The following is a 269,873-nucleotide window of genomic DNA, read 5'->3' as shown; positions in this document are numbered from 1 at the left end:
CTATGGCCAGCCTTACAAATAGAACACCCCAAACCACATCTTCTTGTTTTGTCTCTTTGAAGAAATCCTGTCACCCCTTTGAACTGTATGTTTGAAGTTTATGAGTAGTCAAAGCTTTCGTTTTTTTTCCTGTTTTGAATAGAATTAGGAATAGTTAGGAAGCATGTCAGCATACCTCCCAACATTTAGACCCCTTTCACACTGGGTCGCTTTGCAGGCGCCTCGAGCCCACCCATTTTTGAAGCTTATTAGAGCCTCTGGCTTTAATTACGTGCTTGAAACCCCCCCCCCCCCATCCATTGGAATCCATGCACCTAGGGCCCTGTATGTAGATCAGGGGGCTGGACACATGGATGGGGGGCGTCGCCCATGCGCCCCTACTGGACGGGCTACCGCTGCTCACTCTAGTGGTTTATTGACAAATGTCTATATTTAAAGGGGAGTTCCAGCATTTTTCATGTTTATTAAAAGTCAGCAGCTACAAAAAGTGTAGCTGCTGGCTTTTAATAAACATGCACTCACCTGCTCCACGATCCAGCGACGCCAGGGTTTGACAAATTTGCTTGGAATCTAGGAGCCAGCTAAAAAAGTTAGGAGCCAGAAAACGCACCCCGTCCCGATGAGCTTGCGCGCAGAAGCGAACACATACGTGAGCAGCGCCCACATATGTAAACGGTGTTCAAACCACACGTGAGGTATCGCCGCGATTGGTAGAGCGAGAGCAATAATTCTAGCCCTAGACCTCCTCTGTAACTGAAAACATGCAACCTGTAGATTTTTCTTTAAACGTCGCCTATGAAGATTTTAAAGGGTAGAAGTTTGTCGGCATTCCACGAGCGGACGCAATTTTGAAGCGTGACATGTTGGGTATGAATTTACTCGGCGTAACATTATCTTTCATAATATTAAAAAAATTGGGGATAACTTTACTGTTGTCTTATTTTTTAATAAAAAAAAGTGTAATTTTTTCCCAAAAAAGTGCGCTTGTAAGACCGCTGCGCAAATACGGCGTGACAGAAATTATTGCAACGATCGCCATTTTATTCTCTAGGGTGTTAGGATAAAAATATATATATAATGTTTGGGGGTTCTAATTAGAGGGAAGAAGATGGCAGTGAAAAATAGTGAAAAATGACATTAGAATTGCTGTTTAACTTGTAATGCTTAACTTGTAATACCAACAGCCACCACCAGATGGCGCCAGCTCACATCTGGTGGTAATAACTTGTAATACCAATGGCTCACCACCAGATGGTGCCAGCTCACAAAAAAATAAATGTTTTATTTATTTTTTTGCCCACCTTCCAAGCCAAGTCGCCAGGATACTATTTCTAGTCACCATGGCGACCTGGCGACCGGGATTTGTCGAGCCATGAGTGACGTGCCGGCCGGAGCTCCGCTCCTCTCCGGCCGGCGTCCTCATTGCTACTGTGGGCACCCGGCCGTGACAGCTTTCGGCTTCACGGCCGGGCACTCACTGCGCATGCTGATTGGAAAGGCGATCGCCTTGGACCTGTCATGTGTCCCAGGTGATCGCCTACAGGAAGGGGCCGCCAAAAGGCCATATGACGTATCGCCTTAGCGGCCCCTCGGCGGAAGGAGGAAGTGGGACAGGATGACTGAAGCCCCCACTCCACCCCCCCAAAAAAATTACATGCCAAATGTGGCGAGGAGTGGATTAAGCGGAAGTTCCACTTTTGGGTAGAACTCCGCTTTAATACAATAGCAAAAATATGGAAGAGCGCACACATTTAAAATTGTGAATATCACATGAAAAATGACTTTAATGTAATTATTAACTCAAAATAAGAAGTCTATGAAAATACACTACATTTCCTTTTAATAACACACTCCTGATAGATTTACCTGACAGGTGACACGGTTTGCTCTCTTTCTGGGCTCTGGAGTGACTGCAGGGATGATAGAGCTGAAATCCCAAAAAAGGTGTCGGGAAGAAGATGCTGGAGAAGGTGGTGGGTAAAATTTGGCTGTAAATGTGCGTAGCCATGGGACGAGGAGGCATTGGGTAGACTGCACTAAACATGGTAAAAACCTAGGAAGAAGATAATACATATTAAAGAAGCACGTTATCACATACACATACAATGACTACAGGCACATTAAGGGTCATTTAATGAGGCACTAGAAATAATTTACCATGACATCATAATATCATCTTTTATAGTACTCCAGCCAAAACTGAGTGGTGTAATTATATATATATAAAATAAAATAAATATGCAGCACTTTTTGTCCTATGAAACTGCATATACACTATATTGTCAAAAGTATTGGGACACCTGCCTTTACATGAACTTTAACCACTTCCCGCCCGGCCTATGGCCGATTTACGTCCGGGAAGTGGTTATGAAATCCTGACAGGACGTTCCAGAACGTCCTGCAGGATTTCATGCCGCGCGCGCCCGTGGGGGCGCGCATCGCGGCGATCGGTGATGCGGGGTGTCAGTCTGACACCCTGCATCTCCGATCTCGGTAAAGAGCCTCCGGCGGAGACTCTTTACCACGTGATCAGCCGTGTCCAACCACGGCTGATCACGATGTAAACAGGAAGAGCCGCCGATGGCTCTTCCTCACTCGCGTCTGACAGACGCGAGTAGAGGATAGCCGATCGGCGGCTCTCCTGACAGGGGGGGTTCGCGCTGATTGGTTATCAGCGCAGCCCCCCCTCGGATCGCCACACTGGACCACCAGGGATGCCCACCTTGGACCACCAGGGTGGGCAAAAAAAAAAAAAACAGAAAAAAAAAAAAAGTTTAAAAAAAAAAAAAAAAAACAAAAAAAAAAAAGATGCCAGTCAGTGCCCACAAATGGGCACTGACTGGCAACAATAAGTGCTGCCACCCCAGTGTCCATCAGCGCCACCCCAGTGTCCATCAGCGCCACCCCAGTGTCCATCAGCGCCACCCCAGTGTCCATCAGCGCCACCCCACAGTGCCCATCCATGCCCAGTGCCCACCTAGCAGTGCCCATCTGTGCCACCCATAAGTATACATCAGTGCCGCCCATGAGTGCCCATCTGTGCCGCCTATGTGTGCCCATCAGTGCCGCCTATGTGTGCCCATCAGTGCTGCCTATGTGTGCCCATCAGTGCCGCCTGTGTGCCCATCAGTGCCGCCTGTGTGCCCATCAGTGCCGCCTATGTGTGCCCATCAGTGCCGCCTATGTGTGCCCATCAGTGTCGCATACCAGCGCCGCCAATCAGTGCCACCTCATCTGTGCCCGTCAGTACTACCTCATCGATGTCCATCAGTGCCATCTCATCGGTGCCCATTAGTGCCGCCATATCAGTGCCCGTAATTGAAAGAGAAAACTTATTTACAAAAAAATTAACAGAAAAAAATAAAAACGTATTTTTTTTCCAAATTTTCAGCCTTTTTTTAGTTGTTGCGCAAAAAAAAAAAATCGCAGAGGTGATCAAATACCACCAAAAGAAAGCTCTATTTGTGGGGGAAAAAAGGACGCCAATTTTGTTTGGGTACAGTGTAGCATGACCGCGCAATTGCCATTCAAAGTGTGACAGTGCTGAAAGCTGAAAATTGGCTTGGGCGGGAAGGTGCGTAAGTACCTGGTATGGAAGTGGTTAATGGCACACCAGTCTTAGTCTGTAGGGTTCAATATTGAGTTGGCCCATCCTTTGCAGCTATAACCCTAAACTCGCTCATCCATGTCTTTATGAACCTTGCTTTGTGCACTGGTCCAAATCATTTGGTAGAGGGGGGATTATGGTGTGGCGTTGTTTTTTAGGGGTTGGGATTGGCACCTTAGTTCCAGTGAATGGAACTCTTAAGGCGTCAGAATACCAAGACATTTTGGACAATTTCATGCTCCCAACTTTGTGGGAATGGTAGTCATATATAAAGTAAAGGAGACAGGAAGTCTCCTTTACTTTATATATGACTACCAAGACAGGAAGTCTCCTTTACTTTATATATGACTACCAAGACAGGAAGTCTCCTTTACTTTATATATGACCACCAAGACAGGAAGTCTCCTTTACTTTATGTATGACCACCAAGAAAGCAAGTCTCCTTTACTTATATATGACCACCAAAACAGAAAGTCTCTTTTACTTTATATATGACTACCAAGACAGGAAGTCTCCTTTACTTTATACATGACCACCAAGACAGGAAGTCTCCTTTACTTTATGTATGACCACCAAGAAAGCAAGTCTCCTTTACTTATATATGACCACCAAGACAGGAAGTCTCCTTTACTTTATACATGACCACCAAGACAGGAAGTCTCCTTTACTTATATATGACCACCAAAACAGAAAGTCTCTTTTACTTTATATATGACTACCAAGACAGGAAGTCTCCTTTACTTATATATGACCACCAAGACAGGAAGTCTCCTTTACTTTATGTATGACCACCAAGACAGGAAGTCTCCTTTACTTTATATATGACCACCAAGACAGGAAGTCTCCTTTACTTATATATGACCACCAAAACAGGAAGTCTCTTTTACTTTATATATGACTACCAAGACAGGAAGTCTCCTTTACTTTATATATGACCACCAAGACAGGAAGTCTCCTTTACTTTATATATGACCACCAAGACAGGAAGTCTCCTTTACTTTAACCACTTGCCGCCCGGTCAATAACAGATTGAAGTCCGGGAAGTGGTTCTGAAATCCTGACTGGAGGTCTATTGACGTCCTGCAGGATTTCATGCCCGCGTGCGCCCATTGGGGCGCGCAGCGCGGCGATCGGTGATGCGGGGTGTCAGTCTGACACCCTGCATCTCCGATCTCGGTAAAGAGCCTCCGGCGGAGGCTCTATACCACGTGATCAGCCATGTCCAATCACAGCTGATCACGATGTAAACAGGAAGAGCCATTTATGGCTCTTCCTCACTCGCGTCTGATAGACGCGAGTAGAGGAGAGCCGATTGGCAGCTCTCCTGACAGGGGGGGGTTCACGCTGATTGTTTATCAGCGCAGCCCCCCCTCGGATCGCCACACTGGACCACCAGGGAAGCCCACACTGGACCACCAGGGAAGGGCAAAAAAATAAAGTCAGTAAAAAAAAGGTCAGTAAAAAAAAAAGATGCCAATCAGTGCCCACAAATGGGCACTGACTGGCAACATGGATCCATCAGTGTCACCCCACAGTGTCCATCAGTGCCACCCCATAGTGCCCATCCATGCCCAGTGCCCACCTATCAGTGCCCATCTGTGCCACCCATAAGTACCTATCAGTGCCACCGATAAGTGCCGCCCATGAGTGCCCATCTGTGCCGCATATGAGTGCCCATCTGTGCCGCATATGAGTGCCCATCAGTGCCGCCCATGAGTGCCCATCAGTGCCGCCCATGAGTGCCCATCAGTGCCGCATACCAGTGCTACCTCATCGATGTCAATCAGTGTCATCTCATCGGTGACCATCAGTGCCGCCATATCAGTGCCCGTAATTGAAAGAGAAAACTTACTTATTTACAAAAAAAAATACAGAAAAAAAAAACCAAATTTTTTCAAAATTTTCAGTCTCTTTTTAGTTGTTGCGCAAAAAAAAAAATCGCAGAGGTGATCAAATACCACCAAAAGAAAGCTTTATTTGTGGGAAAAAAAGGACGCCAATTTTGTTTGGGTACAGTATAGCATGACCGCGCAATTGCCATTCAAAGTGCGACAGCGCTGAAAGCTGAAAATTGGCTTGGGCGGGAAGGTGCGTAAGTGCCTGGTATGGAAGTGGTTATATATGACCACCAAGACAGGAAGTCTGCTTTACTTTATATATGACCACCAAGACAGGAAGTGGGGACACAGACAGCAATATAATGGAATTGATGAAAATGGTAATTGTCTATAGATGGGCTGTAACATCTCCTACTAGAGACTGGTTGTTGTGGGTAGCTGTTTTCTGTGCTGTTTTATGAACTTGTTTGTAGGGAAAATAAATCTACAAAGAGCTATAATGACATACAGCATGGCTTATTCTGGCACAACTGTGTCTAGAGAAAAGATGGTTGCAGCACGCCACTTTGAAATGTCAAAACAAAGTAAATTGAAAAATTCAGTCCATTGATCTGTGTTGATGGTAAAGAGATAGCAGTGTACATATATCCTGTCATCAGTCCCTGTATTATATGATGAGTAATAGTCATAATGATGAGTGATGAAGGGGGCTGTGTGTATGCTTGTCTGTGCAAATTCTCTTCTAAACAAAATGAATTGTTATACCCTTTGGCCCAGATTCAAGTAGAATCGCGCAATATTTGCGTGGGCAAAGAGCAATTTTTTTTCTCTGCGCCCACGCAAATATTGCGCTTTGCCCGCGATTCACGGAGCAGTTGCTCCGTAAATTGCGCGGGCAATATGCTAAGCAGCCGGGCGCAAGGCTGCCTAATGTAAATGATCCCGCCGGGGGCGGGAATCATTTAAATTAGGCGCGCTCCCGCGCCGAGCGAACAACGCATGCTCCGTCGGGAAACTTTCCCGACGTGCATTGCGGCAAATGACGTCGCAAGGACGTCATTTGCTTGTAAGTGAACGTGAATGGCGTCCAGCGCCATTCACGGTTCACTTACGTAAACGACGTGAAATTTAAACGTCGCGAGCGGGAGGCGCAGCTATACTTTAGCATTGGCTGCGCCTGCTATTAGCAGGAGCAACCTTATGCTAAAGGCGCCGTACGGAAACTCCGTACCTTGCGTACGCAGGGCCTGCGCAACTTTTGTGAATCGATGGTAGTATGCAATTTGCATACTACACGCCGATCACAAAGGCCGCGCCCCCTAGCGGCCAACGCAAGAATGCAGCCTGGGATGTGAAGGCATAAGGAGGCTTATGTTTGTAACATCCTAGGCTGCATTCGGTGTAACGAGGTTCCTGAATCAGGAGCACTCGTTACACCGGAGCAAGTAAGCACTTGCGCCGCGCAACTATGGTTGCGCGGGCGCAAGTGCTTCTTGAATCTGGGCCATTGTGTATTTTGTTTTGGAGAGAAAAAGTTGCTGCAGTGCTGTGTACATCATCACATACACCGCTCAGCCATAACTTTATGACCACCCACCTAATATGGAGTAGATCCCCCTTCTACTGCCAAAACTGGCCCGACACATCATGGAATGGACACCAGTAGACCTCTGAGGGACTGCTGTGGTATCTGGCCATCAGTAGCAGACCCGTAAAGTCCTGTAAGTTGCAAGGTGGGGTCTACATGGATCAAACTTGTTTTTGCAGCACATGCTACAGATGTTCAATTGAACTGAAGAATTTTGAGGCCAAGCCAACACTTCAAACTCATTGTTGTGTTCCTCAAACCATTCTTCAAACATTTTGCAGTGCGCCCGGGTGCATTATCCTGCTGAAAGAGGCCACTGACATCAGGGAATACCATTGCCACGAACGGGTGTATTTGGTCAGCAACAATGTTTTAGTAGGTAGTACGTGTCAAAGTAATTTCCATAAGAATGGCAGGACTCAAGGTTCCCTGGCAGAATATTGCCTAAAGCATCACACTGCCTGCCCAGCTTGCTTACTGAATTTTAGTGCCATCTCTTCCCCAGGTAAGACCAGAACAATATTTCCGATGAATCCTGATGAAGGTGTCCTACATGGCTCCAAAATGTTGCTGTTCTTTTATATAAAATGTTGGGCTTTTAATGGAATTCCCTGGTGTACTGGAGACATATCCTTTGCAATACACACACACCCAGCCTTCCACATGATGTAAAAGAAATTATGATTCATCAGACCAGGCCACCTTCTTCCATTGCTTCATGATTCATTTCTGATGCTCTGATGTGCCCATTGTAGGTGCTTTTCATGGGCACCAGTCCACAGCTACGCAGCTCCATACACAACAAACTGTGATGCCCATTACTTCTGTTTTCAACATATTAACTTCAGGGACAACATATTTACTTGCTGCTTAACCACTTAAAGTGGGAGTTCACCCGAAAAACAATTTTTAGCCACATCATTACTGGGCACTTAAACCCCCTTCGTGCCCAGACCAATTTTCAGCTTTTAGCGCTGACGCATTTTGAATGACAATTGCGCGGTCATACAACACTGTACCCAAATTATATTTTTATCATTTTTTCCCCACAAATAGAGCTTTCTTTTGGTGGTATTTGATTACCTCTGCGATTTTTTTTATTTTTTGCTATAAACAAAAAAATACAGAAAATGTGGGAAAAAAACACAATATTTTTTACTTTTTGTTATAATATCATCCCATTTAAAAAAAAAAAAAAAAAAAAAATTCTCTCGGTTTAGGCCCATACGTATTCTTCTACATATTTTTGTTAAAAAAAATCGCAATAAGCGTATATTGATTGGTTTGCGCAAAAGTTATAGTGCCTACAAAATAGGGGATAGATTTATATATATTTTTTTTTTTTTTACTAGTAATGGCGGCGAATTGCGATTTTTTTGTCAGGCCTGCGATATTGCGGCGGACGTATCGAACACTTTTGACACAATTTTGGGACCATTCACCAATCAAATAGGAACGCCCAGTCCCGCAGCCCATACCCGGAAGCGGCGGAGAAGATCGCTCTCTAAAACGGTAAGTACAGCTTCGATTTAAAAAAAACTACCCGATTCCCCTAGACAAAATGAGCCTCAATCTAATGTTAAAAATTAAGTTTTTGGGTGAACCTCCACTTTAACCACCAGACCATATTGCTGGTCAAAGACCAGAGTACTTTTTGCGATTCGGCACTGCGTCGCTTTCACTGACAATTGCGCGGTCGTGCGACGTGGCTCCCAAACAAAATTGGCGTCCTTTTTTTCCCACAAATTAAGCTTTCCTTTGGTGGTATTTGATCACCTCTGCGGTTTTTAGTTTTTGCGCTATAAACAAAAATATAGCGACAATTTTGAAAAAAATGAATATTTTTTACTGTAATAAATATCCCCCAAAAATATATAAAAAAAACATTTTTTTTCCTCAGTTTAGGCCGATACGTATTCTTCTACATATTTTTCGTTAAAAAAAATTGCAATAAGCGTTTATTGATTGGTTTGCGCAAAAGTTATAACGTTTACAAAATAGGGGGTATTTTTATGGCATTTTTATTAATATTTTTTTTTTACTAGTAATGGCGGCGATCAGCGATTTTTTTTGGTACTGCGACATTATGGCGGACACATCGCACACTTTTGACACATTTTTGGGACCATTGGCATTTTTAAAGCGATCAGTGCTATAAAAATGCATTGGATTGCTATAAAAATGCCACTGGCAGTGACGGGGTTAACACTAGGGGGCGGGGAAGGGGTTAAGTATGTCCCTGGGTGTGTTCTAACTGTAGGGGGGGGGTGGCCTCACTAGGGGAAATCACTGATCTTCTGTTCATACATTGTATGAACAGAGGATCAGCATTTCCCTCCCTGACAGGACCGGGAGCTGTGTGTTTACACACACAGCTCCCAGTCCCTGCTCTGCAACGAGCGATCGCGTGTGCCCGGCGGCGATCGCGCCTGCCATGCACGCGCACGAGAGCCGGGTGGGCGCGCCCCTAGTGGCCTTCGAGAGAGCCGACGTAGAGCTACGGGCTCTCGCGCAGGGGAGCCGACCTCCTGCCGTAGAATGACGGCGGCAGGTCGGCAAGTAGTTAAAGGGGTTGTAAAGGTACATGTTTTTTCACCTTAATGCATTCTTATGCATTAAGGTGAAAAAACATCCGAGGATTAGCGGCCCACCAGCCCCCGTTTACTTACCTGACCCCTCGAAAGTCCCGCACCGTGAACGCGCTGGCTTCTCGGCTCATTTATTGGTTGACCGATAGCAGCGCAGCCATTGGCCACTGGCTGTCAATCAAAACAATGACGCGGCGCCCAGGGGCGAGTGAAACAGTCGGTGGCTATAGCCACCGGCTGTATCACGGGAGCGCGCCCACAAGAACTAACCCCCAAGGGAAAGAGCTCCCATGAAGGGGGTTAGTTCTTGTGAGGAGGAGCCGAGACAGCCGCCGAGGGACCCCAGAAGAACAGGATCGGGGCCACTCTGTGCAAAACGAGCTGCACAGTGGAGGTAAGTAACATGTTTGTTATTTCGGAAAAAAAAAAACGGGCTACACTTTGAGGCGCCTCTCTTCTCTTTTATACCCTGTAAAAAAATGCTTTGATATACAAGTGCTTTGGATTACAAGCATGTTTCTGGAACAAATAATGCTCGCAATCCAAGGTTTTACTGTATAGATTTATAATAGAATCACAGTCATCATTAAAAAAAAAAAGCGATGTTTCAGATCTCTTTCTCAAAGTAATTTTACCTTTAGAATAGACCGTGAACAGTCCGATAAAACATTTGACCGAATGCCATTTTTTTATTGCAGTGGGAAGAGTTATAACTTCTGTCTGAGACTTGTTGGGGAAATTTTAGGTTTGAGGTCCTATTTAAAATAATGCAAAAATGAAACAAAAGCTAAGATTTATTTGAACTTACGGTCTAACAACAGTGGTGGTCAACTTTATACATAGGGGGATTCAAGTGCAGACTCTGACATCACCAAAGGGCCATATGAAATGTCCAATGAATGCAATGCTGCAGAATGCTGTCAAACACTGCAGACTTGCAACAGGAGATGGTCAAAGATCACAGCCATGCTAATAAAAAAATAGTCATAGACTATGGGCATGCTCCAAAAGATGGTCAGAGACTACTTATATGCTACAAGAGATGGTCAGAGACTACTTATATGCTACAGGAGATGGTCAGAGACTACTTATATGCTACAAGAGATGGCCAGAGACTACTTATATGCTACAAGAGATGGCCAGAGACTACGTATATTCTACAAGAGATGGCCAGAGACTACTTATATGCTACAAGAGATGGCCAGAGACAACTTATATGCTACAAGAGATGGTCAGAGACTACTTGTATGCTACAAGAGATGTTCAGAGACTACGTATATGCTACAAGAGATGTTCAGAGACTACTTATATGCTACAAGAGATGGTCAGAGACTACTTGTATGCTACAAGAGATGTTCAGAGACTACGTATATGCTACAAGAGATGTTCAGAGACTACTTATATGCTACAAGAGATGGTCAGAGACTACTTGTATGCTACAAGAGATGTTCAGAGACTACTTATATGCTACAAGAGATGGCCAGAGACTACGTATATTCTACAAGAGATGGCCAGAGACTACTTATATGCTACAAGAGATGGCCAGAGACTACTTATATGCTACAAGAGATGGTCAGAGACTACTTGTATGCTACAAGAGATGTTCAGAGACTACGTATATGCTACAAGAGATGTTCAGAGACTACTTATATGCTACAAGAGATGGTCAGAGACTACTTGTATGCTACAAGAGATGTTCAGAGACTACTTATATGCTACAAGAGATGGTCAGAGACTACTTATATGCTACAAGAGATGGCCAGAGACTACTTATATGCTACAAGAGATGGCCAGAGACTACTTATATGCTACAAGAGATGGCCAGAGACTACTTATATGCTACAAGAGATGGTCAGAGACTACTTATGTGCTACTAGAGATGGTCAGACACTACTTATATGCTACAAGAGATGGCCAGAGACTACTTATATGCTACAAGAGATGGTCAGAGACTGCAGAAATGTGACAGGAAAAGGTCAAAGAACTGCTATAGTAGTTTTTAGAAATTGAGGACATGCTTCAGGTACGGTCATAGACTCGCCAAGTTATAATTAAGTGCATTCTGTGTGAAACGCCTTAACTGCTGTTTCCTGTCATCTTGCTACCTGGAACAGTGATTTTTTTTGTAACATAGAATATGTGCAATAAACAATGGATTTCTCTGGCCATTGGCTTCCTTCTTTGCATAAACACATTAAATAAGACTGCTCGTGATCACTGCTATTAAATCCCCTTTACAAATGAAAGCTTCAACATTGGTGCTTTTTAAAAACCACATGTGTCAAACACAAGGCCAAATCCGGCCCCTCCAAGCCATTTCATATGTGGCCCAGGGGTAGGGGTGGAAGTGAGATGCGAACAGCCTGTGAAAGAGAGCTGATTCCTGCACATTATGCATTGCAAACCCCTAAACTCTGTACTCTGTATGTAGCACACCTCTGAGCTTCTGCATTCTTTATGCAACGTACCTCTGAACTCTGCACATAGCACACCCCTGAACTACATACAAAACACACTCCTAGGGCCAGATCCACGTAGACCGGCGCTTCTTTACGTTCGGCGTAGTGTATCTCAGATACACTACGCCGCCGTAACTTACAGTGTATTTTCCGTATCCTGAATGAATTTGCGCTGTAAGTTACGGCGGCGCAGTGTAACTGTGTCGGCGTAAGGGCGCGCAATTCAAATGGATGAGATAGGGGTGTGTTTTATGATAATACGTCTTGACCCGACGTAAATAATGTTTTTTCTGAACGGCGCATGCGCCGTCCGTGGGGGTATCCCAGTGCGCATGCTCCAAATTAACCCGCAACAAGCCAATGCTTTCGACGTGAACGTCATTCTACGCAAAGCCCTATTCGCGAACGTTTTACGCAAACGACGTACACAACGAAAAATTTGACGCTGGCCCAACGTCCATACTTAACATTGGCTGCGCCTCATATAGCAGGGGTAACGTTACGCCGAAAAAAGCCTTACGGAAATGACGTAAAAAAAAATGCCGGCCGGACGTACGTTTTTGGATTCGCGTAACTAGCTAATTTGCATACTCGACTCGGAAATCGACGGAAGCGCCACCTAGCGGCCAGCGTAAATATGCATCTTAGATCCGACGGCGTACGCCAGTCGGATCTAGCCCAGCTTCAGGCGTATCTTGTTTTGTGGATACAAAACAAAGATACGCCGGAGCAACCTAGCAGTTACGCGGCGTATCAATAGATACGCCAGCGTAACTGCTTCGTGGATCTGGCCCCTAGTATTTATTTCCCTTTTAAGTATTCACCACTATTTGCAATTTGGCCACACCCATCGTTCAATGCTGTTCGGTGTGGTGTGTGGTTGAGTTTCTACACCCATTCTCTGAGAAAAAAAGCCCTGCATATATATATATAGTCTTACAGATATAACCGGGCCTTTGTGGACACTGGACAACAATATTTCGTATTCGGCCCACAATGAAATCGAGATTGATACCTCTGCTATAGACCGTTGAATTGACTTGTACTACATTTGATATTTCTCTCATATCCATTATAAAAGCCCAGAGGGAATAAAAAAAAAAGAGGAAATTAATAAATAACCAAAAAAAAAAATTGTTTAATGTAAGAGAAAAAAAATAAAACCATATTGTCACTGGAAGACAATCTATAGAATAGTTTTCTTTTGCTGGCCTAAGTAGGCCCTTAGAGCCACAGGCTGGGCACTGAAGGTCTAAAGGACATTAAACATTTCAGCTTGCCTAAATTGTAATACACTGTGGGAAGTGTCGGAAGCTAAATAAATATTAATTTATTAATAAGACAACCTCCTTGGCAGAGAATAATAAAATCTGACCTTCCTCAAAGAAAAAAACTATGCACTATGAATAGCAGCAAATATTTACAGCCGCTTCTCTCATACAGTTTTACACAAAACCATTGAAATAATTAATGGGTTACTGAGCCCCGGCTAAAAATTAGTTATGCCTGTATTATGGGTGATTTGAACTTTCAAAAATGCACATTACAGAAGCGTGTATTGTGTGCCTGTTTATCTGTTATGTTGAATTGAATTCGGCCTGGAGACAGGGCACCACTTAAAGGGGTTGTAAAGGTTTGTTTTTTATTTTCTAAATTGGTTCTTTTAGGCCAGGTTCACACCTATGCGAATTGAGTGCGGCTTAAACCGCATCCAATACGCAGAACATTTCTAAATACATTGTTTTCAATGAGGCTGGTTCACATATGTGCGATGCATTCGCACTGCGCATTGCAGTAAAACCGTGTGCGTCTTTTAGGCATTGTGGTGCGGCTCAGGTGCAAATTCAAGCCCATTATCTTCTATGGGTACGCAGCTGATTCGCAGATGTATTCAGTTCTCTTCAGGAATTTCTCTCATTCAGCTCAATACACTTCTTCCCCACTCTCCTCTCACCCGTAACTTCTCCCAGGTCTCCAAATGCGCATCTAAAACGTTGCTAATCTGCTGAACACTTCTCTTATCTCTCTGCAGAGATAAGAGAGCTGAAATTCGCACTGCACTAGTGTGATTCCGGCCTAAAGCTAGTGCATTGTTGGTTTACTTACCTTTTCCTTCTATTTCCCTTCTAAATGTTTTTTTTCTTTGTCTGAATTTCTCACTTCCTGTTTCTCCTCAGTAAGCTTGCCCCCATCATCTGGCTGGGGGTTAGTCAGCCAGAACAGCTCACTGAGGAGAAACAGGAAGTGAGAAATTCAGACAAAGGAAAAAACATTTAGAAGGGAAATGGAAGGAAAAGGTAAGTGAACCAACAATGCACTAGCACAGTGGTTCTCAACCTGGGAGTCGGGACCCCCTCAGGGGTCAAATAAAAAATTTGCCAGGGGTCACCGAATCCTGGGATGTTCCTGAAGCCCGCACCGCTCTCTCAGCCTTTTCGCGGCCGCACAGCAGGACTGTCACTGGAGCCTGTGGTCGCCCAGCTGGGCTGTTTCTGGAGCACGTGGCAGCCCCCTCTGCCTCTTCGCAGCCACCCATTCAGTTCACGGCATGGCTGGGGTGAGAGACTAGAGGTCAGCTGACGGGTGATGAACGTGAAGTGGGAGGAGGAGACCCCATCTCCTGATTTTGGCATAGGTGTCACTGCTGCGAGACACCACATAGCTGGAGACACAGTGAGTAACACTACCAGGCTGTGATTAGAGTTGCCGTTAAAAGTCCGCACTACAGTTCTCAGATCAGCAGATGACCTTGACCAAGAGCACCTAAGTTGGCTGATCAGAACTCCCCCCAGCACTGCCACTCATCCCATTCCCCCCCCACCCCCCAACCAAGGAGTAAGAGAAGCAATACAATAGAGAATACATGGAAGGGAGAGGAAAAGAGGGGGAGAAACAAAGAAAAAGGGAGAGAAAGAATAAAAAAGATGGCTAGAGAGAGGGATAGGCGGGGGGGGGGACGACAAGAAATTAGCATAGAGAGATAAAAGGGAAAGAAAGGAGAACAGAGAGAGTGGTACATCCTAAAATGTACCATTAGGGGTTTTAATACTGTACGAGTGGAAGGGACTCAGGGAGCGCTAAACGTCCATAGTTTAGGGGCGCAAATTACTTGCCTTGGGTGCGGACAACCCATACTACAAAAATAATTTTACTGTTGGGGGTCCCCACAACTTGGGAAATTTTCTCAAGGGGTCACGGCAGTAGAAAGGTTGAGAACCACTGCACTAGCATAAAGGAACCTATTTAGAAAATAAAAAACAAACCTTTACAACCCCTTTAAGACGAGCATGTGCGGTTGAAGTGACTGTTTTTCTGCAGTTTTACCACGGTGGAACCCTTTAAATATTATATGGGTCTCAGAGAACACCTGTTAAAAGTTATATTTACAAATTATGGACAAATTATGTTACATTAATATGATCAATAATTTGTAGATATAATAACAAGGAATATTGAATGTGGCATCTGTAGCGTCTATGACACCCAGAGTGGATTATTATTATTTTTTTAACAAAGCAACCCCCCGCCCCCCACAACTTTACTTTTGGAAATATTAATCATGGAATTAAACAAATAATAATGGTAAGACAAGAAACACAGTAAAAACAGTAGTGACCTTTGTAATTGGTGGCCAATGGAAAAGTGTCCTCTTACATTAGGAATCCAAAGTTTCCCTTGATATAGGTGGTCAGTAGCATAACTATATTTCATTGGTGGTAAGTGGAAGGATTGCCCCTTACGTGGGTTATTATGTGCAGAATAACCAAGTTACATGTTTAGGAGAAGGAATGCCCCCCCTGACAAGGGTACTTTGTAGAATAACCTAGTTACATTGGTGGATAGTGGGATAACCATATTACATTGGTGGATAGTGGGATAACCATATTACATTGGTGGATAGTGGGATAACCATATTACATTGGTGGATAGTGGGATAACCATATTACATTGGTGGATAGTGGGATAACCATATTACATTGGTGGATAGTGGGATAACCATATTACATTGGTGGATAGTGGGATAACCATATTACATTGGTGGATAGTGGGATAACCATATTACATTGGTGGATAGTGGGATAACCATATTACATTGGTGGATAGTGGGATAACCATATTACATTGGTGGATAGTGGGATAACCATATTACATTGGTGGATAGTGGGATAACCATATTACATTGGTGGATAGTGGGATAACCATATTACATTGGTGGATGGTGGGATAACCATATTACATTGGTGGATGGTGGGATAACCATATTACGTTGGTGGATGGTGGGATAACCATATTACGTTGGTGGATAGTGGGATAACCATATTACGTTGGTGGATAGTGGGATAACCATATTACGTTGGTGGATAGTGGGATAACCATATTACGTTGGTGGATAGTGGGATAACCATATTACGTTGGTGGATAGTGGGATAACCATATTACGTTGGTGGATAGTGGGATAACCATATTACATTGGTGGTAAGTGCTGGGAAGGTGCTTTACATGAGCGATCTCTAGGATAATCAAGTTACATTGGTGGTAAGAAGAAGTAATACCCGAAGGCCTCGTACACACGATAGGTTAAACAGAGGACAACGGTCTGATGGACCGTTTTCATCGGTCAAAACTTATCGTGTGTGGGGCCCCCCATTGCTTTTTTTTAACCTATAGTTAAATAACCTAACTTGCTTCAAATTTAACCAATGGATTCCTAACCGATAGGTCAAAACCGATCGTTAGTAGGCACAACCATCGGTTAAAAATCCATGCATGCTCAGAATCAAGTCGACGCATTCTTGGAAGCATTAAACTTCATTTTTTTCAGCATGCCGTTGTGTTTTACGTCACCGCGTTCTGACACAATCGTTTTTTTAACCGATGGTGTGTAGGCGCGACGGACCATCAGTCAGCTTCATCGGTTAACCTATGACTACGGTCCATCAGACCTATCTCTTCGGATGGACTGATCGTGTGTACGCGGCTTTACACGGATGATCGGTTAGATAACCAAGTTATATTAGTGGTAAATGGAAGTAATAACATCCCTAACATGGATGATCAATTGGATAACCAAGTTACACTGGTAGTCGGTGGAAGGAATGGCCTTACATTAGTGGTGAGAAAAAGGGATGTTCGATTTATTCATTGTTCAAGGAAACCCTAGAAATTTTTGAAGGTATCCTGGTTGAGAAAAGCTAATTTAGACTAACTAAATTATACTCCAAACAGTTGCCTGCATTGATAACATTTTGTAAGAATGACTGTAGAGAATGATTTTCCAATACACCAGAAACCGCTTCAGTCAGTAAATCCCATCATCCTATCGGCTATCAGTTTTGTATCTCAAACTTTGCTTGTGTTCATAATTTTTTTTTATCAAATCTGTAATCTTAGAATGAAAGGAAACATTTTTTTTTTGCTGAAATTACTGTTTACAGGGTATAGAGACATAATAGTTAACTGATTCCTTTTAAAAACGATTAAAAATAGATAAAATTCAATCATATAATGTACCTGCAGTTTCTAGTTTCGTTTTTGCATGTTATTTCCTGCCTCTGTGCTATACAGAGCCATAGAGCAGTGATGGTTTGGAAAACGAAACTAGAAACTCCCAGTACTGTGGTCATCAGGAAACAGACAACCAGGAAGTGTCCAGAACAGAGAAGAATTACAGCAACAACAGAGCAAAAACGAACAATGAGGACATGAAACCAGGACTGCAGTAAGGTAAAGGAAGCTATTTAGCTAAAAAAAAAATTCCTTTAGTGCCCCTTTAACCACTTCCGGACCGCCGCATGTACATTTACGTCGGTAGAATGGCACGGACAGGTACATTGGCGTACCTGTACGTCCCTGCCTAGACGTGGGTCGGGGGTCCGATCGGGACCCCCCCGGTACATGCGGCGGTTCCTGTGGCTTCAGGAGCGATCCGGGACGACGGCGCGGCTATTCGTTTATAGCCGCCCCGTTGCGATCGCTCCCCGGAGCTGAAGAACGGGGAGAGCCGTATGTAAACACGGCTTCCCCGTGCTTCACTGTGGCGGCGCATCGATCGAGTGATCCCTTTTATAGGGAGACTCGATCGATGACATCAGACCTACAGCCACACCCCCCTACAGTTGTAAACACACACTAGGTGAAACATAACTCCTTCAGCGCCCCCTGTGGTTAACTCCCAAACTGCAACTGTCATTTTCACAATAAGGAATGCAATTTAAATGCATTTTTTGCTGTGAAAATGACAATGGTCCCAAAAATGTGTCAAAATTGTCCGAAGTGTCCGCCATAATGTCGCAGTCACGAAAAAAAAAAATCGCTGATCGCTGCCATTAGTAGTAAAAAAAAATAAAAATTATAAAACTATCCCCTATTTTGTAAACGCTATAAATTTTGCGCAAACCAATCGATAAACGCTTATTGCGATTTTTTTTACCAAAAATAGGTAGAAGAATACGTATCGGCCTAAACTGAGGAAAAAAAAAATTTATATATGTTTTTGGGGGATATTTATTATAGCAAAAAGTAAAAAATATTGCATTTTTTTCAAAATTGTCGCTCTATTTTTGTTTATAGCGCAAAAAATAAAAAACGCAGAGGTGATCAAATACCACCAAAAGAAAGCTCTATTTGTGGGGAAAAAAGGACGCCAATTTTGTTTGGGAGCCACGTCGCACGACCGCGCAATTGTCTGTTAAAGCGACGCAGTGCCGAATTGTAAAAACCCCTCGGGTCATTTAGCAGCATATTGGTCCGGTCCTTAAGTCAGTATGAACTACTGCTACATACAAACATCAGACCACATCCCTGTGAAATAATAAGCCACGAGTGATTTTTAAGCATTACCAAGACAAGACATTGACAAGACCTTCCAAAGGGTTCTGCCTTTTGGGCAAACCTTCACTTACCTATCTGCAGCCTTGTTCTGATCCTGCTTTAGGGCACAAGCCTAGAATATGTCATCCAATCAGGTTTAAGCTTACAAGATCCTGGTTATCTGGAGACGTATAGATACAAATCCCTGTACAACAAAATAATGTGAAGGGATTTAGATACAATAATTTAGAAAGACACCCACAGCCCATGGAGGTGTGAGCGTAGACTGCTGCTCTTCTCCACCTGAACTCTCTTTCCAAGGTACAGTTTCTCTCCTCAATCATTCACTAGCAAGGAGAAAACTATTTTTCAAAAACTTCAAAGACGCTCTTCAGTCAATTAGAGGGAAGTGTGATTGAGCACCAAGATTAAATTACTGAGTAAATATTCATCCTTAATGCATCCACAGCGCTGACCCAGAAAAGAGCTGTCACTGGGTGGATTTGCTCAGTAAATGTACTGAAGACCTTCATGATTGGAAGATACCTTTTAACATGATTTACTCAAGGTAGACTCCAGCCAGAGGAAAATGTCGCAACGTAGGATTTGCACGCTCTTCTAACAAAAAGTATCCATATGGGTACTATCTGCTGATTGTCTCTGTAATCTATTGTTTATGGCAATACTACTGTTGTAAATGTTCATGGTCTAAACTTCAATAAAAAATAATTGAAAAGAAGAAAATTTTGCAATGAAATCCAGGTGAAACAGTCTACTTGCTTCTAATATTCACCATTACCTTTATGTAGCACTACCCCCGAAGGAGCTGCTGGTTTAGATTTGGGCCTGCCGTTACCTTACTGTTCACAAATAGAGCTTTCTTTTGGTGGTATTTGATCGCCTCTGCGGTTTTTATTTTTTGCGCTATAAACAAAAATAGAGCGACAATTTTGAAAAAAAAACAATATTTTTTACTTGTTGCTATAATAAATAGCTCATTTTTTTTAAAAAAACATTTTTTTTCTCAGTCTAGGCGATACGTATTCTTCTACATATTTTTGGGAAAAAAAATAACAAAATAACAAAAGTTATTGCGCTTACAAAATAGGGGACAGAATTATTATTATTTTTTTTACTACTAATGGTGGCATTCAGCATTTTTTTCGTGACTGCGACATTATGGCGGACACATCGGACACTTTTGACACATTTTTGGTGCCATTCACATTTATACAGCGATCAGTGCTATAAATTAGCACTAATTACTGTATAAATGTGACTGGCATTGAAGGGGTTAACACTAGGGGGTGAGGAAGGGGTTAAATGTGTACCCTAAATTGTGTTCTAACTGTAGGTGGAGGGGGGTGACTGGGGGAGGTGACCGATCTGTGTCCCTATGTACAAGAGACACAGATCGGTCTCCTCTCTCCCTGACAGGACATGGATCTCTGTGTTTACACACAGAGCTCCACGTCTTGTCCCTGTAGCCGCTGATCCCGAGTCCCTGGCGGACATCATGGCCGTCAGGCACTCGCATCGGCATCTCAGCGATGCGGCGAGCATGCGCGCCGCCGCCGGACATGCGCGCGCCCGCGCCGCTGGATGCCCGCGCAGGCCGTAAAAACACGACCTGTTAGAGATTCAGTATAAAGTCGTACGGCCGTCGGGTAGTGGTTAATTCAGATTTTCGGACGAATGCAATTTCTAACGAAAAACGAAATAAATAAAAACGAATTTCGGGAGTAACAAAATAAATGTATTTTTCAGAAGAAAACGAAATATTTCAGTGTGCACTTTTTTGGGACCATTGACATTTATACAGCGATCATAGCTAAAAATAGCCAATGATTACTGTATAATTGTCACTGGCAGCCAAGGGGTTAACACTAGGGGGCAATCGAGGGGTTAAGCGTTCCCTAGGGAGGCGTTTCTAACTGTGGGAGGAGTGTACTGACAGGGAAAAGAGAGAGATCGCTGTTCCAGATTACTATGAACAGGCAAGCTTAGTTCATGCCAAAGAGCTAGATTTTGGTCTTATCTGACCACAACACTTTCACCCAGTTCTCCTCTGAATCATTCAGATGTTCATTAGAAAACTTCAGACGGGCCTCTACATGTGCTTTCTTGAGCAGGGGGACCTTGCGGGCGCTGCAGGATTTCAGTCCTTCATGGTGTAATGTGTTACCAATTGTTTTCTTAGTGACTATGGTCCCAGCTGCCTTGAGATAATGGACAACATTCTCCCGTGTAGTTCTGGGCTAATTCTTCACCGTTATGATCATTGAAAATCCACGAGGTGAGATCTTGCATGGAGCCCCAGACAGAGGGAGATTGACAGTTATTTTGTATTTATTCCATTTGCGAATAATCGCACCACCCCCTCACCAAGCTACTTGGCAATGGTTTTGTAGTCCATTCCAGCCTTGTGTAGGTCTACAATCTTGTCCCTGACATCCTAGGACAGCTCTGTGGTCTTGGCCATGGTGGAGAGATTGCTTCCGTGGACAGGTGTCTTTATATAACTAACAAGCTGAGATTAGAAGCTCTCCCTTTAAGAGAGTGCTCCTGATCTCAGCTTGTTACCTGTATAGAAGACACCTGGGAGCCAGAAATCTTGCTGATAGGGGATCAAATACTTATTTTACTCAATAAAATGCAAATCAATTTATAACTTTTTTTAAATGCATTTTTCTGGATATTTTTGTTGTTATTCTGTCGCTCACTGTTAAAATAAACCTACCATTAAAATTATAGACTGATAATTTCTTTGTCAGTGGGCAAACGTACAAAATCAACAGGGGATCAAATGCTTTTTCCCTTACTGTAGCTTTCCCATCACTTCCTCCCAGGGCTGGACTGGGACAGAAATTTGGCCCTGGACTTCATCCAGACCGGCCCACTTTAATTTTGAGTGTCACCAACAGCACCCCCTTACATCAGTATCCCCATCAGCGATCCCCTTAAATCAAAGTCCCCATTACCATTAGAGTCCACATTACCATCAGAGTCCCCATTACCATCAGAGTCCCCATTACCATTAGAGTCCCCATTATCAGCAGCCCCCTTACATCAGAGTCCCCATTACCAGCAGTGTCATGGCCACGATGAAGGCTATTGGCTAGCGCCACCGGGTGCAGGCATAAGCATTAGCGTAAATGTGAGAGATCAGAGAGACGAGTGAGTGACACAGCCGAGCCAGCCCACTGACCAATCGGCCCACCGGGAAACTCCCGGTAGTCCCGATAGCCAGTCCATCCCTGCTTCCTCCTTCTGGATTTTCAAAGCCCCTCACCTAGACAGAAGATGTTATACATACATAATTATTAATAACACTGTGATATCAGTAACTAATAGTAGAGGGCAGCAGATCCCTACACAGGGTAAATCTTTCAAAGTGGACACTAGTTCTGGGGACAACCAGGGATTCCTTTCTTTCGGTGGAATTTCCTATCACTTCCTGTTTTGGCTATAGGGCAGGAAATTTCCCTGATGGGATGCAGATGGGAAAAAAAACAGTTCAAACTTTCTCTTACTTTATTCCAAAAAGTTGTCTTTAGTTCTGTTTTTAACCACTTAAGACCCAGACCTTTAGGCAGCTAAAGGACCTGGCTAGTTTTTGCGATTCGGCACTGCGTCGCTTTAACTGACAATTGTGCTGTCGTGCGACATGGCTCCCAAACAAAATTTGGCGTCTTTTTTTCCCACATATTGAGCTTTCTTTTGGTGGTATTTGATCACCTCTGCGGTTTTTATTTTTTGCGCTATAAACAAAAATAGAGCGTCAATTTTGAAAAAAATGCAATATTTTTAACTTTTTGCTATAATAAATATCCCCCAAAAAGATATAAAAAAACTTTTTTTTTTACCTCAGTTTAGGCCGATACGTATTCTTCTATCTGTTTTTGGTAAAAAAAATATCGCAATAAGCGTTTATCGATTGGTTTGCGCAAAATTTATAGCGTTTACAAAATAGTAGATCGTTTTTTTGCATTTTTATAAAAAAATTTTTTTTTTACTAAAAATGGCGGCGATCAGCGATTTTTTTCATGACTGCGACATTATGGCAGACACATCGGACAATTTTGACACATTTTTGGGACCATTGTCGTTTTCACAGCAAAAAATGCTATAGAAATGCATTGTTTACTGTGAAAATAGCTGTGTAGTTTAGGAGTTAACCACTAGGGGGCGCTGTAGGGGTTATGTGTGACCTCATATGTGTTTCTAACTGTAGGGGGGCGGGGCTGGACGTGTGACGTCCTTGAGCGCGTTCCCCTATATTAGGGAACACACGATCAATGAAACTGCCACTGTGAAGAACTGGGAAGCTGCATTTACACACAACTCTCCCCGTTCTTCAGCTCCGGGGACCAATCGCGGGACTCCAGCTGCGATCGGGGCCGCTGTCACGGAGCTTCGGGCCGGGTCGCGGGCGCGCGCCCGCGACTGGGCACTTAAAGAGGACATACAGGTACGTGCTTGTGCCCAGCCGTGCCATTCTGCCGACGTATATGTGCAGGAGGCGGTCCTTAAGTGGTTAAAGCATTTATTACCCCAACATTTCATATTCCTGATATGTGCCTGCTGTACCATGTACTTGTATGAGAAAATATTCTGTTCTTTTTGTATTGCTTGCTTTATGTGAAATCCCCGGTGTTCCTGCCAGTCCCTCTGCTTTCCTATTAAAAGAAAAATGACCTCTCATCCTTTGACAAGAAGGAATTGCAACTTTTTTTTTTAAACAGAAGGAAATAATAGTTTCAGCTAAATTCTACCTACACGTGAAAAAAGAAAAAACTGGCAGGATTACCTCCAGAGAAGCTTTGAAGGCAGATCGCTTTCTCAAAGAGAGAATTCCTTCTTTCCGAAACACAGACAAAGGCAATGACATTCCAAATCACTTACAAGTAGCAGGTAATTGAATTAGCTCCACTCACCTGCATGCATTACCTATGTCAGCAGGCTGTCTAGCAGCGCAAATCACCCAGAACAGACGCTGCCCAACCGACTTTACGGAGTATAACCACAAGCGACTTCCTTTTTATTTCACTGAAAATGCCAGAATATCTGCTTTATCTATATGTCATTTATATAAAACCATTCGTAGGGGCATTAATCCTAATCTAAGCAAAATCTATACATTTTCTACCATGCGTGACAAAACATTAATCCCAAAGGGGTAAATATTACCCTTTTACAAATTTAGGGCCAGATTCACGTACGACTTACGCCGACGTATCTGTTGATACGCCGCGTAGATTCTAGTATGCGCCGTATTCTTGAAACCAGATACGCCTGAATTCTGTCTCCATCCAACCGACGTAAGTCTCCTACGCCGTTGTATCTTGGGTGCATATTTACGCTGGCCGATAGGGGCGCTTCCATTGATTTACGCGTCGAATATGTAAATGACCTAGATACGCCGATTCACGAACGTACTTGCGCCCGTCCCAGAAAGCTACACCGTTTACGTAAGGCGTACGTCCGGCGTAAGAGTAAAGTTATCCTTCATAAAGCAGGGGTAAGTCATGTTAGGGTATGGACGTCGGAACAGCCGTCGGATTTTACGTCGTTTGCGTAAGTCGTACGTGAATGGGGCTGGGCGTAGGTTACGTTCACGTCATACGCATTGAGCCGTAGTTTCTTAGGGAGTATATGCGACGTGATTCTGAGCAATGCGCGCGCATGCGCCGTTCGTTCCTCCATTCATTTACATGGGGTCACGGTTAATTTTAATACAACACGCCCACTACCTTCCAAATTTGAATTAGGCGGGCTTACGCCGGCCCATTTACGCTACGCCACCGTAACTTAGGGAGCAAGTGCTTTTTGAATACTGCTCTTGCCTCTAAGGCCCCATACTCACGAGCAAACATGTCTGCTGAAACTGGCCCGCAGGCCAGTTTCAGCAGACATGTTTGGTCGTGTGTGGGCGCGAGCGGGCCGAATTCCAGCAAACATTTGCCCGCCGGGCCTTTTCCCAGCAGACAAATATTCCTGGACTTGTTTTAAAACAGTCCGCTGGAATTCTGCCCGCTCGGACATGTACGGTCGTCAGTACAGACCTACCGTACATGTCCAGGCGCCCGCCGTCCCTCGCATGCGTCGAATGACTTCGACGCATGCGTGGAAGCATTTTAAAGGCGGGCCGCCCACGTCGCCGCGTCATTGTCGCGGCGACACCGCGTCATCGACGCGGCGACACCGCGGACACGCCCCGCGTATTGTTTACGCGCGGACTTCTGTACGATGGTGTGTACAACCATCGTACAGAAGCCCTCTGGCAGACATGTATGGTGAAAACGGTCCGACGGACCGCTTTCACCATACATGTTTGGTCGTGAGTACCCGGCCTCAGAGTTACGTTGGCGTAGCGCATATGAGATGCGCTACGCCCGCTCAGCGATACGCCGAGCTACCTGAATCTGGCCCATATTCTCCTGCTTTTTTGGATTAAAGGGGTTGTAAAAGTAAAACATTTTTTTCCCAAATAGCTTCCTTTACCTTAGTGCAGTCCTCCTTCACTTACCTCATCCTTCCATTTTGCTTTTAAATGTCCTTATTTCTTCTGAGAAATCCTCACTTCCTTTTCTTCTGTCTGTAACTCAACACCGTAATGCAAGGCTGTCTCCCTGGTGTGGAGTGCCGTGCTCGCCCCCTCCCTTGGACTACAGAAGAGTCAGGATGCCCACTAACACACAGCTCCTTTCTCTATCTGCAACGTAGAGAGCGTCCTGACTCTCCTGTAGTCCAAGGGAGGGGGCGAGCACGACACTCCACACCAGGGAGAAAGCCTCACATTACTGTGTGGAGTTACAGACAGAAGAACAGGAAGTGAGGATTTCTCAGAAGAAATAAGGACATTTAAAAGCAAAATGGAAGGATGAGGTAAGTGAAGGAGGACTGCACTAAGGTAAAGGAAGCTATTTAGGAAAAAATAAAATTGTACCTTTACATCCCCTTTAAAACAGAAGTGATTCATTTTTGATTTATGGTTTCTCATTGAAAAAAATTCTACATTTCAGAAACTCTACCCTCCCTCTATGGTTGCAAACTTGGGGCCAGATCCACAGACAGAGTACGCCGGCGTATCTACTGATACGCCGGCGTACTTTCAAATTACCCGCGTCGTATCTTTGGTTTGAATCCTCAAACCAAGATACGACGGCATCTGGGTTAGATCCGACAGGTATACGTCCTCGTACGCCTTCGGATCTAAGATGCAATACTTCGGCGTCCGCTGGGTGGCGTTCACGTCGTTTTGCGAGTCGGGTATGAAAATGAGCTATTTCCGACGATCCACGAACATACGTGCGGCTGTCGCATTCTTTTACGTCGTCTCTAGTCGGCTTATTCCGGCGTATAGTTAAAGCTGCTTTTTCCGGCGTATAGTTAAAGCTGCTTTTTTTGCGGCGTATAGTTAGATTTGCCATGTTAAGTATGGCCGTCGTTCCCGCGTCGAAATTTTTGAATTTTTTTTGCGTAAGTCGTCCGTGAATCGGGATGGACGTAAGTCACGTCTAAGTTTAAAAAAATTACGTCCTTGCGACGTCATTTCGCGCAATGCACGGTGGGAAATTTAGAAACGGAGCATGCGCAGTTCATTCGACGCTGGGACGCACTTCATTTAAATGAATCACGCCCCCTAATCGCCAATTTGAATTCCGCTGCCAGAGATACACTACGCCGCCGTAACTTACGGCACAAATTCTTCCAGGATTCGAACCAGCCAAAAGTAAGTTACAGCGGCGTAGCGTATCTCTGATACGCTGCGCCGATCTAATTCTATGTGAATCTGCCCCTTGGTCTCCCTCTTATAACCCAGACTTCAATTTAGAAACTAGAATTCAATTGCTTATGTGACTAAAGACGTACAGTAGGCATGCACTCTTAGCTCATCATTATATATTTCTTTGTAATTGAATGTTTATTTAAATGTTTTGATTTATTTTTGTATAAATATTTTTTGACAGTTTTTTTTATCAAACATTTTTAATAATCCTTTTTATGCTTGTTGTTTCTTTTGTAGTATTTAAACCTCATGCAACACTTCCAAAAACTCCTCGAGGAAGCTCTTTTGAGTGAAACATGTAGCGTGAGAAGTGTTATTTGGATGATATGTCTTTATGAACATTTGTTATATTTTTAAAGGAACTTATTCTAAAATAAAATGTATATATTTTTATAAAACTGAGAGCCAACAGCCAAAACAGCCCTGCTTTGGAAAGTTTACAATCTAGAGAAATGTGCAAGTTATACAAAAGGTAATAACTGTGGGGGATGAGCTGATGGAGAAAGTAAAAGTACTGTTTTTAGGTGGAGGCAGGATAGACTTCCCCTAAGATTAGATGAGTTTTTTTTTACAGATCGCCTAAATGCAGACAGAGTAAAGAAAAGCAGGACAGGTTGGGGTAAGAAGTTTCTGAGGATGAGAGAGGCTCTGGAGAAGTCCCGGAGGCAAGCATGGAAGGAGATGATGAGGGAGCTAGGAAGCAGGAGGTCTTGGGAGGAAAGGAGGGGAGCTGGTTAGGATGATATTTTGAGACAAGGTTGTGGTTGATGATTGTAAAAGAGTTGCGTATGGCCTTGTATATGTTGTGGTCGGTATTTTGAATTGTTTTCACTGGGTGAACGAAAGCCAGTGGAGTGATTAGCAAAGAAAAGTGGTAGACACTAAACAGTAAAGCCTTGTACACACAATCGGATATCTGATGGAATCTAATCCGATGGATTTTTTCATTGGATATCCGATGAAGCTGACTTTCATCAGTCTTGCCTACACACCATCGGTTAAAAATCCGATCGTGTCCAATGTGGTGACGTAAAACACAACGACGTGCTGAGAAAAATGAAGTTCAATGCTTCCGAGCATGCGTCAACTTGATTGGATTTTTGACGGATGGATTTTTGACGGATGGATTTCCCCACAGACGATCGTTTTTTTAACCATGAGAAAAATTTAAAACAGGTTCTATTTTTTTTTTTAACGATGGATAAAAAAACCATGGGGCCCACACACGATCGGTTCGTCCGATGAAAACGGTCCATCGTGTGTACAGGGCTTAAGGATGGTTCAGAGATGTTAACCAGTAGTCACTGTCATTCTCATACCTCTCAACTTTGAGATGGAAATTAGGGGCACCTATTAGCAAAAGTATGTAGGCATAGGACCCCCTGTCACACCCCTCTAAAAGGAGAATAGAACAAATTGGTTAAACCTACAAGTGCTTTTTTACCACTACTATTCCTTTATATTGACATTAAGAATTTACAAATGCAACAATTTAGAAATTGGATGAAAGTTTTAGCATTGGGAAACACTTTCTGATAGATAAGTAGTGTATTTAACCACTTAAGGACCGCCTCCTGCACATATCCGTCGGCAGAATGGCACGCCTGGGCACATGCACGTACCTGTACATCCTCTTTAAGTGCCCAGCCGTGGGTCGCGGGCGCGAAGCGGGCCGTGGCCGCGGGACCCGATCTCCGCCGGAGTCCCGCGATCGGTCCCTGGAGCTGAAGAACGGGGAGAGCTGTGTGTAAACACAGCTTCCCCGTTCTTCACTGTGGCGCTGTCATTGATCGTCTGTTCCCCGATATAGGGAAAGGCGATCAATGACGTCACACTTCCAGCCCTGCCCCCTACAGTTAGAAACACATATGAGGTCACACTTACCCCTTCAGCGACCCTTAGTGGTTAACTCCCAAACTGCAATTATCATTTTCACAGTAAACAATGCATTTTTATAGCATTTTTTGCTGTGAAAATGACAATGGTCCCAAAAATGTGTCAAAATTGTCCGATGTGTCCGCCATAATGTCACAGTCATGAAAAAAATCGCTGATCGCCGCCATTAGTAGTAAAAAAAAAAAAAAATTATAATAATGCAAAAAAATTTAAGAATTAATTAATTAAGAATTAAAAATGTAATAAAACTATCCCCTATTTTGTAAACGCTATAAATTTTGTGCAAACCAATCGATAAACGCTTATTGCGATTTTTTTACCAAAAATAGGTAGAAGACTACGTATCGGCCTAAATTGAGGAACAAAAAAGTTTTTGTATATATTTTTGGGGGATATTTATTATAGCAAAAAGTAAAAAATATTGAATTTTTTTCAAAATTGTCGCTCTATTTTTGTTTATAGCGCAAAAAATAAAAACCGCAGAGGTGATCAAATACCACCAAAAGAAAGCTCTATTTGTGGGAAAAAAAGGAGGGCAATTTTGTTTGGGAGCCACGTCGCACGACCGTGCAATTGTCATTTAAAGCGACGCAGTGCCGAATCGCAAAAACTGGCCGGGTCCTTTACCTGCATTTTTGGTCCGGGTTTTAAGTGGTTAATATACAACTATATAGATCAGACCAAAATGAGGGAGGGGGGAGGGCCATTGTTCCAAATGAGGGACAGTCCCTCAAAATCAGGGACAGTTGGGGGCTATGCATTCCACCTATATAGCATGTACTGTGGTGCAGGGGGTTAGAGAGACAAAGGGACCCATCAGATTGGAACAGTGGAACCCAATATAAGAAACACAGTTAGGATGGAGGGTTCCTCTCTTTCATCCATATACGTCCCTCATCCAATCAGGATGTGAAGATATTTCAGCACGGAATTGGGGTTGCAGGCACTACACACATCAAAGGAAGTGATGGCAGTGAAGTTGTGGAGATCAGTGTGGGTGTGAATGGTAATAATAAAACACTGGACTGAATGAAGAATTGGAGCCTGCCATGTACTAGAGGAAAGATTCAGCCAGGTGACAGCAAAGGGTGTGCATACAGTATATCATCTCAACAAAAGGCATCCAAACTTCTATACCAATGGCAGGGGTGGACTGACAACTCATGGGGCCCCCGGGCAATAGAAGATTATGAGGCCCCCGGGCTTACAGATGGCCACCACGCCAGGAGGCAGTGCATAGGCAGGGCAGCTAAAATGTCGGTTTTGCCATTAGGTTTGACCTCATATTATAGGATTTTGGTAAATCTAAAGGAAACTTGAACAAGAAAATGGTATAATGTATGGCCAGTCTTAGACATAGCCTATCTAATAAATGCTTCTAATTTTCACCAAGTGTTCATCTTCTGCAACTGGTTGTCCCCAATATCTAAATCCAGGCGGCTACCAAGATGCTCGTCTTCTGAATGGAGCTGTCCAGCATATCACAGAGAGAACATTTTACCAATCACCACCCTGTGTAATGTCAGGGTGGAATATAAAGAACTCAAAATTAGGGTAAATTTGAGTCGACTATTTCACTTTTGTACCTTTTTAAGGCGTTCCCAAATGTTACCTGTTGCCAGGAATAGTTTATTTGCTTGCATTATCAGACATAAATAATTGCATTGGTTATACAATACAGATATACCTAAACTTTATTGACTTTCTCCTAGACACAAGAACACAAATTTCACTGCTTGTCATTCAGTGTTGTATTATATGTGATCTCAAGGCAGCCAAAGCCTAAACAAATCATCAAACACTAGTTGCCATTGTGTGGCTTCACTAAGCTGAGCTGTTTCTATACTATCACAGTCTGTAACTAGATCTCATTCGGCAGTTTGTTTCTGGGTCATTAGCAGAGTGTAACAAGCTTCTTTTCACAATGAAAAGCTGAAGTAAAAAGGTCTGGAAAGGATTCATACTTAAAGTAACCATTAGCTTTGAATATTATCCAATTCCTGATGAATTGTGCTGTGGGTGGCCTGGCTGTCGGCACCACCGGGCTCATCAAACTATTGTCTCCTTCTTCTATCTCTGCTTTTCTTATTCTTTTCTTCTTGCCTACTGCAAGAAGGCAATTTCTCTGAATATTCTTGCGTTCTAATTCTATCAAACTTCAATGAAATTCATTGAACAGAAAATTTGAAGGAACTAAGTGGAAAATTGTTGGCTGAACATTGACTGCATCCAATCAGATGCATTCACTGTTAAGGCATTCAGAGAGCAGAAATAGGCAGATTCCTTCATGCGCGCTGTTTATTGTGGCTAATCTATCTGCTTTCTGGATGGCTATATATATATATATATATATATATATACACATATACACACACACATATATACAGTATCACAACAGTGAGCACACCCCTCACATTTTTGTAAATATTTTAACGTATCTTCTCATGTGACAACACTGAAGAAATTACACTTTTCTACAATGTAAAGTAGTGAGTGTACAGCTTGTATAACCACTTCCCGCCCGGTCCATAGGGGATTTACGTCCGGGAAGTGGTTCTGAAATCCTGGCTGGACGTCCTGCAGCATTTCGGGGCGCGCAGCGCGGCGATCGGTGATGCGGGGTGTCAGTCTGACACCCTGCATCTCCGATCTCGGTAAAGAACCTCCGGCGAAGGCTCTTTACCACGTGATCAGCCGTGTCCATTCATGGCTGATCACGATGTAAACAGGAAGAGCCGTTGATGGCTCTTCCTCACTCGCGTCTGACAGACGCGAGTAGAGGAGAGCCGATCGGCGGCTCTCCTGACAGGGGGGTTCGCGCTGATTGTTTATCAGCGCAGCCCCCCCTCGGATCGCCACACTGGACCACCAGGGAAGGGCAAAAAAAAAAAAGGGTCTGGGACTCTTTTGGTTCAATAGACGTCAATGGAATCACAGCGGAAATTAATTAGAAACACAGTGCTTGCAGTTTTCATTAATTTCTGCTGCATTTTTGCGGGTTTCACCTGCATGACAACAGATACCTCCCAAAAACACAAAACGCTTTAAAAACACGTCAAAAAAATCACTGCAACCTGCATAACTGTGAACCTAGCCTTAGAGTTGATACAATTTAAACAGGAAAAGAAAACATGTTTCCAGTTTCCTCTTATCATTCCTAAACAAAGCGGAGTTCCAGGCTTTTTTTTTTTAGTTTATTAAAAGTCAGCAGCTACAAAAAGTGTAGCTGCTGACTTTTAATAAACAGACACTCACCTGTCCCACAGGCCATCGATGCGGCCGCATGGATCCTCGCTCCTCTCCACCTTCTCTGTGCAGTGAAGCCATATAAACTGTGGGAACCTGGCCGTGACAGCTTGCGGCTTCACGGTTGGGCCCGAGTCGCGCCTCACTCTCTGAGTGGGCAGGCTATCTTCTGGGACCTGTGATACGTCCCAGAAGATTGCAGAGAGGGAGGGGCCACTTAGGGGGAGCCTAGGCAGCCTGAAGTTTGAAGCAGGAAGTCCCACTCAAAACTAGGCACCCATTCCCCCCCAAAAAATGACATGCCAAATGTAAGGGGGCGATGAGTGCTTTAAGTGGAAGTTCCCAGTTAGAATCAAACAGAAAGTGCACATGGCATTAGATTGTGTGCGATTGATGTTTCTTATTTGGGAGCTGCCATAGCACTTGAAATGAAAACACCGGACAATAGTAAATAGCTTTAACTATAAAGTAATTGCGTGTTTAACTTTAAAGGGCATGCATAGCATTTATAACTCAGTCACATGATCTTATCTTACAGAAAGGTGAAATTTTACTAGTCAGAACTTCGCCCATATCGTTACAACTCCTGCCCTCTGTAGTAGCTGGTTTGTGTGCTGTGAGTGTTGGCATCCTGAGACAGTTCTGTTGTCATACTTTCCACAAGATTTATGCTAGATATATTATTTGTGGTGTAATAGTATCCAGGGGTATTCCCTGGACACCAGAAACTTCTAGGACCTGGAATAATTTTTGAAAAACTCAGAGCCTGCAGCTTGCACATTAGCATCTCTGCTTAATTGGCTGTAATAGAAAAAAAGCACATTGGGCAGTCTTTGGAGCCGAGCTGAAAATATCAAACCGTGTGGGTTTCACAAATTTCCTGCTATGGTCAGGTTGAAGCCAGGAAATCACCACAAGGATGACCCGAGGTCTGCATTGTATTCTATTGTCTATGGTAACATAAGAATCCCTTTCTTGTAACCATCCTGGGATTTCTTTCTTTTTCAACGCCTGTTTCCACTATACCAACGAAGGAATTCTTGTGTTTCCTATTTCTTTCAGTCTTGGTTGTGGGAAAGTTGTGTTACGTGCATTCGGACATAAGAAAATAATAAGAAGTTTAAGTCAATGCTTTGTTTTATTAAAAAATAATTAATTGAAACAACAACAATATCTAAGTCAACATTTCTACAAGTTTCTCTGAAATAAAAATAAAAAAATCAATTTTCGTCACTCGCGATTCTCTCGAACTATAGCCTCCATGTGAAGGACCTTCAAAGCTTCAGAGATCTGAGGGCTGGTGTCCATCTGCCCATAAATTCCCACTAGGAAAGCTCTGTGTAGAAGTACAGCCGCGTGCTCTGCAAGGAGATGCAGTACAAGAGTTATAACATTAGAAGAACACTGCTAAACCAAATAAATAAAACAAATAGGACTGAAATATGGCAATGGTTTGAATTTCAAAATTACAATACTCAGACTAGATGTAAAATGGCAGGTGGAAAATCTGAGTGGACCTTGCTTTGTGCACTAATGTTGGAACAGGAAGTGGCCATCCCCAAACGGTTCCCAAAAAGTTAGGAGCATGAAATTGTCTAAAATGTCTTGGTATGCTGACACCTTAAGAGTTCCATCCACTGGAACCAAAGGGGCCAAGCCAAACTCCTAAAAAACAACCCCACGCCATAATCCCCCCTCCACCAAATTATTTGGATTAGTGCACAAAGCAAGATCCATAAAAGACATGAATAAGTGAGTGGGGTGGAGGAAATTGACTGGCCTGCACAGTGTCCTGACCTCAACCTGATAGAACACCTTTGAGATGAATAAATGTGGAGACTGCGAGCCAGGCCTTCTCGTCCACATCAGTGCCTGACCTCACGAATGCGCTTCTGGAAGAATGGTCAAACATTCCCATAGACACTCCTAAACCTTGCGGACAGCCTTCCCAGAAGAGTTGAAGCCGTTACAACTGCAAAGTGTGGGCCAACTCAATGACCCCTACGGACTAAAACGCCATTAAAGTTCATGCTCGTGTAAAGGCAGGTGTCACAATACTTTTGGTAATATAGTGTATATCACCACATCCCAGAGAAGTAAAGTACAAATACAGCTATAGTGCACCATATCCAAATGATCACACTACAACCTCTGTTGATGCCCCAAAGCTGAGCTGAAGATACATAATCTTTCTTAAGTTGTGTGATCACAAACTTAACAGAGTGTCCCAACTCATTGACATTCCTCTCATCTCATTGAGTAACTTAACCAAGCCTATTTTTTACACTTGGTGTTTACAATAATAATGAGGTTAATAAATATCTGAATATGACAAGATAAAATAATTAATATGTGACATATTAATTATTTTATCTGGTCATATTCAGATATATATTAATTTATTAACCTCATTATTGGGGTTATTTTAGCCTTATCATTGTTATTTTTTTTTTCATCATATTTTCTAGCGCTGTACCTATTATTTAACACATCTTTTAGATTTTGTATCCACAATTTTTTGGTACTGGCAGCTAAATTATTTAAATTATTTTTATATATTTCAGCACAGTGTTTCCAAATTTTTTGTTTTTTTATACTATTTTATCTAAAGTATTTATGTTTTATTATTATTATAGAAATATTTATTTTACTAAATTGCTGCTTTTTTTCGATTTAAACAGACTCACTATATAATTATATGTGTGCGCCTATGCATCAATTACATATCATACATATAGGTGAGATATATACAATATGCTCTTAGTATATCCAAAATCTCATAACATGTACTTGCTACTGTATAAGCATCAATGTTTTTTTGTTTCCAGTTGTTTTTACTATTTTCAGTTATCTGTTTAGAATTATCAATTTCCCTGTAGTTTTTAATATTATTTACCATTAGCGTATTAATCTGTTATTAGAATTAAATACAAATCTGAGAGAGAGTAAAAATGATCAATTGCTAATATATTGCTTGATTTCCCCACCATCTGCCAGTACTATTATAGTATTGTATCACCGATTGATCCCGCCCCCATCCCCGCCCTTTCATTCACTACATAATAACATCATCCTTCTACCCTGTCTATCATGCTTAACAAAGGAGCGCAGCTACCGTACCATCTTAGCATGCGCGCTCGGAAATGCATCGCACTACTATAGTGACGTCATCATTCTTGCGATCCAAGCCTCGTTATGGCTCCCACACTGCACGGCCTTACTCCATCTTTGAAGTGACCAGACGAGAATAGCGGTATAACTCTGCAATAGGGAACAGCATGTTTGCACACTCCCCATGCAGAGCCCGCCAGGAAGTCGGCACTGTGCTGCGCTAATCACAGGCAGTGAGACATTTCCCGATCTCTGCAGCCGTGCATCGGGACAATGTCTCCCTACCTGTGATTAGCGCAGCACCGTGCCGACTTCCTGGCGGGCTCTGCACGTGTAGTGGTGTAGTGTGCAAACACGCCGGAGCTCATCCCTACTCTGCAAGGAACTGACTGCTCACTGCCTTCTACATCCTTGGGATTAGATGTGGCTGCTTCCTGCCAGCGAAAAGGACTTGCTGCTACTTGTAGTTCCTCCTGCTCATCCCAGTGATGCACCCAACGTATTTTACTTCCATGTGAGTGGATATTGTTGTTCTCAAAAAAGTATTTTTGATATATTCTCAGAGGCGCCCTCTCTTTGTTTCTCTCCTAGCTCTACTGGAATTTGCTTCTAGCCTCCTCTGGTGGCAGCCCTGACAGACTCACCTAATCTCTCTTCCTTGATATCTGCCCTTTGGACTATTATGGACCACACATGAGTATATTTGAGGTATCTGAGCAATGCGCCTTTTTACTTGTTTAAAGCAATAAGACTGCAGTCACCATATATAGTTGGTCCTTGGACTGAACTCCTTTTATTTTGTGTGTAAAATAACATGAATGAAAACAGGGTGTTTAGCTCTTACCTTGGCATAGTAGTATGTACCCCGCCAGGTTATTCAGTGCCGTTTGTACCACTTCAGAGTCTCTACTGCCAAGGCAGTACATAAAGGTAGGGAGAAAGTCGGCAGCAATGCTGAAAAAGCCACAAAGATCAATCAGTAACAGTTTTGTGTTTTAAACAAAAGTCCCCATCCCTCCAAAAGTTAGGTACATGTGGAATAGTGTGGGCATCCTTCTTTAGCATGACACAGTTAAGGGTTCGGTAGGGTGACCTTGCTACTTTGTCCTAAAAAGTGTAAGTAAACCCTAACAATGTTTAGAGGTTATCTGTAGTCCTGCCCTAGGGTGTAAACACTGCACCTCAATAAATACTGTGAGTGAACGTTATCACCCTAAGTCATGAAATGTGTTACTGGCAGGATCACCAGCTGGAAATACAGGAAAAAGTCTAAATAAAGAAATCTACAGCCAACACATCAGACTGGTAAACTGCCATACAGAAAACTCTGTTCTTGGGTTTAGAAACACTCTAACAAGCTGTTTTAGATTTTTTTTTTCATAAAAACTGTGAAAATACCATTTTTAGCTAGCTATTCATATGATCGATTTTTGTGCGAGTCAATCTATGCAGGACCAGTGCAATGTGTGGTGAGAACTCAAAACCCTATGTCTCTTCCTGTAGATACTCTATCAGAGGTCCCTGCCACATGATGGAATCACACCTTTTATCCATCACCTTCTGGCCTATGTGGACATACTAGAAGGCACAGCCAAGCCTAAAGGCTCACAGCAGGAGCAAAGCGGTGACATCACCTTTGCTCTACACTAAATTGTAAAAGTCCCAGCGGCTGCCCTCCCCCTTTCTGTCTTCTTCTCCATTCATACAAGTCCTTGTATTGTTTTTACTAAATGCAGCTTGTTTTCTAAATGAAGGGGAGGAGCCTGTCATTTATCTACCTCTCCGACATTCACAGTGTGTATTGAATATGGTGAATACAATGCAATGACTATTATGAATAAAAGAGAGGACAGAAAGGGGTGGGCGGCCATCGGGACTTCTACAATGCACTGCTATGTTAAGCCTGATTCACTCTACTGCAGGTATCGCACCTGTTCCGACACCTGTAACCACCCGTAGTCAAATTGTACTGCTCCTTAAAAAAGTGCAGGGCTGCCATTCATTCCTAATGGAACCCCCACACATCTAAGGGAAATTGCACGTTGCAAAAAAACAAAAAAAACATGCGATTTCCCTGCGGCTGCATTTTAAAAATTAAGCCGGATCTGTTTTCCTGCATGAAACACGGTTACAGCAGCCCATTCAGGTGAATGGGCTGCTGTGCCCACACAAAATGTGGCTCATACAGCCGCAATAGTGTGAACCAGGCCTTAGAACTGAGGCAAGTAACCCACACAGCTCTAAAGTATAGCACTGTAAAGAGGACCTACCATTACTGAAGACAAAATGTAACTAATGTGCATTTAAAAGGACATGGGATACACTCTTTACAGGCAAGTTATGTGACTGAAGCTGTAGCCCAAAAAAACATTCAGCTTTAATAAGCACAACTGTGGATTATTTAGCAATAGAAGATGCACACAATTTCAAAAGAATCCTCTACTATACAAGAGACCCGTGACAACCTGAATGTTGAACTAAACACATGTATAACAAAGCATATCTGTCTCACTCACCTGGGATTACACTGAATGGAGCGCAGGGCCAGGGTGAAGGCCAGATTTCGACACAATTCCTCTGTGGAGCTCATGAGCCTCTGAAAATCGCTCTGTGAAAACAAAGAGGAACAAGCGCATTACCCTCACTACATCTTCAATCAGAAGAGTTCACTGTGTGCATCATTGATTCTCCCCCACACTGAGTTCACAGGATCACAGACTCGCAGCTCCTCACACTGTTCCCTTGTTACATTCTACAAGGACTCCACAAGATGGATGTATTCCCCGCAGTGTGAATGTGAGGCCCAGAGTCCAGGACCAATAAAGGGAGGTTTAAACAATTACAGGCTGCTCACTTCAAAGGCAGTTCCTCTAACAGTTTGAAGTTCATTCTAGAAAGTCAAATATAAAAAGAATCGGCAAAAAAAAAAAAAAAATTATGTTAAAAATGAAAAAGCTGCCTAAAGCTGAAGTTTTAAAATGCAACCCACCTTACAATTCACTCAAGATGTAAGGTGGATTTGAACTAAAAAAGTGCACAATAAAAGCAACACCTAGAAAGGTTAAATGCTCATATGCAGTACTTTAAATTTGTTTAAATTCTTCTTGAATGACAATGAACTTTCCTTGCCTGTAGCCTGAAAGCTGTATATCTGGAGTGTGAGATTATATAAGGCACTGCTAGTCTCAGAAGATTTGATAATGTCACTGTATTGTAGCCCTCACTGTTTTCCTTAGACCCCTTTCACACTGGAGGCGTTTTTAAGCGGTCTTACACGAAGGGTAAAAATAGCGCCTGTAAAGCACCTGAAAAAAGCCTCAGCTGCAATCCCAGTGTGAAAGCCCAAGTGCTTTCACACTGGGGCGCTGCGCTGGCAGAGTGTCAAAAAAAAGTTCTACCAGCAGCTTCTTTGCAGCGCTTTAGGAGCAGTGAATACACCGCTCCTGAAATCAATGGGCAGTGCTGCCGAACCGCCTGCAAAGTGCTGCTGTAGCAGCGCTTTTAATCCTTTTTCTGCCGCTAGTGTGGGTTAAAAGCACCCTGCTAGTGCCCGAAAAGCCTGCAAAACAACGGTAAAGTGCCGCTAAAAGTGTGAAAGCATTCTAAGGCCCCTTTCAGACGTCCGCTCCGCCTGTCCGTTATTACAAGTCCGTTAACAGACTTGTAATACGTCCGCGTCCGTTGGGATCCGGTTATCGGACGGAAGAAAACCCTATTTTTCTTCTGTCCGGCGGAACGGAACGGATGCAGACGGACAGACGGTCCGTCTGCATCCGGTTCCCCATAGGGCAGAGCGGAGCTAAGACAGGGCGGTCCCTGCACTGTGTGCGGGGACCGCCCTATCCGCCGACAGCTCAGCGGGGATCCCCGCTGAGCCAACGGAGACACACGGAGCGGACCCAGAAATGGTCCGCTCCGTGTGAAAGAGCCCTTACACTGACATTCTGCAGGAGACCTGCATTACACCCCCGAACTGATGATCAAACCAGGTGGAGTCAACAGACCAGAATTTCAGGTGCTTTTGCAGGGACTAAGGAAAGCTTAACCCTTTCTATGGCTAGCTTAAAGTGATTGTAAACCTCAGTCATGAAATCTCAGCAAAGACCATATTTCTTTAGGTCATGGGTGCTCAACCTGTGGCCCTCCAGCTGTTACCGAACTACAAGTCCCATGAGGCATTGCAAACCGCTGACAATTACAAGCATGATTCCCAAAAGCAGAGGGCTGATGGGACTTGTAGTTCTGTAACAGATGGAGGGCCACAAATTGAGCACCCATGCTTTAGGTTATTACTTATCTCCAAGATTATTACATAGTTACATTGTTACTAAACTCACAAAAAGAAAATCAGTCTGTATATGCAGTAATGCATGCTTGTTCTACTCAGTGTGGAACCTAAGGGGTTAATGCTCTGCATTGTGTAAAAAGGCTATTTGATCCCGTCTTATCTGATCCTCCCCTTCTTTCACTGTCCCAAATCTCCTGATAAGACACCGCCTTTGGAGTCACTCTGCACATGCTCAGTTTGGTGTGTATTGCTAGAGAGCTTTTTTTTCTTGGGAGGGCGCATGTGCTCGGCACAGGGTCAATCAGCACTGTCCAGACAAAAGGTCAGGAGTCCTGCAGCCTCATAGGACAGTCAGAGTAGAATGAAACCTCGCCCTAAAAGCTTTAACCAGACACTGAAAGAAGTCACAAGACTGCTATATACTGCTGATGAGAAAAGGTATTTAGCTGTTTATATTTACTAAAATAATTTCCATGTTCTGTGGGAGACCAGGTATAGTGAATGCAGGGGTCCTGGGTTTAGTAACACTTTAATCTGGTTAAACAAACACAAAAAAAGTCCATCCAGTTTAACCCAAAGGTGAGATACTGTTTTGACACAAGAAGGCTGAATGCTGAGATCACTCTGAGCTGCTATGAAGATTGGTCCTAGTTGCCATCAGTTTTTTCATAGCAAATGGAAAAATCACTTTAACCAATTCAGCCCTGGATGGTTTTACCCCCTTAATGACCAGGTCAGTTTTGCAATACGGCACTGCATTTTTTAATGGCCGTGCGATGTTGTACCCAAACAAAATTTTTCCCCCCAAATAGAGCTTTCTTTTGGTGGTATTTGATCACCTCTGCTGGTTTTATTTTTTGAGCTATATACAAAAAAAGAACGACAATTTTGAAAAAAAAAAAAAAACATTATTTTTTACTTTCTGCTATAACAAATAAAAATATGTAAAAAAAAAACGAAATTTCTTCAACAATTTAGGCCAATATGTATTCTGCTACATATTTTTGGTAAAAGAAAATCACAATCGGCATATATTGATTGGTTTCTGCAAAAGTTATTGCATCTACAAACTATGGGATATATTTATGGCATTTTTAGCGGGACTGCAACATTGCAGCGGAAAAATCGCAAACTAAGTGACACAAATACAGTGATCAGTGCAAAAAAAAAAAGCACTGTCATTGTATAAATGACACCGGCAGGCAAGTGCTTAACATCAGGGACAATCAAAGGGTTAAGTGTGCTCCTAGGAAATGCTTTGTGTGTGGGGAATGGACCGACTCTGTGTTCTTGATTAGTAGGAACAAAAGATCTCTCTCTTCCTGTCTGACAGCACGATGGTCTGCCTTGCTTACAGACCACCATTATGTCTCTCTTCCAAACGATCGCAGGTGGCGGGCGGTCATCAGACCCGCTGATTGGCTCCCACTGTGTCCAATCACCCCCAGACACCGAAGTTGAACAATGTAAGGGTACGTTCTTTTGCGCAGCCAGTCCCCCTGATGCAGTACATGTGCGGTTGACAGTCTGGAAGTAGTTAATATTCAGTTATACTGACCTGTGCGGGCAAAGCAAGCACTCAACCTTTTAAAACTTAAGAATTTTATGAAACCTGAGGATTGGTTTTAGTCTATAAAGCTGGCAACCGGTGGATCACCTTTAAAAGATGCAGTCTTGGCATACTCACAGCAAAGAAAGAGAGGATTTCAGGCCTACGCACTGACATTTCATCTATGTCGCTCAGGACCTGCAGGATATCTGGAAGAAAAGGAAACAAGTCCAGCAGACATCAACTTAAATCCATCACAGGCTGAGTCTGGAGAGAAGCTGGGTCAGCATGACACAATCAAGAGGCTGGGATAAAACAATGTCTTTCAATCAAGCAATTCATTTTGCAGAGAAAATGAAGTGCGATGACAGGTTACCATGGACCCCGGAGAAGGGGCCCAGCTGCCAGCTCTGCATGTTGTTCTAGGCCCCAGGCAATTCTTGGGCTTTCAAGAACTGATCGGATTGCAGTCAAAGCTCTGGGATGGACACAACAAAATTAACAGCGTTGTAACAGAGATATATAAGAAACAGAAAAAGAGCTGACATGCGCCTCAAACAAATTTAAGATGTGACTTTTCACATCTCTCCTGGGATTTCTTTAATTACATTTGGCTCTTTCTATAGTTTGTTCTAATAAATAGAGACCGCTGCTGATATCTTAAGGTTTTGGATCATCAGAAGATATTTCTTGCCTGTGGGCAACAATAAGAAATCACATATCACTGAACTTGCCTTTGTGGTGGTCTGTGTCACAGGAAACAAGAATATAAACAAGCCAGTTCTGATCCATAATTAGGTTTCTACATCCTAATATAATATTGTCTACTGGCAACAATGAAAACTAAGTATGCAGAATATTCAGTCGATTATGAAAGCTATTTAATCAAGCTATCTGGAGGAAGCGTATTTTTTCTATGCCCTTTGGGCGTTTTGTTTTACACATACTGAAGGAGTTCTAGGCAGTTTCGCACTCAAGTTTACATCAATTTACACGAGATAAAATGACAGTTCATTTTGCGCTTCTGAAAGGAGACACACGAGTGTGTAATGGGGGAACGGGTAGAATTATCAAAAATGTTTCACAGAATAAGCTCCACAAGCTTCTAGAAAAGGAAACTACATCCCAAATTTCAATAAAGTTGGGACTCGGTGTAAGATCTACATAAAAACAGAGTGCTACCATTTCCAAATCTCATAACTCATATTTTATTCACAATAGAAAATAGTAACCATATTAAAGTGGTTGTAAACCTTAAATTTGCACTTTTACCTACAGGTAAGCCTATAACAAGGCTTACCTGTAGGTAAAAAGAATATCTCCTAAACCTGTACGGTTTAGGAGATATTCCCCTCGCAATGCGGGCGGCGCATGCGCAGGAGGGATCCACGGCGGAAGATCCGGCAGCCGCCGGACCTTGCCGATTTTAAATCTCCCGCGCGCATGCGCGGGAGTGACGTCATCGCCGCTCCAGCCAATCACAGCGCTGGAGCGGCGCCGCTCCAGCCAATCACAGCGCTGGAGCGGCGATACCCGGAAGACACGCCGGAGCAAGATGACATCTCGCTCGGCGTGAACCAGGTAAGTGTCGTTCACCTCGTTTTGAGGTAAGTATTTCATAATCAGCTATTATGCGGTGCATACTAGCTGATTATGCATTTTGCCTTACAGGTAAAAAAAAAAAAAAAATTATATATGCGGTTTACAACCGCTTTAAGTGTTTAAAATAAGAAAGTGTAACACTTTTAAGGAAAAAAAAAGGTATTCTTTAAATTGATGGCAACATCTCAAAAAAGCTGTGACAGGGCAACAAAAAGCTGGCAAAGTAAGTGATACTAAGTAAGGGCTGGAAGAACATTTTGCAAGTAATTCGATTAATTGGCAACCAGTCAGTAACATGGGTATAAAAAGAGCATCTTAGAGAGTCAGAGCATCTCAAAAGTAAAGATAGACAGAGGCTCACCAATCTGGGAAAAGCTGTGTCTAAAAATTGTCAAACAGTTTCAGGATAAAAAATCCGCAAAGTAAAATTACAAAGACTTTAAATATATCATCATCTACAGTACATATTATCATCAAAACATTCTGAGAATCTGGAGAAATCTCTTTGTGTAAAGGGACAAGGCGAAACACAATATTGGATGCCCATGATTTTTGGGCCCTCAGATGGCATTGCATTAAAAACAGATAACCCTTTTTTTGTGATGGGCAGCTCTGCATGGGCTTAGGAATATTTCCAAAAATCACTGTCTGAACACAGATCTCCATGCTATCCAAACATGCAAGTTAAAGCGCTATCATGCAAATAAGCCAGGTCTGAACACGATCCAAAAATGCTGCTGTCTTCTCTGGGCCAAAGATCATTTAAGGATCAGACGAATCAAAATTTTACATTGTTTTTAGCTACCATGGGCTCTGCTTCCTCTGGACTAAAGAGAGGAACCTTCCGTCTTTCTTTTAGTGTTCAGTTCAAAAGCCTGCATTCTCTGGTATGGGGGTTCATGGCTGCGTATGGAATGGGCACCAAAGCTAAAAGATGTATCTGGGTTTTGGAGCAGCATATCCTCCCATCCAGATGACATCTTTTTCAGGAAAGGCCTTGCATATTTCATCAGGACAATGATAAACCGTATACAGCATCTATGACCAGAGCATGGCGTCATAGAAGAGTCCAGGTCTTATCTGGCCTGCCTTCAGTCCAGACCTTTCACCAATTGAAAATATTTGGTGCATCGTGAAACAAAAATATGACAAAGACGACCCAGGACTGTTGAGCAGTTATAATTCTATATCAGGCAATAAAGTGACAACATTCCTCTTCCAAAACTGCATAAACCAGTCTCCTCAGTTCCCAGAAGTGTTGTTAAAAGAAGAGGGGATACTAAACATGCCTGTCCCAACTTTTTTGAGATGCTTTGCTGCCATCTATTTCAAAATGACCTTTATATTTCCCTTAAAATAGTAATTTTTTTCAGTTTAAACATTTGGTATGTTTTCTATTTATTGTGAATAAAATGTGGATTTATATGATTTGAAGATCATTGCATTCCCACCTTTTTTGGAATTTAAATTATATATTTTCAGGTTATTATTTTAAAAATTCGTTAAAGTTTGAGTTTTTACATTTATGTTTTGCATATGTTTCTACTATATTTGTGTATACAGTATACAAAAGAAAAAAAAAAGAAAACATGTCAAAGAATTCTCAAAGATCCTCCATAGAAGTAGCACAGTAGACAGGAGTAAAGAGGGAAGCGGACACTGCTTTGACCCATTCAGTTGTGTGCGTACATGTCACCTTGGGCTATTAAATTCTGTAAAAAAAAGCTATTTCCAACAATGCAGGTAAGTAGATAGAGAAAAATAAATAAAAACAAGCATAAAGTTCCAACTGCTGACTCATAATGAGCATACAAAGCCACTGGTTACTCCATTTCTGTAAATGAAAGTTCATGTTCATTTCTATAAGTTACTTAGGTTGTTGAAAACACTGACATATACTGCACCAAATGTGGTGCACCTATCTCTTTAGTGGTCATACTTTGTGGGCGACCGCATATGAGTGGAGATACAAAACAATCAGAGGATTTTTTTTTACCTTCTTAGATAACTGGTGAGTGTTTTTTTTTTATAAGATATAGGGTGGCATTTTTTTTATTTTTATAAAAAAAGCGCTGAAAAATAATCAGAAGGTTATCTACGTCTGGCCCAGAGAGATCATATGCTTTCAACGAGTGTGGTCTCAGTTTAAAATCCAGAACATAATTAAAAAAAATGCTATATGAAGGAGACCAACATCACAAGCAGAGCTATCAAGTGAATAAGTGAATAGAGTCAGTTTCCTGCAGAACCTTTCAGAAGAGGCAGAAAAACAAGATCTTACCTTCTACTGTATGACTACGGGAGATCCTCTTAAGGAATGGCCCCATTTCAGCAGCAGTGAGAGGTGTAAACATTGAGGCACTGACTAGGGGAAGTGATCCTGTAGTAGACTCATCTGCCAAAACATGGGAAAAATAATGTTATACTGTAACATCTATAATGGAAAACCAAATCTACAATTGTTAGGTAACACTTACAACATAAGAGGACATAAAAGTCCTGACATACCAAATGAGCATTTAACCCTTGCAGTGTGGAGGAGTTCCAATGCCAGGGTAGATTTTCTCTAATTCATGCAGTTTAGTTTTAAGCGAAATGAAAACTATTCATGAGTATTCTGAAAATGTGTGCAGAACGGTTTAGTTAAGGAAATGAGGTTGCAAAGAAAGAGCATTCTAAAAGTTTTAATTACTCAGTTTGGCTGCAATGAATCACTGAAAAATTTTCATTTCAATAAAACTACATCGATTTTCTAGGGAAAAAATTCAAGAGGCTTGGACTTTTTAGGCACAACCAAACAATTTGTACAAAAATATACCAGTACCTTTATTATAAACAGAGAATCTATATTAAAATCCACATTCATGAATCAGATACTAGATTAACAACTACATGGAAACTAGAAGATAAAGAAATCATTCCATTGTAGTAGTAGATCCAAGAGTGTGGTTATATTACAGGGAAGCAAGGTAGAATTTTTCTTGGCTCTACATGTTACGCGCCCTGCGCTTCTTCAGTAGCATCAGAATGACATATAATGTGGAGTATAATCTCACAGCCAAAAACAAATCAAGGTAGACAAAGTACAGGGCAGCTGCTGGGGGGTCAGGTAGTCCCATCAAGAATTCTAGTTTACGTTTCAATATCGTTTATTGAAATTTCTCGGCTTTACATTGCATAGTATACAACACAGTTAGGAAGTCAAACATTACATATCCTTAAGGGCCTGACAGATTCACCCCATATAGCATTCAGCTTTCATGGATCACTTGTTATTCCTGACAAAAGTTGTAAGCATCAGACCTGTAATCCAATCCGCCATGCCCGCAACCCAAGGGTTTCCCACGGTCTAAAACTGTAATGTATTTGCTTCCCACTCGGGCGAACCAGCTCCCCAACAAACTCTCCGGGGGAGTCAGGCTCCTTCCTCAGCGCCGGAAGCCTCCCCTATCCACCCAACTCAGCAATGGTACACCGAGGATAAAAAAAAAAAAACATCAAAAGCCAACAATGCCAGGGTTGAAATCTGGCAAGTAAAAAAAAAAAAAAAAAAACAATACAAAAAGTAAAAAGAAAAGGTAAAGAGGAAAGAAAGGGGAAGACGAAAGAGATGCAAGAGGAAGGGAGCTACGGCGCCATAATCAGAAGAGCTATCCCCAGAATGTAAGGTTACCTGGGGTCGTTAGATATCCAATCCAAGGGTCCCATACTTTATGAAATTGTTTCATTTTGTCTTGTACCATGGCCGCTAGCCTCTCATTTAACATGAGCCACAACAGTTTATGCCTCAGCTGATCGAATGGCAGGGCAGCAGACCTCCAGTGCCTGGCTATAGATATTTTAGCCGAAATAAAGATAAATGTAAGAAGCCGCCTTTGGGACCAGGAGGCCTCCAGCACCTCGCCACCCAGCAGCGCATGTTTTGCCAACTTTTTTTTACCTGGATAAGGGTAATAAATAAGATTATACACCCTGATCCAAAATCTCCCGACTCCGGACAGGTCCACCAGATGTGATAGGTGGAACCCTCCTGGCCACAGCCTCTAAAACACTTTGGGGAGGCACCAGGAACAAAAGTGGCCAACCTGACCGGTACCATATACCATCGTAGTAAAACCTTATAGTTAGCCTCTATAATATAAGTATTAATAAGCGATCGAGAGGCAGCCTCCGATATCTTAAGCCATTCTTCAAGGTCAAGAGTGACTTGAAGATCTCTTTCCCATTGAAGCATAAAACAAAATTTTTTTGGAACATACATCAAAATCATATAAATGGCTAAAATGTGACCTCGAATTTTGTCATATTGGCTACATAAATGTTCCATAGATGTTAACGTTAGTATGTCGCCCTTACGAGCTATGGTTCATAAAAAGTGGCTCATTTGAATATACCTAAAGCGTTCGGTGGATGGCATTTGGTATTTGTCTACAAAAAAATTGCTCAGATAACACGCCCCTATGATCGCACAGATCTGCTATGCGTATGAGGCCTCTATTTGTCCACCACTCGAAAGCTAGAGGAGAAAGGCCCGGGGTGAAGTCCCTATTTTTCAAAAGCTGTGCTAACGGAGTATGGGGAGACTTAAAATTTTGTGTTCTGGAGAGTCTATCCCAGACTTCTAGGGAGAACGAAAGGGTAGGACATAAAATGACCAGTCTATCTTTCATTGGGAGCCACATTAAATGAGATATTAGATCCGGCCGACAGAAATAGGATTCCATAGTCATCCATATGGCTTGTGATTGTTGGGAGTGAAACCTAGTAAGATGGACCAACTGGGCCACATAGAAATATTTCTGTAAATCAGGCAGCCCAAGTCCCCCTTTACACTTTGGAGTGTACATCGTACTTTTATTCACCCTAGGCCTTTTATCTCCCCATACAAATTTAAGAACCTTGTTTTTAAACAATTGAAGGTCATGTCTGACCAGTGGCACAAAGATACAACAACCTCGGTAACACATTCATCTTAATCGAGTGTAGTCTGCCAAACCACGAAGAATTCTAGTTTAGTTATACATTTTTTTTACAGTAAATAACTAGCAATAAGAGGTGATGATAGGGGGGGGAGGGGGGGGAATACAATTTTCTGTAGAAGTATTGATGTCAAAGCACAACAGGCATATCAGACATATCCCAGATGGAACCGACACTAGCAAGGTCCTCACTAAGGAGCAGTTGACACCACTAGTTTGTAGGGGGCAATGACAACAGCCTCCCCGCTAAACCCAAAACACTGGATGGATTGCTGAGTGATCCTGACACAGGGAACCCTGCATATGTAACAGCCGCCGCTGTAATGGCACACCAATTACGTGTAGCTCGGTTATATACAGTAGCTGTATTTCATCTAGTATCTGTTTCATGAATGTGGATTTTAATATAGATTCTCTATGTTTATAATAAAAGTATATTTTTGTACAAATTGTACCTAAAAAGTCTAAGTCTCTTCTTTAATTTTTCCCTATAACTTAATGGGACATGGCACTGTTTACTTCCTTAGTATACACAAAACCACTCTGTGTTGATACAGATAATATTTAATACAGTAGATAGATTTTCTAATCTCAGCAATCTTGCACATTTTATAAGTAGCAGGTGGTTCTCCAAGTGATTTTACTTGTTCCATAGAGATGCTATTTCACCTGGCTCACTTTCCAAACACTCTATAGTTTATGGGAACAAAATAATATGTCATAATATAAAACACACCTTCCTTCTCCTCATCCTGGCTCTTCTCCAAAGTCCCACCCCTGCTGGGCAGGCTTAGACCAGCTAGGAGGGACTTGAGCATTGTAAGATCATTGTTCTCTGATGACAAAGCACTGAAAATTAATTGAGAGGAGAGAGATCAGCATAGAGAAAACATTGTACAATTCCTATAATAAACATGCACCAGTGTTTGATAATACCAGTTTAATGGTGTGTGTGTAGGTGTATCTTATTTTGTACAATAACTACAAAGTTATGAAAATGAAAATATTCTCTATGATTAACAATAATAGTGGAGAACACAGACTCTGAAACACCAGAGAGGACTTTTATCCATCTATCAGACTGTGTTTTTACTGTGCCAGATTCCAAGACTTTAGCTTGTCTTCTGCATTGTGCATCATGAGGAAGACTGGATAAGAGGACAATGGAAAGTCTATGACTAGACATTCATGGTTCCATGTTACAGAAGACTTCGTTAGCATTAAAAACATTCAGAAAATGTGATAATTGACAACTATAACATTTTAGATTTTTTTTTTTTTTTTATCAAAAAAGAGTTTATTGAAAAACCAAACAAATATACATACAGTCATAATAAGTCATGTGCAGCAAAAACTCCAAGTATTGTTGTAAAGCATATATCACATTCACAATTACAAAATAACATCAGCTTGTACAGTTGTATGGAAATTATAGTAAATAGTGCTTTGCGTTATTATCTAGCATCCGAGTGCGTTAAATTCGACTGATTTTTCTGAACCGTAAAAAGTACCGACTAGATAACACGAAAAGCAGCAAACAGGAAAAGGCAAAACACACATCTATACCCCAATTGGGTATGTGGGCATCTTATCTAATAAACTTCTTGTTAAATTCTGTCAAACCACCATGGTACTCCAACACTATTCACGGTACGAACCGAGTATCATTTCACATGTCATACCTAGAGGTAGACCGATGCCAATATTTAGAAATTGGGGCGGCCGATATATTATGCCAATTTAAGAAACAAAAAAAAAAAAAAAACAAAAAACAACCTCACCCACTCCACTCCCTGCTTAGTCCTGTCACTCTAACACACGCTTGATGTCCTCAGTACAGATGGCACTGGCAGGTGGCACTGGTTTGGAACTGGCAGGTGGCACTGATTGACACTGGTAGGTGGCACTGGCTGGCACTAGTTGGAATTGGCAGGTGGCATTGATTTGGAACTGACAGATGGCACTGATTGGCACTAACATGTGGCACTGGTTTGGAACTGACAGATGGCACTAGTTTGGGACAGATGGCACTGGCAGGTGGCACTGGCAATTGGAACTGGCTGGCACTGGCAGGTGGCACTGATTGGTGGTGGCACTGGTAGGCACTAGCGGGTGACACTGGCTGGCAGTGGTTGGCACTGACGCGTGACACTGGTTGGCACTGGCGGGTCGCACTGAATGGCACTGGCAGGTTTCACACTAAGCCGAGTGTAACTGTAACTGTGTGAAACTAACAGAGAGGAGGGAGAGAGGAGCTGTCAGATCGATGTTGGGGGTGGGCAGGACCCAGGAGCTAAATTACATCAGCCAATGATTGGGCTGCTTTTGAAAGGGGGCGGGGCCACATACACATAGTGGCCCGCCCAGATACCATCCCATTGGCTGGTGTAATATAGCTGCTGGGCCCCGCCCACCCCCGACATCGAGCTGACAGCTCCTCTCTCTCTCCTCTCTGTTACTTGTCAGTTTCACACTCGGCGATTGATGCTGCCAGAGCCGCTGAATGTGGAGAAGGGAGGAGGAACGGCAGTCAGTGTAAAATATCGGCCTAATTTTGATAACAATCGGCCGATGCCGATTTATCAAAAATGGCCAAATATCGGCCGACATATCGGTCTACCCATACCTCCCAGACCATTACATCACATTTGTAGAAGTCTATCCTTTACTAGCTGAGAAGGGCCTAGTCCCGGTGTGTCTAACCAAGGTTACCACATTGAATAAAATTTCTTCAGAACGTTTCGGTGCTGATAAGTTTCTCGCGTATTAACAAGCTGTTAACATTTTAGATTTAAGAAGCTGACAATCAACAGAAACTCTGCACCTGTTCATTACCGAGAAATGTTGTCAAATCAAATCAAAATGATGCTTACCAAACATGACACTTATATATATATATAGCCATTCTCAACCAGTGTTCCATGCAATCCTAGGGTTCCTAAATTCATGTTTTACTGGTGTCTACATAGATTCATGTAATAGCATAACATCAATGATCTTCTTTGCAGTTTACAAGGGTGGCATTTGGACCACTGTAAGAGATACATGCTTTCTAATGACCACCGATTTAAGGAGTATTCTTACAACCGACCCCTAATTAATGCATTTTAGCAGGGATTCCTTAAGAATTTAAATGTATTTTATATTTTAAAGCCCGGTATAGACAATGAAAAATAATCTGATAATTTGCATACAATATCAGATTAATAGTCTGTTAAAAAAATGTAATCCTCATCTGTAAAAATTGTCCTTGGCTATGCTTAGTCTAAAGCTGGCCAAAGACTATACAGTACAACCCCCATAGAATCTCCCTTAGCTTTAACATAACGACCATCCCTGGGCACTGAAACATTCAAGCATTTTCTGGAAAATATATATATATTTTTTTTTCACGGAATGAACACTTAAATTATTTAGACACTGGATAGGATTTTTTTGAATTATAAAGAGTAGTGTCTTTATGCACTATATTACGCAGAACCAACACTTATTATTTGGACTTTTTTGTAGATTTATTGATATATGAGGTTTCACATCATTTCAGACTTACCGTATGTGATTATGCTGAGTGTTTTAATCTTTTTACTGCATATATGATTCACAAACAGGAACTTGTGATATTTACAGTGAGAAGTATCAGTTTTTGTAATTTGTAGGATTGGTAGCTAAGATTTTTTTTAAAAAAAACAGCGCACCATTGAAAATGTGTCAAAATTGTCTGAAGTGTCCGCCATAATGTCGTAGTCACGAAAAAAAAACGCTGATCGCCGCCATTAGTAGTAAAAAAAAAAAAAAAAATAATAAAAATGCAATAAAACTATCCCCTATTTTGTAAACGCTATAACTTTTGCGCAAACCAATTGATAAACGCTTATTGCGATTTTTTTTTACCAAAAATAGGTAGAAGAATACGTATCGGCCTAAACTGAGGAAAAAAAATTGTTATATACGTTTTTGGGGGATATTATAGCAAAAAGTAAAAAATATTGAATTTTTTTCAAAATTGTCGCTCTATTTTTGTTTATAGCGCAAAAAAAATAAAAAACGCAGAGGTGATCAAATACCACCAAAAGAAAGCTCTATTTGTGTGAAAAAAAAGGATGTCAATTTTGTTTGGGAGCCACGTCGCACGACCGCGCAATTGTCTGTTAAAGTGACGCAGTGCCGAATCGCAAAACCTGGCCTGGGCATTTAGCTGCCTAAAGGTCCGGGGCTTAAGTGGTTAAATCCATAATAAAAGGAGTAGTAACACTGCACCCAATGAACTATCAGTTCTTTATAACAAAGCAAACGGTTTGAATACTATGACTTTCTATACCAAGGCATCTCTTTTATTAAAAAATAAATAAAAACACAATGATATAGCACGCTCTAGTTTTTAGGGAACCACTGACATTTCAGCTGCAAACTTTTGACACAAATGGCTCACAGCAAAAGTAATTACATATGCAACCGGGACACTATAGATGTTATTTAAATCACTTACTGTAGGGGATCAGAGTGCTTCTGTAGGAAGGACACAGCTGCCTGAGCATCACATGTGATGTACTTGTGGATGAACTGCACAAATTTACTGATGAAGGAAGCCAGCGGCCTGGAATATTTTCTGTAATTCTAAACACAAGCAGAACAGCAGTTAGGCTAAGATGACCTACAGCTGTAAACATATCAAATTTGTTTGAGCGATTTCATGCTCCCCAAGATACAACTGTGCTATAAAATATATTTTAAGTTCTTTACATTTTTTTAACTTAAATAAACATCTCATTTAACTCTATGCAAACCACATGTTGTGACACAGAGAAATAGGCTGTGCATTCCTTTGCTTAGATATGCAAACATTCTATTAGCCAGATTCACGTAGCTGTGCCTAACTTTAGGCGGGCGTAGCGCATTTCATATACGCTACGCCGCCGTAAGTTAGAGAGGCAAGTACAGTATACACAAAGAACTTGCATCCTAAGTTACGGCAGCTTAGTGTAAATGGGCCGGCGTAAGTGTGCGTAATTCAAAGTAGGCTGTAGTGGGCGTGTTGTATGGTAATGAATTGTGACCTCACGTAAATGACGCGCCGAACGAATGGCGCATGCGCCGTCCGGGAACGTATCCCAGTGCGCATGCTCAAAATCACGTCGCAAATAGTCAATGCTTTCGGCGTGAACGTAACTTACGCCCAGCCCCATTCACGGACGAGTTGCGCAAACGACAAAAAAGGGGAAAAATTTTACGCTGTTCCGACGTCCATACTTAACATTGGCTGCGCCATCTTTTTGGTGGTTTATCTTTACGCCTGAAAACGCCTTACGTAAACAGCGTATCTTTACTGCGACGGGCGTGCGTACGTTCATGAATAGGCGTATCTTGTGGATTTACATATTCTAGGCGTAAATCAGCGTACACGCCCCTAGCGGCCAGTGTAAATAGACCGCTAAGATACGACGGCGTAGGAGACTTACGCCGGTCGTATCTTAGCAACATTTAAGCGTATCTCAGTTTGAGCATACGCTTAAATATACGACGGCGCAGATTCGGATTTACGACGGCGTATCTATACACCGTCGAAACTGTACCTGAATCCAGCTATATATTTCTATGCTTGTCTGGTGTGAACAAGGCATCTATAGCAGTGGCCCACTAACAGGCCAGGTTTTATGTATTACCTTGGGCAGATGCAGACTAGAAAATGGCAATCACTGAGAAGCAAATTATATCACCTGTGATGTATTTCAGTTATCTTGCAAACCTGGCCTGTTAGGTTAGGCTCGATTCACATCTATGCATGTTGCTTTTGAGCGTTTTTGCAGTGCTTTTTGCGGTGCTTGCTGCGTTTTTCAACATGCGTTTTTACCGCGATTTGCGGTTTTTTGTTTATATATATATTTTTTTTTTTGCCGGCAATTTTTATTTTTTTACATTTCCTTTAACAGCCAGCTATAAACAGGTTAAAAAAGTGCAACAATTTATATTGGCCTCTTATGACGTCACAAAAAAGACCCCATACTCATTCACATAGGGTGGGGGGCCGGGATCTGGGGGCCCCCTTATTAAAGACCCTGAAAAGAGAGCGGAGAAGTCCGAAGAAGACCAGGCCCCCGCTGGTAAAAGAGCTGAAAGAAGGCAGCGGTGCTGCCCGGCAGAAGTCGGAAGGCCCCCAAAGTCGGAAGAAGACCCCCGGAGCTGCCTAAAACTACGTTAAAAACCTGTCTAGTGTGTTTTTATTATTGACACTTTTTACCCCCTCCCAGTTGAATGGGTAGGGGTACGATGTACCCCATACTCATTCACATAGGGTGGGGGGGTCGGGATCTGGGGGCCCTCTTATTAAAGACCTCGACAAGCAACGGCCAGGGTTGTCGGGAAGAGGCCCTTGTCCCCATCAACATGTCTGACCGGCCGGTCTGCGTGCTTGGATATGGGTCAGGTATAGACTGTTTTTTTGGCATTGGGGGTTCCACTTAAAATCCATACCAGACCTAATGGCCTGGTATGCTCTTGGAGGGGGAACCCATGACGTTTTTTTATTAAAAATTTGGCGTTGGGTTCCCCCTCCTGGAGGCGACTTCAAGTCGCGTTGTAAGTCGCGCTGAAGTCGCGTTGTGGTTCATACTCAAGTCGTGTTCATATTGCCTCCCAAAGTCGCGCTGAAAGTCGTGTTGCCCCTGTGTGAACTGGCTCTAATAATGCAATTATGTCAGTTATATCAAGTAGAGATACCTTGTATACATTGGATAACCCTGTACACCTGAGAATCTCCTAAATCTAAAGTGTACACAGAAAGTTTTTGCTCGACTTTGAGCTAACCCCTCCAGCATTTAAAAGTCGAATGTAAAAACCACAGTGGTCAGGGGTGGCTCTAAAATTGGAATGGTTAATTTGTGGGGAATAAGGCTTAATTCAAAGCCAGACAGAAGCATGGGCCCTTTATGTATTGTGCACCCAGAATCATCAAAGCTCTACTATAGGAGGCACAGTTTGGATAAATCTATACCGCACTATACTATATGAACCATATTATCGCAGACTCACGATCTTCTCTGATAATCTCAGGTGCTGGCAGGTCCATAATTGCAGCCATCTTTTCTAGCACTGAGCTAAACGTGTACACTGCAAAGGTGCGTGTGCAGGCAGTGTCCACAAATAAAAGCAGCCTCTCTGCCAAATCCTCAACTACAGCAATTGTTTTATTAACGACTTCAGTTATGTTTTAAAGGGCCAAGGTGCACCTTTGTTCACTTTTTTTCTCTTAATATTCCAGCTCCTGTTCCCTTAAAGCATGTTATACAGCACAGTTCTTGTGCTGTGTCCATTTGGTGCCCTGTAACACCAGAAATACCTGAGCTGATCCTGCCCAGTTTACGGACACTCCCCTCTGTACACTGACCACAATATATCAGGGCAGCAGAGCCCTGACACAGTGGTCAGCATACGTGCCTCCATCATCCGCTGCTATCTGCAGCTCTTTTTGTGTCTCCCTCTCTCCTCCTCCCTTCTCCCCTCTCTGCCTGTCAGATCTCACTAGCACCGCTCTGCTCCTTTACCTTCTGCTTCAAAACTATCTGACCTTTATATCATCCCCTCTGTCAGATAAAAAGCTGGATCTTAGTGCCTGTGCTTTATAAAAATAAAGCCGATTTCTACCTGTTTTAACATTGTCTCCCAGCAATCACGTGACTCCAGGCTCTTTCCTCCTCTTCGGCTGACGTTAGCATGGGAATCTTGAACCTGCCCACTGGAGCCATCTGACAGAGAGAGCAGAGAGCCTGGAGTCATGTGATCCCTGGGAGATGCTGTTAAAACAGGCACTAGGAGATGAGACCAGCGGGCAGTTAGCTAAACGCCAAACGACGCTCTGAGGTAAGCTATTATACAGCATATTTTAATATATGACATCCACTGGGGAGCTTAGTGTTATATATATCAGCTGGAACTATAGCAGAAAATATTTTACCTTAACAAACACTTTAATGCTATATAGGTACATAGGGGAGCTTGAGTTTAGAAAAAATAAAGGTGAATTTAGCCTTTAAAGGGCACACATTAAAAATCCTCTAAATCCACCATATCTTGCTTCCTTGTACTCACCCTTTACAATACTGTTTCCTGCTAAAAGACACATGCACTTTAACTGAATTATTCACATCTGTCCCTAAGCACTAGGAATGTTTTCTTTTTTTGTTTTGTTTTTACCTGTAGAAGTTTGATGAAGGACAGAAGGCAGTCCCAGAGGGCTTCCTGATGCTCACTATGGAATACCTGGGGCTGCAGGAGCTCCAGAATACCCAAAACATGCATGAAGAATGTAAGATGATTCTGTTGACGAAATTCATGGAACTTCAAGTGCACGCGACCATGGAGCAAAGCTGCTATCATCGGCAAGTGTCTGTAAGGGAAAATTTGAATCGGTTTATATAACTTTCTATAGGCAGGAATTATGTCTCACAGTTGTAATTTCCCCCACAGTTAGAACATTCAAAACAGCAATCCCTTCATTATGGAGAACATACAATCTATAGATATAAAACTCAACGTGTGTGTGTTGTGTGTATGTATGTATGTATGTTCCAGCATCACGTCCAAACGGCTAAAGATATTAACATGAAACTTGGCACACATGTACTTATATGTCAGCAACAAACATAGGATAGGTGGTTTTAACCCTTACCCACCCCATTTGACATGGTCGGGGTTTTTCTTTAAAGTCCCATCAACTCTATGGGAAATACATGTTACTTCATGTTCCAGCATCACGTCCAAACGGCTAAAGATATTAACATGAAACGTGGCACACATGTTACTTATATGTCAGCAACAAACATAGGATAGGTGGTTTAACCCTTACCCACCCCATTTGCCATGGTCGGGGTTTTCCTTTAAAGTCCCATTCAACTCTATGGGAAATACATGTTACTTCATAACTTCCAAACGCTGTACATATTTCGATAACACTTGGTCACATGTTACTTATATGTCCACTTAAACTATAGGATAGTTAATTTATCCCTTAACTTCCCCCATTTGTGAGGGTCGGGGTTTTGTTTAAGTCCCATGCAAATCAATGGGAAATGTATGTTCCCACCATAACTTCTGTACGGCCTGGAGATATTTCAATAATACCTGGTACACATATTACTTATATGCCAAATAAAAATATATGACAGTTAAATTAACCCTTACCTACACCCTTATATAAAAGATGGGTATATTTATATTACTATGATTTTCCTCCCCAAAAGGTTAAGATAGGAAGACCGGGCAACGCCGGGTATTCAGCTAGTGTTTAATATACATTAGGCTAAATGTATAAAGCTTTGTTAAGCATAATGATCTTTATTTTAGTTATGTGATTGTAATTCTCAAATCTCATTGGACCCCATCTGGAAAACGAATCACTATTTTGAAAATAAGAATCCTTATCGTGGTACGTTAGGTTAACTCTTGGTTCACATCTATGCAATGAGAGAATGGGTGTGCAAAAATGCACCAAATTTTTCATTTTGCGCATGTGCTTGACATGTTTCACTTTGGGTAGTTCATTCATTAGGCTGCCCAATGCACAGAAAACGCACTGAGGAAGTGTATAGACCTGGCATCCTGCCAAAAAGCATGGCAATTTGCAGTGCATCGCGGTGCACTAAAACACTTGAATTAGCAAGATGCATTGGTGTGCCATTAGGAAATTACTGTATGGCACTCCAGTGCACCTACCATAAAAACACACACACAATTTTGTGCATGTTCCCCTGACATACAGATGTGATCAGAGATTAAATAGTTATTCTTTATGATTACAACTAAAAACAACTTTTGGAACACAAGTAGAATGTGGCAGCATCTTGTAGCAATCAGTCAGCCATGATTGGAGCACTGTTTAATCATGTGAGATTGATCACTACTATAGGTAAAACTTTAAAAATGTGAATATCGTGCAAAAGTTCATTTATTTCACTAATGCAACTTAAAAGGTGAAACTAATATATGAGATTACATGCAAAGCAAGATAGTTCAAGCCGTGATTTGTCATAATTGTGATGATTATGGCTTACAGCTCATGAAAACCCCAAATCTACAATCTCAGAAAAATAGAATATTGTGAAAAGGTGCAATATTCTCGGCTCAAAGTGTCCCACTCTAATCAGCTAATTAAGCCATAACACCTGCAAAGGGTTCCTGAGCCTTTAAATGGTCTCTCAGTCGGTTCAGTAGGAATCACAATCATGGGAAAGACTGCCTGTGCTGACAGTTGTGCAGAAAAAACCATCATTGACACCCTCCATAAGGAGGGAAAGCCTCAAAAGGTAATTGCAAAAGAAGTTGGATGTTCACAAAGTGCTGTATGAAAGCACATTAATAAAAAATTATGTGGAAGGGAAAAGTGTGGAAGAAAAAGGTGCACAAGCAGCAGGGATGACCGCAGCCTGGAGAGGATTGTCAGGAAAAGGCCATTCAAAAGTGTTGGGGACTTTCACAAGGAGTGAACTGAGGCTGGAGTCAGTGCATTAAGAGCCACCACACACAGACAGATCCTGGACATGGGCTTCAAATGTCATATTCCTCTTGTCAAGCCTCCTGAACAACAAACAACGTCAGAAGCGTCTTACCTGGGCTAAAGAAAAACACACCTGGTCTGTTGCTCAGTGGTCCAAAGTCCTCTTTTCTGATGAGAGCAAATTTTATATCTCATTTGGAAACCTAGAAGCCAGAGTATGGAGGAAGAACGTAGAGGCACACACTGCAAGATGCTTGAAGTCCAGTGTGAAGTTTCCACAATGTGTGTTGATTTGGGGGCCATGTCATCTGCTGGTGTTGGTCCGCTGTGCTTCATTAAGTCCAGGGTCAATGCAGCCGTCTACCAGGAGATTTTGGAGCACTTCATGCTTCCTGCCGCAGGCGAGCTCTATGGGGATGCTGACTTCATTTTCTAGCAGGACTTGGCACCTGCCCACACAGCCAAAAGCACCAAAACCTCATTCAATGACCGTGGGATTACTGTGCTTAATTGGCCAGCAAACTCGCCTGACCTGAACCCCATAGAGAATCTATGCAGCATTGCCAAGAGAAAGATGAGAGACATGAGACCGGACAATGCAGAAGAGCTGAAGGCCGCTATTGAAGCATCCTGGTCTAATATAACACCTCAGCAGTGCCACAGGCTGATAGCTTCCATGTCACACCCCATTGAGGCAGAAATTGCTGCAAAAGGGGCCCAAACCAAGTACTGAGTACATATGCATGTTTCTACTTTTTAGAGGTCCGATATTGTTCTATGTACAATCCTTGTTTTATTGATTGCATGTAATATTCAAATTTTCTGAGATTGTGGATTTGGGGTTTTCATTAAAGGTAAGCCATAATTATCACAATTATGACAAATCGCGGCTTGTACTATCTTGCTTTGCATGAAATGAGTCTATCTCATATATTAGTTTCACCTTTTAAGTTGCATTAGTGAAATTAATTAACTTTTGCACGAAATTCTAACTTTTCGAGTTTCACCTGTACATACACTACTTGTGTAGCTTACTCTATAGGGAGCAATTTGTTCCACACTTTTAATATTACAACACAGTGACTAAAAAACTTCTGTGTAGTCCTAGCTTTAAAGTACCATATATGTAAACCCCCACCCTGTAAAACAGGCCACGCAGTTTAAAGGAGTTGTAAAGGCTCAATGTTTTTTTATCTTAATAATACAAATACACAAAAAAAGATGCACAAAAAAATAGGACTGACTTGGTGACCAACAAATCAATGAAGTGATCACATAGGTGAATAATCATTAACACCATGAATTACAATTTATAGGTTTAAAGTGAAGAACCCTGTGTGCCAAAAAATCAAGGATGAATTAAAGTTAAATTAATATATATGATAATAAAATGAATGATTCCAAAAAACTAAATGTGACATGAAAGATAAATACATCAAAAACACATGAACCAGCTAATCTCAAGTGCAAAAATACAAAAAAAAACAGTGATATTATATGATACACAGATCAGTAGAATAGGAGAAAGGCAGCCAGATGGCCTCTTACCAGATGGCAAGTGTATGACTTGGCCCCACCCCCCGCGTCTGCGCTGCTACCAATCTATCCAATCAAAACCGGAACTTCGTGGAAAGGAGGACGGCGGGACGCACCAAGCAGGTGAACTGACTCAGGTAAGTACAACTGGGGGGAGGTGATTGCCAGGTGTTTTTTCCACCTTAAGGCATTAAGGTGAAAAAACAGGAACCTTTACAACCCCTTTAAACTTTTTTTATCATTTTGAGTACACCACCATTACACTTTTATTCAGGGAAGAACTCCTCACCCTGCACTTTGCTAATTAACACAGCTATTTAAACATTAAGGCATACATTAAGCAATTTTCTGCCTGGCAACCACAGGTTGCAGGAAAGAAAATTGCTAGATTCCCCCAGCGGTATTGTGTTCTGTCGGCCGGAAGCTTTCCCCACCAGCAGAACACAATAATAACTGCCGGCGGCTATAGCCGCTGGCAGTGATAGCATTAAAAAACACAAAAAAAAAAAGCGGACAGGCTGATTGCAGTGAAGTCGATCAGTAAATTGACTTTAGTACAACCAGCCTGTCCCATAGATTAATCAAATCTCAGCTGCTCCCTGTTAAACCGGCCAAGATTCTATCCTTCTATGGCTAACTTTGCTTAAAGCGGTGGTTCACCCTTATTAACATGTTTTTAGCATAAAATGAGGCATAGTAGCGCGAGCTACAGTATGCCTGTCTTTATTTTTTTATCCCCGTACTCACAGTGTAATCGTAGACACAAGATTCCGACTCCCCGCGGGGAATGGGCGTTCCTATGGAGAGGGAAGGTGTCACGCTCCCCGAAGACAGCCGGAACAGGTCTCGGCTCTTCACGGCGCTATACGGCGCCTGCGCACAGACGATGCGCAGGCGCAAAGTCCTATTTCGGGTATTTCCGGAGAAGCGTAACGTGCCAGAGCCGGCCGTCAATCATGCTGCTGCCTCTCCATAGGAACGCCCATTCCCCGAGGGGGGTCGGAATCGTGTCTCTACGATTACACAGTGAGTACCGGACTAAAAAAATAAAGACAGGCATACTGTAGCTTGCGCTACTATGCCTCATGTTATGCTAGAAGAAAACATTTTTTTTTTTTATTATTAATAGGGTGAACCCCCGCTTTAAATGTTAAAGGAGTTGTAAAGGAAAACATTTTTTTTGCTGAAATTACTGGTTTATAGGGTATAGAGACATAATAGTTAACTGATTCCTTTTAAAAATGATTAAAAATAGATAAAAACCAATCATATAATGTACCTACAATTTCAGTTTCGTTTTTGCATGCTGTTTCCTGCTTCTGTGATGTAGAGACACCAAGCCAATACAGGGCAGTGATGGTTTGTAAAACGAAACTGATTGGTGTTGAGGGGTTTTAGACACACAGTAATCACACCTCCTTGATTAGTGACCACAGAGAGAAAGCTCCATGACTTTTTTTCATCAGGAAACAGACAACCAGGAAGTGTTCAGAACAGAAAAGTATTACAGCAACATCAGAGCAAAAACGAACAATGAGGACTTGAAACCAGGACTGCAGTCAGGTAAAGGAAGCAATTTAGCAAAAAAATAAATTCCTTTGGTGACCCTTTAAGTCCACCTTTTGCAAATAAATAAACCTACACTTGCAAGAAAAAATCATTTGCTTTTCTTTTTTGAATAGGGGCCTACAAAGCATTGCAACCATGATTAGTGGATTGTGAGCGCAATCCACTGATTCTTCCAGACTCTTTCTGCAGCCACTTCAGTTACAGGAATGCAGGAACTGGGAATTGACAACAAGTTCAGTGATTGATGCACTTTTGTTGCACTGATCATTACAAATACCTATGCCACAGGGGCGGACTGACCATTGAGTCACTCGGGCACTGCCCGAGGGCCACATGCCACTAGAGGGCCCCCATCAGGGTTGCCAGGCTCAGTAAAACCAGGGACAGTATGTAAAAATCTGTGTTTTTTTTAGATCTGTCCCTGATATGTCGGAAACTGACATGCTTTTAATGTGAATATCCCAAGATTTTAGCTGTCCTGCCTCTGCACTGCCTCCTGGCGTGGTGGCCATCTGTAAGCCAGAGGGGCCCCATAATCTTCTATTGCCCGGGGGCCCCATGAGTTGTCAGTCCGCCCCTGCTATGCCATGATGGTATACAGGACTTGTAAATTATTCATTCACAGATCTTTGTGAATGACGCACCTGTGGGAACAGGGAGAAGAACCCCATGATCCTGCCAGGGAAAGGCAGCTTGACAACATGTTACATCCTACATATGGGTCTAACATGTAGCATGGAAGGAAAATTTAAATTAGCCCTTCACTTTCAGTACATTGGCCTCATAAGATCCATCACATTATGCGTTCAGTCCTTAGCTAGCAAGTACAAACACACATCAGTGATCAGCACTTGCACCTAGCAGCACTGGGGTCATCGGTTCAAATCCCAATAATGACACTACCTACACAGAGTTTCCATATTATCTCTGTGCTTGTGTGGGTGTCCTCTGGGTACACCAGTTTCCTCCCAAACTACAAAGAGTAGGGAGGAAACTGGAGTAGGTTAACTGGCCCTAGCATATGTATGTATGAATGTGAGTTGGGATCTTAGATTGTGAACTCCTTGAGGGCAGAGACTGAATGTATAATATATATGTAAAGCGCTGATTAAACTGACAGTGCTACATAAGTACCTGTAATAAATAAAAATCAAATAAATCATACATAAAGTGCATTCAATCTTATTTTATGATACATACAGAGTCACACTCACTCTAGGTCCACATACTAATTGCAATGGATATATAATAAAAGGCACAGAACAGGATCATAAAATCGTTGCAGCAGTGTGTGTCGCTGATCAAATGTGATTCTTTATTCTATCACTTCATTCTTTTTGAACATCTTCAACATAAATCAAAGACCAGCTAAAAACCCTCCTTCCCGCTGTGGATGGAGCCAATATTTACATATGCCATGGTGTTGCAAATGACTGGGATTTATTATCGGAATGAGGAGTAACGGAGGGTAGCGATGCACCGATATATCAGTCGTAGAAAATTATCAGCCGAAAAAACACAAAGAAATGCATGTGAGTTTACCACGATTTTCATACGTCGTGTGACTCAAAAAAAACAACACAGTTGTGTTTTAGATGCATTTTTGTTGCGTTTTCAGGGGGGGAGGGGGGGCTGCGTTACACAACAGAAGTGCAATGGACCAGTGTGAAGACATATATTTCTCACACCAATTCTTCTAGAGATTATATATATATATATATATATATATATATATATATATATATATATATATTATTTAAAACTGTCCATTTCGGTTTTGGCTTTCCAGTGCATCCTGAATTTTCAGTTTCGGTCCAGAATTTCCATTTTGGTGCACCACTTACTGAGGGGACTATTTATAAAACATTAGTTGGACGAATAACACAAGTTACAAGCAATTATCTCTAATACTATTAGTATCTATGGTTGCATAGGAATATTGCATATTATTTATTCATTCTAATAGCCAAAATGCAGCATTATTTCTGATTGAAGTATTTCAGAAAAAATTTTACTGCATTTTGGCCACAAGATGCCGATGACGATCAAAAGAAAGAACAATATTAGAGAAAACATTTGGAAAATGTGAGCAGCTTTGATGAAAGCTTGGGAAATTCATCCAATGATAAATAGACCCCTTAATAAACAAAACAAAATGATGTTTACAGAGCATGCAGTTGAGCACAGAGCCCAGCTTGGTGGTTACACTAAGGTACAGAACAATTGAAAAACATTTAAAATCTACAACTTGAAAAAATTCAGCACAACCACTGTCCAGCACACTGGGTACTCACTGTATAGCATCCACCCCCACCTGAAGCGAGCAAATTCTAAATTTAACAGCAAGAGTAATGGGACAGTAAGCAGATAAATAATATTTTTTCTGAAACAGTCAATTGAATTAAAAACAACACCACAATATATTTGGATTAATAAAATTATTTTATTTATTGGCCGCGGCTTATTTATTGGTTTACCATTCAAAATAACTCTTTTCAACCAATCCATAAATAATCGTTTTATTATCAGAATTCACCTTAATAATTTTTATCATAAATACCAATATAAAACTGAACAACTCAGCCATTATAGCGCAAGTTGTATAACAAGCATAACTTTAATCATAAATTGTCCTAGAATTGTCTAGAATCTTCCATAGCTGGTTTCAAGGGTCCCCCCTTTACTGTTGTTAGACACCCTGACCTACTTTCAAGGGGGAGCCTTGAAACCCCTTTTAACTGCCACTGTCCCATTAGAAAAGGGGGCCGGGGGAACTTGAAACCCCCTATCCCTTTTCTTTCACATTCTCCAGCGCTCCCCTCAAATAGCTGGTGTCATAACTGATCACAGCTGCATCACCATGGCAACAGAAGTGCATCACCATGGCAACAGAAGTTCTGAGGTTGAGTAAACAACTGATGACCTCACAGTGCAGACTGCAACTGCCAATAAAAGCTGGGCTTCCAATTTTTCAGGCAAGAACGGTCAGTTGACCTCTGGAAGTGACAGAGAGCAGTTGTATCTCAACTTTCAGCTGTGTTTGATCAGTTTAACTCTAAAAGAGACAGGAAACAGTTATAATGTGGCTTCAGGAATATTTAGATAGCTTTATTGATGACCACAAGTGGCTGAGAGAGAACATTACACAATGTTCTTTTAACCGTATAAACGGCTCAAAGCTGGATTATATGGGATTTTCGGGAATTGTTGCCGTGGCAATTCTATCAGTTACCCTTTTCATTGTCTTACTGCTGGTTTTCTTACGGATTCGAAAGGTGTGGAACTTTGGCTGTGTGGCTTGGGTGTATGATGCTGACAACTCCATGAATGGCACATACCAGGTGCCCTATGGTTTTAACAAGAAACCTCATCAAGACCAGGGCTTTTTCTCATGGATCCCAGCTGTCTTTCACTTGAAATATAGCGACATCTATAAACGATGCGGTCAGGATGCCCAACATTATTTGTCCTTTCAAAGACACCTAATTTACTTTCTTGCTGTTGCCAGTATCATCTGGCCATGTGTGCTGATACCTCTCAACATGATGGGGACTGCATCCACGGGAAAAGGACTTTTTATAACGACAACAATGTCAAATATACGAGATCGAGATGAATTCTTGTGGCCCCATTTTGTAATGGGGCTCATTCTATCGGCTTGTATGATAGGCTTCATAAGAAAACACTCATCCTCCATACACTATGAGGATGAGGATGAGGTAAAACAAATGGTTTTTATTCATAGACTACCACAAAATGCAGATGAGGAAACTATCAAGAAGCACTTCAGTGAAGCCTATCCTTCCTGTAAAGTGGAGAGAATTCATATGTGCAGGGATGAATATAAAAAAGAACTAAAAGACACCTGCCAGTCACATATTGGATCAGCCTATGTGACATTTTCTAACAACTCAATGGCCAACTTGATTCTTAAAGACTTTAATGCCATTTCATATTACAGAAGACCCCAATCAAGCGTAAGTGACCAGCTGAAAATCTCCCGCTGGTCTGTGCCTCGTGCACACTACCCAGAAGACATATTATGGAAAAACATGTCTGTTTGTGGCTGGAAGTGGTGGGCCCGATACCTGTGTATTAATGGATTGCTTTTTACCCTGCTATTATACCTGACAACTCCAGAAATGATTGTCACTAATCTGGACACGTGGAACATAACAAAACCGTTTTATTTTTTGGATAAGGTTCTCAAATATTTCCCAGCTTTGTCACTGTGGATATTTTCTGTAATACTTGAGGCCCTGGTCTTTATGTCCACTCCATATGAGGCACATTGGTTTAAATCTTCGGAGAACAGAATGATGATGTACAAAATGTTCTCCTACCTTATTTTTATAGTCCTCATAGCACCATCACTGGGCCTCAACAGCTTATATGCATTCTTTAAGTGGTTGTTTACAGAACTGCCAGATCCTAAGAATGAGGCCAGACTGGAATGTCTATTTTGGCCTAGCCGAGGAGCCGTTGTTATCCATTATGTGATCATTGCCACTTTTGTTGGCAATGCATTGGACTTGGTGCGAATTCCAGAATTCCTAAGGTATATAGCAGGCATGGCTTCTGTAAGATCCACCGCAGACAGACTACGCAAAATGGAGACTCAGGCTAACGATTTTTCATATGGAGAGATGTATGCCAATATACTGTGTGTCATCACAGTTGTTATGGCATACAGTAACATTTCCCCGTTGGTGGTACCCTGTGGTTTACTTTATATGTCAGTAAAACATCTTATAGACACACACAACCTCTATTATGTGTATCTTCCAACCAAACAGGACAGAATTGTACATAAAGCCGCAGTGGGATTGTCCTTTGCAGCTCCAATCTTCTGCCTAACGTGGCAGTTCCTTTTCTGTGTCCTGCGGAGAGGCTGGATTCCGCTGACTGTAATCCAGGGAGCTGTTCTGCTCATTTTGATCATGTATTCCCTGATCAAAGTTTTACGTAGCATTCTCAAAAATGTCAGTGCATGCATGTATAAGACCGAGGAATCAAATCCAGCATCACCGACTAGCATAAGCAGAGAGGACGGTTCTCAGAAGTCACCTGTGCACAGCCCAAGTGTCGTCATAAACATTGAGATGGAAGAGGAGCAACAGAACACAAAATCAAGTGAACCACAGGGGGGTGTGTGCAACTTCTATAAGAACTATCCTTTAAGTGGCGTTCTCAACTATTTCAGAGCATGCATGGAGTCAAAAACAGCATTACCGACCAGCATAAGCAGAGAGGAAGGTTCTGAGAAGTCACCTGTGCACAGCCCAAGTGTTGTCATAAACATTGAGATGGAAGAGGAGCAACAGAACACAAATGCAAGTGAACAACAGGGGGCAAAAGACTTGAGAAAGAAAAGGAAGAGGGACGGGAGAGAGGAAGAGAGGGGGAGAGGGGAGGTGAAGGGGGGGAGAGAGAAAAGGGAGAAGCAGAGAGAGAAAAGGGAGAAGCAGAGAGAGAAAAGGGAGAAGCAGAGAGAGAAAAGGGAGAAGCAGAGAGAGAAAAGTGAGAAGCAGAGAGAGAGAAGGCGTGAAAGAGAGAGAAGATGTGAGAGAGCGAGAAGGTGGAAACGTAAAGCGAGAAGGGGTGAGAGAGAGAGAAGGAGTGAGAGAGAGAAGGAGTGAGAGAGAGGGGGTGGGAGAGAGAGGGGGTGGGAGAGAGAGGGGGTGGGAGAGAGAGAGGGGGTGGAGAGAGAGAGAGGGGGTGGAGAGAGAGAGAGGGGGTGGAGAGAGAGAGAGAGAGAGAAGGGGGGGGAGAGAGAGAAGGGGGGGGAGAGAGAGAAGGGGGAGAGAGAGAGAGAGAAGGGAGAGAGAGAGAGAGAGAGAGAAAGGGGGAGAGAGAGAGAGAGAGAGAGAGAGAAAGGGGGAGAGAGAGAGAGAAGGGGGGAGAGAGAAGGGGGGAGAGAGAGAAGGGGGGAGAGAGAGAAGGGGGAGAGAGATAAGGAGGAGAGAGAGAAGGAGGAGAGAGGGAAGGGGGAGAGAGAGAAGGGGGAGAGAGAGAAGGGGAGGGAGAGCGAGAGAGAGAGAGAGAAAGAGAGAAGGGGAGGGGGAGAGAGAGACAAGGGAAGGGGGAGAGAGAGACAAGGGAAGGGGGAGAGAGAGAGAAGGGGAAGAGAGAAAGACAAGGGGGAGAGAGAAAGAAGGGGAGGGAGAAAGAAGGGGAGGGAGAGAGAAAGAAGGGAAGGGAGAGAGAAAGAAGGGGAGGGAGAGAGAAAGAAGGGGAGGGAGAGAGAAAGAAGGGGAGGGAGAGAGAAAGAAGGGGAGGGAGAGAGAAAGAAGGGGAGGGAGAGAGAAAGAAGGGGAGGGAGAGAGAAAGGGGGAGAGAGAGAGAAAGGGGGAGAGAGAGAGGGAGAGAGAGAGAGAAAGGGAGAGAGAGAGAGAGAGAGAAGGGGGGGGAGAGAAGGGGGGAGAGAGAGAAGGGGGGAGAGAGAGAAGGGGGGAGAGAGAGAAGGGGGAGAGAGAGAAGGGGAGGGAGAGCGAGAAGGGGGAGAGAGAGAAGGGGAGGGAGAGCGAGAGAGAGAGAGAAAGAGAGAGACAAGGGAAGGGGGAGAGAGAGACAAGGGAAGGGGAGAGAGAGACAAGGGAAGGGGGAGAGAGAGACAAGGGAAGGGGGAGAGAGAGACAAGGGAAGGGGAAGAGAGAAAGAGAAGGGGAGAGAGAAAGAGAAGGGGAGAGAGAAAGAGAAGGGGAGAGAGAAAGAAGGGGAGAGAGAAAGAAGGGGAGGGAGAAAGAAGGGGAGGGAGAGAGAAAGAAGGGGAGGGAGAGAGAAAGAAAGAAGGGGAGGGAGAGAGAAAGAAGGGGAGGGAGAGAGAAAGAAGGGGAGGGAGAGAGAAAGAAAGGGAGGGAGAGAGAAAGAAGGGGAGGGAGAGAGAAAGAAGGGGAGGGAGAGAGAAAGAAGGGGAGGGAGAGAGAAAGAAGGGGAGGGAGAGGGAAAAAAGGGGAGGGAGAGAGAAAAGGGGAAGGGGAGGGAGAGGGAAAGAAGGGGAGGGAGAGAGAAAGGGGGAAGGAGAGAGAAAGGGGGAGGGAGAGAGAAAAAAGGGAGAGAGAGAGAGAGAAAAAGGGGAGAGAGAGAGAGAAGAATGTTCCGACATCTTGGCACCTACGATCACACACCTCATAAATCAATCATTTAAAGAAGGTATGGTTCCGACCTCCCTCATGCAAGGTATAATCAAACCCCTCCTAAAGAAACCCAACCTAGATCCAAACCACTGCCGACCGGTAACTAGCCTTAACGTCTTCTCCAAGATCATTGAGAAAGCAGTAGTACAACAGCTACAACGCCATTTGGACACCCACAAACTACTGGATCCACTACAATCGGGTTTCCGCCCAGGCCACGGGACGGAAACGGCACTTCTCAAAATATGGGATGACGTCCTCGAAGCAGCAGATGACGGAAAATCATGTCTACTGGTGCTGCTGGACCTTAGTGCTGCTTTTGACACAGTAGACCACAAAATGTGGCTTACTCACCTCACAGAAGGAGCCGCAGTCGCACAAATAGGATCAGTAGTCAGCGGATCTCATCATCTCCTCCGCCTGCTACGAAGACTCATCCCCTTCATCCCGGAAGAGGATACAGCAGTAGTAGTTGGAACAATTATCAACTCCAGACTCGACTATGCAAAATCCCTCCTCTACCTCGGACTACCCAAATACCAGATTTTGCGTCTACAAGTTGTCCAGAACACGGCAGCCAGACTGATAACGGGAAAAAACCCTGGGAATCAATCACCCCGTTCCTGAGGACCCTTCGTTGGCTAGCCGTAAAGGATCGGGTTATATTCAAGGCCCACTGCCTCACTCACAAATGTACACAAGGAATCGCCCCTCAATATTTATGCGAGAAAATAAAATACTACAACCCCAATCGCGTTCTTCAATCAACCAACCAAAACCTACTTCAAATCCCCAAGTCCCGCTATAAGGAGAATGAAGATTCGTAGTCCAAGGACCCCGGAATGGAAGAAAATCATCGGGCCTTCAGAAAAAAATCAAGACCCACCTCTTCTGAAAGAGAAGGACGATAATAGATACTAAGCGCCTTGAGGCGATTCAGTTCGCATTTGTAGCGCTATACAAGTTTATTCACTCACTCGGAGAGAGAAAAGAGGAGGGAGTGTCAGGGGCTGGGTGACAGACGACTGGGTGACAGGGGCTGAGTGACAGGGGCTGAGTGACAGGGGCTGAGTGACAGACGACTGGGTGACAGGGGCTGGGTGACAGGGGCTGGGTGACAGGGGCTGGGTGACAGGGGGCTGGGTGACAGGGGCTGGGTGACAGGGGCTGGGTGACAGGGGCTGGGTGACAGGGGCTGGGTGACAGACTACTGGGTGACAGGGGCTGGGTGACAGACTACTGGGTGACAGGGGCTGGGTGACAGACGACTGGGTGACAGACGGCTGGGTGACAGACGGCTGGGTGACAGACGGCTGGGTGACAGACGGCTGGGGGACAGACGGCTGGGCGACAGACGGCTGGGCGACAGACGGCTGGGCGACAGACGGCTGGGCGACAGACGGCTGGGCGACAGACGGCTGGGCGACAGACGGCTGGGTGACAGACGGCTGGGTGACAGACTACTGGGTGACAGGGACTGGGTGACAGGGACTGGGTGACAGACTACTGGGTGACAGGGACTGGGTGACAGACTACTGGGTGACAGGGGCTGGGTGACAGACTACTGGGTGACAGACGACTGGGTGACAGGGGCTGGGTGACAGACTACTGGGTGACAGACTACTGGGTGACAGACTACTGGGTGACAGACTACTGGGTGACAGACTACTGGGTGACAGGGGCTGGGTGACAGACTACTGGGTGACAGGGGCTGGGTAGAGAGAGATTATACAGTCCTGATTACAATTTGCAGGGGCAGCAAAGGTGACAGAGAAAGGGGGTGCACCATGCAACCCCCCTCTCTCTGTGTCACCTTTGCTGCCCCTGCAAATTGTAATCTGGGCTGTATAATCTCTCTCACAATTGCATTGTCAACCCCCCCCCCCCCCCGCACCTACCTTTTCTGCCTTCTGCTCCAAGGGTGACCGGCGCCATACACTTCTTCCCCTCTGCGGCTCTGCCTTCCCACGTGACTCTGCAGGAGAAACATAGTGGGCGGTGCTGGCACCGCACGGGACGATGGGACGTTCGGTTCTCCTGCTCGGCTCCTCCCCTCCCTCAAACACGCTCCAGTCCACACTTCACACAGCGCGGGAAGGAAAGTGCAGCGGCGAGCACGGCGGCCGCAACCCACCGGCGACCGGCCCGCCGCTGCTTTTTATTTACATAACGTGATGTGACATGACACTGGAGTGAATGCAGCTAGGGCAGGCAGGCGTATAATTGTAAAGTGCGGCCGCGGCCCACAGCTGAGCTGGTTAATTTTACTGACAGCAGGCGGCCTACCGGGAATTTTCCCGGTATCCCGGTCGGCCAGTCCGGCCCTGGTGGGAGGGGGAGAGAGGGAGAGGGAGGGAGAGGGAGGGAGAGGGGAGGGAAGGAGAGAGAGGGAAGGAGAGAGAGGGAAGGAGAGAGAGGGAAGGGAGGGGGAGGGAAGGGAAGGGAAGGGAGGAAGAGGGGGAAGGGAAGGGAGGAAGAGGGGGAAGGGAAGGGAGGAAGAGGGGGAAAATGTTTTTGTTTTCAGGTGCACCATTCAGTTGCAGCGCAGATTTATTTATCTTGACAGCAACAGCGTTTGCTCCCACGATACATAAAGCCGCGACTACAACGCTGTAGGAGGTGATTTCACCACCACAGTTTAAAAAAAAAAGAGCATATATGCCGAAGCATGTGGGCAGCAGGGGCGGAGGAGCGATTTTGCTCCTAATGCCACGTACATACGGTCGAAATTCCGATGGAGGCTTGCCTGTGGAAAAGTCCGACCGTGTGTACGCGGCATAACTTTTTTGCGGGAGGATGCCCCCATGCTTCGGCATATATAAATGGTGCATGTATGCCCATCATTAGAAGTGGGTGGATGAAGGGAGGTATTCTAATGGTGGGTATACCCACCGATCAATCTAATTTTTTGTTCAGCAAACAGGCTGCATGAAAAAAAAAAGATTACAATACATGTCCAACAAGGACCAGCAACGTACTGGTATGTTGCTGGACTTTGAATTGTTATACCAGAATGATGCCTGTGGGTTTAGGTATCATTCAGATTGGAGCATGCGGCACCGTGCGACCTAATCGCCGGGGCTTTCCCCAGCGGCTTGAAGATTCCCGTCTTAGGCTGGGGGCGAGAGCCTGCTGCAGGTATAATAATTTGCTCGCTGTGAAGTGGCGGGACAATAAGAATGTTTTCGTTCTTACCAGCCTTCACGCAGACACAACAGTACAAATTCGTACGGCGACTGGTGTTGTGTAGAAACCCCTCTGTGTCCACGAATATAACCAAAATATGGGAGGGGTGGACCTCAACGACCAGTTGATGGCGCCGTATCATATTGCCCGGAAGGCGAGATGCTGGTACAAAAAAGTGTCTCTAAATTTATTTCAATTGACTTTACTGAATGCTTATGTCTTATACAAAGCTTCAGGATGGAATGGATCCTTCCTTGAATTCCAGGAGGAGATCATCTTAGAACTCCTGTATCCAGGCGGTTCTAACACCTCACCATCCTCTACCAAATGCAGTAAGCCGACTGCATGAGAGGCATTTTTCGTATGCCCTCGAGAGTACCCCTACCCAACGAGCCCCCCAAAGAAGATGTCGTGTCTGTACCAAGCGCGTATATAGGCGTGACACCCGTTATTTTTGTTCCCGCTGTCCTGCCGATCCTGGTCTTTGTGTTGGTGAATGTTTTGAACGCTTCCACACACTAGTGAAGTATTAGCGTAGGGCAAAACATTTCACAGGCTAGGCACACTAAGACCCCTTTCACACTGGGGCGTTTTTCGGGCGTTTTTTAGGCGCTTTGGCGTTTAAAAAAAGCCTGTAAAGCGCCTGAAAGAAGCCTCATCTGCAATCCCAATGTGAAAGCCCAAGTGCTTTCAGAGGCCTTTCACACTGCCAGCGCCCGAAAAACGCTGGTAAAGCGCTGCTAAGACCCCTTTCACACTGAGGCGCTTTTCAGGCGCTTTGGCGTTAAAGCCCCCTTCCCATTGAGGAAGCTTTTTTTAGGAGCAGTGTATTAACCGCTCCTAAAGCGCTGCAAAGAAGCTGCATGCAGGACTTTTTTTGACGCCCTGCCAGCTCAGCGCCTCAGTGTGAAAGCACTCAGGCTTTCACATTGGGATTGCAGATGCAGCTTCTTTCAGGCGCTTTTTATAATGCTAAGACCACTTTCACACTGGGGTGTTTTTCAGGCGCTTTAGTGTGAAAGCACTCGAGCTTTCACATTGGGATTGCAGATGCAGCTTCTTTCAGGCGTTTTACAGGCGCTTTTTTTAACGCTAAAGCGCTTGAAAAATGCCCCAGTGTGAAAGGGCCCTTACACAGGGTCTCCCAATCTCCCAAGATGCCATCGCATTTTGAGACCCAAACCTGGAACCGAAAAGTTGAACAGTTACAGTTGCAAAAAAAAGTGTAAAAAAAATAAAAAAATAAAGTAAAAAATAAAAACACAAAAAAAATATTAAATAAAAAAAAACAAAAATTGTTGTCCTTTTATTTTTCTCTCCCTCTCTATTCTCTCTCTATTGTTCTGCTCTTTTTTACTGTATTCTGTTCTGCAAAGTTTTATTGTTGTTATGTTTTTTCATGCTTGCTTTTCAGGTATGTAATTTACTTTACTGTTTTCAGGTGCGCCATTCAGCTGTTGCGCGGACTTATTGATCTTGACAGCAACAGCGTTTGCTCCCACGATATATAAAGCCACGACTCCAGTGCTGTAGAAGGTGATTTCATCACCACAGTTAAAAAAAGAGCATATATGCCAAAGCATGGGGGCATTAGGGGCGGAGGAGCGATTTTGCTCCTAATGCCGCGTACATACGGTCGACATTCCTACGAAGGCTTTCCCATGGAAAAGTCAGACCGTGTGTACGCAGCATAACTTTTTTGCGGGAGGATGCCCCCATGCTTTGGCATATATATATTTTAGGCACAGGTTGCGTTAAAAAATGTTTTATTTTTTACTATATTTTTTTTTGGTATTTGCTTTGCAGGTATGGTATGATCTTACTGTTATATTGTAATGTTACTTTGTTTTAATGTTAACCATCATTTGCTTAGCAGGTACGCCATTCAGTTGCAGCGTGGATTTATTTAGTGTGACAGCAACAGCGTTTGCTCCCACGATATATAAAGCTGCGACTCCAACGCTGTAGGAGGTGATTTCACCACCACAGTTAAAAAAAGAGCATATATGCCGAAGCATGGGGGCATTAGGGGCGGAGGAGCGATTTTGCTCCTAATGCCGCGTACATACGGTTGACATTCCTACGGAGGCTTTCCCGTGGAAAAGTCTGACCATGTGTACACGGCATAGAAAAGTCCGACCGTGTGTGAGCGGCATAACTTTTTTGCGGGAGGATGCCCCCATGCTTCGGCATATATAAATGGTGCATGTATGCCCATCATTAGAAGTGGGTGGATGAAGGGAGGTATTCCAATGGTGGGCATACCCACCGATTAATCTTTTTTTCGTTCAGCAAACAGGCTGCATGAAAAAAAAAGGGTACAATACATGTCCAACAAGAACCATCAACGTACTGGTATGTTGCTGGACTTTGAATGGTTATACCAGAATGATGCCTGCAGGTTTTGGTATCATTCTTTTCAGCCAGCGGTCAGCTTTCATGTAAAAGCAGTCCTAGCAGCTAATTAGCCTCTAGACTGCTTTTACATTCAGTGGGAGGGAATTCCCCCCCCCCGATATAAACAGCGCCATTGGGAAATTGGGAAAGCATTTTATCACACCGATCTTGGTGTGGTCAGATGCTTTGAGGGCAGAGGAAAGATCTAGGGTCTATTAGACCCCATTTTTTTTAAAAAAAAAGAGTACCTGTCACTAACTATTGCTATCATAAGGGATATTTACATTTACATTCCCTGAGATAACAAAAAAAATGGTAAAAAATAAATAAAATGGAAGGAACAGTTTACAAATAAAAAAAGCTAAATAAATATAAAAAATATATAAAAAAAGCATCCCTGTCCCCCCCTACTCTTGCGCAAAGGCGAACACAAGCGTCGGTCTGGAGTCATATGTAAACAGCAATTGCACCATGCATGTGAGGTATCACCGCGAAGGGCAGATCGCGGGCAGTAATTTTAGCAGTACACCTCCTCTGTAAATCTAATGTGGTAACCTGTAAAGGGTTTTAAACGCTTTTAAAAATGTATGTAGTTTGTCGCCACTGCGCGTTTGTGCGCAATTTTAAAGTATGTCGTGTTTGGTATCCATGTACTCGGCCTAAGATCATCTTTTTTATTTTATCAATAATAGTGTGTTTTGGTGCTTTAAAATAAAAAAAAGTGTATTTTTTCCCAAAAAAATCCGTTTGAAAAATCACTGCGCAAATACTGTGTGGACAAAAAAAAATGCAACACCCACCATTTTAATCTATAGGGCCTTTGCTTTAAAAAAAATATTAAATAATAAATAAACTTAACTTTCTTGCAACAAAAAAAATATGTTTTTATGTAAACAAACAGTGTCAGAAAGGGCTTTGTCTTCAAGTGGTTAGAAGAGTGGGTGATGTGTGACATAAGCTTCTAAATGTTGTGCATAAAATGCCAGGACAATTCAAAACCCCCCCAAATGACCCCATTTTGGAAAGTAGACACCCCAAGCTATTTGCTGAGAGGCATGTCGAGTCCATGCAATATTTTATATTTTGACACAAGTTGCGGGAATATGACAAACTGGTTTTTCTTTTGCACAAAGTTGTCACTAAATGATATATTGCTCACACATGCCATGGTTATATGTGGAATTGCACCCCAAAATACATTCTGCTGCTTCTCCTGAGTACAGGGATACCACATGTGTGGGACAGGGATACCTCCCCTATATAACCCCTCAGTTCTCAGTGCCTCAGTTTTGTAGCAAAGCAATAAGTGTCCCAATATCCCCATCAAGAGGGGCGGAAGCTCCGTGTTCCGTGATGTACTCCAAGTAAAGGATTTTACAGGTAAGCTGTTATAAAAATTCTATTTTCTTTATCGTACATCACGGGACACAGAGAAGCATAGTAATTACTATGTGGGACGCCCCAAAGCAATGCCAAATGAGGGGAGGGAGACACCTGGTGAACTCTGCAGGGGGAGAGGGAGACCTGGTGCGTTTATCTCTTGAAAGAGAAGATGCAATTAAAGTCGCCAATCTTTTCTCCAGTCCACCCATGGCTGAGGCCAGAGCCTCCTCTGTTACCAACACTGGAGCAGGCGGGGCAAGGGCAGCTGAGGCACCTAATAGCCCCGATGAATCACCCTGGGCCACCTCTAAATAGCCGCAGGAGCATGCCCGAGATCCTCTGAGCCTGATGGTGAACCCTTTGCTTATCTGTCGGTTCTTTTTGCATTTTTAGTCCCTGAGCCCTTTTGCTATATATAGTAAAGCCGAGGTACCCACAGCCAGGAATTGCATCCACTTGCGGACCTATAGACCAGCCCTGACACTGCTATATGATGGTCAGCGAGATGCAGAGCACACTATGCGCCTTAAGAAAATGCCACTGTCAAATTATGCACAAAAAAAACTCTCTGTGTCCACCGTCAGCCAGGATGGGTGAGGTAGACTGAGCTTTATGGATTAGGTGCAACTCACCTCTGTCCTGCAATTTCAGGCTCATAGAGAGCAGCTGAAACAAATCCTTGTGCGCGCGTCGCCGCGCGCGTGCACACACTACCGCACATCCCCAAAAGCGCCGGGACGCATAAAGGTAGGCTATTGCGCGCGCCTATGACTATTGCATGCACGTGACGCTGACGCGCCTGTGCACGAGGTTGCTGTCAGCCGAAGCCAGCATGTGAGGACCAAAAACAAACACTTTGTAGCCAAAGTTTTGGAGGAACCTTCCCCAGGAACCAACTACCAGCAGGTGGAGGCTAAATGATGCACTCAGGCAAGTACTCATTATAGATAAACCTCACAATCACTGCTACAACAGGACAATAAAAGGAGAGAGAGAGGCACAGACAGGCAAACTTTAGGCAAACTAGCATAATGGCTCAAAAGAAGGAAGCTTTCAGAACCAAGTTCTGAAAGACCCTTCACTTACCTTATCCAACGCTACAGGACACTGCAAAATACAGGCAGTCCAATATTTGCCCATCACGGAGAGCTGAGTCTGCAGACCTTCAGGGACTGGGGTCCATGGACAGGAACACCACACCCCTGGACCCATATCGCACCCTGTCAGTAAGCTTTTGGTATTGGGAAATTGACCAAAGCACTGAAACCCAGGATCCAGCCCTCAAAAGAGGAAGGAGCATTACAGGCCAAACCCCATTCTTCTCAACCGGGGGCCCGGGTACCGTCCACTTTGGCTAAGAAGCACTTTGGATGGATCCGGTTTCTATGGAGGCTTTTTAAATCCAGCATGGATCCCTCCAGTGGAGCTCCTCAGAGCACATGTTCACTAGTGACCAACACCTTAGACACTGGTGAAAAAACTGAGGTACTCCCGGTATGGGAGGGGTTATATAGGGGAGGGAACTTCCTGCCTTAAGGGCATGCCAGTGTCCATCACCTGAAGGCAGACTCTATAACCCACATAGTAATTACTATGCTTCTCTGTGTCCCGTGATGTACGATAAAGAAATAAAAGAATACTGGTATAGTATTTTAGGGTACATTGAAGTGATAACCGGGGAAAAGATCCCTCAAAATCCCTGGAATGTTTTATTTCACAAGAACAATAAAACTAAGAAACAATATCAAGAAACTTTGGTCCCTCCCCTGCTCAATGCTGCAAAGACCCTGATCCCAAAAAAATTGATCCAAGTGGAGAAGTTATCTATAAAAGAATGGATACAGAGGGTAGATTATATATGTGAGATGGAGTACCTTTGCAGCAGAGACCAGGGAACAGAGGAAAGACATTGATTAATTTGGAAGAAATGGTATGAATTTAAGCAGACAGAGAACTATGCAGCAGCCATGATAGCAACGGAAGTGACCAAAATAAGTTTTAATGGCGAAAATACCGAATCTTAAGGGGGGAGGGTGGGTATGTAAAATAGGATGTTTTGTTAGAAATTTATTTTTTCTATGTATTTTATATTGTATGTGAAAACACTTTCTTAAAATAAAGCAAAGATTTATTAAAAAAATAAAATAAAGACATGTGGCTGAATACATTTTGATTTTTCTAATAACAAAAAGTAGAATTTTTTTTTTTTTTTTTTTTAATTTTCGGTCTTTTTCTGTTTATATCACAATCAAATACCATCAAAAGAAAGCTCTATTTGTGGGAAAAAAAGGACGCAAATTTTGTTTGGGTACAACATTGCATGACCGCGCAATTACCAGGTAAAGCAGCGCAGTGCCAAATTGCAAAAATACCTCTGGTCTTTAAGCTGCATAATGGTCTGGGGCTGAAGTGGTTAAGGACCGGAAGTATTTTCCCCCCTAATGACCAGGCCATTTTTTGCGAAAACGGCACGGAGTCGTTTAACTGACAATTGCGCAGTCGTTCAATGTTGTACAGAAACAAAATTGGTGTCTTTTTTCCCCCCACAAATAGAGCTTTCTTTTGCTGGTATTTGATCTCCTCTGTGGTTTTTAGTTTTTGCGCAATAAACAAAGCGACAATTTTGAATTTTTTTTTCTTTTTGCTATAATACATGCAAACAAATATATAAAAATGAATGTATTCATCAGTTTAGACCGATATATATATATTCTACATATTTTTGGTAAAAAATAAAAAAATAAATCGCAATAAGTGTATATTGATTGGTTTGCACAAAAGTTATTGTGTCTACAAACTATGGGATAGATTTAGGGACTTGTATTTATTTTTTTATTGTTTTTACAAGTAATGGTGGCCATCTGCGATTTTTACTGGGACTTTGACATGGCGGTAGACAAATCTGACCTTGGGAGACCAGTGACATTATTACATTGATCAGTGCTATAAAAATGCACTGATCAATGTAAAAATGACATTGGCAGGGAAGGGGTTAACACTAGGGGGCGATCAAGGGGTTAAGGGTGTTCACTGGGCTGCCAGGGACATGACAGAGATAACTTTTCCCAATCACTGGGAACAGTAGATTTCTGTCTTATGTGAGAATGGGGGTCCGCTTGTTTACACTGGCAGATTCCCGTTCTGCCTCTGTACTAGGCGATCGTGGGTCGCTGGAGGACACAGAGTCTGCTCGACCCACGGGCACGCTCCAGCAGCGTGCAGTGGGAGCGAGAGTGCACCTGCCTGCAACTACGCAAGTTGCTGTACAGCTACAGCGATTCACGCAAAGTCGACCTTGCCCCCGTATAATGACGGCGGCTGGTCAGCAAGTGGTTAATGCATTTTAGTGCACATAAACACAATAATAATGCTAAAATTGTTTTTTAAAAGATAAAAAATGTTTAACCGTGTAAATAGATACCTATGAAGTCATGTGTCTATAGGCTGGGCAAAACATCATTCATCTGTCCAGGTGGACATCCTCCCGGGAACGCGCCACAGGCCACACTGCAATCTGTCACCTGTAAACTGTGCTTTGCCGGACACCTTGATTGACTGATCAGTGTGCCAGCCGCTGCCAGTACCACGTGATCGCTGTGACAAATCACACCAGATCACTTGACAATTGTACACAATGAATGGCTTTGATTCATGCCATTCATTGTGTACAACTGTGTTGTTCTCGGTGGTGATCACATGGTACAGACAGGGAAAATCACAGCCCATCTGTACCATGTGATTAGCTGTGGCCAATCACAGCTAACCACAATAGTAAACACTGAATGAATCAATTTCATTCAGCAAGAAACTAAGGGAGCACCGAAATGGAAATTTCAGAACCGAAACAAAACCGAAATAAAATAAAAAAACAGTCCAAAACCGAAACCGAAAATGACTTTTCTTCCCCCCCCCCCCTATTTTTTTTTGATGGGCACAGTGGCTGCGTTTGATGGCCACAGTGGCGACGTGTGTTGGCCACAGTGGCGACGTGTGTTGGCACAGTGGCGACGTGTGTTGGCACAGTGGCGACGTGTGTTGGCACAGTGGCTGCATTTGGTGGCACAGGGAGGCTGCGATTGATGTTTTTTTTGCTAGTCAGAGAAGGCAAGCATGGCTCACACACAAACGTTTTTTTTTTATCTGCCATTTTTTCATTAAGAAAGTGCTGGTCACCTCAGTCAGTATTAACCATCCCCACCCCCCCACCCCCCAATCCAGCCATTTAGTTTGTTCTATCTAAGTTCTAACAGGTTAGGTTCTGTTCTGCATACTTACAGCAGCACACTGCTAGGTTCCTCCTAGGCAGGCTCCTCGTGAGTGTGACTAGTCTGTGTCACAGGCAGCTCTCACACAGCTCCCTGCCCAGCGCTCCGAGTCCTCCCTCGCCTCCGGACGTGACATCACGTGGCTCACGCCGCTGGACTGCACCAAGAGACTCCCCCATAGGAGGGGGTAAAAAACAGGAAAGGGAGCTAGGAGGTGACTCCGGTGTACTAGATGCAGAAGCGCACTCGGCACACAATTTGTACAGTGCCACTGTCGCTGCCCGCGCTCTGTACTGGTCTGGCGGCCGCGGCTGCCTGTGTATCAGAACTGCGCCCCCTTTTTGGTAAGAAAATCCCAATAAGCGTATATTGATTGGTTGGCACAAAAGTTATAGCATCTACAAAACTATCGGATATATACTGGAATTTTTATTAATTTTATTTTATACCAGCAATGGTGGCAATCAGCGACTTACAGCGAGACTGTGCTATTGCAGTGGACAATCGGATACTGACACTTTGTGGGAACTAGTGACAATAATACAGTGACTAGTGCTAAAAATATACACTGTTTCTGTACTGACATTGGCTGGGAAGAGGTTAAACATCTAGGGTGATCAAAGGGTTAACTGTGTGCCTAGCCAGTGTTTATGTGTACTGTGTTAGGTGATTTTACTAAGGGAAGTGATAGATTTTATTCCCGGAGCAAAGAGCCTATTTAAAAATTACAGACATGTAAAACACAGCGAGCAGCGGGCTCGCGGCAAGAGGAAGTCACGTGACTGTGACGACATGCGTAGAAACATACGGACACCGGAAGTGGTGTTCTTGCCGTGAGCTGGTAGGTTAATTGGCTCTAGCATATGTATGTATGAATGTGAGTTGGGACCTTAGATTGTGAACTCCTTGAGGGCAGGGACTGATGTGAATGTATAATATATATGTAAAGCAGGGATCGACAGACCCCGGGCGCCAGGTTGCAATTGCGACTAAAATTAGCGACCTGGCGTCTGGGGCGGCACAACTGGGACACCCTGGTTCCATGCGCACCCCCCCCCCCGCGCGATCACATCTGGATCGCGTAAATTTATACCCAACATGTCACACTTCAACATTGCGTCCGCTCGTGGAATGGCAACAAACTTTTACCCTTTAAAATCTCCATAGGCGACGTTTAAAAATTCTACAGGTTGCATGTTTTGAGTTACAAAGGAGGTCTAGGGCTAGAATTATTGTTCTCGCGGCGATACCTCACATGTGTGGTTTGAACACCGCTTTCATATGCGGGCGCTACTCAAGTATGCGTTCGCTTCTGCACGCGAGCTCGGCGGGACAGGGCGCGTTCCTGGCTCCTAACTTTTTTAGCTGGCTCCTAGATTCCAAGCAAATTTGTCAAGCCCTGATTTAAAGCACTGCATAAACTGACAACGCTATATAAGTACCTGTAATTAATAAATAATTAAATAGAAATCGAATAAATCATACATAAAGTGCATTCAATCTTATTTTATGATACATACAGAGTCACACTCACTCTAGGTCCACATGCTAATTGAAATGGATATATAATAAAAAGGCACAGAACAGGTTCAGAGAATCGTTGCAGCAGTGTGTGTCGCTGATCAAATGTGATTCTTTATTCTATCACTTCATTCTTTTTAAACATCTTCAACATAAATCAAATTCTAGCTAAAATCCCTCCTTCCCATTGTGGACGGTGCCATTTTAGCAATTTTTTACATCTGCAGTTTGCCATGTTGCTGCACATATGACTGGTATTTAGTAGTGGAATGAGGAGTAACAGAGTAGGGATACCCCGATATATCGGTCGCTGAAAAATATCAGTCGAAAATAGGTTTATCAGCGTTTTGTCGATAGAAAAAAAGGTCCCCATAATGGCTACCAAAAAGACGCACATAATTTTTCCCTGATTTTCATATGCCATGTGACTAAAAAAAAAACACAGGTGTATTCTAGATGCATTTTTGCTGCATTTTCAATAGGGAGGTGCGTTACACCGTAACGGACCAGTGAGAAGGAGAGAAAGAGAGGGAAAGTGGGGGAGAGGGGGGAAAAGTGAGAAAGAAAGGGGGTGAGACAGAGAAAAGTATATATGGATTAAGACAGAATAGGACCCTAGGCAAGTTGGTAGCATTACCTGCCCCAGTCCTTTTGATTTACATGGATAAGGATTTGCAATAGACATTTGCATTGCCTGTATTGGTATGGCTCCCGGACATCAGTCACCAACTAAGCATCATTTATTATCATTGTAACAGCAATCAAAGGTGTACGTTTAACCACTTAACCCCCGGACCAAAATGCAGGTAAAGGACCAGGCCCCTTTTTGCGATTCGGCACTGCGCCGCTTTAACTGACAACTGCATGGTCGTGCGACGTGGCTCCCAAACAAAATTGGCGTCCTTTTTTTCCCACAAATGGAGCTTTCTTTTGGTGGTATTTGATCACCTCTGCGGTTTTTATTTTTGCGCTATAAACAAAAACAGAGTGACAATTTTGAAAAAAAAAATTTCCTCAGTTTAGGCCGATACGTATTCTTCTACATATTTGTATTAAAAAAAAATCGCAATAAGCGTTTATCGGTTGGTTTGCACAAAATTTATAGCATTTACAAAATAGGGGATAGAGATTACGGGCAGCCCACCCAATTTAACATAGATCTCAGCTGTTTTCAGAGGAAAAACTTCTCCTCTGTTCTCCCTCTGAGAACCAAAGTTCTCAGTTTATTAAACCGGCTGCAGAGGAGATAATTTTACTCTAAGAACTGCCGAGAACTGAACAGAGAAAAAACTACAAACGTTTATTAAACGGAAGTGTGTAAAAAACAAAACAAAAGAAAAACCCTATGGTGACACTGAACTACTATGGTTATGCCACCAGCGACCTGCTCCTGCTGTGATTGGACACAGCGGGAGCCAAACATCGGGTCTGGTGGACCTGCGGATCGTTCACGAGAGGGGCAGAACGACTGTCTGCCTATGTCAACAAGGCAGATCGCCTTTCTGCTAGTAGGGGAGATAGAGATCCTGTGTTTCAACTAAGCAGGAACACAGATCTCTGTCATATCACAGCCAAAGAATCCCCCACACAGTTAGAAAGCACTCCCTAGGAGCACATTTAACCCTTTCATCACCCCTGATGTTAACCCCTTCCCTGCCAGTGTCATTAGTATAGTGACAGTGCATTTTTTTAGCACTGATCATTGTATGTAATTATTGTATACTTTACTGTGCTTTATTTTATTTTTTTTAATTGTTTTCAAGTACTTCATTCAGCTGCAGCACTGATTTATTTATCTTGGCAGTAACAGCATTTGCTCCCACAATACGTAAATCAGCAACTCCAGTGCTATAGAAGGTGATTTCACCATCACAGTTAAAAAAAAGAAAAGAAAAAAAAAGAGGATTTTTATAACAGCTTACCTGTAAAATCCTTTTCTTGGAGAACATGACGGGACACAGAGCCTAGTAATTACTAAGTGGGTTATATTCCACCTTCAGGTGCTGGACACTGGTGTAATCAGACAGGAAGTTTCCTCCCTATATAACCCCTCCCATACTGGGAGCGCCTCAGTTTTTGTAGCAAAGCAATAAGTATCTCAATATCCCCAAACAAGAGGGGCGGGAGCTCTGTGTCCCGTGATATACTCCAAGAAAAGGATTTTACAGGTAAGCTGTTATAAAAATCCTATTTTCTTTATCGTACATCAAGGGACACAGAGCCTATTAATTACTAAGTGGGACATCCCAAAGCAATGCCTACTGAGGGGAGGGAGACACAAATAACGCATACCGCCATCAGACGTGAGGACCTATAATGCTGCCTGCAGCATACTGCACCAAAAAGCGGCATCCTCTTGCCGTCTTACATTCACCTGATAGACACTACCGACCCTGAAAGCACCCGAATCTTTAGAATGTGGGTTTTAATAGCCAAACCGTTAAATTTTTAGTTTGTAAGGAAGGATGGAATACTGGTCCCTGCGAGAGAAGGTCTGGATGCGGTGGCAGGGTCCATGGGTCCCTTACTGCCATCTTTATGATTTCTGCGTACCAGGATCTTCTGGGCCATGCCGGGGCTACAAGAACCACCTGTTTCCCTTCCTCCTTTATCCTGCGAAAAAGCTGTGGTAGCAGCAAAAAATTACAACACCCACCATTTTACTCTGTAGGGCTTTTAACAGGTGTTTTACCGCCTCAGGTCGTAGTCAATTACAACACTGGGGATATCCACCAGCTTACTTAAAGAGGTTCTTTGCGCTAGAAAAATAAAATAAAAATGAACATGGCATTAAAAGGTTCTTTAAAAAACAAAAACAAACATGTCATACATACCTGCTCTGCAGTTTTGCACAGAGAAGCCCCCAATCCTCCTTTTTTTGGGTTCTCTGCCAGCACTTCTTGCTCCTCCTCTTCAGCCAGTGCCCTCAACAGCAAGCCACTTGCTCTGGGCGCACTGGTGCTTGCTGACTCTTTAGCCCCACTCTTTGCGTCCATAAGACACAGAGCCAATGACTCCCCTTGCTGTCTCAGCCAATGAGGAGAGAGAGACTCAAGACAGCCAAGGAGAAAGGAGAACCTCTACTCGGATCCCCTAGGCAATCTGAGCAGAAGTGGGAGTGGGTACCAGTCAAAACTAGGCACCTGCTCCTTCCCCAAAAAAATGACATGCCAAACATGGCATTAAAGGTTCAGTTTTTATAATAAGTCGAAAAAACATGTTATACTTACCTGCCTGTGCAAAGGTTTTGCACAGAGCAGCCCCAATCTTTTTCTTCTTGGGACCCACATCAGTGCTTCTGGGTTTTCCCCCTTGACCAGTGTTCCCTATTGCAAGCTGCTTGCTATGAGGACACCCATGCGTGCTCACTCCCGAGCCCCCTTCTATGCATCGATAAGACACACAGGGTCAAAGCTCGCCCCCACCCCCTCTCTCTCTATTGGCTCACTGGCTGTGATTGACAGCAATGGGAGCCAATGGTTCCCTTTGCGGTCTCAGCCAATGAGCAGAGAGAGACTTGGGACAGCCGAGGTTCCCATGCAAACCTAGGCTTGAGAGGGGGCTCAAGTCAGTATTAGGGGGGCTGTGGGGGGGGGGGGGGAAGCACATAGAAGGTTTTTTACCTTCATGTATAGAATGTATAAAGGTAAAAAAAACTTCAGCTTTTACAACCACGTTAAGCTTTGAAGCAAGCCAGCAGGACAAATCTGACAATTTAATTAACCCATTTGGTGAACTGCAAACAGCTTGGGCTTAAGTCAAACTCATTGTCAACGTGAATCAAAACCTTATTTGCTACCAAGAACTCTGAAGACAACTACTGGGACCAAGAGTATTGAGGCTGAGCCATATTAACACCATCTAAATAGGAAAAAGCACTGAAGGAATAGCACATTATGAGGAATGAGGATAGTTGGATATACAATCAAGATAATTCAACAACTGTTGTGGAACCTACAAATTGAAACTGGCCTTAATAATGAAATCAAAAAATCCCAAAATAAAGTATCACAACTTTATTGCAATTTACTACAATTTCTAGTGCCTCGTTGTTTATAATAATTTAGAAAAATGCATGTAAATGGATTAAAATACCCTTTTCTTAAAGTGAAAATGCTGCCTGTTGACTTCATACTGCAGCATTCTATGCTAGCATAGCCGAGTAATAGCCACAGTTCTTATCATAAGTGTCCACACACAGCTAATTATTGAGAGCAACGGGGTATAATGCAGGTAATTATTAGCGTGAACAGTATCATTTGGACACCCTACACAAATGCTCTAACAGTTGTTAGTACAATAAATATTAGAGCGCTAATGATGCAACAAAATTTCAGCTGCCAAAAATAGGGTTATAGGCGTCTTGCTAATAGAAAAATAGGTGCCGAACACACGCAATTTTACAGTGCCTATGGTGTGTTTTTTCATAGGTCATGTGACACAAAAACTACATCAAAAACGCAACACTGGTGTGTTTTCAAATGGTTCTTGCTGTGGTTTCAATGCATTTCAATGGGAAAAATGTGTTTTTAAATGAACGAAAATGCAGCAAGCAGGATTTTTAACAGCGCAACAGAAGCACAACAGACCAGTATGAAGACATACATTCAATTTAAAGGGATGCATTTTTCTTGAGCTTTTCTTACATTAAAAGGTGCTGATAATGGCTAGCAATAAATTCATATTAATTTAAATTCATGAAATTAATTAAAAAGACGAATATAATACAGTGAAACTTGGATTGCGAGTAACGCGGTTAAAAAGGGTATTCCTGGATAGGTACGTGTCCTAATAATAAAAGTCAGCAGCTACAGTATTTGTAGCTGCTGACTTTTCATTTTTTCTGAAGGAGTATGGACCTCCTCTTCAAACCAGTATTGCAATGTATATGAACAGGAAAAAAAAAACTGTTTTTCTTCAAAGTTAGCATGAAAAATAAAATGTTTGTACTCACCGTAAAATCCATTTCTCTGAGTTCATGGACGGACACAGCAGCCTTTGACCTTAGGGTTATTCACCTTCCTTCCAGGAGAGTTAGGCAGAAAAACATCACTTTAAGTGTTAACAACACTTTCCTCATTACAGCTCCTCCCAGGGGGCGTGGTCCCCCGGGTATAACCCACACTCTGCCTCAACAGCTACAGTTCGTAACAAGCAGTACAAACAAAGGAGGGGTGGGTGCTGTGTCCATCCATGAACTCAGAGAAATGGATTTTACGGTGAGTACAAAAATCCTATTTTCTCTTCCGTTCATGGACGGACACAGCAGCCTTTGACCTTAGGGACGTCCCCAAGCAGTGTCAAAAAATTTGAGGGGTGGGAAAACAACACAGCAAACAAAGCTACACCCCCAAACAAAACCGGAGTTCCTCAACGGAGGAACTCCAACCTTAAACTGCCGCCTGTAACACCTTGCGGCCGAAGGAGGCATCCGACGATGCACTCACATCCACCAAATTTTGGGAAGGTGTGGATTGATGACCAGGTCGCTGCCTTACACACCTGTAACACAGAGGCTTGATGACGGAAAGCTCAGGAGGCACCGATCGCCCTGGTCGAATGCGCCGTAACCTGAAAGGGAGGCGCCCGCCCCTTCAGGGCATAGGCCTGAAGCACAACCTGTTGTATCCACCTAGTGGCCGACAAGACCGACAGACCTTTTTTAGGACTGTTCACCGACACGAACAGTGAGTCCGACTTCCAGAACGGAGCCGTAGCAGATAAGTACACACGTATGGCCCGAACCACATCCAGGGAATGTAAAGTGGCCTCCTTAGGGTACTTCGACCGAGGACATAAGGATGGCAAAACAATGTCCTCATTAATGTGAAAAGCCGAAACCACCTTCGGGAGAAAAGACGGCTACGGCCGCAGCACCACCTTATCCTCATGGATGACGTAAGGAGCCAGTTCAGACTCTGGTAAATCTTGATGGTAAATGGTAAATCTTCCTTGAAGTAGACTTCCGTGCACGCAGCATGGTAGAAACCACCGAGCCTGATAGGCCCCGGTCCCTCAGCACCTGGCTCTCAACAGCCACGCCGTTAAAGCCAGCAACTGTAAAGCAGGGTGGAAGATCGGACCCTGCGACAGAAGATCTTCTCTCAGGGGTAGACGCCAGGGGGCGTCTGCCACCAGACACACCAGGTCCGCGTACCAGGAGCGGCGCAGCCAATCTGGGGCGATCAGGATTGTTGGAATCCCTTCGGCTTCCACTCTGCGCAGCAGGCGAGGGAAGGCGTAAATTAGGCGATAGTGACCCCAAGGTGCCACCAACGCATCGGACGCATCAGCCCACGGGTCCTTTGACCTGGCCACGAACCGTGGCACCTTCCGATTGAGACGGGACGCTAGAAGGTCCACGTCTGGAGTGCCCCACTTCCGGCACAGAGCCTGAAACACCTCCGGGTGAAGTGACCACTCTCCTTGGTCTAGTGTTTGGCGACTTAGGTAGTCGGCTTGCCAATTCTGTACTCCCGGAATGTACACGGCCGATAGAGTCGGCACGGACCTTTCGGCCCACCGAAGGATGTGAGCGACCTCCGTCGCTGCAGCTGAGCTCCGTGTGCCTCCCTGATGATTGACGTATGCCACGGCCGTGGCGTTGTCAGACTGGATCCTGACCGGTTGGCCCTGCAGATCCAGGGACCACCTGGCAAGGCACAGCTTGATTGCTCGGAGCTCCAGTACATTGATTGGAAGGCGGGACTCCTCCCGAGTCCAGCGCCCCTGGGCTGACTGGGTTCCCCAAACGGCCCGCAACCGGAGAGGCTGACATCCGTCGTGATCACTGTCCAATGGCACGGCAGAAACGGCTTCCCGGTCCGAAGCACCGGAGACGTCAGCCACCACACCAGAGAAGACTTGACCGCGAATTTGCCGCAAATTTGCGAAGTCGGCCCCCCCACCCGAGACACGGGCAGGGGCAGACCTTCATGCGGAAGCAGGTTTGTCCGCAGGCTTGTTAGGCTTGCGGTACCAGGTGCGTTTATGCCCTGCAGCGGGGGTCTTAGCACCTTGAAAACTTTTTCCTGCCGCACTGGGTGGGCGAAAAAAAACGCTTGGGGTAGTAAAGGAGGGTCCTTGCTTACGGCAAAGGCTCCTTGCCCTTCCCAGACTGCGGGAGCAGTGTGCTCTTACCACCTGTGGCATCCTTTATGATGTCATCCAGGGACGCCCCAAAAAGCCGTTCACCCTTAACCACTTAAGGACCCCCCACTGTATATGTACGTCCTCTTTTTAAACATGGATATCTCAGTAACGGCAGCAGCTGCTGCCACAACTGAGATATCCATGTTTTCAGCTGGCGGCCGTGTAAACGATAACGGCGGTCTCCGCGGCGGATTCGCCGCGAGATCGCCGTTATCGGTGGCGGGAGAGGGCCCCCCCCTCCCGCCGCTTTTCCGTGCCCTCCGCCGCTTACCGGAGCCGTCGGTAGCGGCGGAGGAGATCCGATGCTGCCGCCAGGAGAGTGAGGACTTGAGTGAGGGCAAGATGGCCCCCACCCGTCCTCATAGCTCTGCTGGGCGGAAGTGACGTCAAAACGTCAGTCCCGCCCAGCCTCTTAAAGAGACAATTTTTTTTCTGTCATTTTTTTAAATGACAAATTTTACTTTTTTTTTTTTTTTTTTGCATTTAAGCCTAAATATGAGATCTGAGGTCTTTTTGACCCCAGATCTCATATTTAAGAGGACCTGTCATGCTTTTTTCTATTACAAGGGATGTTTACATTCCTTGTAATAGGAATAAAAGTGATCATTTTATTTTTTTTTTATATTTTAGTGTAAAAAATAATAAAATCAATAAAATTAAATAAGAAAACAAAAAAAAAATTATTTTAAAGCGCCCCGTCCTGACGAGCTCGCGCGCAGAAGCGAACGCATACGTGAGTAGCGCCCGCATATGAAAACGGTGTTCAAATCACACAAGTGAGGTATCGCCGCGATCGTTAGAGCGAGAGCAATAATTATAGCCCTAGAGCTACTCTGTAGCTCAAAAAATGCAACTTATAGAATTTTTTAAACGTCGCCTATCTAGATTTTTAAGGGTAAAAGTTTGACGCCATGCCACGAGCGGGCGCAATTTTAAAGCGTGACATGTTGGGTATCATTTTACTCGGCGTAACATTATCTTTCACAATATATAAAAAAATTGGGCCAAATTTATTGTTGTCTTATTTTTTAATTCAAAAAAGTGAATTTTTTCCAAAAAAAGTGCGCTTGTAAGACTGCTGCGCAAATACGGTGTGACAAAAAGTATTGCAATGACCGCCATTTTATTCTCTAGGGTGTTAGAAAAAAAAAATATATGTTTGGGGGTTTTAAGTAATTTTCTAGCAGAAAAAAATGTTTTAGTCTTGCAAACACCAAATCTGAAAAACACCTGAGGTCTTTAAGTGGTTATAGGGTAAATCCACCAAGGCCTTTCTACGAGGACTGGCGTAGTACCACCGCGTAGGCGGAGGCCCTGGAAAGCACGGGGAGCGTATCCAGGGCTGACTCACAGACAAACTTCAGACCCTGAACGAACTGTTCAGCCAGGTCCTTACAGGTCTCGGTAGCAAAAACTTGTGGTGCACTGGTGGGGCACAGATGGCACTGGTGGCACTGTTTGGGCAGAGATGGGGCACTAGTGGGCACTGCTGGGCACTCACTTTTTGTACTATATCTCTCTCCTCTTCTCTCACGCTGCAACGGTGTGAGGAGAGGAGAGCGATGACCTGGAAACGACCTGTTTGCCAGGTTTGTTTACATTTGTGATCGCGCCGTCATTGGACGGCACGATCACGTGGTAAAGAGCCGATTTCATTGGCCCTTTACCGTGATCCTTGTTGCTGCGGGTCCCGTGGACCCAGCGAGCAACATTGATCGCGTGTGCGCGCCCGCTCGGGCGCGCGAGAACGATTCTCTGGGAGGACGTCCATTGACGTCCTCCAAGAGTTAAGCAACCGTCTTGTAGCCGTATTTCGGCTATAGGGCGGTGATTAACTGGTTAAACATTTGGACGTTTTATTCACGCATGATATAGCGGCATCAACAGCCGGAACTGACCATTTTTTGGAAACATTTTCTTCCATCGGATATAACACTGAGAATCTTTTAGGAGGAATAAAGATTCTATCTGGTCGTGCCCACTCTTTATACATTAGGTCCTCCAAGAGAGGATGGACAGGAAAGAAGGAATTAGTCTTTGGAGATTTCAAAGACCCCAATGAGGATACTGTACCCACCGGGGGCTCCGGTAAAGGTAACTTAAAGGCTGTGCGGACCATGTCTGCTAAGGACTGGATCCACAGCTTCTCAGCTTGGGAAGCTGAAAAAGGTTCCTCAATGGTAGATTCTTCTGAATCACTTCCTTCAAGGTCCTTCCCATGATCTCCCAGAAATTCCATTTTATCCGAGGAAAGGCTATCTAAACCTTGGGACCGTAATTTAGGAGAAGGCAATCTAGCCTGCTTCTTCTCCGGTAGGGAAGCAGAAATCAAAGCTGCCAATCTCTTTTCCAACCCCCCCAAGGTGGTAGCCAGAACCTCTTCTGTTACAAACACATGGGCTGGCTGACTAGGGCCTGCTGCAGCACCAGGTAAATCCACAGGCTCACCTTGGACGCTCAACTCTGGTCTTTCAGGGGAGAGTGGCGCTGCTGAGGCCTGGCCCAGATCCTCTTGCCGTCTTGGCAGAGCCTGCCCCCTTGGGAGCCATTTGTACAAACCAGAGGTACCCCTTCGGTGTCTTAATGCAGACCCAGCAGGGATTTTAGGCCGCAAAAAAAGTACTCCTTTATGTAGTGAAACAACTACTAGGACTACTGGTGGAGCGGCCTATGGGCTGAAGCTTTCACCAAACTGGGCCTAGTGTGGAGCCTGTTTTGGGGGAAGGAGGCTACAGAAGGTACCTTCTGATCAGCGTGTCCAGATTTGGTCTTTCAGCCCCTGAACAGGTGCACTCAGAGTGCCCTGGGTCCACCAAACCTGAAAACTCCTGGGGAGTAAAAGCCGGTAACAGCCGTCCAGAACCCCTTGCTCTGTGTCTCCTTCCACCACCGCCGTCCACCGGCGTTCTGCTGCTGAGTTGTACTCTTAGACAGGAAGTCCTGAAAGACGCAGCACGCCACCTTGCTCCACCCCCCTGCCCCGCCACGCTACCTGAACACGTGCACGCACGCAAGCTTGAACACGCGGTCAGCCGCGGGCTGATGAGGGGGAGCCAGCAGCCAGAAACGGAGACCGCACTCCAGGGGGGGACACGAGGAACACCCAGGCCGACCAATGTCACCAGGCCAGTAAGCTTTTCACTTGCTTAACACACCATAATGCACCCTGTACCTGCTAGACACCAGACCCAGCCAGGGGAGAAGTATGGGTACAAAAAAACATCCTGTCTCAACAGACATAGTGGTGGATTTGCCCATGCATAGCAGCATAATACAGGCTTACCCATAGTCCCCTCCATGGAGAAACCTGCTGACGGACCAAGTCCCCCAGACCCTCCACTTACCTGTCCACGCTGCAGGGTATTGCCAAAGCAAGAGGCCCAGCCTTCACCCTTCACCGTGGGTTTTGTCACCGACCTTCAGGGACTGGGGTCCATAGCAGGTCACCTCTCCCCTGGACCTATACAGCACCCTGGCAGCAGTAAAACATTTGGTCTTTAAACTCGACCAATGCACTGGAACCCAGGATCCAGCTCTACAGAGAGAAGCATTATAGGCAAAACCCTGTTCTTCTATCCGGGGCCCGGGTACCGTCCACTTTGGCTATGAAACACCTTGGACGGATCCGGTTAAACAGCTTAGCCCAGCTAAAAAGGACCTAGCACAGCTTCACAATGTGACCAACACCTAAGGCACTGGCGAAAAAACTGAGGTACTCCCCATAGGGGAGGGGGTTATATAGGGAGGGACTTCCTGTCTAAAAGTGCCAGTGTCCATCACCTGAAGGTAGGCTCTATAACCCACATAGTAATTAATCGTGATGTACGATAAAGAAACACATTTTCAGTGCGTGTCGGTTTGCGGGACCCAAAAGGGACTGGCACACCAGGTGCCCCCGCCATATCCACAAGTACTGAGCATCACACCCGCAGAAAAAATAGCTCCAACAAATTCCTTGTCAGCAACTGACCCTGAAGCAGAGTTGATCTCACTGTCCGCGTGGGTTAAGCCCGCATCATCTGACAATACAGATACCATCCAAGATGGCCGCCGTATGGGAAAAAACGCCATAGGACCACAGGAAAATGGCCGCCGAGCCATAGAAAGCGCGACTACGGCAAAATGGTGGCTGTTGCGCATTTAAAAAGCACCAAAAGTGACAAAGCACCACAGCGCAGCCATATCAAGCGCAGCACACAAAAAGGCCCAGCAGTGAACACACACAGCCCCCTGCAGTGAACACACACAGCCCCCGCTAACACACAGGCCCGGTGTAATAAAGAGACCCTTGAAACCCCCCCCCCCCCCCCACAGCCGCTACCCAAATGGGAAATGAGGGAGAGGAATAAGGGAGAGAGGAAAGCAGGGCAAAACCCTGTTCTGGACGTAAATCCCTATTCACGGACGACTTGCGCAAAAGACGTAAAATTTTCAAATTTCGAAGCGGGTACGGCGGCCATACTTTAACATTGGCTACGTCACCTAGGGGGATGACTATCTTTAGGCGGCCTATCTCTTACAGAAACGGTGTATCTGTACTGCGGCGGCCGGGCGTACATTCGTGAATAGGCGTATCTAGTGATTTACATATTCTACGCCGACCGCAATGGAAGCGCCACCTAGCGGCCAGCCTAAATATTGCACCCTAAGATAGGACGGCGCAGGCCGTCGTATCTTAGATAGGTTTAAGCGTATCTCTGTTTGAGAATACACTTAAACTAACTAGACCTAACTCTTACTGAATCTAGCTAATGGTTTTTATTTTGAATTGTATAGGCACTTAGGGGGGAACATACCTGAGGAGCGCTGCTGCTGCGGAGATGTCTGTTTTTTTAAGCATATATTATGAAAGAGCAATTAATAATTTCAGCAGTAAGTATAATTTAGCACCAGGCTTTCATTGATTTACACTGCCCACAGACTATCCTGTGCCATTCATGCCTGGTCCACTCCACAGTAACGAAATTCTATTCAGCAAAGTGTGTACCTGAGCAGAAGGATGGGATGCGCCACAGCAAGCTTGCGACAAGCCAAATTGGCTTCGGACATTCGACTATCCTTCACATCGTTCGTTTCAGCCAGCAGGGTAATGAAGCGGTGTATTAGGCCATCCATCTGATGCAATAAATTTGGAAATAAAGGATGTGATTTTTTTTCGGCAAATGACACTAATTTCATAAATGAAAGTTAAAAGCAAATTACATTTTAAAGTACTGTTGAATGACATTCATCAAGTCATCGAATATACAAAAGTTTGTATGTAAACATACTAGTGTATGGCCAGCAAAGCAAAAGGAACACATGCTACAGAATATCACCAGCAGGCAGAAGGGTGAGAGAGCAATGAAAGAAATAAAGAGGTTGAGAAGAAGGGGTAGCACTAGCAGCCAGTCTGGTTTTACTGCTTGCCACAGTACTGTCAGGATTGATCAGGGGATGCTTTTTCAATGTACTACTCCTTTATTGTACAATCACAGGATAGGCAATTCTGGTCCAGGCTGTATAGTTTATCTGCAGATGTGATGAACTGAGAAGTCTCAGTACTACAAACTCTTTCAAAAGAGTTCACAAAGTGAAAAGCATATATTTAAAATGTATCAAAACCCAAGAATAAAATGATTAGTATTGCAGCTCACCAGTCCTTAGATGTGGAGGCTGCATTTGTTTCACTGATTTAACAGATTAGGATGAGAAAATAAGAGAAACTTTTTGTTGGAGTTAATAGTTTCAACTGTTTTACCCGACAGGAAATGTTCAGTTTTGCTAAGCTGCTCATACATACCAACTTTTCTCCCTTTTAGTTAAAGGGGAAAAATGGGTTTATGAAAAATCAAACATCAATATTCACCCCCATTCAGAAGCACCTCTGTAGCTGATGACTTTTAATATGAGGGCACTTTACCTGTCCTGGATTCCAGCGATGTTGGCACCGCTGCCGATGCTGTCGGGTGCTGCCGCCACCATTGCTGGTACAGGAACAAGGAAGTGAAGCCTTGTGGCTTCACCGCTGGGTCCCTACTGCGCAATGGGCAAAGTGCTCTCTTACTGGCCTGGCAGCAGTAGGAGAAGGGAGGAGGAGGGGAGAACGGACTTCTGATGTACATCCGATGAAAGTGGGGACAGGGTACCTGTAACAGCCCCCCCCCCCCCAAAAGGTGCCAAATGCAGCACTCTAGGTGGGGAGGAATCAGATAAGAGGAAGTTCCACTTTTGGGTGGAACTCCGCTTTAAGCTGAACACCTGTCAGTTGAAAAAATTCACTTTGCAGTGCCCCGCCAAATACCACTGCATTGTACCTGAGGATGTGAAGGTCCCACCCATGGGTTTAATACTGCTTTAAGTATATGAATTAAAGCAGACCATTGCAACCACCCATGTGTTAAATGTGTTTTATTCCAACCCTCTAACTTTCACTTTTGCTGAGGGAGAACAAGGAGGAAAGAAGGGGGAAGAAGAGTTGGGATTTCAAATCTCTGGACAGCAGCATAGGCAGTGACAGCTAATCACCCATAGAGATAAGTGCAGAGGGGACTGGGAGAAAGGGAAGGTGAATGGTGTTAGTTCACCTTTTCACAAAACCTTAAACCCAGGTTCACACTGGGCTGCGGGAATGAATGCACGATTTCACTACTGCTTGTCAGTCCCGATTTCAGAGACATCTGTGCAGGTTTCTGCACAGATGTCAATATAAATTGTGGCCCGAAATCGCAAAAAGTAGTACAGAAACGTATTTTTGAAATTGGTGCACTGATTAGGACGGTGCCATTGCCGGTAAATGCCGCCGATTTGAAATGTCAAATCGCATGTCAAAACACACCAGTGTGAACCAGGGCTAATAAATATTTGAACTCACTGCTGTGTGCAGGTTTTGCATAATATACGCCAAGAGTGAAAGCAGACCTCTGTTGAACACTATCATGACTCTCATGAACCGTTGGGGTAGAGCCAGTGTACAAGGCTTCTACTCATTGGGCAAGCTTCATTATAATGCACTCTAGTTCTTGTGGTTAGATATGTTTAAGGCGTTTTTCCGATACTGGCAAAAAAGACAACTTAACCAAACCAAATATTTATGACCCATTTTATGGTATTTATAGTAGTTACTTAGAGGAGGATGGATATAGTACAGACTTCCAACAAATGCACAGCTATATTCAGTTATTACTTTAAATGACCAGAGAACAAATCACATAACCCTCCTTTCAAGATGTCAATGTATTTACTACGACAAGTGTGTATGAAGTTTGTTTGATATTTCAGTTTAAACGTGAAGATAGAAGAGGGATCCCTTACCTTACAGGTGTTACTGTCTGTGGCTCCCTCACTGGTCAGTAAGATTTCTGGAACAGGATTGATCATTTCAGGAAGCTGCAGATACAACTGCAGAAGAAAGTCTCGGCAGTGCTTCCCCAAAGAGCTAGAGAGATAAACGCTGCATTAGAGGATTTATTCTGACCTTTCAGATCATGCACTTAAAGTCTAAAAATGTATTGAGAAGATCAGGCAACAAATGTGTTTGTTTAACTCGACAATCCAAATAAAGCCATGTTGCATATAGTAAAGCTCGCAGTGACAGCAAACGGAGTGAATCTGAGCAGAATAACACACAGGTACAGAAAGCAGCAATATTTTGCAGAATTTTCTGGTATACTTAAAAGCCTCACCTGTTTCCCCAGCGTTTTACACAGTTGGTTAAATGCTCCGTCACTTTTCTGATGCTTTCCTGGTTCCCATGACAACAGTTAATTAGTAAGGGCAGACGAGACTGGATCAGTGGAAAGGAGGCCTCGTCGGGCCCCTGACTCCTAGTTTCAGCCTCTGTGATAATAAGATCCACAAGACAGATGAGCTCTGATGGTTTCAGATGCAGTACAAACTCCTCACGCCCTTTCTGGATGAAAAACAAGAGCAAAATGCTTCTAATACAAATCACAGGGTAGTTTGGGAAGAAACAGCAGCTAGATAACACTGTACCTGTGGTGTGCGCTGGTCTCTCCCTTGCCATATACGAGGAATGTGAACACATGCCCACAAGAAGTCTAATGAAGCGGAGGGGTCATACCTACCAACAAAATTTTTAAAATTACTTTTTTTATATACTGCAATGGTAATTTGCATCTGATCATGTTGGAGCCAATTTTCTTGTTTTTAGACAAAAGTCTTCTTTTTGATTGATCGTCAGTCAGGCAATAGATAATTATTTAAAATGAATCTCAAATCTCTGACATTGGAATATAAGCAGTTCTAAGTATGCTCAGCACAGGAAGCAATCAAGTAGTAGAACAATTCCTGGAGCCTGGTAGCCAATCTACTGTAAACAAAGCCGAAACACAAACATCCAATAAAAAAAAATAAAAAAAATAAAAACACAAAAAAAGTCTGAAAAGGTTAACAGACAACCCCTCACTTTGAAAAATGGCAAGAAGAGTTTGTAGATTTTGCAGTTTTGGAATGCCAGATCTCGTGGCCAGATGGGGGCTGCAATGTAAAAGCAGAGATTGAGCTAAAACTAAAGAAACCTTTCTTGGCAAGGACAGATGGAGATGACTAAGCCCCCTTTCACACTGGGGCGGTTTGCAGGCGCTATTGCGCTAAAAATGGTGGCTGCAAACCGACCCTAAACAGCGGCTGCTGTTTCTCCAGTGTGAAAGCCTGAGGGCTTTCACACTGGAGTGGTGCGCTAGCAGGACCGCTCCAAAAGTCCTGCTAGCCGCATCTTTGGAGTGGTGAGAGGAGTGGTGTGTTTACTGCTCCTCCACCGCTTCTTCCCATTGAAATCAAAGGGAAACCGCGGCTATACCTCCGGCAATGCGCCTCTGCAGAGGCGCATTTTTGGCAGTATTAACCATTTTTGGGCTGCTAGTGCGGGTTAATACCTCACCGCTAGCGGCCGAATTATGCCGCAATTCCGACGGTATAGCGCTGCTAAAAATAGCGGCGCAATACCGCCAAGCACCTCCTGCCCCAGTGTGAAAGGGACCTTAGTAATCTGCTTGTTCAGCTTCTTCTTCTATGGAAGAGGTGTGCTTTTACCCCAGTAGCTTCCTTGGCGATAGCATCCAGAGCCAGTCCTAAAAGGCAATGTCATTTGAAGGCCATGTAGATAAACCACTTCTAGCAGGCCAGCACTTTAGCAAAGTCAAGGTTAAACAGAGATTTACCCACCAACATGCAGTAGTTGCCACAGGGAAATAGATTTTAGGATTTTACCAGTTGTGATTTTTACCAGCTTTTGGTACAAGTGAAGTCTACAACTGCAACTAGCTCCCAGTACAAACTTGGCGTTTACTATAATAAAAGAGACGTTCACCTTTTGGAACATGAACGACTCCTACTTACAAACAGAGGGAGACAACAGGAAGTGAGAAAAAATCTACCCCTAGAAAGGGAAATTCATTCCTGTAAGAGTTAATATGGGAAAAAGGTGTCTCCTCTCCTCCACTGATGCTTTATCACCAATCCTTGTTTCCCCAATAACCCAAAATTGTATAAATCCAATTGACATTGGGACAGAAAGTGAGGTGAAATCTTCAGAACAGGGGCATAGACAGCAAAACAAATGTTACAGGTGTAATAACCAAAAAGCTTAAAAATAGATTTTTTTGTCTGGAGCTACACCTAAAAAATGTAACTTATAAACAGATTCAACTTAAGAACAAACCTACAGTCCCTGTGTAGTTTGTAACCCATATTTAAAGGTGGAACATGTAACATGATCCATCAGCTGAAGCCATTTCCCCATCTCCACCCCTGCCTCCCATTACAGCAAATGGGGGGGGGGGGGGGGCACTGTTTGAAAATAACGTGGCCATGCAGGGCTCCACCCGCTGGGCCACATCATTCATCCACAGGCCTCTGTGAATGGAAAACTACAAGTCTTTGCGGCTGTCAGCTTGTAGTTTCAATGAACTACAGTGTTTTTTTGATCACTCTGGTAGTTCATTCTTTTTTCCTCTCATTGAGTATCTGCCTGGATGTACAATCAGACAGATACACTGAGAAGTCTGCAGTAGTCCTGTATGTCACCCATGATCTGCTGATCGCAGGTGCAATGCTTTCCAGGCTCCAAATAAAAAAATAAATAAATGCACGTTTTTTTTTTTTTACCTGCAAAAATATGTACATTTATTTTTTTAAAAAAAGGGTGAACTGATCCTTTAAATATAAGCAGAAAACAAGTATGAGATAACCTGAATTCAAATAAAAAGACTATAAATGAAAGCAGGACATTCACCTCTGTTCTCGATGTTTGCTTAGTAAAATACCAATGCACTGGTGCAATGTGCTCCAATTTGATTGATGAGTTAGAAGAGCCAGAAGATAGGGTCGGAAAGAAAGTGATTGGGGCCCAGTTGAACCTTTGACCTGGGGAAACAAACAGTATGTGCGCAATATCAATACCAACAGTTGAAATCCTCAATGGAACCACATATGAAGCCTATTTGTGCCCTTTCCTGAATCAACTTAAAAGTCGAAGTTTTGTAAGTTTAACTAATAATTAATAAGGCACAATGGATGGTACTTATATTTAATAAGTGTCGCTTGTGCTTATGGCTGCTGTGCTAATTGACATTTTCCATCCTCTTATGATGGGGGTTTAACTTACAGGCCTGCCATGTAAGACAAGTCATTACCTAAAAGTTACTTCTTTCAGAGAAGATGGTCTGCACACATTCCCAGTGAAACACTGCCTGAGCCCTGGTTCACACTGGGTACGATTTGGAACGATTTGAGATGCGATTTGACATGTCAAATCGCATCTCAAATCGGCGGCAATTGTCGGCAATGGCACTGTCCTAATCAGTGCGACGCCGCATCTGCGATTTCAAAAAGTAGTTCCTGTACTACTTTTTGCGATTTCGGGCCGCGATTTACATTAAATTGCGGCCGAAATCGCGGCAAAATCGTGGCCGCGAAATCGCGGTAAAACCGCGCATTTTACCGCGATTTTGAATTCACAGCAGTGTGAACCTAGGCTCAAAGTCTCCCAATGTGTAGTGATTTTTTTTTTTTTTTACTGTTGTTGGTTTAGTAACACTTTAACTGGATCGGAGCCAAGGATTATTTCCAAGGGTTCTCATAGTTGGGAGTTTAAAAGTCTGGGGCTGAGTAAGACTACTAGGCTCCTCCTATTACTAAAACATACCACATTTGAGTTGACTCCAAGTATTTACTTACAATTAATTCATGTAAAAATTACACCAGTGGGAAGTTCTTTGTCCTTTTGAAAATTATTTGTATACATTTCCCAGGGGAATTGCCTGAAACCACCATTTTATTCTCTATGACCTCTGCAAATTTTTTTTTTATGTTTGGAGATTCTATGTAGTTTTCTAGCAAAAAAAAAAAAGCTACATGTAGGAGAGGAATGTCCAAAATGGCCTGGACTGGAAATAGTTAAGATTTACAATAAAGCATGTATTTGTTCATCATACCCTCTTGCAATACTATCTCTTCATTAATATTTTATATTTAATACTGCCACATACCTTGTTCCATGAGAATAACAACTTCTGCTGTAGATCTGGACAGCTGCTTATGACTTCTGGATCTAACAAATCCAGCCAGTCAATGAGGAGACCAGAAGAAGGATTAGCACGAGATGCTTCGGTGCTGTAATGATACATTAAAAAATTCTTATCTCAAAGAGTGAGCAGAACAGTACTGATATCAAATCACACTACAATTCTCTTGAAACTAGTAGTCAGAAGCAGAGTGCCTTAGATCTCATACTGTAAATATACAACTATGAAGCTGTAGGAACAAGAGTGTATAGAAAACCTTGCATACCAGGAAGCACACTGCCATTTATCAAAAATATTCAATACAAAAAGGTACATTTTCAGGGTACAGGGTATAGAGAAAATGTAAAAATGAATCTAAATGTCAAAACACAGCAAATGGACATTTTTACCTACAGGTAAGCTTATAATAAGGCTTACCTGTAGGTAAAATGAATATCCCCTAAACCTACACGGTTTAGGAGATATTCACCCTGCATGCAGCCGCTGGTGTCAGCGGCGCATACGCAGTTAAGGTCCAGCATATGGTGCCGGACCTGTGGACTCCCACGTGACATCATCGTGGCTTCGGCCACAGCGCTAAAGCACGAACACGCAAGAAACGCTGAGGGGAAAATGTCGGCACTGATGGGGACAGATAAGGTGGCACTGATGGGCACAGATAGATGGCATTGATAGGTGGCACTGACAGGCACTGGTAGGTGACAATGATGGGCAGCACTGTTTGAAGCTCTGATTAGATGTTGCACTGATAGGTGGCACTGTGGGCATTGATAGGCAGCGCTGGTGGGCACTGGTAGGTGGCATACATTTACACATATGAGCTGTCTGCAGCTCTCCCTGATCGGGACCAATGTGCTGCTGTCTTCTGCAAGTGATCAGCTTTTTTTCCCCTCTTCACGCTAACAGCGTGAGGAGAATAGATAGCCGATTACCGGCTGTTTACATCAGATGATCATGTGGTAAGGGGTCGGGATCGACCCCTTAATCCGATCTGTAAACCGAGTTATATAGACTCGCTGAACACGTGCGCCCTGCAGGGGCGGAGATGGTATCATGACAATTAGTCAAGAGGGTCCAAAACGCATGGCCTTATACCAGTGTTAATTTTGGCAGCAAATTTCAATTTTGTTTTAGTCTTAAGGACTAAAATGGCATTTTAGTTTTAGTCCCATTTTAGTCTTCTGCAATTGTTTGAGTTTTAGTCATATTTAGTCGACTAAATCTCCAGTAGATTTTAGTCTACTAAAATGTCCTACGTTTTAGTCGACTAAAATCTCCAACATTTTAGTCAACTAAAATCTCCAACATTTTAAAAGTCAACTAAAACTAATTTTAGTCGATTAAAATGTAATGGGTGTTATTAAATTGTAATGCATTAGTTAACATTTCTTTACAATTTCCAAACTCATTATATCCTGCTGGAGTGAAGAATTGAATATGTTGTTATTAATTAAATATTAATATTAATTCAATTTCAATTTAGTTTTAGTCTTTTGACTAAAATGGCATTTTAGTTTTAGTCATCTCAATTGTTTTAATTTTAGTCGTATTTTAGTAGACTTAAATAATATTCAATTAATCGACTAAAATGTTCCCCGGGTATAACCCACACCCTGCTCTAGCAGCTCCAGTTCGTAACAAGCAGTACAAACAAAAGGAGGGGTGGGTGCTGTGTCCGTCCATGAATTCAGAGAAATGGATTTTACGGTGAGTACAAAAATTCTATTTTCTCTTCCGTTCATGGATGGACACAGCAGCCTTTGACCCTAGGGACGTCCCCAAGCAGTGTCAAAAAATTTGAGGGGTGGGAAAAAACAACACAGCAAACCAATGCTTACACCCCAAACAAAACCGGAGTTACTCAAACGGAGGAACTCCAACTTTAAACTGCCGCCTGTAACACCTTGCGGCCGAAGGAGGCATCCGAAGATGCACTCACATCCACCTTGTAAAACTTTGAAAAAGTGTGGACCGACGACCAGGTCGCCGCCTTACACACCTGTAACACAGAGGCTTGATGCCAGAAAGCCCAAGAGGCGCCGATCGCCCTCGTCGAATGCGCCGTTACCCGAAAGGGAGGCGCCAGCCCCTTCAGAGCATAGGCCTGAAGCACAACCTGACGGATCCACCTAGAAATGGTGGCCGACGAGACTGCCAGACCTTTTTTGGGACCAACCACCGACACGAACAGTGAGTCCGACTTCCGGAACGGAGCCGTAGCCGATAGGTACACTCGTAGGGCCCGAACCACATCCAGGGAATGTAAAGTGGCCTCCTTCAGGTTTTTCGGCTGAGGACATAAGGAAGGAAGAACAATGTCCTCATTAATGTGAAAAACCGAAACCACCTTTGGGAGAAAAGACGGCTGAGGTCGCAGTACCACCTTATCCTTATAGATGACCAAGTAGGGAGCCTTGCAAGACAAGGCCGCAAGTTCAGATACTCGTCTGATCGAGGTAATCGCAACCAGAAAAAACACCTTCTGTGACAAAGTCAACAAAGGGATCTTTCGGATGTCCTCAAAGGGAGCATCCTGAAGCACCGAAAGGACTAAATTCAAGTCCCATGGGGGTATCGGATGGCGCACCGGAGGGGCCACATGCCGGACCCCCTGCACAAATGTACGCACCAAGGAGTGCGCCGCCAAGGGGCGCTGAAAGTAAACGGCCAGAGCCAAAATCGGACTCTTAACCGTACCCAAGGCGAGAGCCTGATCCACTCCCCGCTGTAAAAACAGCAGAATCCTGGACACCACGTACAGTGAGGAAAATAAGTATTTGAACACCCTGCTATTTTGCAAGTTCTCCCACTTGGAAATCATGGAGGGGTCTGAAATTGTCATCGTAGGTGCATGTCCACTGTGAGAGACATAATCAAAAAAAAAAAATCCAGAAATCACAATGTATGATTTTTTTAACTATTTATTTGTATGATACAGCTGCAAATAAGTATTTGAACACCTGAGAAAATCAATGTTAATATTTGGTACAGTAGCCTTTGTTTGCAATTACAGAGGTCAATACTTATTTTCATCACTGTATGTACGAGGGTGCCACTTCATCTCCTCACACATAGAGATGTAGGCTTTCCACGTACGATGGTAAATCCTCCGTGAAGTAGACTTCTGTGCACACAGCATGGTAGAAACCACCGAGCCAGATAGGCCCCGGCCCTTCAACACCTGGCTTTCAACAGCCACGCCGTCAAAGCCAGCGACTGTAAAGCAGGGTGGGAGATCGGACCCTGCAACAGAAAATCTTCTCTCAGGGGTAGACGCCAGGGGGCGTCTGCCACCAGACGCACCATGTCCACGTACCAGGAGCGGCACGGCCAGTCTGGGGCGATGAGGATTGTTGGAATCCCTTTTGCTTCCACCCTGCGCAGCAGGCGAGGAAGAAGCTTCAGAGGAGGGAAGGCGTAAATTAGGCGATAGTGACCCCAAGGTGCCACCAACGCGTCCGACGCGTCCGCCCACGGGTCCTTTGACCTGGCCACGAACCGTGGCACCTTCCGATTGAGACGAGACGCTAGGAGATCCACGTCTGGAGTGCCCCACTTGTGGCACAGACTCTGAAACACCTCCGGGTGGAGCGACCACTCTCCTTGGTCCAGTGTTTGGCGACTTAGGTAGTCGGCTTGCCAATTCTGCACTCCCGAAATGAACACGGCCGACGGAGCCGCAACGGACCTTTCGGCCCACCGAAGGATGTGCGCAACTTCCAGCGCTGCAGCCGAGCTTCGTGTGCCTCCCTGATGATTGACGTACGCCATGGCCGTGGCGTTGTCGGACTGGATCCTGACCGGTCGGCCCTGCAGCTCCAGGGACCACCTGGCAAGGCACAACTTTATTGCTCTGAGCTCCAGTACATTGATCGGAAGGCGGGACTCCTCCTGAGTCCAGCGCCCCTGGGCTGACTGGATGCCCCAAACACCCCCCCAACCGGAGAGGCTGGCATCCGTCGTGACTACAGTCCATCGGCACGGCAGAAACGACTTCCTGGTCTGAAGCACCGGAGACGTCAGCCACCACACCAGGGAAGACTTGACCAGTTGACTCAACTGAATCTGGTAATCCAGAAAAGACGGGAGCTTGTCCCAACGTAACAGAATCTCCTTCTGTAGTTCCCTGGTGTGAAATTGGGCATAAGGAACTGCCTCGAAAGAGGCCACCATCAGACCCAAAACTCTCATGCAGAATCGAAGAGATAACCACTCCTGGGTCAACAACTGCTGCACCGCAGAATGCAGTGTCTGGAGTTTTTCCGGTGGGAGAAAAACCCTCGCCTCCGTGGAATCCAAGACCAGCCCCAGGTATTCCAGACGCTGAGACGGGACCAACACTGACTTCTGGATATTCAGAAGCCAGCCGAACTCTTGGAGAGTCTGACACGTGATAGACACGTCCTCTTCTAATTCTGAGCCTGAGGAAGCTCTCAGGAGAAGGTCGTCCAGATATCCCACGATAGCGATCCCTCGCTGTCTCAGCAGGGCCAGTATCGGGGGGAGCACCTTGGTGAAAACCCGTGGTGCCGAAGCCAGGCCGAACGGGAGGGCCACAAATTGAAAGTGGTCCTGCCCGATCGCAAAGCGCAGAAACCACTGGTGCTTTGTGTAAATAGGTACATGTAAATATGCGTCCATGATATCCAAGGATGCCAGCAAGTCCCCCTGATGGAGTGCTGCTATTACCGAGCGAATCGACTTCATCCTGAATTTTTATACCTTGACAAAACAATTGAGGGCCTTGAAGTCCAGAATTGGACGGACCCCTTCCTTCTTGGGGACTACGAACAGATTGGAGTAGAACCCTTGAAACCGTTCCAACGAGGGAATCGGCACAATCACTCCCCTGTCCAGTAGCTCCTGGACAGCCCCTGGAAAAACATACATGTGAGGTGCCTTTTGCAGGCAATTTCAGCTGTCCAAGTTTTTAGTCAGAAAATTCTGCACACGTGATCAGAAATTAGAGCCATTTTGGAAATTTGTCGCATGACATGTTTTAGGGCATTTCACACAAAATAGTAGAGCAGAAAGCATTAGCTCTGCCACAGCATGGTCCTGAAATACAGGATCATATTGATTGATCTACTCCAGTTAGGTGCAGTTTGACATACAGAAATAGCAGCTTAAAGGATCACTAAAGGAAAAAAAATTTTTTGCTGAAATGACTATTTACAGAGTATAGAGACATAATAGTTAACTGATTCCTTTTAAAAACGATTAAAAATAGATAAAAATCAATCATATAATGTGCCTCCTAGATGCAAAAACGAAACTGAAAGTAGTTTAGTCTTTGCATGTTATTTTATGCCTCTGTGCTGGACAGTGCCATAGAGAGTCATGGCTAGGAAAACGAAACTAAACTCTCCCATGACTTTTTTCATACGGAGCCAGACAACCAGGAAGTGTCCAGAACAGAGCAGTTTTACAGCAACATCAAAGCAAAAACGAGCAATGAGGACATGAAACCAGGACTGCAGTAAGGTAAAGGAAGCTATTTAGCTAAAAAAAAAAATCCTTTAGTGACCCTTTAAGCTGGTTGCAGGGCTGGGCCTGCCAGGTTAAAGAGAGCTTTTAGAAGAATTTAAACTTTTCTATCTGCAGAAAAAGAAGGAACATCTTCAACGGGTACAGTTATAGCAGGACAGATATAGCAGGATCAACCAAAAATAGCCTACTTCCTTGTGAATTATTTTTCCACTTGATAGGAGGGACATAATAGTATCAGACTACACATTCTATTCTGTTCATTATTAAAGAATGTTTTGCAGGATTTTGCAGTTCACGAGTATGCAGTACCATCTCCAAACTAAACCTCAAGGCAGAAGGGAGAGAAACTTCAGCTTGTATTTTCTGCAGACCCATCTCCTGAGTCCAAGTGGCCACAAAGGCCCTAAAGGCTTAGGAAAGGAACTCCTATTGGACTCATATGTAACCATTTTGCCTTCCTTTTAAAAAGAGGTAAAAGAGTGCTCTTCCCCACAGTCACCTAGGGCTTTAAAAAAACAATATAATGCCTGTATGTTGGTACATGAGTTCAAACACTATATGCAATGTTTGTAGGATTCTGAGAATTTATAGATACAGCTGTGATCACTATAAACATAATAAAGACATCTATGGATAAGTCTAGAGCTGTGTGGTCAGGTTGTAGCTCTAACAGTCTATAGGAGCAACATACAAAACAATTTAAGGTGGACCATTCACTACATACAAGCTCCACTTTCTAAGTTGTGCTCCCTTACCATTTCTAAAATGTCACACTAAATGTAAAAAAGACTGGTAAGAAAAAATAAAATAAAAAAGATAATCTACAGACCTTTCCCCTGGATTCCATATCGCAGAAGGTTATATCACATCCTGCTAACGAGATCCCAGGGAATTATAAATACAAATCTAATGAAAATACATTGGAGCACAATGCAGGACCATCTTCTCAAGAGATTTGGGCTACTTGACATTCCTTAGGGGAAAAGTCCACTTTAAAACAATACTATAGACAAATACGAAAGACTGATATAAAAAAAATGGAGGAAGGAAGCAGTACTACTGCATTACACACTACTGTCAATAAAACACAGACAGCTTAAAGTCAGGCGTACAAAGGACAAGGAGCTCATAAGTAAGGGGGGCAGGTCTATGACCAAGATCAATTGCTCTGACTGCAGTGGTGAAACCAGAGATTGGGGAAATAGCTATGCTCTCAAAGGAATAGTGGTCCCAGGAATGTCGTCTTAACACAGGTACACACTCATTGGCAGGTCAAGCTTTTCACAGCTTTGTTTTTAATTTATTGCCTTAATTTAGCCATTTGCCTATAGTTTGGCTTTACTACAGCGAATGGTGCGTGCAACACCACCTACGAAATATTCAATTAGGCAACTGAAGTGCTTAACACAATATATATAAAAAAAATAATCTACCTGCAGCCCTCTTTCTTCACTGGTGTCTCTTCTCTGTCCTGCAGTAGTAAAGAACTTACAACAGCAGCCGGACCTGTGGCAGTAAACCGCGATGTGGTTTCTACAGTGACTGAGAGCAGGATAGTCAGGAACTCTTCAAGGTAAGGAGATTTTGCTTCAATCAGACCCTGAAGAACTAGGGATTAAAAGCGAATAACATTAAAAACACAGAAATGAAATTACATGAGAATATTGAGAAATAACATGCAAATACGTTTTCTGTAAGTATAACATATCTTGGATTCATAATCATCCCTAATGCCACAGAAAGGGTTGTAGCATAAAATTCTGAAAATTAAAGGGTGTATTCTAGGACAGACCTACTTGGATACTTGGTCTGAACAAAGAGCACAAATGCTTTCTCAGTAAAACACTGCAAACCTTTTTTTTTTAGATATGTTTATTGAGTTTTAAAGACATACAGACACAAAGCAACAGAACAACAATGGCAACCCGATGCCTGGTCCAAAAAAAAACACCATATATAAATCAGTTACTAGTAATAATAAACAATCTTTGTTCATCCATCTAACATGTCTCTTGTAATCATTTATCAGTTGTAAAGAATACGCAGTCTCACAATTGGTACTGCAAGAAAGTGGTAAATAACAGATAATAACAGACAGTCAGAGCTCAATTTAGTGACATAGGGGTCAGTGTCAAATGACTCGCTATCCACTTGCCCCAAATTTTATTTAATGTCTTGACTCTTTCGCAGTTTAAAAGTGAGTCTATAAACGGGTAGGGAGTCACTAACCAGTTTCAGCCACTGGGACCGTGTAGGTGACCTCGGTCCTTTCCAGAACAGTAGAAGGGACTTCCTCGCATAGAAATATAGGATGTGAAGTCTCTTGGCATGAGAGGGGATTGTCAGATCGCCAAAGGTGCTCAAAAGGCTGTTCTTGGGATTCACTATGTTCGGTAGATCCAGGGCAGAGAAAATAAAAAAGTTTATGTCCACCCAGAAGTCGTGAACCAGAGGTCCAGAAACAGTGCATAACGTCAGTAACCTGGCCACAGCCTCTGAAGCATTCAGCGAAGGGAGATAATCCCATCTTATGTAGTCTGGCAGGTGGGATTGGTGGAAAATCGTAAAAGTTGAATAATACGGTCTTTGGATGAAATAACAGAGGTTTTATAGGCATCACTAAACTCGGTCCAGTTCGCTTCCGTAAGGGATATGTCTAGAGATGTCCATTTCCCTTGAGCAGTTTGAAATCTGGGATTAGACTCAGTTATGAGGGCAGAGTAGAGTGGGTACGATCACCTCAATTTCTCCAAAGGGGATACCTAATCTAGGGAACCAAATTGTGCACGTACAGCATGGCAGAGTTGATAGTAGTGAAATAAGTAAGCATGTGGCAGATTAAAGTCCACACGCAATTGATAGAATGTTTTAAAACCCTGTGCAGTAAAGAGATGGCATAAATACTTAATCCATTTGGCAGACCACCTTTGTGGGTCAGGTAGAGAATATGATTCTGTAAGGTTAGGGTTAAACCACAAAAGGGTTATTGGGGGATTCCAGCCATGAATCAGTGGAAACTTTGGCCACAATGGACTTAAATAAGGATAGGGAGGTATGTAGAAGTGACGTAGCTGTGCATGCTGGTACACAGCCTCTATAGATAATATAGTGGAGAGTCTCTAAGGAGGAGGCAATCGCCGCCTCCGTGGTCGTGCAAGCACTGGCGGAAAATGGATGCAACCAGTCATGGATATTAGTTGAGAGGCCAAATGGAAGAAGTAAAAATTAGGATATGCCAAGCCAGCCATGTGGGTTGGGAGTCACAAGGTTTCAAGCGCTATCCTGGGAGGGTGGCCATTCAACAGGAACAAAACACTGCAAACCTTAAACCAGTGGTTCTCAACCCGTCTAGTGCCGTGACCCCTTGATAAAATTTCCCAAGTTGTGGGGACCCCTAACGGTAAAATGATTTTCCTATCGTGGGTTGTCAGCACCCAAGGTAAGAAAGTAATTTGCACCCCTAACCCACGGACATTTAGCGCTCCCTGAGTCCACTCCACTCGTACAATATTAAAACCCCTTATAGTACATTTTAGGGTGTACCATTCTTTCTCTTTGCTCTCTTTTCTTCCCTTTTATATCTCTCTATCCTAATTTCTTGTTTGTTATCCCCACCTCTCTATATATGTCTTTCTTGTTCTTTCTATTATTCTTTCTCTCCCTTTTTCTTTGTTCCTCCCCCTCTTTTCCTCTCCCTTCCATGTATTCTCTATTTTTATTGCTTATCTTACTCCCTGGTGGGGAGTATGGGATCAGTGGCAATGCTTGCGGGTAGTTGGGATCAGTGGCGGTGCTGGTGGGGAGTTGGGATCAGTGGCGGTGCTGGCGGGGAGTTGGGATCAGTGGCAGTGCTGGCGGGGAGTTGGGATCAGTGACAGTGCTGGCGAGGAGTTGGGATCAGTGACAGTGCTGGCGGGGAGTTGGGATCAGTGACAGTGCTGGCGGGGAGTTGGGATCAGTGACAGTGCTGGCGGGGAGTTGGGATCAGTGACAGTGCTGGCGGGGAGTTGGGATCAGTGACAGTGCTGGCGGGGAGTTGGGATCAGTGACAGTGCTGGCGGGGAGTTGGGATCAGTGACAGTGCTGGCGGGGAGTTGGGATCAGTGGCAGTGCTGGCGGGGAGTTGGGATCAGTGGCAGTGCTGGCGGGGAGTTGGGATCAGTGGCAGTGCTGGCGGGGAGTTGGCATCAGCCAACTTAGGTGCTCTTGATCAAGGTCATCTGCTGATCTGAGAACTGTAGTGGGATACACGCATACCCCCACGCACTTCCGAGAGACGAGCTGGAACGCACTTGGAGCGCACGCCGCACCACAGCTCAGTCACAAGCACCGGACGACTAGTGCCTAGTGGGAACACTGCTGGTTCAGCAGTTTTTTCTCTTATATTCCACGGCTGGGTTACCATACCAGCCTGGACCTTTTAAAGTTCTTATTATTTTTTACATATATATATTTTTTGCATTTATTTATTTTTATATTTTTTACAACTTATCCCTTGTTACTCTCTGCATATTTGTCATTTCTGCTGGCAACGCCAATAAACCTAGCCTTGGGCTATTTTTTCAACTTTACTACGCTATGGGATCTTCTGTCCTTTTTGTTTTTGGAGGTGTATAAACACAGCAACTCAGCTCTACTGTGGATCCAAAGGGAACGCCGGGAAGTCCATTGCCTAGAGGTTAAAGCCGTGCAATATCTGGTGGATATCCTATCTATGCTGGTTACCCCTGTAGGGGTGTTCAACTCTGGTGAGTGGGGACACATAAGGGGGAGCACCGGAGCCACAGCGAATGCACCTGAAGTATTAAGATTGTTCACCCATCAAGCCACTAAGATGACACTGTCTGAATGAACTGTTTTATGTTGTCACTCATTTACTGCCTTTAGGTGGAAGGACTTTCTGTGACTTACTTCCAACAGATGGTTGCCACATTAACTTGCTGCTATCTGTGGATGATTCAATCATATCACTATATTGATTTGTGTTTGTTCACTCAGTTAGGCATCAAGATGACACCGTCTGAATGAATTACTTTATGTTGTCATTTTTCTTTTGATTCACATTTAACAGACGGTGGTCACACTATATTGCTTATTCAGCATATTGTTGTTATTTGTGGATGACTTAACTATACTTTTGTATTGGTTTACCAATTAGAACCACCCACCTTATACATTGGTGGACGCTACACTCTAAACCCGCCTTGGGTTGGTTCACTTTATATAATTACTCACCTTACATATTGGGTAGTGGTTATATCTGACTGAAAATTATACTATTTTATTTTTTTTCTATTATTATATTATTATATTATTATTGTTATGTCTTGTTATTAACTAGCTGGTTACAATTTTAGTGCATTTGCACTCACATACTCTGACTATATCAGTCAAACCGGAGGCACCTATTACCGCCATCTAGTGGCCATCTAGTTTTCACTTTAATACACTGGTTTGTGGTATTCACTTGTCACTTTATGATCCTCGTCAATTGAGCGTTAGGATCACTCTTAGGCTAATTAGCCAGATCACACCCTGGTCACACAGGGCATACACAGACAGCGCCACCACCCCCATATTTTTTGTATTTTGTAGTGGGGACTTTTAAAGGCAACTCTAATCACAGGTAGTGCTACTCACTGTGTCTCCGACTTTGGTTTCTCGTAGCAGTGACACCTATGCTAAAAATCAGCAGATAGGGTCTCCTCCAGCTCCTCCCACTTCACATTCCTCACCAGTCAGCTGACCTCTAGTCCCTGCCCCCCAGCTATGCCGTAAACTGAATGGGCAGCTGTGAAGAGGCTGAGTGGGCGGCCGCAGGCTTCAGGAACAGCCCAGGATTTGGGGACCCCTGGCAAATCCTCATTTGACCCCCCAAGGGGGTCCCGACCCCAGGTTGAGAACCACTGCCTTAAACCATAACTTATCTGTATCAGAGGGACAAAAAATGAAAATGTTGTTTAATTCATTTTTAAGATTCAAAGCAAATTCACCCATCCAACCATATCCCCATGCTTTGCTTTGTTGAGCAATCACTTTGAAAAACACCCCCTAATATTTCTAGCTGTGACCATCTAGGACAGATGATTCATGTAGCATTTACTTCCTGGAATCCATTTGACCTTGGGTCAGGCAAGCGGGCCGAAGGGGGTGCTTAGGTGAGAAAACCCCTTCCTTCCTTCACATTAAACTGAATCAGTTTGTCTGAAAACAGCTCTGCGGGTAAGTGTTAGGCTGGGTTCACACTGCAGCATGCTCCGGCTCACAGCAAGAGTCCGATGCGTCCCCATTCATCGTTCCAGGCCCGATTTCAGCCTGAATTATTGGCTGAATGCGGACCTGAAACGGACCAAATAACGCGAAGGACTCCTGGGCAATTTGCACCAGAGCCGCATCGGAGATGTGTTAATCGGCTCCATAGAGAGGCAGTCACAATCTACTGCAGCTAAATTTTGCCTGTGAGGAGTTTTATTCTTTCTCCTTGCTTGTGGGTTCATTTTCAAAACATGAGTATAAATATGTTTCATTGGTACTACAATCAGATGTGAATGAGCAGATATTAGCAGATGTTGGAGGAGGAGTGATCTAATTGGAGTACCAGGGGCCTCTGGATTAATACAAGCGCTTTCATGCCAATCTTGCAATGAAAAGAGCCTGTTCTATGCCGTGCTGAACTATGAATAAAAAAAAAAAAAAAGGAGCAATACATAAACTTAAGAATTAAAATCTTCTTGGTGTCTTAGTTTTCAGTACAAAATCACTTTACTACCAAGAAACATCAAGGAGTCAGAAGTCAGAATGTGTTACATACCTCCATAGCACGTTTTTTTCAAAGATTTTATTTTTTTATTAAAAAGTAATTCACATGCACATTCTGTAGAGGCTCTGGATTAGGGATGTCAACCTACAGATTACTTCCTCTAAAGATATGTGCATTTAACATATTTTATGCCTATTATTTACATATAAAATCCTCCCTTGTGTAGATATTCAAACGCCCTTAGTCTGCTGCTGAGCATCACCACCTTAGATAAGGTGTGAGCAGACTAAGAGCTGTTACCCAAGTCAGGGGTCCCCAAATACCGGGGGCCGTGGCCTCTATGCAGCTGGGCTATGGCTGGCTTGAAAGAGCCGGGTGGGTGGCATGAGAGCCGGGTGGATGAGAGAAGTGAGCAGGGGGGGCGGATGAGAGAAGTGAGCGGGTGGGCGGATGAGAGAAGCGAGCGGAGGGGCAAGCAGAGATAAATCTCTTTCCGGCCCGCCCTGCATCACCCTGGTGTTCTGTCAGCCTCTTCAATGTCGTAGGTGCGGCGGGGAGCAGAGAGATGGCATCATCTCTCACCGCCTGCCCCACCGCTCTCCTGCCTTCACTTGGGAAACCACCACTGCACAGAGGCCTACCTCTGTTCTAAATGGACCAGTGCTGCCACCAATGCAGTGACGATCCACATCTGGTGGCACTGGCAGGCAACGTGGCAAGTGACAAGCCACATCTGGTGGCACTGGCAGGCAGCAAGGCAAGTGGCAAGCCACATCTGGTGGCACTGGCAGGCAGCAAGGCAAGTGGCAAGCCACATCTGGTGGCACTGGCAGGCAATGTGGCAAGTGACAAGCCACATTTGGTGGCACTGGCAGGCAGCTTGGCAAGTGACAATTCACACCTGCTGGCACTGGCAGGCAGCAAGGCAAGCGACAAGCCACATCTGGTGGCACTGGGAGGCAGCTTGGCAAGTGACAAGCTAATTCTGGTGGCACTGGCAGGCAGCGAGGCAAGTGACAAGCCACATCTGGTGGCAGGCAACGTGGCAAGTGACGCGCTCAGGGCTCCCACTGATTCGGGATTATGGAGAATTGAACCATTTCATTTATTACTACAATGCAGGGCTTTTTTTCAGCTTGAACTTAGTAAAGCTCAGTTCAACCACCTCTGGCTCAGGCTCTCTGCCTACCGCTATCACCTGTAAACACAGAAGTCACCTACAGTGGAGGTACTAGAGCCGGCTGGGTGCTTCAGCTTAATACAGCAACAAAAGCAAGATATGTGGACAATGGTGGAGCTTTCAAGAAGGGGGGGTTGCATGGAGAGGTCAGAGCTGAAGATGGGTGAAAGTGGGATGTGCGTGGGGAGGAGCAGAGGTAAGTGTCTGTGGAAGAAGGCTGAACTCTGCACTCTCTTTGTAGTGTACCTCCGAACTTTACACCCTGTATGTAATGCACTCCTGGTGTTTAATGCCCCTTAAGACCCTTCCACTGTTAGTGAAATTTAACCACACTATTAACCGAGGGGGGGTCGTGATTGAGTTCTTGCACCTATTTTCTCAGAAAACAAGCCCTGCTACAATGTAATAACATAAATAATGCGCTTCAATCCCCCCGACACCATATCAACCATGGTGTCGGGAGCACTAACACCAGCCATTGCCCTGATGAATCCTTATTTTTTCAATAAAGATACTCCTCTTCACATATAACAGGCAAATTCATAATTGCAGATTGACACAATCAGAGTACAGATATTACAATTGCTTACCCTTGCTGATGAGTTCAGGTTCCACGTTGCATTTATCCCCAGATTTCAGAGTTGTAATAATGGCACATAGAGTGGAGTTGATCACATCTGGTTCCTGCCGGAAGGCCAAAGCTTCTGCCAAGTGCAAAAACCCACTACGTACTGTGGAAGAAAAAAACATTACACAAAAAGATGTCAGTGTCTAGAAAACATTCCATTCCTTATTACTCTGAATACAGTGACAATCAAGGAAAGGAATATAGTACAATGTGCGCGCAATAAAGACCAGGCACCTTTCAGCCAATCATTAAACACCCAACCATTAAAATGAATCTTGCAGACAGCTCTAAACAGTGTTAAAGACAGCCTTACCGTCACTGATCCGACGCTTTGATGAGTACTGTGCAGCAAAGGATTTGAGTTGTGCTTGCAGTGGACCTTCCTCAACACCTGGGTTGTCCAGCCACTGTAACATCTGCATAAGCACTTTGAAGAAGAGTGATGAAAAAGCAGTATCCTGGGGTACACAACGCTGTAGACAGAACAAAAAAGTATAACTCTTTATTAGACGCAGCTTCACCAGCAAGCAAGAGATCTCATACTTTTTTTTTACAAACAGATTTTTTTTCTTTATGCCCCCTAGTGGATAACGGTATTGATGCAATTCAAGATTTGTGCAGATTATTTTGGTCTTTAGACGTTGCATGTGATTCGCACCTCATTGCTGTGCAGATCACATGCATTATCTGTGCGATGCAAATTCAGCCATACAAACTGTATGGCTGAAATCGCATTGCATTCGCACCAAAATGGGGCAGGACCTTTTTTTTTTTGGTCCGTGCATGGGTGCGATACAATTCCTGCACCATTTCACAGTTCCCACTGCGATCTGTGAACCGATCTGGGGGTGTCATTATCTTTATATCGACACATGTAGTGGTTTACCGCTGGCGATTCAGGAACCCACACAGGAAGTATGAACCCTCCCTCAGTTTAGTACATAACTGTACTATTAAAATATTTTGTTGTGTCTTTTTGATATGTGCAAATACCTGTTGGTACTGTCAGAAAGCGAGTGCTGTCCTTTGTCCTATACTAGAACATTAGAATATTTAGCACATATAATTCAGTGTGAGCCAAATATCTGGTGCACCATCAAAAGTTTATTGGGTCCAGTGTGTTCAGGAAGTGACACAGTCATTCACCATAAGTTATGTATGGGGGGATGAAGACAGGAGGATGTGTTTTGTAGTCCTAAGGCAATTTCAGTCAATGTTCCATTTCAGTTCCTAGTTCACCCTAGAAACTAAAAGTTGCACTGATACCGATTTTGGTGCCGATACCAAGGATTTGCACAAGTATCAGTACTTGTGCAAATGCTCCGATACCTGAAACTGATACTTTCAGGCTTTTTTTTTAAACGAACATGTCATATGTATACCTCCTCTGTGTTAATATTGTTCCTCATCTCCTGGGGTCCCTTAGCGCTCCTGGCACCTTTTCTTCTCGAGTACCCCGATCGGAGAAGCGCTTTCCCTCAGGTCACCCGTGCGGGTGCGCTCCCGTGTCCTGCTGCTGCGTCCACTGACACAGAAAGCAGGACTCGGCTCCACCTCCAGCATCATTGGATCTGATTGACACCAGCAGGAGCCAATGGCTGCACTGATATCAATCTATCCAATCAGGACCCAAGACACCAGCTGGAGCGGGTGTGCTCGTCCCCGGCACAGGAGCGATCAGGCTCTGATAAGTAAAAGAGGGGCTTTGGGGGGCTGGTGCACAACAAGCGCTTTTTCACCTCAATGCATAGCATACATTGAGGTGAAAAACAGCAAGGGTTTACAACCCCTTTAAAGCAACCTATCAAAAAAAAAAAAATTGTTCCTCTGTATAACTATATAAATAAATATATTTTGCTGCTGATTTTTTTTTGTGCCATTTTATAAACTATTAATAATTAAAACGTATTTTTGTTTGTTTTGTTTGTTAATATTTTTACACCTTTAACATGTATTTACAGTATCTGACAAAAGTGAGTACACCCCTCACATTTGTGTAAATATTTTATTATATCTTTTCATGTGACAACACTGAAGAAATGACACTTTGCTACAATGTAAAGTAGTGAGTGTACAGCTTGTATAACAGTGTAAATTTCCTGTCCCCTCAAGTGTGCTGAGCCCAGAAGGGAGGTTCAATCACACCCCTCTAAATAGAAATCACAAACAAATTTGCACATGCATTAGTCACAAAAGTGAATGAATCAATTAAACACGCGTATCTCTTAAAGCTGGATATAAAGCATCTAATCATACAATTTTACTGAATGGCAGACCTTAAAACCATTCATACGACTGAAATGGCCAGCACACATATATTGATCCCAGTAGAGAAGATTTATTGGCCGATAAACTTAATATGCTGAATACAACCTCTCAAATATTAGATAATCCTTAATAAGCAGCAAAACATTGGATACCCAAATATATGTAACATTTCATCATGTAAAACACTTTGGGGTTGATTTACTAAAACTGCATATAGGAACAATATATAGCTTATTTACTAGGGGCCAGATTCAGGTAGGAGATACGACGGCGTACCCCCAGATACGCCGTTGTATCTCTGAGTCTGAGGCGTCGTATCTTGGCGCCTGATTCAAAGAATCAGATACACCAGAATTTCTCTAAGATACGACCAGCGTAAGTCTCCTACGCCGTCGTATCTTAACTGCATATTTACGCTGGCCGCTAGGTGTCGCTTCCGTCGATTTACGTGTCGAATATGGTAAAGAGCTAGATAGGCCGATTCTCAAAACGTACGTGCGGCCGGCGCATTTTTTTATGTCGTTTGCGTAAGGCTTTTTTCGGCGTATAGTTACCCCTGCTCTATGAGGCGTAGATGAGGCGTACTAATGTTAGGTATGGACGTCGGAACAGCGTAGAATTTTTCACGTTTTACGTAGTTTGCGTAAGTCGTCCGTGAATGGGGCTGGACGTAAGTTACGTTCACGTCGACTAGGCATTGAGCGGGCGCAATTTATTTTGAAAAATCGACGTGCTACTGAGCATGCGCGCGCATGCGCCGTTCGATTAAAAGCGTCATTTACGTGGGTCACAATAAATTTACATAAAACACATTTGAGTTAGGCGGGCTTACGCCGGCCAATTTACGTTACGCCACCGCAACTTACGGAGCAAGTGCTTTGTGAATACTGCACTTGCCTGTCAAAGTTGCGGAGGCGTAGCGTAAATACGATACGCCCGCACACAAATACGCGCTCCCTACGAGAATCTGGCCCCAAGTGTATACTTAGAAATAAATGGGTCTAAGGTCCCCGAACCAAAGAGCCAAAAGGGGCCAATAGGACTATTGCGGTACTGGTACAGGGATAACAACATTAATATACATTATATATTATATATTGATGTTGTTATTCCTGTACCAGTACCGCAATAGTCCTATTGGCCCTATCTCCCCTTTTGGCTCTTTGGTTTGGGGACCTTAGACCCATTTATTTCTATTCATATCTTCAGGATGATGGTACTTCTTACTCCAATGCTCATGCATTTTACTTCAGAGGCTCTCATTTACAATAAGTGTATACTTGGTATACACTGGAGGGAAGTCAGTAGTGCAAGGTATTTGAAGCAGAATTACAGCAAAAAAACAACTTAAAGCTTAAGAGCCCATTATAACACTAAATAACAAAAATAGGATTTTTATGACAGCTTACCTGTAAAATCCTTTTCTTGGAGTACATCACGGGACACAGAGCTGCATAGCCATTACATGTGGGTTATAGAGTCTACCTTCAGGTGATGGACACTGGTGTAATCAATTAAACAGGAAGTTCCCTCCCTATATAACCCCTCCCCTACTGGGAGTACCTCAGTTTTTGTAGCAAAGCAATAAGTGTCCCAATATCCCCAAACAAGAGGGGTGGGAGCTCTGTGTCCCGTGATGTACTCCAAGAAAAGGATTTTACAGGTAAGCTGTCATAAAAATCCTATTTTCTTTATCGTACATCACGGGACACAGAGCTGCATAGCCATTACATGTGGGATGTCCCAAAGCAATGCTTACTGAGGGGAGGGAGACACCAACAAACGCAGACCGCCATCAGACGTGAGGACCTATAATGCTGCCTGCAGCATACTGCGCCAAAAAGCTGCATCCTCTTGCCGTCTTATGTTCACCTGATAGGAGTTAGTGAACATAAGCACAGATGACCTAGTTGCGGCCTTGAAAATCTGCGTCAAAAAAGGCTTGGAAATGCATTGCGCATAAAGCGCTTACCATCCTGGTAGGGAGCACCCCCACAAAAAAACAGGGGGAATCCTACTCTAACCACAAGCCTGAATAATAACCTGATGAATCAACCTTAAAAACAGTTGATTTTAGACGCTGCCTGCCCTTTCCTGGGGCCTCCTGGTAGCGCAACAACATCAGTTTTCCGTATCCGAGCAGCCGCTTCAGATAGGCCTTGACCCTTCTTACTCCAACGAGAGAGAGAGTGTAACCATTTTAACCACTTGCTTACTGGGCACTTAAACACCCCTCCTGCCCAGAGCAATTTTCAGCTTTCAGCGCTGTCACACTTTGAATGACAATTACTCAGTCATGCAACACTGTACCCAAATTATTTTTTTGTCCTTTTTTTCCCACAAATAGAGCTTTCTTTTGGTGGTATTTGATCACCTCTGGGTTTTTTATTTTTTGCGCTATTAATGAAAAAAGACCGAAAATTTGGAAAAAAAATGATTTTTTCTTAGTTTCTGTGATAACATTTTGCAAATTATTAATATTTCTTCATAAATTTTGGCCACAATTTATACTGCTACATGTCTTTGATAAAAATAACCCAAAATTTTTGGAAATTATTTGGTCTGTGTGAAAGTTTTAGAGTCTACAAGCTATAGTGCAAATCATAAAAAATTGTCACATCTGATCACACCTGATGTACTGAAGGCCTATCTCATTTCTTGGGACCCTAACAAGCCAGGAAAGTACAAATGCCCCCAAAATAACCCCTTTTTGGAAAGTAGACATTCCAAGGTATTTATTAAGAGGCATGGTGAGTTATTTGAAGTTGTGTTTTTTTCCCACAATTCTTTGCAAAATTAAGATTTTTATTTTTCATTTAAAAAATTTCTCAAAATTGTCATTGTAATAGCTTATTTCTCTCACATGGCATGTGCATACCACAAATGACACCCCAAAATACATTCTGCTACTCCTCCTGAGTAAAACGATACCCCATGTGTGAGACTTTTTCACTGCCTGGCCACATACGGAGGCCCAACATGCAGGAAGCGCCATCAGGGGTTTTAGGAGCATAAATTGCACATCTAACTAGTTGACTACCTATTACACTTTTGAAGGCCCTGGAACACCAGGACAATGGAATTACCCACAAAGTGACCCCATTTTGGAAAGCTAATACCCCAACGTATAATCTATGAGGCATAATGAGTCTTTTGAACGGTTTATTTTTTTTCCAGCAGTTTTTGGAAAATGTGGAAAAAAAATGAAAACGCATTTTTTTTACACAAAGTTGTCCATTGATAAGATATTTCCAACACATAGCATGTACATACCACAAATGACACCCCAAAATACATTCTGCTACAACTCCTGAGTAAAACGATACCCCATGTGTGAGACTTTTTCACTGCCTGGCCACATACGGAGGCCCAACATGCAGGAAGCGCCATCAGGGGTTTTAGGAGCATAAATTGCACATCTAACTAGTTGACTACCTATTACACTTTTGAAGGCCCTGGAACACCAGGACAATGGAATTACCCACAAAATGACCCCATTTTGGAAAGCGAACACCCCAACGTATAATCTATGAGGCATAATGAGTCTTTTGAACGGTTCATTTTTTTCCAGAAGTTTTTGGAACATGTGGAAGAAAAATGAAAACGCATTTTTTTTACACAAAGTTGTATGTTTCTAAGATATTTCCAACACATAGCATTTAGATAGCAAAAATTACACCCCAAAATACATTCTGCTACTCCTCCTGAGTACAACAATACCACATGTGTGAGACTTCTACATAGCCTGACCACATACAGAGATCCAACATGCAAGGAACACCGTCAGGTGTTCCAGAGACACATAGTATGCACATACCAAGAATTACACCTCAAAATACATTATGCTGAGCAAAGCGTAAACAAAAGATTACCTGTGGTAATAGTAGCGCAGTTCTACAGCAGGATAGCACTGGTTCAGGCAGCAGGCAGGGACTTGGTCAGCAACGTCCAGGCAGGGATACTGTCCCGTCAGGGTTAGTGCAGGTGGTCAGTTCATGCAACAGGCAGAGGCATGATGGCATAGGTCCTACAGGCAGCAGGCAGAAGTAGGGCCTCGTTCAGGACAGAATGGGGACAGGGGTAGAGGCTTCTCCCACCCAAATCTCTTTGAAGCCTCCGGGCAACCAGACCCTAATCTAGGATGAGAAAACAAAAAAGTTTTCTTCATCCAGAAAAACTTTTCTGGCGCCCCTCACATATGTGAGACCCCTGTGTTCCCACTAGTTCAGTAGCAGGGTACAAGATCAGTCCATGAGGCAGGCAAAAACATGGTCAAACAGTCCGAGGTCAGTTCCAGATCAGGCAGAGGCAGTACAGAATCGTTAGGCAGAAGAATGGTCGAAAAAACAGTCCAGGGTCAATTCCAAATCGGGCAGAGGCATTACAAAATCGTTAGGCAGAATCGTGGTCAAAAAACAAGCCGGGGTCAGTTCCATATCGGGCAGAGGTATTACAAAATCATTAGGCAGAATCGTGGTCAAAAAACAAGCCGGGGTCAGTTACAGAGCAGGCGGTGGCATAAGGGGTGTGAAGGTGTGTGAAGGCAGGAACGGAGGATTAATACTTTAGTTTGGTGTGGTAACGGCGAAAACAGTTAATTATACAGAGGCCTGGTTGGGAAGGACAATCCACACAATGGAAAGATGTGTCTCGTCTGACTCCATCACTGGCGCATACCTTGCATTTTTTTTGACGTCGTCGGCCTGTTTCTGTGGGAGGGATTTTATCGGGAAAATGACGTTCGGCGAGACGACTTAAAACATCAGATCGGATGGTTTGGGGTGGGCCGTTCGGGAAAATAAGGGCAGTGATAAGGTCCTCTTGGTAGCCAAGGAACTGTTTGGGGTTTTGGGTGGAGTTGCTGTAAATTACATAAGAATTGTATATGGCCAATTGAAAAAAATAAATGGCAACTTTTTTGTACCAATGGTACGTTCTTCTTGTAGCAAGATAGGGTTCAAGCATCTGGTCGTTGAAGTCGACCCCCCCCATAAACAAATTATAGTCCTGGATGCAAGTGGGCTTTCGGATGGTGGTGCCACGCCTTCTGCGGGTTTCAACGACGGTATCATTATGGATGGAAGATAGCATGTACACGTCTCTTCTGTCCTTCCACTTCACCGCCAGAACCGCATTGTTACGCAGACTTGCTGATTCTCCTCTTTTCAGCGTTGTGTTCACCAGGCTTTGAGGAAAGCCTTTCCTATTGTTTCTGACGGTGCCACAAGCCGGGGTCTGCTTCCGGTGCAGGTTGTGGAACAGGGGAAGAGAGGTGTAGAAATTATCTACGTATAGATGATAGCCTTTTTCCAATAGGGGGTTAATGAGTTCCCAAACAATTTTGCCACTTGATCCCAAGTAGTCTGGGCAATTAGGGGGATTGAGCTGGGTGTCCTTGCCTTCGTATACTCTGTAGGCATACAGGTATCCTGTGACTCGGTCACACAATTTGTAGACCTTCACGCCATAGCGGGCTCTTTTGCTGGGCATGAATTGTTTTATTTGGAGTCTGCCACTAAATTTAACAAGCGATTCATCCACACAGATGTGTTGGTCCGGGGTATATAATTGGGGGAATTTTTCTGAAAAATAATTCAGTAAGGGCCGAATTTTGAAAAGTCTGTCATGTTCTGGATGATTTCGGGGATGGCTCTGGGTATTGTCGTTGAAATGTAAGAATCTCATTATGGCAAAGTATCTGGATCTGGGCATTACGCTGGAGAAGATGGGCATGTGGTAGATCGGGTTTTTGGACCAAAAGGCACGGTAAGTGTTTTTTGGGTTGAGTCCCATACAAAATGTTAGGCCTAAAAAATTTTTAAACTCCTCCACCGTAAGGTCTCTCCACTGGAAGGGACGGGCATGGTATGACGTGGGATTATTTGCAATAAATTGCTGTGCAAATCGGTTGCACTGGGCCACAATTTCGGATAGCATGTCTTCTGTGAACATTAGATTGAAATAATCAATTGGGGTGAAATTCTCCGTGTTCACTTGGATTCCTGGCTGGGCCGTGAAAGGGGGAATGTTGGCTTCTCCTGAAGTAGGAGGAAGCCACAAGGGGTTCTGAAGGGCATAGGGAAGGCTGGCATGGGTCCTGGAAGTTTGTTGCCGAGGCACTGCGGTGCTGGCGGATGGCCCTGCAGTGCTGGCGGATGGCCCTGCAGTGCTGGCGGATGGCCCTGCAGTGCTGGCGGATGGCCCTGCAGTGCTGGCGGATGGCACTGCGGTGCTGGTGGATGGCACTGCCTCACTAGAACGCCTTCGTTTAGCCGGCCGGCTATCTTCCTCCTCTGAGTCACTCAGTGTTCCGCTACTGAGGGCGGGCTCATAATTGACGTCCAACTCAGAATTTGAATTTGAAAGGGACTCTGAAAGAGAGAGCTCCCCGTTGCTCTCGTCGGGGGCAGAAATGATTTGGAATGCCTCCTGAAGGGAATAGGACCTTTTGGACATGGTTGCTGATGCAACTGCACAGGTGTGTGCTAAGCCTTCACTGATGGGCACTGATGAGGTGGAGAAGATCGGCACTGATGAGGTGGAGCAGATGGGCACTGATTGGCGGAGCAGATGGGCACTGATGAGACGGCACAGATGTGCACTGATAATGCTGCACAGATGTGCACTTATAATGCTACACAGATGGGCACTGATTGGCACAGGTGGGCACTGAGGTGGCACTGATGTGGCGGCACAGGTGGGCACTGATGTGGCGGAACAGGTGGGCACTGATTGGCAGCACAGGTAGGCACTGATAATGCTGCACAGATGTGCACTAATAATGCTGAACAGATGTGCACTGATAATGCTGCACAAATGGGCACTGATTGGCACAGGTGGGCACTGATGTGGCGGCACAGGTGGGCACTGATGTGGCGGCACAGGTGGGCACTGATGTGGCGGCACAGGTGGGCACTGATGTGGCGGCACAGATGTGCACTAATTGGCGGCACAGATGTGCACTGATTGGCGGCACAGGTAGGAACTGATTTGGCGGCACAGGTGGGCACTGATGTGGCGGCACAGGTGGGCACTGATGTGGCGGCACAGGTGGGCACTGATGTGGCGGCACAGGTGGGCACTGATGTGGCGGCACAGGTGGGCACTGATGTGGCGGCACAGATGTGCACTGATTGGCGGCACAGGTAGGAACTGATTGGCGGCACAGGTAGAAACTGATTGGCGGCACAGGTGGGCACTGATGTGGCGGCACAGGTGGGCACTGTTGTGGCGGCACAGGTGGGCACTGATGTGGCGGCACAGGTGGGCACTGATGTGGCGGCACTGATGTGGCGGCACAGGTAGGAACTGATTGGCGGCACAGGTGGGCACTGATGTGGCGGCACAGGTGGGCACTGATGTGGCGGCACAGGTGGGCACTGATGTGGCGGCACAGGTGGGCACTGATGTGGCGGCACAGGTGGGCACTGATGTGGCGGCACAGATGGGAACTGATTGGCGGCACAGGTGGGAACTGATTGGCGGCACAGGTAGCAACTGATTGGCGGCACAGGTAGCAACTGATTGGCGGCACAGGTGGGCACTGATTGGCACTGATGAGGTGGCAAAGGGATGGCACTGTATGTTCAACACGGATGGCACTGGGATGGCACTGGGATGGCACAGGGATGGCACAGGGATGGCACTGGGATGGGCACTGGGATGGGCACTGTAAACGGGCACTTTTTTTCACAGTAATTGACAGTAATCGACAGTAATCAGACCTTCTCTCTCCTCACACGCGCTGTCTGTGTGAGGAGGGAGAGGCGGCAATGAGAGATGATCTCATATGTTTACATTTGAGATCATCTCTCATTGGCCACACAGATCGCATCGCAAACGGCCACTCTGATTGGCCGTTTGCGGCGATCTGTAATTGGCTGTGTCCAGGGGACACGGCCAACACAGAATTTCCCCGCAGCGCGCTCGGGAGCGCGCGCGGGGAACGAACAAACAGGAGGATGTCAAATGACGTCCTCTTGGATTTTGAGGTCCGCGCTGAAGCCGTCATTCGGCTATAGCGCGGGCCGGAAGAGGTTAATAGCTGACCTGAACACTGCCTGCCCATCTAGGGTCTTCTGGCAGCCCAATAAAAACATCAGCTTTCTATATCTGAAACCTTCAGATAGGTATTTAACTGCTCTCATCTCAATTGAGAGAAAAGCAATAACCTTTCCTTCCGTGAAACAAGGTTTTGAAAAAAGGGAAGGTAAGAATATCTAGATTCAAATGAATACTAGATCCTTCTAGTAAATAAGGTTGGGTGGGGATGAAAATCACTCTACTTGTAAGAATAATTGAGTATGGCTCTATACCAAGAAAGTTGCCAATACTGAAACTCTCTTGGAGGCTACCACAACCAAGAACACCAATTCCTTGTTAAAGGATGAAGAGAAATATGGTGCATCGGCCCAAGGAGCTGACCCTGTAAGCCGACAAAACTAGAGCCAATCCTCCGAGCACAAGGGCGACCCAACTGGTGGACTTATGCACGTCACCCCTTGTATAACAGCCCGGACCAAAGAGTGTGAAGTAAGCGACCTTTGGATGCAAGGCCGAGATCGGATCCTTGATATAACTTAAGGCTAGCTCCGTCTCCTTTCCAAATGTAGGAAGGCAGGAATTTTACCTTTGACAAACTTCCACGGATGCCACCATCTGGTTTCACACCAGGAACATGGGTCTTCCAGACCGTAGGATATCTGATCCTGGAGGCCAGCTCTCTTGTATGAATCAAGTGAATTGCCGCTGATTCTGAAAGCCCCGATCCTCGAGAATGTGGGCTATAATAGCCAGACCATTAATTCACCTGTTTCAAGGCAGGATGTAATACCCCCTGCAAAGTAGGCCTGGACAAGATGTAAGGGACCGTGGGTCCTCTACTACCACCCTTACTGTTCCTGCACCGAGAGGTCGTCAGGGTTATGCCGGAGTAATCAGGCCAGCTTCCGTTCTCCTCTAATGTTGCATAGAAGCCACAAAAGTCGCGGCACTGGGGGAAGAGACACAACCAGTGACAACTGGTCCCCCCAGATTACAAACACATCTGCCCCGCATGCGGGTGGATCCTTTATCCTTGACCCCAAGCTGTTCAATCTCTTGTTGAGCCTGGACGCCAATACATCTTATGTACAGGGTACTATTTCTGTGACATTTGGTCATTCTCCCGGAGACACTTGTTGACGGCTCCAGCGAATCGCCTGCCAATTCTGCATTTCATGAAATGACGAATGTCAATAGGCAAGGCACAAGCTCCTCCTTGGTAAATTAAGTAAATCACTAGTATGGCATAGTCGGATTGTACTCTGACAGAACCAACCTGCCACCTGAACGTTCAGGCCCCTAAGCCAGATGCTCCATCGGTAGCTCTAGCTGACAGATAAGGCTCCCTTGGAGCTTGACTACTTCCCCTGGGCCATGGTCTCTTCCTGACCTGGCAAACCCTTTTAGTTAAGAATCACCAAGAGGAATTCCAGCATATCTCTGGGACCGGGTTCTTTGGATAACGCTAGGTCAAGATCCACTCTTTCTAGGCCGACAAAATACTGTTTATAACAGCCCTGAATAAAAGTTAGTATAGGGAACTGTCTTGAATGAAGCCAGCATCTTCCCTAGTGCCTTAATCAAAAGGCCAAAAGTAAGGAACTGTTCCTTGCCGTGACCACATAGACCAGTTTTCTTATAGCGATGGTCTTGTCTGAGGCCAAAAAAAACTCTCCTTTTTGGACTGTGCCAAACATACCCAGCTTCTTGTCAAATGAAAGAATGTATCTTTAGAGTTCCAGATACTTGACCATGCTGGACACCCTTAGGTCCAGCCATGCTACTGACTGACCCATCAGCAGGAGTTTGCTTCGGTATGCCATTACTGCTATACCCTGGGCCTACAGACCTGCTAGAGGTGGGCCCTAGCACCCTGACAACCCAGGCACGGAGGCTAACCCAAAAGGGCAAGACCACCAACTGGAGATAGTGCTGTTCCCCTGCGAAACGCAGACAACCTCTGCAGACCCAAGTAAATAAACACATATGCAACTGGCTCCCCATGTGTGTATGTGGCAAGTGTTAAAGCCATATGCCTCAATGGAAGTGTGTGTACATGGCAGCGTGTGTTCCTGGAAGCATGAATTCATATAAATATGTTTTAAGCAAAACATGCATATAGCATGTGTGCTCTGGAACAAGCATCTTGCAAGCAAGCATGCGCTATAAACGTGTTATGCAACAATGTGCAACATGAACCCATGCAGACACGTATTTCTATGCAAACACAAGGAATCCTGTATTGCTTAATTAGGCCGCCATGTGCAACTTTAAAGTAATCATGCATCCTTATGCGATTCAGCATCTTCCATGCGATCAACATCTTATGCATCTTAAGCACTACTGTGCGGACAAGAACCCTTGTGTGACCAAGGACTCTTGTGTGACCAAGCACCCCTGTGCGATCCAGCATCCTTATGCACTCAAGCATCTTAATGCGACTTTAGGCATTTCTGTGAAACAAGCCTCTCTATGTGATCAAGTATCCTTGGGTAATCCAGGACGCTGTTGATCCGACAACCATGTGTGATCCAGCTTCTTTTTGCATTCAAGCATCTTTAAGCGATCTTTAGGCATTCTTGTAGAAACAAGCCTCTCTGTGCGACCAAAATATCCTCGAATAATCAAGGACTTGGGTGATCGGGTAATCATGTGTGATTCAGCATTTTTATGCCTTCAAGCCTCTTTATGCGATTCTAGGCATTTCTGTGGAAACAAGCCTCTTTGTGTGACCAAATATCCTTGGGGAATCAAGGACTTGGGTGATCAAGTAATCATGTGTGATTCCAGCATTTTTATGCATACAAGCATCTTTATGCGAACTTAGGCACTTCTGTGGAAACAAGCCTCTCTGTGTGACCAAATATCCTAGGGTAATCCAGGACGTGGATGATCAGGTAACCATGTGTGATCCAGCATCTTTTTTGCATCCAAGCAACTTTATGCGATTTTAGGCATTTCTGTGGAAACAAACCACTTCTGTGTGACCAAACATCCTTGGGTAATCAAGGATTTGGGTGATCAGGTAAACATGTGTTTATACATACAAACGTCTTTATGCGATTTTAGGCCTTTCTGTGGAAACAAGTCTCTCTGTGTGACCAAATATCCTTGGGTAATCCAGGACTTGAGTGATCAGGTAACTAGCATCTTTATGCACTCAAGCATTTCTATGCAACTCTAACAAACATGCAACACCATACAGACAGAAAAAGAGATTTTTAATACAGCTTACCTGTAAAATCTTTTTCTTGGAGTACATCACGGGACACAGAGCGGCATTCATTACTATATGGGTTATATGGAGTACCTTCAGGTGTAGACACTGGCAATCTCAAACAGGAAATGCCCCTCCCTATATAACCCCCTCCCATAGGAGGAGTACCTCAGTTTTGTAGCAAGCAGTATGCCTCCCAAAATGGTCCTCAAAAAAGAGGGGTGGGAGCTCTGTGTCCCGTGATGTACTCCAAGAAAAAGATTTTACAGGTAAGCTGTATTAAAAATCTCTTTTTCTTTATCGTACATCACGGGACACAGAGCGGCATTCATTACTATATGGGATGTCCCAAAGCAATGCTTACAATGAGGGGAGGGAGAACATCTCCAAGACAAAAGGATTTAATTTAGAGATATACTCAAATCATAATAAATCCAACTTAGTTGAGAAAAATAATTTTAAAATTTAAAATTTAACTCAAAAAAGAGGAGCCCCCGGAATCCGAGGGTCTCAAACTGCAGCCTGCAGCACTGCCTGCCCGAAGGCAGTATCAGTATTCCTTCTTACGTCCAACTTGTAGAATTTTGTAAACGTGTGGACAGAAGACCGGGTTGCCGCCTTGCAAACTTGAGCCATAGAGATCTGGTGGTGTGCTGCCCAGGAGGCGCCCATGGCTCTAGTAGAATGAGCCTTTAATGATACTGGAGGAGGCAACCCTTTCAAAGCCGTAGGCCTGAGTGATTAATTGCTTAATCCACCTAGAAATGGTGGACTTTGCAGCTGCCTGCCCCTTCTTGGGCCCCTCCGGTAGAATGAACAGCACATCTGTTTTCCGGATCTTCTTTGTAGCTTTAAGATAGGCCTTCATGGCCCTGACAATATCCAAGGTATGCAGCAACCCTTCCTTTCTGGAAGTAGGTTTAGGGAAGAAGGATGGTAATACCAAATCCTGGTTCAAATGAAAACTGGATATGACCTTCGGTAGGAAGGAAGGATGAGGGCGGAGAACGACCCTGTCCTTATGAAAAACAAGATATGGTTCCTTACAGGATAAGGCCGCTAGCTCCGAAACTCTTCTTGCGGAAACTATGGCAACCAAAAATACTAACTTCCTTGTCAGTAGAACCAAAGGAATTTCAGCCAACGGCTCAAACGGTTGTTTCTGTAAACTTGACAGAACAAGATTTAAATCCCACGGACAAAGCGGGGATTTAACTGGATTCTAATACGTAAGACCCCTTGAAGGAAGGTCTTAACCAGCGAGTGGGTGGCCAGCGGCCGCTGAAACCACACTGACAGAGCAGAAATCTGTCCTTTGATTGTGCTTAATGCCAATCCTTTATCCACTCCTAGCTGTAGAAAACTTAATACTCTATCGATGGTAAATTTGCGAGAAAAGCCATCGCTTGGACTCACACCAGCCTACATAGGCCTTCCAGACCCTGTAATAAATCACCCTAGAGACCGGTTTCCTGGCTCTGATTAGGGTAGAGACTACTTTCTGAGACAGACCTCTACCCCTGAGAATCAGGGATTCAGCTTCCAGGCCGTCAAATTTAGATGCCGTAAGGCAGGGTGGAGGATCGGGACCTTGCGATAGCAGGTCTGGCCGTAGAGGAAGAGTCCAAGGGTCTCCCACTACCATCTTTAGGATGAGTGAGTACCATGCCCTTCTGGGCCATGCTGGAGCTACCAGGATGACTGGTATGTGTTCCACCCGGATCCTGCGCAGCAGGGCGGGTAGTAACTGGAGCGGGGGAAACGCATAAGAAGTTTGAACTGATGCCAAGGGCAAAACCAACGCAATCGGTTCCGCAGGCCATCGGATCCCTTGAGCGGGATATGAACCTGTCTAGTTTCTTGTTGAGTCTCCGATGCCATGATATCCACGTCCGGCACTCCCCATCTTTGGCAGAGTGCTTGAAAGACTTGTGGATGCAGAGACCATTCCCCCGGCCATAGAGTCTGGCGGCTTAAGAAGTCCGCCTGAAAGTTGTCCACTCCTGGAATGAATATTGCCGATATGCAGGGCACCTGCGCCTCTGCCCATAGGAGAATCAAGCTCACCTCTCTCTGAGCGGCTTGACTCCTGGTTCCCCCTTGGTGATTTATGTATGCCACGGCCGTGGCATTGTCTGATTGAATTCTCACCGGGAACCCCTGCAATTTTGACGTCCAAGCCCTGAGGGCTAGTCGAGCAGCTCTGAGCTCCAAGATGTTGATGGGCAACTGCTTCTCTGGCTTTGCCCAAGTACCTTGGCGAGTGCAACCATCCAAAATTGCTCCCCCAGCCCGTCAGGCTGGCGTCTGTGGTCACTATCTTCCAAGCCACTGGGCTGAAAGACTTCCCCTTCAGTAGATTCTGAGGGTCTAACCACCAACACAGACTTTGTCGGACTCTTGATAAGAGCGGCAACGGGATATCCAAGGCCTGTGGCCTTCTGCTCCATGCTGACAGGATGGCTGCCTGTAGGATGCGAGTGTGGCTCTGGGCGTATGGTACCGCCTCGAACGTGGCCACCATCTTGCCTAGTAACCTTATACATAGGCGAATAGTCGGTTCTTTCTTGCTTAGAACCAGTAGGATTAATTCCTTGATGGCTTTTACCTTCCTCAGAGGTAGGAACACTCCTTGTTGTTCTGTGTCTAATCTCATGCCGAGATATTCCAACTGCCTTGTGGGCTGGAAAGCTGACTTTTTCTCGATTTAGGACCCAGCCGAACCTCTCGAGTATTGGACCGTGAGGGCCACTGCTCGCTCCAAGCCGGGAGACGAGTGGTATTGACTAGGAGGTCGTCCAGGTATGCTAGGATCGTGACCCCTTGGATCCTTAGCTTGGCTAGGATCGGAGCTAGGACCTTCGTGAACACCCGGGGGGCCGTAGCCAACCCGAAGGGAAGCGCCACGAATTGGAAGTGACGCGAAGCCACCATGAAGCGTAGATATCTTTGATGTGGCTGATAATTTGGAACATGAAGGTAGGCATCCTTTATGTCTATGGACGCCATGAAGTCGTCCTTCTGGAGTGTGGCAGCTGCTGACCGCACGGATTCCATCCGAAAATGAGCGGATCTTTAGATATGCATTTACCATCTTTAGGTCCAAAATTGGCCTGACATCTCCATTGGGGATGATGAATAGGTTGGAGTAGAAACCCAGCCCCTGTTCCAGGACTGGCCGGAATCCGAGGCGGATCGTTGGAATCCTCGACTCCTGGAAATGAGGAGGAGGAAACCTTAGGAAATCTAATTTGTAGCCTGTGGCCACGGAAGACCGTACCCACTCGTCGGGAATGCTGGCTTCCCAAATCTCTGAAAAGAGTCGCAGCCTTCCCCCCACCTTCGTGGGTGGGGGGCGCCCCTTCATAAGGTTGGCTTGGGGGCTGGTTTTGCTGGTTTGCGAAACCACTGCCTTTTGCCTCTAACAGCCTGTCCTTGTGATTTGCTGTTGAAGCCGAAGTTTGCTTTTGCAGGAGGCCGTCGATACTGCTTGGGCATTAGAGGGCCCCTGCCCAGGGGAATACTGTCGTTTAAAACGCAGGCCCCTGAACCTTCTTCTTAGTTGGCAAGAGAGTACTCTTGCCGTTTGAAATGGTCTGAATGTATTTATCTAGGTCTTCTCCGAAGAGTCGTCCTCCATGGAAGGGGAACCCTACCAGGAGCTTCTTGCATGGGGGCTCAGCCTCCCAGCTTTTTAACCATAAGAGTCTTCTCATATGGATAAGGGATAACGATAAACGTGACGCTTGCTGGATAGAATCCTTGATTGCGTCTACCGTAAAACATATGGCCTTAGGGACATCCGAAAATTCTTCTGCCTGCTGGGCAGGAATAAGTTTAAGCATCTGCTTAAATTGATCCGATAATGCTTGAGCGACCCCAATCGCAGCCACAGCTGGCTGTACTACTGCCCCTGCAGTAGTGAAGGAGTTCTTAAGTAGTGCTTCCAAGCGCTTTATCAAACTGGATCCTTGAACACCTGTATGTTTTCTACAGGGCATGTTAACGATTTGTTAACACATGAGATGGCTGCGTTCCACTGCAGGAGTAGCCCATCTTTTGGAAAATTTTTCTTCCATAGGATATAGGACAGAGAACTTCTTAGGTGGTAAGAAGATCTTATCTGGCTTGTTCCAATCTTGGAACAAAACTCCCTCTAATAGAGGATGGATCGGAAACACAGCATTGCTTTGAGGCGCCCTCAGTGAGCCCAAAGCTGAAACCGTCGATACCTGGAGATCTGGTACTGGCATGTTGAATGCCCTATGGACCAAGTCCGACAATCCTTGAATCCACCAGCTCTCCCTCAGGGGAGACTGCCCCAGACTCCTCTGTATCCGGATCTTCGATCCCTGAACCTACTTGGTCTTGTCCAAGAGGTCGTCCAATTCCCCTGAGGAAAGGACCTCCTCTTCTGAGGGTCCGCGCTCGGGCGACGGAGATCTATTCCGCTTACTGCCCCGCATAGCTGCGGCTATCATTTTACCCATGGCTTTTCTGCATCTCTTTTAAAGAGGTGAGTAATACCTCCTCCGTGACCATCTTAGGGTTGGACGGACCCGCGTCAGCTCCAGCCCCAGATCCCGATGGCCCCAAGGCTCCCTGTGGGGAAAGCAGCGGCATAGCATTGTCCGAGACCTCAGACTCTCTGGGGGAATCCCACCTCTTGTACCCTTGTTTTTTTGATGCCATGGTACAATACCGAGGTACACCTGCTACTTATTGGTACCTGGGACTTATAAAATAGTTAAATGCCCAAACACCTGTTTGGGGGATAAAAAATGCTTCCTCTCCCCTAGATGACACTTTTTTTTTTTTTTTTTTTCAAAAAAAAAAAAATCTTTTTTTTTTTTTTTTTTTTTTCAAATCTAGGAAAGAAAAAACATTCTGTCCCCCTGAGTAGTATTGCAAGAAAAACAATGAGATGGAAAAGAAACAGCCTATTCCTAGGCTTGAAAACAGTCTTTCTGAAGACTGCAATATTCTTTCTGGCCACTGTGTGTCCTCGGCGCCCCGTGCTTGCCGTTCTGGTCTTTCCTCCTCAGTTCCAAAGTATTGAATGAGCTATATGGAACAAACAAGGAAGGGCCGCCCCTTCCTTAAGCCACTGACCCGCCCTTCCCCCCCAGCAATCTCAAACAGGAAATGCCCCTCCCGACAGGGGGGGGGTGGGGTTGGGAGGAAGGGACCTCTCTGCTCCAGAGGTCGGCGTTTTGCCTGCTTTGCAGGCCGTGAGGAGGAAGACTGAATGGAGCATCGCCTGGAGGCTTGCAGGTAAGCACAGCTCTCTGACACACACATATACTTTATATCACAGGCCCCACTCAATGCTTTCCAACACTACAAGGGAGGTCACATCTTATGGGGAATATACATATAGAGCCATCCTATCTTTATGATATGTGACTAGGTTGCCAGATGCAGTGCATAACTTTAGGCATGTCCCCTGTGACCCCCAGAAAAAACCTGCTAAGAACCAAGTTCCGCAAGTTTTTCCCCTCACTTACCTGCTCCATGCCGCAGGACTTTGCCAAGCAAGAGGGCCCAATCTTCCCCCATCTCGGTGGGGATGTCTAGACCTTCAGGCCCTGGGTTCCTATGAAGGATCCACTGTCCTGGGCCCATATAGCACTCTGGCAACAGAAACATTAGGCACCCAAAGGTTTCTAAGTTCTGGGCCCAGGGTCCAGCTCTCTAAAAAGAAAAGCATTATGGGCTATACCCCAAGGGTTTGGGGTCCGGTTACTGACCACTTTAGCGCTGAGGCTTTTTTGGACAGAACCGGTTAGCTCACCTAATCCCAAGGATGTGGAGGCAAGCTAAACCATGACTAACACCTAAGACACTGGCGGAAAAACTGAGGTACTCCTCCTATGGGAGGGGGTTATATAGGGAGGGGCATTTCCTGTTTGAGATTGCCAGTGTCTACACCTGAAGGTACTCCATATAACCCATATAGTAATGAATGCCGCTCTGTGTCCCGTGATGTACGATAAAGAAACATGTATCCTTATGCGATCCACAATAAAACATGCTCTGTTACTTGTTTTTATCCCACATGCATTCCAAACTCATGTATCTTATGCAACATGCGGACTGGTAAAGAGGAAGTTATCCTCTGTAGATGTGCGTTTCCTCAATTAAGAGACGTTAGCAATGTGTACCAGCAACTGTGCATCCCTCAGATGTGCATTTGGTTAGCCTGAAGCCGACACCAGGCTGAGGACCATATGGAGGTCTTACTAGCCACCTATAGGAAAACCTCTCTTTACACTCTAAGGAGAAGATAGAGGCTTTGGCCAAGTAGGCAGAGGGAAGTTATATGCATCATGAATCTCTGAAAAGACTGCAGGTGCAATCAGAACCTGTAGGGCTTTTGATAGCTTCTCCTCGTTAGGCTGCAGCTCCTGTCTCCTGTCCTCTGACAGTGAACCTTCATCCCCAGCTCTTCTAATCCCTTTGTTTAAGGATTAAAGCAGGAAAAGGGACACACCCTGCTTTTTTTTTGCTTCTTGTGAGGATCTGCGAACATAGCAGTTAACCTCTTGTAGAACAACAAATGTAGATGCAAAAAACAAAACACATGCAGAGTGGCTGCAATGTTGGGGGAGGCTGCTTTGATTGCCTGACAGGTCTGATGGCTCAATCTGTGAGCTGTCTCTACAGGGGGAGAATAAGGGGCCACCAGGTTCAGGTGGCGATTCCTTTTTATATTCCTACCCCTGACCTTATTCAATGGGGAGACCAAGTCCCTAAGCTAACAGCAGAGGAGCTTAACCCAGTGCATCAACAGCTGAACTTAGTCTGGCAGCAACAATGCCTGCTAATCTGCACAGTTAGATGCGAGTAGGCATCTTAGATGAATCTGTATCAACTCACACAAGGTGCTTGCGTTTGTGTCCCCCCCAGCTTTACAGAGCTCTGACGTCTGGGCCTTTTTGAAGAGCCCTCTCTGCGACTGCACTGAGCCGGTGAGCACAGTGCGACATGGTAGAGCCTGAAGCTGAGGAAGTGGGAGCGCACCAATAGGACCAGCTAACACTTAAGCTTCTGTCTTTGGAAAGCATGGTAAGCGAAAACATCAGGCATGTCTTTTACTGCCTATAGTAGTGGAAAAACAGATAAGACTTGCAGCTACTCATGAAGACAATGCTTTGCATAGGATTAAGGGCATTTTTTTTTTTTATTATGTACCAGCCCCTTCAAGGGGAGATATATGGGTACTACAGCCATCCTGTCCTGAACAGACATAGTGGCCCAGGCTACATGCCGGCTAGGGGGGAGGTATATGGGTGCCCTGAGCCATCCCCGTCTCAGAAGACATCGTGTTTACATTGCCCATGCATAAAAACATAATATAGGAGAGACCCATAGTCCCCTACAGAAGACCTACTGTCGAACCAAGTCCCGTAGGTCCCTCTCTTACCTTTCCACGCTGCAGGGTATTGCCAAGCAAGAGGCCCAATCTTCCCCCTTCACCATGGGTATAGTCCTAGACCTTCAGGGGACCGGGGTCCATGGCAGGAACACCACACCCCTAGAACCTATATAGCACCCTGGCAGCAGAAAAAACATTTGGTCCTTAGAAGGCACAAAGTTCTGGAACCCAGGATCCAGCCCTCCGCAGAGAGGCATTATAGGCTAAACCTCGTTCTTCGTACCGAGGCCCGGGTACCGTCCACTTTGGCTATGAAGCACCTTGGACGGATCCGGATTTATGGAGGCTTTTTACATCCAGCATGGATCCCTCCAGTGGAGCTCCTAAGAGCACATGTTAACTTGTGACCAACACCTTAGACACTGATGAAAAAACTGAGGTACTCCCAGTAGGGGAGGGGTTATATAGGGAGGGAACTTCCTGTTTAATTGATTACACCAGTGTCCATCACCTGAAGGTAGACTCTATAACCCACATGTAATGCCTATGCAGCTCTGTGTCCCGTGATGTACGATAAAGAAAACTGATTTTTCTGCAATAGTCAGCTTCAATACAGAGATTTCCCTCACTGTACTTTTGTCTGCCACTAGATGTCCTTAGTTTGATGGTCATCACCATTCAACAAACTTCCTCTAGGCCCAGGTTGTCCTGGACACATCCCAAGCTTGTGACTGGACAGTGAAAGGAGAAGCAGCACAGTGTTGAGCTTCTTTCTCCATCACTTTCTCTCTTTCTATCAGCATGTTTCTTGTCAGCACATGGACTGATTGGCTGCTTGTGCCGTTTCTGTATCTCACACGCCAACTTTGCTATGTGGGGAGTGCTCATACCAGGTCATGATCGGGTACTGACACTGCATGTATTTAAAAAAATATATACTTTTTAATGACTACACTAAAACTTGTGTCTTTTATATCGGCATAGAATTCTGCTTTAAAGTGGTATCAAACCCAAAACCAAAAATGTAAAATATTACAGCTAGTAACACACCTCCTTTATTACCATGTCTCCACTCTGGATGAAGGAGTACAGCAGCATTGTCAGTCTGGAAGGGGGGGGGGTAGTGTTATATGTACTTGCAGATTTGGATACACTAACAATCTGAAGCTAAACTCCAGCTAAAGTCTTGTATACACAGGCTGAAAATCTTTTGGTCCGTGTGTACAGCCCTTTCAACAGAAGCTGGTCTAACGACAGGCTTATGTCAAACGGTCATGCTGGAGAACCAGTGGCTGCAAGCACTGGTCAGTGTATTTTGGGGTGAGAGGGGGGGGGGGGTTGTTCTCTTATCAGAATACAATGTCGGAGTGGCAAATTGTTTATCTCAACACTGTTAACGAATACAAGCTTGAATGAAAAACAACAGATCTAATGGCTGCGTTACCAGTTGAAAAAAGGGGTAAGAAAAGCCTAAAAAAGCTAATGCAGCAATCACATCTAGGAATTTGTAAACTGCAATATAATAAATGTTTGCTATTGAGTTTAATACCACTTTAAGCCGCTTACCATATATGAATAAAACAATTTGGCATTACTCCCTATTGTGCAGACCACTGTTGTTCTACCGATTGATGAGCGTGGTAAACCCAGGCACCAAAGATTGCTATAAGGTGCATGGGTCCAAGGAGGCAGTGATACTATATATACAGTATGCATGTATTGATTACAAAAGGTTGGAAGTGTAAAGTAAGAGAGGCTTAAAGAAATATAACAACATTTTTCAAATGTCAAACATTTTTAGCTGTGACTTTCTTACCTGGTACTGATAGAGCTGTCTCATGAGTGGGCAAGATATAAAATGGTTCCTGTGCATAGCCAACACCAGAGCTCCGCTGTGAGGTGAGCCAAGTAGAGCAGCAATTGCCTGGAGCAAGCGCACTGCAATTCCAGTCAACTGAGTGTTTCCCTGTCGGATGCGAGCCAACTCATGGCCTAGTGCTTGCTGTAAGGCCAAAGATATTGGTCTCGGGTTTGTGTTCTGCCATCGCGGGTCCGGATTTAGAGGGAATAACTGGAAGAGAACAACAGACCATCAAGATTCCAGCTTTATAGAGGAAAGAAATAGAATATTTAATGTATCTGACAAATGGCTATTCTGAAATTGCGACATATAGGAGTAGCCTGTGTGATACTAAGAGTTACCACCTGTTTGTTTAAGAACTTGTCTAATAATATGGATGAAAGCCATTCTCAATTAAACTGGAGAAAATTGACAAATACAGTGAGCTTCAAATGAGGAGAGGGACAGAGAGGGGGGTGATGAAGAACCTGAAAAGTGCTTTGAGGGGATAGGAGGATTCCAACACAACCTCCTTTCCATTCAATAGGCCTGGGGGAGTGAGTCCACCATAGGAGAGGGCAGCAGGAGAAGGAAAGTCAGATTCTTGAATCCAGGTCTCAGTAATTGCAAGTAGGTTCAGGGAGCTTGTGATAAATAGGTCATGGAAGATGGTGAGTTTGTTACAAACAGAGCGGGCATTCCAAAGAGCACAGGAGAAAAGGAAGGCTGGTTCTAGGCAGAAGAGGAATAGAAATGAGATTGTGTGGATAGTGGCTGCTATCAGAGGATGGGGTGTGCCGGGTATGTTGGCCGAAAGTAAATGAAGGCTGGACTCAGGAATTGGGGAAATATCTCCAGAAGTTAGGAGAAGCAGAAGGGTAAGAGAGGTGATATGGGAGTGTGACTTATGTGGAGGGACATGTCCCAGTATCCTGCAGGTTTTATTGGTATATGGGTTCAGAATTAGCAGGAGCTGATGCGTGCAGTAATAAGGTGAAGACAGGGGTGAGGGTGATATATATACACACACATATATATATATATGTATATCTCGATATATATCTATTTATATATATATATATATATATATATATATATATGTATATCTCGATATATATCTATATATATATATATATATATATATATATATATCTCTATATAGTAGTTACTGATCAAAATTTTTGTGTTTGATTAATCGATTTTCTTTTTAATCGATTAATTATAATGCACATACAGATCCAACTACTTTTAGCTGATCTCCTGGCAGACTGATTCCCAGTGCAGCTACCAACTACTGGAAAAATGGATAGCAGGGTACAAAAAAACACAGAGGCAGCGCTCGATGGGAATAGCATTAAAACTTTTATAGTCTTGAAGTAGGTAACAAAATAAATATTGCACTGGGGATAAAATCGTAGCTACATAAACTGTAAAAATGGTGCGAGTAATACCAACGGTAGCAAAAGCACTCATAAAAACATGTAGCTAAGTATCATACTGGTATAAAAATGTGTACAACGATGGCACTGCTGAATCCAGATGAGGAAAGGTTAACATCAGTCCGTTGGCATGTAGATGTCCCGTGAAGGGAAGTATCACAACTCCCAGTGGATGGTTGTAGAATTACAGGTTGATAGGGGGAAGGGTAACAGCCCTTGCGTGTGGCAGATAGTAAGGTCCCGCCGGCATGCAGATATGAAGGCACAGAAAAGGAGCCCTTCAGATGGACACTGCAAGCCCCGCTGGTGTCCGTGACGTCACCGGATCTCCGACGGAACTCCCTGAAGGCCCGGAAGCCGTCGGAGAGGTGAGTACCAATAAAAATAATTTTGATTGATCAAAAAAGAATTGATAGATCAAAAAAATTTAAGATTAATCGATGAATTAATAGTTAATTTCCACAGCCCTACTATATAGATATATATATATATATCTGTCTATATCCATCGACACACATATACTGGCACAATTTCACTCCCACTTGCCAATGCCTATTACAGACATCTGTGCAGGTTTTTGTAAACCGTGGGCCGAAATCTCAAAAAGCAGGACAGAAACTACTTTTTGAAATCGTTGCAGCGCCACAGATGCGGCATCACAACAATTAGGACGGTGCCATTACCGGCAAATGCCAAATCGCATGTCAAAACGCACCAGTGTGAACCAGGGCTAAAGCTGCTGCTTCATCAAAAAAGGATCTTCACACAAGTTTTATCCTAATAGGGGTTTGCTAGCACCACACCAACACAAATAATATTTAGACCCCATACACACTATTAGATTTTCTGCAGATTTTTGTCTTCAGATTTACCAAAACCATGTAGTGCAAGGGCCTGCCTGATTGCATACAAATTGAAACTTTTAAGGTTTGACCTCATATTATATGCTTTTGGTAAATCTGAAGACAAAAATCTGCAGATAATCTAATAGTGTGTATGGGGCCTAAGTCTTCTAGCTGTGCAGTTGGCCATGTTTAACAATACAGGCTCTTTGCCTTTTCAAGCACAATCTCTCTCTCTGCAAAACAGCGACTCGGCTCTTTTTCCACCAGACATCAATCTGGTCAAAGCACCCGATTAGAGTCTATATCAAGGTGACGTGCAGAGATCTCTGTATGTTATCTTGGTAAAAAGGGCTGCCATGCCCTTCAAACTGTTTTTGTATTTTGTTTGCTGATATGAGACCTGGATCTATAGTTTCGCGTACTGCCTATTTTTTGCTGTTGAACGAACATGGTATCTCTATTTAGCCTTGCATCCACACCCACACAAGGTGTGCAATATGATCTGATGAGCTTTTCAGGTTTAAACAGGCATGGACATGTGCTCCACACACAGGCTGATCCTGCAGAAACTAATGCCGCGTACACACGGTCGTTTTTTTGTCTTGTAAAAAAACGTTGTTTTTATCATGATAAAAAACAAAGTTTTTCAAACTTCTTTTTAAAAAACGACGTTGCCTACACACCATCGTTTTTTCAAAAAGCTCTAGCAAAGCGCGGTTACATACAACACGTACGACGGCACTCTGTTCCATTCAAGCTCCCGTCTCATAACTTGCTTCTGAGCATGTGCGGGTTTAAAACGTCGTTTTAGCCCACACACGATCATTTTTTATGACACAAAAAACAACGTTTTGAAAAACGACATTAAAAATTGAAGCATGTTCGAATTTTTTTTTTGTCGTTTTTCAGAAGACATAAAACGACATTTTGCCCACACACGATCATTTTAAATGACGTTTTTAAAAATGTCGGTTTTTTTTCATCACAAAAAACGACCGTGTGAACGCGGCATAAGTACACAGGAGAGAACAATGACAAACTGGAGAATACTTGCTTTTCTGGCCAAAACCAACATGTCTCCAGCGAGTATCAAACCTATATAATGGCCCCTTCACTGCTGAAACAAGCTCTCACTCTCAATTGTCAGTAATGAAATCTTTGCTTCAAGCCGAGGGTAGCCCTGTCAGCACCATCCAGCTCAATAAAAGTAAAACTATTTTTTGCCAAAGTTGCTGGGTGGAAAATTGTTAGTCTATCAGTGACTGAATCAAATCACATGCAGTTAGTGCTTGGGTATTTTAACAGCTGCAGATGCCGGGTGTCAGACAGGAGAGATTCCTCCATCAAATCAATTTAGAATGGATAATTAAATCTATTAGATTGCTCTCATTCAGCTGAACAAGAGAAATCTATGCGTATGTTGCTAGCCTTAGTGACAGGCTATTTGTCTGTCACAACAGGAAGGGCCAGAGGCCCCAGAGCTGAAAGCTGAAGGTTCTACAAACTGAGGCACTAAGCTAACGTGCTGACCGCTGTCACTGGAATTTAGGCATTTTAGGAATGTACAATAATATATACCCAGAGAGAATCCAACAGCATTAAAAAGCAGATGTCATCTACTTTTATTAAAACCTAAACAGCAATAAAATAATTGATATCATGAAGGAGCATTTTACCTGCAGGAACATTCCAGCTAAGTCATCCTCTGGACCAAGCACTGGGATCTGGGTGAGACCCCTCGGCCGTACCTGTCCTTGGGGTGTTTCACTGCTTGGCTTCCTTTTAATCACATCAGTACTGTCTGTAAATTTAAAGGACCAGATGAATAATATAACATTGATACAGAGCAGTCCAAAATGTGAAGACACAAGATATGAAACCAATCTACCAGTAAAGAACTGTCTAATTTTTAATAAACTAGTTAGGATCAGCAATCTCTTTTCCTCAGGACACCAGAGAAAGATCCGTGTGTCATTGAGTAGTGCTTGTTTTATCCGCAATACAAAAATATGTGTGTGGGGAAATAAAAGGTTAACTCGTATTAAACCATGATAAACAATGTGCATCAAATACTATAAATGATAAAATATATAAAATGTCCAAATGTGAAATAATGAAAATGATGAGTCCACATGTATCCCAAATCATCTCACAGACAAGTGTGCCAGTTCCATCACAGGCAGCAATGATCTCCAAATGATAAGAGATCAACAGCGCAGAAAACATCCAATTGGGGGCCACCACTCAGGATACCACTGACTTCCTTCTCCATTGTCATTCACTGGTTATCCAAGGCCAGCACAAAAGTTAGAGTAACACAGGCAAAACACACCACACCAGAGATCAATAGCGGGTGTACAACTTCATATGCCACTGGCCTCACCCTACGTGCATTTTTTCTGGTGCAAAGGATGTCTTCAGGGTATAAAGAAGGATAAAGAAGGGTGCTGTATAAGTTCATAGTATGGACCTATATAGCACCCTGTGGCTGAATAGATGCTGTGTACCAAGTTCTAAGGTGAGGTAGGATCGATCAAGTGCCTGAAGCAACATTACAGGCTGTCCTCACAGCATGGGTTACAGGTATGGTTCTCAAGGTTGCACCAATATGAATGCACATCTCCTACATGTGGTATTAGAAGGCAGTGAGGAGTTTACAGAAGAATTTGAAGATCGAACAATAAAGAAAAAAAACAATGTGGTTTAAAAGGGTTGTAAAGGTATTTTTTTTCCCCCTAAATAGCTTCCCTTACAGTCCTCCTTCACTTACCTCATCTTTCGATTTTGCTTTTAAATGTCTTTATTTCTTCTGAGAAATCCTCACTTCCTGTTCTTCTGTCTGTAACTCCACACAGTAATGCAAGGCTTTCTCCCTGGTGTGTAGTGTTGTGCTCGCCCCCTCCCTTTAGGGGGCAGGGGGCGAGCAGGAGAGTCAGGACCTCCACTAACACACAGCTCCTTTCTCTATCTGCAACATAGAGAGTGTCCTGACTCTCCTGTAGTCCAAGAGAGGGGGCGAGCATGACACTCCACACCAGGGAGAAAGCCTCACATTACTGTGTGTAGTTACAGACAGAAGAACAGGAAGTGAGGATTTCTCAGAAGAAATAAGGACATTTAAAAACAAAATCGAAGGATGAGGAAAGTGAAGGAGGACTGCACTAAGGTAAAAGAAGCTATTTAGGAAAAAAATGTTTTACCTTTACAACCCCTTTAAGCTAAGAACGATTTCTCTGTGAAGGAAGAGAGGTCAATCACCTTAAGACACTAGCAAAAAACTGAGGGCTCATAGAGTGGGCTAGGGTTATATGGGAGACACCCAGGGGGGCATGTTCGAAAGCTTTGCTAGTGTTCAATCACCTGAAGGTATGAGCCCACAACCCAGGGTCTATGAATACTTTGCCGATGTCCTGTACTGTACGATTAGAATAATGAATTACATTTTATACCTGCTTTCAGCTCTACGTTAACAAGAGTACATGGTTTTTATTGGGGGAAAGTTTTGGTTATAGTGAAGTTTACCTCGTGTGGGTGGTATAGAGGCTGTCAGCAGACTATGAAATGTTTGTCCTCCTGAAGCACCTCTTTCGTGCTGAACCTCCACTAGATGAGCCATGTAATCTGACAAAATAGAAAAAGAAACTTCAAGTAAAAGCAAGACATACTTGCTAGCCATTGAATATCTGGATGTCCTTACATGACATTGACCATTACAAAATACCGCACACAAAGATGGAACTAAATTAATATTGAGAATCCAATACTTACTTTTATCCATAATATTTTGTTCCAAGGACTGAGGTTCATGGGAAACAGCCTGGTCTAGGTACTGCAGTAATTTACTCATACTGGACACTGGGATGCCAAAAGACTGAACGAAGAGCAGGAGCTGCTGGGGCTCTAAATCTTGTAGCGCTGAAAATAAAAGTATCATAAACAAAATGATGTTTCATATCACTGGGTTGAAAATGTAGGTAAAAGCACAGAAAAAACAAGCAATGAGCGCTTACTTCTGGTGGTTTTCCTTTCCATAAATTATTTCTTATTAATTGTAAAGGTCTTTTAAACTTGCTAGAAAATATAACTACGCCAAAAGAATAAATTCCCCAGCATATTTCCGACCCTCCTTGCAAAGCATGGCCCTCTCCCCTTTCGGGAATGTCTGTGCTGACACAGCACCTTCAAAGCTTTTTTAGCCATACTTCTCCTATGGATCACAGGAGTGCAGTTCGTTCTGCACTCCTTTGATCCATTTTCAGGCTGAAGCCCACTGTTGGTGGATGTCAGAGCTGGTCCAGGCTCTGTAAAGATACTGACCATATTGTTCGTTATCCGCCCAAAAGCCTGGATTGGCACCTGGCTCAGTCTTTCAGCGACCTGCTAAGAGCCTGAGCCAGCCCCTCCCACCCCCTCCACAGCCCGGTTCTCCAGTGAGCACTGGAGGAGAAAGGAGAGGAGAGAGCAGAGCGAGCCGGTGACCGTCTGCTCAGAGCGGAGGGGGGGGAGAACTGAGCGATCGGTGGTGTTTGATCGTATGGTTCTCACTAAAAAGCAAGCAGGCGAGAATAAATGTTTTTTTTTTTTTTTACTTCAAACCTTTAAAGTGAAACTAAACTTTACTATTAAAGTGGCAGCAAACTCTAAGAAACATTTTTTTATGGGCCCCTGCAGGTTTATAACATAATGTGCTTGTATTGCATCACATACTAGCACATTATGACAGACTTGCCTTCTAAATTGAGCCATCCAGCACTGTGCTGTCACTTCCATCTTCATGCAGTTTTCTATCCAGGTTCACACTCTCCAGAGCTTGAAATACCAGGCCACGATGACATCACTCCCACATATGTACACACTCAGTGTGCCCTAAATGAAGGGCTACTGCACATGTTCTAGTGATGTCAGCAGCTGCAGCTCATGTGAATATCTTCTAAATGGCGCTAGTTTAGAAGATAGTGATGGTACCTACAGGTATAAGTTTACCTGTAGGTACAAATTTACAACAGTAAACTATTGCTTTAAAAAACAGGGAGCAGGCAGCTTTTTCTAGCAGAAGAAACATGCAATGTCTCTTCTGCAATAGTATACACTTACCCACCTGCTTGTAATAACTCTTCTAATAACTCAAACTGAGCTTTGCTTGTGCAACTCAGTATGCAATCCCAACAGTGACTCCCATGCGCATGTGGGGGATAATCGGCCAATCAAGAGGCTGAAAACCCAGCACTCGGCAGTAGCAGGGGGAGAGAATGACGGTGGCCAGTGAAAGATGTAACCGCTCCATCGCTGGATGGTGGAGGTATTTCTGGGGGTTTAGTTCCACTTTAAAGGCACACAAAATCATTTTAAAAGATTTTAGTATAAATTAATGGTTTGACAACATTCCAGAAGTAATTTAGTGGGTATCATACCGTCACACAAGATAAAATGTAAAGCTCAAGTCTAACCAGATAATAAATTATACTGCCAGGAAAGGCAGAAACCTACCAGCATCGACAAGACGAGGGACCTCAGAACGAATCATTCGGAGTTTCAGCCAATCAGGGAGCAGTAGGGCTTCTTCTGACGTGTCCACCAGAAATGCGGTTGGAAGAGGCTTCTTCTCAGGAAACCAGATGTCCAGCAATAGAAAAAAATCATTGTGACCTGTCAGGAAATTGAAACACTTCTTTAGCAATTTTGAAAAAAAAGAAACAAACTATGGTCCCACATTAATAACAATGTGCTGCAGCATTTATCTATAATTTTCTCTTAGTCAACCTGCAAATTTGCACCAGTCGATCTGCCAGTGAAATCCACCAAATTCAGCTCCTGTTGCGATGCGACGATGATGATGCACTGCTCCTTAAAGCGGTGTTCTGCCCGTAATAATTTTTTTTTAAAGCCAGTAGTTACACATACTTCAGCTGCTGGCTTTTAATAATAGGACACTCACCTGTCCTGGAGTCCAGCGATGTTGGCACCCGCGATGTCGGGTGCTGCCGCCACCATTGTGGGTAAGGGAACCCGGCAATGTAGCCTTTCGGCTTCATGCTGGGAACACTACTGCGCATGCGCAAGGCCTTGCTCCTTTCTCCTTTTGGCGCAGCGGCCGGGGGGAGGAGAAGGGAGCCCTATAGTGACATCACGGCCGTGGCCCAGACTCCCGGAAGTCCCCCTTTCCCCCCCGAAAGGGGGGAAGGAATCCGATGAGCGGGTGGAACTCCACTTTAATTCAGAGCCCACTGTATCCCACTGTAAAGCTCTTGCTTCCAGGGATAGGAAGCATATGAGACACAAAAGAAAATTTCAAAAAGAGGCAAAAGAAAATTTCAAAAAGAGGCAAAAGAAGACGGCAAAGCAAGTTTTTTTGTTTTTTTACTTTATAAGGCTTTTGCACCACATAGTAACTGGATTTGGTACTTGTTTATATTTTCATACAGGAGCCATTAGTTGTACTTTATTAGCAAATTCTACCTCGAGGAGGTCCAAGTGTCAGAAGAATGACCATGGCATGAACGACCAGGATGTGCATCGTTGCAGTCTCTCCAGTCACCCAACGCAAGAAAACTTGATCCTGAGACTCAGACTGTAGAAAAAAAAAAAAAGATACAACACCATGAGAAATTATCCACACTGTATCTGTACACATCTTACTGAGAAATATGACTGTGCTCTTGGTCAGGATTGTTGGGTTACCAATAGCTGAACCAATCATAGATGCAATGCGCTTTTTATTTTAGAGATTATTTTCTATTCAACATTTGAACCAATGTGTGTGCAATCTAGCCCCATTACCTCTGTAATGCCAATAGAGATGGGCTCGGGCGTGTTCAAAATCCCACATGCCCGATCCTGCCAGGAAGCCGACACTGCACACGGCTAATCACAGGCAGTGAGACATTTACCAATCTGTGAAGCTGCAGACCGGGAAATGTCTCACTGCCTGTTATTAGCCGTGTGCAGTGTTGGCTTCCTGGAGGGATCGAGCATCTGACAATCACAGGCACTCCAATACCATCAGGTACAACGAACGCGAAACAGTCCTGCAATGCAACCAAGCACAGCGAGAGCCTGCCCACAACCCAGCCCATCAGAGAGAGGAGAAAAGTGCTGGCTCCTAGGAAGCAAAGGAGAAGTTAAGTATTGTTGCTTTCTCCTGTTGCCCATAGAAGATCTGATCATTTAGCCCTTGCAGACTTGGGAAAGCTCCACTGTAAGGATCTTTTTTTTACTGTGAGTAACTGTATACAAGTGACCCTGAAGTGACGGGGTTATTTAACCTTTAAAATAAAGATAAAAAAAATAAAAAAATCTAAGTAACCATATAGTGTATTGTAAGTTACTTTACTAATGCTCCACGTACAAGCTAGATTGAGACTTTGAGTGAACTGTATTTAACCATTCCTCTCCAAAAGAAGTGGGTGAATGCAATTTTTTCTTGAAGGACATGTACATAAAAGTCTAACCACTGTGTTTTTTTAAGATGTAGGGAGGGAAAAAGGGCCCCTTTGAACTGTAAAAAATAGGATTTTTGGTTTACCTGTAAAATCCTTTTTTTTTTTGAGCACATCACAGGACACAGAGGAGTTGATAGTCATTTCTGCGCGGGTTATGCTGCCATCTTCAGGTGAATGGACACTGGCCGGAAAATAGAAGGAATCCCTGCCAGGCATAACCCCCCTCCCAGCTCAGCTAAGCCTCAGTTTTGAGGCAAGCAATGAAGAAAACAAGCCAGAGGGGGAGGGATCTCCATGTCTTGTGATAAACTCCAAGAAAATTATTTTACAAATAAATAGAGACACCTACCGTATTTATCGGCGTATAACACACACAGGCGTATAACACGCACCTTCATTTTAAGAGAGAAGTTTCAGGAAAAAAACCTTACATTTTAAATAAAGAACTTTGAAGAAAAATAAGGGTTAGTGGCCATCAATGCAGCCTGATCAATTCCCTTCTGCAGCCTCGCCATTGCCCATCAATGCAGCCTGATCAATGCCCATCTGCAGCCTCACAATTGCCCAGCAATGCAGCTTCATCAATGCCCATCTGTAGCCTCATAATTGCCCATCATTGCAGCCTGATCAATGCCCATCTGCAGCCTCACCACTGCCATGAATGTAGTCTGATCAATGCTCATCTCACCTCAGATTACTGCTGACCCAGAGGGGACAGGGAGGGGGGTGGGATGAGTGCCGTCAGATTACATACAGTGAGAATCTCCTGTTTACTCGGCGGCCTCTTTAATACACAGTCCCGCCTCCTAGACCGGCTTCTATGATAGACAGAACACTGGTCCAATGCCGGCCCAGGAGACGGGACTTCCTATTACAGAGGCCGCTGAGTAAACAGGTGATTCTCGCTGTATGTAATCTGACAGCACTCGTTACATAACTTTTCTGTGTACTACGATGTACAATAAAGAAATGGTCAGCCGTCTTGTGATATATTCTCACACTACCATATCAATGGTTGAATTTAAACTATGTATACAAAAAAATGAAAAACACATGACAACCAACATACCCAGCTGTACACCTCATCACCCTCTTTGCTCTTCCGCATTCGTCTGACATAGCGTGAGAAGATGGAAAGCAATGCAGACAGGACAGCGTTAGACTCTTTGCAGTTGGACAGCTTGGAGAAGAGATGACTCATTATGGTAGAGCGTTCCACTGTGAGACGGGCCACATCCTACAAAACAAAATCTAAACCTATTACATGTGTGCCCACAACAGACTACATAGAAATCTGAACATTTCAGGGATGTACAATATATATATCAGATATAGCAAAATAGACCTGCAAAAAGGTTTAGTATATTTGCATTCTGTTGATAAATAAAGGTAAACCTGAATGTCACTGGTAACAGCACAGTCCATAAGAGGAGGATGGTTTCTTACTGCCCTTTTCAAAGCAAGAGAGCTTATCATGTGCAAAATACAGTAACCCAAAGGCAACCACGAAAAAGAGCAACCTCTAAGCCAGGGGTCTCCAAACTTTTTAATCAAAGGGCCACTTTATTGTCTTTCAGACTTTAGGAGGGCCGGATTGTGGCCAGCAGGGGCAGAAAATGTCCCGGGCCCAAAATCAGTGAGAATGAATATGGCCTCAGGGTTGGTGGTCAATAGGAGGAGTATTCCCCCTCTTAGTAGGAGGAATAGTATTTCATCATTGGTATCCGTGGAAGATACAGTCCCCCTTTCTTGGTGTTAATGGGAGGAATAGAACCTCAGATCATTGGAAGGAATTGTGCCCCAAGGGCCACATAAATGCTAGCAAAGGGCCACATCTGGCGACCCCTGCTCTAGGCATTGCATATCTATGAGGTACTTGATAATTTGGCGACACAAAGATTAAAAAACACCTGTATGCCGTGGACTCAGTTTAGATGCCAATTAGTGTAATTAACCACCTGACCTCTGGAAGATTTCATGACTAGGCCATTTTAATGCGACAAGGCCCTGCGTTAGTTTAACTGACAATTGCACACTGTACCCAAATAAAATGTATGTCCAATTTTCCCACCAATACAGCTTGCTTTTGGTGGCATTTGATCACCTCTGCATTTTTATTTTTTGTACTATAAACAAAAAGAAAAAAACGAAAGAAACAAAAAACATAGCCAATAAAAATAAATAAATTCGAATTTCTTCATGAATTTAGGCCAATTTGTATTCTGCTACATATTATTGATAAAAAATCCCAACAAGCGTATAATGATTGGTTTTGCACAAAAGTTATAGCGTCTACAAACTATGGCATATTTTTATTTATTTTTTACTAGTAATGGTGGTGATCAGCGATGTTGCGGTGGGCATTCCGATACTGAGACTTCTGAATACTTTTTGGGAACCAGTAACACTAATACAGTGATCAGTGATAAAAATATGCACTGTCACTGTAATAATGACACTGGCTGGGAAGGGGTTAACATCAGAAGCGATCAAAGGGTTAACTGTGTGCCTCATCAGTGTTTATGTGAACTGTGTGAGGTGCTTTAACTAAAAGAAGAGATGGAATTTATTCCCTGCTTTGCAGGGACACAAACTCCACATCCCTTTCCCCGTCAGAACGGCGTTCTGCCTTGTTTACATAAGCAGATCGCAGTTCTGTCTCTCTGCCTGACGATTGGAGAGTGCTGGAAAACATGGAGTACCCAGTACCTGCCCTACCCGGAACTGTGAGATCATGTATAAAACCGTAAAACTGCTATAGGGTGGATGGAAAGTGGTTAACAGAAGCCCTGTGTAAGCTCCACGACAATGATTCCTCCTCTGTCCCTTTGTCACAGCAAAATGTATTATATCAAGAAAAACCTTATTTTCATTAAAACCTTCCTAAACCTTCATTTAAAAATACAAGAAACATTTATTTATTGATTGTCACCAACTAGTTAATAGAGTATCCACATCACTGGAAATCTCCTCGACACTCACCAGGACAAGTTCATTGTGTAGTGCCTGATCTTCTACCGGTGCATGCTGGGAAAGGTAAACTAGATAGGCACTAATGGTCCGTAAATCAGTCTCCATATGAATAGCCTGGGGGGGGGGGGGGGAGAAAAAAATAAAAGACTTTAGACAACACAATGACAAAAAGGCAGTTATAACTGAAAAAACTTCAACTGATCCTGACGAAATTATGACAACAGGGGACCCAATGACTGCACATGGGTTAGATATTTGACATCTGCCTCCTCTGATATTTGAGCCTCTAGAAGTTTTACTGAAAAAGAGCAAACTTTACCCCATTTTGTTAAACAAGAGGTCCGTCAAAAGTTTCAGAATCACACAGGTGCTGGTATATGTTAAAGCAGAACTAAACCTATACATTTGTTTCCCAAAACAGTTATAGTCAAGACACGTGTAAATGATAACTGTCAAAGTTGCATGCACTCTTAAAGCGGTTGTAAACCTGCATGAAATTTTTTTATTTTTTTTCCTCCTGTAAGGGAAAAGTCATAATGAGCTAATATGCACCGCATATTAGCTCATTATGAAATACTTACCTCGGAACGAGGTGCGTAGCACTTACCTGGTTCACGCCAAGCGAGATTTCATCTTGCCTCGGTGTGTCTTCTGGGTATCGCCGCTCCAGCGCTGTGATTGGCTGGAGCGGCGATGACGTCACTCCCGCGCGTGCGCGCGGGAGATTTAAAACTCGGCAAGGTCTGGCGGCTGCCGGTCCTTTCGCCGTAGATCCCCCCCTGCGCATGCGCCGCATTGCGAGGGGAATATCTCCTAAACCGTGCAGGTAAGCCTTGTTATAGGCTTACCTGTAGGTAAAAGTACAAAAAGTGGGTTTACAACCACTTTAACTGAACTGTCAAGCCATCATATGACTGACATCATAACTGATCACATATGCAGCACCATGGCAACGTCAGATCAAACAGAGGCTAATGCCCGGTACACACGATCCGATTATCTGACAAATGATCGTACGTTTTTTTTTAGCATGCTAATCTCACGTCGAATCTGATGAGTTTACTAAAGTCACGAAAGACAGCTGTACTGATTAAATGAAAATCGTACGATCTGACAACGTACGTAAAAAAATTCCGTGCATGTCCGATAGAACAATATGGGATGAACTCTTGAAAGCTCTGTACCAACGATCCGATTATCGTACAATCGATTAAAATGCAGCATTTTTCGTACGATTTTCGCATCGTATGTACGCTTAATGAGGCAGCTTCCTTGACTGCATTAGACCCCTTTCACACTGGGGCGTTTTTCAGGCACTTTAGCGCTAAAAATAGCACCTGTAAAGCACCTGAAAGACGCTACATCTGCAATCTCAATGTGAAAGCCAGAGTGCTTTCACACTTAGGGACTGCACTGGCGGGGCGTCATGAAAAGTCCTGCAAGCAGCTTCTTTGCAGCGCTTTAGGAGCGCTCCTAAAGCGCCCCTTTCCATTGAAATCAATGGAAAGCGCCTGCAAAACACCTTGGCAGCGGCGCTTTTAGCCCTTTATTAGGCCACTAGCGGTGCCTTAAAAGCGCCCCGCTAGCGCTTGAAAAACGTGGTAAAGTGCTGCAAATTTTAGCGGCACATCACCAGCGTTTTTTTCGGGCGCTGGCAGTGTGAAAGGGCTCTAAGCTTTTGCATCAAGGCCTGGTGACTCCAAGTAACACCTAACTGAAAAAAAATTCATGTATACAAATCACTTTGGTTGCACACCTGCTGTAATGCCGCAGCAGTAGTCCCCTTAACACTATCAAACAGTGGAAGTTTTGGCAGATCTTTAAGTAGCCACTGGTAGCCAGGAATCAGCTCAGAGTCTGCAGAGTCTTCATCCATAGGCTGTTCCTTTTCTTCTCCATCTTGCAGAGCTCCTGCTGTCAGCACCATGGAGAGGCCCTGGGGAACCAAAAATATCCATATGAGAGCTGATCTAGACAATTTTTAATGTGGTCAACTATATGCTAATGGTTTTGTGACACAAAATGAGAACAATGTTAACCACACTCACCTTCATGGCCAAGACGCGAGAAGAAACCTGAGGTGAGCTGAGACGTCGAAGAAAATAGTCCAACACCTCACAAGTTGTTTGCTCGTCTGCTTTTGGGCCTAGGAGCAAATCTTGAAGCCGACTGAGAAGTTGCCTCTGTTTTTGCTGCCTCTGCAGGAAATCATAATTGTGTTTATACAATTGCCTGGACTGTCCCATAGAAAACCAGATTAAAAATTTGAAACCAATGTCTGCTAGACAAGAAATTAGGAAATCTGGAAGCTATGGAACAACACACATTTGATATTAAATACACTGTTTTAGGTGAAATCTGTTACAATGTTTTGTACAAAGCATCACAGCTCTGCTGCACAGTAAATCTGTGATTGCAAACAGTGTTTGCACTACACAGATTGTAAAAAGGCACAAAGGATCACCTGTTTATTACCATAATGAGCAACAGGGACTTTGTAGAAACCTGAGTAAAACCCTTATTATGGAGCTTGCAATCTGGTGTAGACTAGGGGCAGTCACCTTACATACACATGCAATAGCTACTGCACATTGCATTCCATCATTGGGAAAGGAATCAGGATATATGCATGTGCACCTATGAACATAAACATGCAAACATTTATACTTGTGTATGTTAATTATCACAGCTATTTTGACCTTTGTGTTTCAAATTTAAATAATCATGGAAAATCAATCTACTATCAGGCACTCAACCAGGATCATATTGGTGAGAATTTCAACTTAAGCAACCTTTTTCCTGGTCTGGTAAAGAAATGCCTCAGAATGTCCTAAGGTATTGTTCACACTTGCTAAAAATACTGACGCTGAACAAACACGCATATAGCGTTAATATGTATTTTTGAGTTTATTACTACTATATGTATTAAAGCCTGGTCCAGGACCCACCCGGCCTGTGAATAGACAAGGAGCAGCAAGAAAAACTTTAGGGCATTTCTCTGCTCTCCCCTCCTGTAGGAATGTTTTGTTCCTAACACTGACATTCTTCCCAGTCTATATACATGAGCCCAGAGAGCTTTATAGAAGGATGCTGTTAAGACTCAGGTACTTATACTACTTCTATGTAAAATTGCATATTGTTTTCACATAATGAATTTGTAATGAACACAAAACTGGAATTAAAGATTTCAGCTTTAATACCAATAACACACATAACGAATGAAAAAATCTGTGAACATTGTGCATAGCAGTTAGTAGAAATATGGATCGTGTTAGAGTGATATCACATTCCACCAAGATTAAAGTGGAAGTAAAGTCTATATAAAATCTAAAATCCTGGCATCTATAGACACCAGGGATCTAACACAAACCTCTCTATCCCTGTAAAGAATAAATCTGACCCGATCTCCAGCGGCGGAAGCTCTGCAGAGGACATGGACGACAACGGCTGTGAAATGAATGGGAAGTGACATCACCCATAGAGTTACTATGGGGCTGTGGTTGTCCGCTGTCTCCTCTGTACCCGCCTCCACAGTGAAGCTGTGGCTGACAGCTCAGCGTGGGATCCATTTCGAGCAGGTCAGATCGGCTTCCAAAAAGGAATTTTTTTTTTTGTTTTTTCTTTACAGGGATAGAGAGGTTAGATCCCTGGAGTCTATATATGCATGGATTTTAGATTTTGCATGGACTTCCACTTTAACCAAATGAAATGGCACAAAATAGCCAAACCTACCTGGTGTTTTTTGGCTTTTTGTTCCTTGCTCTCATTTTCCTCATCATCTTCACCTGTTCCTGATTCATCAGCAGCATCATGCAAAAGAAACTCACACAGGCACTGCACAGGTAACACATCCAAAGACCCCTCACTAGATTGGACCAGGTCTGCCAACCAGGGCATCGATTGAGAGGATGCCTAAAAAAAGAAATGATTGTTCTGTAGTCACCATGAAATCCTTTTCTTATTGAAGGACACAGTATTTCTTCTCTTTTCTACATTTATCGGACATGGTTTGCCTCATTACCAGGGACTAGAGAGCAGAATCCTGCCAACTACCAATCCACAGTCCAATGAGACTGCCTTAGTGGCAGTAAGGGCAATCTCACTGGGCAGGTGATGGATCTTAGGTATGAAATCAGAGATAAATTAGGCCCCGACAACTAAATAAAACCAAAACACATAGGGTCACAGAAGAGGCTAAGCTAATAAAAGTAGTAGCACACTTTTACATTCAGAAAATAGAGTACAGATTCACTGGGGCTGCTGCACTCTACTGGAATAAATACAAAGCTCCTCAAAATGAACATTTCTTCCCCACCTAATTTGGGGGAATGGGCGCATGAAATGCACTATTTGACAAGAATGAAAGAATTAATTGCCATCTTATAGAAATATGGTTCCTGTGGAGATCTTTTTGTACAAACCCTAAATTTAGGCAGCTGTGTTAAATGGGGTATTTTTTGCCATAGAACATAACGGATTAGGAGATGTGGGTGGGGGAGTTATCTTTTCTGTGGGGAAGAAATACTTATTTTTCTTCTCTCTCGATTGCTTCTTTTTTTTTTTTTTTTGTGTATGACTGAAGCTAGGTGTGCCACCATCATATAGAATGATGTCTTGGAAAATAGAACTTATAAACTGATATCATATGGTTTTGTAGATGTATTTAGCATTAGTAGAATAATGGTTTATATTGGCTGTTTTATTTGTGATTCGTAATTAAAGAGATTTTGGGGAAAATGCACTGAAAAATGTAATAAAAATCATATTTAAAAAAATTAACAGTTCCCAGAGCAGGCAATGCATTTTACAACAAGTTGAAACGTGGCTTAAAGTGAACCCCCCACTTCCTTTAAGCCTGGAGAGTATCTCAATGTATAGCTGCTAAGCCTGCAGAGCTGCCCAAGACCCCAGAAATCCAGTGGACCCCAGAAATCCAGCTGCCCAAGACCCCAGAAATCCAGTTTTAACACTTGGCAAACAACATATTAATTTTCTTAAGTCATGCTTGCCGCTATTCCCTGCCACCTCTAGGCTCACCGATCAATAGTGATACAAGCAAGGCAAGAGGAGTAGAGGCCAAGGGTGACCTCAGGACCTGAAATCACTAACTTTTTTTTTTTTTCCTAATTTTTACTTTTTTTTTTTATGTGTATTTTGGTGCGTGTACTACGAGAGGAGGAGCCCGGACTGGCTGGAGTTGGGAGTAAGCAATGCCTGCCCCCAGAGGCCTATCTGCCACCTTCTTTCCATGACCCGAGGTGGCAATGGCGGGTGTGTGAGGGGGGTCCTCCCACACAGCCCGGCCCTACCTGCTCCGCATTTGAAGCCCAACGGGGCAGAGGGACTCCCTATAAGGAGTGAGAGGATCTAGCCCGCTCAATCCAGCCCTGTTTTGTCCTTCTCGCCTCTCTTTTTTTTTAGAGACCGCGTGGTCAAAAGTGCGTGCATGTTAACCCAATTCGAGTTGTGGGTAAGTGGTGGGTGGTTTTTGTGGGAGGGGGGTGGGCGTACTAAGCGCAGGCTTACCTCGCATAGCACACCCACCAGAGCCGGGCTGAGACCAACCAAAATCAATTCACATGTAGCCGAGACCGGATTCCGAACCCCTAGCTGCAGAGGTGAAGTGGCTTGTCAGCGCACTGCCAATCCGCGTTGAGCCACCGCAGCTCCCTTTGAATGACTAACTGAATATTAGCATTACTGAAGCGCCATTAAAATGGCATGTGAGCGACAATCTCATAAAACATATTTAGCGGTGTGCAGTTTAGCACATTTATAGTAAACACAGATTTACCAACATCTCAAAGAATTGGACTTAAATTGCTTATATACCTTGATAACAAATTGCATAATACAACCATGTGTGCTTTGTTGATTACAAAATGTGCAATTCTCAGAAATTACACACTAGTTTGGTAATTCATTCAATATGGATGTCAAAAGTTATTTTGACTGAGCACTATAAGTAACATACCTGTCTCTGATGATAGTGAGCAAAAAGTCAGGATTTCGACTGCGACAAAGCAATGTCCTAACCGTAATGACTGATTTAATGATTTTAGTTGTTTCTATGGCATTAGGCGGAGGACGGGCGAGGGATGACCCCTAAAACATGGAATGAACCTTAAATTAGTAAATGTTTTCCTTTACGGAAGGTGTTGGTACAGTCAGTGAGCAATATAAACTCAAGAACAAAAAGCAAACTATACTGAGGCAAAGATTAGTAAATTAGTGGAATGCGAACAATAGGTCAGCCAGTAAATGCAGTGAAAAATCACTTTGCAATGTTCGGGACATACTGTGGATCCAAGCTTGTCAGCTGAGGATAGCAGCAGGCTGGCTGTTACTCTCTGTATGGTCTGCTTGGTGAAGCTGCGGCCAGTGACTCTCAAATGCCAGAATTTCTTGCTTCTCACGCTGGGAAATTTGTAGCTCTCTGTTGATAATTTCTGTCCTTGTCTCTTCATTATCCGTCACTGTGCATGGTGGATATTGAGAAATTACTGAGGAAGGTGGAAAAAGAGATTTATATTTTTGTGATCAGTAGTGATAAGGATGTGAAAACAAAATATAAATATAGCGATAAAAAATATGAATGATAAATGTTTGAATGATATGTCCACAATGTTTCCAGAGACTTAATAATCTACTTTCTTTAAAGGTTTTAGAGAGCACAGGAATTAACTGTGAATAAAGGAAACCTTTAGATCAGGTACCCAGGGATATGAGTTATTAAAGGAGACTGCAGTCTGCTCACATAATGTGTAATAAAAACATATTGCCATTCTGAAGCTTCTCTCCAACCAGTTTGCATATTATTTAACATATACAGTAATTACCTCTGAGTTGCGAGTAATGCGGTTTACGAGCGTTTAGGCAATACAATTATTTTATTTTTTAAATCCTGACTCAGTTTGCAAGCATTGTCTCGCAGAGACGAGCAGCCAGGTGGATCTCAGCAACACTGATAGGATCCTTCCCGAGCCTGGTGCAGCTCTCACAACCGTTGTCAGATAGCAGCAATAGCCTCCTATTAGCCGACTCTGGATCACAGGAGAACAAAAGTGCTACTGTGACCCTTAAGAGAAGCATCAGCCAAAAAACTTTGGCCAAACTTCTCTTTTAGGCCTGGTACACACCTTTGCATATTTTAGTGTGTTTTCAGTTTGGCTGAAACACACTACAATCTTTTAAAGCGAGGTTCCGCCACAATTTCACTTTTTATATATAAATAACAACCCTGTAATACACAAGCTTAATGTATTCTAGTAAAGTTAGTCTGTAAACTAAGGTCCGTTTGTTAGGTTTTACAGCATTTAGACACTTATAAAATATAAATTGACTGGGGGCCATCTTAAGTGTGGCATCATGAAGCCAGACTGTATGACTTCCTGGATTTCAGCCTTGGCAGATCTTGCCACATGCTCAGTGCTGCACAAGCAGTGTAATAGGTTTCAGATCAGGTTTCAGCACCTGTACTGTCCAAGTCACATGATTCTTCGAGACTGGGGAGTGCACAGACTCCTGGAAAGTTACACCCACTACATTCCCAGGAGTCTGTGCGGTGTAGGTTAAGCACCTAGGTGCAGGAAGACCGAAGATTAACTATTCTGCCTAGCAACAACACTTTGAAGGCATCTAAAAAAAAAATAAAAAATCTTAAAGGACTAATGACATTTTTTTAAAACTACTGATGTAATGTTATATTTATGCGTGGAACTCCACTTTAACATGGTTTCCTATGGGTCACGTTCACACCTCTGCATTTTATGGAAAGGGCCAGGGACCAGCAGGTTGGGTTTTTGGTTCCATAGACGCCAATGGATCAAAAACATGTATTGAAAAATGCACCTGGAATATGCATCAACTGCTACATGCATAGGTGTGAACCAGGCCTTAGGAAGAATAATCTTAAACTAGCCATACAGATTTAATTTTCTCTACTTCAGAGAGAAATCCACAGACTCCTTCATGTCAAACAGTGTGGATAGAGGAATATTCCCTCGCTATTGTATTCAGGCAGCCCCAGCACCCATGGCTGCCAGAGTACCCTAGCAGTGACTGCATCTGACACAGGCTACAGTATGTTTGGCCAATCATTTTTTACCTTTTTCTGAGCCGGGTGATTCTAACAGGGCTAACCCATGGCTTGATCTCTGGCCAATTCAACAGGAATCAGTCAAAGTTAAAGCCGAACATGGCCAGCTTAACTGAAAAAAAAAATTACCGCAAATATGAAAGTTATAGCCTGCAGCAGCTAAACATTTTTATGTTTGAGCCGAGAGTACCTTTCATACAAGTGTAATTTGTTAGGATTTTATTGTCATTATTGTCACATGAAATGTAAACTGGCCCTAAGCCTAATGTTCCCTAAGGGCCCTTTCACACGGAGCGGATCCGTATTGATCCGCCCCGTGTGTGTCCATCGGCTCAGCGGGGATCCTCCGTAAATCCCCGCTGAGCTGTCGGCGGACAGGGCGGTCCCCCACACTGTGCAGAGACCGCCCTGTCTTTCCTCCGCTCTCCCCTATTGGGGAATCGGGATGAATACGGACCGTGTGTCCGTATTCATCCAATCCGTTCCGCCAGACGGAAGAAAATAGGGTTTTCTTCCGTCTGAAAAAGCGGATCTTTGCGGACGCGGATCGTTACGGACGTCCCATAGGGATACATTACAAGTCCTTAAACGGTTTTGGAAAAAACGTTCCGTTCGTCCGCCCGTGAGAAAGGGCCCTTAGAACCCTCCCACCCAGTTAACGCAAAAACTAAAGTATCATCTGTAATACGGGCTACCAATTGTCAGGAGCTCTGTGGCAGACTAAACCCCTGTTTTAACGCATACTGTTAGATAGGTCGATTCGGTTTGTCAGCAGGCTGGCCGGTGAGCAAATCTTGGATTTTTCCTTGGTCTTGTTTATATCATATGTTGCCTTCCTATGCTACTTGCTGCAATGACCAGTTATAGGTGGGGGTAGTGGACACCTTTTTGTTGTTGTAGTATTACTGTTATACTGGTCAGGCAGCGCACTGACACCTTTGCAGTCATTGTGCGATTTGCTGGGTGTTCAGTGTGCCCCTGTAGATTTTAAAGAATGCATGTGCTTCCATTGTGGAGTCACTCATAAGCTAGAGATAGGATACAGATACCAGGGTGCCGTGACGAGGCTCTGTGGCTTACGCATGTATTTGCAAATGTGTGCAGACTGCATACTGTTGATTCGGTTGTCAGCGGGCTGGCCGGTGAGTAAAGCTTGGATTTTTCCTTGGTCACCTAATTGTTGTGGAGCTGAGAGAACAGCCCTTATAAGCGCACCTGTGCTCAGACAATGGGCATAATTTACATATTCTAACAAGCAGTAACAGAGCTTTGAAACAAATCATCTCTTTCCAGTTGCTTTTAAAGCATACCTTCCATGGCAAATGTATACAGCGCTCCCACACCGCCCCCAAAGATGCTGCTTGCAGGACTTTTTGCCCATTCCGCAAGCGCAGCGGGATGGGAAAAACGTCCTGCAAGCAGCATCTTTGGCATGAGAGGCAGTTTTCAGGTGCTTAACAGGTGCTATTTTTAGTGCTAAAATGCCTGAAAACTGCCTCAGTGTGAAAGGGGTCTAAAGCCTCGTACACATGATCAGATTTTCCGACGGGAATTGTGTGTTGACAGACTGTTGGCCGAAAATCCGAAGGTTTGTACGCTCCCTCGTACACACGATCAGATGTTCCGCGGACAAATGTTGGATGGCAGGCTTTATTTTTTTCCACGGACAACGATCTGTTGTCAGATTTTCCAATCGTGTGTACACAAGTCCGTCAGACAAAAGTCCAAACAAAGTACAAACATGCATGCTCGGAAGCAATGCTCACCAAAATACAACATTAGTAGAAGGTGCTAAAGAGTGGCGCTAAAGAGCTGAAAAAAACACGTAGAACGTCACTTCGTTCGTGTTTGTTGGCCGACAATTGTGTGCCGTTTGTATGCAAGACAAAATCCAGGCACAAGTCGTTCGGACAAAAGTCAGACGCTTTGTCTGCAGAAAATCCGATCGTGTGTGCAAGGCTTTACATTTGCCTTGGAAGGACTGCTTTAGGCTGTGTGGCCGTGCAGAGCGAGGTTTGTACGGGTACGAGAGTTTCATTCATTTTAATAGACTGCCATGCCCTACAACGTGCAGGAAAGAAGTGTCCCTGCATTATTTTTGAAAACAAAGCCTCCACTGCAACTTTGGTTCCCGGTACAGTTGCAATTTCCAGTGCAGGCGGCGTGCCAGTAGGATTAATGGCATCAGTCTCTGGGCTGCTGGTATTTGTGTGGGTCCAGCAGCAGCACCACTGGCAAAGATGTGAACCTAGCCTAAATGTGAAGTTATTCTTCTAAAAGATCACAACAAGAATCTAGAGATGGGTTTCAGTGTGATTCTATCAGCTTAAAATCCCCTACATTTACATTAGAGGACAGACAGTCCGCCAAGATCTGCTCTTGAAAAACAAAGTACAGTATCTGTGTTATGAGCTTCAAAAATGTATTTATTTACAATGCTTATAGATAGAGAGATAAACGAAGACTTGGTTTAAGGTGCTTGTACTGCTTGTTCAGAACATGTAAATGCTTGACCTGGAGACAGGTTCACTTTTTATGAAGTACAGCAACGTCGCAATGAACATAATCACAATAGTTTTTAACTTTATTTATATAAACCCAAAACTTACTTTGTCATGACCATTTCCATAAGCATCTTTAATGTTGGATATTCTTCCCATGCAGCCAACCCTGGAAAAACATAAAACATATTACTTAATTTCTATCTTGCCTTTAGTTTATCAATACAACCCTTACAACAAAATAAAAATACCTACCAATATTCTCTGGGTTAAAAGAAGCTACGACGAGGAGGAGGAGGCCCATGCTTTCCAGTAAAGTGTCGAAATGGCAAGGTTAGGAGGTTGATACCTGTTCTCCAAAAGGAAAGTTACTCAATGTTTTAAAAAAATAATAAATAAAAAAAAATTATATATATATATATATATATATATATATATATATATATATATATATATATATATATATATATATATATAATATATATATATATATATATATATATATATATATATATATATATTTATGCATGTATATCTACACACACACTACACATATATCTAATATACATACACACACATGCCGAACAACCTGCTAAATAAACAGATAAAATACATCTAAAGGAAGCTGCTTTACTTGAGAATAGAATTAGATTTTTGTCCATCCTGTCTGAAAGGGCAAGAGACCTGATTTTCCACTGCTGCAGTTCATTAGCACCTAGGGGTCTCCTCCCCACTCCTTTCCAGTGACTGGACAGTAAAAGAAGTAGCAACAGAATAATGAGCTTCTCTATCACTTCTCTATCACTCTGCTCTCTCTTCCAACCACAAGGCCCCTAGCCCTGTAGTATAACTGTAATTTCCTTACCTGGTCTGAGCTTAGCTGTACTGAGACAGCAGGAAGCTGATATCAAATCAAATTCAGGTACTTATACTACATGCGTTAAATAAACCATACATTTAAGGATGTATTAATGAATACAGATCTGCATTAATTTGTGTTTTTTTTTTAAATTTGCCTGGAGTTCAACTTTAACTATGCAGTGCTTCAAGAGTCTGCCACATTTGAATGTTGCCCTGAAATCAAAGTTCAAAACCATAATGCCTCTACCACGTGTTACCATTATCCAGCATCCTATTGTTCATACTCCCTCTCTTTCTTAAACTGTGTTGTGATATCAAAACATGTGGACAGGAGCATACTATTTTTTCAGCACACCAAATGTTATTTCTCCGTAGTTGCAAAAAATGTTTCAAGGTATAAAACATAAAAGAATGGGCATAGATTCCAGAATGTACCATATATGTTAGAATCCTTGAAGCTTTTTTATTTTACCTTTTTTTTTTAGCTGTTTGGCAGTACGGATATGCTGGATCACCTGTTATTCTCTAAGTGCAGTCTAGGTTCAATTATTGTAGTATGATGGTAAAATAAAAAAAAAAAAATACACGACTTACCCTGGAGGAAGCTGAATGTTTTCAGGATGGTGATATGTGCAAAGATTTAATACGGCATCAAGCAGCTGAATCCTTTCAACTCGGAGAACGTCAAAATCTATAAATAATTAAGAAAGTGCTGACTTTCAGTTAATTTGACATAAAATTCTGGTTTAAAAATAAAGAATTTTATTAAAGTATGCATTTGTAACTTTAAAAACCAGCTGTCACTCTCAGCCTCCCCCCAATCTCCAAATTACTTAGTTTTTGAGGATGTGATCCAAATTCCGGTTAGAGGGTGGCTACGCTTGTTCTCCATGGTCCCACTGTATGTAAGAACATAGCCACGCTTATTTATTTGCTCCCAAGATGGGCTATGGGAGCAGAACACGTGACTGCAATGAACATGCACTGCTCGTTCCAAACAGAAGCGAGAAGGAAAAAGAGATTCGGAAGGTCACAAAGAATATTACATGGAGGCAAAAATCACAACAAGAAATTATTTGATGAAAAACAGATTACAGGTCCATCAAGTAATGGACATGTATGGATTATTTTTATTTGAAGATTAATATTAGTGTCACTTTTTTTAGTTTAAATAAGTTTTTATTGAGACACAAAGAGTTGACTAGGTAATGGTGACAAAAAAATACCAACTCTAAATGTGTCACAAATTTTTCCAAAGTAATATGGGTAGGAGAAGGAGAGGGAGATGGAAGGAGGGATGAAAGAAGATAGTAAGGGACCAAGGAGCCGGGGTGATACTATAAATACAGGGGGTGTCTACAGGGATGTCTGAATAGAGGTATCAGTCAGCATTCAGCAGTGCTCTAGAGATATTGAAATAAGCCTAGGTAGGATAATAAATTGGGTAAATGAGTGGATTTCAAGGCGTAACGAGCTGCAGTGACCAAATTGTTGTATAATTGGGGTTTACTCTGGTAGACAGCACCAGGGAGAATGTAACCAAGGATCCCAGTTACGAAGAAATGTATCCAACACAGACAGGTAAATACATAAAGGCATAGGTATATTAACATTCCAGTTGGAATGGGTAAATGAAAAGAAATAAGAGAATTTTTTTTTGTTATTATGGATGTGACAAAGACCAGCTATCAAACAAGGTCAATGACAAAAGGTAAAACTGTACATATATAGCTTAAATAAGCCTCCTACTGCCACAGGGGAAAACCATTAAAGCAGAGGTGGTCTATGGTCAAGGAGCATTGTATGGCAGCATAATGTATATAGCAGCACCAAACATGAAAGGACTGGGTGGTGTTTACTTCTGAGGATCCCTTACTCTGCCCATTTACAGACACTGGAATTGTGTGATACATGTACTTGTTTGGTGGACATGATTCCTTGGCCTCTGTGAATACATTACAGACGTCTTCCTTAAAAAGGCACACATGTGAGGCACCTCTTACAGGGATCCAGCGCTTTCCTCTCCTGAGCCATTTCTTTAATGGCGTTCAGGGTCCAGGTGCCGACATCTTAACTAGGAAAAACAGCTATAAAGCCTTGCAACTTCACTGCTGGCTTCCCACCTGCGCATTAGCGAACCACACTGCGCTTTGTGAATGGTCCTGCAGTCTTCTGGGACATGTGATGTGTCCCAAAAGGCTAAGAGTGAAAGGGGTTTGAACTTCTGCTTGGATTGCAAGTGGGAGGGGCCACCTATCAAAACCAGGTACCTGCTCCCCCTTCCGAAAAAAAGGGGCAATTAGTAAAGAGGAGGGGGAAGAGGCAAACAAGCGGAACCCCCCTTTTGGGTAAAATTAAAATAACCCTTTTTTTTTTACATTTCTTAGCCCAGATATCAAATCTGTTGCAGAGATACACACTGCAACACTCTCAAGAGTGAAGGCACACCTTAATTTTGAGAAGGGCTTTAGTAATGGATTGATGGCCTTTTTTGGGCCAAACTTTGTGCTGAAAGAAAGGGCGGAACTCGATTTCAAAGTCGAAGCCAGGGAACAATGTGAAGGTGCTCTAGGTTTAGAGGAGCTAGTAGAACCTCAAGAGAGAAGTTTTGCCACTTTTCTCTGAGAAAGCAAAACTTTCCCACCTGTAACCTCTTATGCATTGGTCAACACTGAAGAGTATTTCTGCCTAAGCCGATTTTTTATTTTACATTATTGTGCCAATTATTGTTTTTAAGCATTTTCAGAAAGTAGAGTTGGTCTTTCAACCCAAACAAAAATAAACTCACAATATCCACAAAAGAAATGTTCATGCCATTCATATACAATTTCAAATCTATTTTGATGTGTAAGAGGTCATATCACACAAGCTGTGCCCCAGGTCCTGAAAGACTTGCAATGCAGACTACTTACCATCGGCTTGGACAGCTGCTGCCCTTTTTACCAGGTGGTCAGCAAGCTCCATGGCATCTGCTGGGCCGAGAGGAAGTTCACGAGAGAGGCCGATGACAAGGATACGCATTAATGTATCTTCCAGAAGGGGCACTTCCGAGCACAGGCGAAGAAAAAAAACTAGGTGAAGAGAAAGATACAGAGTAAGCCAGTAGCATAAAAGAGCAATAGCATAAACGTATATGAAAAGCTGTCTTTAAATGTATTCTAGCCTTTTTTATGCTGCTCAATCCAGTAGGCTTTAACCACTTCTGCTCTAGAACAACTTTTTCATTTTTTTGCACACATGTAAAAATCTGCATTTTTGGCCATAAAGTTACCACCTTGATTATTATTATTATGATGATTATTATTATTAGAGGATTTATACAGCCCCAATAGTTTGTACAGCATTTTTCAACATGAGGGCAGATAGTACAGTTACAATTCAGTACAGGAGAAATCAGAGGGCCCTGCTCTTTAGAGCTTACAATCTAAAAGTAACATTGTAGGTTTTCTGAAATCAGGGGCCTTGCAGAATAAAAAGATAGTGGCAATTTTTTTTACATTGCATGCTATTTGTACAACTGTTTATCAAACTTGTATTTTCAGTAAAAATATATAAATAATCTTAGTGCACATAAACAGAATACCATACTAAATTTTTTGTAAAATATAAAAGAAGGAGTTGCAGTGGCGTATATAGATTCCAAACATGTCAAGTCTTAAAGTAGAACTATAGGCAAAAAAAAAAAAAAAAGATTTCCTCATGTTGGATAAAATAAGGGAGGGTCAAAACCCGTCAGATTTTTTTCCGCCACCTGTGTCCCATTCCGGGCATTTCCCTTCACTTCCTTCCTGTTCCATAGCCAAACAGGAAGTGAGGACATTTTGCAAATTAAGGGAATTCCTGGGAACCCCCCCCCCTCCAGGTACCAGAACTAGTATCCCCAATGGAGGATTTCCCCACTTTACTTTTCTGGAACAATCCAATATTTGGGATATCCTTGTACCTTTCACTTTCAATAACGGTAAACAGGACAAATTGAGAGGGTAAATCTCCCAAACGGAAGCACAGACAGCAATAAAAACTGACAGGTGTTCTAATCCCTCTGCACTCTATTCAAAATGTAAAAAAAAGGTTCTGCCTTTAGTTATACTTTGAAATTGTGCATGCCTCTGACGTTCTGAAAAACTATGATAACCAAAAATTTCCACAGGTGACACTTTAACCACTTCTCGCCCAAAGCTACATCTTATGACATCCTGGACTTTGAGTAGGGATATCTGAATGATACCTGCAGCTACAGGCATCATTCAGATATCATCTTTTTCAGCCAACAAATCTGTGCACCGTAAGAACAATCATAGTATCAGTTCAGCTGCTGGATCATTCTTACAGGCAGCGGGACGGTACGTCCACCCCTTCCCGCTACCCTTTCGGTGCTTCTACTGGCTCACCCGTGTGAACAGCGAGCCGGAGAACAAATCGGTCGCGGCCAGAAGTTGAGCATAGAGATTTCTGGTGACCAGATGGTCCCCAGTCATCTTTATGACCCTCGGAGGCCCGGGCGCAACGTTATGACATCACGTCCGGGCCACGTCGGTCTTTCCTGCCTGAAAGAGAGATGTGGGGTCTTATAAACCCCACATCTCTCCATTAAGAGGACTTGTCACACACTATTTCTATTACAAAGGATGTTTACATTGCTTGTAATAAGAATAAAAGAGATCAAAAAATAAAAATTATATAGGAAGTCCACAAAAAAAATAAATGAAAGTAAAATAAAGAATAAAAAAAAAATGTAAATCGCTCCATCCCGTACTGAAGGGAACCTATACGTAAATCACGCCCACAATATGTAAACAGAGTTCAAACCCACATATTAGTTATTACTGGTGCGTGCGTTAGAGCAAGAGCAACAATTCTAGCCCAATTCTAGCTCCTCTGAAAACTCTAAACAGGTAACCTGTAATACATTTTTTGCGTCACCTATGGAGATTTTTAAGTACCAAAGTTTGGCGCCATTCCACGAGTGGGCGCAATTTTAACGCATTACATGTTGGGTATCTATTTACTTGTGTAACATCATCTTTCACATTATACAAAAAAATTGGGCTATTTCCCCTAAAATTTAAAAAATATCGCTGCACAAATACCGGCAAAAATTGCTATTTTATTCCCTAGGGTCTCTGCTAAAATTATATATATATATATTAAATATATATATATATATATATAAAAAATGTTTGGGGGTTCTGAATAATTTACTAGAAAGAAATGATGATTTTTACATGAAGGAGCGGAAGTGCCAGAATTGGCCTGGATGGAAGTGGTTAAAAGCCTGTACTACTCGTTATTTTAGAGCCAACTGTGAGCCATGGCACTTGAATTACTGCTCTCACTCTGATGTTTTGCAGAAATATCTCACATATGTGGAGCAAAGAGCAGTTCACATGTGCACACCTTGTAAAATGTTTGCATTTGTGGGTGTGTACAGGGCATAGGGGTTACGTTAATTTAAATTTTGTTGTTGTTTTTAATACATTTTATTATTAACTTTATTCATTTTTATTTAACTTTATTGCTATCACAAGGTGTTTGATAAACCCCCAGGGATATTCATTGGGCAGGTGACGGGTACTCTTTATGGAGACAATGGAGGTCTATTAGACCCCAATATTTGCCCTGCCCTCCAAAGCAACTAACCGAGTACATATCGGCTTGGTTAGATGCTTTCCTGGCTGTATCAGCTTGCATCAACCAGGAAGATAGCTCTGAAACATGAAGTGACAAAATCACCATTCTATCCCAGTGTCATTCATTAGAGTCGAGAAATGAATGCCCTCTGACATAGTCTCAGGCTGTCGGTTAGAGTGGGAGAGCTCAGGAACCACAGAGGGAGGGTGCTGGAGGGAGCCGGCTAAAGAACATAAGCACAAGCTTATGGTATGTCCAAAAAGCTGACGTAGAAAAAAAAAAAACAAAAAAAAAACATTAATGGATTTATATTAGTCCTTGATCAATTGTGATCCATTGACAATCCCCGTGACAATATTTAAAGCCACAACAGCTTGCATTTCTATTATTTGATGGGTATAAAATTTACATATATAGAGTATTCATTACTTGCGGTCACTTTCTGGTGGCAGTTGTCCCACTTGTAATATGTTTCTGGCTGTTCGGTAAACAGGACTTGTGCAAACTGTGGAATGATAAAAAGGGGGTCAAAAAAATGTAAACAAATGCATGTGACTTAAGATACTATAAATCACGAATTTGAAGCCAAATCTTGAAACAAATTTTTTTTATTTTGTGTTTATTGAAAAAGAAAAAAAACATGTATTATTTCAAATGCAAATAGTGTAAACACTTCAATTTCAGCTTCTTGTAATTCCCTGTACAGCAGCACTCTGCTGTGTGCCCAATAAAAAACACTCCAAACACATCAGCTGACAAAGAAACATGCTAACAATAGAGTAGATTAGAGAGATAGCCGGACTAGTCTGCTGATACTCCTTAGCCTAGGTTCACACTGACAGCGGGAATGAAATCGAGCCAGTTCAGCTGAACTTGCATGATTTCATTCCTGCATGTCAGTCCCGACTTCGGGGGCGAATTCAGAGATATCTGTGCAGGTTTCTGTACAGATGTCTATTGAAATCTCACCCCAAAGTCGAGAAAAGTAGGTACAGACACTACTTTTGGGAATCGGTGCGGCACCGCAAAGTCGGCGTCGCACCAATTTGGACGGTGCCATTGCCTGCAATATCCCCTGATTTGGCATGCGTTTTGACATGTCAAGTCGCATGCCAAAACGCTGCAATGTGAACCTGGGCTTACTGTCCTATTATAAGCTGAGGCAGGAAAGTAACCTAGTTCTGTTGCTTAAGACCCCTTTTCACACATGCGGGACCGTTTGTCCATTTTTCATCCATCCGTTGACTGATGAAAAACAGACATCAATGCATCTCTATGGAAAAAAGGATGTAAATAGATGATTTATCCATTTGCATCCGCTGCATCAACATCCATTTTTTTGGAACGGATCAAAGCCCTATTTTTCTACCGTTAAAATAATGGATCGGATGAAAAAGGTCAAATGGTCCACTTTTCCATTAAAAAAAGGCTCTGGGACTACTGAAGGATGTAGAAAAAGGATGAAAAACGGATGAAAACGTCATCCGTTTTTTTTCTGCATGTGCAAAATGGACCTTATTGATTATATAATATATTGAGAGAGAGAGAGATCCAAAAAGTTAGGCACTCATAGGGTCTCACAGCAGATAAAATGCAAAGCAGCAGCACTTCTATTGTGAATATTTTAGGCACCCTGGCATCACTTACCTCACAAAGTGCGGTGGTTACCTTGGGACTATTATATTTATTTACTCATCCTCTGAAGCTCAACTTTAACTTTTGTACTTGAACTATAGTACATGAAATAGTGCTACTATAAGCAAACTAATATGGTAAGTGCAAATGTGCATCACTAAAGCAAGCTTGGGAGAACATGATGTATGTATATTGTATAAATTATGTTTGGTAAAAAAAACATACCAATATCATCATTTAAAGCATGGGTGCTGAACCTGCAGCTCTCCAGCTGTTGCGGAACTACAAGTCCCATGAGGCATTGCAAGCCACTGACAGTTACAAGCTTGACCTCCCAAAGGCAGAGGCATGATGAGGCTTGAAGTTCTGCAACAGCTGGAGGGCCTCACAGGTTGAGCACCCATGAGTTAAAGTGTAAATCCCTCCCAACACTAAAATCCCTGCATCTGCAGACATCCATGATCTAACACTAACCTATCTGTAACCCTCAGACATGAAATACGAATAAAGCATATCCCTCTATAATGTGTACTTGTCTCAATCCAGAGCACTAAGTGTCATTTCTGGCTGCTGCATGAATCACTTCTGACAAGTTTTCCTTACACCAAGGTGACAGGTGAGGGATCTCCAGCAAACAGCTTGCAATGGACAGCTTTGGCTCTGTTCCTTTGTGAAAGGGGGTGCCTTCCTTTCAATCAGGGCTTAAAGCTCCTCTCCCTGAGCTTTGCAGAGGGTAACTTTAGCTCTCTGACCCTGTTCCCTTAAAGGTCAGAAAACTGTATAAAGTCAGGACTTTGAATGGCAGGAGAGAAGAGAAAGACAGCAGATAAACAGGTACAACTTATATAGGTAATTGTTTAATTTCTGTGTATCACCTGAGGCCAGTCACTTCACTGGGTAAATGTAAGAGCTTACAACCACTTTAATGAATTTTCAAGTGACTGAAAAATGCATTAAATCGGTAGTAAAGTCCGCTTTGTAATTCTTTCCTACAGGTAAGCCTATACTATATGTAAAATGAATAGCTCCTAAACGTGCACAATTTAAAAGATTTCCACTGGATGCAGCTGGGTGACGTCACAGGCGCATGCACTCTGAAGGTCTTGTATACTTGCATGCACTGGATGACGTTAGCGTGGCTCCAGCCACTCCACAACTGGAGCCCCCAAGAAAGACTGGGGAAAGATGGAAGCCCTGTCAGCAGTGACAAAGCGCCGCTGGAGGGCTTTGATCTAAGGTAAGTGTGATGCATACTAGCACATTAAAAAATTGCCTTATAAAAACGTTTTTTTTTTCTTTTTAACTGCTGCGGTTAACTACCACTTTAAATAACGAATGCGCAGTTTGAATATAAAATTCTGGTCACGCTATAAAGTTATAGGGTAATGTTATTATTTAAAACCAATAGTTCTGTAGGTTCCCATGTCCCCTTTCCATCTCTAGTCCACTCATTAACTTTTAGTCAATCATACACCTGTACAATCCACGCCAGACTCTGAGCTGACACCCTTCATGATATTCTATGGTATTCCCCTTTGCTCCTCCCCTGGCAGGTGATGAAAAGGTGAAGGAGCTGGTCCAGCAAAGAGGCATTTTCAGAAGAGAAGAGGGCTTTGAGATGCAAGGAGGGAGAGCGCTGTGCTAGGGAACAAACTCTTCTGGAGTAGTAAAATTTTTCAAACAAGTTGAAAGGCACAGTGCAAGTGAATACAAACAAATTATGAAAAGGAAAACATTGAAGAATATACCAGTGTATATATTCTTTAGGTGGCAGGCTTGCTGATGGTTGGTACCACTGTATGAAGCCACCACCACCGCATCCCGCTGGATGGCAGCAATCTGGTTCTGAAAGGAGCGCAGTACCTCTAAACCTATGAGACGACATATACATATTAGAAAAATAAAATGGTAGTTACAACTATACAGGTCAAAACCTATGAAACAATACAGGTAACTCATGACATTATATTTAGCAATATATAATACAAACTGTCTTTGAAAGATAAAAGGGAACTTACTCTTTTCTCTCCCTTGTCCCAAGCAACCCCTGCTTCCTTCACTTGAACTGTAATCCCCAGCATCATAGACACTGCAAGCAGGTCAGTGATATGTACAACAAACCGCTCCTGAAAACAGAAAAGAGGAGAGCTATTCAAACAGTACAAAAAAAAAATATTTCACACTGAAAGCACCCAGGCATCGGCGGTAAAACGCCACTATCTTTAGTGGTATTTTAGCGTCGTTTTTGTGACGCTTTTCAGCCGCTAGCAGGGGCGTTTTTAACCCCCCGCTGTCGGGCAAAGAAGGGTTAAAAGCACCTGCAAAGCAGCGCTTTGCCGACGCTGCCCATTGATTTCAATGGGCAGGGGCACTTTAGGAGTGGTGTATTCACCGTTCCTAATGCTCTTCAAAGAAGCTGCTGGCAGGACTTTTTCTGACGCCCTGCCAGAGCGCCGCTCCATTGTAAAAGCCCTCAGGCTTTCACACTGGAGTGAATAGAGCAGCTCTTTCAGGGTGCTTTTGAGGCACTATTTTTTATTGCAAACGCTATTTTAAGCGCTATAGCGACTGCAAAAGCGCCTCAGTGTGAAAGGGGTCTTAGTTTCACACAAGCTCTTCCAGTCTCTAGCAAAGTTAACATGTAGGAATAGGAACGTTGGCCAGACTTGGCTTGCTGCGCCAGACAGTATCAAAACAGAACATCCTTCGTTTTCCTAGTCTTTAAAAGAAAACTGCAGAAATTTGAATTTTCATATATCTTGGAGTACAGTACAGGCCAGCAAATCATAGGCCATAGTTTATATGCCATCACTTTCAGATGTTTGTACACTTGCAACTCTGTGCTGGGAACACCCTCAATGCACCTTTATATAACCCCACCCACTCAGTTTTGTAGCACACAATAAGGAGAAACACAGGACAGAGGGGAGAGACCTGTATCCAGTAATCTTCACTCTAAGATATGAAATGTACTTGTAAGTCAAAATTCCCATTATCCTAACCGCACAGTACAGGACAACAAGTTAAAGCTTGAGATGTACCCAAGTATACTGAGGTGCAGGCAACAACACAGCAAATAAAAGCAAAAAAAAAAAAAACACAAAAGCAGGGACCTTAAAAGCACCATATTGTCAAAGCTCACATCATCAGAGGCCTGAACATCCACCTACACCTAGTAAAACTTTGAAAAAGTATGAATGGAAGAACCGGTGGTGAAAGAACTAGGGCTCTCATCAGCGCCCTCACAGTTCCTTCAGAGCAACAATCCGTCAGCTGTGGTGGAAGATGGTAGTTGTAGTACATTCATTCACAGGAAACTGTGTGGGCGGAGTTCCATACAGCTTCACTGTTTAGGAATAGTGACAGTGGGTACAGGGACAGGATCTCAGGCTTGCTTTTACACTGAGTTGGGGATCAAGGAGAGACGCTACAGGGGCTGGCACGTGCTACATGTAACATGTTCCGAAAGGTGACATTATCCTTTAAGCCCAAAACTTTGCTGTACCAAAAAGCTCCTAATGAATTCTATGGGTCCAAAAATGCAGTATGCTGCACCAAAAGATGCGCCTGCACATTGTAAAAAATATCACTGCACCATGTCCTGGATTGGTCATAGAGAATAATTTTAATATACATTGTTCTGGATTGCAGCGTGATGGCAGATGCAGGAGAAATCACACTAGTGTAAATGAAGCCTTAGACATACTATATAGGTAAATCTTAATCTTTGAGTATAACAAAATAACACTAGATATTACAATGTGTGTAATCCTAGCTGTGACCTGTTCTTTTCAAGAACGACAGCAGAAAACCCAATTGGGACTTACAGGCCAAACAGTAATGGTAGTCACTAAGCACCCTCATTCACTAACTAATTTCTGCAACTAGAAGGCCACTTAATTGGAACATTTGTGTGTTTTAGATTTTTTTTAGTATCCACAGCTCTAGGTAGAGTCCCAATGTATCACAAAGGACATAGATGAGCAATTCTATGTCCTTTGGCAGCTTAACATTTGCACATAAAACACAGAAACTGCTGATCTGAGATAGCGCTTCTGGTCATTTGGCTTCAGAACAAGGGGATTTTCTTTTTCTGAATTAAAGAGCAAAATCCCTTTCAAGACTTCATGAATTTTTTATGTTATAAAATGATCAAACAGCAAATAAGGACTGTTAAACAATAGTCTTATTTAAAAACATAAGACGTTACAGAGTAAACACGATACCTTAAACTCCAAGTCGGTGTATTGTGCCTCCTTCCTCTCCTGCATTAAACCCAGACAAAAGGCCTGGAAGTTTATTTCATGTTTGGTCTGTTTGATGATCTCCCGTAGTAATGCACGCGATGCTCGCAGATAATCCTCTTTATTAATAAGCAAGTCTTGGAACACCATGGCTAGGAACTAAGGAAGCAAAACGACATTTCACGCTGTCAGTTATTTACTCCCAAATTCTGTTAAATTTGACTAATAAGTAAGTTACCTTTGGTGCCAGCTCGGAGCTGTGAGTGTAATACCGTATACAGGATCTGCATGTTGTTTGGGTTTCTAGCATTTGGGAAAGCTCATTAAAAATGACAAACTTGACCACTGTGCCCAAGGTTATCTTTGTGTGCATTCAAAAGCTCCCTACAATATGAAAAAGGGGAAAAAAAGGAGCCAGTAAGAGTTAAAACATTTAGTATAGTAAAAATGTTATGCGTTTTTCAAACAGTTTTCAAGTATAATCAAATGTATCTTATAGAAAAGAGTCGCTGTTTGGTGCTTACAGGGCCACCCATGGCTGGAATTGTGGCCCATTCAGCAGGAATTGTCCGAAATTCAAGTCATCTATAAAGGACCTGACACGGCTTTCAGAAAAGCATTGAATGATAAGTAGCTTATTGCCTGAACAAACAAACATTTTATTCACTGCCAGCAGATCTACCTTGATTCAGTTTAATACAAGTATAAAAAATATACAGTGCATCCGGAGGGTATTCACAGCACTTCACGTTATGTTTACAGGCCTTATTCCAAAATGGATTAAATTCATTATTTTCATCAAAATTCTACAAACAATGCCCCATAATGACAACGTGAAAGAAGTTTGTTTGAAAATCTTTGAAAATTTATAAAATAAATTCCATGTATGTACATAAGAATTCACAGCCTTTGCTCAATACTTTGTTGAAGCCACCATTTGGCACCAATTACAGCCTCAAGTCTTTTTGAGTATGATGCTACAAGCTTGGCACACCTTACTTTTGGGGCAGTTTCTCCTATTCTCTTTCCTCAAGCTCCATCAGGTGGATGGGGAGCGTCGGTGCCACATTTATTTTCATATCTCTCAAGAGATGTTCAATCAGGTTCAAGTCTGGGCCACTCAAGGACATTTACAGAGTTGTCCAGTAGCCACTCCTTTGTTATCTTGGCTATGTACTTAGGGTCGTTGTCCTGTTGGAAGATGAACCTTCGCCCCAGTCTGAGATCCAGAGCGCTCTGGAGCAGGTTTTCATGAAGGATGTCTCTGTACATTGCTGCATTCATCTTTCCCTCGATCCTGACTAGTTTTCCAGATCCTGACGCTGAAAAATATCCCCACAACATGATGCCATCACCACCAAGCTTCACTGTAGGATGGTAATGGCCAGGGATGAGCGGTTGCCTGGCTTTCCACCAAATATGGCGTTTGCCATTCAAGCGAAAGAGTTCAATCTTTGTTTCATCAGACCAGAGAATTATGTTTCTCATGGTCTGAGAGTCCTTCAGGTACCCTTTGGCAAACTCCAGGTGGGCTGTCATGTGCTTTTTACTGAGGAGTGAATTCCGTCTGGCCACTTTACTATACAGGCCTGATTGGTGGAGCGCTGCAGAGATAATGATGTTCTGGAAGATTCCTCTCTCTCCAGAGAAACGGCTGAGCTCTGTCAGAGTGACCATCAGGTTGTTGGTCACCTCCCTGACTAAGACCCTTCTCTCCTGATCGCTCAGTTTGGCCGGGTGGCTCTAGGAAGAGACCAGGTGGTTCCAAACGTCTTCCATTTACGGATGATGGAGGCTACTGTGCTCATTGGTGCCTTCAATGCTGCGGACATTTTCCTGTACCCTTCCCTAGATCTGTGCCTCGATACAATCCCATCTCTGAGGTCTACAGTCATCTCTTTGGACTTCATGTTGGTTTGTGCTCTGACATGCACTGTTAACTGTGAGACCTTATATAGAAAGGTGTGTGTGCCTTTCCAAATCATGTCCAATCAACTGAATTTACCACGGGTGGACTCCAATCAAGTTGTAGAAACATCTCAGGGATGTTCAGCGTAAACAGGAGGCACCTGACCTCAATTTTGAGTGTCGTGGCAAAGGCTGTGAATACTTATGTACATGTGATTTTTTTGTTTTTATTTTTAATAAATTTGCAAAGATTTCAAACAAACTTCTTTCATGTTGTCATTATGGGGGAATGTTTGTAGAATCTTGAGAAAAATAATGAATTTAATACATTTTGAAATAAGGATGTAACATAACAAAATGTAGAAAAAGTGAAGCACTGTGAAAACTTTGCAGATGCACTGTAATACTAATAGTACTAAAAATGTGCAGCGCCAAAACACAAGTAGAGCAAGATCAAAAGCAACTGAAATATAGTTCTTTATTTTCCATGCTGGAAGAATAATACAGTACAGAAATCCAAGAATTTTTCGAAACAATCCAAAAGTTAAAAAGTGATTTAAATAACCTAGCACGTGCCAGCTGAAGCTGATTGGACTGATGACAAAAAAAAGTGAAAGTACTTAAATAACGTAATTTGATTATGTCAGCTGACCTTTAGTACTCTCATCTGTTTACTTTGTAGGCTTAAATGTGTACCACACCATCCCACTTTAGTCTATTGGAAATTCCATTGATCAACTACCACTAATGTTATTACTATAAATGTTACTATCCAGGTATATTTTGTGCATTAATGTATTTCCCACCCCCCCCCCTTTTTTTTTTTTTATAAACTACTGAGCCAGGCAGAAATAATTCCTTAAGGAAGTTTATTCTGCATTTTCACAGCTCTTATTGTAAAGAGGCCTTTTCCTCCAGACGTAAAGAGTCCCTGCTGCCTTTTGCAATGATCTTAAAGTGAATACTTAGCACCAAGTTCACTATATAATTGTATTTCTACAGCAAATAAGTCAGCCTAAGAAAATAAGAAATGTAAATGTCACGAACACACTGCAATTCCTTGTAATTTATTAAAGCGGAGTTCCGGCCACAATTTCACTTTTTAAATATAAATACCCCTGTAATACACAAGCTTAATGTATTCTAAGTAAAGTTAAGTCTGTAAAACTAATGTCCGTTTTGTTAGGTTGTTTACAGCATTTAGACACTTTATAAATAGAAATGACTGGGGCCATCTTAAGTGTGGGCATCATGAAGCCAGACTGTATGACTTCCTGGATTTCAGCCTTGCAGATCTCGCACGATGCTCAGTGCTGCACAAGCGGTGTAATAGGTTTCAGATCAGGTTTCAGCACCTGTACTGTCCAAGTCACATGATTCTTCGAGACTGGGGAGTGCACAGACTCCTGGAAAGTTACACCCACTACATTCCCAGGAGTCTGTGCGGCGTAGGTTATGAAGCTTAACCACTTCCCGCCCGGCCTATGGCCGATTTACGTCCGGGAAGTGGTTATGAAATCCTGACAGGACGTTCCAGAACGTCCTGCAGGATTTCATGCCGCGCGCGCCCGTGGGGGCGCGCATCGCGGCGATCGGTGATGCGGGGTGTCAGTCTGACACCCTGCATCTCCGATCTCGGTAAAGAGCCTCCGGCGGAGACTCTTTACCACGTGATCAGCCGTGTCCAACCACGGCTGATCACGATGTAAACAGGAAGAGCCGCCGATGGCTCTTCCTCCTCGCGTCTGACAGACGCGAGTAGAGGATAGCCGATCGGCGGCTCTCCTGACAGGGGGGGTTCGCGCTGATTGGTTATCAGCGCAGCCCCCCCTCGGATCGCCACCCTGGACCACCAGGGATGCCCACCCTGGACCACCAGGGTGGGCAAAAAAAAAAAAAAAAAAACAGAAAAAAAAAAAAGTTTAAAAAAAAAGCATAAAGAAAAAAGATGCCAGTCAGTGCCCACAAATGGGCACTGACTGGCAACAATCAGTGCTGCCACCCCAGTGTCCATCAGCGCCACCCCAGTGTCCATCAGTGCCACCCCAGTGTCCATCAGCGCCACCCCAGTGTCCATCAGCGCCACCCCACAGTGCCCATCCATGCCCAGTGCCCACCTAGCAGTGCCCATCTGTGCCACCCATAAGTATACATCAGTGCCGCCCATGAGTGCCCATCTGTGCCGCCTATGTGTGCCCATCAGTGCCGCCTATGTGTGCCCATCAGTGCTGCCTATGTGTGCCCATCAGTGCCGCCTATGTGTGCCCATCAGTGCCGCCTATGTGTGCCCATCAGTGCCGCCTATGTGTGCCCATCAGTGCCGCCTATGTGTGCCCATCAGTGTCGCATACCAGCGCCGCCAATCAGTGCCACCTCATCTGTGCCCGTCAGTACTACCTCATCGATGTCCATCAGTGCCATCTCATCGGTGCCCATTAGTGCCGCCATATCAGTGCCCGTAATTGAAAGAGAAAACTTATTTACAAAAAAATTAACAGAAAAAAATAAAAACGTATTTTTTTTTCCAAATTTTCAGCCTTTTTTTAGTTGTTGCGCAAAAAAAAAAAAATCGCAGAGGTGATCAAATACCACCAAAAGAAAGCTCTATTTGTGGGAAAAAAAGGACGCCAATTTTGTTTGGGTACAGTGTAGCATGACCGCGCAATTGCCATTCAAAGTGCGACAGTGCTGAAAGCTGAAAATTGGCTTGGGCGGGAAGCTGCGTAAGTACCTGGTATGGAAGTGGTTAAGCACCTAGGTGCAGGAAGAGGGAAGATTAAATGGTCACTAAAGGATTTTTTTTTTTTTTTAGCTAAAATAGCTTCCTTTACCTAACTGCATTCCTGGTTCATGTCCTCATTGCTCGTTTTTGCTCTGATGTTGCTGTAAAACTGCTCTAATCAGGACACTTACTGGTTGTCTGGCTCCGTATGAAAAAAGTCATGGGAGACTTTAGTTTCGTTTTCCTAGCCATGACTCTCTATGGCACTGTCCAGCACAGAGGCATAAAATAACATGCAAAGACTAAACTACTTTCAGTTTCGTTTTTGCATCTAAGAGGCACATTATATGATTGATTTTTATCTATTTTTAATCGTTTTTTAAAAGGTAGCAGTTAACTATTATGTCTCTTACCCTTATACAGTCATTTCAGCAAAAAAAATGTTTTTCCTTTAGTCATCCTTTAACTATTCTGCCTAGCAACAAACACTTTGAAGGCATCTAAAAAAAAAAAAAAATGTTCTTTAAAGGACTAATGAATTTTTTTAAAACTACTGATGTAATGTTATATTTATGGTGGAAACTCCACTTTAAAGATGACACCATAGCAAATGTGACATGTAATCAAGCAGAAACTATAGTAATCAATAGTGGAGTGGGGTAAGTTATCATGAACAAGATTAAATCAATGGAAGACATGAATTTGAGGAAGGAGAATAGATCTGGACCATATCCCATTGTATGATTTCAATGAGACTACTTTAAGGCCCCCTGCAGAATTTTCTTACAACTTATAATTATCTTGATTGCAGTTTTTTGCCAGGATTTAAAGAGCATTCTCATGGAGTCTGCTGTAATCTGGAGGGCACCGCTGCTTTTTACTACTGCCTACCCTTCATTACATTTCTCTTTACCCCTTTAGTCTTATTATATTTCTAACATTATTTCACTTTTTAATTTTTGTGCTATATTTTCATATTCCCTGTGCTCCTTTCCTCTCCTATATTTCCAGGTACTATATACAAGGAAAGATATAATTATGAAATGTCATCTGAAATACCATACTCTTGTAAAATTACAGAGTGAGAGCTTCCTGAAGGTTGTGATAGTGAAAGAGAAATACAGTGTACCGTATGTGACAGATACTGAGGAAACACACAACTCAATTGCAGTTTGACATTATGGATAATTCTATGCAATGCTACTTGTATCCTCATGATACATCACACTTTTGTAACAAGTAACTTACGTACGTCACCAATTATACTTTTGTACCGAACAAAACAAAAACAGATTATACCGTACATACAAAAGTGACATTTTGGTCCATGCTGGGTAAGTTTGCAGTGACATAAAGGCCATATCTTGGGAACAGGTCTATACTGAAAGGGTTATTGCATTATTTTCTTTATTTTTTATTTTTTTTTACTCTGCCCATATTCCCTTTTTTTTCTTTCTCCTAACGATTTTGGCAGAGTGGCTTGTTTCCATTATGATCGGTCTTTGTCACTGCATTCAGTGTTTCTAAGGTCCAGTCTACACACCGAGTAGTGTTAACATATGTTTCTTTCCGTGTATAACCATGCTTTAAGTCAGTGTTTTTCAACCTTTTTTTAGTCAAGGTACCTTTAAAAATTAGGGACAGTCTCGAGGCACCCCATTCTAAAATGTAAAAAAATATTCTAATTGTTTTAACATAAGCAGCAACATCCAGACATGTAGGACACCCAACGTTCCAACGTTAGAGATGATTTATTCCTCAAAAGCAAATACACTTTTGCACACTGGTACTGACTAGTATACCAATGTTTCTCTTCTTCCTCAATTTCTCTCCATCAGTCAGCTAATCTAACCCCATTGCTGAGGGAGAGGAGCAGAGGAGGGTCAAACAAGGATGCTGTGGAGGCAACAGGCATCCTCCTTTTCAACTGAGGACATCACTGGTTGTTAGGATGCCAGTGTTTAGAAAGTCATAATGATGCATTATGGAGTAACGAAAGGCTGGTTTCATCACCTGCTGGCTTGTATAAAAATGTTTGATACATTTTTAGGTATATTGCCAAGGCACCCCTGAAGAGGCCTCAAGGTACCCCAGGGTGCCTGGGCACACTGGTTGAAAAAATGGTTCTTTAAGTTTACATGTTGCTGTTGGAAGATGACCCCAACAAGCTGAATAATAAGAGCAGTGGTTTACAATCCATAAAGTATAGGTATTGCAGTTAATGCCAAGTGTAATACTGCATTTTGGATCCGGCTTACCTCACAGCTAGCATATAATGGTTAAGGAGAACTTTGGGCTTGAGTCGAATTTTAATTAAATTAGAAATTACTTCCATGTCTTCAGACCCTTGAGTGTTGCAGTTCATACAGACTGACATAAGCAAATCCTGAGCTGGACGAGTCAGCTAAGGAAAAAAAGGAAAGAAATTTATTTTTTTAAATTTGAGCAAAGCTTACAAATGAACAGGAAGAAACTTCAACATAAGACTACACAGATACAAACATAAACAAGTCAGTTTTGTTATACCAGGCATGCCACAAAAGCACAGAAAGCTTTATTTGAAAGCAGCGGTATGGAACACTTACTGGGATTATAGTCTGCATGCAACTGATCCTACCTTTGGGTTCTGCAGCCACATCTCCAACCTCTGCACTGCCATAAGTCGCACCTCCTTGTAACCACAAGTGGCAGTAAGCAAGCGCAGTAGATTCCTAGAAACATTATCCATGGGCTGTCTTCGGTTAAGCTGATCCCTCAGCATATCTAGGACATACTCTTCCACTCCGTCAGCCAATTCTTCATACCTAGCACAGGCAAGCATAGGCTATTATATAAACACTGCATATTCCAGTCATATCTTTTGGCTTTGTAATTACTCATAGCATTTGTCATCTTTGACTAGCAACATCTATTGAACAGCATCTGTAAAACTATAGGAGTTACCTGGTTCTTTACTGAAAAGTAGAAGTACTTGAGGAATTTGATCAATCAGGAGGCATCTCCCACCCTGCTCTAAAATGACTATTCCTTATTTCATGACACAAGTACAGTGGCCTTGAAAAAGTATTCATACCCCTTGAAATATTCCACATTTTGTCATGTTACAACCAACAGACGTAAATGTATTTTATTCGGATATTATGTGATAGACCAACACAAAGTGGCACATAATTGTGAAATGGAAGGAAAATGATAAATGGTTTTAAATTTTTCTTACAAATAAATATGTGAAAAGTGTGGCGTGCATTTGTATTCCCCCTGAGTCCATAATTTGTTGAACCACCTTTTTCTGCAATTTTAGCTGCAAGTCTTTTTGGGGATGTCTCTACCAGCTTGGCACATTTAGAGAGTGACATTTTTTACAGGTGCATTTATTTTTTTCTAAAGAATCTGCAGAGCATTGCACCCACAATTAGCAGATCATAGGTGCAATGCCAGGCTCCTGCAGACTCGCAGGATAGCAGTCTATGTGTACTTCTGATACAGGCAGTAAGTTGAGAACAGGATGACCAATCATCAATCATTACTGAAACTGTAAATGAATGATGAGGCCATGCGGACGGAACCCGCAAGGCTGCAATGTTTTCAATTTGTGACAGTGGGTGCAGGGAGAAGATCCCCCGCCCATTGTCATTGGGAGCAGGTGTAGAAGCCGGAACAAGTTACATGTTCCACCCTAAAAATGTGGATAAGGTAAACTTATCCTTTAACCCAACATTTTTGTTGTATTGGCAATGGGGTGCGGCATGGGTCTGTCTTTTGCCTACATAGGTTTTTGCTCACAGGTGTCCCACTTTTCCATCTCAGAAACTTGGACGGTATATACACCATAGTGCCATGAGCTGTGAATCTGAACGTTATTTTAGAGGTTCCCCAAGATCTTAAACTTTTTGCCAAGGGTTTCTCTAAGGCTACAGAGGTGGCTACAGAGATCTAGGGTACATAGTTGCAGAGCATTTTTTCTGTGACGGTACAGGCGGTCCCCTAGTTACAAACATCTAAAATTACAAATACTCCTACTTACAAATGGGGGGAGACAACAGGAAGTGAGAGGAAATCTACCCAGAGGAAAGGAAATTCACTCCTGTAAGAGTTATTATGGGTAAAAGGTACCTCCACTGAGAATTTATCACCAATCCTTGTTTCCACAACAACCCAAAATTTTCAAAATCCAATTGTGATTGGGACAGAAAGTGAGGTGAAATCTTCTGAACAGCGGCACAGACAGCAAAACAAACGTTACAGGGGTGATAACCCTTCCCTATGCTATCCAAAAAGCTTAAAAATCTTTTTTTTGGGCTGTAGCTACACTTAAAAAATGTACTGTACCTGTTCCGACTTTAACTTAAGAACAAACCTACAGACCCTATCTTGTTTGTAACCCGGGGACCGCCTGTAAAGGGCAGAAGGAGACAAATGTATTTAGACTGTGCAGGTTAGTGTCAGTTGACCATGGTCAAATGACCAAAACATTAGCTGGGAGTCAATGTGTTCATTTTTTGGGCCCTTTCTCTTACCATTGCTGTTGATAACTGCCTACTGACAGAAAATACACAATTCGTGTTAGTGTGCATATCCAGTATGTGCTGGCGGATATACACTTTCCCTTAACTGCCTACATATGTAAAATAAGCAGCATTTACCCACAGCACACGTACAACCTTGTGAATTACCAGAACACAGACTTGCACACAGTGGACCATAATAGGTTAAAGGGTTAGTTCACCTTTACAAAAAAAAATTGCTTTTGCAGATAACGAGTGCATGTAGATTAAAGCAAACTGTGCCGATGTGACAAAGTTGAATAATGCCCTTGCTATAGGTGTAGGACATATACGTACCTGCTGAAGCCTGCATGGAACACTCCCAAGGCATTGCTAAGTGAGGCCTTGATGTTACTGCTCACCTTCACTATCACAGTAGTGAGCTCTCAAAAGATGAACTCAGATCTACTGCATCAGGGGAGAGAAAAAAGCATGCAAGTGGGTTTGAATCAGAGAAAGAGCTCACTCCTGTGATAGTGGAGGTGAGCAGTGATGACTAGGCCTCACTTAGCAAAGTCCTGGGAGTATTCCAGTCAGCCTTCAAATGGTAAGTAAATGGACTAACACCTATAGCAAGGGCATTATTCAACTTTATTCAGGAGCTGCAAAGTTTGCTTGACACTGAGTAATAAGAAATGTAATGGATACAGCATATGTTTTTTTTAAGGAGCAGTCTGAAACCACGAACAGCACAAAGTAGCCCAATAACCACCCATGGAATTTTAACATATCCTGAGAATAAAATTGCTAAGGAAGAGATAAAATACCGTTGCATTAGCTGTTCCTCCTCCTCAGGGCTTAGCTTTTCCTCAGCGATAAGTAGCTCGCTTTGACTATCCTCCTCCTCTGTCAAGGATGGGTGAGGACTGTTGCCTGGTGTAACAATGCAATAAATATTTTTATTTCAGTTGTTGGATTATGAATTGTATGATCAACAATAAAAGAGACATCAAGGGGCCATTTAGACTCACACAGCAGCAAGGCATGTGGTAAAATACAATGCATTGCAGTGCCATTCAATGTACAGTAACAGTTATTGCACAACGTACCACAGCATATACTATGTGGTACATTGTAAGAAGGGCCATGTGCATTTTTTTTTTGTATGTTGATGTACATTGGCAGCCTATTCAAAATTAATGGTCTGTCTTAACGCTGATCTCCAGGATTCATTCAAAGTGATTATAAAAACACATTCAGTTTAAACTAGAAATTAAAGTGGATATCACAATGTAGAGTAACAGATTTCCTATCATCTGTGCCCAGTCTTGCTACATAGAGTTAATCCAGCGCTGAGCAATCGTCTTTTTATTGTTCAGTGAAATAAAACAGACTTCCAGATAAAGACCAAAGTCCTTGCTTGAGTGACAGGTTATTTACATATCTCGTGCACTAGCTTGCAGACATGCAGAGCTTCTGTGAAGTGCACAATTCACATCCCCCTCCCCTCTCCTCCTCTCCTCTCCCGTCCAGCTCTCCCAGGATTGGCCGCCTTTCCTGTGTTTTGATTAAATGTTTTCAAAATATGGGGTGATCCACAGTTCAGTGTAAACAGCCATCAAAATATACATAGACAAGAAGCTGTGCATGTCTGCAAGCTAGTGCACGAGATATGTAAATAACCTGTCACTCAAGCAAGGACTTTGGTCTTTATCTGGAAGTCTGTTTTGTTTCACTGAACAATAAAAAGAGGATTGCTCAGCGCTGGATTAACTCTGTGTGGCAAGACTGGGCACAGATGATAGGAAATCATATTCTCTACATTGTGACATCCACTTTAAAGGCAAAACATTTGTGTATGGATATAAAAAAAAAAATTATAAATGTATTTTTCCCCCTTTCCTATAAGTGATCACATTCCCTATGTTCTCAGCTGCATAAGACCTAGGCGAAGAGAAACGGCAGCACACTGCACTTCCCAGTAAAAGGCTATGCAGGTGGGAGGTATCAGGGACTGATCACTGGAGAACAGGCTGAGTTCCCAGCATAGCTAGAGAACTGACTATGGTGTGCTTTCCTGCTTAGTGTGGTCAGTTTTTAATAGGAAAGCAGAGGGACTGGCAGGAACACCAGGGATTTCACACAAACAATGCAATGTGAGCAGGAGACTTTTTCGTAGAAGCACATGGTAGAGCAGGCAGATATCAAGAATATGACATTTTGGGTTAACAAACCCTTTAACTTTTAATAGTTTGTTTGAATGAGCTTTGTCTAAACAAACTATTTACTTCAGTTGCAGTGGCTGGGAGTGTAGTATAAACTGTATGTGGCCTCAGCTACATACAGAACACAGCACTGTGTTCTGGCAGCGGTATGAGACCTTCCCGTCCCACTCCCAGAACAAAAAGTTGAGCTGAGCGCTGCTCAGCCATTCAATGCAAACTTTGTATTTTACAAATTAATAAAAAGCTTTCTCTGATTGGCTGAGGCAGAGAGGCGAGCTGATTACATCATAAGCTCCACCTCAGCCCAACAGAGGAAGCCTTGTAGTAATTCATAGAATACTTTTAGTGTGGCTGTGGCTATAAAGTTTAAACAGTGCTCCCACAGCCACTGCAACTGTCCAAACAAACTATTTAAAGTTAAAGCGGAGTTCCACCCAAAAGTGTAACTTCCACTCATTTGTTTCCTCCGCCCCTACGGTGCCACATTTGGCACCATTCAGGAGGGAGGAGGGGGCGGATAACTGTCTTTGACAGGTATCATGTCCCCACTTCCAGGAGTCCGGGCCGTGGAGAATTACGTCACAACTCAGCTCCCTCCTCCCCCTTCCCCCGCTGCTGGGCCAGTAGGAGAGCGCAACAGTGCACAGTAGGGACCCGGCGTGAATATGTAATGCCATACTGCAATGGGAGCGGCAGCACCCAACAGTGGATGGAAACATCAGCTGCGGTGTCAACATCGCTGGACTCCAGTACAGGTAAGCGTCCTATTATTAAAAGTCACCAGCTGCAGTATTTGTAGCTGTTGGCTTTTAATTTTTGCAGAGGTGGGCAGATTTCTTCTTTAACCACTTCCCGCCCGGCCTATGGCCGATTTACGTCCGGGAAGTGGTTACACAATCCTGACAGGACGTCCATGGATGTCCTGCAGGATTTCATGCCGCGCGCGCCCGTGGGAGCGCGCAGCGCGGCGATCGGTGATGCGGGGTGTCAGTCTGACACCCTGCATCTCCGATCTCGGTAAAGAGCCTCCGGCTGAGGCTCTTTACCACGTGATCAGCCGTGTCCAACCACGGCTGATCACGATGTAAACAGGAAGAGCCGTTGATGGCTCTTCCTCACTCGCGTCTGACAGACGCGAGTGAGGAGAGCCGATCGGCGGCTCTCCTGACAGGGGGGGTTCGCGCTGATTGTTTATCAGCGCAGCCCCCCCTCGGATCGCCACACTGGACCACCAGGGAAGCCCACCCTGGACCACCAGGGAAGGGCAAATAAAATAAAAAAGGCTGGGAAAAAAAAAGGCTGAAAAAAGCATTAAAAAAAAGAAAAAAAGATGCCAATCAGTGCCCACAAATGGGCACTGACTGGCAACATGGGAATCAGTGCTGCCCCACAGTGTCCATCAGTGCCACCCCAGTGTCCATCAGTGCCACCCCACAGTGTCCATCAGTGCCACCCCACAGTGCCCATCCATGCCCAGTGCCCACCTATCAGTGCCCATCTGTGCCACCCATAAGTATCCATCAGTGCCACCCATAAGTGCCGCCCATGAGTGCCCATCTGTGCCGCCTATGAGTGCCCAGTGCCGCCCATCAGTGCCACCTATGTGTGCCCATCAGTGCCACCTATGTGTGCCCATCAGTGCCGCCTATGAGTGCCCATCAGTGCCGCATACCAGCGCCGCCAATCAGTGCCACCTCATTTGTGCCCGTCAGTGCCATCTCATCGGTGCCCATCAGTGCCGCCATATCAGTGCCCGTAATTGAAAGAGAAAACTTACTTATTTACAAAAAAATTAACAGAAAAAAATAAAAACGTAATTTTTTTTCAAAATTTTCAGTCTTTTTTTAGTTGTTGCACAAAAAAAATAAAAAATCGCAGAGGTGATCAAATACCACCAAAAGAAAAGCTCTATTTGTGGGGGAAAAAGGACGCCAATTATGTTTGGGTACAGTGTAGCATGACCGCGCAATTGCCATTCAAAGTGCGACAGTGCTGAAAGATGAAAATTGGCTTGGGCGGGATGGTGCGTAAGTGCCTGGTATGGAAGTGGTTAAGTGAAATCTGGAGATCAGCTTAAACACAGTGTGCATTAATTCACTGTAAAAGAAAGCACAGTTGACATTCTAGCCTTAAAAATTTCAACTTCAAAAAGTGAGGCTATAGTTAGTATTAACAAGATAAGTTACAAGCGGTAATACCAGCACTGAGGTCTCCTGCAACTCGGCCAGCCTCTCCAAGCACTGCCATGCTTTTGGGGGGCATTTTAGTGCAGAATGCAGTCTGAATGTTCTCCACAAAAGTCTTGCAGTGAGGGCTGTCCACCCATATCCGATCTCCTAAAGAGTCTTCTATGTAAACCTAAAGAAAAACAATACATGTAAATCACACAACTGTGTATAAACATCTTCAGTAAAATCAAAGAATCAGAATTGTAACTTACATAAAAACATAAAAACACAGGAATGCTTGTTCATTTATAATCCCTCACAGCCATCCATGGCCTGGTTTTGTAGCAAGCCATGAAACAAAGAAAGAGGGGTGGGATCCCTGTGTTTTGGGATATACTCCAAAAAAATGTTTTAACAGGTAAACCAAAAATCCCATTTTCTTTATCAGACATCCAAGAACACTGGGTCTCTGCATATCCATTACGATAGGGATGTCCCAAAACACTGAAAATGAGGGGAGGACAACAAGCCATTAGGTCCTAAATAACCCAACTAGAACAGGTTATAGTCTCACGCAGCTGCCTGCAAGACCCTCTGACAAAGGTGGCATCTGCTCAAGTCCAAATGTCCACTTGGTAAAACTTTGAACTGATGAACACTTAGCCGCCTTACAACCCTGAGCCTGAGGTTAAATATACCAGGAAGCACCAATACGCCTGGTAGAATGAGCCATCACCGAGAATGGAGGAACTTTGCCCATTAGATTATAGGTTTGAGAGATAAGATGACGGATGGTAGATTTGGAAGCTGCGTGACCCTTCCTTTGGGAGGTACAAAAAAGAATCGGACTGACAAACTGCAACAGCTGTTATCAGGTAAATCTTGACTGCATGAACCACACGATGTGTGAGATGTAAGACAGAAAGAAGGCAACACAATTTTCTGGTTAAGATGGAATGAAGAGACCACCTTAGGTAAAAAGGACGGCTGAGGTCATAAAACCAACATGTTGTGGTGGAGCACCAGAAACCATTCCTTACAGGAAAGAGCAGCCAGTTCTGAAACTCTGAAAGACAAAGCAATGTCAACCAGAAAAATAACCTTTCCGCGTCACAAGGACCAAGGGAATACCCCGGTTCAAATAGTGATTTATGCAATACAGGAGTACTACATTGAGGTCCCACCAAGTCAGAAGTCTTAGCCGGTGGAACAACACATGATTCCCTGTACACAGGTGCACACCAAGGAATGCAAAGCAATGGGTCTTCAAAAGAAGAACTTCCAAAGCCGAAATCTGACCTTTGACCGTACTGAAGGACAATTTGAGATTAAAGAGACGCCAGGATATGACCCACAACATATTTATGAGGTTGGAGCCTCACACAAGGCAAAAATAAGACTTGTCCTGGGGTAAATCTCCTTAAAGTCACCTTTTTAGCCTTCAGCAGGGTAGGACTGACAAAATCAGATACTCCCCCTGCCTCTTAAGACCCTGGCTTAAACAACCATGCTGTTAAAGTCAACGGGCTAAATTAACATACCTTTAGGCGGGCGTAGCGTATCTCCTATACGCTACGCCGCCGTAACTTTGAGAGGTGAGTATGGCATTCTCAAAGATTTTGCGGCCGAAGTTACGCCGGCGTAGCGTATTAGGGCCAACGTAAGCCCGCCTAATTCAAATGTTGAAGCTGTGGGCATGTTTTATGTATATTAAGTGTGACCCCACGTAAATGACGTTCCGATCGAACGGCGCATGCTCCATGGACGTATCCCAGTGTGCATGCTCCAAATCACGTCGGCAAATCGTCAATGCTTTCGACGTGAACGTAACTTACGGCCAGCCCCATTCACGGACGCATTACACAAACAACGTAAAACTTGAAAAATTCTACACGGTTCCGACGTCCATACTTAACATTGGCTGCGCCATCTTTTTGGCGGTTTATCTTTACGCCTGAAAACCCCTTACGTAAACGGCGTATCTTTTTTTTCCACAAGAAAAAACGGCGTATCTTTACTGTGACGGCCGGGCGTACGTTCGTGAATAGGCGTATCTAGCTGATTTACATATTCTAGGCGTAAATCAGCGTACACGCCCCTAGCGGCCAGCGTAAATATGCAGTTAAGATACAACGGTGTAGGAGAACCAGTGTCCATTGAACTGAAAGTGGCAGGATAACCCATCATGTATATGAAGGCGTCCTGTGATGTATTAAAGAGAAAACGTTATTCTACTTCTACAGGCAATGCTTATATGCCAGAAGTATCCACTGTAACAGTTAAAAGAGAAAAGAAGCTGGACGGTTCAAAAATGAAAGTCTTACTAAACCCACAACAGTAAAATCAGCAAGTATATGTAGTAAAGCATGCTTGTAATACGCACTGTGGAACCTAAGGGGTAATCCTCTGTATTAAGTAAAAAGGCTGTTTGATCCTATTTTCTCTGATCCTCCCCTTTGTCCACTGTCCTCAATCCATCTCCTGATAGAACAGAGCCTTAGGAGTCACTCTGCATATGCTCAATTTGGTGTGTATTTCTTTTTCTTAAAAGGGTGCATGTAATCAGTATAGGGCCAATCAGCACTGTCCAGACAGAGGGTCAGGGGTCCTGCAGTCTAATACGACAGTCAGAGTAGAATGAAAACTCTTCCTACAAGCTTTAACCAGACACTGATAGAAGTCACAGGACTGCTATATACTGCTGATGACAAAAAGGCATTTAGCAGTTTATATTTACTAAAATAATTGCATTTCCATGTTCTGTGTACTGTGGGAGACCAGACATAGTCAATGCAGAGTCCTGGGTTTAGTAACACTTAACTGAAACCTATCCATTTAGACGAAAACTAAAAATATGAACATCTACTTTAAAGCTATCTTTCATTTTGCATCTTTCCAACCTTTACAAATATTTCCGGCCAGTTTTCATCTTCTTCGTAGGCTGCCATTAGAAGATTGCAGGCCAGAACGGACACCAAGCTGTTGCCTTTGGCTTTGAAATTTATTGTAGAATCTCTTCGCAGCATGCTGCACAAAGCCTGAAACAAAAGCATACATCAATACTAACAATCAAGAAACTGATCATACAAAAGGATATTAGAGATAACCAACTGAGCTCCAGGCAAATAGAGCAAAAATGAAAAATCTGTATTGTATCAATGATAAACAAAAATCACTTAAAGTGGTTGTAGATCTCAGACATGAAATATGAACAAAGTATATTCTTCTAAAACGTACTTGTCTCAAATAACAACATTACGTGTAATTTCTGGCTGCTGCTTTGTTCCTCTGCTATCAGCATGAATCACTTCTGACAAGTGTTCCTGACCCCAAGAAGACAAAGAAAATGTGAGAGGGGAGAGAACTGCAGCTGATTGACAGCCTCAGCTCTGTTCCTGTGTTCTGTGTGAAGGGGTGCGTTTCTTCTCTCCAATGAGCTGTCCTCACTGAGCTCCGCAGAGTATAATTTCAGCTCTTTTTTTTGACAGCACAGACAAGCTTTATAAATTCTGGACTTTGAATGGATGTAAAGAGAAACGACTGCAAATAAACAGGTGCAACTTATGTAAGAGGATTCATTCATCTGTGTGTATCACTGAGGCCAGTCACACTGGGTACATGTAAGGATTTACAACCACTTTATTTTTTAAAGGGATAGGTGAACTTAAAGGGGTTGTAAAGGTTCATTTTTTATTTTCTAAATAGGTTACTTTAAGCTAGTGCAGTGTTGGTTCACTTACCTTTTCCTTCCATTTCCCTTCTAAATGTTTTTTTTTTCTTTGTCTGAATTTCTCACTTCCTGTTTCTCCTCAGTAAGGTGTTCAGTAAGCTGTTCTAAATGACTTCCCACCGCTTGGATGATGGTGGAAAGCTTACTGAGGAGAAACAGGAAGTGAGAAATTCAAACAGAGAAAAAAAACATTTAGAAGGGAAATCAAAGGAAAAGGTTAGTGATCCAACAATGCACTAGCTTAAAGGAACCTATTTAGAAAATAAAAGACGAACCTTTACAACCCCTTTAACCACTTAAGCCCCGGACCAATATGCTGGCTGAAGACCCAAGGGGTTTTTACAGTTCGGGACTGCATCGCTTTAACAGACAATTGCGCGGTCGTGCGATGTGGCTCCCAAACAAAATTGGCGTCCTTTTTTCCCCACAAATAGTGCTTTCTTTTGGTGGTATTTGATCACCTCTGCGGTTTTTATTTTTTGCGCTATAAACAAAAATAGAGCGACAATTTTGAAAAAAATGCAATATTTTTTACTTTTTGCTATAATAAATATCCCCCAAAAACATATATAAAAAAAAAAAAATTCCTCAGTTTAGGCCGATACGTATTCTTCTACCTATTTTTGGTAAAAACAATCGCAATAATCGTTTATCGGTTGGTTTGCGCAAAATTTATAGCGTTTACAAAATAGGGGATAGTTTTTTTGCATTTTTTTTTTTTTTTTTTTTTTTTACTAGTAATGGCGGCGATCAGCGATTTTTTTTCGTGACTGCGACATTATGGCGGACACTTCGGACAATTTTGACACATTTTTGGGACCATTGTCATTTTCACAGCAAAAAATGCATTTAAATTGCATTGTTTATTGTGAAAATGACAGTTGCAGTTTGGGAGTTAAACACAGGAGGCGCTGTAACATTTAGGGATCACTGTGTATGTGTGTTTACTAGTGTAGGGGGGTGTGGCTGTAGGATTGACATCATCGATCGAGTCTCCCTATAAAAGGGATCACTCGATGGTGCGATGTCAGAAAGTGCACCAAAGAAGCAGCATGCAGAAGTTTTGGTGCGCTTTCTGAAACCACACCAAAACCGCAAGACAACATAGAAGTCTATAGGAAAGAGCAGCTGACCTGCACAACAACCACGGGTTAAGTCGCCCTTTAGCAAAAGAGCAGCGGGGTTGTGTAAAGCCACTCTTACTGGAGGTAAGGTAGTAGCTATCTGGAAGGGATTCTTGGATCACAAGGCTAGCTAAGCAGAATAAAAAATGCTTTAGCAGATAAGACAGTTTACACGTATATATCACCCCTGTATTAGACTCTCTGCCTGGAGCTCAACTTATATCTGAAAAATAAAACTAGCTTGTAAGAAGTTTTACAATGAAAACTCCTCAAATGACACAAACCTCTGACAGTAAAACCCTTAGGTAGTGGCATATTACAAGAACTAACTTACAATAATGGTACCATAGAAAGTTCTCACAAATTACACTCAAAAGGTACACCTGTTTAATTGCTTGGTAACACAAATTGCTAATCAGCCAATCAGATGGCAGCAACTCAATGCATTTAGGCATCTAGACGTGGTAAAGATGACTTGCTGAAGTTCAAACTGAGCATCATATTGGGGAAGAAAGGGGATTTAAGTGGCTTTGAAGGTGGCATGGTTGTTGGTGCCAGACAGGCTGGTCTGAGTTGCTATTTAAAAAACTGCTGATCTAGTGGGATTTTCATGCACAACCATCTCTAGGGTTTACAGAGAATGGTCAGAAAAAGAGAAAATATCCAGCGAGCGGCAGTTGTGTGGATGAAAATGCCTTGTTGATGTGAGAGGAGAACGGGCAGACTGTTTCGAGATGAAAGAAAGGCAACAGTTACTCAAATACAGTAACCACTCGTTACAACCAAGGTATGCAGAATACCATCTCTGAATCCACATTACATGGAACCTTGAAGCAGATGGGCTACAGCAGCAAAAGACCACACCAGGTGCCACTCCTGTCAGCTAAGAACAGGAAATTGAGTCTACAATTTGCACAGGCGAGTACACTGATACAGAATACCGATACCTTTGCGCACATTCAAAATTAATGCAATTTGAGCCTATTCATTTTGTATGGGCTCAAATCACACTGCAAAGGTATCAGTTTCAGGTATAGGAGCATTTGCTCAAGTATTTGGGCAAATGCTTAATACCTTTATTGGTGCAACCCTAGTCAGTGCAGTTACCTGCATTTATACGTGAGGAAAAGCATAGGTAACTGCACATTATGTGAATGGGCCTTAATATGCAAACATGCGCCAAAACATCCATATGCATGTACATAAAGACAAGCCTCACCTCTATGACACCCTCTGTTGCAAATATATTGGGCTTCATTTTTGCCAGGAACATTAAACTTAAGTACAATGTAGGATCTGGTTTTGCTCTGGTCATTTTAAGTTGCTTCACTGCTCCACAGAGTACTCCTTCAATCCGGTCATCATTGCCTTCTTGCTCAGATGCCTCAATATCATCTAGCAGAGATGCTGGGGGAACTGAAAGAAGGGGAAGAAAGGATTATCAGGCCTTTTACTGAAAAGTACAGATGTTTGAAGAAAAAAAAACAATTCCTGATGCTAAGCAAAATAGTAGGAAAATTACTAATGCATTCTCAGAAACTCTGCAACCGACCAAGAGTAAGGCAGTCCACTGAAAGTAATTGAAATTTCCCTTGATTCCATGCACAGTAGGTAGCTCAAGTAGTGCTTTCAAACCACCTTTGGGTAGGGGCTGCTACCCAAATCATCCCGGGCTGTGACAATACCTTGTTCTAAGGGCCCATTCTTACCTTAGAGTTGCAGTAACAAACAAATTACACCTGTTAACATGTTGAGATTCCACTCAATTTCATCTGGATCTCAACATAATAAAGCAATGCTCCTGGCACTCATGCAGTGTGCTGAATTACAAAATAAAAACAGTGTAGGATTTGGTCTGTTGTGGTGCATTTCAAATAAACAGGCCGCCTTCGCACAATGAACATTAAGATGTGACATAACGCAAGTTAAACACAACGAATAGGGCCAACTAGGTTTGAATGGGCCCTAAGGGGTACATCTATTAGCATGTAAAGCAGTGGTTCTCAACCTGGGGGTCGGGACCCCCTTGGGGGTCAAATGAAGATTTGCCAGGGGGTCACCAAATCCTGGGCTGTTTCTGAAGACTGCGCTCCTCGCCTAGCTTTTTTGTGGACACCCAGCCTGTGTCCCTGGAGCCTGTTGCCGCCCAGCTGGGCTGTTACTGGAGCCCGCGGCTGCCCACTCAGCCTCTTTGCAGCCACCCATTCAGTTTACGGCATGGGTAGAGGGCAGAGACTAGAGGTCAGCTGACTGGTGAGGAATTTTAAGTGGGAGGGGCTGAAGGAGACCCTATCTCCTGATTTCAGCATAGGTGTCACTGTTGCAAGACACCACAGAGCCGGAGACACAGTGAGTAACACTACCTCTGTGATTATAGTTGCCATTAAAAGTCCCCACTACAGTTCTCAGATCAGCAGATGACCTTGATCAAGAGCACCTAAGTTGGCCGATCAGAACTCCCCCCAGCATTGCCACTCACCCCAACTCCCCACCAGCACTGCCACTCATCCCATTCCCCCACCAAGGAGTAAGAGAAGGAATAAAAAAAGAAAATACATGGAAGGGAGATGAAAAGAGGGGAGGAACAAAGAAAAAGTAGAGAAAGTACAAGAAAGACAGCTAGAGAGAGGGATGGGAGAAAAGAAAAGGGACTCAGGGAGCACTAAATTTCCGTGGGGTAGGGGCACACATTTTACTGTTAGGGGTCCCCACAAAATGGAAAATTTTATCAAGGGGTCACGGCACTAGTAAGGTTGAGAACCTCTGATGTAAAGCTTCATGTGGACAAACCACGCAAATTAAACAAAGCCACTCAGCATGAACCAAGCACAATAATGGAGTGTTTTTCAACTTATGTATGTTATTCTTGATTGATATAGTGTGTGTATTTACTCTTACATAATCTGTCTCTACAGGGAGTGCAGAATTATTAGGCAAATGAGTATTTTGACCACATCATCCTCTTTATGCATGTTGTCTTACTCCAAGCTGTATAGGCTCGAAAGCCTACTACCAATTAAGCATATTAGGTGATGTGCATCTCTGTAATGAGAAGGTGTGTGGTCTAATGACATCAACACCCTATATCAGGTGTGCATAATTATTAGTCAACTATCTTTCCTTTGGCAAAATGGGTCAAAAGAAGGACTTGACAGGCTCAGAAAAGTCAAAAATAGTGAGATATCTTGCAGAGGGATGCAGCACTCTTAAAATTGCAAAGCTTCTGAAGCGTGATCATCGAACAATCAAGCGTTTCATTCAAAATAGTCAACAGGGTCGCAAAGAAGCGTGTGGAAAAACCAAGGCGCGAAATAACTGCCCATGAACTGAGAAAAGTCAAGCGTGCAGCTGCCAAGATGCCACTTGCCACCAGTTTGGCCATATTTCAGAGCTGCAACATCACTGGAGTGCCCAGAAGCACAAGGTGTGCAATACTCAGAGACATGGCCAAGGTAAGAAAGGCTGAAAGACGACGACCACTGAACAAGACACACAAGCTGAAACGTCAAGACTGGGCCAAGAAATATCTCAAGACTGATTTTTCTAAGGTTTTATGGACTGCTGAAATGAGAGTAAGTCTTGATGGGCCAGATGGATGGGCCCGTGGCTGGATTGGTAAAGGGCAGAGAGCTCCAGTCCGACTCAGACGCCAGCAAGGTGGAGGTGGAGTACTGGTTTGGGCTGGTATCATCAAAGATGAGCTTGTGGGGCGTTTTCGGGTTGAGGATGGAGTCAAGCTCAACTCCCAGTCCTACTGCCAGTTTCTGGAAGACACCTTCTTCAAGCAGTGGTACAGGAAGAAGTCTGCATCCTTCAAGAAAAACATGATTTTCATGCAGGACAATGCTCCATCACACGCGTCCAAGTACTCCACAGCGTGGCTGGCAAGAAAGGGTATAAAAGAAGAAAAACTAATGACATGGCCTCCTTGTTCACCTGATCTGAACCCCATTGAGAACCTGTGGTCCATCATCAAATGTGAGATTTACAAGGAGGGAAAACAGTACACCTCTCTGAACAGTGTCTGGGAGGCTGTGGTTGCTGCTGCACACAATGTTGATGGTGAACAGATCAAAACACTGACAGAATCCATGGATGTCAGGCTTTTGAGTGTCCTTGCAAAGAAAGGTGGCTATATTGGTCACTGATTTGTTTTTGTTTTGTTTTTGAATGTCAGAAATGTATATTTGTGAATGTTGAGATGTTATATTGGTTTCACTGGTAAAAATAAATAATTGAAATGGGTATATATATGTTTTTGTTAAGTTACCTAATAATTATGCACAGTAATAGTCACCTGCACACACAGATATCCCCCTAAAATAGCTAAAACTAAAAACAAACTAAAAACTACTTCCAAAAATATTCAGCTTTGATATTAATGAGTTTTTTGGGTTCATTGAGAACATGGTTGTTGTTCAATAATAAAATGAATCCTCAAAAATACAACTTGCCTAATAATTCTGCACTCCCTGTATAAACATGCAGCATACGTTTGTATCTGGGGATGTTTCAGGCTGTGGTGCTACTTCAGCACAATTTCAAAGCTGCAGATCAGTTGCGATTTGCACCTCCGATTTCATTGCGGCTTGCAACTTAAAGTGGAGTTCCACCCATGAATATAACATTACATCAGTAGTTTTAAAAAAATGTCATTAGTCCTTTAAGAAATTTTTTTTTTTTTTTTAGATGCCTTCAAAGTGTTGTTGCTAGGCAGAATAGTTAATCTTCCCTCTTCCTGCACCTAGGTGCTTAAGCTTCACCGCACAGACTCCTGGGAATGTAGTGGGTGTAACTTTCCAGGAGTCTGTGCACTCCCCAGTCTCGAAGAATCATGTGACTTGGACAGTACAGGTGCTGAAACCTGATCTGAAACCTATTACACTGCTTGTGCAGCACTGAGCATGTGCGAGATCTGCAAGGCTGAAATCCAGGAAGTCATACAGTCTGGCTTCATGATGCCCACACTTAAGATGGCCCCAGTCAATTTCTATTTTATAAAGTGTCTAAATGCTGTAACAACCTAACAAAACTGACCTTAGTTTACAGACTAACTTTACTAGAATACATTAAGCTTGTGTATTACAGGGGTATTTATATTTAGAAAGTGAAATTGTGGCCGGAACTCCGCTTTAAATTAACAGAAGTCTATGCAAGTCCCAATGAAAGCAGAAAAAAGTAGCGCAGGATCCTTTTTTAGAGACGTATCGGTTTAAACGGTTCCATTGTCAGCAATTGGAACTGTCAAATTGCAGGACAAATCATACTGGTGTGAACCAGGGCTAAAGCAGGGATGTGAATCATTTCTTTTTGATCAAGTATGTGAATGATAAAGGGATCGTTGACCCTTATTGCCCTTTGAAAAACGATGCACCTGTACACTTGGAGGGTTCCGAGTTTGGGTGTATTTTTTACAGAGCCATATGTACCATCACATTGAGCCACCCTGTTAGCTTAAGGCCCCTTTCACACCTATACGACTTGTCCCACGATTTGTGATGGCAAAGTAGCATGACGAGTCGTTTCCATTGATTTCCAATGACAACCATTCATATTATTCGTCCCTGCACTACTTTAGTCCGATTTTGATGCCACTTACACAAGCATTCCGTGAATTCGCGGCCGCCAATCGCAGCAACATCATTTCCGCAAAATCATGGTAAAAATCGGGCAACTTTGAAGTTACAGTACTGTGAAAGGGGCCTAAGGTGGGAGCTAAAACTTGCTGCCCCTGACCGTAAGTGTAAACGATGCCTTGGAGGGTTGAATTGAAAATCCCTGGCCTGTAAAATCCCAGGCGTTTCCAGGAATTTGAGCACCTGGATGGCAAGGTACATTAAAGTAATTTAAGGGTGACAAAGGAAAGATTTTTATATTTTTCTCACAGAGTTTGCACAGTTTTATAACTGTGCCAACTCCGTGAGAAAAAGATAAAAATCTTTCCTTTGTCACCCTTAAATTACTGCGACTTGCATGAGACCTCTGGGGCATATGCCCTGCTATAAGTGGTTAAATATGAAAACTGGTGCCCCTCAGTTCTTGTCTAAAGCTCTGGAACCAATAAGCCCAATGCACCCTTCCATTGTGTGACACAGAATCTATACCAGTATTGGATAAGCAGTGCTAGTATCTCAAGATGCAAGGATCGGCTCTGCTGGTGCACTAGTATGAAAATTATACTCTAAAGCTGCTTTCACACTGGGGCCAGTGAAAAGCGGGGCCATAAGGTAAATAATTGTTTAATGCCCTATGCTCTCTTTCCTTCACTTCATGGTTATGAGCAGTGCATGTATATTTCAGTTACGTACATTGCTCTCCAAAAAACTACAAATCCCATGAACTATTAAACCTGACCAATGAAATGAGCATGTTGGAAAAAAAAAAAGTGTGTATGTGTGTATATATATATATATATATATATATATATATATATATATATATACACACACACATACATACACACTATAGTGGTGAAAATGTCTTTGAAGATTCATAAACTACTAGTAATACTGCAGGTCATGACATTATAAAAATAAAAATAAACAGCTGAAGTCAACTTTAGAGCCAGGAATGAAAACAGCAAAAGATACTTATAAACAGTGTGTGTGCAATCTAAGAAACTACTTGTTGACCTGCACTGCATATTCAATCCCAAGCAAATACAGAACATGTTCTAGAGTAAACAGTCATTGGCACCTTCAATTGGGACAACAGATGGCTCTTTGATAGATGGAGAGATCGCTCTCTTCTCGGCTACAGCTGCCTCAGCCAATCGCCCTAAGGCAGTCAAAGGGGTAGTGGATGAAAGTTTGGGCCGTTTACTGAGCCCAGGCAGTCCTGAAGTGCTGGCTAATGCAGCTGAGGCCTCTCGCTTCCGTTCAGAGGTCAGGCCAGAAGCAGCTGGCTTAAGAAGATTGGAGGGGGCTTTGGAGTCACTGGTTTGTCCCTTGGAGCCCAGAGCGATAAAATCTCCTGGAGGCGCATGACCTGCAAGTGAAAGAAAGGGAATAAATATACATACAAATTACAACTAAAGAAAACATATAGCAACATAAGATGTAACTGAACTGTCGACTAAACATGCATGCAAATAGATGATGATGATGATGATGATCATCAGTTTATTTAAAGGAGAATTTTAAAATTAAAAGTTAAATCAGGGTATTTTTTTCCGTATTTTACCTGCATGCAACCTTTGCTGGAATATGTCCCATTTGCACTTTCATTACCTTATTGATTGCACACATGTATGGCGTCATATACTTACATTCTCTAGCACAGTGTTATTGCAATCTTTTTGTTCCATGTTTTAAAAAAGAAACAAAAGCATTCAAATAAAAAATAAAAACATTGTGAAATACGTTTTTCTTCTTTATAATTGTTCCTGCAGTAATATTTTCTTGTGCCTTCACATATGTATAAAGTCGAAGATATACCAACCTTTATTCCTTGTGTGATTTTGTATAGTGGGGATTATAGTGTATGTAAATCATGGCTTATCACAGAGCATTGCCGGTTTAATTAGGGCCAAAACAACTAATCGATTAATCGACAACTAATCGATTATGAAATTAATCGATTACAATTTTCATAATCGATTAATCGGCCAGTAACATAATGGGGTTAAAAAATAAATAAATTAGCCCTTTATAGTGCAAAAAAGCAAATCGCTACTGTAAATATTACTTTCACGGTCTCATAGTAAAAAATTAACCCCTTACAGTAGCGATTATTTGCTCTTTTTGTACTTATTTTTGTTTTTTTAACCCCATTATGTTACTAAACATCTCAGGCCGGAGTCACACCTCTGTTTTGTGGTGCTTTTTGCAGAAACACACTACAGTTCATTTACATGTTTTTTGCCCTAAATATCTTCCTTTACCTTAGTGCAGTCCTCCTTCACTTACCTCATCCTTCCATTTTGCTTTTAAATGTCCTTATTTCTTCTGAGAAATCCTCACTTCCTGTTCTTCTGTCTGTAACTCCACACAGTAATGCGAGGCTTTCTCCCTGGTGTGGAGTGTCGTGCTCGCCCCCTCCCTTGGACTACAGGAGAGTCAAGACGGTCTCTACGTTGCAGATAGAGAAAGGAGCTGTGTGTTAGTGGACGTCCTGACTCTCCTGTAGTCCAAGGGAGGGGGCGAGCACGACACTCCACACCAGGGAGAAAGCCTTGCATTACTGTGTGTAGTTACAGACAGAAGAACAGGAAGTAAGGATTTCTCAGAAGAAATAAGGACATTTAAAAGCAAAATGGAAGGATGAGGTAAGTGAAGGAGGACTGCACTAAGGTAAAGGAAGCTATTTAGGAAAAAAATAAATTGTACCTTTACAACCCCTTTAATCTGGATTCTGATATGTCCATTGTAAGCTTTGCCAATCATAAACAAGATCAGCGCCAGCAGAATCAAGTCATAGATGTAACAGCTACGTGAATAGAAACTCTTTAGCTTAAAATTTACATCTTACCGGATGATTTTGCAGCTGAGCTGGGCCGACGCACAGTGGTTGCCTTTGGACGATTCATCTCGTTTATACTTTGAATAAATACAGAGATAAAAGATAAATGACAGACTGTTTAGGCTGTGATTTGTATAAGGTATTAATACAATAAAGCGCATTTTGCAACCTTCTACTAAACTTGGGAAAAGGAAAACCGCATGTATTAACAGCAAAAGTTTAGGTAATGGAGAGGGCAGCAACTGTAAGACCTCTGAAGGCCTATCACATCTGACTTTTAGCTGTAAGAGTTACTATCAAATAAACTAAGTACAGCGAAATAAGGGGATATCTATAAATTGTTCACATGTATGCCTGCAGAATTATAGCTTTAAAATGTTTCAACCTTGTGCTAGTCAATAAATGCGTATCAATATAGCGTTAGTATTTATTATTTTAGGTGCTTGCAGCCTTGCATTTATTGCCTGTTGTGTGAATTTCATTTTTTTTGTATCATTTTAAACTGATATATTGTTTTCTTTTAACTTACTGGCCAGTGCAAAGTTCCCCTCATTGCTATTTTTTATATTCCTAAAATATTAACTGCCTGTACCATAGGAAATAACAAATGTGTTTTTTGGAGGGTTTTATTTTTATTTTTTTGTATTTATGAATTTACTTTAAAGCGGTATTAAACCCAAAAGAAAACATTTATCATACAACAGCTTACCAGTTCTTAGATTTTTTTTTAGCCATTCTTTCCTTAATTTTCCACGGGTGATCTGGCCAGTAAGTCTGATGTTTTTCAAAAGAACAAGCTGCCCTGCAGATGTAGCAGTTAGAGGGTTGAAGCAAACCATTTACTACTAACAGGGGTGCTTACAATGATCAGCTTTTTTAATGAAAAACCTTTATCCCAAAAGGAAAAAAAAAACGTTTGCTGTAACTGTTTATATAGTGTTAGCTGGAATTTGGCTTCAATGTGTAAGTGTATCCAAATCTACTAGTACAGGGTTCTCCAAACTTTCTAAGCAAAAGGCCGGTTTACTGTCCTTCAGGCTTTAGGAGGTAGGGCCGGATGGGAGTAGAAAATGCCCCATCATCTGTACCCCATCAGTGTTTTTAATGGGAGGTATAGTGCCACATTGTTTATCAATGAGGAGAATAGTGCCCTATTGATGATGTCAGTAGTGGGAATGCTCCATCAATGGTGTCATTTGATGGAATAATTGCCCCAAGGGCAAGATAAAGGGCCACAAACGGCCCCCGGGCCGCAGTTTGAAAACCATGGTACTAGTACATCTAACACTGTATGTATGTATGTCATTCTTTGAAACATTACCAAATATAAAAAAAAAAGGAATTGACTTATTATCACGTGCAGTAAAAAACAAACAAAAAAAAAAACACAAAAATATCGCATGCCACAACTGTTAGTGAAATGACCCCTGGACAGGATAGCAAAAATATGGAAGAGAGAGTATTTGGAAATATGAAAGTGAAAAAACTAAATATTTTTTAAAGTAAATTCTGCAATAGCTCCTGTAATGTATGTACTCACTAGAAATATACTTGACTTTTAATGAATTGGTCTAGATCCAGTTTAACAGAACATGGTGCATCTAACTATTACAATAGGAGTGCATTGTAACGAAACTGATCATGATTAGCATTATCCAATTCAATGGCAGCCCGACTACCAGTGTGAGTCCTTAACATGGGATGGAAAAATACTGATCCCAAAAACTACATAAGATAATAAAGTGGAAAACAAATCATTATTACATACTGTACTACATGATTTTCATGTCTGATCCAGAATGTTACATGAGTGTGTCTTAGCTTAACAATGTACTTCAATAAGTAACATTTCAGCATCTTTCCATGACTTTCATCAAGAACACCAAGCTGTAAAAATGATTAATTCATAACAGAAATGTGGATACTACCAATGCCGAGGTTTCCTTCTGAAAATGTTAACTGCATAGTGCTGAGTGCTGACATCTTTTGCTTTGGAACACACTGGAGCACTGACACAGAAAAGGCATTAAGACCTTATTATGACTTCTCATTACCCTACATGTTTTGTGCCAGTGAGCCAAAGTAATAACAGGCAGGCAAAAAGCATTTTCTTTAGAAGCTCAGCGCAGAAGGCCTCATGCACACCGCAAGATGTTACCGCTGCTGTTAGGGGCATCATGCGTTTTTTTTTTTATTGCCTCTAAACCCCCCTGCGTGTTAGCCTATGTGCCCATGCACACAAACACCAGAGAGTGAGAGGGAGCACCCAGAGAGAGAGGGCACACGAGAGAGAGAGAGGGGGGAACACAAGAGAGAGAGGGGGAACACAAGAGAGAGAGAGGGGGAACACAAGAGAGAGAGAGGGGGAACACAAGAGAGAGAGAGGGGGAACACAAGAGAGAGAGAGGGGGAACACAAGAGAGAGAGAGGGGGAACACAAGAGAGAGAGAGGGGGAACACAAGAGAGAGAGAGGGGGAACACAAGAGAGAGAGAGGGGGCACACAAGAGAGAGAGAGGGGGCACACAAGAGAGAGAGAGAGAGGGGGCACACAAGAGAGAGAGAGGGGGCACACAAGAGAGAGAGAGAGGGGGCACACAAGAGAGAGAGAGAGAGAGAGAGAGAGAGAGGGGGCACACAAGAGAGAGAGAGAGAGGGGCACACAAGAGAGAGAGAGAGGGCACACAAGAGAGAGAGAGAGGGGGGCACAAGAGAGAGAGAGAGGGGGAACACAAGAGAGAGAGAGGGGGAACACAAGAGAGAGAGAGGGGGAACACAAGAGAGAGAGGGGGAACACAAGAGAGAGAGGGGGAACACAAGAGAGAGAGAGAGGGGGAACACAAGAGAGAGAGAGAGGGGGAACACAAGAGAGAGAGAGAGAGAGGGGGCACACAAGAGAGAGAGAGAGAGGGGGCACACGAGAGAGAGAGAGGGGGCACACAAGAGAGAGAGAGAGAGGGGGCACACAAGAGAGAGAGAGAGGGCACACAATAGAGAGAGAGGGGGCACACAAGAGAGAGAGAGGGGGCACACAAGAGAGAGAGAGAGGGGGGCACAAGAGAGAGAGAGAGGGGGCACACAAGAGAGAGAGGGGGCACACAAGAGAGAGAGAGAGGGGGGCACCCAAGAGAGAGAGAGAGGGGGGCACCCAAGAGAGCGAGAGGGGCACCCAAGAGAGAGAGAGAGCACACGAGAGAGAGAGCACACGAGAGAGAGAGAGAGAGGGAGCACACGAGAGAGAGAGGGAGCACACAAGAGAGAGAGAGGGAGCACACGAGAGAGAGAGAGGGAGCACACGAGAGAGGGAGCACACGAGAGAGAGAGGGAGCACACGAGAGAGAGAGGGAGCACACGAGAGAGAGAGGGGGCACACGAGAGAGAGAGGGGGCACACAAGAGAGAGAGGGGGCACACGAGAGAGAGAGGGGGCACACGAGAGAGAGAGGGGGCACACGAGAGAGAGAGGGGGCACACGAGAGAGAGAGGGGGCACACGAGAGAGAGAGGGGGCACACGAGAGAGAGAGGGGGCACACGAGAGAGAGAGGGGGCACACGAGAGAGAGAGGGGGCACACGAGAGAGAGAGGGGGCACACGAGAGAGAGAGGGGGCACACAAGAGAGAGAGGGAGCACACAAGAGAGAGAGGGAGCACACAAGAGAGAGAGGGAGCACACAAGAGAGAGAGGGAGCACACAAGAGAGAGAGGGAGCACACAAGAGAGAGAGGGAGCACACAAGAGAGAGAGGGAGCACACAAGAGAGAGAGGGAGCACACAAGAGAGAGAGGGAGCACACAAGAGAGAGAGGGAGCACACAAGAGAGAGAGGGAGCAACACAGAGAGAGAGGGAGCAACACAGAGAGAGAGGGAGTACCCAGAGAGAAAGGGGGCACAAGAGAAAAAGAGTGTGAGCACAGGTGAGCAAGATGAGCGAGAGCAAGAAATAAAGCAAGGAGAGAGAGAAAGGAAAGAAAGGAGAAAAAATTAATACCTTATCTGCCAAAGGTTTCTGGTTCATATTACGGTATTAAGGTCTATTGGGTTGCTGAAGCAGTTTACATTTTTTTTAATCTGCCAATGAAAAGCATAAATCAAATAAACATACAAAAGACTTTTGTTAAAGATTTATAGAAAAACTGTTAAAACAATACACAAAAATTATACACGGTATGTATATGCGGTTTGCTTCAGACACAACATTAATTTCAAGTGGTTGTAAACCCTAAAGCCTCGTACACACGATCGGATATCTGATGGAATCTAATCCGATGGATTTTTTCCCCCGATATCTGATGAAGCTGACTTTCATCAGTCTTGCCTACACACCATCAGTCAAAAATCTGACTGTGCCAAAACGCGGTGACGTACAACACTACGACGTGCTGAGAAAAATGAAGTTCAATGCTTCCGAGCATGCGTCGACTTGATTCTGAGCATGCGTGGATTTTTTTTTTCCGATGGAGTTCCACAAAGCTGAGCGGATTTTTCTTTCGGTTTTTTATCCATAGGAAAAATGTAAAACATGTTCTATTTTATTTCACCAATGGAAAAAAGACAGATGGGGCCCAAACACGATCGGTTTGTCCGATGAAAATTAGTGCCATTAGTGGTGGCACCCGCATGCATGTGCGGGAGTGACGTCATTGCGGCTCCGGCCAGTCACAGTGCTGGAGCCGCGATTCCCAGAAGTCACTCCGGGAGAGATGGCGGCGACAGAGGAGGCGAAGGAGGTCGGATGCGGGGGCTTCGATCTCAGGTAAGTACTTCATAATGAGCTAGTATGCTATGCAGCACGGCAATCTCCCGTTCTAAGCCCTGCTATAGCCACCTCACCGGAACGGGGCTTGGAAATCCCCTTAGGTTAATCTCCAAGCATTCTAATTGGTCGGCGCTGTCACATGGACGGCGCCGACCAATCAGATCCCGCGTAGCCCATCTTGTCAGCGGGGAAGAAGTAGAGAGAATGTTGAGGGAATTTCTAAGCCCCGGTCCGATGAGGCGGTGATATCAGGGCTCAGAAGGGGATATCGCCGACGGGGTCCTGTATAAGTTCACCTTACAGATTTTTCTGTAAAGGTGAAGCAGAACTTTGCTCATAGCAACTTGATAAAAATAATGTTCTTTAGCAAGGAACGTATTCCTCATTAATATGCTACCAAAATTAATGTGTGCTGTAAATTGCCTCCAGCATTGCTACCATTTTGCTGACGCCCAGAGCCCATGAACAGCAGTAAATCCTAAAGCGTAACAAAACCGATCGATTTTTTTAGTTTCAAAAAACTGTTTTCTGTTCCTTCCTGGAATGTTGGGATTGCTGTCACATTTGCTTGTAGCCTCAACCAAACTGTCAAACCATCAAATGTCTGGTGTCAAAACTGATCACATGTGCAGCACCATGGCAGTTGCAGATCAAACAGAAGCAGCTTCCTTGGCTGTAAAGGATAGGGGGTTTAATTCCCCTTTAAGGCCATACAAATTTTTCTGTAAAGGTGGACTTACCCTTTTAATGAATTTGTAAGCCCAACACTTCCTATTCCTGATATGAGCCTGCTGTACCATGTACTTGTATGAGGAAGTATCCTGTTCTCTTTGTATTGCTTCCTTTGTGTGAAATCCCTGGTGTTCCTGCCGGTCCCTCTGCTTTCCTATTAAAAACTCACCACACGAGACATGGGAGCACAGCATGGTCAGTTCTCTAGCTGTGCTGAGAACTCAGCCTGCTCGCCTCCAATGATCAGGCTTGTCCTGACACGCACCCCCTGCACAGCCAATTAATGGGAAGACCAGTGTACTGCTGTTTCTCCTCCCTTCCTCTTATGGCGCTGAGAACAGAGGGAATGTGATCACTTAAAAAGCTTCTTTTTTTTTTTTTTTAAATGTAAACACAAATATTTTCCTTTCATTTCTATCTAAAACTAAATGGGTGATTGTTTACATATACTTAAAAAAAACAAAGTGATTAATATGACTTTCATCCTGCTTCGGTTACCACAGCAGATGAAAACAGTGCCAGATAGAGGCGGCTCTTTAATTAGGCCTCACACTAACAGGGGCCTCGCGGCCACCTAACTTACCCAATGTGTTACCCCAGTTTTGAGGGACAGAAGACCTTAACGCTGCTGTGCTCTGACTCAGGAGCGGGGCCATCAGCTTCCCTAACAACCAATGAATATCGGTGACACCACCCCTTGTGACGTCAATGACCCAGCATGCCCTCAGTCAATGACATCACAAGGGGGCGGGATCACCAGGTGACCCCCACCCCTTAGTTATTAAAGAGCAGGATCTGGGGGCCAACTGGTTAAAGGGGTCTTCCAGATTCCAATAAGCCCCCTGCCCCCCACAACCACCGACCAGAGTTGTTGGGAAGAGGCTCTTGTGCTTGAATTATTTTTCCCCCCATCATGGGTGTGAGTGGGGCCCCATGTCAAGTTTTGCCTAAGGCCTCACAAAGCTTAGAGCCACCTCTGGTGCCAGACAATAGTGCTCACACTGAGGTGGTGCCACGTTTGCTCCGGCACAGTAGCCCATTTAATTTAAAAGTGTTTATGGCAGGGAGAAAAGTCCCTGACCCTTTTTATTTAAATGTGACCACACGGAACATCATGATGCTTTTGCAACATAGGTTATAACACGATTAGGTGGCATTAGGATTCAATGGTACCCATGAGAGTCTTCAAAAGAGCTGCGTGTTTTGGCAGCGGGGGCGGGGACACGTGTGATTTACATGCATTCTGGCACCCGCAACAGTGTGAACCCAACCTAAAGCCCCATACACACGGGCAGAATGCCGGGAGACATTTGGAGGTATAAAATATAACGGCTGACCTTCTGCTCATGTGTATGTCGGTGCGTCTAATAGAAGCCGGATATTTGGTTGACCTCTGTCAGACGAGAATGTTAGAAAACCAGCAGCAGACTGGCTCCTGATCAGAGAGGTCAGCCAATGGCAGAGAGCGATGATCGGAGTGTACTGGCGGGGGCGTCCCTCTGTCAGAACACAACAGCTCAGCGGGGGGGGGGATCTCTGAACTAACCGGAGCGGTCAGTTTTTTTTTTCTGTGCAACCAAAACAAACTGTAGTGTACACCCGGCGTTCTATCGATTTGTGCCCTCCGTCGAAAAGTGCCCACGCATGCGCGGAACGGAAATGCCACTCCAGCTGAGTTGCCGATCAGTTGGAGTGACGGCACCATAGTGCATGCGCACATCCTAGGAGTTTTGTTTTTATTTTTTTGGACGGGCGATGCCATTTCACAGGCACAATTAAAAGCTATGCAAAGAGCGGGGGGACACCATAGATGTCACATTGTGCCTTGCTGTGAACCAGCGGCGCCACGCCAAGGCACAATATGACAAATACGGTATCCCTGCGCTGTTTGCGTAGCCTTAACTTGTGCCATAGAAATTGTATCGCCCGTCTACGGCTCCTACGATGTGCCCCTGAGCGGGCAATTTTCAACGGCTGCCACATATCGACAGAACACCGGCTTTATGCCCCATTCACACCTGGTGTAGTCGGAATGCGTATTGTTGCGCCCATTTTTCATGCAATGCAAACAGGGCACCCCATTCACTTCAAAGGGCATGCTGACACTTGCAGTTCTCCTCAGGTGACGTAGCTCTGGCTAAGCCTATTGTATTAGGAGACCTCCACACAATGCTGAGGCCTGCTCTGTCCCAGCCCCCGGTATTGGCCTCACACCGGCTTCCATGCGCAAACCTCCCTCCCCCACCTCGCTGTACAGCGCTTACCTGCAATGCCGCAAGAGCCGTACTGCGGGGTACAGAGACAGGAGGTGCCAGGGGGCGCACCTGGGGCTCCTCACCACAACAACAATCGCCACATTTACCGAGTGAACCCTACTTCCGGGAACCGTACGTCACGGGGAACGTCGCCTGGACGTCAAGAAACATCGCTTCCTGTGCGTTCCATTCACTCACAGGGCTTCCCCGACGTAACGTGGCGGGAAAGCGGCGTAGTTTGGTTTCAGTTTGTGAGGCTCGCTGTGGCGCACTGGCGCTCCAGCTGTTGCAGAGTTCCAGGTCCCTTGTGCGCAGCCAGAGAATGCTGGGACTTGTGGTTCCACAGCAGCTGGACAGTCATTGTAGTGACAACAACGTGTGTTGTAGAATGATATCTGTGAAAATGGACCCTCTTCGTTGTGCTGCTCTGAAGTCATGCTTCATGGCCGATATGAGAGAGTTTTATAGGTCATTGTTTATTTAGGAAACCATCCCGCGTAATGGTGACCGACATCCCAACCCGCAGAAACTCATTTCAGGGAGGTGGCGCCCTGCGCCCGCATACAGACCCCAAACAGCTACCCCCCAACTCCCGCTGCATTTTTTAATATTTATTTTTTTTTTTTTAACAGAGCCTCTTTTTTTTGCAAGAAAATTACTTAGGTGTCCTTTTATGAAAGTGTGATAAAATACCTCTTTAATACTGCTTGCGGCTTTAATGTAATGTCTGGTCCCTGCAATATGGGTGAAAATCACTGAGAAAAATAGCATGGGTTTCTTTAGGTGCAAACTACAGAGCACAAGTGCAGTACACACCAAGTAGCTTTAGGTGCAAACTACAGAGCACAAGTGCAGTACACACCAAGCAGCTTTTGGTGCAAACTACAGAGCACAAGTGCAGTACACACCAAGTAGCTTTAGGTGCAAACTACAGAGCACAAGTGCAGTACACACCAAGTAGCTTTAGGTGCAAACTACAGAGCACAAGTGCAGTACACACCAAGTAGCTTTAGGTGCAAACTACAGAGCACAAGTGCAGTACACACCAAGTAGGGATGAGCTTCACGTTCGATACGAACGTATGTTCGACTCGAACATCGGTCGTTCGTCGAAAGTCGAACAAATCGGGTCGTTCGCGACAAATTCGAGTGACGCAAAAGGTCCCATAATTCACTGTGGCGTTGAGCGCTGATGATTGGCCAAGCATGCTGTATGTCCCGCATGCTTGGCCAATCACAGCGCGCAAAAAACAAAGAGCCATAATTGGCCAAAGCCAGGGTGGCTTTGGCCAATTATGGCTCAGGGGGATTAGTACACGCCCCACACTATAAAAGGCAGCCTGCAGGTCGGCCTTGTGTAGTGTGTTCTGGCTTTGTGAAAGAGAGGAGCAGTGAGACAGTTAGAGAGAGAGATAGAGACACAGGGCCATATTCTCAAATAATTTACGCCGGCGTATCAGCAGATACGCCGACGTAAGTCCGATCCTATGTTTAAGTGTATTCTCAAACTGAGATACACTTAAACATGCCTAAGATACGACGGCCTGCGCCGTTGTATCTTAGGCTGCAATATTTACGCTGACCGCTAGGTGGCGGTCAGCGTAGAATATGCAAATGACTAGTCACGCCGATTCTCTAACGTACGCTTGCCCGCCGTAGTGTTTTAACGTCGTTTCCGTAAGCGATACGCGGCGTAAAGATAAACATGCCCCCTAGGTGGCGTACTCAATGTTAAGTATGGCCGTCGATCGTTAAAATTTAACGTTGTTTGCGTAAGTCGTCCGTGAATGGCGCTGGACGCCATTTACGCTACAGTCAAAACAAATGACGTCCGTGAGACGTCATTTAGCGCAATGAACGTTGGGTAATTTACCCGACGGAACATGCGCATTACGATCGGCGCGGGAGTGCGCCTAATTTAAATGATCCACGCCCCCTACCAGGATCATTTGAATTAGGAGGGCTTGCGCGGGTGGACTTTACGCGACGCCGCCGCAATTTTACAGGTGGTTTGGGAATCAGGCACTTGCCACTTAAACTTGCGGCGGCGTAACGTAAAGGACATACGTTCCGCCGCCTCAGATCTTTAAGAATATGCCCCAGGGTCTCTTTTCTACGAGATAGATAGATAGACAGACAGACAGACAGACAGACAGACAGACAGACAGACAGATAGATAGATAGATAGATAGATAGATAGATCAGGAAGTCTAGTCAGTATAGTTAAATCTACAGTTTGTAGAGAATATATTCACATCCCTAGGAGTTGTCAATATATTTATAAACTGTATAGCTCAGCTAGATCTGCTATTAGTATCTGTCAGGCAGGAGATTGTTCTTCATGCAGTGCTCTAACGTGTTGTATTGCCTGCATTAGGGTTTAGCTTAAACGTAGTACTCCGTGTTATTCAACGTGTGCTAGTTAATTGCACATACACGCATTACCTGTTACTGCACGTGTGCAATTTATTTGCACAGAAACACAGTCGCTGTTAATGCAAGTGGGCTATTGAATTGCACAGAAACGCAGTCGCTCTTACTGCGTGTGTGCTGTTTAATAGCAACTAAACGCAGTTGGTGTCACTGCGTGTGTGCTGTTACATAGCACCTGAACGCAGTCGCTCTTACTGCGTGTGTGCAGTTTACTAACACCTGAACGCAGTTGGTGTGACTGCGTCTGTTTTGTTACAGAAAAAGTTGAACTACATAGGAAGCTTATATCTTTGCTGAACAGAAAAGATACAAATGTAACATTATGTAACTTTGTATCTTTGCAGCTTGCTGATAAACATTGTCTGACTTCTTTTTCTTTGACAACTACAGCTTCTCAGACCTTCTCTGTGTACACAGCAATGTGGCTTTGATTAATCAGAGCCTAATTGCTCTATAATGGGAGGAGTATTGTACAATGATGACCTTTTTTGGGGCGTGTGTAGCACACCAAAAGTCTGGAACTAGTTAATCTGCATGTGATTCTTTCAGTTAGGCCTCATACACGCGATTGGATTTTCTGCAGACAAAGAGTTGGGCTTGTCTTGCATACAAACGGCACACAATTGCCGGGCAACAAACACGAACGTAGTGTGACAGGAAGTCAGGTAAATCTGTGGGTGTTGTCACAGACGGGACATACATTTCTGCCTTGTTTAGACAATACACCAATTGTTATTAGGCGTCAGCTGCAAATGTAGCCAGAAAAAGTCTAAGGGCGTTAGAAGACTTCAGCTGTTCAGAACGAGGCAATTAAGGCCTCTATAAGTAATCCAGAGGATTACCACAAATTGCTGCATCCTGAGGCTTTGTGAATAAGGAGAGCAGTGTACTGAAAGTCTTCTGAAGAGGTGAGGAGGTGTTAGATTTTTCTGTGTGATAAAAATCAAAAAGAGACTATTGTTTTTCTGCTGTATGACCAGCAGTGTCTGTCCAGCACTAGGCTGTGCCAGACTCCATAGATAGGTTCCTGTGTGGTGAAGGTAGACGCCCCAAGTGGCCAGGGTTTATTTTATGTTTGATTTTGTTTATGCCGTTTGGATGCTTGCACTTGTTTTCTAGCAAGATGGAAGAATAAACCAAAATCTTTGTTAAAGGTGTAAAAATATTATCGAACAATGCAAACAAAAATAAAGTTTTAATAGTTAAAGTGGTTGTAAAGCCAACCACACAACTTGCACCTACAGGTAAGCCTAGATTAAAGGGTCACTAAAGGAAATTTTTTTTTCTTTAATATAACAAATATTATACTTACCTCCACTGTGCAGTTCGTTTTGCACAGAGTGCCCCGATCCACGTCTTCTGGGGTCCCTCGGCGGCTGTCTCTGGTCCTCCCCGCAAGAACTCACCACATTCATGCGAGAGAGCTTGTATGCTGATGAGTCCTTGCAGGCGCGCTCCCCTGACAGTGGCCAACGGCTGCGCTGCTCTCAATCCATCCGCTCTAGCCAATCAGCGGCCAGGCTGAGCGACGAGGAGGATCTCGGGACCGAGTGCGGGACATTCACGGGGTCAGGTTAGTAAAACGGGGGCTCGGGGGGGGGCCGGCATCAGATGTTTTTTCACCTTAATGCCTATCGCCTGTCCAATGAGATGGCGCAGCGCCGCTCGCGCATGCGCAGTGAGTGCCTGGCCGTGAAGCCTAAAGCTGTCACGGCCGGGTGCCCACAGTTAGGATGGAGTTGCCGGTGGAGAGGAAGGGAGAGGAGCGGAGCGGCGCTGGATGGCAGAGCAGGTAAGTGTATGTTTATTAAAAGCCAGCACCTACACTTTTTGTAGCTGCTGACGTTTAATAAACATAAAAATTGAGTGGAACACCCCTTTAAGGCCGTTTCCATTTTGCTTGTGGGCAGCGTGAAGCCCACAAGCAAATGCTGCCCACAAGCATGTGTCCCAGCATTCACCGCTGTATCCCGTGCATGAGAAGTGTTGATGGCGAGCAGCGCCGTCAACACTTCCCTGTTGCCATCACAACGGCCGGCGTAATGAAAAGGTTGCGCCCCGTTGTGACGACATGCCGACATCTGCCTTCTGACTCGTCTCCTGGGAAGCATGACGTTGTGCTCCCAGGAGACACTGGGGCGCTTGCGACATGAATGACACGCCCACTCCCGCAGGAGGGAAACCCGGAAGTGCCTGGTATTCCCTGCGGAATAAAGGTACTGGATTCATTTAAAAAACAAATAATAGCGGACTTAACATGTATGTATTGTGGCAATCTTAATCAGACATCTTTTCTATTGAGGGTGAACCTCCGCTTTAAGGCTTACCTGTAGGTTCAAGAAATATCTCCTTAACCCACAGTCGGTTAAGGAGATATTTTCACAAAAACGGGCACCGATGTCTACGGCGCATGAGCGTGCCGTTTTTGTGAATGGCATTATTCGGGTTAATGTGACGTCATCGCCGGAAAAATAAATCACCTCTAATGTCGGGTGCCCTACTTGTGTGGATGTTTCTACGTTATACAAAACTATTAGAATTGTTTTAACATTTTAGAATGGGGTGCCTCAAGACTGTCCATACTTTGGGGTGCCTTGACTGTTTAAAGGTGGAGAAACACTGGTTTAGTTCAATGTTTCTCAACCTTTTTTTCAGTGAAGACACCCTTTAAAATGATGCACAACCCCGGCCACCCCTTTCTAAAATGTAAAAAACAAACCTAATAGTTTTACATAATGTAGCAACATCCACGCACATCGGACACCCAACTTTAGAAGCAATTTATTCTTCCAAAGCAAATACACCGTTGCACACTGGTACTGACTAGTATTCCAATGTTTCTCTTCTCCCTCAGTTTCCCTTCTTCGGTTAGCTAATGTGACCCCAGCGCTGACAGAGAGGGGCAGGGAGGTGTAAACAAAGATGCTGTACAGGCTTCAGTCACCCCTCCTAACAACCAATGATGTCATTGGTTGTTAGGCAGTGGCGGTGCATCCATTATTTTTTTGGAGCTCAATGTATAGAGTAGGATGGAGACACTGGCCCGGATTCAGAAAGAAGATACGACGGCGTATCTCCTGATACGCCGTCGTATCTCTGAGTCGGGCCGTCGTATCTATGCGCCTGATTCATAGAATCAGGTTACGCATAGATATCCCTAAGATCCGACAGGTGTAAGTGACTTACACCGTCGGATCTTAGGCTGCAATTCCAGGCCGGCCGCTAGGTGGCGCTTCCGTATTATTACGCGAGGAATATGCAAATGAGGAGTTACGCCGATTCAGAAACGAACGACCGCCCGGCGCTTTTTTCTTACGTCGTTTGCGTTCGGCTTTTTCCAGCGTATAGTTACCCCTGCTATATGAGGTGTAGCTAATGTTAAGTATGGCCGTCGTTCCCACGCCGAGTTTTGAAATTTTACGTCGTTTGCGTAAGTCGTTCGCGAATACGGATGGACGTAATTTACGTTCCCGTCGATACCAATGACGTCCTTGCGACATCTTTTTGGGACGGCGCATGCGCAGTTTGGTCGGCGCGGGGCGCTTTATTTAAATGATACACCCCCCCACCCGCCAAATTTGAATTCCGCCAGGGGATTTACGATACGCCGCCGCAAATTTACAGGCAAGTGCTTTGTGAATAAAGCACTTGCCTGAAAAACTTGCGGCGTCGTAACGTAAATCAGATAGGTGAGCGGATCTAAAGATCCGCTCACCTATCTGAATCTAGCCCAGTATTTCCTTTATGATGGAATGCTGTCTGTTCTTTTACTTTTTATCCACTAGATGGCTCTATTGAGTATTTGTTGATTTAGCGTGTATGTATTTATTTATCTAATTTTATTTATTTATGGAATGTTATGTAATATTTTTGTGCCTTTTCCACTACCACTTTAAATATGGAATAGATGTATAGTGGTTACCTGTTTATATTGTGATAGGCAGTTTAAATGTGGTTAGGCTGCTCCACAAATCTGACGCTTGGAGATTGGAGACTATCCCCTTTAGGCCCCTTTCAGACGTCTGCTCCGCCTGTCCGTCATTACAAGTCCGTTAACGGACTTGTAATACATCCCTATGGGATCGCGTCCGTTAGCGGATGGAGCATCCGCTAGCGTCCGCCGGGATCCGGTTTTCGGACGGAAGAAAACCCTATTTTTCTTCCGTCCGGCGGAACGGATGCAGACGGACAGACGGTCCGTCTGCATCCGGTTCCCCATAGGGCAGAGCGGAGCTGAGACAGGGCGGTCCCTGCACTGTGTGCGGGGACCGCCCTATCCGCCGACAGCTCAGCGGGTATCCCCGCTGAGCCGACGGAGACACACGGAGCGGACCCAGAAACGGTCCGCTCCGTGTGAAAGAGCCCTTATGGTGAAGTTAGTTTTGACATATGGCACGAGATGTAGATATCTGTGTTATACCGATCAACTTTCTTGTCACTCTCGGGGTTTGGTTGGTTTCTTTCTCCAGCTCCTTTACACTCTTTGCGTCTCCGATTTTTGTAAAGGGATGCATTAGGGCCGTTTCCATTGGCCGCAATTATACGGAAGTGAGGCTTGGTTGCTCCTCCGTGGGTATATGAGAGGTGACTGTTCAGTGCGTCGCCTGTGCCCTTTGATAACGTCATGTATGACGAAACATGTCAGGGCGGAGCCACGCACTGACGTCACCACCTTTTACGTGACCCCGGAAGCACGGGTGTACGTTGTTTGCAAAGGAAGAGTGGTCCAAAATTCCGGGTGAGAGGTGTAAGAAGCTTATTGATGGTTATAGGAAGCGACTGATTTCAGTTATTTTTTCCAAAAGGTGTGCAACCAAATATTAAGTTAAGGGTGCCAAGAATGACCAGCCCATTTCTGGAGTTTTGTGTGACATTATGTCCAATTTGCTTTTTTTTTCTCCTTTTTTTGTTCCAATACACACAAAGGGAATAAACGTGTGTATAGCAAAACATGAGTTACTGCAATACTTTTCTGTGACAAATACTTGATTTTCTGGAAAAATTTCTGGGTGCCAACAATTTTGGCCATTACAGTACCTCCTTTTTTTTGTGGGGGAAAACGGACGTCAGTTTGGTTTGGATACATCGTAGCCGGACCGCGCAAGTTGTCAGTTAAAGCGAAAGTGGCGTATCACAAAAAATGACCTGGTCATTAACCACTTCCATACCAGGCACTTACGCACCTTCCCGTCCAAGCCAATTTTCAGCTTTCAGCGCTGTCTTTGAATGGCAAAACAAAATTGGCGTCCTTTTTTCCCCACAAATAGAGCTTTCTTTTGGTGGTATTTGATCACCTCTGCAATTTTTTTTTTTTGCGCAACAACTAAAAAAAGACTGAAAATTTTGAAAAAAAAATACGTTTTTATTTTTTTCTGTTCATTTTTTTGTAAATAAGTACGTTTTCTCTTTCAATTACGGGCACTGATATGGCGGCACTGATGGGAACCGATGAGATGGCACTGATGGACATCGATGAGGTAGTACTGGCGGGCACAGATGAGGTGGCACTGATTGGCGGCACTGATGGGCACACATAGGCGGCACTGATGGGCACACATAGGCGGCACTGATGGGCACTCATAGGCGGCACAGATGGGCACTCATGGGCGGCACAGATGGGCACTGATGGACACTGTGGGGTGGCACTGGACACTGTGGGGTGGCACTGATGGACACTGTGGGGCGACACTGATTTACCCATGTTGCCAGTCAGTGCCCATTTGTGGGCACTGATTGGCATCTTTTTTTTTTTCAATGCTTTTTTTTTTTTCCCACACTTTTTGTTTTGTTTGCCCTTCCCTGGTGGTCCAGGGTGGGCTTGCCTGGTGGTCCAGTGTGGCAATCCGAGGGGGGGCTGCGCTGATAAACAATCAGCGCGAACCCCCCGTCAGGAGAGACGCCGATCGGCTCTCCTCTACTCTCGTCTGTCAGACGCGAGTGAGGAAGAGCCACCAACTGCTCTTCCTGTTTACATCGTGATCAGCCGTGGTTGGACACGGCTGATCACGTGGTAGAGTCTCGTAGTTCCACAAGCGCTATTGAGAACGTTTAATTTCAACACAAAACACAGTTGCAAAGCAAGGGCCATGTGACGCAGACCGGAAAAGTCTGACGCACATGTGCAATTTGCGAGTGTCCCATACGTACAGAGCGTCCCATAGCAACATGATAGCCACATGAGATAACATGCAGTTGCGTTCAAAGGTGTATAAAAAAAAAGCCAAACGCCCCTGAAAGCGATTTCTTTTTTTTGGTGTCGCCATGCATGAGGCCTTCCTGGTATGACTTGTTCAGGCGGATACAACGAATAGTGTCCATTTTTACAGATATCATTCCACAACACACATTGTCACCACACTGACTGTCCCCGGGGCACTCTTAGGTCAGCCTGTGTCTCTCAAGCTGCTGCGGAACCACAAGTCCCAGCATTCTCTGGCTGCGCACAAAGAACCTGGAGCTTTACAACAGCTGGAGCGCCACAGCGACCCTGTGCACCACAAACCCAGCGCCGACCACGTGACTGACTCCTCCGCTTTCCCGCCACGTGACGTCAGGGAAGCCCTGTGAGTGAATGGAACGCAAAGAGGGGCGGGGTCGCTGTTGACGTTCGGGTGACGTCGCCCGTGACGCACAGTTCCCGGAAGTGGAGTGCACTCGTTGGAGGTGGAGATTGTTGTTGTTGTGGTGAGGAGCCCCAGGTGCGCCCCTGACACCTCCCGTCTCTGTACCCCGCAGTACGGCCCTTGTGGCATTGCAGGTAAGCGCTGTACAGCGAGGTGGGGGAGGGAGGTGTGCGCACGCTGAGTGTCATGGAAGCCGGTATCTGTGTGAGGCCATACCGGGGTCTGGGACAGAGCAGGCCTCAGCATTGTGTGGAAGTCTCCTAATACAATGAGCTGAGCCAGAGCTACGTCACCTGAGGACAGCAAGCATGTGCTGGGATTTGTGGTTCCACAGCTGTGATGACACGACTGAGCTCCTGGCAGGGGTATGACTATGTGCCTGGTGAGGGAGGAGAGGGCACTCATGATTGGAGTATTGGGTCTCATGCACATGGGTGGTTTCTTTTCTCCACTGGTGGGGAGGGAAATCGGCATTAAAACACACGCAAATAAAAGTTTACAAACGCGTTAAGGTGCGTCAGACGTACCGGGACCCGTACTCTCCGATCGACCTCGTAATACTCGGACCACGCTGTACCCACAACAGTGGAAGGGACCCAAAATCTCCAATAGAAACCTCCAAATGATCCCTGTGGTACCCCAACAGGACTGGAAGGGGGAAACAACTGGATGGAGTTCTCATATTGGCTACGACCCCCAACGTGGTATGTGGAGAAAAAAGGAGAGCGGGGCTCCAATGGTGACGCTCAAAAAACAAGTAGGTTTATTAATGCCAACATACAAATAATAAAAGTGATCACATAAAAATAAAGCAATGTGGGGAGTGATGAACCTTTCCCGATGCGTTTCGTCCTCAAGGACATCTACAGGGACACCTACTTTTTTTTTTTTTTTTTTTTAGCTACACCATTGGAGCCCCTCTCTCCTTTTTTCTCCACATACCACGTTGGGGTCATAGCCAATGTGAGAACTCCATCCAGTTGTTTCCCGCTTCCAGTCCGGTTGGGGTATCATGAGTAGAGGTAGACCGATATGGTTGTTTCTCTGGCCGATATTTGGAAATCGGGGGCGGCCGGCGGCTGATTTTTTATTTTTTTTCCCTCATCTCAAAAAACCTAGGGTGGAGAGGTGGGGTGCACCCTGTCAGTGTCACATCAGTGCCCACCAGTGCAGCCCATCAGTGCCACCTCATTAGTGCCCACCAGTGCAGCCCATCAGTGCCACCTCATTAGTGCCCATCAGTGCCACCTCATTAGTGCCCACCAGTGCAGCCTATCAGTGCCCAACAGTGCCACCTCATCAATGCCCACCAATGCAGCCCATCAGTGCCACCTCATCAATGCACCAGTGCATCCCATCATTGCCCACCAGTGCATCTCACCAGCGCATCACCTCATCAGTGCCAACCAGCGCATCACCTCATCAGTGCCAACCAGTGCATCACCACATCAGTGCCAACCAGTGCATCACCACATCAGTGCCAACCAGTGCATCACCTCATCAGTGCCAACCAGTACATCACCTCATCAGTGCCAACCAGTACATCACCTTATCAGTGCCAACCAGTGCCTCACCACATCAGTGCCAACCAGTGCATCACCTCATCAGTCCCAACCAGTGCATCACCTCATCGGTGCCAACCAGTGCATCACCTCATCAGTGCCTCACATCAGTGCCCACCAGTACAGCATAATGTCATTTACTGCCACAGTGCCACCTCATCAATGCCCACCAGCGGAGCGCTCCAGGCATCTCCTAGCACAAGAAAGCTCCATTGTCCTTGGCCCTAATGTGCTGCCCCGCCTCTGCCTACAATCCCCAGAATGCAGAGCGGGCCTGTAACAGCCAATCGGAGGCGGCCGCTGCCGACATCCTCCACTCTGAAAAAAAAGGTCCCCTGACATGCTGCGCGCCCTGCCTCTGCCTACAAAGTCCAGAATCAGGGCGCACGGCACGCCAGGGGACGTTTTTTTTTTTTTACAGTGGAGGATGTCGGCAGCGGTCGGCCGCCGATTGGCTGTTACGGGCCTGCTGGTTGGCTGCCACGCTGGGTGTACCAAGATGGCCGTGGCTCCGGAGCTAGGCCAAACCGCGGCCTTTCCTGATGCTGTGACCGCGGCGGCAATCCGCGGTCAGGGCATCAGGAAAGGCCGGGGGTTCGGCCTAGCTCCGGAGCCGTGGCACCGCTAACGGCCATGTTAAATATCGGCCTAATTTTGGATAAAAATCGGCCGATGCCGATTTCTCCAAAACGGCCGATATATCGGCCGACCTCTAATCATGAGGCTCATTTGGAGGTTTCTACTGGAGATTTTGGGTCCCTTCCACTGTTGTGGCTACAGCGCGGTCCGAGTACTACGAGGTCGATTGGAAGTTTTGCATCGGAAAGTACGGGTCCTGTTTACCATCTGGGCTACATACCGATTTTGGATATCTATGCTCATACGATCCGTTGTTGCTGGCATATGGGTCCATCAGTTGCGGTAAGGGTACCCATTTCTATTTGTTTATTGAAGATTCATTTCTGGATGCCCTCACACCAGTCTTTCTATACTCGTTTACTTGAGGAATACCACTTCATTGCTGTAGACTCGCCATCCATATTCTGTAAGACCTGGTTATTGGATTAGATTCACTTTCAACCTTCAAATCACGTCAGACTGTCTTCAGTAGTCTGCCACTGAATGATTATTGACACATTGGACTTTAGATCTGGTTGTTCACTCGACTGGTCATCTTAATAAAGTGGATGTAAATACGAAATTTTTTATTTAAGTTTTTTTCATGTCACAATGTACAGTATAAGATTTCCTATCAGCTGTGCCCAGTCTTGCCACACATAGTTAATCCAGCTCTGAGCAATCCTCTTTTATTGTTCAGTGAAATAAAAACAGACTTGCAGAGAAAAACCTTAGTCCGTTCTGCCCCCTTGCTGTGAGTGACAGGTTATTTACATATCTCATGCACTAGCCCGGAGACAGGCATTATTTTTTAATTCCCACCCCCACTCCTTTTCTAAAGTCATGTGGTTACTTTTCTGGATTTTGACTGGATGTTAGTGATCATAGCAGAATTTAGTGTAAGGAATACACAGGAAAAAATGCATGTTGACAAGGGGAGTGTAGAGGAAGGCGGGGAGTCTACTGACATCACGACTCCACCCACAGAGCTCCAGACAACAGATCCACCCACAGAATCTGCAGTTTTTCAAGTGGAGTTCCACCCATAAATATAACATTACAACAGTAGTTTTAAAAAAATGTCAGTCCTTTTACGAAAAAACTATTTTTTTTTAGATGCCTTCAAAGTGTTGTTGCTAGGCAGAATAGTTAATCTTCCCTCTTCCTGCACCTAGGTGCTTAATGCTTCCTAACCTACACCGCACAGACTCCTGGGAATGTAGTGGTTGTAACTTTCCAGGAGTCTGTGCACTCCCCAGTCTCAAAGAATCATGTGACTTGGACAGCACAGGTGCTGAAACCTGATCTGACACTGCTTGTGCAGTACTGAGCATGTGCGAGATTTGCAAGGCTGAAATCCAGGAAGTCATACAGCCTGGCTTCATGATGCCCACACTTAAGATGGCCCCAGTCAATTTCTATTTTATAAAGTGTATAAATGCTGTAACAGCCGGAACTCCGCTTTCAGTTCTTATAACAGACAGAGGGGAGATATTTGACAGGTAAGGATACATGCAAGAGGCATCTATATCCTTATAGATCAGCACCATGGCAGTAGTTTAGAAAGGATGAGAGTGGGCTTACATCCACTTTAATGTTTTTTTTTTTTTTATATATGTGTACTTTTATTTTCAGTTTTAGCGCTACATTCTTTCTACCATTGCATTTTGAATATTTGTCACATTCATATGAAACAGCTTCGTTTACACATATTCTCTCTTGCACCGTGTTTATTAATTATCGTTTGCGCAATATTTTTTCCATATATAAATACAAAACATATATAACAAAGGTGTAATAATCCAAGTGATCCAACGCTAATTTGAATAAACAGTGAACATTATTTATCCTATAAAGAGTCCAGTAATATAAATGCTCAGTGATTCCGATGGATCTTCACCACGATCCGACACCTTTTGAAAAGCGATCACGTGACTAGACGCCACCACCAATGGCTGAAAAAGGGCTTGCTTGCCGTATTGGATAGACCTCTCGTTACAAAAGGTCAAAAACGGGCTCCATACCCAGCCAGGGCCTTTAATCAGGTCAGGCTTCTAAACAGGGCATGTCCATCCTCCTCATACAGTGATCATAGAGGTGACCCAAAGATGATGAAGACTCTGCATAGTGTAAAATCCTCAAAGTTTTAATGAACTTATAAAATAAAGGTTGCACTTGCAAGATTGTCGTGTAAAAACACCTGAATTCTTATGCATAGCCAGCACACATACAAAAGCCAGTGTTTCCGGGACACAAGTACAGCAGTGATGTCAACGTGTCGCTCCTCCCTACGCGCTTTGTCATACGTTTGATGTCATCCAGGGGCACATAAAATGGTAGGCTTGATCCATCCACTGGTATGTATACAATGTTTGGGCATTAGCAATTGTTAGGCATTTTGCCAAGGCACCCCTGAAGGGGCACCTGGACAACGTCAAACGTATGACAAAACGCATAGGGAGGAGTGACAAGCTGACATCACTGCTGTACTCGTACCCTCTAAGTGGGAAAACACAAATACATATTTTTTCTGCTTTACAGACTTTTATATTTTAGAGCACTGATCTCCATCGGGGGCCAGATGTGGCCCTTTGCTTGCTTTTATCAGGCCGTGGGACACTTTCTCCCACTGATACAAGGCACTATTTCTTTTGCACCAACAATGGGGCATAATTCCTGTCATTGATACCAACAATAGGACACTTTTACTACAACTGACCCCAACAGTGGGGCACTATATTCCTCCCAGTGACACCAATGATGGGACACTATTCCTCCCAATGACACCAATGATGGGACACTATTCCTCCCAATGACACCAATGATGGGACACTATTCCTCCCAATGATGGGACACTATTCCTCCCAATGACACCAATGATGGGACACTTTTCCTTCCAATGACACCAATGATGGGGCACTATTCTTCCTAATGACACTAATGATGTGACACTATTCCTTCCAATGATGGGACACTATTCTTTCCATTGACACCAATAATGGGTCACTATTCTTCCCATTGACACCAATGATGGGTCACTATTCTTCCCATTGACACCATTGATGGGGCACTATTCTTCCTAATGACACTAATGATGTGACACTATTCCTTCCAATGATGGGTCACTATTCTTCCCATTGACACCAATGATGGGACACTATTCTTCCCATTGACACCAAGGATGGGACACTATTCTACCCCTAATACCAACAATGAGGCAATATTCCTCCCACTATTACCAAAGCTGGGGCATTGTTTACTACCTGATGCCAGGACATTTTCTACTCCCACTGGCCACAGTCCGGCTCCCTCAAAGTCTGAAGGACAGTAAACTGGCCCTTTGTTTAGAAAGTTTGGAGACCCCTGTTTTAGGGTTATATATTGAATTTCATTGTGGGCCGCATTATAATTGCCCTCAAAAGGGCCGGTTGTATCTATAAGATTAGATGTCCAGCGCATCCCCTCCCCTTTATATTAGATGTCAAGAGCCACCTCACCATCAGAAGTTGAGTCCCCCACTCTCCCTTACATCACAGTGCCCCCCCTTTCCTTATGCTGCTTCTGGGAAGAAGCTGGATGCATTGCTTGAAAGCAGAAAGTAAGGGTCTGGAGGAGGACCAGAGGAGGGGTGGAGCTCTCTTGCAGCTACAGGAGAGGTGCGAGGGCCACATGAAATGGCCTGGAGGGCCGGATTCGGTCTGCGGGCCTTGTGTTTGACACCTGTGGTATATAGGAAAGTTATAACGTTTCTTTGTTTTTGTTTTTTTGTATTGTTTTACATAATTAAAGTCCTGTAGCATAATAAAGTCTCTCTTGTTTTTCTGTACTATATTTTTTTTCCCACAACAAAGAAAACTTATGAAAAATGAACTCCTGTCAACCAGAAAAAAATTCTCACATTTATTTAATCTGTGGTAGAAAGATGACAGCAGGAATCCTAATGTTTGCTACAGGTTATCGAGATCTATTTGCCAATCTGTTCACTGCTGTGTTTTTCCTTCATGAGTGTATTGAACACGTTCTGGACAGGCACTGTGGTTCTGATTAAAGCACTAGGATAATAAGCTGCAGGGGATATATATGGGGGTACAAGAAATCAGGTCTAGTCAACGTTTAACTTTCAGTGAGTGCCTGAACTCTGCATGATCTCTATGGTTGATGTTAGTACAAGTCAAATACTGTAGTTAATTCACATTCACCATATAGAATTATCTCTAAAGTGACTCATCCTGAATACTTGCAAGTGCTAATTTTCCCTGCAGGAGAACTTGCTACTTGAATGCCGGTCTGTATGTATCCCAACTCGGCATTATCTTGCTTGTTTCTACCTACTGCAAGTGCTCACAGATTTGGAGGAACCTGTTTTCAATGGGAGACCTGTCTTTGTTTGCTTCATTTTTAAATTGCAAGATCTCAGTTATCGTTAGCCTTTTTTAAATTTTGGAACACGCCTGTCCTTAATGGGAATTGGAGCACCTGACATGTATGTACATTAGCAGATCCCAAGGCTTCATGCACATTAGAAAGCTAAAAACTGCTTTAGAGAAACACTGGACAAAAAATGCCAATGTTTTTGCCCCCATTTAGCAGTGTTTAGCTTAGTAGCTTCAGCTTTAAGGAGCGGGGCTGCAGGCATCCTTACCCTCCCCACCCCCACTTGTTTTGGCATGACGTCATGCAGGGCTCGACAAATCCCGGGCGCCAGGTCGCCATGGCGACTAGAAATAGGGTCCTGGCAACTTGGCTTGGAAGGGGGGGCTGGCACCATCTGGTGGTGAGCCGTTGGTACTACAAGTTTTTACCACCAGATGTGTAAGCTGGCGCCATCTGGTGGTGGCCGTTGGTATTACAAGTTAAGCATTACAAGTTAAACAGCAATTCTAATGTAATTTTTCACTATTTTCACTGCCATCTTCTTCCCTCTAATTAGAACCCCCAAACATTATATATATTTTTTATCCTAACACCCTAGAGAATAAAATAGCAATCGTTGCAATACTTTCTGTCCCGCCATATTTGCGCAGCGGTCTTGCAAGCGCACTTTTTTGGGGAAAAAATTACACTTTTTTAAATTAAAAAATAAGACAACAGTAAAGTTATCCCCATTTTTTTTTTATATTATGAAAGATAATGTTACGCCGAGTAAATTGATACCCAACATGTCATGCTTCAAAATTACGTCCGCTCGTGGAATGGCGTCAAACTTTTACCCTTTAAAATCTCCATAGGCGACGTTTAAAAAACTCTACAGGTTGCATGTTTCGAGTTACAGAGAAGGTCTAGGGCTAGAATTATTGCTCTCGCTCTACCAATTGCGGCGATACCTCACATGTATGGTTTGAACACAGTTTACATATGTGGTCGCTGCTCACGTATGTGTTCGCTTCTGCGCGCAAGCTCGTCGGGACGGGGCGCGTTTTCTGGCTCCTAACTTTTTTAGCTGGCTCCTAGATTCCAAGCAAATTTGTCAACCCCTGCGTGACATTGCCCCAGTCTCACCGCTCTCGCATGCCCAAAGGGGTGCACAGCATGGCAATCACAGGTGTGCAGTGTTACTGGTGCGACCCCCCAATCTTGGTAAAGAGCCAGGGATGTGGCTCTTTACCTATGTGATCGGCTGTGTCCAATCACTGTCGATCACACGTAAACACAAAAGTGCCGGTAACCAGCTCTATTGCCTTACGCTGACAGAGTGAGAAGAGAGCCAATCAATGGCATCTCCTCACAGGGGAGACCTGTACAGGTAATCGGGGTGTAGTGTCACATTCCGCTCCCCATCACAGATTGCTCCGGAAGTGACGTTTCGTCGCCGCCGTCTTGCTACACCCCACACCATTGCACAGTAATGATAGAGTGTGAAGGGGGCAAGCGGACATCTTTTAACACCCATCAGAGTTTTACATTTCACAGTTATTATCATTACTGTGCAATGGTGTGGGGTGTAGCAAGATGGCGGCGACGGAACGTCACTTCCGGAGCAATCTGTGACTAGACAGGGGCACTGATCATCAGTGCTGCCTAATCAGCGCACATCAGCGAAGGAGAAAAATTACTTAAGCTGGCCATACACCTATAGATTATCTGCAGATTTTCTATGGTTAGATGGAAAACGTGCAACAGATTTCTCCATGTACGCTAAACTGTGTTGTGTGAGAGTCAGTGGGGCCCACTAGCAAGATATGGAAGCTTGGGCCAGTGGGAGATTCTTCCATCCACACAGTTCAGTGTAGATGGAGGAATCTGTTCCACTTTTTCCATCTGACCATAGAAAATCTGCAGATAATCTATAGGTGTATGGCCAGCTTTACTTACAACATTTTCTGAGAGAAACTAAAGCTGGCCATACACCTATAGATTATCTGCAGATTTTCTATGGTCAGATGGAAAAAGTTGAACAGATTCCTTCATCTACGCTGAACTGTGTGGACGGAAGAATCTTCCACTGGCCCAAGCTTCCATATCTAGCTAGTTGGCCCCGCTGGCTCTCACAATACCTGAACATTCTGATTGGGTGCCGGCATTGTTTAGGTTGAGAGCCAGCAGGGCCGGCTAGCAAGATATGGAAGCTTGGGCCAGTAGGAGATTCCTCCATTTACACAGTTTAGTGTACATGGAGAAATCTGTTGCACTTTTTACATCTAACAATAGAAAATCTGCAGATAATCTATAGGTGTATGGCCAGATTTTTTATTTTTGCAAAAAAATCAATAAAAAAGTAGCAGTTATTAGATACCACCAAAAGAAAAGCTTTGTGTGAAATAAAAATGTCATTTGGGTACAGTGTTGCACGACCACGCAATTGTCATTCAAAGTGTGACAGCGCTGAAAACTGGCCTGGGCTGGAAGGGGCTAAAATTGCCCAGTATTGAAGCGGTTAACAACCAGTGGCTGCTGCATCCTTAATATGGGGTCATCAGCTGTTAGCAGGGATTCCCAGCTGAATGTAAAAAAAAAAAAACATTGCCGGTAATAAATACCCATATCCGAGATTGCAGCCTGGCAGGCCAGGAAATGGGGGGGGGGGGGCAGGTTAAAGAGCACACCTCCCCCTTCTGAACCATACCAGACCACATGCCGTCAAAATGGTAACAGGTGCTTTAATGAGGGGGTATGAGTATCCCCCCATGTTAAGGCAATGTGGGCTGGGGGGGGGGGGGGGTTGTTAGGTTGTATGCTCTGGAATAGATTTGGGCGGGGGGGAGACTGTCAGCGATTTTTCTGTCAAGACGCTGCTGCTCCAGAATGCGCTGGCATAGGCTTCTTCTTTTGGATTATCTTTGCACAACCCAATGCATCTGGTGTAATGGGCCCTAGCACACTTCCTATCCCTTTCTGCATAAAAACAGAATGCGATTCTTTGCAAATCTCATAAATCCATATTTCATTCACAATAGAAAACATATCAAATGTTTAAACTGAGAAAATGTACTGTTTTAGGAAAAATATAGGATGATTTAGAAATTGACAGAAACGCATCTCAAAACAAATTGAAACAGGGCCATGTTTACCACAGTGTAGCATCCTCTGTTCTTTTTACTACAATTTCTAAACATCTGGGAACTATGGAGACCAGTTGCTGGCGTTTTGGAACATTAATGTTGTCCCATCTTCTTCGTATTTCTCGTGTCAAGATGCACAAAATATTTTCAATTGGTGAAAGGTCTTGACTGCAGGCAAGCCAGTTAAGCACCCGGGCTCTTCTACTATGAAGCCATGCTGTTGTCGGAGATGCAGTTTAGCATTGTCCTTCTGAAATATGGAAGGCCTTCCTTGAAAAAGACATTGCCTGACTGGGAGCATATGCTGCTGTAAAAGCTAGATATAACTGCTGCTGTAAAAGCTAGATATAAGTATTGATGTTGCCTTTCCAGATATGCAAGCTGCCCATTCCATACACACTATTTCACCACCATACTATCAGAGATGCAGGTCTTTGAACTGAGTGCTGATAAGCTGGAACGTCCCTCTCCTCTTTAGTGCGGAGGACACATCGCCTATGGTTGCCAAAAAGTATATCAAATTTCCCTTTGTTTGACCACAGAGCAGTTTTCCACTTTGCAGCAGACCATTTTAAATGAGCTTTGTCCCAGAGAAGACTGTGTTTCTGATCAGACATGGCTCCTTCTTTGCATGATACAGCTTTACCTTGCATTTTTGGATAAAACAGCAAACTGTGTTCACAGACAATGATTTCTGGAATTATTCCTGAGCCCATGCATTGATGTCCATCACAGAATCATGCCTGGTTTTTATTCTTATAACATTGGTAGCCAGCGGGACACTCTCACTTATGTATTTGGATGATAGAAAATCGCCCAAATAGAACCTACTCCAAAACTATATTAAAAAGTTTTGAATTTCTCTGCAGTTCGCAAACTTTCAACTTGTGATGGGTACCTCAATGAGTATTTCTGTTTCAGGGAATATTTCTACTAATTACAGTAAATTTATCAAAACAGTCATATCTGAAACAGATAGTTAGTTATAAAAAATATTTTTTATTGTAAAGCCTACCAGCTTTTTCTGACACTTTTAAATCTGTATTGTTTGCTAGAAAATTACATATAACCCCCAAACATATTTTTCAGCCACATGCTGAAAAAAGCAAGACTGGGGTTATGGCTCATATCTTCAGCCATAATCCCAGTAAACAACTTGCAAACTGCAACCCATATATACATATTGAGGTCGACAAGTGGTTTAACCACTTGCCGCCCGCCAATGACAGATTGGCGGCGGCAAAGTGGTTGTAGAATCCTGACTGGACGTCATATGACGTCCTCAGGATTCTGAGCCGCTGCGCGCCCCCGGGGGAGCGCATCGCGGCGATCGTTGTTGCAGGGTGTCAGTCTGACACCCCGCACCACCGATCTCGGTAAAGAGTCTCTCACGGAGACTCTTTACCACGTGATCAGCCGTGTCTAACCACGGCTGATCACGATGTAAACAGGAAGAGCCGTTGATGGCTCTTCCTCACTCGCGTCTGACAGACGCGAGTAGAGGAGAGCCGAACGGCTGCTCTCCTGACAGGGGGGGTTCGCTCTGATTGTTTATCAACGCAGCCCCCCCTCGGATCGCCACACTGGACCACCAGGGAAGCCCATCCTGGACCAGGGAAGGGCAAAAAAAAAAAGTCTGAGCAAAAAAAAAAAAAAATGCCAATCAGTGCCCACAAATGGGCACTGATTGGCACACATGGGTAAATCAGTGCCACCCCACAGTGCCCATCCATGCCCAGTGCCCACCTATCAGTGCCCATCTGTGCCACCCATAAGTATCCATCAGTGCCGCCCATGAGTGCCCAGTCTTTTTTTAGTTGTTGCGCAAAAAAAACCCCGCAGAGGTGATCAAATACCACCAAAAGAAAGCTCTATTTGTGGGGAAAAAAGACGCCAATTTTGTTTGGGCACAGTGTAGCATGACCGCGCAATTGCCATTCAAAGTGCGACAGTGCTGAAAGCTGAAAATTGGCTTGGGCGGGAAGGTGCGTAAGTGCCCGGTATGGAAGTGGTTAATAGGAACTTCATTTTTTTTTTTTTTACTGTAGCTGCTGACTTACTTACCTGGAGTCCAGTGCTGTCTTTTCACAGCTGGCTTTTCTTAGCTCTGCAGGTCCGCATTGTATCCATCTTGGATACGAAAGCCACCTATGGCTAAATGAGAAACCACAGCTGGCTCCTCACTGAGCATTCATGAACTCGTGTGGTGATCTGTCAATGCTCATGCAACTTGAGGCATGTGATGTGTCCCAGGATGCTGTGGGAGGGGCAGGGCAAGGGGTGTCTTCTTTATCTAGACAAGAATTGCGGAAGTTTGAGCGGGTACCAACAAAATCCGTACTCGCTCTCCCAAGGCAGTTCTGCTTTAACATTTTTGGAAACTATTTTTTTTTTTCCAATACATTTTTTTTGTGTCATATAAAGCAGAGCTCCGACCAAAGGGGGATGCTCCACTTGTCTGACTCCTCCCCTCCCCGCCACATTTAGGACCTTTTCGGGGGGGGGGGGGGATGGTTTTGCCCCCTTTCCTGTTTTTCCCCACAGCTGGCCCATTCTCAGAGCGCAGCACGCTTTGCGCATGCACAATAGGTAACCGGCTGTAAAGCCGCAAAGCTTCATTGCCGGCTTCCCTTAGTGGAGATGGCGGCAGCAGCAGCCCCCCGATAGCCGATTGAAAAAATCGACTCGGGTAAGGACATCGCTGAATTGCTGGACAGTTAAGTGTCCTAATATTAAACATCAGCTACAGTATTTTAAGCTGCTGAATTAAATAAACGATTCTGAAGGAGCCTGGAGCTCCTCTTTAAAGTGTTACTAAACCCACAAAAGCAATATCGGTCTGTATATGCCGTAAATCATGTTTGTTATACTCACTGTGGATCCTAAGGGGTTAATCCTACGCAGTGTGTAAAAATGCTGTTTGATCCTGTCTTATTTTTTCCCCTTCTTCCACCATCCCCAATCCATCTCCTCATGGAACAGAGCCTTGGGGTCACTATGCACATGCTCAGTTTGTTGTGTATTGCTAGAGATTTTTTTTTCTTAGGAGGGTGCATGTGATCTTCACAGGGCCAAGCAGCACTGTCCTGACAGAGGGTCAGGGGACCTACAGCCTTTATAGAACAATCAGAGGAGAATGAAAGCTCCTTCTACATGCTTTAACCAGACACTGATAAATCACAATATTGCTACATACTGCTCATAAGAAAAGGTATTTAGCAGTTTATGTTTACTAAAATAATTCAATTACTGTGTACTGTGGGAGACCAGCTATAGTGAATGCATGGTCCTGGGTTTAGAAGCACTAGTTAAAAAACAAATCTGTTATTCTTACCTGCTCTGTGCAGTTGGTTTTGCAAAGAGCAGCTCAGATCCTTCTCTTTTTGGGTCCCTCGTTGCTGGCCCCTCCCTCCTGTTGAGTGCCCCCTCAGCCAGCAGCTCTCTACGGGGGCACCCGAGCCGAGTCAGAGCTCTGTGTATCCATGTGGACAAGGAGCCCTGAATCGGCACTGCCCCCTCTCTCCCTCGATTAGCTGACTGATGTTGACAGCCACGGGAGCCAATGGCGCCATTGCTGTGTCTCAGCCAATCAGGAGTGTCCTGGACAGCTCAGACACTCGTGGACATCGCTGAAGAGAGATGGGCCTCAGGTAAGTAATTAGGGGGTTGATGCACACAGAAGTTTTTTTTTTTTTAACTTGATGCATAGAATGCATTAAGATGAAAAACCTTCTGCCTTCACAACTCCTTTTAAGTTAGTGATTAGTCAAGGGTTGAATCACTAAATTTTACAATATCGGTGTGTGTGTAATCTTTTCCCAGTTGTGCGGGAGGCTTTCGGTGTGACCTGTAATTGTTGGTGGTCTTGCAGTAGGTAGATTTTCCATACACTTGTTTGATGATGTGATACTTTGTTGAGTTAAAGGGGAGTTCCAGCCATTTGTGTGTTTATTAAAAGTCAGCAGCAACAAAAAGTGTAGCTGCTGGCTTTTAATAAACAGGCACTTACCTGCTCCAGCGCTCCAGCGACGCGCCGGCCGGGGCTCCGCTCCTCTCCCCCCCTCCCCGGCCGGCGTCTTCATCTTCAGTGTGGGCACCCGGCCGTGACAGCTTTCGGCTTCACGGCCGGGCACCCACTGCGCATGCGCGAGCGGGGCGACACTGCGCATGCGCGAGCGGCGCGGCCCGGCGCCGCGCCGTGTAATTGGCCAGGAGATCGCCTAGGACCTGTGACGTGTCCTAGGCGATCGCCAACAGCAGCCACTTCCTGAAGGCGACTAAGCTTAGTCGCCTACAGGAAGGAGGAAGTGGGACAGGAAGTCCCACTCGTGCTGAAGCCCCCACTCCCCCCCCAAAAAAATTACATGCCAAATGTGGCATGTAAGGGGGAGAGGAGTGGGTTAAGAGGAAGTTCCAAATTTGGGTGGAACTCCTCTTTAAGACTCATTTTTTACAAATATGATGTAGGTTTTGGGTTTATGAATGTTCCTGTAGAGGTGTGGACAGTCTTGAGTCAGTTTTTAACATACAAAGCTTAGTCACATTTTTGCACCACACCCATGCTTTTTCTTTGGTCTTAAAGTTGGCAGTGGAGGTGATTTTTAAAGGTCATTTTTTTCTTTGCTACTAATCCTCTTGTTGTGCTAGGGGAAATCTACATTATTATTTTTCTGATTAATAATCAAAATATGAAAAGCTATGCTTTTATGAAAGCCAGATTCAGGAAATGTAGGGGGTTTGACAGATCCTTTGAGAATAAAGTGATAGGATACTTTTACATTGTAGCCACGTTAACGGTAAAGCGCAGCTCATTTTAGTGGTGCTTTTCTGCCGCTAGCGGGGTGCTTATAACCCCCGCTAGTGGGGCGAAGAAAGCGTTAAACCTCTCCGTGTTGCTGCACTTTTTAAGCGCAGCACATGCATTCCAATGGGCAGGGGCAGTTTAGGAGCGCTGTATACAGCGCTCCCAAACCGCCCCAAAGATGCTGCTTGCAGGATATTTTGTAATGTTCCGCAAGTGCATCTCCCGGGTGTGAAAGCACTCAGGCTTTTACAATGGGTGGCATGGGAGGCGTTTTTTTAGGTGCTTTACAGGCGCTATTTTAAGGCTGCATTCACACCTCGGCGTATATACACCTGAAGCGCGACGCTCGTGCCGCTGGAGGGGCGAATTTCCATTGCTGTCTATGAGATGGTTCACATCGAACGCCGTACGCCTGCCGCCTGAAAACAAGTCCCGGACCCTTTTTTCAGGCGGCGTTCGGCATAGACAGCAATGGAAATAATTTGTGAAAAAAAAGTTAAACAAATCGCGGCAAAATACGCCGCGTACGCGGCATTACAATGTGAATGCAGCCTTATGCCTAGTACACACGATAGGATTTATCCGCGGATACGGTCCTCCGGACCGTTTCCGCGGATAAATCCTCTGAGGATTTTGATCCGATGGAGTGTACACACCATAGGATCGAAATCCGCGCCGAATTCCCATCGCGATGACGTGTCGCGCCGTCGCCGCGATGATGATGCGGCGACATGCGCGACGCTGTCATATAAGGAATTCCACGCATGCGTCGAATCATTACGACGCATGGAAGGGATGGGTTCGGACGGATCGATCCGGTGAGTCTGTACAGACCACCGGATCGATCCGCTGGAGCCGATTCCAGCGGATAGATTTCTTAGCATGCTAAGAAATTTTTATCCGCTGGAAATCGGTCGGCCCGAAATATATCCGCGGATAAATATCCGCTGGATCGTACACACCAGCGGATCTATCCGCTGAAACCGATCCGCGGATCAATTTCAGCGGATCGATCCTCTCGTGTGTACGGGGCCCTAGTGCTAAAATGCCCAAAAACCGCCTTCAGTGTGAAAGTAGCCTTAAATACTAGAAGGAAAATCTTGTACTGTTTTAGCTATTGATTAAAAGAGAAGTATGGGTTTGGCTTCCCCCGCCATTATACTTTACTAGGTGGATGCAGCATGGAGTCTCTGCACAAAGAACCGAGCCATCGAACATCGCCAATGGCTCAGTTCTCTCTGCTCCCCGTCAATCAGCAGCTCTCCTGTTCTGCTCCACAACACTCACTGGATGTCATGGTCTTACCTCTCTCCTGTCTCCTTCGTTTGACATGTGCTGGCGGCCATCTTGGTTTCTAGGTCTCTTGTAGCCTCCCACCCTGCGGCTCCTCCTTCCCACTGGGAGGAGCTGGATGCCTGGCTCATATATTAGGAGGTCTGTGGCTTCAGTTCCTTGCTTGGTCCCCCTGTGTTCACATGCTTCTAAGACTGCTGCTGCTGGTTCTGATCCTGGCTTCGTCTGACTTCCCTGCTGGTTCCTGATCCTGGCTTCGTCTGACTTCCCTGCTGGTTCCTGATCCTGGCTTCGTCTGACTTCCCTGCTGGTTCCTGATCCTGGCTTCGTCTGACTTCCCTGCTGGTTCCTGATCCTGGCTTCGTCTGACTACCCTTCTGGTTCCTGACCTCTGGTTTCACCATCCGTTTGGACTTTTGCTTTACAGCTTGATTTTCAATAAAGCCTTCTTATTTTCACTTATCTCTTGTTGTACGTCTGGTTCATGGTTCCGTAACATTAGGACCAAGCCATGAATTTTGATGGTACAGGGCCATCCTCGCTACCCACGCTGGTTGCCAGACTTGATCAGCAGGATCACCTGTTGGGTCAGTTCGCCTTGGCGTTGCAAACCCTGCTTGAACGCACGGTTCATTTCGCTCCCGTTGCCGATGGGTCGGTTGTCGCTCCTGGGCCCGCTCCTACTGCCGCTCCGGTTGTTGCGCCAGAGTCTACCCCGACACCTGTTGTTGCGCCTGCGGTGTTTCGGGGTATGACCGGTTCTGCCCCCCTTCCACAGCGATTTGGGGGAGAGCCAACTCAGTGCCGAGGTTTCCTTAACCAAGTGGGCATTTATTTCGAGTTGCTGCCACATGCCTTTCCCACTGAGAGATCAAAGGTGGGCTTCTTGATCTCGCTGCTCTCGGACAAGGCCTTGGCCTGGGCCAGCCCTTTATGGGAGAACAACAATCCGGTGGTTGCCGAGTTTTCCGGTTTTGTTGCTTCTCTTCGGAAGGTATTCGATGTGCCGGCTCGCGCCGCCTCTGCTGCGAAGCTCCTTATGTCCGTCAGACAGGGTTCACGATCCGTAGCCGAATACGCCATTGAGTTTCGTACCCTGGCAGCAGAGGTGGGCTGGAATAATGAGGCTCTGGTCGCTGCTTTCTCTCATGGTCTCTCGGATGCCTTGAAGGATGAGGTTGCAGCTAAGGACCTACCGGTGGAGCTCGAGGCTCTTATTTCTTTCCTGATTTTGATTGACACCAGACTCAGGGAGAGACCTTCCTTTAAGGAGAGCCTGCGGAGGCCTCCTAACAGTTTGGCGCCTACGTTTGCTGTCCCACCCGTGCCTCCCTCTCCTCCCACGCCTCCTGGGGTTGACTTGTCTGGGGGTGAACCCATGCAGCTGGGGTTTGCTCGCCTGTCCGAGGGGGAGAGGGTACTCCGGAGACGCGAGGGCCGATGCTTGTACTGTGGTCTCGGTGGGCATTTTCGGTTGGCATGTCCGAACCGTCCGGGAAACGCTCGCACCTGAGATCCTGTCGGGGGCAGATCTTGGGTGGAGTCTCCTCGTCCCCGGTTTCCCGTGTTGATAAACCACTGATCACTGTTGTCCTCTCCTGGGTCGGGGGCTCGGTGACGACCCAGGCGTTGGTGGACTCTGGTGCTGGTGGTTTTTTCATTGATAGTGCGTTCGCTGCCGCCAATTCCATTCCTCTGCAGGCTCGAGGTTCCCCGCTGGCTCTAGAGGCGATAGACGGCAGACCCCTCCAGCCGTCACACGTGACTCATGAGACCCTTCCAGTGGGGATAGCCATTGGTGCCGTTCACAGAGAGTCGGTCTGCTTCCAGGTTATTTCGTCTCCACACTACTCGGTGGTCTTGGGGTACCCCTGGCTCCAGAAGCATAATCCGACCTTCGACTGGAGATCGGCCGAGATCCTCTCATGGTCACCACAGTGTGGGGCTAGTTGCATCCATGGGCCTGTCAAGTTGCTGTGTACTTCCTCGGACTCTCTGTTGCCTCCTGAATACGAGGAGTACCGGGATGTATTCGATAAGGTGCGCGCAGTTGCCCTACCTCCGCACCGCCCATACGATTGTGCCATAGAGTTACAACCTGGTGCCGTTCCTCCTCGCGGCAGGGTCTATCCACTGTCGGTTGCGGAGAATGAGGCCATGGAGGAGTACGTGATGGAGGCGCTGTCCCGTGGTCACATTCGCAAATCCTCGTCCCCGGCAGGGGCTGGATTTTTCTTTGTGAAAAAGAAGGGCGGTGAGTTGAGGCCTTGCATCGATTACAGGGGCCTTAATCGCATCACGATCAAGAACGCTTACCCGATACCCTTGATTTCCGAGCTGTTCGATCGCCTTAAGGGGGCCACGGTCTTTACCAAACTCGACCTGAGGGCGGCATATAACCTGGTAAGGATCAAGGCGGGCGATGAGTGGAAGACCGCGTTTAACACCAGGACTGGGCATTATGAATCCTTGGTTATGCCCTTTGGGTTGTGCAATGCGCCCGCAGTCTTTCAGGAATTCATCAACGATGTTTTCCGTGACCTGTTGCAGCAGTGTGTGGTGGTCTATTTGGATGACATCTTGGTATACTCTGAATCCATGGAGGCCCACATTCTGGATGTCAAGCGAGTGTTGCAACGGTTACGAGAGAACAAGCTGTTCGGTAAGCTTGAGAAATGCGAATTTCACCGATCCCAGGTAACCTTCTTAGGTTACATCATTTCCGCTGAGGGGTTCTCCATGGACCCTGAGAAGGTTTCGGCTGTCTTACAGTGGCCTCAGCCCAGTGGTCTTCGTTCCTTGCAGCGCTTTTTGGGCTTCGCCAATTATTATCGGAAGTTCATCAGGGACTTCTCCATGCTGGCCAAGCCTCTCACGGATCTGACCAGGAAGGGCAGTAATTCCCAGGTCTGGCCGCTCGAGGCCACCCGGGCTTTTGAGGCCCTAAAATCCGCCTTTGTGTCGGCTCCGATTCTGTCTCATCCCAACCCTGGGTTGCCCTTTGTCCTCGAGGTGGACGCGTCCGAGACGGGAGTAGGCGCCCTTCTGTCTCAGCGTAGAACACCAGAGGGTCCGCTGCTTCCTTGTGGGTTTTACTCCCGGAAACTGTCACCCGCGGAGTGCAACTATCAGATTGGTGACAGGGAGTTATTGGCCATAGTGCAGGCTCTCAAAGAGTGGAGGCACTTGCTCGAGGGCTCGGTGGTTCCGGTTCTCATCCTGACGGACCACAAGAATCTGACCAGGCCAGATGGGCTCTGTTCTTGTCACGTTTTAATTACGTGGTCTCCTACCTACCTGGTTCCAAGAACATCAGGGCGGATGCCTTATCACGGCAGTACTCCGAGCTGTCCAGGGAGGAATCTATACCGACTTCGGTCATACCTCCGAATCAGATCCTGGCCGCCATTCGCACCAGCCTGACCTCTCCCCTTGGTGAGCAGATTTTGGCGGCTCAGTCTGGTGCTCCCTCTGGGAGACCCAACGGCAGATGTTTTGTGCCTGAGGAGTTGCGCACTCGGTTGTTGCGAACCTACCATAGCTCCAAGACCGCGGGGCATCCTGGTAAGAATCAGCTGTCCTGGGCTGTTTCACGTCTGTTCTGGTGGCCTTCCCTACGTTCCGAAATCGCCGCATATGTAGCGGCATGCTCCGTTTGTGCCCAAAGTAAGTCCCCTCGGCACCTTCCGTTGGGCCTGCTGCAACCCATAGCCACCGGGGAGCGCCCATGGTCACACCTGGGGATGGATTTCATTGTGGACCTCCCTGCATCCCGAGGCCATACGGTCATTCTCATGATTGTGGATCGGTTTTCCAAAATGTGCCACTGTGTTCCTCTCAAGAAGTTACCCTCTGCACAAGAGTTGGCCACGATTTTTGCCCGGGAGGTCTTCCGGTTGCACGGTTTGCCCAAGGAGATAGTGTCGGATCGGGGGAGTCAGTTTGTGTCCAGGTTCTGGCGCGCCTTTTGCTCCCAGTTGGGGATTCATCCCTCCTTCTCCTCGGCCTACCACCCTCAGTCCAATGGGGCCGCAGAACGATCCAATCAGGCCTTGGAGCAATTCCTTCGTTGCTATGTCTCCGATCACCAGGACAATTGGGTTGACCTCCTGCCTTGGGCTGAGTTTGCCAGGAACACGGCTGTGAACTCTTCCTCTGGGACGTCTCCTTTCATGGCCAATTATGGGTTCCAACCTGCCGTGTTACCAGAGGCATTCTCTCCCCAGGATATTCCGGCTGTGGAGGATCACCTTTCCGTCCTACGCGCCTCTTGGGTACAGATCCAGAAGTCCCTTGAGGTCTCTGCGCAGCGCCATAAACTCCAGGCTGATCGCAGACGAGCGCCTGCTCCTTCCTACCAGGTCGGAGACCGTGTATGGTTGTCCACTCGCAACCTCAACCTTCGAGTGCCCACTCCCAAGCTGGCCCCTCGCTTTGTTGGTCCCTTCCGAGTGCTTCGCAGGGTAAACCCGGTAGCCTATGCCCTTGCGCTTCCTCCTGGCATGCGGTCTCCCTGTTGAAGCCACTGGTGTGCAATCGCTTCACTTCCTCGGTTCCTCGGCCTCGTCCGGTCCAAGTGGGCAATCATGAGGAGTATGAGGTGAGCAATATCCTGGACTCACGCCTGGTCCGCGGTCGGGTGCAGTTTTTGGTCCACTGGCGTGGTTATGGTCCAGAGGAGCGTTCCTGGGTTCCCTCCGCAGATGTCCATGCTCCTGCCTTGCTCCGAGCCTTCCACGCACGCTTCCCTCAGAAACCGTTTTTGCACCGCGGAGGAGGGGCCCTTGAGGGGGAGGTACTGTCATGGTCTTACCTCTCTCCTGTCTCCTTCGTTTGACATGTGCTGGCGGCCATCTTGGTTTCTAGATCTCTTGTAGCCTCCCACCCTGCGGCTCCTCCTTCCCACTGGGAGGAGCTGGATGCCTGGCTCATATATTAGGAGGTCTGTGGCTTCAGTTCCTTGCTTGGTCCCCCTGTGTTCACATGCTTCTAAGACTGCTGCTGCTGGTTCTGATCCTGGCTTCGTCTGACTTCCCTGCTGGTTCCTGATCCTGGCTTCGTCTGACTTCCCTGCTGGTTCCTGATCCTGGCTTCGTCTGACTTCCCTGCTGGTTCCTGATCCTGGCTTCGTCTGACTTCCCTGCTGGTTCCTGATCCTGGCTTCGTCTGACTACCCTTCTGGTTTCACCATCCGTTTGGACTTTTGCTTTACAGCTTGATTTTCAATAAAGCCTTCTTATTTTCACTTATCTCTTGTTGTACGTCTGGTTCATGGTTCCGTAACACTGGAGCAGGGAGCTGTGGAGGGGTGGGGAGCTGCCATCTCAGCGGCTCGCTGAGAGGCTGAGACTGCCATCAGTCCAAGCACCTGGAGGTTCCAGACTCCCAGAGTCAGGATGACACGGTACCTGGACTGATCTGTTTGACATCAGCAGAGAGCGGCCTTCAAGTGGTTATAAGGGTTAAAACATTTTTTTAAATAACAAACATACCATACTTACCTCCACTGTGCAGTTCGTTTTGCACAGAGTGGCCCCGATCCTCGTCTTCTGGGATCCCTCAGCGGCTGTCTCTGCTCCTCCCTGCATCAGCTAACCCCCTTCTGGGAAGTGTTCTCCCAAGGGGGTTAGCTTGCCGGCACACTCCTGTGTGATACAGTGGCGGCCATAGCTGCCAAGTGTATCACTTGGCTCCGCTCTCCGGCACACCGTGTCATTGATTTGATTGACAGCAGCGGGAGCCAATGGCTGCGCTGCTATCAATCTCCAATGAAGAGCTGCCTCAGGCTGGGGATAACTATTGCAGGGATCGCGCCCACGGAGTAAAACACGGGGGAGCTGGGGGGCCGAGAATGCAAGGTGATTTTTCACCCTAATGCATAGGATGCATTAAGGTGAATAAAACACAAAGCTTTACATCCCCTTTCAGTCCGATCTCTGCTGATAACAGGTCACAAGAGTGCAAAACAAATTGCACTCCTGTGACCCATAGGAGAAGTCCAGCCAACATTTTAGCACAGCAAAATATGAAATACTGTATTTATTGGGGTAAAACATGCACCTTTTCCTCTTAAAATCAGGGGAAAATTGTGGGTGCGTGTTATACGCTGAGCGGCTGTCTCGGAGGGGCAGAGGGAACGAGCACCGCCAAAATACACGAAATAGAGCCGAATCTCCTGTGTACTCGGCTCCGCTCGCAGTCATGCCCAGTCCCACTTCTTAGCATTTATGTCCCGCCATTGGACTGGTGTTATGTCCATCTTAGGAGCTGGGCCAAGGGCGGGACTGCGAGACAAGCCGAGAACACAGGACATCCGGCTCTGTCTATCTCGGCGGGACTCATTCCCTCCATTATTTCAAATATTTTACTTCCTAAAAAACTTTTAATGAATATGATAGACCCCTTCAAACTAAACACAAATATAATTTCAGAATGACTGTATCATGTAGGAATCTTAACGAATATGTATTTAATCGCATTTCTGACACGTTGCATAAGCTCAACAGGGCTAAAAATGTGTTGCTGTTTTTTTTGTTTTGTTTGTACTCCGGAGCATCTCACTGCAGAATCCAACAATACTCAGCCAGCACTGATATGGTTTTTCCATTGTGACAATGTCTCGTGAAACCTTTCACAATGTTACTCACTTACTGCACCTAGTTTTTCAGAAAGCCCAAGTGTGAATGCAGAAAACGAATGTTCCATCAATGTGTATTCACTTCATGGCCTTGTCAACCAACTGAATATAGTTTGGTGCTCTGTAGTTGCCATGAGAGTTCTCATCAACATCCTTGAGTGCTTTCCAGGCGTTTTTTTTTTCCTGGCGTCACTAACAGATCTTAGAATCACTTGTCGGTGATGACTTATGTGATCTGTGGACCATCAAAAATGCCTTCCTTAAAGAGAAAGTAAACCGCCATTCATATATTGTATTTATAGGTAAGCCTATAATAAAGGTACTGTAGATATCTCCTAAACGTGCGCCATTTAGAAGATAGTCACTGTATACTGCACCGATTACGTCATCGACGCATGCACTCTGAAGGAGCGACCGCCTGTGCTGTTTTTTTTAAGAAGCCTGTGCCGTGACCGGCGGCGGCTCCCGTGTGCATGCGTGGGAGTGATGTCACATAGCTCCAGCCAGTCATACATCCGGAGGAATGTATGACTGGCTCTCTCTCCCCTTCTCTCTCTCTCTCTCTCTCTCTCTCTCTCTCTCCCCTTCCTCCTCCTATCTCTCCCCCCTTCCTCCTCTCTCTCCCCCCTTCCTCCTCCTCCTCTATCTCCCCCCTTCCTCCTCCTCTATCTCCCCCCTTCCTCCTCCTCTATCTCCCCCCTTCCTCCTGCTCTATCTCCCCCCTTCCTCCTCCTCTCTCTCCCCCCTTCCTCCTCCTCCTCCTCTCTCTCCCCCCTTCCTCCTCCTCCTCTTTCTCCCCCCTTCCTCCTCCTCCTCTCTCTCCCCTCTTCCTCCTCCTCCTCTCTCTCCCCTCTTCCTCCTCCTCCTCTCTCTCCCCCCTTCCTCCTAATCTCTCTCCCCCTTCCTCCTAATCTCTCTCCCCCTTCCTCCTAATCTCTCTCCCCCTTCCTCCTAATCTCTCTCCCCCTTCCTCCTAATCTCTCTCCCCTTCCTCCTAATCTCTCTCCCCCTTCCTCCTCCTCTCTCTCCCCCTTCCTCCTCCTCCTCCTCTCTCTCCCCCTTCCTCCTCCTCTCTCTTCCCCTTCCTCTCTCTTCTCCTTCCTCCCTCTTCCCCTTCATCCTCCTCTCTCTTCCCCTTCCTCCTCCTCTCTCTTCCCCTTCCTCCTCCTCTCTCTTCCCCTTCCTTCTTCCTCCTCCTCCTCCTCCTCCTCTTCCCCTTCCTCCTCCTCCTCCTCCTCCTCCTCCTCCTCCTCCCCTTCCTCCTCCTCCTCCTCCTCCTCCTCCTCCTCCTCCTCTCTTCCCCTTCCTCCTCCTCCTCCTCCTCTCTTCCCCTTCCTCCTCCTCCTCTCTTCCCCTTCCTCCTCCTCCTCTCTTCCCCTTCCTCTTCCTCTCTCTATCCTTTCCTCCTCCTCTCTCTCCCCTTTCCTCCTCCCTCTCTCTCCCCTTTCCTCCTCCCTCTCTCTCCCCTTTCCTCCTCCCTCTCTCTCCCCTTTCCTCCTCCCTCTCTCTCCCCTTTCCTCCTCCCTCTCTCTCCCCTTCCCTCCTCTCTCTCTCCCCCCTTCCCTCCTCTCTCTCTCCCCCCTTCCTCCTCTCTCTCTCCCCCCTTCCTCCTCCTCTCTCTCTCCCCCCTTCCTCCTCCTCTCTCTCTCCCCCCTTCCTCCTCCTCTCTCTCTCCCCCCTTCCTCCTCCTCTCTCTCTCCCCCCTTCCTCCTCCTCTCTCTCTACCCCCTTCCTCCTCCTCTCTCTCTCCCCCCTTCCTCCTCCTCTCTCTCTCTCTCTCTCTCTCTCTCTCTCTCCCTCCCTCCTTTTCTCTCCCCCTCTCTCTCTCTCTCCCCCTTCTCTCTCTCTCCCCCTTCTCTCTCTCTCCCCCTTCTCTCTCTCCCCCCCTTCTCTCTCTCCCCCCCTTCTCTCCCCCCCCCCTTCTCTCTCTCTCTTCTCTTCTCTTCTCTTCTCTCTCTCTCTCTCTCTCTCTCTCTCTCCCCCTTCTCTCTCTCTCTCTCCCCCTTCTCTCTCTCTCTCTCCCCCTTCTCTCTCTCTCTCCCTCTCTCTCTCTCTCTCCCTAGGATAAAAAAAAACTTCTGACTTTACAACTCCTTTAAACTTTCTTTATTTAAATGCACCTGTGGCCACACAACTTTTCTATTTGTAGTGAACCACAGTTTCACACACACCATTTAGGAAAGCATCATATAATGCCTTTTTTTGGTAAAGCAAACACAAAGATGTAGTACCTGGATTGTGTGGATGCTATAAATGTCGTCTATGTAGGTTTCCAAGGCATTGCACAGAGCTGCATTCCTAACCTGTGCCATGCTTTAATAACTGTAGGGGGAGAGCACAGGGAGGACCTTGGGTTATGGTAATTCATAGTCCAATGAGCCAGCTGAATGTGAGGACATGATATCGGATACTCCTGAATAGTGCTGCTTCTGTCAGACTAAATAATGTAGGATGTGTTTATCACTAATGTTACTGAACAGGAAAAAATTCTGGCATTTAAACCGTTTATACAGTATATTGCTTTAGCTTATCAACTTTTGCATCATAAACCACAATTTGCAAAACGGTATGAAGTGTAACAGAATAATTATAGTTACATTTAAGCAAAGTTCTTTTTAATAAACTGTCCTTTCGCTGATGTGTTTATATTGTGTAATTTTGTGTATTTGTCTGGATTCCCCCCCTAAAATCTTTTTAGTATGAAATCATCTGTATTTCCACATGAAATCTTTTCACTATATTCCAGTATTTTCCCTTCTATGCCTCTTTTGCTGCAGCAAGCTTATAATTATTGGCAAAGTCAAGCAATGAGTCAGATGAGAAGTATGTTACAGTGTTTCCTCCGAAGCTGTCAGAATTTCTCTTCCTAAATAAGTTGAATATCTCTTCTTATATCGGCCAATTGCACAGTATTGGGGTCCTCGAGCCCCTTTCCCCTCAAGCTTAAAGTGGAGGTTTACCCAGAAATGTTAATTTTTAACCTTAGATTCATGCTCATTTTGTCAAGGGGAATTGGGTAGTTTTTTTTAAATCTAAGCAGTACTTACCGTTTTAGAGAGATCTTCTCCGCCGCTTCCGGGTATGGGCTGCTAGACTGGGTGTTCCTATTTGATTGACAGTCTTCCGACGGTCGCATCTATCGCGTCACGATTTTCCGAAAGTAGCCGAACGTCGGTGCGCAGGCGCCGTATAGAGCCGCACCGACGTTCCGCTTCTTTCGGCTACTCGTGACGCGATGTATGTGACCGTCGGAAGCCTGTCAATCAAATAGGAACGCCCAGTCCCGAAGACCCATACCCGGAAGCGGTGGAGAAGATCGCTCTCTAAAACGGTAAGTACTGCTTAGATTTTAAAAAAACTACCCGATTCCCCTTGACAAAATGAGCATCAATCTAAGGTTAAAACATTTTTTTTCGGGTGAACTCCCGCTTTAAGTGTCCAAAACTTCAGCTCAAATAATTTTATTTGTAACTAGTATGAGCTTTTAATATTCTCCATTTTTATAGAGCACAACCAGTAATAATATTACTTCTGCATTTTTTATGTTCTGTGTTCAGCAAGTAAGTGAACAGTGTGTCAGACATTTTGAATCTTTATGTCAACGTGTTTATAGATTAATTGACTAGAATGGTGGTGGACTTTGTGCATTTATGCATATGCAGTAATCCAGCTTGAAACGTTTCCTTTGTGTCGGAGCTTATAGTGGTTTTAAAGGCTCAAGGTTTTTTATCTTCATGCATTCTATGCATAAAGGAAAAAAGCCTTCTGCTCCCTCTCGATCCACAGATATGCACAAGAGCTGAGCTTCCCCTGGGTCTCCCATTTTTCATTGGCTCCTGCTACTGTCAATCACAGCCAGTGAGCCAATGAGAAGAGGGCAGGGCCGAGCCATAGCTCTAAGTAACTTATGGATGCATAGCGTGGGGCTCGGGAGCAAGCATGTGCCCCTGAACAAGCAGCTTGCTATTGGGGGCACTGTCTGAAGAGGAGGAGCCCAGAGTGCTGCCGGGGGACCCGAAGAGAGAATAAAAGATTTTTTTTTTCTGTGGAGAAAAGTTTTGTTTTTTCTAGCCTTTTTCTCCTTCAAGATTATTTTACTTTAGTCATGACTTTATCAATATGTTGCTGTCCTGGGCTCTTAATGCAGCTATCTGGAGGAAGGTAGGGTGTTAAGTGCTTGGGTGTATCCTTTATTTTATTTTTTTACTTTTTCACTAAAAAGAGAAGTGTAGCCAAAGCTCGTTTTGGCTATACTGCTCTTGTGGATCACAGGAGGGCAGGTGGTTTTGCACTCCTGTAACCTTTTTTCCCGCAGACAGCTGACATCACAGAGCCATCCAGGCTCAGACCAGATCGCAACACTGGGGTCGGGATCTGTCTACATGCCTGGACCGGGACCCAGCTCAGGCTCTCAGTGTCCGCTCCTGTCCCCTCCACGGCCCAGCGCTTCAGTGAGCAAGGAGGGGACAGAGCAGAGAGCTATGACTGACAGTCACCAGCTTTCTATCATAGGTGTCACGCGCTCGCGACCCGGTCCTGTCCTCCGTTACCGGACCCGCGAACCCGATCGCCGCCGGTGTCCCGCGATTGGGTCACAGAGAGGAAGAATGGGGAGAGGTGAGTGTAAACAAACCTTCCCCGTTCTTCCTCGTCAGTGATCCGTCTGTTTCCTATGTTAGGGAACGATAATCAGTTACATCACACGCACAGCCACGCCCCCCCCACAGTAAGAACACTCTCTTACAATACACTTAACCCCTACAACGCCCCCTCCTGGTTAACCCCTTCACGGCCAGTGGCATTTTCGCAGTAATCAGTGCATTTTTATAGCACTTTTCGCTGTGAAAATGACAATGATCCCATAATGTCGCAGTCACGCAAAAAAATCACTGATCGTCGCCATTAGTAGTAAAAAAAAAATAATATAAATGCCATAAAAATATCCCCTATTTTGTAAACGCTATAAATTTTGCGCAAACCAATCAATAAACGCTTATTGCGTTTTTTTTTTAACAAAAATACGTAGAATACATATCGACCTAAACTGAGGGGAAAAAAATGATTTTTTATATATTTTCTGGGGGTATTTATTGAAAACGCTGTGCAAACTGTTGGCGCTATATAAATCCTGTATAATAATAATAATACCAAAAAGTAAAAAATATTGAATTTTTTTTTAAATTGTCACTCTATTTTTGTTTATAGCGCAAAAAAAAAAAAAAAACACAGAGGTGATCAAATACCACCAAAAGAAAGCTCTATTTTTGGGGAAAAAAGGACGCTAATTTTGTTTGGGAGCCACGTCGCATGACCGAGCAATTGTCAGTTAAAATGTCACAGTGCCGAATCGCAAAAAGGGGCCAGGTCCTTTACCTGCATATTGGTCCGGGTCTTAAGTGGTTAAGGTCATGGAGTCTCCAGACCTTAAAGTGTAAGTCCATGCAAAACCTAAAATCCCTGCATCTATAAACACCAGGGATCTAACACTAACCTTTGTTATGTGCAGCGCTAATAGATGAACAAACCTGTATAGCTACAGTGCAATCTGAAAATGAAACCAAACACTGAAAAAGTGACTTATGTGATTAATGTGCCTCAGTGTCAAACATGCAATAACACATAATATCTTAAAGGAGAAGTCCAGCCTGAGCTTGTTTGGCTTGGCTTCTCGTATGGGTCACAGGAGTGCAATTCGTTTTACACGCCTGAGACCAGTTTTCAGCAGAGAGCGGTTTGAAGCCTGCTGACGTCACACAGATCAGTCCAGGCACAGTGTCATCCCGACTCGAAGTCTGCCAGAAGACTGGACTGATGGCTGTCTCAGCAAGCTGCTGAGAAGGGTGCTCCCTGTCCCTCCACAGTTCAGTGCTCCAGTGAGAATGGAGGAGCAGAGCACGAGAGCTGCTGATTAACGGTCAGCAGCACTCTGCTTGGGTAGCCGACAGCTGGATATAAGGATGCCATCAGATATGTGCTAGAGGCCTCACCAGACACAGGCCACCAACAAGAGTGCAGAAGACCCCTGTGGTTGGTACAGGAGTAGTGTTTGCCTTTTGGTCTACCATTTGCTGAGTCCATCCAACCACCACAGGACCAAGTTACGTCAAGGACCCAGGAATCATCTTCCATTGAGGCCAGTACAAGCGGTGTAGAAGTTCCCCTACTGGTGTGATTACACCTTCTGCTTTGTTGACTCAGGAGGCATAAGCCAGTGGCAGAATTACCAGGGTTGCAGCAGTCACACTTGCGACTGGGCCCTTGAGTTCCGCCACTGGCACTAACGGGCACACAGTCCCCGCTCCACCCATCCTCTCCGCCCGCATTCACGGGCACACTGCACAGTTCTCGCCTGCTCTGCCCATCTTCTCCGCCCTCACTCATGGGCACAGTCCCCGACCATCCTCTCCGACCTCACTCACGGGCACAGTCCTCGCCCTTCCTCTCTGCTCTCACTCACGGGCACAGTCCCTGCCCATCCTCTCCACCCGCTCTGCCCATCCTCCCCACCCGCAATTATAGACACACTGCACAGTCCCCACCTTCTCCGCCCGCACTCACGGGTAAACACAGGCCCTGCCCATCCTCCTAGCAAGGAGGGGGAACCAAGTGATCTGCAAGTGAGTGCCACTGATCCCATCCCTCAATATCAACACTGCTACTGATTTTCCCTCACACCACCACTACTGCCACTGATGCCCCCCACCACCACTACTGCCACTAGTACCACTTCCACTGGTAACACTACTGCCACTGGTACCACCACCACTACTGCCGCTGATACACCCCACTACTGCCAATAATTTCCCTCACACCACTACTGCCACTGATACCCCACTACTGCCACTGATTCCCCCCCATGACTAAGCACTGACTGCCAGTGCGAAACGCGTCGGCCATACTGTTTGTTGTTGGTTTGCAGTGACTGTATGTACAGTTGAAAAATAAAAAGACATCTCTTTTTTAAGTGATTTTGGAGTGCGGCTGTCCAGTCTTCGTTCTTTTCATTGTTGCTATCAATAGCATTGCCAGCACCTTGGTGGTTCAACAGCCCTTGATTGCCTACGGGGCTCACCTGGAGCGGTGAGAAAATTTGTCACACACCACTACTGCCACTGATTTCCCCCCCCCCCCCACACACACCACTACTGCCACTGATCCCCCCCCCCCCACACCATCACCACTACTGCTATTGATTCCCCCCACCACCACTACTGCCACTGATACCACTGTCACGTGTCCCAGAAGATTGCAGCGAGAGAGGAGGAGTCGCCTAGGTGGACCGTAGGCAGGAGGAGGAAGTGGGACAGGAAGTCCCACTGAAAACTAAGCACCCTCCCAAAAAATGACATGCCAAATGTGGCATGTAAGGGGGCGAGGATTGCTTAAAGCGGGAGTTCCACTTTTGGGTGGAACTCCACTTTAAGGATTTGGAGAAGATCTGTAAATAAGAGTGGACCAAAATCCCTCCTGAGATGTGTGCAACCTGGTAACCAACTACAAGAAACCTCTGTGCTTGGCAACAAGGGTTTCCCCACCAAGTACCAAGTCAAGTTTTGCTTGGGGATTTAAAAAACATCTACGATAACAATTATAGACCCTTCATTTCTTTGTACATGGGCAAACTTACACAATCTGCAGGGGATCACATAATTATTTTCTCCACTGTATATGTACATATGTATGTGAGTTAGGGTCCTTAGATTGTAAACTCCTTGAGGATACGGACTGATGTAAAAATACAATAATCTGTATATAAAGCAATGTAATCTATAAAATAACTTAATAAAAAGGAGCCAAAAAAAATATATTTTATTTATTACAGCTATTTATTTAGCACTGACAATGTACGCAGTGCTTTACATATGTATCATACTTTTACATCATTGCACACATTCAAAGAGTTTACAATCCCAGGTCTCTAACTCACATTCATACACAAACATTTTTATTTCTTCCTTCAATTTAATCATTTGAGTCTTGTTGAGACAAAAACCTTGTTCAGTTGGATTTGTTTATTTCCTCAGAAGAACATAGGGAAACGTGACTTGCAGAATTCCGCTATGTGGTTTCTCATGTATCTACCAAACTCTAAAATTCTCCAAAGTTAGGCATGCTTGGAATGTACCAATTTTTATATAAATGTTTCCAACCCCTCAGTGGTTTTATGGTTGTAGCGTGGGATTTAAAATCTGTTTTGAAGAAGCCAAAGGAGCGTACAGTTAAAGTAATGCTCTACTTTCTTTTAATGCTGGTTATTTTATTGTGTGTGTGTGTGTGTGTGTGTGTGTATATATATATATATATATATATATATATATATATATATATATATATATATATATATATATATATATATATATATAATGTGATGGTGGGATATATTCGGCAGTACGTGAATATATCGTCCCAAATAATGTGTTGAAAATACGGGCATCACAGTTTGTTGTGTATAGAGTATACGTAGCTGCAGACTGGTCAGGGTGCCCGTGCTGACTTGGCTACAATGGGCACGTGAGCATTAGAACTGAACCATGGAGCAATGGAAGAAGGTAGCCTGATCTGATGAATTACTTTTTTCTTATACATCATGTGGATGGTTGGGTGTATGTGGATCACTTACCTGGGGAATAGATGGCACTAGAATGCAGTATGGGTAGAAGGTAAGCTGGCTGAAGCAGTGTGATGCTTTGCACAGTGTTCTGCTGGGAAACCTTGGTCCTGCCATTCATGTGGATGTTACTTGACAGGTACCACTTACCTAAACATTGCTGCTGACCAAGTACAGACGGTATTCCCTAAAGGTAGTGGCTTCTTTTAGCAGGATAATGAGCCCTGCCACACTGCAAAAATGGTTAAAGAATGGCTTGAGGTACACAACGAGTTTGAAGTCTTGACTTGGCCTTCAAATTCTCCAGATCTCAATCCAATCGAGCATCTGTGGGATGTGAAAAAGTCTGATCCGCGGAGGCCCTGTCTCTCAACTTACAGGACTTGGATCTGTTACTAACAGCTTGGTACCAGATATCACATCATACCTTCAGAGGTCTAGTGGAGTGCATGTTTCAATGAGTCAGGGTTGCTTTGGTGGCAAAAAGGGATTTTCTCAATATTAAGTGGGTGGTCCTAAAGAGATATTTATCATATATATCATGTCAGGGCTTTAAAAGGGTTGTAAAGGTAAAAAAAAGTTCTCTTATCGTCCATGGACGGACACAGCTCCTTAAATCTTGACAAGTGGGTTATGTTCCCTGTTTACAGGAGAGGACTAGGCAGAAACATGTTAGAGAATTAAATACATTTTACATTAACACAGTTGAACAGCCCCGCCCAGGGGGCTGTCTCTCCAGACATAACCATCCTCCCTGCAGTATGCAGCCTCAGTTTCGTTCTGCCTAGCAAGGAGAAGGACGTATGGCTCCCTTTGGGCCCAGCGCCCTGAGGAGAATTTTTTTTTTTTTTTATCTTCTTTCAACTGTCGGCTGAGAGACAGGCTGGATAATATAGATCCTTGTAGTCTACTTAGTCCGACCAGCAAGCGTGGCCACACCTTTGCAAAGAGGCTGGGTCTGACATGCCATACCCCATGACTCCTGGGGTGGCCGGTAAGCTTTGCTCCGAGGTCCACATATGACTGGGCTGTGGTGTTGTTTCACTCAGTGGACCGGGCCGACAGCTACCTCAATTGCGGTTGTAGTTCTGTCAGGAATGCGTCGGCGGGTCCTCGCTCGGACGGGTAAGTACAGTCCCCCCCGCTTCGGTGGGTTGGTACGGCTGGGCATTCCTGTGGTTCAGGGGTCCTCTTCTCCTCCCTTCCCTGCTCCTTTCGCTTTGCTGCATTGCTAACATTGCCGCTGTCAGGGAGGGGGGGCCTTTCTGAGGGTACCGTGTTATCTGGCCTGTGTTTTTTCTTTTTTGTATGGGGCTTTCCTGTGAGGGTTTTTCACTGTTAAAAAGCCCCAGGAGGCTTTTCCTGTTTTAACGCTGCATTTTGCCACCATTTGGCCGGCGCTGGCACCATTTTTTTTGGAGGTTTTTCAATTACATTGAAAACTCCCATTGGTGGCTATTTTGTCGTAGCCGCGCAATAGCGCAGCTTACATTGCGGTCGGCCATTTTCCGTTCTGAATGCTCGGCGGCCATCTTGGAGTAGTCCTGACCCCTAGTGCTGTATCCTACGGCACACACAGGTCCCTGCAGATGCCGCACAGTTACCTCACGGTTCTTTTCCTCTCACAAGCCGTGTGCTGAGAGCAGACGGCAGCGCTGGGCAGTCTCCTCCTGAGGTGAGTCCCCTGGCACCCCTGGTCAGCGGAGCAAGTGGGTGAGATGCCCTGAATTTTGTGCCAGGGTGGGGGTGGACTGCGGACGGGTGGTAAGAGTGCCCCCTTCCCCCATTATCCCCTGGGTAATGCTCTGTTATGAAAACATGGATAGTAAAAAAAAAAAAGCAGCATAAGGCATTTATGGGTGCGCTTCTCACTGCTGTAAGGGACTCTCTTAAGCTGGATAGTGCAGCTGGGTTTCCGCCGAGGGCTCAGTCTTTTTTGTATCGCACAAATCAGACCGTAGGTTTTTTCCTTCTGTGCCCTTCTTTGATAATTTCTAAGATGCGGAATAAGAAAAGCCGCTGAGGGCTTTTGTAGTCCCTCCCTGCCGGGTGGTTCAGTGCCCCTTTTAGGAGGGGCTTCTTCTCCGGTGGTGGACCCTCCGGGTGTCCTGTATAGGTGACCACTCTCTCTATTGTGGGAACCCCCGCTTGGATGGATCTGACTGATAGAAGATTCAAAGTGCTGACCCGTTCCATGTTTACCATGCTGGGGTCTGACTTGCGGCCTATTGTGGCCACTACTCTGGGGTCTCAGTCACTCACGGAGTGAGCATTTTGCACCAGACAGTGGAGGAGCGCCGACTCTCTCCCGAAGATATTAGGCTAGCGGACCAGCTGGTCCAGGGCCTTGTATAGGTCTGTGATGCTTCATTGAATGCTGCGCCCTTGTTATCCATGGCTTCTGTTTCAGAGATGGTTTTATGCACACGGTGGTGTAGTGGTAACTCCATTACTTGGCACCAAGAGAGTCATTGGTTTGAATCCGGACACTGACACCAATCTGCCTGGAGCTTGCATTGTCGCTCCCTGTGTCTGCGTGGGTTTCCTCCGGGCATTTTGGTTTCCTCCCACCCTCCAAAGACGTGTGCATACACCTGCATATAATACATACACACTATGTGTATGTATTATTAAAGGGAAACCCTCCCAGGCCGACAGAGGCTCAGCTGGGGGACCCAAATCCCGCCATTGTATGTAGCTTTCCCTCCCCGTCTTTAGGTGGGGGCGGCGGCTGGGAGGTTCACAATTCGGTGAACCTTCCTGCTCTCTCTCTCTGACCAGTGGGTCTGTGAGGTGGTCTCTTCTGAGTACTAGATAGGGTTTCCTCCTATCCACAGAACAGGTAAGTGTCCGTTTATTAAAAGTCAGCAGCTGCAGTATTTGTAGCTGCTGGCTTTTATTTTTTAGGCAGACCTCCGCTTTAAGTAAGACTTTCTACCAATAAAAATATTTTTTCACTTGGTGCCCAAAATATATCAAACTAAGTTTTGGTAGTAGATTAGTAGCGAGCCAACCTTGCAGACAGGAAGTTTTGGGGGCGTTTTGTACCCAAACTGCGTAGAGCTCCAGAACCCCACCAAACACCTGCTGCTTACCAGACCTTAGATGTGGTGGTTGCGTTCATCTTCTCTTTTCAGGCTAAATAAAGTTGTTTTAACCCCTTCCCACCCAACCCCAGAATCCCTTTAAATGAGTAATTATACCCAGGGTGGACTTTCCATTTACGTGGCCACTGTGTTTGGCTGTCACAGTGGTCACATGATTGGGAGCTCATCCCTCCATTTCCTGATAATGACTAGAGGCTACGGGCTGCCTGACAGCTCAGTCTCAGTGCTGGGAGCGCAATTTCAGCACAGAAACCTTGGCCATTCATGGAGGCATATGTGCAGCTTGTTGACATAAAGGCCGCCCTCTTTGTCACTGTACATGTTATATGCAGGCAGCAAGATGTTAAAGCGGTTCTCCACCCTAAAGTGGAGTCCCGCTGATCGGAACCCTCCCCCCTCCGGTGTCACATTTGACACCTTTCAGGGGGGAGGGGGGTGCAGATACCTGTCTAAAGACAGGTATTTGCACCCACTTCCGGCCACACGCTACGGGCAAAAGACGGGTTTTTCTGACTTCCCGTCTGTCGCCCGTTGTGTGCTGGGAACACTCGGCTCCCAGCTCCCGCTACGGGCAAAAGACGGGTTTTTCTGACTTCCCGTCTGTCGCCGTTGTGTGCTGGGAACACTCGGCTCCCAGCACACAGCGTGTGAGCCAATCGGCGGGCGCAGCGCGACTCGCGCATGCGCTGTAGGGAACCGGGTAGTGAAGCCGGAGCGCTTCACTTTCTGGTTCCCTCACTGAGGATGGCGGGGGGAGCAGCAGAGAGACGAGCGATCGCTCGTCCTCTGCTGCGATCGGCGCTGGACTCCAGCACAGGTAAGTGTCCTAATATTAAAAGTCAGCAGCTGCAGTATTTGTAGCTGCTGGCTTTTAATATTTTTTTCCCATGGCACATCCGCTTTAAAGTGTTACTAAACACACAACAGGAAAGTCAGTCTGTATATGCAGTAAAGCATGCTTGTTATACTCAATGGAACCTAAGGGGTTAATCCTCTGCATTGTGTAAAAAGTCTGTTTGATCCTGTCTTTTATGATCTTCCCCTCTTTCCCCTGAGAATTTCCTGATAACACAGTCTATGGAGTCATGATTAGTTTGGTGTGTATTGCTAAAGAGGGTTTTTTTCTTCTTGGGAAGGGTGCATGTGATCAGCCAATCGGCATGGTCCAGACAGAGGGTCAGGTCTTACAGTATCATAGTTCAGTCATAAAACTAATTTTTACAACCTTTAACCAGTGATTGGCTTGACACTGACAGAAGTCACAATACTGCTGATGAGAAAGGGTATTTAGCAGTTTATATTTACTAAAATACTTGCATTTTCATGTTCTGTGTACTGTGGGAGACCAGATATAGTGAATGCAGGCTCCTGGGTTTAGTAACATTTTAGGTACAGAAAAGTACCGTATTTATCGGCGTATACCGCGCACTATTTTGCCCTGAAAATCAGGGCAAAATCGTGGGTGCGCGATATACGCTGATACCCGCTTTCCCACCACGAGTTTGAATACTGCACCGGCATATACCGAGCGCAGTACACTCGTGTATCTTCGGGCAGTCTCGGCGCCTCTCGCACTGACGTCCTGCGCGTACAGGACGTCAGCGCGACAGTTGCCGAGCCTGCCCGACGATACACGAGTGTACTGCGCTCGGTATATGTCGGCGCAGTATTCAAACTCGGCGCGGGAAACGAGTGGGGAGGACGCCACAGAAGGACGCCGTACCCGCCGAAGAGGACACCCGACCCGCCGAAGACGCACCCGCCGCAAGAGGACACCCGAAGCCGCAGAATTACGCCGGACCCGACGAGGCTGCCGATGGATGCCGCGCAAGACACCAAAACTGTAAGTACAAAAAAACTTTTTTTCCACAGGATTTCCACTTTAGGGGTGCGCGGTATACGCGGGAGCGCGTTATACCGCGATAAATACGGTACCTGATATGTCAAAAATCCAGTGCACTTGTAACTCCATTATAAATACAGTGCAATGAACGAGTGTTGTCACCATAGGGCATTGTTACCAGCAGGAATGGCAAGTTTACATAAATGGGGTAAAAAAAGATGGAAAAAGAGAACTAATACAGCTGCCACATCCAAGGACTGGTAAGCTGCAGTATTTAAAAAATGTTGTCCTTGGGTTTAGCTATGCTTTGAATGAAAGGTATATTTTTACTGCAATGTTGGGATATCCTCACTGTCAGTAGGTTGAAATTGAAAGCCATTTCAATAAAAGAATGATTTGTGTAGTATTGTATATGTTGAACCATTTTGTTACAAGAGTGGAGTTTTCCATTAAACAGCTTACCCCTAAACCTCCCTATGGATAATCTTCCATATTAACCACTTACCTACAGGGCAATTCCACCCCCTTCCTGCCCAGGCCATTTTTTTTAGTTTTCAGCGATGTCGCACTTTGATGATTGTGCGGTCATGCTGCACTGTAACCATATGATTTTTTTTTATAATTTTTTGTTTTCACACAAATGGAGCTTTCTCTTGGTGGTATTTAATCACTGCTGTTTTTTTTTTTTCTTGGTTTCTGTCATTACTTATTTACTAAATTTACTTTTTCTCCTTCACTGATATGTGCTGATGAGGCAGCAATTATGGGCACTGAGCACTGATAGGCAGCACTGACTGTCATTGCCACCTATCAGTGCTGCCTATCATCACTAATGGTCACTGATTGGGGGCACTGATTGCTGGCAATGTTGGCGCTTTATTGTAATCAGGGCACTGATGATCAGTGCCCTGATTACATGTCTCAATGCCCCTCCGAGGAGATGCCGCTGATCGGCTCTCCTCGCCACACGCTGTCAGCGCGAAGCAATGAGAGACGATTACTGGCATTTCCGTGTTTACATGTGATCGGCTGTGATTGGACACAGCCGATCTCATGGTTAAAGAGCCGTGGCCGCGGCTCTTTACTGAGATCGGGGTTGCGCAGTGTCCTAGCAACACGGCGCAGCTGTGATCGCTGCACGCCCTCATATAACGTCCGCCCAGAACAAGAGCCGCACCATCCATCCGTCATTTGACGGTGGGTGGGCAGATAGCAGTTAAAGCAGCATTTAACCCAAAAGAAAACCTTTATTATATTGTAACTTAGCAATTCTAATGCCGCGTACACACGATCATTTTTCAGCATGTCGAAAAAACTACGTTTTCCCAACTTCATCATCAAAACGATGTTGCCTACACACCATCGTTTTTAAAAAATTATCTAGCAAAGCGCGGTGACGTACAACATGTACGCCGGCACTATAAAGGGGAAGTTCCATTCGCCTTTGGGCTGCTTTAGCTGATTTCCTGTTAGTAAAAGACGATTTGCGCTTTTCTGTCTGTTACAGCGTGATGAATGTGCTTACTCCATTATGAACGGTAGTTTTACCAGAACGAGCGCTCCCGTCTCATAACTTGCTTCTGAGCATGCGCAGGTTTTTTACGTTGTTTTAGCCCACACACGATCATTTTTTACAACCCGAAAAACGACATAGTTTAAAAAGACGTTAAAAAATGCAGCATGTTCAAAAAAAAAAAAATTGTCGTTTTTCAGAACCTGAAGAATGATGTGAAGCCCACACACGATCATTTTAAATGACGTTTTTGAAAAACAACGTTTTTTTCATGCCGAAAAATGATCGCGTGTACACGGCATCAGATGTGATGCCTGCATTCGTTTTGTTTTAAGCTTGCTTTCTTTTATTTTCACCTGGTGATCTGGTCAGTTAGCCTGTTGTGTTTGAACCAGCTGCCGCCACCACATCTAATGATTGTTCTATTTTAAAGAGGGGGTTCACCCTGTAAAAAAAAAAAAAAATTCTAGCATTAAATTAGGCATAGTAGCGCGAGCTACAGTATGCCTGTATTTTTTTTTTTTGCCCCGTACTCACTGTGCAATCCTCTAGTGAATATTCCGACTCGCCACGGGGAATGGGCGTTCCTATCCAGAGGGAAGATGATTGACGGCCAGCTCTGGCGCGTCACGCTTCTCCGGAAATAGCCGAAATAGGACTTGGCTCTTCACGGCTCCTACGCATAGTCTGTGCGCAGGCGCCGTATAGCGCCGTGAAGAGCCGAGACCTACTCCATGTTTGGGGAGCGTGACGTGCCATAGCCGGCCGTCAATCATCTTCCCTCTGGATAGGAAAACCCATTCCCCGCGGGGAGTCGGAATCTTCACTATAGGATTGCACAGTGAGTATGGGGCAAAAAAAATAAATAAAGGCATACTGTAGCTCGCGCTACTATGCTTAATTTAATGCTAAAATGTTGTTATTGTGGGTGAACCACCGCTTTAAGGCCTCCTCCCCCGTTCCCATTTATGAAATGGCACTTTTGGGGAGGGGGTACCTGATTCTGACAGGTACTTCCGCTCCGACCACCTAGGCGATCGGGGAGGAAGTCCCCCCTCCCTGCAGTCTTCTGGGAAACGTCGCAGAAGACTAGGACAATTCACAATGTGCAGCGTGGCTCACGGGTGCTCGGTGGGTACCCAGCTGTAAGCTGTCACAACCAGGTGCCCACAGTTAAGATGGCAGGGACAGAAGATGGGGAGGTGCACATGGCTGGGGTGAGCACAGTGCTCGATTGTGGAACAGATGTGTATCTATTTATAAAAAGCTGCTGACTTTTAATTTGTTGACAGGAGATTGAAGCTCCTCTTTATGTTGCAATATATTCCTTTTTTGTGTTTAATGCCACTTTAAATCATTTTGCACACAGAACTGTAGTTGTGTACGTATTTTCATTTTGCTTCGATTGAAGCCAAGTTTTCATAAACGGAGGGGGTTGAAGAACTTCCTTATGTATTACTATAGTTTGCAGCCGTAAGCACGTGGGAAGACGGGGAGTGTTGCTCTGCTCTGTGGGAATGTGAGCTCTGCAAAGCCTGTAAACAGCCGATGAGTCACAGCATTGCTATGTCACAGTGATTGGAGGGCCTCCCTCAGTGTGGCTTCCTTCTGTGTAAGCGAGTGGGTGTACTCAGGCAATGTCTTTACAGGGAACAGGGCCTCCTCCAGCGTATTTACGCTTTAAGCGTCGTTCCAGGTCGCCGTCTCTGCACCAGGTGAGGACCCCAAACTGCTGCAGGGCTAGGGGGTGTCTTGTGGATTTTTGGCTTCTTTGTGGGATAAAGAGGGGGGGGGGGTCAGAAGAGAGGGATCATAACCGTTGGCCTTCTGTTTTGTAGTGTTTTATGCTTTATTTTTATTTTTATTTTTTTCTAAGAGACTGCTGCCTATTTATTTTTATTGGGCAAACGTTAATTTTTGCTTTATTTTTCCAGTTATGTAAAAAGTTATAGGGGAGATACTCCGACATCGCTTTCTTTTAGATTTCTGCAAATCGTCCACATATTTAGGATAAGCTTTTGAGAAATCTTTTCTCTTTATTAGGTCAAGTATGACATAAGTGCTGCTTGACCTAGTGAAGTGTTTTAGATCTTTCCAAAGCTTGCTCTTAAAATGTGCTGCTAAAAAAGAAATGTGCTGCAGTGCCCCGTCTTCTCGCCTTTTCCGAAGTTGCCTAGACAGCCCTAATAGTTATGCAAAGCGTTTTCTCTTATTGCAGCGATCCATTGGAAATGAAATGCAGATTTATGGTAACGATCATCCTGTGATGTGTGTCTGACTGGAGAGAATCGGAGAGAGGTTGCAGCTTCCATTTCCATTGTCATTACGGGTAGAGACGCTTGTTTATATTTAGAAGCGTGGTTGCGTGAAGATTTGTGTTTGGTCAGCATATGAAATGTGAACGTAGACTGCACATTTAGCAGAATTTGCTGATCATCTTTGTGACGCAAGACTTTCATGTGACTTCATCACACCGAATAATGAAGATGTGCAAATGTGCCCTTTCATCGTCTTATTCCGATTGTGATTCTGAATCATGTTGGCAGTACATGTGTTTTTATATTCCTCGGTAGGAATATATGGGTGTCTATTAACCCTTTACAGACGTGGCATACTACCCTTTTTACAGGTTGCACTTTCAGGATTTCCCCTCTTGGAAAGAGTTGTATTTATTTCACACTAATTAGATCACCCTTGATTTAGCGAAACAATCTGGAAACCAGAGGACATATTGCAGCGACTGTTTTGATCTGAAAAGCCATAGAATAAAAGGAATTTATTGGTCAGAATTGAGGTTGCAGTGAATGTAGGGGGATTAGCCAGATGAGATGTCTTGCTTTGCTAGTAGAAGGCATGTTAATCCCGCCATTAATTAAAGCGAGCACGGTTTGTTATGATCATGCTGGTGGCACTTTTCCTTTCATTATAAGAGCTCAGCGGCTAGCCAGCTGAGAACATTGCAAGTGCTTAGTAATGACTTTTCTTCCTTTTTGTTTTTTGAAGTCCCTCTTTTTTCTTTGTGAATTTCTACTACAGCCAAAGAAATAAACACTTAAAATTCCGTACAGAGCTAATCCTTCGGATTTAACACGTTCCAGCTGCAGCAAGAAAAAAATAAAACCTGCCGGTGACATAAAAGATCGGCAAAATAGTAACCACATTCAGATTTTTTTTTTTTCCTTCCCTGCTTCAGTCTTGCTTTCTCTTATGATCTGACCCTCTGTGATCTTTATTCCCATATCACAAGCATGCAGGAGTCATCCTTTCATCCTATGAGTGCTTTGCTCCCCACTCTTTGCCATCAGTAAGGCGGTTTGCGCTTTTTCTTGCCTTCCTTTGTTGGACTTGCCCTCAAGTCATTCGCACACTTGGACCCCTTTTTTTTTTTTTTTTTCATCCTCCTTTTTGTCTCCATGGTTACAGTCTCCAAGTTGGCTGGTTTTTGATGGTTTCCATGGTGACCATCCTTGGGAAATCTGTAGTGTTTCAGCTACATTTTCTTTTCATCAATGATTTAAATGCCGGGTTTGTAATAAGCCTTGTGTGTGTGTGTGTGTGTGTGTGTGTGTGTGTGTGTGACATTGTCATATTGTGAACACGCATGAACCAGTTTCCGGTGTGTGTGTTTTTTTTTTCATGCTGCCGAGAGGTGATTCTCGACCATTCATTTCTTCATCTCTATAGGTTCTCATTGGCATTTGCGCTAATCAGCTTCTGGCTTTGATTTAATATTTTGCTTAGTGGCCAGTTTAGCTGAATCTCAGTCGCAGCTTTTGGTTAATAACCATTTTCCCAAGGTCTGTTCTTACTGTGTGTATTCCAGTTACATTTTGGGATCTTTCATGGTAAGTTCCCCTAACTCTGATATTGGATTCACCTTAGACTGTTTTGTCATAGCACGTTGTTGCTGTATATCTGTACAGTGTTTTGGGGGAATGCAAAGAATTCAGTGAATCTGAAACTGTTGTTTTCTTTTACAGTTGCTTTTTCTGCACCGTTCTGTCCTGGTGATTGTTTACAGGTTATGACGACTAATCTTAAACCAAACAAGGCATTAAAGGTAAGGTGCTACTCCCATCTGGATCATAATTGTGGCGCATTTGGTGAACATTGGAAAAGTGTAGATCTCATTGTGTTCGGAGTTGATCATTTTATTTTTTTGTCATGAAAACTGAAGTGTTTACATTTTGACCAAGAAAAGGCAGACTATTAGCTGATACATGCTCAGTCATGGGATCATTTCCTTTTGTAATCATGTGTTTATGAGGTAGCTTGCAGAAACTCAGTGTGATCATAAGGCTATAGACACAGTATTGTAAAGAAACAATTAAAGTGATTTTAAAGGCAAGCTTTTTATTTAACAAAATAAAGATGTCATGCTTATCTGCTGTGTGCAATTGTTTTGCACAGAGCAGCCCCAATGCTCCTCTTTTGGGGTTCTACCACTCATGCTTCTGGCCCTCCTGCAGAGGGCCTCCATAGCAAGCCGCTTGCTTATGGGGGCACCCGCGTGTGTGTGCGTGCACGCTCGTCCCCAAGCCCACTTTGTGTGTCCAAAAGACACATAGCAATATAGAGCGTGGCTCGGCCCTGCCCCGCCCCTCGCTCCCTCATCACTGGCTGTGATTGACAGCAGCAGGAGCAAATAGCTCCAGTTGCTGTGCCTCAGCCAATTAGGAGAGAGTGAGCCTCTGCTCTTGTGCACATTGCTGAATCGAGATGGGGTGCAGGTAAGTATTTTTTTGGGAGGGGGGGGGAGCTGCTTGCATAATGTTTTTTTTTTGTTTTTTTTACCTTTAAAGCGTTAGTAAACCCCCACATATATGAGAAAAAAATAATCAGGCCCTCTGCAGGTTTAAGTCATAATGTACTAGTATGCACCCCAGGGCTGTATCCTGGCCTAGGCCAACAAGGCCTAGGCCTAGGGCAGCACGTTGCAGGGGGGCAGCATGGAAAGAGTCCCCACCGGCTTGCGCTATTGGTGTAGCACTGTAGTATAGCACCAGTCTAATGGGGCGGACTGTGCAGAGAAGCAAGCATCCTGCAACTGTATTGGGGGCGGAGCTTCTAATTTTGACTGTCATCATCCTGGACCACAAACCTTCCTCACTGTGCTACATATTTTCTGCTGTACCATTGGCATGGTTATATCTTTTTAGTCCTCTCCATAAAATTATCAGAATTTTGTGCCTAAAGTAGAACTATAGGAACACTTTTTTTTTTCATTTTGGATAGAGTAAGGGTAGGGCAGGTCTTTAACAGCAAGGGGTGTGGTCTTGACAGGAAGGGGTGGGTCATATTTAAATTAGGGGTGCATGAGTTTAGTCAGGCCTAGGGCAGCACAAAACCTAAATACATCCCTGATGCACCCCATACTAGCCCAAGATTACAGACGGAGCCCTCCAGTGCAGCATTTTTACAGCTTCCTGGCGCTTCCATCTTCACCCAGTCTTCCAGATTCGCAGGCTCCAGCTATATGAATGGCTGGGGCCAGGATGACATCACGGGGGGGCCTTACTGGGGCTAGCGGCACAGGTCTCTGGAGGTACAGCACGCATACATCACCGGCTGCATCTCGTGCGAATATCTCCAAACAGTGCAAGTTTGTGAGATATTCACTGTACCCACAGGTAACCCTTATATAGGCTTACCTGTAGGTACAAGTTAGGTGGACATTACTCCCACTTTAATGCATGAAATGCGTTAAGGTAAAAAAACACTTTCAAGGATTGGTATGTTAAAATAATGTACATTTTGGGTATATAACTGCAAAGTGAGTCACTGAGAATCTTCAGATTTATTTTAGGACTTTGGTGTCAAGATCTTTGCACTCAGATCTCCATCTTGTTGCAGCCAGTTTTGATAGACCAAAGAGTTTGAAAAAATAAAAATTGGTAAATCAGAGCAGCAATTTCAAACTGTTATGAAATAAAAATGTTAGTGAAAAATAATTTGTAGTTATGATATTAGTCTGTGCAGAAAGGCAACTTATTAACCCAAAATTACAAATCAATGCCAGCCCCTCTATTATAGTCAGGCATAGCACAATGTGGAAGTAATTTATAAAAACAAGGCTTGTAAATACCCGTTAGGAGCGATCTTCAGGCTGGCCACGTGACTCGCGCCCGCTGTACAGCTCCGATACATGGATACAGCAGGAGGGGCTGAGAGCTTCTTCTGACGTCAGCCGGGGAGGTCACATGGCTACTCATATAACCAGACATGGCCACTCAGCCCCTCCTGCAGTAGCCCTGAAAACTGTCTGAGAGTCACATGAAGGGCCTGAAGATCACTTTATTTAGTATTTACAAGCCTGTTTTTTATAAAAGATGTATGCAGTGTGATATGCCTGCCTGTTATAAAGGGGCTGGCAGTGACCATTTATCATTTTTAATTTCTACTAATAGCAATGGAGGGGGACGGAGACAGACACTGAGCTGACAGGCAGGGAGGAGAGGGAGAGAGAAAACTTGAGCAGGCTGTGGATGATGGAGGGATGTAAACTGACCACAGTGGTTAGGGCTCAGCAGTCCGGGTTATCGTGGTCACTGCACAGTTTAGAGAGGGGCACAAGCACTGTGCTCTTTAATCTACTGTAAGGGATCAGGATCTGTATTTTTTGGGGTTAACAAACACTTTAATTTGAAAATTGGCTCTTCCTAGTACTTTAATACAACCCTCACCAGCTAGCTTCAAATACTTGGCTCACCTTTGCTGCAACGTCGTTTTATTCAACTGTGGAGAGTGAAGGGATGTGCTTTGTAAGCTACGAGTTACTGAAGTTGTAGCAAGAGGGTTGTGGACTCCAAGTGATAATCAACACTGTAACATGGAGTGGGTCCTCCATACTGCTGCTGCACACAGAAGGCTTTTTATCGTAATGCATAGAATGCATTAAAGTGGATGTAAACCCGAAACAATTTTTTTTAATTAAGGCTTGCTCCTTGTACAGTATAGGATTTCATGTAATCTGTGCCCAGTCTTGCCACAAAGAGTTAATCTAGCTCTGAGCAATCCTCTTATCTTTTTTTCAGTGAGATAAAAACTGACACACAGAGAAATAGGAGTCAGTTCTTCCCCCTTGATGTGAGTGACAGGTGATTTACATATCTCATGCAGGAGCCTGAGAGAGGCATTCTGTGTACTTCAGATCCCCTCCTCCTTTCTTCTCCAGCTCTCTCAGGATTGGCTGCTCCACACCTCAGCATGATTGGGCATGCTGAAGTCATGTGGTGACTTTTCTGGGTTTTGACTGGATATTAGTGATCATAGCAGAGGTTCAGTCTAAGAAATACACAGGAGAAAATGCATGTTGACAAGGGGAGTGTAGAAGTGGGTGGGGAGTCTTATGACATCGCAACTCCCCCCCACTGAGCTCCGGACAACAGACCCACCCAAAGAATCTGCATGTTTTTGGGTCTCATAACAGACAGAGGGGAGACATTTGATAGTTAAGGATACATGCAAGAGGCATGTATATCCTTTTAGATCAGCACTATGGCAGTAGTTTAGAAAGGATGAGAGTGGGTTTACATCCACTCTAAGATAAAAAAAACTTCTGACTTTACAACCCCTTTCAGTTTAGTAGTTTTCAGAAAAGAGCAATTAGAGTAAACTGCAATTCATACACTCTAAACCTTTTCTTTTATTCGTTGGGTAGTGTAGGAAAGGGTTAAAACACCTGTCAGTTCTTCCATTGTCAGCCTTCATTTCCCATTGGGGAGATTAGCTTTTTCTTCATGCCCAGTTGACCGAATAGTCTCTCCAAAGTGAGGCAAAAGCAATCTAGGGGGCTGTACCATCCTTTTTTTTTTCTTAGCTTCCATTCTCCGCTTCCCGACTGCCTAACGCAGATATACATCGGCAGAATGGCACGGGCAGGCAAAGCAACGTATATATACGTTGCTTTGAATCCTGCCGCCATGCGCCCGCCGCGGTCTCTGTGCCCGTGGGACACGCAGACTCGATGTCGGCCGGTGCCCCGCGATCGGGTCACAGAACAGGGGGATGCCTTTTGTAAATAAGGCATCTCCCTGTTCTGCCTGGTTGACATGCCTCTCATCGGAAGCAGCAATCAGTGACATGTCATAGTAAGCCACGCCCCCTAGCAGTTAGAATCACTCCATAGGACACACTTAACCCCTTCCTGCCCCTAGTGGTTAACCCCTTCACCGCCAGTCACATTTACACAGTAATCCGTGCATTTTTATAGCACTGATCGCTGTATAAATGTGAATGGTCCCAAAATGGTGTCAAGTGTTCAGTGTGTCCGACATAATGTCGCAGTCACAAGAAAAATTGCAGATCGCCACCATAACAAGTAAAAAAAAATATTAAAATGCCATAAAACTACCCCCTATTTTGTAGACACTTTTGCGCAAACAAATCAATATACGCTTACTTTGATTTTTTTTTTTTTTTTTTACCAAAAATATGTAGAATACGTATTTGCCTAAACCGAGAAAAAATTTGCTTTAAAAAAAAATGGGGATATTTATTATAGCAAAAAGTACAAAATATTGCTTTTTTTTTTTTTTTTTTTTTTCAAAATTATCGCTCTATTTTTGTTTATAGCAAAAAATAAAAACCGCAGAGGTGATCAAATACCACCAAAAGAAAGCTCTATTTGTGGGGAAAAAAGGACATCAATTTTGTTTGGAAGCCACGTCGCACGACCGCGCAATTGTCAGTTAAAGCGACGCAGTGCCGCATTGCAAAAAGTGGCCAGGTCCTTTGGCAGCCAAATGGTCTGGGGCTGAAGTGGTTAAGGAACGATGCTTGTTTCTCAGCACCTTGATTTGAGGCTTTATTTTATGAGATTTAAAACTTTTGCTCTCATGTTGTAAAGCGCTGCGCAAACTATTGGCACTATATACATCCTGTAAAATCGTAATGGCTTTTGTTCCTGTTTTGGTGACAGGCTTGTCAGACATCTAGCACATGTGGAACTCTGATGACCAAGTTCAGCCTCCACTCTGACAGCCCTGCTTAAAACATGTCCGAGGCTTGGCCAAGAAGTAAGCTAAATGCAGGCAGATATAAAAAATCACCAATTCATGCAGCTTTGCTTTCATTAATACATCAGTAAATGTATTTTTTAATGCAAACAGTGAAAGCCTCTAAATGTTGTTTGATATGGGCCCTTTTCAGTCCCTTTTACAGTAGAGCACAGGCAGGAGTAGGGAGAATCAGAACAAGAAGCCAATTACTGTGATTGTATTGCAGTGCAAGGAGCCTGCAGAGTGACTGAAAGGAGAAGCTGGAAAATGATGAGCTCATCTCTGTCCAGTCACAGACTGGGGGTGGTGAAGATGAGCTTTGTGAAATGGTCTTCTGGGACCTGTGACGTGTCCCAGAAGACTGCAGGCCAAAAGGTGGGAGGCCGAACTTCTGCTTGGATCACCATGGAAGTATGAGTACCTATCAAAACTAGGGACTCGCTCCACCAAAAAAATGATCATGTGCCAAATGTGCGGTCACAGCAGTCCCCAACCCCTTTGGCACCAGGGACCAGTTTCACGGCAGCCAATTTTTCCAGGGACCAGGTTGAGGGGATATTCACAATGTCTGCCCCCCTTTACAGCACAGTCCCCCTTTATACCTGCATCCTCAGTTCGCCTAAAGGGGGGGCTGTGATGTAAAAGGAACTGCACTGTAATGATTACAGGTCAACGACAACCGCAGTCTGCGATAACCCTGTGCGGACCGCGGTTGCCGTTAATCTCCTGCTGTGCGGCCCAGGGGTTGAGGACCACTGTGTTTGGGGGGGGGGGGGGGCTTAATGTGGAATTTCCCCTTTAGGGTGAAGTTCCGTTTTAGGTCTCAAAACTGGATAGGCAAAAATAAAAATCCTTTGGCAGGTAAAACGTATATGTATTTTGTCTGTTTTCCTGGAGTTTTAATATTCCTCTTTAAAGCGGAGGTCCACCCGTTTAAAAAAACAAAACAAAAAAAACAGCAGCTACAAATACTGCAGCTGCTGACTTTTAAAATATGGACACTTACCTGTCCAGCGCACCCACGATGTCAGCAGACGAGACTGAGCAATCGCTTGGTCCTCGGCTGCTTCCGCCGTCATCCTCGGTGAGGGAATCAGGAAGTGAAGCCTTGTGGCTTCACTGCCCGATTCCCTACTGCGCATGCACAATGATCGCGGAGCGCTGTCACTGGTCCCCACTCTCTCCTGGGAACAGTGTTTCCCAGAAGACAGCGGGGGTGGGTGACGTGACAAGGCTGGACTCCTGCACGACTCAGACCCCGGAAGTGGTGCAAATACCTGTCTCAGACAGCTATCTGCACACCCCTCCCCCCTGAAAGGTGCCAAATGTGACACCGGAGGGGGGGAGGGATCCGAAAAGCGGAGGTTCATTTTTTGTGTGAACCTCTGCTTTAATTGATCATATGCTCATATGCTTAAAAAATGTATTTTTTTTGTTATAATGTGTTAATATTTTTTTGGCCTTGGTAAGAATAACATATTTTCCAAATGATCTGTTTCCACCAGTCAGGAAATGAAACCCATGAAATGAACTTTTCTTGAACTTTGCCTTTTTAATTTTGCTCTTAGTGTATTGTGGAGTATTAGTCATTGTGGCATCTTTATCTTTTATTTATATATGTTAAAGCGATTCTAATTGTTAACATTTTTATAACAATCAAATATTAAACATGATACTTACCTGCTCTGTGGAATAATTTTGCACCTGAACCTCCTTTTCTCGGGTCCCCCGCTGGTGCTCCAGGCTTTTTTTCTTCAAGTTGTGCCCCCATATCAAACCGCTTGCTATGGGGGTACTCCTGCAGGCTTGCTCTTCAGCCATGCTGTATCCCCCCACACAGTATTTTATTGACAGCAGCAGAAACCAATGGCTCCTGCTGCTATCTGAGTCCCTGTGAGAGGAGGAAGAGGGGAGAGAAGACCTGAAGCTGGGACAGCTCTGAAACACTGACAGGCTCAGGTAAGTGTTTAGGGAGGTGGATGTAAATAGTGGAGCGTTCTTCATCTTAATGCAGGGAATGCATTTAAGTGGTTATTAAGCCACTCTAACCTGTATGCACCATCCGCGCTGTCTCCTATTGTAGTGTCCCCCTCTGTGTATGACTTAAAAAAATAAATGCTGTAAATACCTGATTTCAGAGCCGAGATCGCGATCACATGTCTGGCCAGCTTTCTCCTTTCCTCCTCTTACAGATGCAGCGGGCCGAGATTCCCCCACTGACTTCAGTCAGAGGGGAGAAGGAGAAAGATGGCCAGTCATGTGATCGCGGTCTCAGCATTGAAATGATTTGATTGCAGCATTTGTTTTTATAAATCGTACACAGCTGGGAATACTACAATAGGAGGTGGTGCTGATGGTGTATACAGGTTCGTTTTTATGCAAACAGTGGGATGGGCAGCGGGGCGGCGCTGTCACGAGCTGACAAGCAGGGAGAGGGGAGGGAGGACACAGGAGCAGTGAGGAGACAGAGAGCAAGGCTGTGTATGATGGAGGCACAAAAACTGACCACGGTGTCAAAACTCAGCAGCCATGATACACTTCTCTGCAGCTGATCAGTTTACATAGGGGGAGGGCAGGATCAGCCAGGTTTTTTAGGTATTACAGGGGGCCAAGTGACACAGCACAGGCACTGACATATAACCTGCTTCAAAAGAGCGGGATCCTTATTTTGGGGGGTTAAGGGAAATGAAAAGAGGTGCTTTAAAACCACTTTAACTTTGTCACTAGAGGCACCTGCATATTGCTTGTTCTACTGCATCGGGGCCCAAAATGTCAATAGGGTTCATTGTGGAGTTAGAGTGAGAACTACAAGGGGTATGTGGATAAAAAAAGATAACTGTTTTGAATGTCTGTAAGGATACCTAACTGTTACTGTAGGATTGGAAATTTTTTATGTCAGCATCTTTTATAATGTATGGACATTGTGATAACCGTTGGTCTACCTTTTGCAGGTAAAGAAGGAGTCGGGAGAGAACGCCCCAGTACTGAGTGATGATGAACTCGTGTCAATGTCTGTACGGGAGCTAAACCAGCACCTACGAGGTCTCACAAAAGAAGATATCATCCGCCTAAAGCAGCGTAGGCGCACCTTAAAAAACCGAGGCTACGCTGCCAGCTGTCGAGTAAAGCGCGTAACTCAGAAAGAGGAATTAGAAAGGCAGCGAGTCGAGTTGCAGCACGAAGTGGATAAGCTGGCGCGGGAGAACTCCAGTATGAAGCTTGAGTTGGATGCTCTACGTTCTAAGTACGAAGCCCTCCAGACCTTCGCCCGCACAGTTGCCAGGGGACCTATCACCCCAACTAAGGTGGCCACCACCAGTGTCATCACCATTGTGAAGTCTGCTGACATTTCAGCATCCATACCATTTTCTGCAGCATCCTAGTATCTACAGAAGGAGAGAACTAGCTGCCTGTTCTAAAAGGGACTTAATGGGATTCACTTGCATTGTTTCTTGGTTTCTTCCCAGCCTATCCACACGTCAGGCGTTGCCTTTTATTCCTTTGACCATCCCATCATGATGATAACAGCGCTAAGGCCTTGATGTTTTTGTGCCAGGGAATTTGGCTCGTTGCATTGGATAAGGTTAACTGTCTTAATTTTAATTCATAGGACTTTCATGTGCATGTTTATTGGACCTTCACAGACCCTTCATAAACAAGCTTAGGAAAGCAGTGGAGATTTCGCCCCACCATAATTTATTTATTTATATTTACGTATTTAGAAATCTACTGACTGCCTCTTAACGCAAAAAATATATGTAGTACTCCATCTGTGGAACCATCTCATTTTTGATGGTACGCTTTGTATCAGTATGTCGTCTAGCCCTCCTTGAAGCAGTTTAGACTGTGATAAAGTGGTTTCAAAATGGCCTTTCAAACCAAACTCAGGATTTCTTTAATGGTAAAATGTATTGTACTACTGTACTATTTAGTGCCCGTCAGTACAATTCTCAATTGGCATAAATGCATATTTTACAGGTGCAGTGAAGAGCACCTGTATAAAAGAGTTGATTATGGAGTAATGTGATTGACTATTTAAAGGTGGTCAAATGCAATAGATCACCTTATCATTCAGCTGTTAGGCCAGTGAGACTGTTTTATACAGTTTAATTCAATTTACATTTCTTGTAGAAGAAAGTTTGGGGCTTCCCATGTGGCTTTCAGTTATGCTGTTTTTACAGACTGCTCAACTTTTGGGCCTGATATTATGACTGGTAAATTGGAAAGGAAAGTTTGTTTTTATAACTTAAAGTCTTGTTGGTTTAGGTATGTATGGAATTACCTATTGTAAAGAATGCAAAGGAAGTTTTTGTGGCGGTCCCTGTAAGTGTTTGACCTGTAGTTTTATACTTTTTTATAAGCTTTGTATTGAATAATGAAATAGTGTTTACTTTGAGTATCAAAGAAGGTTATTGGTAAAATGTGTCATGGAGGATTTGAAAACAGAAAGTTCTTGAAGGTATTATGGGCTGGTTTCCTAAGCAAGAGATCCTTTTTGGGATTCTTTGACTTGGCACTTAGTAGGTGGCGGTAAACGTATTTTTATTGTGGCATGTCTTGACTTGAATTGACCACTGCTGTACTGGCAGGGCTGATCAAATCTTTTTTTCCAAATGACCAAGACAATTTTTTTTTGTTGTTGCTAATTTTGTAACCTAGTAGTGTCCAAATGGTATGTTAAGGCTGACTTCACACCTATGTAAGTGCGATTTTCCTGCCCTTTTTATATTGCTTTGGGCAGGTGCATTGACATGCTCTGCCATACCCATGAAAAGCCCCTATAACGCACATTATTAACATATCGGATAACGGGCATGACATTTTTGGGCCAACTCTTGTCAACTGCACAGATGTGAATTGGCACCAATTAAAACAATGGCAAACCTATGCAAATGCATTTGTGTTCTCCAAAAGTTGCACGTTAAGACGCGTAGGTGTGAACAGGCCCTTGATGACCAAAACTTTTTAGGTTTCAAAATCATATTTAAAAGCTATATCTTGTTTTGGTGTGAGAACATGAAATAGATTTTTGGAATAGAGGTCACTCATCTGATTATTCCTTCCCCCTTTACAGTGATGGATAACTATATAGGAGTCAATGGAATGGAGAGGGTAAAGGAGTCTAAAAAAGCTTAAAAATCTATTGAAAGGAAGACTTGTACAGGGAAGTATTAAAAATACAATCAACATTTATACCCAGATTGTAATTTACCTTAAAGCAGGGGTTCACCCAAATTTTTTTTTTAACTTTACATCTAGCAGAGCCAGCATACTAAGGGCATTTACTTTCGGGCAGGTATTTTTTTTTTCTCCGTACATACCTTTATATTCTGTTTTTGTCCAGGGCCTCCGGGTTCCGATGACTGCTGGACTGGGCGTTCCTATCCTTCGGTTCGATGATTGACGGCTTGTGAAACAGGTGACCTGTCGCACAACGCGCGTCACCAGATGTCGGGAAATAGCCGAGCTGCGAGTCGGCACTATACGGCGCCTGCACAGTCAGCTCTACACGGCGGGGGCAGGTGCCGTATAGTGCCGACTCGCAGCTCAGCTATTTCCAGAAATCTGGTGACGTGCGTTGTGCGACAGGTCACCTTTTTCACAAGCCATCAATCATCGAACCGAAGGATAGGAACGCCCAGTCCGCAGTCATCGGAACCCTGAGGCAGGGATAGGAACGCCCAGTCCCGCAGTCATCAGAACGCGGAAGCCCTGGACCAAACCAGAATATAAAGGTATGTACAAAAAAAAAAAGACCTGCCAAAAGTATATGCCCTTACTATGCTTAGTCTAATGTTAAAAATTAGTTTTTAGGGTGAACCTCCACTTTAAAAAGAAATCCTTTTACCTGACACTCTTATTAACTCTGGAAGCTGTACCCCCCCAAAAAAAGGCAGGGAGAGGGCAAAGAACTAGTCCCCGGTATTGCCTGTGTCCCCTCTGTAGCTGATCTTTGGCCATTACAGACTACCATGTGTGACTGTATAAAGACTGCCTTGTAGGTAGGGCACAAGGCCCAGCTATCTCATGTCAGAGCCTGGGTCCAGCATGAAAAACTGTAGTGGTCACTAAATCTTTCTCAAATTCTCCTAAAACTAGCAGTCAGCATTGCCTTAGATCTCACACTGCAGATATACATCTACAAGTCTACAGAACAGAAGTGTTCAGGCTGGAAGTGCACTGATTTATTTCAGGAGGAATTCCAGATGAAAGGTACCATTTTTCAGGGTACTGTGTAGGCACTATTAACGTTTCTAGATGTTCCCTATGACATAGCAGGTCGTTTAGTATTCAGTTCTAATTAAGCAGAACGGGTTTGCTGCGGTTGCTTTAGTTACAGGTATAATCCCAGATTGCTTTTCAAGTCTCTTTGATATGTTGGTGTTCTGTTTTGTGGAAGGGCTTAGCATCTGACTAAAGGTCAGTCAATTCGAAGTTCCAGAATATGTTTAAACCACGTGGCAGTGTTTTTGTGCTTTGATTGCTATGAAGTTGGTGGTGTTACTAGTTGTAAGGAGTCTGTGCTCGTTTTGTAGAGTATCCAACAGGTAATAATAATATAAAAAAAAAGAAACAAATGATTTTTAGCATTAAACTCCAGATCCATTGGCAAGTCATCTTGCTGTTCATTAATGACCATTTCATATCTCATCTATACAACCTTGTACATTGAAGGTTATTAGGCTGGCAAATGCTCTTGCTGTTTCCTCTGGATAAAGAACAATGCTGATCTGACTTTCAGCTTCTTGTGCAATATTCATGTCAATCATACATAAACAGAACGTTCTAGACTTGGTTAAGAGAAGCTCCAAGCTTGTCTTTAAAATTTGCGATTGAACCTCTAAGGTTCAGTAAGGCAAAGTAACTCATAGCAACCAACGAGGTACGCTTTTTGGTCTGACTGGCCTGCAACCAACGAGGTACGCTTTTTGGTCTGACTGGCCTGCTGCTGAAGTCTCAATAGAACCAGCTGTAAATCACTGCTGTTGGCATGATGCTATGACATAAGCTTGTTAATTTCTCTTTTGCAGCAGTTGTTGCTTTTGTCCCTTGTAATCATTCATCTGATATTAGTTACTGAATTTACATCAGACCATTAATTCCAGTCATCGCAGCATCTGTACTGTTAGGCCTCATGCACACTGGTTTCTTGTAAACTAGAAAAATAGCCGGCAACTCTTACCCGTAAGAAATATTTATTGGCACATATAGGAAAACAAAAAAGCAGACATGTTTCGGCTGAAGAGCCTTGGACACTGCAGTGGCTCTTCAGCGGAAATGCGTCAGTTTTGTGGTTTTCCTATATGTGCCAATAAATATTTCTCATGGATTGGAGTTGCCGGCTATTTTTCTATTTTATCTACCAATTTGGGTGTTTGGAGGACATTTGCTGCCTGTGGACTCCGCCATGCCTGTTGGTATTGCCCTGTTCAGAGCGCTGCACCTTTCTATTTGTGTATGGTTTCTTGTAAACGCTGACAGGAGACAATCAGCGTTATAAATTCACCCAAGCTGCATTATTATTTCAAACCAGTTGAGTAATGTTTGGAGTTTGGGAGTGTATTTCATTGGCCAGAATTTTAATTTATTCTGGCCATTGAATTAATAAAAAAACACTGAAGTACTAAACGTGCCGAGCGTTTACGTGCATTTTTTGTGGTCAAAATTCCCTCTTCTGAACTCGATTTTAAGGCTCCATTCACATCTAGGCATTTTATCGCCTGTAGCGCGACGCTATTGCAGCCTGCAATACGCCGGAGGGGTGATTTAACATTGTCGGCTATGGAGATGGT

General features: G+C 44.3%; 2 protein-coding genes across 3 annotated transcripts; one reads left to right on the top strand and one right to left on the bottom strand.

Moving 5' to 3' along the window:
* Window positions 1–32,943: 32,943 nt before the first annotated feature.
* On the bottom strand, window positions 32,944–206,683 carry INTS1 (integrator complex subunit 1). The gene is given in 61 exon segments (XM_040356702.1): window positions 32,944–33,185; window positions 35,780–35,889; window positions 37,452–37,543; window positions 40,911–40,981; window positions 44,656–44,769; window positions 48,090–48,202; window positions 51,840–51,967; window positions 55,541–55,733; window positions 92,972–93,099; window positions 95,278–95,401; window positions 95,649–95,875; window positions 95,959–96,046; window positions 98,219–98,349; window positions 99,474–99,597; window positions 106,433–106,607; window positions 113,530–113,670; window positions 113,881–114,040; window positions 136,290–136,544; window positions 140,274–140,398; window positions 142,120–142,218; window positions 142,366–142,512; window positions 144,085–144,243; window positions 145,054–145,165; window positions 147,106–147,273; window positions 149,019–149,123; window positions 150,766–150,945; window positions 151,058–151,207; window positions 152,742–152,921; window positions 154,980–155,035; window positions 155,038–155,114; window positions 155,309–155,390; window positions 155,393–155,501; window positions 155,503–155,512; window positions 159,717–159,777; window positions 159,864–159,903; window positions 159,906–159,957; window positions 161,064–161,160; window positions 163,382–163,539; window positions 166,530–166,551; window positions 166,554–166,605; window position 169,102; window positions 169,484–169,509; window positions 169,511–169,546; window positions 169,548–169,606; window positions 169,750–169,861; window positions 171,962–172,138; window positions 172,218–172,241; window positions 172,243–172,290; window positions 172,293–172,334; window positions 172,336–172,363; window positions 178,868–179,013; window positions 179,227–179,413; window positions 181,921–182,026; window positions 185,517–185,676; window positions 188,387–188,524; window positions 191,560–191,756; window positions 197,037–197,327; window positions 198,810–198,877; window positions 199,510–199,602; window positions 202,788–202,867; window positions 206,552–206,683. Coding segments are annotated over 59 exon segments (6,618 nt in total). The 5' UTR covers window positions 199,536–199,602; window positions 202,788–202,867; window positions 206,552–206,683; the 3' UTR covers window positions 32,944–33,054.
* Window positions 206,684–215,607: 8,924 nt separating this feature from the next.
* Window positions 215,608–267,258, top strand: MAFK (MAF bZIP transcription factor K). 2 transcript variants are annotated; one of them, XM_040356701.1, is made up of 3 exons: window positions 215,608–215,731; window positions 257,062–257,141; window positions 265,032–267,258. In XM_040356701.1, the coding sequence occupies exons 2-3, from the start codon at window positions 257,106–257,108 to the stop codon at window positions 265,461–265,463; spliced, it is 468 nt and encodes a 155-aa protein (XP_040212635.1). In that variant the 5' UTR covers window positions 215,608–215,731; window positions 257,062–257,105; the 3' UTR covers window positions 265,464–267,258. The 2 variants fall into 2 exon arrangements, with proteins under 2 accessions (XP_040212635.1, XP_040212634.1); XM_040356700.1 differs by lacking the exon at window positions 215,608–215,731 and adding an exon at window positions 254,071–254,796.
* The last annotated feature ends 2,615 nt before the right edge of the window (window positions 267,259–269,873 follow it).

Source organism: Rana temporaria, chromosome 6 (genome assembly GCF_905171775.1).
Source record: "Rana temporaria chromosome 6, aRanTem1.1, whole genome shotgun sequence".
NCBI lineage: Eukaryota > Metazoa > Chordata > Amphibia > Anura > Ranidae > Rana > Rana temporaria.
The sequence above is the reverse complement of the archived record's forward strand: the minus strand, read 5'-3'. Positions and strand labels throughout refer to the sequence as shown.

Coding starts and splice junctions, on each gene's coding strand:
- MAFK (XM_040356701.1), top strand. CDS start 257,106: ATGACGACTAATCTTAAACCAAACAAGGCATTAAAG. Junction 257,142..265,031: donor AACCAAACAAGGCATTAAAG/GTAAGGTGCTAC, acceptor TACCTTTTGCAG/GTAAAGAAGGAGTCGGGAGA.